This window comes from Columba livia, chromosome Z (genome assembly GCF_036013475.1).
Source record: "Columba livia isolate bColLiv1 breed racing homer chromosome Z, bColLiv1.pat.W.v2, whole genome shotgun sequence".
NCBI classification, from domain to species: Eukaryota; Metazoa; Chordata; class Aves; order Columbiformes; family Columbidae; genus Columba; species Columba livia.
This window is the reverse complement of record NC_088642.1, coordinates 80,597,306-80,885,663: the sequence shown is the minus strand read 5'-3', so window position 1 is coordinate 80,885,663 and position 288,358 is coordinate 80,597,306. Positions and strand designations below refer to the sequence as shown.

Sequence of the window (288,358 nt, the reverse complement as noted above, 5' to 3'; positions counted from 1 at the left end):
GAGCATATCCCAGAAACTGGTCTGGATTCAGCTGCCACCTCTCTGTGCTGCTGCTTCTCCGCTGGCCTTGGGAAGGGGAAAGAAGGGAAACACCCACAGGTATGTTCCTTACAGTGAGAAACTGGAAGAGGGAGAAAGAGAAGTGTCACGTTCATCATCAGCATATGCATGTACACTATAACATAAGCTTTGGCGGCATCCTAAGACTATATTTTTCTATCAAACAGGCTCTGTGTTTGGTGTGCATGAAACAGAATTAATGTTGCAGGGAGTCCCGTCGAAGTGGTGCTGTTGAGTGTCCACAGATCTGGAAAGACTTCTCACTGTCCTTCTGCAAAGGGCTCGGAAGTCCTTAACGGCCAATTGGTTGACCGTCAGAGCCACGCAGGAGATACCTTTGTTCAACATCTTAGCCAATGCACAGCTCCTCTAACAGCACAGCTCTCCTAGTATTACACTGCAATATTAGCATTGGATCTGAGCCCAAATCCTGATGTGGGATTTAACTCACTATTCTGGCCCACAGGCAAACAAGTAATCCTGGCAATACATTGTAAATGGGCTAAACAGACATAAATGCTGGAATTATTAACATGTGTGGTATCCAAAACTGTCCTAAAAATACAAAGCTTATACCCCTCTCATATTAGCACTAGAAAATATTAATGAAAGAGGCAGCCAGCCTATGAAAGCTGATATTTTATCCATATATATAATCTGAGTTTTTATGCTTCTGCTGTTCAGTTTTGTAAACAGCTGGTAACCAACTGTAATTCAGATTGAACCTGATAACTTTACCACTCTTGCTCATTAGATAAAAATAGCAAAATTGTTGGGTTGTATTTTCTTAAATAAAAGAAAATATTGAAATTCACATATTTCTCCTCTTAACATAACCCTCTGGAAATGCCTTACATAACCATGTAATGAAGATTACAACTGCATTGTCAAAAGGAGCCCAGTGCTAAAATTTGTTACAGAGACATTAGGGTAAGTGTTCCCAATTGTGAGCAGGTGGTACAAACACGAACCCTACTGAGATATAATGAGATGTGTATACATGGGAAGTTTAGGAACCTCCTGTGCATCTTTTTGAAAATGACATAAAACAACTTGCAATTAAACTCTATTTGATGCCAGATGAGAAACAAATGTTTGGGGGAAAGTAGTTTTTAATACAATAATAACTCACTTTACATGTGCATGCCAGCAGCTTTGCATGCTACTTCCCCAACCAGCAAGAAGTCTTACAATCATCCAGCAGGGGATGAGATCTTCCATTTCCCATATCTTTACAGCGATATTTCCACTGAACTGTTGCATTGGCATGATGGCAACAAATCAGTGCACCAGGTCTGCTCTTATGCTTCTGTAAGACCCCAACCAGAGGAGCACTTCAGCAGACATCTAGCTTCAAAGACACTGGCATTGCTCCTTAAAGTACCAAAAGGAGCTCAGCTGAACCCAGAGATTCAATGTGCTTTTTTGGACTGGGGTTTGGAGGTGCAGGAGAAACCATTTCCATAATAGTTTTGTGAGTGAGATCCAATGGGAAAGGTCAGTAGTGTTTCCTATAAAACTGTTTTTCTTCTCTTTCAAAAGCGTTAAAACCCCACAACACATAGTTACAAGTGGCATCTTTGTTATGCACAGAAAAATCTCTACTTTTCAAAGTACAACATCTTTTTTTTCTCTTGCAAGTAAAATTCCCTGTTTTAGTGGAAGGCACAATTCCTCTGACCCAAGCTGAATATACCCAGTGGAGTACAGCATTCCTGCCCACTAGTTACACATCCCACAAATGCTGAGTAGGAGATCATGGAATCATAGAATCATATAATAGTTTAGGTTGGAAACAGACCTTTAAAGCTCATCTAGTCCAACCCCTTTGCAATAAGCAGGGACATCTTCAACCAGATCAGGTTGCCCATTCAGCCTGGCCTTGAATGTGATGATATTGTTCTCTTTATGTTCATAAAGAATATTTTAATCTAGCACAAATCTAAATAACACATTGAGCCTGCTTTTGCAAGTTTCTCTGAAAATGAAACAAGATAACTGACAAAAAATGTGTATGGGGCCAGTATCCTGCACTAAGGAATTGCTTGAGCACAGTCAACAGTACAGTTAATGGTACAGTACAGCAGCCACCACTGGTTTCTGCTAAAATTCTCAGGAATATTACTTTCTGTACCACAGTTCATAACTAATTGCAAAAAGTGAAACAAAAGACTAGGCAGTCTGGTAGGTATGTTGACAAAGGATTAAGGATTAATATGCTGCTGAAAAGCACACTTCAGTAAACCACATATTTCCCTTAATTCCCTGTAGATCTTCCTTATATTTTTCATGCTTATATACACTCCTAAGTATCTGTAACTTTTCTCAGCAGTGTGAAACACCGAAGGAAAAGAGATGAGAAGCTGGGAGAAGCTTCTGCAATGCATCATTTGACAGGAAGTCAAGTTATCAGAACGAAGCCATATAGGTATCAATCTTACACCCATATATGGTGTATGTCCTAGTTACCATAAAGATATGAAAGGGCCATTAGGGCCTCTTATCAGCTGTATATTGGTGTAATTAAAGGGTTTGATAGCATTAACCTGAACTGTGAAAGTCTCCAGACAATGTGTTCTATCAGTCATCTGACCCTTGAGTTTAAACAGCTACGAGAAGACTTTCTCCTCTGCCTTCCAAAGGACACACTGAGCTGCTGAGTTCAGTGGCCTTTTAGAGGAAAAACCTTGATTTTCTTTTTCCCTTAAAAGCAGACTGTTCTTTTTAATCTAGCCTTTTACTTCAATAAAAGCAGGAAAGAAAAAAACAAACAAACGAAGAAATAATACAGCATCTTCTCTTCCCCAATACATTGCTATATTTTGATTAACATTCAATGCAGGGTAATACATAATTTACCGTTTTATTTTCCCTTGGTGTGTTTTAGTAGCTGTACATTGTTTTTCATTTTAGCTTATGTTGTTTTGTGGTCAAATGACATGTGAGAATGTAGTAACAGTATATATTTCTAAGGTCGTTTCAGCTCTTTGCTTGTACACCCAAGAAAGACTAATTCTTTTTATCACGCACTAAGAAGTTCAGATTTGATCTAGTAGCCTAAGCAAACTCTGGAACCAGGGATTTAATTGCCTTTTTGTCCTGTTGTTTTGCAGGGGGTGCTAAAGAAAGCCTATTATTTACTATCCCAAAGGCTTGCTGAATTTACAGCACAGACGACAGGGGACGATAATGCCACTAATCATCAGGAAGATTTAATCAACATTTTACTTTGGGGAATTTGGATACACCTTTAGTTCTTAGCAAAGACTACTCCATGATCTTGTTTAAAAACAAAATTAAACCAAACCAAAAGAAAACCTGAAAATAAGGCTGCTAAAAATTGTTCCTAAAGGGATTTTTAATTTTCAGCTATGACTCATTTTGCATCAAAAATTTAAATCAGTTCCATGGAAAACAGCGCTTTATCAATATTTTGGTTTCAAACATTATATTTTTAAAGGACTGTCTGAACCTGAATAAATAATGCAAAATCAACTCCAGTTTAGTAACTAAGCAGCTGCCTTTGAATAATTTCCATTGCAGTCACCTCAGTCCTAGTTTATCATGGTTGAAAGTAACCTCAGCCTATCCCACTCCCAGTCGGCCACACCTCTGCAACAGCTTCTTATCAAAAACTCTGAACAGTTCATGAAACTCCTCAGGAATCTTCTGAGTCCTGCAAAATTCCTCTCTTTTTCCTTTTTGTTTTCCTTTTTTTCCTTTTCTGTCATCGTTCTCCAGCAGATTGATATTCCATTGGCTTTTGCCCTTTCTCCATCTCTTGCATTATACAGAAAGTCTTGTGTTTGTATTACATAAAAATATGCACACCACCGTCTCCTCAGAAATTCCTACCAAATACTGTAGTCCTTGATATATGGTGGAAATATTAATTTTAAATGGTCAGAAATCATCTTTTCCTCCAGAGAGCTAAAGCCCAAATACAATTGATCAAAATCCCTCTATCTACCCATCCTTCTGTGTATCTATACTTTTTTTTCATATTTATATTAGACACTGTACTGACAGGAAATGTAAAGAAAAAAAGAAAAACTGGCAGAAGTTGTTACAACCAGATGTAATGTATGCTTCTTCCATATATAGTAATGTAGTAAAAACATAATTTAACTTTACATTAAACTAAACAACATGTTTAAATTTTTCTCTAATAGAAACCTTACTCTGCATCAGTTACTATGGATCAAGTAGCATGAAACTTTAAAATAAGAATTTTAATTCAGCTGGAAAGCGATGAAGGAGGCTTTGGTAAGCATTATTGTTATCTGTTCAATAGACAACTTGAATGTTTATGAATTAATCGTGTATTAACTACACTAATAAAACAAACAGCTGTGCATAGTCTTACAAGACTGGAATGGGATCATCATGTAGTCCTCAGCTAAAATGTAATATCTGTCCTAAAGGGCAACTTTACCCTCATTCTCTAAACTGAGACTAAATAGGTTTGCCATTGGTGTGGTAAAAGTGATATTAAAAAATTCACCCGAATGAGTATGACTGTGTCTTGATCCTGCAGCTAGCATGGAGAAATGATAGTCTGAACAGTGAATCTGCAGTTAACTAGATGAATTCTAATGATTTTTGTGAACTCTGTCTAAGCCCGTCCACAAGCATGTTTTGCATAAGCACAAGTAAATGATAATGATGTCCTTTAAACATCAGGTTTTCATCCTTCGAATGCTTTAGATGCTAAATGAAAGTCAAACTTATTCCAGGGAAAGGTATTTAAGGTCATGTGAATGTGACAGTTGCATCTGAGTATCAAAGGTGTTTGCAAAAATATTTAATAGCAAATGCCTTTAGCCAGCAAGGGTCAGAAACCATGCCATGAGACTTATCTGCCAATTATAACAAACCAATATAATTCAAGGAGTATGGATAAACACTCCTTGTCCATTCATCTGTCACATTAAAGAGATAATTAGTGAAGGATAACACATGAAACCATTAGTAGAAGGTGACTTGGTGTTTGTGAAATATTTTGTCTATTGTGAATTCTTTAATAAACCACAAAGTTTATATACGAAGTTTTCGTGTCTGGTGGACACTGTGAGAACCATGTAGAAGTGGAGATTCTTGTGGAATTGTCACCATTTTTATTGATGAAAAATAGAAAATGCCACCACTATGCAGACAGCAAGAAGAAATTAAGCCCTTTAACTCAAACTGTTGCGAGTGTTAACCACTAAAGAGGGAAACAGGCCTTTTCAGTCTTGCCATCTGCTACTAAGATTTGCTGTTTATGCACTTGCACATGTGCTTGCTGGTTGGTTGGTTGGTTAGTTGACTGGTTGGTTGGTTTAGCAATTATGAAAACTTATCAGACTCCCTAGGTCAGGTCCTCGAAAGCACTGACTGAGGAGCTGAAGTATTTCTGTTGTCGAAAAAAATGCCTCTACACTCCAAGTAGCACCGAAATACATCTTCATCAACACAAATCTGCAGCAATGAGTTAGGTACCATTACTTACCACTGTAAAATAACACCCGTACCTCCTGGAAAAGGCAATGGGAAATCTGGGGTATACAAAATAATTCAATGAGAGCCCATAAGAACAAGATATTTGTCATTAAAAAAAATAATAAATAAATAACAAGAGTAACAGTCTTTTTATTGTGCAGGGGGGGGGGTTTGCTTTAAAACAATAAATGGCTTCACAGTACTACAGAGTTAGTATTATCTTTGCCAGCCTCAACAAAGAACTCAAGGAATAAATGCGGACAGAGTTTTTTTTTCTGTTTATACTTTTTCTAGAACAGGAGTAGGAGCAGAAGCCATAGAGTTTGTCTGACACCAGCTTAAGCCACTATATTTCTGTTGGTCTGAAGCTGACATCACTGTTCGGGGCAGTCATTTTTCTATTATTACCCATGTAGCCATGAGATACAAAACATTTAAAAGGTAGCTTTTTTTTTTTTTTTTTTTAATAAGAATACATGAAAATATCAACTGTAACTTTTAAGTAAAAAAAAAAATACAACCTCAATGCTGTAGTAAATACTCTCAATAATTTGGGTCTGGTCCAGAACCATTTTAAATCTGGAAATTAGTAGTCCCAGGGAAAAAAAAAAAAAAGAAGAATTAGGGAAAATAATCACATATAAGAGTATGATTATAGTATGATTAGAATCATTTAATATTCTAGTTACTAAAGAGTGCTTAATTTTTAAAATCTCCCTGCTGTTTATCACAGTTAATAGAGAGACATAAGAGAGCAAAATGAGAGTGTCAATCCATTATACCCATTTTGTTACCAAGAGTAATCACTGTGTGAAGTCCAGGACTGAAGAAATGATGCTAGTTTGAGGGCTGCAGGGATACCACAACACAGTCTGCACTCTCATTCCGGATGGGTTGGGACAGAAAGAAATTAATACCATACTTCAGCAGCTCAAGTTAAGGGGCCTGACCCAGACAACATCAGACAGAGCAGCCCTTGGATTGGTCCAAATTTGATTTTGTTTTGTATTGCTTTCATTTTTTTTTCCTAGAAATTTATTCTGAGATTTGTTCTAGGATTTCTATTCTTTCTTTTATTTGGCTGTCCCTTCTGTTTCTCCTCCTGATGCTCAAAATAACATTCCAACACATCTGGGAAGGCAATACATTGTTTGCTGCTTCAGTAAGAGAAGCCATCATTGGTTTTAAATTATATGTTCCTTGGCTCATTCTTTATATTTCAAGGTAATTACAGATAAAAGTATCATAAGAACCTTTACATAACTTCCCACTTCATGTCATGCTCACCTCTCCAGAAGTGGCTACAAGGTGAAATGAAATAATGAAAATACATTTAGCTTCATAATTTCACTAGTTCATTAGTAAATTGGAAACATCAGACATTTTAGTAAGCTTCGTGTCTTTTACGAATACATATAATTTTGCGTTCAGTCCTCTGTACACATAACATAATTCATACTATCTGATGTGCAGAAGACAATCAATGAAGTGGACTTTGAGGACTAAAATTTTTTGTTTAAAACCTGCCTGATTGGTTTCTGAGAATGATTTTAGAGTTTTCAATGCAAAACACAGTATATTGTACTACTATTAAAGCTGCTGCTACTGCTTGTAGTAATAGACTAGAAGAAAAAAAATAAATCCTAAGACAATTTCTGCATAAATCATTAAGCACTGAATCATATCTCATAATGCTTTCAGAGTATGCAGATATTTCTGATATTGAATTATTTGCTTCTGACTAGAGATGAGACCAAAGCTGCACACCAAATCCAAGCCCTTGAAATCCCTCTTTGCTGCTGACACCTCTTTATCAGTTACTCCATGCAGTTCTTTGTTGTGGTTTTTGTTGTTTGTTTTTTTTTTCAAGCATGGTATTTCACTTCAGGAGGTAATGCTTCTAACTTTTCAGGGTGGCATGAGACTGCCGGCAACCACAAGCAGCTTCATAAAAGATGACAGAGTGACGAAAACTGTAGCTTTGATTTCTCTGTTGGTTTACACAGGTAAGGAGTGGGGGATCAACTCAGTTAGAGGAGAAATATGTATCCTTTTTATAGTTTAATCAAAAACTTAAACATTGATAAGTGTCATACTTTCCATAAGTTCATTTTAGAGATTAAAAAAAAAAAAAGTCCACTTGTTTTTCACAGCCCCTAGAAACAATGCTCAGACCACTCTGTGTCTGAATGCAGAATTGTCTAAGAAATCAGGAAATTAATTCTGAGCTCATAACAAAGAAATCAGGCATTATGGATAACATAACTGTTAGACTGCAGATCTCTTAGACATAGTTCAGGAGCAGCCCATCATTTTCAGAACTGTGAAATCTAAAATATGTCCTCTGAACACTTCAAGGGCTTAGTAAAGCTGCTAAAACAGGAAAAAAAAAAAAAATCCCCAATCTTATTCTAACTGCATGTATTTTACAGGAAACGTGAAAACATCATTCACTTAGATGGTGATCCCCTTTCTTGACCTTGCATGCCTTGATACATTCTTCATCACTAGCTGCAGGAAGAGGAAGTCTGGATCTGGAGACCTATAACAATATGGCCTCAAGCTGGACAATAACAGACATGTACTTTGAATTTATACTTGTCTATCTGCCTGATACTACCCCATGGAAATCTTTGAGGTTTTTACCTTTAAAGCCAGGAAAGGTCTATTATGATTATCTTGTTTGACTGAACAGACATTAGAATACCTGATCCAGTAACTCCTGTGTAGATCCCAAGTAATTAATTGAAATCCCTATATGTTTCAGGCTTATTCATCAGGCATTTACAGTAAAGTGAACCTCTGGCACTAGGATTTTTATTTCCATGCAGCAGGATTTTCAGTGCCAAGAAATTTCTGTGCAAAAAAAGAAAATGAGTAATTTTTTTAACCATTAGAAAAGCCCTGAAACCAGAACATGGTCTGAAGCCCCAGGTGTGCCTGGGTTGGATGGCAGTGTGATTCAGAGAAATAAAATAGCAAGTCAGACGAGTTACAGCATGGTTTGAGATTATCATTGCCTAGGTGATGATCTAACACTCCGACCTTTCCAAACGGTGTCACTTCAAAAGGGGCTTCATTTCTCACACACATGAGATGGAGAGCAGCTGGCATAAGAAAGGAATGCCATTTGCTATCATAGTTTGAGGTCTTCATGATACAGAGATGTCTTCTTCCACACAGCAATAGTGCCTGGGAACTTCTTGCTTGAGTTGGAGTCGACAGTTTGCAGACCAGAGACCCAGGTTATGTTTTCAACACTTACAAAACTCTGCTGTCTTTGATGAGAAATATGAATCCCAGCATTTTCCAAATGTCAGATATAATTGTTTATAGGAAGAACATGGATAGTGGGCTATGGCAACGCTGTACTTTCAACTTGTCATTGGAATGATTTCTGTGGAATACTAAATGGATTCCAGATTTACAATTCTCACAAGATAAAACCAGCAACAAAATACACTTGTGTGCTTCACTCGGGAAAGGATCAAATTCTGCCTCCTCTGTTTCTATATTCTAAGAAGTGGAGAATCTTAACGTTGCACTTCCGACCACATCAATATGATGTGTGAATATGTCTAACTGCCTTCCAGATAGCTTCTCGGATTCTGACCACGGTGTACTGGGTGGCAACATGAAGCTCAGCTTCAAAGCTTGCCTGAGATTCTGGGTAAATCCTCAGATGGCAAGTTTAAGGAGAGATCCATGTTTCCATGGCTACACAAACTCAAGCAGACGAGCTTGGGGATGTCAGCATGAACTGCGGTGGTTTTCTTTCTTCTTGTGGATGTACCTTTGCATCCCTTTCAGTGCCAAAGGACACCAGAACATCTCTGGTCAGAAGATGACTCAGGCTAGAGCTGGGTAGGTGCAGGTGGAGAAGTGAATAGCAGAAGCCTACGCAGATACCCAAAGGCACACTAGTACCTGCATCCTTATGTTAACGCGGCAGTGATATAAATTATACTGGAGCCGGTCTGGACATTAGCTTTTGAAGGACTGAGCTATTCAGCTTTGATAAAAGCAGATTTTCATCCTATTTTTTTGAGAGTCAGCTCAGGTAAAAACTTCAGCTATGTGTATTCACACAAAGAAACAACATGTTTATTTCCTTGTATTCACCCCTTACAGCTTTCACTCTTTTTATTTTTCTAGAGTCAAAAATGCAGTTCTTACCTAGCACAGAGCAAACTGGGAGTCCAACTGCCTTTAAGACACGGGAAGAAAAATAGAATCATCTAAACTAGTAACAGTTACACTTATTAATTGCTTCTTGGATGCTCAGCACTCTCAGTATGTTTTTGTCAGATCAACAACTCAAAAGCCATTAATGGGGCTCTGAAAATGAGCGAGGGTTGTAACCAATACAAAAGTTAGAAGTATAACATAAAAGCCTATTATCTTGTTTCAAATGCTCAGGAACTTTGCCTGAACCACAGGGTAGTACAGGTATCAGCAAAGAAACCAGGAGAACGGGGAAGTTCAAGTTAGAGTCCAAATTTAAGTGGCAAGTCCACAAATATGAGCAAATGTTTATTTTGTATGGCATGAGAAAATAACCTGTTTAACACTGAACAGTCTTCTGAGGTTGCAGGACCATCAGTATTTTAGGCCACACTATTTTCAGGTAGATATGCTACAGAAGAGGTCATATAGCAGGCTGTGATGGGAAGACAGGTTTGGTTCACCCAGAATAAATGTGTATAGCCAGCAGGTGGGTTCCTGTTCAGTGCATGGAATTGGTGGCTCAAAAGATTTTGCTGTAAAACACAAGTCATAGAAGAATGTGGCAAAGGTTTGACATGACCATGGCCATTTAAAGGGAGTTGGTTGAAAGGCATTGTTTCTCCAAGCCCATTTTGCTACTCACGTCTGACACAGTGGTCTCAAATGGTCTCATAATGCACCTTTTCCTACCAAAGCAGAAGGTGAAGGTTAAGGGCTTGCTACTGTAAAGAGTGTCTTGATCTCACATGGATCTTACAATCTGTAATTTGGTTGCTTAGTTAGAACCTAGAAACCACAGCACAGTGCTAGGATCACACATTGGGTTTCCAGTTCAGCTTTTATGTCCTGTCAAGTGTCCCATTCAGTCTCCACAGAAGGTAATGAGAGTCTTTCTCTTCAGCTTCATTGACTTTTGGATCAGTCTGTAGTATATTCTACTTAAGAAGCCACAAACTTATATCATCTTCATAAGTGGTTAGGCACTGTTTAATGGATCAGTAATGGCCAAGGGCAGAATAATTAAAGCAGTATCTCAGTGGACTTAAGAAATTAGAAGAAAATGGAGATTTATGGAAAAAAACTCATTGCAAGAATGAAAACAATTTTCCTGCAGTTGATCTGATATGCAGATAAGTGCATTTTTACTCAAATTCATATCTCTCCTCTCTTACTTAACCAAGGGCTTGATCCCAGCCCCATTAATATACGAGAAAGACAAGTATAGGTATATCCATAATAATTCACAACCTTCTAATTCCATGGTCAGCTTTCCTCATTTTACTATCTTCAACAAACACTTCTTGTGGTGAATAACAGTAATGACCCAAAGTGTGCATCTTTGAAGTGCTGTTCAAATATCAGATATTCTCTTCCCATTTGTATTACAACACTGTGTTTCAGGAGCATGCTGTTTAACCTGAGACCGCACCAGCATTTAGGTCTTACAAACAAATGCAGAAACTGGAAAAAAAAAAAAAAAAAAAGTGAAAAAAACTGTGTGAATTTATAAGCATAGCATCCACACTCCGCACTGCTATGGCATTGTTATCCCTGATTACACAAGGCTCAAAGCCATGGCAACACAGCAAGCAGTGTTACAGAAGGTTTTGGAGATCTGCTGTACAGTAACCTAGAGTCTGAAAATTAATTAATTATGGAGGAAAGGCATACCTCAGAAATATTCACACATTCAGATCAAGTGATTAACCATGACATGAGTCATATGGTGTTTGCTCAGTAACCAGCAGCCAGGTGTACCAAAGCAAGATGAAAGCACACATGAAATGTGCACATGTGAAGTGTGCGTACATGAAATGTGCACACGTGAGATGTGCACACATACTCGCACGTGTCTGCGCTGCACACCCTGTTTTGGGTGGCTTTTGAATACAACTGATGTCCTAACCTCAAACTGTTGATGGGAACTGTAGAGGTTACTGACCAACGATAATAGAGGTTGTGATGTGGGTAGTTGCTGAATGACATATAATGGTACTGTGATTTTCAAGACTCATAAGATGGTGTGGTCTGCTGGAAACGTAAGTCAATATAGCTTTCAAATAAAAACAGAAAAATGCAACCAATCACCCACAAACATATGGTTTTCTTCCAGGGCTACGGTATTTCTGATTGCCAGATCAACCACCTAAACCAATGAGGACCAGTCTGGAGGTAGCATAATACATTGTTATACATTGCATCTGAACTAGGCTTTTGCACTCTTTAATCTGTTTGGCCTCTCTAATCTATTCCACTAAAGATAAGAGTTCCTGAAGAAAATAGTTTTCTTTTCAAAGGCTGGTATGAAGAACATACTTTACGCTGCCAGTCATGCCAGCCATTATTGATTGATTTGTGCAGTAAAGAAAGCTTAAAGTTGTTAATTGCTGTTTTCTGCTTGTGTGTATTTTTATGGTGTGAGCTAACGGCAGGAAGAGATGAGGATGGTTCTGCTGAAGGCCGAGAACAGTGCGGACTGCTAAGCAGAAGCATGTGTGAGCAGAAATGAATGACTGAGAAAAGAAGATCTAGCGAGATGTAATTAGCTTTGAACTACAGCTTCCTCTTCATTTTCAGTCAAATGTGTTCAGAGGAGTATGTGTCTTTTGTTGGGAAAATGCCAAGTAAAGACGGGTGGTAGCATTTGCACGGCAGTGGAGAATGAAGCTGAGCAACATTTCTAGGTTTCATTCCAAGATATTTGGACAAACACGAGAAACAGTTTGAAAGTACTTATGGGCAGAGATTTTTTTTTTTCCCATGTTAAAGTTTTGCTCATTCTTAGGAAATTTTTATTCTGTTCTAAAAGACAGGACACCTCTTTCCTTCTGAAAAAAAAAAAAAAAAAAAACTGGAAAACTCTAAAAGAACCATTTTTCTGCTTCATTTTTTAACATTCTGGTGTCTTTAAATTAATGTCAACAGGGAAATAGGACAATGGTCATTCTCATTGTTTTCTCAAACAGTCCAGAAGACAGAATATTTGGTGTCTATTTGGGACACCAGCATTTCCTTCCTTGACTTCTGCATATCCGAATCACCTCCACACTGTTTCTATTGTACTTAATATCTCCCATTGTTCCTCCTTATTAGGGAGTTTTATTTCCACTCATTGAGTAAAATGACCTAATAAAAGGAAATTTTTAATAATATAATATTTTTTTCCATAGGAAATTATTTTCCATCTCCTGGGCCTAGGTGACTCATTTTATTTTGTTCAATTAATCAGAACATCCTGTTCAATCACTGGTAATGATGAAATCTTAAGCAGAATTCAGCTGATACCATAACATTTTTCCAGCTGTTCTCACTCCTTGTCCTCACCAGGATACTTTGTTTTTCTCAGGTGCCAGTGAATTTCCTTTTAGAGTGAGGCTTTCAGGAACAGAAAGCTGTTGACTTCTAAATCAATCCAGCCCTGACCTGTTCAGCTGGGGAAAAGAGAAGACAAAGACCTCTTCCCAGCCTTTTAGAATCTCCTAGTTAGCAAGTCGTCTCAAATATAAGAGAAGCATATATTGATGCTATGGGTTGAAATAAATGTTCCAGAATCTCTCCATCCATGAAGATTTACAAATCTGGTTAAGCCAGTTGCATGAGTCATTACGCTCTTAAGAGCAAGTGGTGGCAAAGAAAAACTTCTATTCAATTCCCTTTTGACAGTAAATCCATTGCTGTGATGCACCACAATGTTCACACAGCCTCTGTTGAGTGGTTTTACAATTCCAAACTCTTTAAAACACTCACATTCATAAAATATTAAATAACTTTGCTTTCTCCTGCAGGAAAGTAGAGGGAACTTTCCTAATTCATTTACAAAGGTCTGACTCAACTGCCACATTCATGGCATTACTTAATCAATTCCCATATATACAAAAACTTATTTCCTGCCAAATGTGTCCAAATTAATTGTACAATTTGGTGTAAAGTGCGTAAAATCTATTGCATCTAAAAAGACACAAGGCATGTGTATTCTGACACTAAATGTATTTTCGAAGTATTTTGAATTGTTTCCAAGAAATTATATTTGGATTTAGAACTTCTTTAAAGAAGCCAAGCCCTTTAACCAAGAACCTCATATAATCTTGTTAAATAAAGTTTTAAAAAATTATACCATCTAACTACAAGCACAGTTTGCATCTTAGGGTAAACTCAACATATCATATGCTGGCAGTAAGTGAGCTTTCTTATTGCATGAGTTAACTGTGTGTAACTTACCACAGCACATGACATTATGAGTCAGCTCTACAAATCTGATGTAGTTAGGAAATTGTCCATAAAAACTGAAGTGGAAAAGCATATTCCCTGTCCACATCCAGGAATTCATAGACCTAATTCAGATTTCTCTTCTATTTTATATGTTTATATAGTTGGCTCCCAGTCCATTTTCTGTGAAGACTCACTGGCATCTGGATGTATTATTCCAAAAGGCAACAGAACTGGATTCTTATTGCCATTGACTTCTGCAAGCTGGCCAAAATCAGAGGTGGTCTGAGCTTCAGACTGGAAGGCTCTCCAAGCAGTCATCAGATTCTGTCCATCTTCTTCGGCCTGCAGTGGTGTGATGGGTTATGGAGGATCTGAGCACATTTTCTCAATGAAAATGTTGTACCTGGAATTTATTGTTACCCATTCATTAACCATGTATGGTTATTTCAGCTTTACATTTCCATTTACTGTACTGTGAAAGTGAGGCTCATTTCTGCTGCCTCAGTTATAATTTCTTTGCCTGGTATGGGATATTCTCCCATTATACAATGGAAATAATCTTTCTTAGTATGATTGTTATTTTTGGAGTAATAAATCAGGCACTTTAATTCCATGTTGCTAGTAAATTTCAGGAAATAATCTCTTTTTTAAATCTTTCCTCCTTTTGGAATAAGAGGAAGATTAAGGTGTATCCCAAAGATTTTGACATTTGGCACATTGGATTATATAAAAGTCTCAGCATTCACACAAATTAAAACAAGAAAATAAGTCTCTAAAATGCACACCATTATTATATGTTCATAATTAGAAATAAGAGTTTAAAAATGACAGCTGCGTTAGTATATGCATGATAAAATTACACCTAAATTAACAATGTAGCAGGGAATGTGAGCAATCTGTGTATGTCTGCAAGACAGTAGATCCCAACAGCATCTTCAGAGGTATCCACAAGCTTCATGCCCTCTGCTCAATGCCCATTAGCAGTTACTTGTTTTTCTGCTCAAATACACCCTGACTGCTGGATTTGTACCATCCTTCTCTGTCCCTTTTTTCACACCAAGTCCATCCGCCCTGCAAGGAAAAGGGGTTCTGCTATTCCTGACGATGCTGAAAGACTATGCATTTGTAGTCCTTCTGTAGAAAATATTTCATTCATTTAAAATTCAGCCTAAATAACTGATAATATTGCAGCACATGACAAACATATGGCCTCTTTTTGCTGAAAAACTTCCATCAGGTCTGTAATGTTAGAAAAATTACTCTTGCAAGCTTATTCTCCTTTTATTGACTGTTCCTGAATGCCCAACACAGAAGCCCTGTGTGAGTTACTAGAACTCTACATGAAAGTAAGTATTCTTTTAAAAATAAATTCAAATTAAATGTAATCCTTTTAGCTTTGCCACTTTTCAAGAGCAAATGTGTAGCAACTCTACAATTAGCTGCCATTTCTTCTCTGTAATATTAAAGGAACTTACAGATCTTCAGTTGCCATTGAAATGTCTCTGTAAACTGTGCAACCTTTCACACAAAAGATAATTATGAAAGTGCTAACATTCATTTGACCACAACCAATAAATAATTTATGAACTGGGTGTTTGAAATTATGCAAATATTATAAATACTTTTTGTTGCCTGTACATCTGAGTAAGTATGATTCAGAAGAAAGTGTGCTATGGATTAATAGATTCAACATTTAGCAGATTTGCATTTTTACAGTGTTCTTTTCTTTGCTGGTTCCTACTATCTTTAGTATCATAACTCAGAAAACAACGCCTGACAATACAGTCTCTAAGTGTATTTCAATATCCTGGCATCCCTATTCATCAGTTTCTTTGATGCTTAAAATATTTTTGCCATCCTTACAGAGCTCTTTATCAAGGGAAAGAGAGGTCCTAGTATCAAACTCACCACAAGCCTTCTGGTCCCTCCACCTCCTGTATTTATTTATTATTATATGTATGTACTTGACTTCTGCATAGTTCTGGTGATGCTGTGAATGTAACGCTACCCTTCAGCAGCTTGACTATTGTTATCCTTATTGCCTAAGTACTGTAAGAACATTGATTAATGTATTTCAAAACCAAGACAGACCATTATGGTCAACTGGTCTGACCTTTGGCATGATGCAGGTTGTGGAGTTCTCCCAGTAATTCCTGCAACAAGCCCAGTCATATATGACTAATAAACTGTGGTTGTACTAATGACACTTGTTGGCCACCATCCTCTAACCCATGGTCATGTAGAACAAAAGCTCATGTGAATCACATCTGCACAGAAGAATATTAGAGTTGAGTGCTCAAGTAAGTTTAACAAATTCATCTGTGCAGCGTGGCCTATTTCAAAGGTCAGAGAGCAGTTTTTTATGCCTTTGTAGCATTATGGATAATTATTGTTTGATCTTCTGGCCTTCATTCTTGCTGCCACAATGAAGTTTTGCATTTTGGTTGTCAAACACAGGAAATATATATATATATATATATTTATATATATATATATATATTTATATATATATATTAAAAAAAAAAAGACCATTTACAGTGCAGTTTGCTAAGACATCTGACAGAGCTCACAAGTATTCTGACGTTTTTTCTTCTAAAGGATTTGTAATTTGCCTGAGAAAAATGACCTTCCATTTCCAAGCAAATGCTTAGAAATATATACAAAGGCTACATACATTCACTGTTCTGTGTAATGTATTTGCTGCCAAACGCCAAATCACAGGAAACATATGTAGTTTCATCTTCTGTTACAGCAACCAAGAGTGAAGCTGCAAGAACCGCTAAGGCTTTATAAACTATTCAAGAGAGCTTGTGTTCTGCTTCATGTGACCGCAGGTCTGCTGGTTGTCTTTTGACAAATCCGTAAGAAATTCACATCTCCATTTGGTTGGTTTTGGGTAACCAGCCCAGCTGGATCCAGGATTCAGTGTGGAAATCAATACAGATGCAAAATGGGCTGTTGTTGCGGAAATTGTTCACACACAACCCAGCACACTCCAGCTGGTGAGATCTGCCCAAGAAATTGGGTGGCAGGAATGTAGTATCTCTGTTTTACATAAACTTTCCTGTTATGCTCCTCATGCAGTGAAGGGAGAATGCAATAATATTTTATGGAAAAAATACTTCAACAAACAGAAAAGTTGATCCATGGAAATACAAAATCCTCCTGTAATAAGAGCTTCATTTTTTATTTTTTGTTTTTTTTTCAAAGCCTCTTGCTGACTTCTAGAGGAGTCACCACGCTCCCCATACACAGGAGGTTTGGTCTTTAACTTAGCAAAGGTCACCGTTCTGTATGGAGAAAAGCACTAAGGACAGAGGCGGTCCCAATGAGTATAAATAGTTTTCAGCACACATTGGGCAACTATTTGGAGAACAGAAATAGTCTGTGTGCGCTGCTGTGGGGGTGAGTGAGGGTAGCACAAGTGCCAATTCAAAGCCAGAGACCGGCTGACCTAGATGGGCTTTCTGACCTTTTTTCCATCCCAAAAAGCTTCCCCGTTCCTCTCTGGACTGGAAGTTGTCTGGCTGTAATTAGGGGTGGTTGCTGCTTTCTCTGGCTTCCTCCTCCTGCACGTTAGTTGTGTTTGGCGCAAGGCAGCAATGTTTGAGGAGCTCTTGTGCCCCTACTCCAGCACTTTGTTGAGTCAATCGGTGGAAAAAATGACAATACTGTCTGGCACGGAATACAGGTGTTAAAATACCTTTATTAAACTAGAGGAAGTAACACCTATTAGGAAGTGACCCTGAACTCACACATTTTATTATGGGTGGGAGAAGGCATTTTCCTTTCAGCATACTGTAAATGCTCTTGTTTCTTTCATGGTGTTTAACAGTAGAAATGGGTGCAATCTGTTTTTACTGCATGTTGTAGACTCGTGGAGCACTGAACAATGACTTAGCAGGTTTCTTGGGTTTTTTTCTCCTTTTTTTTTCCTTTTTTTTTTTTTTGTTCTGTTTTGTTTTGTTTTGTGGAAATTTAGCCAAATCATAAAAACAAACTTTAAACTCCACTGGCAACTCTCCAGTAGCAGCGTGTGAGGTTGTTCCTGTAGAGCTATAAAGAAGGAGAAGAAAAATCATCAGTCAGACAAACTTGAGCTCAATGACCTTCTTCATAGTTTCTTCTGAGAAATGACATTCTTCTCCATCAAGCAGAAATGAAGGTGCTGAGGAGGATGGAATGAAACCTCACTCATGCTCTTCTGAAACGTGTCCTTGCTGCTTACTGTGCTCACACCAACCTGCGGGTGCAATCATGCACGTCCAGCATCCACAACCATATAAAACCTCTTCAAAAGCGTAGTCAGTGCCCACTCCTCCATCTCCAAGTAAAAAGCACACTGGTTGATTCAAGATGTGTGTTTCTGCTCTTGGGGCTTGAACAAGAGAGCGTTATTTCAGAACGATCACAAAAATATGTTCCTAATATACAGAGATGAAAGAGTATTTCACATACAAGAGGAAACATTAAAATGTCCATCCATTTTACTTCACGTTGTTAAACACTCGGGTTCTGATTCAGGAAAGCGTTTCAGCACGTACCTAAGTGCTAATGCCTAAACTGAAAGAATTAGACCATCCAGGAAAAGCAGATACAACTTGCAAACACCAGTTAGTGCCTGTGTGTGTGTATGTGTGTGTGTATTATGCACCTAGAAAGTAAAACGTGGAAATCAGTGATACTTAAAAGACCAGGAGATAAAAAGAACACCAAATTAGGCGTCATTTTTTGTGATATAATTTAAATCAGAAAGGGAAGCTTAATTTTTGGCTGAATGTGAGATACTAAAGTAAAATAAAGTAATTTTGCTCTGCATTCAACACAGTAAGAAATCTCTGTGGAAAGAGAAACAGCATTCAGTGCTGCAAAACCCATCACTAGAAAATGTCACTGAATTCACTAATGTGGAATTGCTTGTGTCTTTGGGGGTAAATTTTTACTGAAAAGGGAGATTATGAAGAGCTTTGTGATTGACTGTAGTTCACATCAAGGCAGTGAGGTTTAGCACAACTCCCACCCTTTGAAAGGGTCAGTTGCAGCCCTGCACAGGTTCAGGACGCAGCATGAGGGACACAGACACCTATGAGGTGAGAAGAATAATTAGGTGATTAGTTGATGGAGACAGGGAGTAACTCACAGTCAACTTGAAAACCAAAAAATGTGAAAATATCTGGAGAGATCTGCTGCACAAGTTGGGAACACAGGAGGAAAAGCAATAGAAGGGGGTGATATGGGGTGAACAAGAAGGCAAGGGCTACCATGGGCTGCTGAGGTATACCTGAGATGTTTTTAGGTGAATAAACACAACTTAGGTCAGCTTGGCCTTAAGAATCAGTAAGACACAACGAGGGCTTGGGAAAACAGCTCCAACAAAAGGGCTCCGAGCTTTTCAGGATGGGCACATTAAAAAATTGATACTTGAGAGTACTTTCACCCTATTTTTTATGTAGATGTAAAACTTTATTCCCCCCCACACCCCATTATATTTTTGTTGCATTCCACACTGCTTTTGACACAAGCAGTTGCTCAGAGCATATTTTTTTTGTTTTCTATTTTGGTAGAAACCATTAATTCACTCTGAAGCATTGGAAAGGAGCTGGGAGCAATGGGAGACTGAGACTGTGACGGCAGCAACTGGATGTGTTAGTAAGTTTTGGTGTCTCTAACGTCTATGAGTCTGAGAGTTTGGTTTTGTGTGGGCTGGAGATGGATTTCTCTTGTGGGGCTGATGCTTAGAAATGCCCTTTCATCTACCAACTTCCGAACGACCTTTTTTTTTTCAAATCCCTGATACTCTGACACAATTGTTGTTATGCTTCATTTGACTTCTAGAGTTTATCTATGGAAACATACTAAAGAAAAGACATTCATGGTCAAAAATCAAATATCTAACAGTGCACCAATACTTGCAATTCAGAGTTGCTCAGTTTTCTTTCTTTAACTGATTCCTTTAAGCTGGCATCTCTCTGCTAATTACAATGAATTCACATTTTCAAAACGTAGTACAGGAGTAGAAGAGCTTTATGCTATGATTTACAGCCTTTCCACAGCTAACTTAGCTGCACGATGATAAAAATAAAATCTTCAGTATAAAATACTGCCACATGATCTCACTCCTTCATTTAGTCAAAAGAAACAAAAATTTATTTACGTGTTTTTAAACAGCAGAGACTGGTATTACACCCTTATTTCTTTAACAGAGACAACTCAAGAAGAAATCATACAGCATAAAATTTAAGGTAAAGTACAATGGATAGTCTGCAAATGAAAAAGTAGGTTTTGAGAAGATTAATTTCCCTAGGTTTCAGTCAGATAAAATAGTCTTCTGAGAAACTGACTACCATGTTTTGACTGTGACCACCAGACAAATACCACAAATAAAATATTTGCAAATCTTATAAAACACTCAAGTTGAGAATTAAAAGCATCTGTTTTCAAGAAATGTATTGTAATTAAAAGGACTTGAAGTGAATCAGAAGTTTGGACTGCCCAAACACTAAGTATGTCATAAACAAGCCAATTGATTGTTTCAATATACGGTGTAATGGATGGACTGCTACATTACAAGGCAATCATTCTCTCCTCAGGCTCTGTGCCTCACATAAACCACATCAGTAAAGCCAAAATGGTTCACTGTCTTAGCTTGCCCTCCAAGACTGCATTAAACTAGATTACTACTGCAGCATGATATGAAGGATTATTGTCTTTCTTCATGTGGATTTGTATGTGAGTGTATGTGGGTTCTGAAGCTTTATGTACATCAGTCCTGAAAAGAAGCTAACATAGGAGACAAAAATCTAGCCTATACAGCCATTATTTACCGTTGGCATGAGAGATAATCTGTTATATGGGACAGAAAAATAAATACATAGATAAATAAATAAATAAATAAAAAGATGGTAAGGATCATTACAATAATGTGAGGGAACTAGAGGGTTGTGCCCTGAACTTCTACTGTTCCGTGAAGAAGCTCCAAAAATCAGTGAAAACCATCCTTTGACATTTTTCTTGCATCTCTGAGACCATCAACATCTGAAGACTTCATTAGAAGCAAAACTGGCAAATGATAATGGCAATGCAAAGTGTTTGTCATTACAGCACCTACTATCTGCAGGTCTTCTCTGAATAACTAATGTCTAACATACACTTCTGTTGGGCACATTTTTTGGAAGGAAAATGGCAGCTTTTTTTCCTCACCCATGAAGAGTAACCACACTGATATTTAGAGCAGTGTTACTTCCATCTGGTCTGAAGAAGGAGTCACGTTCTTCTGGGTAGTCTCCTGCATTATGACGGAACATCAATTCTGGAAGCCGTTTGGGTTTCTGCAAGGAATTTCAAACACTCTTTTGAAACAACAAATCCTGAATATCTTGCACAAAACCAAACATAGATTCAAGCACGTGTAATGTTCTTGTGTGCAAATTCAGTGAGTAGATGTGCAGCATATGAGTCAACTGGACAATTCCAAGCCCACCTTCTTCCACTTTAAGCTTTGCTCCTCATTCTTTTTAAGATCTCTTTGTACAGGTACTTTCCAGGGAACTTGAAGGACACAAAGCAAAGTGATTGCACAAGAGAAACCTATATCCTACTTAGATTAATCGAAACATCAGCATCACCTGCATCCTGCGGACACTTCAATATGAGCAGAGACATTCACTTTCTAGTTTATAATCATACCATGGCTCCAACAGTCTCTTTTGCAAAACTATTGCAAAAGCCTCAATTCATTTCAAGGGGATCTGCCCTCAATTTGTTCATCACAGCACTCTGAGCATTCACACAGAGAGAACATGGCAATGCTGCTTGTATACAAACTGTGAAATGTAATGGGAAAAGGGTTATCTTTTGCAATTGCCATGTTGCTACATCTAGTCCTGGCAGCAGCCATTTTAGCAAAGCGCTGGAAAAGCAACCATTTTACAGAAAAGTCTTTTCTGTGGTAATGGAGATATAGAGGAAAATTTTATTCTTGCTTTGGAGTTAGAGCAACAAAAGGATATTAAAGGATTCAGGCAGCTGATAGAGCAAATATAGAGGCTTTTTGCTTTTCAGTAAATTTCCAAAAGAGTCGTCCTATGTTAGTGTGCAAAGAGATGAGCTAATTCTAAAATTTGTTTAAACTGTTAAACTTCTGTTAAACTTGAAGGGATTCTGATTCACACCGAAGTCATCCTGCCAGTATCACAGTTTTTATACTACAGTTCTAAATGGTTGTTACCAGCTGTGAGATTATAATGAGTCCACAGTGATTATAGAGCCTGATCCAACTTCTCATTGAACTTAGTGGCAATCTTCTTGTTGACTTCAAAGGCAGTTGGACCAAGCCCTAAGTTAGGACTTCAAAATGTCAAGTCCTGTGAAAATTCCATTGTACAAGCCAATGATAAATGCAAATGCAGATAATGCACCAAAGAAATATTAAAGTTGAAGACTTAAACCCCCCAAAAGCAGGAGAACTGTAAATTAATCCTATCATAGAAAATTATCCCAGCCCTCCTGGGTGGCACTTGTAGGCTATATTGCAGTCACTTGTATTTTCTTTATTGAAATTTTAATTGTATTTCTTTTTTTTTTTTTTTTCCTATTTTCCCTATATTAAACAATGTATTAATTGGATGTTGAGTAGAGCTTTTGATCTAGCTGACCTTTGGAGTGTACTGACATGTAATGATAGCAGACCTCCACAGCCCAAGCAAGATTTGCCTGAAATTCTAATGACAACTTTGAGCTCCCTCTCCCTGAGCTTCTTTGATGGCGTAAGCCTGACTGCCAAAGGGAACAAAGCTTTTTCATGACACACTATTCCCTGCAGGAGAAATGGAGAAAAAAAAAGAAAAAAAAGTCATTTGTGAAAATCATCTCTAATTTGATGAGCAAGTATTTACTCCAGAAATTACTTTGAGGAATAGATGACTACTGCAAATGTGCTGAGACGGTTAAAGGCTGGTTTAGAGTCAGTGGCTGTCCTGAAGCAAAACTGGGACTTTTTGTTAAATACAGGGGAATGCATTTTATGGAGAAAGGCTATGACAACACATGGCAAATAATTTGTCACCTGCCCTTCCAGGCGTACGGGCACATCCAACCATCTATGGCCACCTACACACCACCCACATAAACTTCCTGAACCTCAATTCTCCATCCATAAAATGTGAGAATAGCACAGCGCTGCTTCTCAGGAGGCTTGTAAGGCTGATGAACTTGAATCCTATAAGAACACTGATACTGCGTTTAATGGAGCTGTATTAGTAGCTAAGATAGATTGAGGCTTCTTCCTGGAGGTTCTGGAGAAGAGAGCTCAGCATCCAAATCTGCCTTAATGAGTTAAAAGAAGGGAAAGGGTCTTGTCCTAATGTTCGTTCTTAGTTAAAAATCTGTTCTTGTGGTATATAGCAGCACAGTATGTGCCATTGATAAATAATTTTTCTTGGCAGTGAACCAAAATGTTCAAACTTTTCAGGTCTCTCCATATGATATAAGTATTTCAACAGGCTAGAAAGGCATGCTGTTAGAAGGGCGTGCGTGACAGGACATATTAGCAATTCTTCTACAAATTATTTGATTTCATCTGAACCCTGTTCTGATTAACCAGGGAGAAAAGCATCGGATTAGATAGAACTTTGCTTGAGACTGAGCAAAGACGTTAGATAAAACCCTCTCATGCCTTTTCTTTTTGTTCCTTACTAGCTCTTTCTAAAGAATATTAGCAATGACAGTGGTATATTATGTTCTTCTGACTCTTTTTGTACTTAACAGTGTGCTAAACAGTGCTACGAATAAATCAAAAGCTAGCAGATTTCTACCTTTTAACAATAACAAGTCACATTTGTCTTCTCTTCTACTGCTTTCTGAAATCTAGATGAATTGACATCATCTTTTTGTAAGTATAAAAGGCATCCTGCCCTCCTTCTCTGCTTGATATCCTTAAGCTATTATTATTATTTGTTTGTATTACAGTAGCCGTCAAGCATCAGTCACAATCAAGACCCACCATGATATGCACTGAACCCAGCACAATATCAAACACTATTTTTCTGGAATTTTATGTTATAGCAACCAGCAGAAATGTTATAAAATAATCCCTATTTTAAAAGTCAGATAGTGAAGTGTAGGTCTTTAATGATATTTAGGTATTTAATTCTCTTTCCACAAGGAAGCCGTATTTAATGCTGGGGTCCACAGGTTCTCATTTGTGTGCCCAGAGTTGTTGCTGGGAACCACTTGGAAGAATTTCAGAGACAATGGTTAATACGGATACTTCAGCTTGGTAATTTCTGATTTAATGAAATCCTTTGCCCTGTTTTGAACAATGACACACTCAGCGAAAGCTCTTTTCCTATTTTGTCTGAAAAGCAGCTGGATTTCAGTATTTTTGAATCCGTTTAAGAAGCTGGGCATGTGTTTCAACATTTCACAGAAAGTCTGCAGATAGACTGGACATGAACCTAGATCATCAGTCCTGGTGACAGGACTATCTTCTTAAATATTTCCCATGTAAACCTTCCCTATTTAAATGGCTAGTAGTAATTATTTATAGAAAATAAAATCCTATCTGTCATGGATGACTAAAAACTGTCACTCGAGCATTTAGAAACCTGCATGTCTCCTTCGTCTTGGTGGTGTGTTGCTTAATTACTGCCTTTGCTTAGGAATCTCAGTTGCTGCTGGGCATTTGTGCTGTTCAGCTGTTATGAAGTGAGGGTGGAGGATGAAGAAGCATGCAAGAGCCAAGGTCTAGGGGCACGGGGCACAAGGAGAAGGGTGTAAGGTTATGGAAGAACAATGTCAGCCATGTGGCAGCTATAAAGCACACAAAGTACCTTTCTGCTCAGTAGAGCCGCAGCGACATGGGAACAGATGTCGCTTACACGTATCAGGCTGAACAGGGTGGTCAACTGCTAAAGGGCAAGTGTTGGGTGAGGAGTCACTGGTTATACTCGTGAATCAGGATTTTTTATTTCCTATAGCACTGCCTTTAATTAATTGCTGTGCACTTTGCAGAACCTGAATGTGATTTGGATGGACAGAAACAAGTTTCTCAAATCTCAAGTATGAAGCTCACATGATAAATTTTCCTCCAGCTCTGTCTGACAGGAGCTTCAAATCTAATGAGACCTTTCTGAGATTTCATTGGCAGCTACTTAAACTCAGAAGTCAAGGGAAAAGAAGTGGTGAAAGCAGGCTAACATGGAAACTTGATAGAGACATTTCAGAACTGTAGTGACATATCACTCTCCAACCTTAACGTTTCCCACAGCGGAGATGAAAGAAGCTTGCGCAAACGTCTGTCAGACAGGAAAAGATGATACGGTGTACATCATAACTCTGCCCTGCAAAGCACGGCCACACGGAAGGTACATGACCAAACAAATGTGAGTTTTTGAAGAGGAATGAACAGGCAGAAGTGAAATGTGTCCAAAGCCTGTTCCTTGCAGCTAGACCTTGGGAACGGGAGTTGGGAGACAAAATGTGTCTTTTCACTGACTCATTAACCTGTTGTATCACAGTGGAAGAGGAGCTGAAGAGCAATGTAGAGCATCTTGGACCACACAGCTCCGTCAGTCTCATCAAGAGGCCTAAAAACCTCTCAGGACGGGTGCTTGGGCACTCACACATACAGGCTCTGCTGGAAGCTACTGCAGGTTCAATCAGACTGTAAAGCAAACTATTGCCTCCTTTCTATCTTGTTTTGTGGTGGTTTTAAATTCTCTAACCAAACATACAACAAATTTTTAGCATATGCAGAGTATAAGCAGGCTGGTCCTTTACTGCGTAACCGCTCTAGAGCGTCGCTAGTGTGCTCAAAATGTTTGCCTTACTGTCAGAACAAACCTTTACCTGAACAACTTGGTTTATAGGAGAGAATAATGCAGGACAAAGAAATGGAGCAAACAGATACATCAAAACCTAACATTATTTACCAGAACCTTGTAGATTAAAAAACAGCCTATGGTTTTGGATGTTGGTCTTAATCTCCTACAAGCTTCTTGGCAACCTCAAGAAAGTCTCAATTTTTTATCTGCTTTCTCCCTTTTAGTGAAATGACAAAAACATCCTGCCTGTCTTTTGTCTTGGCTATTTCAACTGTGAACTCTTTGGACCCAATGCTGCTTATTTCATGCTAGTAGAGTAGGACTCCAATGTAAATTAGTGTTTCTTTGAACTTCTATAACTTTATAAATTTCTAGCTTTTACCATAGATCCTTATTCAACATGAACCATAGCTCATACATAAATGTCAATATTTCAGGGTTTCTTAAGTATATTGAACACCACCTTTAATATTTTTAAAGATTCTATGAATTTTTGTACCAGTATTCAATTTTCTGAAGGCCATAAAAGAATCAAATCTGGTCAAAAATATCAGCATAAATTGCCATGAATCTGTATGTTTTGGACAGAGTTAAATAAAGGTAGCTATTTAATGTTCAGGGTATTAGATTTTTCCTCACAGCTACTTTAGCTCATATCTGGGAAGGAAATAATATGTGATAGGCTACAGCAAGATAATTTGTGGAAACATCATGACAAAAAAAAACATGTTGACAATGAAAATCAAGTTGTAAAAAAAGACTGTTTCTCTTCCATAGAAATCATGTCTACTTGTGGATGCTTTCAGATATTTAAACTGTACTTTCTCCAGTCCTTGACCCACTTTCAAAGAGTTTTAAAAAAATTGTCAAAGGAAATAAATATGTGTTTTTTCGTGGAATTTGACATTGTAAGTCCAGTACATGGTAAAGGAAAAATGCCTGCTATCTACTTGAACCTTTTTCCTGCCGTGTCAGTCTGATGAGAAAAACTGTGTCTTGAAGACAAAAAGAATAGCAGGTTAAGAACAACATTAGAGATTGATTAACCCTGTATTGTTATCTAGCAAGTGTCAATAACAAAATGCTACTAGGCTCCTGCATTATTTCCTTCTAAATTTCCAGTCTCACACCTGTCACATCTCAAGATAACTATCCATCAAGGAGTCAAAGTGGCAAACAACTGTGTGGTCCCTTGATAAGGAATAGTGACACAATTTGTCTCCTTCTCTTCCCACAGATTGCAACTAACGGGCTAACAGCAGGTTACAATAGCATAAGATGGATTTGAATGACTCTCAGTGCTAGAAAGCATGCACAGCTGCAGAATAGCCTAAAGAAACACTTCAGTTTAGACAAAAATCTAAAGCAACATACAAAACTGAAACCTAATCAATCCACTTTAAGGGGATTTAATGGTAGTCTTAAAAGTTAATTATTGCACATATTGGAGGGTTATTTATGGCATATACTGCTCTGTTAATGGCAAACTATTGTAGAAGCCAAGACACAGCTTCTGCACTGGAAATAATATTACAGCGGATGCAAGCACAATAATATAAAGAGTATTAAAAGACTAGAAAATGTCTGTCTGGGATCATATGGCATTTTCCAAATGGTTTCTATGGCATGACATTTAGAAATGTTGAGTTTGTAACAGGAAAATATGAAATCAAATGCACAAATAACAAAGTTGGGAATTTGGAACAAATTCAGATCTGATTGAACAAACTTTCATCACAGCTCATTTTATTTAAGTTTAGAACATACGTTTTCACAACAATAACTTATTGAAATTGTTCAAACCCTCCTCATTCCCACTCCCTCCTTGCTAAAAAAATATACATATTAATCCATATGCAATGAAGAGTAGTGTTTCAGCCAGATAGGCCCCAGAAACACCATTAAAGTGGATTGAGAGGTAAAGCACATGTCAGCTGTTATGATACTTATCCACATGCCACAAATTTCAGATACAGTAAATTCAGTCTTGTGGTTATTCTGAAAAGAAAGTTTAGTACTGGAAGATCTGATAAACACAGACCTAAGATAGTCAAATGACCTTAACTCCCTGACTTTGTAAGACCATGAGAAAAAACCCAAAACCTGGTCTACCTTCACTCATGACTTTTTTCTTTAAGCTTACTCCAGATCTAACACAGTCTTGAGAAGCAGCTGGAAAAGTCATCCTGCTTTTCAGGTCCTGGGCAGCTGAAACAAGTCGCCTCAACTCCATCAACACCACCATATCCATGACTTTGCTCAAGCGAGGACGTGTCCCTCTGCACCTCTGTAAGGGAGGTGGGAAGGGGTTAATGTTGAGGAAGAAACCATGGCCCCTGTTAACATGGGAATTTGGTGCTGCTGCTGGATCTGCCTCTGATTCTCCTGGTTTCAGTTGCCAGAGTCCTGTTCACCTCTCTTTCCACCTGACTTCAATTTAACATGTTCCATTTCAGATGAGAGCTGTGTTGAACAGAAGCCAACAACATCTGGATTGCATGATACTGGCATCCATGTAGGAAGGTAGTAGGCTTTAAAAAAAATTCCTAGGATGGCTTCACACCTGAAAACGATTGTCCTCCATTTACTAGTCACTCTCTTGCTCTGATGCCTTTTGTTCTCAAACTACTAAAAGCTGCAAATGAAAAGGATTTCCTTGGGGAAAACAATGTAGTACAGTTCCCAGAAGTATTCTGCTCATGGAGCATGGACTGAGGCAGAATATTACCAGGCTGCAGAGAGCTATAAGGTAAGCAGATGATTTGGGCAGGAGGCCCAGCTTGTAACCTGTTGTGAGAAAAATAATAATACATTTTTAAACATAAAGTAAATAAATTAATAAAAAACAAAACACCACCACAGCCTTGCCCATTTTAACAGTAAGTAGTGCAATCAGCCAGCTCTTTTGCAATGCACCGTTGCAGAGAAAGGGCTGGATGACCTTGAAGAGTGAAGACAGAGAAATGTGGTGAAATTTAATAGTACAAAGTGCAACAGCAGGAACTTGGAGGCTAATAGCAGGAATTCCTGCTATCAGACGGAGTTCATCAGTTGGAGGTAATACAGCAGGACAAAGACTTTGTTATACTTATTTACACACTGTATGATTGTGAGTTAGTAGTACTGTAGCCACAAAAAAATGCAGAGATTATGTATTCCCATTGAAATGCAGAAGCATTCAGTCTGTTGTGCCAAGCATTGGTGAAATTACATTTGGACTATTGTGCACAGCTACAACCAGGCAGAAAAGAGATTCGCCAGGACTGGCACAGGAATATGGACATCCTGCTGAGACAGACAGGGAAACCAGGAGCCTTTCTCATGATCAGGAATTAAAAGGGTCTGGCTTCTTTTAATTTGCAAAACCAGGGCTGAGGAGGGATGTGACTGCAGTCTATAAATACATTAGTAGTAAAGAACAACTGCTGGTGAAGGACAGTGTTGGCATGAGAACAAATGTGTATAGACTGCAATGAGTAAGTCTATGCTTGCAATCATTGAGGACTGTTCCCAGGCATTAGAGGATTCTGCAACCCTTTCAGTAGCAGCAGAGAATTCTGCAAACTGAACTGCTCTCCAGACAGACGTTTTTACATATTTCCTGAAGTGCCTGCATGACCTAAACATATAAATAGGTCTGGGACAGGAGGTTCTAGACACGAAGATCCAGAAAGTACTTTTCCAGGGATAAATACAGTAAACCAGTGAACAGGGGACTGAACCCTCACCCTTCCTGCAGTCACAAACCTGAGATTCACACCTTTGCCAAGTCACATGCTGGGAGCATATAGATATAAATAAAGATACACCCAGCTACATTTGACAGGACAGCCAAGGCTGAAACTGCCCTTCAGGAATCCTACAAGTTGAGCTTGTATGGGAAGTAAAGGCAACATACTGGTTTCCTTTCTCCAGAAAATCTTTTCCCATTTTTCAACCATATTCCCCATGTTCTAAGTGTACTGAACTTCTTGATAGCTTGGAATTTCTGCTAAGGTCTTAGTTCAATTCAACTTTAACATAGTCAAAAAATCTTCCAGGGAGATAATAATTTTTTTTTTTTTTTTTTTTTTCCCCTGAGCCCCTTTTACTATATTACTGCTTCAATTCACTTAGGGGTGCTTTACTTATTTCCCTGGTGTTTGTATTCAAAAGTGACAGCAAGATTCAAGTCTTTACCTTCTTTTCTACACCTACTCAAGACAGGACAAAAATGTGACCCTGGCAAAATAAGGGAGGGGAAAGTGTCTTATTGAATTAATTTAATAAAAATCTACAGCACTGAAATAAGATCAACACCATGCAGAATAAAATTCTACCTTGTCTGGATAATGTGGTAATATAGCAGATTGTGTAAAAGCAACCAACCCTTGCTGAAAACTAAGTAAAAAGTGGCTATGCTCTTACTCTCAAAATCAATATTAATGTTTATGCAAGCCGTGGCAACACCTGTCTGATATATGGCAGAACCATGTGAGTTTTAAAAAATGCATTACATATTTTTAGGGCTTACCACACCAATAGCGCAAAGCATTTGACACTGTCCCACATGCCATCCTTGTCTCCAGATTACAAAGACATGGATTTGATGGATGGACCACTCAGTGGGTAAGGAACTGGGTGGATGGTCACACTCAAAGAGTTGTGGTCAATGCTTAATGTCCAAATGGAGACAACTGATGGGTGATCCTCCTCACGGGTTGGTATTGGGACCAGCACTGTTTAACATATTTGTCACTAATGCGGACAGCAGGACTGAGTGCACCCCCAACGCGTTCGCTGATGACATCCAGCTGTGTGGTGTGGCCAACATGCTGGAGGGCAGGGATGCCATCCAAAAGGACCTTGACAGGCTGGAGAGGTGGGCCCATGTGAACCTCATGAAGTTCAGAAAGGCCAAGTGCCAGGTCCAGCACATGGGTCAGGGCAATCCCAAGCATAAATACAGGGTAGGCAGAGAATGGATTGACAGCAGCCTGAGTAGAAGGACTTGGGGGTGTTGGTTGATGAGAAGCTCAACATGACCCTGCCATGTGAGCTTGAAGCTAGTAAAGCCAACAGTAACCTGGGCTGCATCAAAAGGACCTCATCTAAGTGTTCCTGCTCCAGCAGATGAATTGGACTAGATGATCTTTCGAGGTCCCTTCCAATCCCTAACATTCTGTGATTCTGTGATTCTGTGATTCTGTGATTCTGTGATTCTGTGATTCTGTGATTCTGTGATTGTGACCTGCAGGTCAGGGAAATGATTGTGGCCCTCTGCTACACTCTGGTGAGACCCCTCAACAGTGCTGTGTTCAGCTCTGGGGTCCTCAGCACGGGACAGACTTAGACATGTTGGAGAGGGGCCAGAGGAGGCCACAGAGATGATCAGGGCTTGAGCATCTGCCCTATGGGGACAGGCTGAGAGAGTTGGGCTGTTGCGCATGGAGAAGAGAAGGCTCCAGGAAGACCTTACAGCAGCCTTCCAGCATCTAAAGGGTACCAACAAGAAAGCTGGAGAGAGATTTTTTTACAATGGCACGTAGTAATAGAACAAGGCATGGTGGCTTTAAACCAAAAGAGGGTAGTTTTAGAGTAGATGTAAGGAAGAAATTCTTCTCTATTAGGGTGGTGAGACCCTGGAAGAGGCTGCCCAGAGAGGCTGTGGGTGGCTCATCCCAGGAGAGACCCCAGGCCAGGCTGGACGCGGCTTTGAACAACCTGGTTCAGTGTAAGATAACCCTACTCGTGTCAGGGGATTGGAACTAGGTGACCATTAGTGTTTGTTCCAACCCAAACCATTTTATGACTCTATGATTCAAATTGACCTCCTAGCTTTGTTAGAATTATTTCTACCATTCCTGACCACAAAGCAACTTCAGACAAATAGAATTTTTGACTATATGTAGAAGTCATAAACAGCTTTTTCTTACTTTCAAATGTCCATTTTTCTTCTTCAAAGCTGGCAATAATTATTACCTTGTACTAAAAACCTATGTGTTTTAAAATCTTCTTTGTCTCAACTTTGCATAGTTGAAAAGAGGTATTTTACATCAGTTGGGAAGAGAAATGTGGTGTCCTCATACTAATCAGACCCAGGCACAAGACCTTAAACCTGTATTTTCTGTTTTATTTGAGCCATTTTGTTAGAGTTTCTTAGGTCAGCGAAGACATCAGGGTGCTGTTTTGGAGAAGAGCAAAGAGGAGCATTCCTGTTTTCTTAAGTGTTCCTGGCTCTCAGCTGAGACAGGAGGAAGGGCATAAAACATATGAGACCTGAGTAGAACGCAGAGTATGAATGTGTAAAGATGACATGCATAAGTCAATTATATCTTTGCTACGTGTGACTAATGTGGCTATTTATCATACTTTCTTTCTGAAAAACCTTCATGTTGTACCCCTTGTCATTTTCTTCCCTTTCCTTTCAAATATTTATGCCTGTAGAGACAGCCCGGCGAACAGCACAGTATAACAATTACAGATACACCAGTTATGTTTGGCACTTCATCTGATCAACTACCTGTTTTATAGACAGGATTAGAAAATTTATATTACCATCTCAGGATCCCATTTTATGTCCCACTCACTTTTCTGGACAGATGTTGAATAACCATAAAAAAGGGGATTTTTTTAAGTGTTATTACAAGTAAGCTATTGCAGTGCTAACATCATCTGTCTTGTAGCAATGGGAACCCCAGGAAAGCATCTCCTCTTTCTGTCTCTTTCTCCCTTTAAATTTTATTTACAGCCTTGCAAGATACTTGCATCCACAGAACCTATCCTTGCAGACTTGACAGAAGATTAATGATATTGTGGTGTTCCTGAGAACAGAAATGTGTCTACCACCTCGGTGAATAATCTCTCTTTTCTCACATCAAAAGTGAGACAGGACCCATGCTGGAGGGAAAGGACACCAAGAAAAATCTGAGAGAGGGTCTCAGTGTGATTTTTTTTCTTGGGGGGGTCACGTTGTCTCATCCTTTCATCCAACTTCCCTGCCTTCCCTGTAGCCTTTGCAATAGCGTGGTTGCGGGGGACTGGTGGGGGGTAGCTTTTGTTCATCTGGGCATGGAAGGACAACATTCCTGTCCACTTTCTGCATTCTTGTCCCTTTTCCTTGCTAACAGTCCCTGCTTTTTTCTTGTGGATGGTTTCATTTAAAAAAAAAAAAAAAAAAAGCCTTTTTCCTGTCCTCTTCTTTGTTGTGAACCTGTTTCCAGTTTCTGCCTATCTCTCCCTCGCTTCCTTTGACCTTTTCCTCTCTCTCTTTTTTGTCCACGTTGGCAATCGTCTTTAGCTCATGCTCTTTTATGAACCTTCTGCTTCTTCTCATTTCAGCTCTCTGGACCTGATTTGCAGCTGCTGCGTTCTTCCTACAGCCGTTTACACATGTGCGACACAGGTGTAAAATACTACCATTTTCATTTATGCTGCTTGTAAATGTCAGCAGAAGAGAAAGGAGAACCTGCCCTTCCCAGAGTGAATCAGCAGAGTTTCAGGAGTGTCAGATACATGTGAGCAAAACCTGTGTGAATCACCGATCATTCCTAATCTACGCCTGATCTCTCACAAACCGTCTCATGCTATTGCTTAACCCTCCAGCTCTCCATTGTTCCCAAGGGTTCCTTCAGTCCAAACTTTCCTTTAAATAAGAGGATGTTTCACTTTGATTTGGGGGAATTATTTTTTCTTTTCTTTTTTTTTTTTATAACAGCTTCCAGACACCAGGAGAACTGAGCTAAAAATACACACATGGAGTCAGGTATCTCAGGTATCCACGTGTCATGTTTACCCCCTCTCACATTTGCGAGTGTGAATGGAGATGGAAAGAGAAACGTTACATTTATATTTCTGTTTAATGAAAAAAGCTACGCTGCATCTGACTACTTTCAGGTCAGATGTACTCTGAGAAGTCTACCTCCTTTATTTTAAGCTTAGTTCGGAAATCACTTTAAAAAAAATATATACAAATAAATGCAGGATGCAGGAGGTGACCTGTTAAGTGATGGAAATCCCACTATCGTAACTGTCTCGAGTGCTGGCACCATCCCCCTTTTGCATTTCCCACTCCTGCTCATGATGTGACACAGCCACAGTGGGAAGGAGAGATACTTGTGGGGTTCCAGTACACGGCACCCTGCCCTTTGCTCCAGGTTTGGTGACAAAAAGAGCGGCGCAGAGCTCAGTGAATGAACCCAACAGCCTGCAGGAGAAGGTCACCTACCATACAAACCCTCATTGTTAGCTCTTTCTTTGCCACCAATTCATTGTCAAGCTGCAGCACCCCTTCAGATATTCAGCTGTTGCACGTTTTACCACAGGCGACTTTGCAAAGCTGCTTATTCATATGTGTGCCCCTGTGATAAATTTTATCAGTGCTCAAGCTGGATGGTTTCACACGAGGCAGCTGCACAGTGGCTTTTTATCTGCTGTGGCACCCCACAGCCAAAACGCAACTTTTTCTTCTTTTTTTTTTTTTAATTTAATTTATGTTGTGGCATTTCTTGTCTGTAGATGTGAAGTCAGCAGTTTGTGCTCCCAGGGGAAGCTTACGTGGAAACAGGGAGCCTAGCCACAAAGTGAAATATGGTTGGGATAAAAGCAACAACAAATCATAATTAAAGAGTATTAACGGCTGTCTGCTTCTGAGCAGCCGAGAAGATTTGGTATCTGCTTTCTCACTTCTCTCACTAGTTGCACTCGTGGTATATACAGCTGTCTTAAGTGGCAACTGGATCATTTTCTCTGCATTTTAATGCATTCATTTTAAGCAAAACCTTCTTTCAGTAACAACTTCATTTAAGAGGGCTGCTGACCGGAGAGAGAGTGTGGAAACTCAAAATGTAAAGGCATTTTGCCTCTGACCAGTGATGGCTTAATATCTGTCTTCCTGTTCTATATTTACCTTTTTTTTACATCTTTATATGAATGTGTTTTTTATAGCTCTTCTAGAAGCTTTCTTATCAACAGCAATTGTCAGAACACTTATTTAGTGTTTATTCCTTTAATAATTCTGTTTTACAGTTCATACAACAAAACATCTTCCTGCAAAGTTCCCTGACTTTTGTCTGCCAGCATAAGTATTTTACACTGGATGAATAATATCATATAGTAAGTTTCCAGTGTCCCTAATAGAGATTTTTAAAGATCGTCTGCAGGAGTAATTCGACTTTTTTAAGCTATGTCAGTTTTCTTCTAGATGGAAAAGTTTCACTTACAAGTGCCTTTTTTTCAAGTTTCCTTTCTTAAGCTTTATCGTCCAAGAAAGTATATGGCAAGTAAAATTTTGCCTGCCATTCATCTGTCCTCTGAATTTTAAGGCAATGTGTATATAATACTCTCATTACAAAGGAAACAGCTATATTAATTAGACCAATTTATTTCTATAGACATAATCCAAATGAACAGCAGTCTCTAATGTTGTTTTGAGATTCTATCAAATTTATGAGGTCTTATATCACTGAACTGAGAAAAGAATACCATCCATGTACTGAAACTCTGTAATTTTATAGAGTTTTTTTATTATTTGCTCAACACTGATTTTTTAATTGGATTCCTCCAGCTGCCAAATCTGTACACGTAAGAGTAGTTATGGCTCTGAGGTAGTATACCAAAATATATATTCTTCAGGTACCAATATATATGTGTGTGTATACATAAATATATTTAACTCAATAAATATTCCTTTAAAATACCTCAATATTTAGCCTATCCTAGATGTGTATTTAGCCAGCCTACCTCCCATGTTTACCTAAGTGATTAGAAAAGTCTCTCGAGCAAACAGTGTAGGTTTTATAACCTTCCATGGAAGTTTCTGTAAATTTACTTTTTAGAGAAAAAGCTCACTTTGGCTCCTCACTTTGTTAATTTCCTTTTTTTCAACCACCCCCCCCCCCCTTTCATATATATAATTTTCCTCCTTGTCCTTCAAGAGGAACTGGATAAATAAATGAAAAGGTATTCCCAGTGTCCAGATGGTTTTGGATCAGGATTCATCAAGGGATTTAAACTTTAAAAAACTGGCCCCACTGACTGCACGAGGAATTACCATGTGCTCAGAGGAAGCCTTGTACTTAAGCTCCTTGCTGAAGCAGGAGCTGCAGGGATCTCTTTTGCTAGTAGACAACAAATAACTTGAGCCTTATATTACTAACAATGGAAGAAAATTAAAAATTAGGGATGTGTGAAAGGGTGTGCCGAATGGATGTCTAGGAATGTGAAGAAATGTGCCTTTATTTAAGATTTGGGTCCCCTTGTGCTTTGGACACAGAGCCTCAACTGATTTTATTGATTTTTGATGCATGGCATCCTGGAGCCATCCTTACTTTCCTATCTAGTGAAAGTAAGGCTGTACCCCGTGGGGAAGAGCAAAACCTAAGCAAAACAAAATGCCTCTAAACTAGCACCAGATTGAGCAAATAAAACATGAGGACTTGCTGTTCAAAATATGTTTAAGTGGGAATTGTGGGGAAATATGAACATATATAGTAATGAACTCACAGTACAAAAGCCGGGCTTACCGCAATTCAACCTCCAAACAATAGCTTTTTTTTTTTTTGCGGGCTTGATCCTCAGAACCGCTGGGCACTTTAAACAGTTTCCATTGACTTCTAGGGGAAAAGAAAACAGTCAGAACTTCACAGGACCGAGCCACATGTTCACAGCGAGCACGCGAGAGCCAGCCAGGAGCTCCAGCCAGAAACGCTGGCTGCATCTTGTTATCCACAGCGAGAGCCTGGATGTTAGACCTTGAGTTCCGAGATTGTTGTGAGCGTGGAGAAGTTACCGTATTTATGGAAATCAGCCTGGAAACCTTCTCTGAGTTCACCTTCAAGCCCTACCAACTCAGATTATGCAAGTCCATTAAGACACTTTGAATAATTATGGACAATTAAGGGATATGAGCCAAATCTGAAGCCTTTGCTTATTCCTTTCATCAATAAAATGTTCTACATGGCTCAGATGGAAAACAACAGGGGGGAATCTGCATCTTACAACAGCCTTATTTGTTAGTAGCCCTTGTCAATGGATTTTTTTAATAAGCTTGAGCCTATCAGCCTTTGCAAGTTGTAGCAGAAAAGGATTAAATGTCCCTAAAAACTGACCTTAGGGGAAAAAACAAGATTTTGAAAGACATTATTTGTAGAGGCCTTGAAGCAAGCAGTAAAAAATGAGCTTGTATTTTTTTTTTTGTCCTCAGCATCTACAAAGTGTAGTATCTGTGAGTAGTAAAGAGAAGCTTATGAATTCAGGAACCTATGGCTAAATTTGTCTTTCAGTTATGCTCTTTTCTAGAATTCAAAATGAACTCTGCAGATCCTGAAATCAGAGCATATCCCTTATGAAGAATTATTATTATTATTATTATAATTTTTGTGAAGCTAATCCCTAATCTTGCTGTTGTTGAGGAAAGTCAGCAAGATGTTTTTACTGTTATCAATGAGATATGTGAAGTATGAAAAACATAAAGTTCCAAGGAGAACCTACTACAAGACACCAGAAATGTACACTAGGAACCCTGTTAAAATGGTCATATTTAATTCAGAAAATGTTACCATGATGTGAATGGTAAGAAAGTTATGAAATGTAGAAATAAACATAAACATGTAGGAATCCTCTTTTCAGAAATGTTTTTAGACTTAGCCCACTGATATTTGCGGAGCATTTGTGTGATACTTGAGTACCGGAGATGAAGAAATGCAAAATATTGCAGTTAAATGTCAAACACGGCTGAAATGCAGAACAAACAAGATACAGAAGATTTGCCCTATACTTGCCCCTCAATAAGCAGTCATCTATTTGTGGAATATTTATATTATTCTTATTAATATACATGTGGAAGCTTTCTTTGAGAGTGGTTATTTGCAAACCATCTACAGCCTATGATTTCTAATGCTTAGAAAAGCATCGGAGAGTAAAATTGCAATACATTGAATTCATGGCTTTTGATAAAATTTTTCTAGCTATGCAGCACAAGGTCTTCAAGCACATACAGTATCTCAGATGCATCCTCTTAAAAAATAGCAGTATATTATAAACAAATGCAGCTGTGTTTGGAGCCCCTTCTGAGCTGCATATGAAGTCTATAAAGCAAGCATCTTTCACTTCTTGAAAATTACAATGCTAATTAAAAACTGCCTGGTTGATTCCTGGTTGTATTAGTAAATGAGGAAGACTTTATTCCACTGAAATGGTTTTTTGAGAGATGGCATATATGTTCTTTCACAACAGGATCCAGATAGAAGACTCTGAAGTTATTGTCTGTCTTTCCAATACTTCTTTGTTGTTACTTCCAAGATTTTCTTTCTAGTTCAGGACCTTGCAACTTCTAAAACTTTTCAGCAGCGTTTTAAAGATAAACAGATTGATTCCAGATTGTCTGCCAGTCATGCTATATCCTGTGTTAAAACTGATGATATACGGATGAGAAGAGATTCAGGTAGGACCCAAAGCACATATGGTCAACATATCTTGTACTCAAAGGAAATAAGAATTCAAAATTCAGTAAAACACCTTTGCCTTTCGAATCTTCTGGTTTAAACTGCACACTCTCCCTTCTTGAAGAATATAATGTAATTATTTTTACCTGTAGCTTTCTGTCTGTGAAAACACCAAAGAATAAAAATCATTTTCAGAAATGACGGAATATGAGAACCTCTGCTTGGTGGTAATATTGTTGCAAGTATTTGTTAGGCACCTCATTCCTCGGTCCTATTCCAGACAGATTCAGTCCTCAGAAAAATATCTGTACTCATCAGCACTGCGTATTAGAGATGAGATGTTACACTTCTGCCAAAGCATCCCATCTTGTGATCTCATCACTAGGAACAGCCACCATGTGTCTCCTCCATTAGCTCTTACTGCTGTCCATTCAGAGTTTGCAGCATGCCCAGCTCCGTCATATAAACCTTATAATTGCTTTCTATAAACTAGTGTATGTTTTTGTATGATGGCTGGTATACTAGTTATAAGGTACTTCTTTTTTAAGTAGTATTTAATTAAAAGCAGCAGTATTTGAAAGAAATAGTTCTGAATAACTCTTATTTTGAGCTCTCTGACAAACATACAAAGGAGCACTGATAAAATGTTTACCATTTTTTCACTGATACACAGGAATAAGGCATTATGTAAACAAGCAAATCTAACTTCTCCACAAAAACAAAACAAAACAAAACAAAATAATACAAAAAAACAACTCCAGAGTGCTATTTTCCCCTATTCAAGCACCAAGATACCTTCTGCCTTACAATTGGGGCCACAGTTACACACTGTGAAGTAAAAATCTTTCGCTGTGACCATCTGAGCTCATTTTTGAGAGTCTAAACCATGACCACACATATGTAAACCACCATCAGGCCAATGGTGAAGGTAACAAATATTATGACTATGATGTCTGCAATAATTAATATTTAGGGGGGATAAAGAACAACTGTGTTTCTAAGCAAGAGTTCACAAAGTTCACTCCAGAAAACATGTATAACACTAAACTGCTTCATCACGTGGAAAAGGTTCACCCACATTTTGCACATATGTTTGCACGTTTGTTATGTTAAAACAGATGATGATATCATTCACCTATAGCAAGATGGAGCTCTGCTGTATGACAAACAGCTGCTTTTGTGTTAAATCATCCCTGGCCTCTCTGAATTTATTCCTGTTGTTTCAAGGCTGTTCTCGCTTCAGATCTGTAACTGCCTCATTTCATTCATTAATTTAACCTCTCCAATGCAGTGGAGACCCTAAATTTCATTCTCCTCACCTTAACTTCCACAAAAGTTTGTGGCATTTCAAAGATGTACACTTCTACATGTACAACACTTGGTGAGAAGATGGGGTAGTATCTGCAGTCAGACCTCAGGAGGACTTTCCAGGCACTGCACATCACATCTCAGCCCAGGAAAATCTAAACAATCCCCAAGCAAAAAGCTTCATCACCACCATACGCAGCTAGATGTGTACCTCCAAACACACAGAGCATATGAGGAGAGACGGAACTTCAGTTACCAGAAACCAAGTTGGCTTCTCCAATGTGAGGGAGGAGCAGATATTTTCACTTAGAGTGACATATAGGTGACAGACAGCTAATAGGTGATAACAGAAACATTGCAACAATAATAGTTTTCCCGCAATCCTATTGAGCACACTAAGAATTTTGGTGATAATTTCCCCCCCTCAGTTTTAGAAGAGAGCTAATGCAGCTCTCTGTACAGAAATCCTGGGCTTCAAGGATTTTGTCAGCAAACGTTTTGAGTGCCACAGTTCAAAATGTGAAATTTCCCTCATCCCTAGGCACATCCCAGGCCAGGCTGGACGGTGTTGAAGATGTCCCTGCTCATGGCAGGGGTCGGACAAGGTGAGCTTTGAATACCCCTGCCAACCCAAATCATTCTACATTTGTAAAATAACCAGTGTCTCTCTAAGAAGGTTGGAGGTAAGCAGCAAAAACACATGGACAATATTTTAGGAGCCAACTCTTGCTTTGTCATTAAACTCATATCTGTCTATAGTACAGGTAGACACACAGACAATGAATTCCTAGTGATCTTTTGTTCATAGGGTCATTCAGAATTTTTTTTATTATTTTTTTCTCCTTGCTTTTCAAATGGAAAGATTACATGGTCACTTTTGTTTAACTGCTTCTGTTTGCCAAGAGAAGCTGTCTCAGTCCAGCATATACCCAGTACTTTCATACCAGAACTTGAGACTACCTCACTGAAACTGAGAGAATAACATTAAAAAATTGGATATCACTGCAAAAACACATACTTTGCTAGCCATGATTTTATAGGTCTTACAATAACTACATATTTTTATGAATATGTTTGAATAACAATAAAACAGCTATTCAAGAATTCTGGTATTTGGACGATCAGAAGCTTCCCATAGAATTAATAAAAGCAGACCAACATTTAGGCCTTTGCACTACTGAGTAGCATTTCCAGGATTCCCACTACTACTGTGCATTAACTGTTTATCATTGAAATGTTCTTTTTCATTTTCCAAGGCTGAAAATTGAACACAGAGTTCCCAAAAGCCAACTTTTTGAACTCTGAACTGAATGACCCAAGTAAAAGATCTGAAATACAGAACGAGGACATTTTTTTTCCTTCTCTCCTAACTGTCAATCATTCTGCTCACCAGAAATTTCCAAATATAGAATTATTTTGTCTAGCACCCGCCACCTTTTGGCCAGAAGGACAAATTCCTCGCCCTGTAGCAACATTAATATGGAATGTAATCTTGGCATGTGATGTCAAGTCGCTACCTCATTCTTTTTCTCTTTCAAGTTACCTTCCGTACACACTGTAGTATTCAATGAAGTCACCGATAGAGCAATTAAAACCCTCTCAAAGGGGCTGACAAGCATCCCATATGGGTCAGCGTCTGAAAACATGTGCTCTTTGGTGCAGCACCTCTGCCTGATGTTTGCTTTCTGCAAGCATATGTATGTATCAGAGCCAAATTTTTCTACACTTACCAATCACCTCAAGGGCTCCAGTTTTCATATGCCCAACTTGAGGCAACTGAAGATGAGAAGTTACTTGACTAAGTAAGCAAGTATCTTGAGCACAGCTCTCAAAAAAATGAGACCTCTAATGTCATTTTTGTTCCTTGAATTACTGAGTCCTTGATGGTACCTGGCGTGGAGTCTGTGGGACTCTTCTACAGAGAGTCAAAGTGGCGAAGTTGGAAATAACATCTCTCTCTGTTTAAGAAACAAAAGTTGGAACGTGGATCCATTCCCTTTGATGTCATTACTCACACTCCTTGTTTCTCTAATGCTGAGGAAGTGCTTCCACAAGCTGCGTGTCCCCCATCTATCATGGGAAGCCAAGAGAGCTTTTGTTTCCAGTCAGCCTATGAAAAAAGGTGAGGTTCTTCAACAGCATCTTTAACAGAGCTCTTCTATGTCTACATCACCCCATTACCCTCTGCTGAGGTTTGGAGTGTCTTCCACTCCCCACAAACTTACACAGAAGAACCACAGAAGAAAGGCTATACAGGGAATATTTAGTTTTTATTGTAGGCATCCAAATAAAAACATTATTTTGGCAATCAGACATGTATTTAAAACCAAAAGAAAATGTAACATTGGGGCTCATCCATTCCAGTTTGTTATTTAACAAACTTTGTAGCTGTCCATTAACAATGACAACCATAGTACAATGGAGACAGAAGAACAACACATGTTTTGTGAAGGTACAGAAGTATCAGAGAAAACAAATACTTTCTTAAGCCAAATACTGACTTCAAAAAGCTACAAAAATGGTGTAACAGTTGGCAAAAACAAACAAACAAACAAACAAACAAAAAATAAACATATAATAGGCCTTTTTTCCACAACACGATTCCTTTTGTCAGCAAGTCTAGTCTCAGAGACTGGGTATTTGCTCCATCCCCTTCTCCTGTCAGGGTTACCCTTTAGTAAAATATTATTCTAGTGTAATTCAGTAGAGAAGATTCAGTTATTGGTCTTGCCATGCTCTAAGAGGTTCTCTAAATGTTATTTTTTAAATCAGATCATTGCACAGACCTGGTTTGAAGCACAGGCATTGAAAGAGCCAATACAGCACAACCTCATCTAGGAGGGGTGGGTAGAGAGCTGTTATGGGGAGTGGTGAGTTCATCAGGTAAAATGGGCATCCAGCTAAGTGAATTCTTTGCTGATAGGAGTTTCACTGCCTGTTATTTCTGTATTTTTTTGCTGGAGTCCTCACCCTCCAGCACATGTTCACCTCAGCGTCAACTCATGATCCAAGTTGCTGTTTCTGTGCTCTAAGGTCAGGAGGGATTTTTAACTCTGAGGTTTGTAACAACACTTTATTTTTAATAAAGTAGCCCATAAAATGACATGGTAGAGAGGAAGAAAATTACGGAGGAGAAAGGGACCAGTGCATCCCAGGTGTGCCAGGCTGCTACTGATCACAAGTATTTCAGACCAGAAAGTTCAGGTCTCAGGTCATTTGCAGTCTCCACTACAATGGCTTATGTGTTATTCCTGAAATTACAAGCTGTTTAACAAACAAAAGACCCAATGTTCTTTGAAAGTTAAATGTTGCTGGTTATTCTTTGTCACTGGAAATAATCCTGGCTGGTAGATGGCTCGACAATTTTTGGCTGCTGCTGCTACAGGCTACTGCTAATGGATCGTACTGGTGGGAAGATCACTTTTCATAAACGTCAGATTTCTTGACTGTGATGCTTTCAGCTAGAAAAATCTCTTCCCTGCCCAGGAGTTTAAATACTGTTGGAAAATAAAGTCCAGAGAAGCCCATTGGAGGAACTTTGCTTTGTTAACTGCGATGAAAGTTGTCACGTACTATAGATTCTAGTACAAAAGAGCATAAGAAAGGTTTAAATATGTTCTTTAAAAATAACAAACAAAATCTTAAGTGTGAAAATGACAAATACGTATCTTGAAAGCTATCTACTGAGTTCAGTACTTTTTTCTAGAAATGTGGTTACTGGACTTTGATGCTCAAAAGAAGTCCCAAAGGGTCTTTCTATAAATAAGTTACTTTTCCTTTCACAATTTAGTAAGTCAAGACCTTTCGATCACAAACAAGTGTCTATTTGCTGTACCTGTTGGAATCCAAGAGAATAATGTAGCTGATGCCTTTGAAACTGAAATGTGCTTATTAACACTGTCTCACAAAGCCAGTGAGTGTTGTTAGTAAGAAATGACAGTGTATGGCTCAACTGCACATACTCCACTGCTGTCAAATTACTCAGTATAAATATATCAGGTAAAATGGGCATCCAGCTAAGTGAATTCTTTGCTGATAGGAGTTTCACTGCCTGTTATTTCTGTATTTTTTTGCAACATGATCCAAAGCTCATTAAAATCAGCAGAAATGCACCCCTAGATTTCCATCTGACCTCAAGAGCCAATAAAAATGGAAGGCAATAAGTACAAATACAGGATCAGCTCCCGGCAGCAGTAAAGCAAATTATACTAATTAATCTTTTCAATCACCTGCCTAATATGGCAAGAGGCAGGTGATTGATTACTATTTGCTTTTAAGATAAATCTCCAGTGCAAATGGTCAGCATCTTTTTGATTAATCCTTTATCTGAATAAAAAAGAAAAAAAAGAAAAAATTACAGCTATACCTTTTCACAACTGCAATTAGTCAAATACACGGTGACTTGCAGATTGTTTCAGCTTGGAGAAGAATAACTGTGCTTCATTACAAACAATGCACATGCTGTGTTCCTCCTAGATTAAAGGAAGAGAAAAAACAGACAAGGACTTCGGTCAAAAGCATGAACTCCATCTTAAGGCAGGAGGTAGCACAAATCTTCCTTTGCACCTGGAATGTACAATACTACTATAATCAGGACACAGAACGTCTTTTTGGTGGGTTTTATTGTTTCAGTAGTCTCTATGCTGATGACCAACCAGTGCAAACCATTTGCCACACCAGGGTTAGAGAATTAAATCATTACACCACAAATCTGTCAGTTTTGAAACTCAAAAAACTATATTGACTCTGGCCAAAAAGTGTCCTTACAGAGGTTTCTTGAGTCTATTGTGCCATTCTTGAGATGTGAAGTGTCAATCATTCTCCTTCTCTTTCATTGAAACAATTTCTTTTGTTTTCATTAAATAAAAATAATAATAATAAAATAATAATAATTTAAAAACATAAACGACACCTGGAAACCTTTACATTTTTTGCACAATATAATTCTTGTTTTCTATGAAGACCCTTTCTCCATATTGCCATTAACTGAAGGAAACTGGAACGAGGTCTTTTACAACTACTACTAAATAATATTCAAGCCTTAAAGAACTTTTCATAAGACTGTATTGGCTACCACCTTGTTGAAGAACAGAGCAGGAAAAAAGCTTAAAAGAACAATAAAAGAACAATTTGTAAGTGTTGTTTTGAAACATGTAAATAGTGCTGTCAGTTCATAAGGATTTTTCTTTTTTCATTTTATACATTTACATTTTCCAACTGCAGTTTTAGAACATTTCACTGCATGCTACTATCAATCATCCTTAGCCTGGAAATGTACTGTACATTAGTAACGCTTAATTGGCATATTTAAAGTAAATAGCTACTTAGTTTTGCTGTAAAATCTTTGGGAACAATTTTATGATACCACACGGCATTGTTTGTTCCAAGAGCAAATATTAAAGTCTTGAATGTTAACTCTGATAAGAGACAATTAGAAGTATTAAAAGTATTGAAACACTTGACTTGTCAGGCTACTGTGCATCTAAATATAGGTCATTGGGATATTCCCTGCCAATGAAATAAATGTGTCTCCTACTCTATGCCTGAAAATTATTTGGGAAGAGAGGAGGAATGGTTAGGTGCAGAAGAAAAGTAATGTTGGATTGGTCTTTGACATGACCACTGAAAAATAAAAAAAATAAACACTTATAAAAATCAGGGGAAAAAGAACCCTACTAAATTAGAGGCAGAAATATATTAAAACTGTATTAAAAATATTTTAAAATATATTAAAAGAGAGGCATAGCAGGAGAGCAGGAGCAGACCAATGGCATGGGGCCAGATCCCACTCTTGGTTACACCCTGGCAGCATCTCAGGCTGAAGCAGCATCAGTACAGCTGAGGGCAAAACATGCTCCCTGGTCTGCTGCTTGTTTGCACCAACTCCTAAGGATCTATTTTCACATCAGGTATAAACATCATTCCCTCTACATGCAATTTCGTCATTTCTGCGCTTTTCTTTTGATTAGCCATAGAGGAGGGAGCTTGCTATAAACAAGCAATGTGGAATGAATTTTTAGTTTCAGTCCACCATCTTTCACTAGACAGATCTTGGCCTGATTCTCCTGTAAGATGTCTTGTAACGGTGCCACGGACTTTCTCTCTCCAGAACAGATTTCCCCGCCGCTCTCATACGTGCTCTCGGATGAAGGAGGAGACGCGCGGCACATGTCGCGATGTGCACGACTGGCAAAAACGCGGATGGCACTCTCCGTACTAAGTGGTACATGATGTTTCATTTACATTTGCCAGCTGGCTAATAGTAGCCAAATGTTTGTTGCAAAGAGCGAGTGAGAGAGAAAAATAGCCATATCCTTTGGCACACAGAATAATAATAATCCTCCTCCAGAACAGGCTGGCAGTGCTCGAGCCAGAGCCATCTTTCCGACTCTGAGACACTATTAGATTCTCCACCCTTCTCTTCTAAATTCTGCAGCAGATTGTTTGGGCTGGAGAGAGATGGAGACAAGAGGTCCCATCTGGTAGCAGTTCCTTACTTCTTTGTAGCTCTACAGTAGCTCCAGGTCTTTTCATAGTTCATTCAGGAGAGGAGGGGAAGAATTGGGTGAGGGGAGGCAGTGGCCCCAGGTACTCTGCAGGCCAACCATAATTTTATTTTTCCTTTGTATTTCCTTTCTTCTCTTTCCCTCCAGATTGACAGGAGCTAACAGGCAGCTGCTCCCCAGCATTCACAGCTCTGTGGTCCAGACCCATCAATAGTTTCCACACTTGTTGATACTATTTTATGGGTAAGACATTATACAGGACTAGACAGAACTAGTGTGAAAAATAACTTTTACATGCTTTTTTTTTCCACACACACACCCCCTCCACCATGACTGCATGCCTTATTTCTTCAGAAGACCTAAACCAAAACTTTTTATAATTTTAGGCCTGTCTCTTCCAACAACTTGCCTCCACAGAGGAGTAACTGAATGTTTCCAACACCTTCATTTTAGACCCAGGTTCTGCCAAATGACAGTTTCTCCTGCTTTGTTGCATGAGAATGGTTTTTGTTCAGTAGACCTCTGTTTTAATATTAAGTACTACCCTGCAGGCAGAGATGGTGGAGTAGACTTGCAAGGTGTCCATGTAAATACTCAGCAGCTTTTTCATCTCTCTCTCTTCCAGCACTGATATTCATCAATCCTGGGTGAATCTGGAGCTTCAGTAACACTGAATCCTGTCACTGCAATCAGACAAGAAATGTCAGGGAGGGAAAAACCCCTTTGAATGCAGTGGTTAAGACAGTGAGACATGGGCTTCCAGGCTCTGCTGCAAAGCCAAGAGCCAAGCACCACCCGCATCCTGCACAGGGCAGACACAGAGCGGAGGATATCTTGGATATTTGTCTCCACTTTCGCAGACCAACCCACAGACCCTGTTAGATGAAGATTAGTTTCTGGGCTCAAAACTCTTTTTTTTCTTATTTCCCCCATTTCCACATGCTAAGACAGCTTTGCTGTTCAGAAGAAGAGGTTAAGTAGAGATAGGGAATCGGCAAAATTGAGAGGCAGATGACTCGTTGGGCTAGACATGTTGTCATCCTGCATGGGGTCCCCTCTCCAGACCAGAGAGCAGAAAGAGAGAAAGGCTGGGCTGTCCCTCAGCCTCCTTGATTTTTGTTTCTATTTAAAATAACTTTTTGTAGTGGGGAAAAAACAAACACTAAAAACAATAGTCAGAACTTGTTTAATGTAGTAATATTTAATTACAGCAAGGAGTACCTTCAGTATGATTTCTTTGTCAGTTAATATTGTTCACTAATTGTTCATACAAGACCTGAGACATCACTTGCATACATTTAAATTGAAAGATGAAACGCTGAGAACACATGGATAGGAAATCTAAAACTTTAGCCATCTCTCATTATTTTATCCTTGAAAAGTAGAGGTTAAATTATTTATAAGCTCTAGTATAAATATTTTGGAGGAGCAAACCATTGCTGCAGCAAGAAAGGAAACATAAGGAAAATAAACACAATTATGTTAAAATTCAGGGAAATAATCTGGAAGATGCTGAGTACATTCTGAGTAAAACTGAATGTCCTAAGGATTTATTGGATTTAACAGAACTTTAAGTTGTCCACCACACTGAAAGATCAGACTCCAAATATATAGCAAACCTTTTTTTTTTTTTTAACCTAAGTTTGCAAATGTTTAGATTGAACCTACAATGGTTTATCTTTAATCAATCTTTATTTTTATCTTTGGTTTATCTTTAATCAGCCTCATGTACAACTGCCCAAAATGGGAAGTTAGAAGATGACTCAAAATTCTGATTTTAAGACCATGCTTTATTGTGTTCTTGACTATTAAAGATGTATAGAAAAATAGGCCCTTATCATGGTCTTAATTTGCTACATGCAAGTGGTGACGCCTTGTCGAAACCTTAGACAGAGGTGAGAGAAACAATAAATCTATTCATTAGATTTAGGAAAAATGTATTCCTTCTGATTCTCAGTTAGTTTTGCCCCATTTAGTGGCTGACATTGATCTGTATGTGGTCGAAGTGCTGATATTTAATTCTGAACTTAAATGTCAATTAAACAATCACTGACAATCTACTAGTGATATTTTTATTATTAAAGTGAAGTACGTTGTGAATAGTAAGGAACTTGAGACATAAATATACAAATTAGGTAAGAGAAAGGAATTAATCTACCTTTGTCCTCCAAGCCAGTTGCTTTCTGATTTGTAGGCACTTTTCCAATATGCCTAATAATCCATAAAACATATCCAATGTAACATAGCTGAGGATATTTTTGAAGTGAGAAGGCTAGCTATTGATTATTAAGTCTGCTGTAATGCTGTAACCCACAGAGACAAAACATTGCTGGGAAACAATAAGAGCTGGAGGGCACCTGGCTTGTGCAGGGAGAGGAGGAGAAGCACGCCTTCTGCTGCTATCTGATTTAAATTGACCACTTAAAAGCAATGTTTTGGATGTGTTTTTTGTGAAAGAGCTCTAGGGAAAGTAGGGAAGGTGGAGAGCAAAAATAAATATTTCTAATGCTCAAAGAGAATGAACGTGCTGTAACTGGTAGAGTAAACATAAATAATTAGAAAGAATTTCATTATATCTGAAGAATGAGCTCCTATAAATATCTACTGGAACAGATAAAAGTACACTAAAATACCACACTCCAAATAAAACTTAATGATAAGAAGCTTATTGTACAGAACCTTTCATGTTTTGATCAACCCAAATTCACATATCCCTCTTTATGCCCTCTAAAACTGAGAAAGAGAAGGAATTTTTTTTTTATGTGGAACATATTTTGTCCTGGAAATATGCATGTTTGCATGAACTGACATAAAATTCTGATACCAAAACAAATAGTTAAAATTGAGTCTTTTTATGTAGCTTTTAGAAATTTTCAAAACCTATTCATATCAAAATAAGCATCTGTTCTGCCCCAGAAGTTTGTTACCATGGAGCTGATGTTTTTAATAATATTTAAAATCTACAATCATTATTTTTTTTTTCCTTTCCAGTGCTCACTCTGGACTGTGTGTGTTCAATGCCCTGAAATTCCCGCTGATGTGAAGTATGCCAGAGTAGGCTAAATTGCAGAAAAGGACACTCACAGGAGAGGCATGGCACAGGAGTACAATTGTCTAAACTGCTCCTAATTGCTCAGCAGACAGAGCTGAGCCTTTTTTTCAGTGCACACAAACACATTTTAGCTGCAGCCCATCTGATCTCTTCTTGCCTCCAGCCTCTGTCAGAGAGATTTGCTAACTATATCCCATGGGAAAAGTCACATGAGTTTGACTCAACTCCAGCTCTGACAACTGGGATTCCCGGCAGCCGCAATTGCTGTCACTCAAGTCCAGCGCTCAGTCTGCCCTGAAGAAAAGATCTTGCAGGAGAAGTATGAAAATTGCTGACTGATTAAGTCCAAACCCTTAAATGGTATCCAGAGAGCCAGTTAGCAATGCAAAGTGAGTGATAATGCATATATCAAATACACGTGCATCTCCCCTATTATTTCAGATGGACAACTAAAGGTAGAATGGAAACACAGCATTCCAACAGTGGAAACACAGCTCCTCAAAAATCTTAATTACCTTTCCCAGACAGCATTTTATTTAGGTCCTTGTTTAGAATCACTAATAATAAACTTGTGAGGTTGAAACACCATGAAGATCTGTTGGATTAAGCTGAGTCTAAAGGTTGTCACTCATGTAGTGATGCAATGACAAATACAAGTTAGCAATGAAAAGTATAAAAAAAGGTAGTGTTGTACTTTGGGTGAAACCTATTTCAGCCCTAGGAATGGTCCATGAAGTAGGTTTCAGAAAGGTAATCTCTGCTTTTCTACAAATTTCTCTATATTTCTCTGAAGTACTCCATATTTTTTTTTCCAATGTAGTAGTCAACCAGAGCTCCCTAATCATCAGTTCATAAGCTTAATATTTTCCTTACTTTTTTTTTTTTTTTTTTGTACAGCATGTCTTTTAATTCTTTTCAAGTAACCAGGTAACCATATGCACCTTTTCTAGAACCAACCAGCTTATGTTGTGTTGCTGGGTTTTTTTTTTTTAACTGAGTAATAGGAATGTGCTCAGAATTTTGCTGCAGCTGTAACCAGGTACCTCTATTGACTATGTGTTCCAAACGCTGATTTGTATAATGCATAGGTTTTCAGATCTTTCCATATTTCAGTTGTGTAACATCAGTCCTTAAGTGACTCTACAGTAGTGTCTGGTGCAGCTGTTAGGATCATTGGGATTTCAAATATCTTTCCACATTAAAGTAAGGAAAAGATTTAAAGGAAAAGAAAAAAAAAAAAAAAGGCCTTGGCCTAATTAAGAAGAGTGAACTAGATTTAACGATGAACAATTTATTGGCAGTTAATAGAGCTCATACATGGTAGCCAGGAGCTAGACAATTTATCATTAAAAAGAATCTCCATTACACGTAAAATCCCTTTTCTCTTGATACAGTTAGCAACTGCACTTCACAATTACCATTTTTATAAGCCTGATTCACTGGCAAATGAAGCTGTATTTCACAGAGCAGAAGCAAAACTTGTAGGTGCTGTGAATATTTAAATATTCAGGATTCAAGTTCTTTGCCGAGCAGTTTATGTGCTCCTTTTCAGTCAATGCTTCTGTGCAATCATGACCTTGATTGTCAAGGCTTCATGGTTCAGCCTCCAGTAACTTCTTTACCGACCTGGAAAGCTCCTTAAAGTGCTTCTAGTTGATCCAGTCAATAAAGTACATGGTCAGAAAGCACTCTGTGAACAGCCAAGTATGCCCCAGATGTTTCAGCATCCTGCTCTTGCACAAGAGGCAAACTGCTGCTCCTGTGATGAAAGTGGCAACCCCTAGCAAGCAAAAGTGAACTGTGCTTGAGTGATTCAGGGTGACCTATGAGTGGGATAAATTTGGCTTCTTGTTTTGGCTTTCTGAGTCAGAAGCAGAGAAACTTGTGCTCTACACCTTGGTTGTCAAGATGAACAAATGTAAAGGTGTCGATGTCACCTAATCCGAACCTGTGAGGCCACCTGCTTTCAACTGTGCAGACCCAGAACCTGAGCCACCCTTTTTGGCAAGCAGGAGCTGAGAACATGATTTCCAACCATGACAGAGGACAGAATCGCAAAGACTTTTCTGGTGATTCATCAGATGGCACTTTTCCCAGTGATTTGTACTCAGCTAATGACCCACCACGGTGTTTTGACTTGAATTCCAGTTTGAACAATTGCATTCATGCATGCATTGCATGCATCCACAGCCTAGATTTTCCTGTGCTTTTCTTCCATCCCCAGATGTGGCTGTATCTCAGTGGACAAAAGCTTTGGATGAGCTTTCACAACACATCTTTGGATCTTTGAGTAGAAAAGCAATTATGTACACAAGGGCACGGGGGACATGAAATATCTGCTCCTGCAAAACTGACACCCTCCTGACATCCAAAGGCACAGGACTGGATCTGCTGGCTGTGGCTTGTGGATTTATTTTCATCAGGTGAAGACTGTTGAAACTGGAAAACCAAAGCATTACCTCACTAAACCACTTACTGTCCTCATGCATGGAAAATGAAAACATAAACAGGGTGGTTTCTCTGGGAAAATAAAAGATGAAGAATCATTCTCTTTGCCCTTCCTCAGATGAGCAGGAGAAAACTGAAGCAATTCCTAATTTTCCTAGCTGGGGAACAGACAAAACTTCGGAGATTTGTTGAGTCAAAGATGTACCTCTTTATGGAAACTTGGAGGTCCAGCATGGTTTCTCTAGGCGCTGTCCCACTCTATTTGAGAAAGAATACCATTTCACGCTGCAACAAGGTAACCTCTGTAAACCAATGCAGAAAGCAAAAGCTTTGTCTTATTTGAACTTTGGAAGACAATCCAGAGGACAGCAGCATAACCCCTGAACTTCATGAGTAGAAGCTGCCTCTTCTGCTCTCAGAGAATGAGACAAGATGGGCTACCTCAGAGAAAATTGCATCTACAGATAAACACACATTACCTCCTCTTGGACATTGCTCCATCATTTCTTGAAGGAGATTTGAGAGACTTTGGAGGTCACTCAGCTGGAGGGCCTTGGCGGTCAAGATATGTGAGACCTGTTCTCTGGCTGTTTCTCTGCTAACGAGGAGGGTGTTGGTCTCGTCTCCCAAGTAACAAACGATAAGGCAAGAGGAAATGACCTCAAGTTGCACCAGGGGAGGCTTAGATTGGATATTACAAAAAATTCCTTCCCCAAAAGGTCTGTCAGGCATTGGGATGGGCTGCCCAGGGCAGTGGTGGAGTCACCGTCTCTGGAGGGTCTTAAAAGATGGAGACATGAGGTTCTTAGGGACATGGTTTACTGGTGGACTTGGCAGTGATAAGTTAATGGTTGGTCTTTTCCAACCAAAACAATTATATGACTCTATGATTCTCTTTCTATGATTCTCCTGTTTCCTTTGAAGCAGATCTTCGAGTTTCATGAGTGTGAATGCGCAATGCTACTGTTTAGCATTAGTACCCAGCAGCAGAAATCATATAAAACTTAGGATCAGCCCAAAACAGTGAATGACCCAAGCTATTTTTAAGAGGAGAGGTCCAAAACCAAAAAAAAAGTTCATAACTTCATTTAAAACCTCTCCTGCTGCTAGTGGTTTTCTTGCTTGCCTAGAGAAGATCACGATCCAGCAAGTTTAGCAAACGTAACCTGGTGCCATTGTAGGACAATGGGAACCTTTGCAGAAGTACATGGAGCAAGCTGACACAAGGTGAGTAGAAAGTCCCACACAGAGAGAAACAGTCATCTACAGAGAGCAACAGTCACCTACAGAGAGCTTTTTAAGCCCATCTGATGGGAAGAGTGAAACACACCTGCCCTGTGCTGGGTTTTTGTCCCCAACATGAACGAAGAGGCATGAATGCAATGAGGTCCTTTCTGTAGATCTTCAGGTTCAGGCCACCTGCGCTGTCACCCTTTTTATTCAGAGTACAAGATTAGGACAAGAAGAGCAGAAGCTCCTTGGGCCATTTGAGTGCACAGGGCACCTGACCAAGTGCCAGATTCTTCATAATCTGTACAAAGTCAGGTTAGCATCTCCATAAAGAAACTGTTCAACTGTCAAAGATCGGGGTGGTACAGCCTCTCTGATGGGACATATCTTTGACCTGCAGTCCGGTGGGGACTCTCTGAGTATGGTAAGAGATGTGAACCACTGCTGTTACTTTTACAAACCCCCCTTTTAGACACAATAGATTAACTCGATTTACTGTTTGCTAGCTAATGTGGTAGAGCATGGTTGACCTGAGCCTAACGTACAGTACAAAATGTGGTCCTTCAGGCTGCCTTTGTGGTCCAGCTCCAGAGATTTTCTGGCTCAGAACCCCCTGTCTCAGCTGCAGTACAAAAACTAGACTTCTGGGAGGAGAGCTTAGGTGTTCAGACTCCTAAGCATCCAAAATGTTATCTTTCTATCAGCTGTTTGGCATTTATAAGGAGTTTTTCAAGATTAAATTATATTTTAAATATATTTTTCATCACAATATTTGAGAGAAAAAAAAATTGTTCTTCAGATTAAAGAATACCATCTTTCTTCATTTAAGTCTTATCTTTAAAAAATCAGTATCTGTCAACAGGCTGCAAGGTTGTTTTCAAAGGATAAAAATTCTAACTTCCTCTTTTACACAATACAGGCAGAATACGTATTTTAGATGTCTAACATACTCAGAGATAATTAATCTCATCAAGGTAATAATGAGACAAACAGATGCATCAATCTACGCAGAGATGACTGATGCAACAAATGAGGTGAACACGGGTCAGACGTAAAAACAGGCACTGGCAGCAGTGACCTGTGAAAATTCAGATGTTGAAAGACTATGTGAATCTAAATTCCCAAACTGACTGCATTTTCCCCTTTTTTTCTGCTTTTAAAAATCTCACTCTTTTAATATATAATTTTACAATAATTTATGAAAATGGAAAGTGATGTAGAATGCAATCAATCATTCATACTTCTGAATGAAAACCCAGAAATAGCAATGCTGTTCTGCAACTCTGTCAAGAACTGCTGCTGACATCATGTTCGTCCTGCCATCCTGATGAACTTTTTGCCTCATCAGCAACTAAAATTAACTTTTACTTCACAAAAGCTTTACATTTAATTGTGGGTTTCAGCCATTTATAGGAAGGGAGGGAGGAAATATGATTTGTAAACACATCACAAGCCTGTGTTAATGCTTTCCTTTGGTCCAGTTTAACATTGCTTCCCACAGCAACAGGATGAGGAAAAAAATCATAATATTAACAATCGTAATTGACAATTTTTAAGTGCCCCAAAATTCAGGATTCCCTGTCAAAAATGAGAGGTCAGAGTTTCAAAAATGTCTTTTCAGCATTTTCCCAATCTAGAGTTATTGCTTTGGAAAAGTCCAGCATGTTTTGTTCTGACATTTTCAACTTGGAATATGCTTAACTGTGAACTCAAAAAAGGTTAAGAAGAATTACTGCACATTAAACTACTTAATGTTAGAACAGGAAAGTCCTTAGATTAACCTATAACTAAAAATTTCAATTTTTTTTCAAAATTTTCACTGGGAAAAAAAAAAAAATAGCACAAAGAAATCCCTGACTTTTTTTTCTCATTCAGTTCTCGAGTTTTTCCCTTGTTCTGTTACCAGCCAGAAAATAATTATTTGCCCAGTTCAATAGTTAATGGAGCAGCAGAGTTGCTTTGATAATACTAAGTTCCACAGCACTGAAACCCAGTGTGAGTGAAACCCACATGAAGCGTAGGGCAAGGTACGGCCACACCAAGCATGGTACAGACACCTCACCTGGCCAGTAGATATGACATCCCAGGGCGTTTCCTGATCTGTCATGCCAAGGAGAAGAATAATTTGCCCACAGCCTAAATTTGAATTGCTTTAAAGTGTTTTTAAGGAGATTTTAGTTAAGCATGAGATACCCTCTATCCAGTGCAAATGCATGGACCAAATCTCAAAATAAAAGAAATTTTTTAAACAGTAGTGATCTCTCTCCTAGCATATCCTGTGGGTCTGAAGCTAAAAGGTTTTCCACTGGCAGGGAGGTGTTTTGAATCAGTCTCTACATGTGAGAGAGAAAATCAGAGCCTGAGCTGTTCAGAAAAAAGCAGTCTGCCTGAAAAGTAGTGCACTTATATACTGAGAAACGCTTTAATCCTTTCACAGTTTGCTTGGAGTCATGCCATTTCATCTCACTTAAGAAAATCTACCTTTAGATAGATGGTGCTCATATAAGCAAAAGTTTTTTTGCTTTGTTTTCCTGCATATTACTATTGATCCTTTTCATTCACGATTTTCAAATCCTTTTAGTTGAGTAAATTGCTTTCAACAGTCTAAATTTTCCTGATATTTCTTCTGCTCTACAGAGATTTGGCAGATCAATTCTTCATAAGATCAGTGTCTTTCACTAACTGATTTCCAACTTTATATATTGGGTTAGTGAATACCAAAAAAAAGAAACATTCACAAAACTGCTTTGCTGATACTTTTGGTTCAGGAGGTTGATAGAATGAAGATGTGATACAAAATTCCAGTCTTACTCTATCAAAGTGAGAAAATTTATCTGCTTTTGATGAACAGTTTGATGACGTAATTTCAGAATGTCATTATTTTCAGATAATTCTTGCAGAAATGAAGCCCTGCCTTCTTGGTAAAGGAGAAAATAATGGCATTCTTGTCTAGAAAAGCAGTAACTATTAGCTAACTGTAATTTTAAATACCAAATCTAGGAGTGTAAATAGAGTTAACAGATAAATTTCCATTAAATATGTCAACTTCCTTCTAAAGCTGTTCAGATTTCAAAGCCTTGGTCAAAAATTCTTAGGTCATCTAAACATATGTGAAGTCAAGGAGAGATTGAAGAAGTCAGTGATTGTATTTATAGTAGAATTACTAGTAAGTTATAGAAAGAAACAGAAGATACATTTTGCCAGATTTTGTTGGAAAATTTTTCATCTTTTCCTGCTTTCCAAAGGAAAAAAAATAACCCTCTGACCAATTCCAACTGCTGTAATATCTCCATGGTGAGGACTCTTCATGAGATAGGGAAGAAGTGTAATCATTTGGAAGCAAGAGAGTGCATTCAGTCTATTAAAAATAAATAAATAAATAAATAAAAGCTGTAATAGAAAAATGTTCTTTGCCACAGAGTAGAGTAACCTAAAGCTGGGTTCTAGGCACTATTAATTGCTAGTCACATATTCTTCTCTAGTATTATCATTAGATGTGTGACACACATGTGACATGCTGCCCTGGAGAAAATATATTTTGCAGCACTCCATGATGGCAGAGAAAATCATACAGCACAATGGGAAAAGCTATGAAGCGCATAGCTGCACAAGGAGTTTCAATATTCACCCCTAGAAGAGAGATATATTGGAAACAGGGAGATACTGAACCCGTCATAGCCAAACGAGCATCTGGTCCACTTCCTCCATCCCCTTTGTAAGAATCTGGAAATCAAACATGCTGAGACAATAAAACCCCTCATTCTATCAGCTTCTGTATAGGAAAGCTGAAACTTTTCAGCATGAAGGAGAATAATGAGCAGATCAAAGGGTGACCTGTTATGAACAGGATGGAAATACAAGACACGTATCACACAGATGAAGTCTCGTTATGTAAACTTTCACTATACTTTGCTGTCATGAACTGGCCTGCTGCATAGCACGGGTTCCAGGGAAAGCTTTTGATGTGAATCATTTCTCTGAGTCTTGTACACAGTGGCCATCTGCTGAAAAAAAAAAAAAATAAAAAGTAATTATATTCCATTATACACGTGCATCGAGGATCTGCAAAGCTCATGCTTGGCAAGAACCTACTGCTGAATTCACCCAGACTTTGGTGAGTAGATCTGCAGGGAGTTGTGTAATCCCTGTTAACTGTGAATTAATGTTTTTAGCTAATGCCTTTTGGACAGTGTATTGCACAATAAATAGCCAGGGATGAAACAGCTATCTGTGCCTGTGTGGCATAACAAAGGGAAAACTGAGCAACTGTGGTTATCGCACAGTAATCAGGGCATTTACCAAGGATGCTTCCTTGTGCCACTCAGTTTTCTTCTCAGAATTTTCAGGAGCAACTCATGGTCAGTGACATGAAAGACTGAGTGTAAAAGAATCATCAAGTCTTACTCTGCAGTCAAAAAAGAGATGATAAGTCAGCAGAACAATCCCAGTCCCACGCTCCAGCCTGTGAAGAAAATGAATGTGAATATTGCAAACAACATCTGTGAAAACTTCTTCAGTCTTCTTCTCAAACAACAGCTCAAAATAGGTGGCACATGGAAGGTTCAAGAAATCATTTCTTTTGCAGGCCACTAGTAATCACTTTTCTTTATGCTATTTTGATGTCCAAATCAGGCACTAGAAGTCTCTGCTAGTAATGATGCCAGCGTTTTTGCTGTGGATGGAACCAGGATACTGTGGTTCCTGACTCCACCATCTCCCAGAGGGTCCATAGGAAACACTGGCTAGAGCTCCTGTTGAGAAACCTGTACTCGTCACCAGCAGAAATGTCTCAGCTACCATGAAGGTGCAGGTCTAAACTGTCATTCTCCATCTCAAAAACTTAAGGAAAACAGTGTATTTAATTATATTAGCTTTGCTTATTGCCTGATCATCTATCTGCTGCTCCAGATGGAGGAAACTGATGCATAAGGAACCTCCTTTCATAAGGTGCAACTAGCTGTTAGGTTTTGTGTGTGCCTTCTTGGGAGCACCAATGATCTGCATTTCATCTTCATCCGGGTCTCCACCAGAGTCAACTGCAATGGCTACAAAAACTATGCTGTTGTGCTTTCTAGATGCTGATCTTGGATTATTGACACTGTTGAAAACTTTCACTAGTTTTCTGTTGATCTTGAGGTTTTTTTCACCTCATATTTGTTCAAATTATAGATAATGAAGATACGATGTCTTGCTTTGAGGACCTGCAGATGCTCAAGATGTTCAAGTTGTGACTGGATGAGATTTTATAGCTTTTTCAGTACGACTCAGTAACCCATCCAGCAGAGACCAGACATACCACATAGCTATGACTCTCCAGTGCAGCCCAAGAGCCCTGCAGCTGCATTCTGCTTCTCAGTGTCAATACACAATGTGCACCAGAAAAATGAAAAAAAAAATGCACCTAATTCCCAAACTAGCCCATCTCTTGATTTGCTGTTTGGGCCTCTAATACCTGGCTCTTTGACCCGTTCTGAAGTTGTCTATACAAACACGCAAAGTAATCTTAACTCTGACAGTACCATCCACATCTTCTTCAACTAGAATGAAAACCTCTCTAGGAATCAACGAGGTACACACAGAAAGTCTAATTAAATCCCTATGCCATTTCCTTTGAAACTGTCAGACTGCAGTTCTCATCTTGTATTTGTCCAACCCTAGTGGTGGTGCAGTAGTTTTAGCAGGGGAGTACTTAAGCAATAAGACAGGGCAGCATGCCAGCCGTGCTGAGATTACACCGTATATTGAATTGTTAGATCGAAAACTGAAGACCAGGGAGGGACACCAGACAGTCAAGAAGCTTCTGTCCATGTTTGAGAAATAGTGAAGTGCGAAGACTATAAATTAGTGCTGTTTGTCGGTGCTCCTGGAAGAAGCTGAAATCGTAATGAAGAGTGAAGTCAAATAACATAGGGTTAATATATTTCATTATATAGACATAAGAACTTCAAACTACATGAGTGTCCACCCTGCCTCCATGTTACCTTCCCTTTACCTGCTCTGCACTTGTGATGGGAAGTTGGTGTTTGCAGACGTTATAGAGATGAGCTTCAAGGCTTCCCCAAGTACTCTTCCTACTTCCAACTGCTGGTGGTGGTTCAGACACCCAGTTCAGAAATAAAATACTTGTACTTAGTAGCGCTGATCCTAAAACTTCTTACAATGCATGGATGTAATAGAAATACTCTTAAACAATTGTTTGAGACTAAAAAATCACCATCTTCTTTAAATAGTTCGGGTTTAATTTTACTATTTATTTAGAAAAGGTGCATGAAACCAGATGTTCATTTCTTCATCTGAGCTTTTGAGGAAAACGGCTGTGCTGACTGTACTCCATGAGTTTACCACTAATGTATACTCACATCACTGTTATCACACTGCTTTTTTAAAGAACTTAATGTTACAGAGCCAGAACTATTCACTTCATTCTTTTTTCTTCCTTTTCAGGACGATTGTTTATCATTTTCCCATGCAATATAAACACTCAAAATGTCTTTTACTGTCTTCTGCAGGTAAGCAGATGTGGACATGGCCAATTTTTGTAACATCAGAAGCACATCTGTGCCCATTCTTTTATCTGTTTCTCATGAATCCACATGCCTCTTGAGGACAATCTGCTTCTGTTCATTGCCTTGTTTTGGATTACTTGTTTTACAGCTTTTATCAGGAACTTTTGCAGGGATCTGTATATAACTGTGAACTGATTTCTTATAACATAAAGAGAGCATGAATAGAAATGCATTAAATACTATTCATAAGCTTCTGTCACCTGTTTTGAGTGTTCTTAGGGCACCATATAAAATAACCAGTGAATTACCTAACCATGTGCATAACCTGTAAAGCAAATACCGCATACAAAGGACTCAAAAATTTATTTCTTCTTATTTTACTGTGACAGCCACAAACTAGGAAAACAGTTTTAGAGACACAAAGTACACTATAAAATTCTTAGGACTAGCAAGCATGAAACATTCAATTTTGCAATGTTCATTTAAGTGACTTCATAATTTATGCCTCAGTTTCCTGCTGTGTAAAATGAAGTTCTTACTTTTTACTAAACTTGCAAGAATGTGGATTCTTTATTGTATGTATGATACTTTGGAAGCCTAATTTAAGACTATTTAGGTATTTTACAGATATAGCTAAATCAATTTTCTTCAGAAAACTTTAGTAGACATTGCTGGGAATTCTGACAGAATAAAGAAAAAGAGGAAAAAATTCCCTGCTGCTTCAGCTGAGAAAAATATTTTCTGTACATACACAGGATCTTTCTAGAAGCACTAGACCACAAGTGTTTAAAGTTTTGAGTCTCACTCTCCTTCCTGTAAAGCTGATGACTGATTCGATTGCGAACGTATTGCTGAGGATTTTTGAGTATTCAGCTTCGAAAAATAGAAACTAATTGAAATCCTTATAAGGGGAAAATAATAACTGTGCAATTGTGCAGCCATGTCACATAAGGATCAGTTATTACAGTTTGCAGTATTTTGTGGAATCCCACAGCAAGAAGAGATTTGCCAACATACTATACTGCACATTGACCATATTCAAGGTATTTTACATCCATATTTATGGGTAACTATGAAGTCCAGCTCACTGCTGCTACAACCTGACTGCACCAGGCTGAATTGGGCAAACAGAGTATCTGTAATGTCTTAAAAACAAATAAACCTACTATGATGTAAGCTGGTTAATGATTAAAAATAATTGGCTATGCAATTAGTCTCTGTTTGCATGAAATGTATGCAAAATATATGCAGATCTCAAGATAACACCTGAATTACCTAGAGAGATAAAATAATGCAAACCTTGTTAAGAGCTCTATTCTTTTAATAAGAATGCTGTTGAGTACTGAAATATTCTTGGTGTGTTATTCTACTTCTGGCAGAAAAACACAGTTTCTTGGCTGAATTCCCAAATATTAAGTTAGAAAACACTTGACATTGTGTGTGACTGGACTCAATTTCAGCACAATATAAAAGTATTCAACTACTTATTTTTAGGTTTGCCATATTAACATAAGCAACAGCATTTTTCTTCATGGATAACAAATGCTTGTGTCATCTAGAAAGACTTCTGTATCACTATTTAGACCACATAAGGAAGGTACAGTCTGAAAAAATGACAGTTTCAATAAATAAATTGAGTAATTATTAATTAATCTATTTGACACTATTTCAAAAGGCCAAATACTGACTGAGCTATGAGCTTCCAAGAGCAGAGTTTAATCTTCAGAATAATTATAATGATTCCCAATATCCATTCCATTAAAAATAAATTAAAGAAATATTCTACAAAAAGACAATAAGAGCTCCCAACAATTACTGTAATAATTTTGTTCTGGTTGATATATCATCCTTTAAGAAGTCACCCACTACTCTTAGACACTCAGTAATTTTATAAAGCAGGGACAAACAGTCAGCTATTTCAGAGGTACTGCAAGTTGTAAGACAAAGGGGATGGAACATTGGGTCAGTTAAAAACTCAAAGTTTAATTCCAAGTGCTGGAGAAGTTTATTTTCCTTCTTTACACCCTTGTTCTAGTGTCATAAGGGACTGGAATGGTGTGGCAGCATCTGCTCAAGACCTGGAAGTTAGAAAGTGATTCATGACATTCAACAACAACCTCCTGGGACAACTGAACAGAATTGCATTCTGTTTCCTCCTTCTGGGGACCTGTGGTGCATGTGCAAGACCACCAGGAAAGCAGGGTTAAACTAAGGAAAGGATGGGAAATTTTCCTGTCTCTCTAGGGCTCAATATCAATGAGCCACAAGGCACACTCAGTTCCTAGACATGTTGCTAGAAGCCAAAAGTGCTCAGCATCTCCCAGAAAGCTTCACACCACAAATTCCATCTTTTCAACTCCCTTGTATGTTGTTTCACAGTGCATTGATTCAAAGTACAAATATCTATGATCTCTCCAAATCATATAAATGAATCAATGTCCTGTGGAATGCAGGCTTCCTTCTTTCCACTTATGTTATATTTTACCCTTGTACATCTATTATCTGACTTTAAATGTATATGATGATAATGGGGGCAAGGTATGAAGTATTGAGCCATGGCCATTCAAACAAAAGGTGCATCTTCTCTCCCAGGGTAAGAAATATTTACGTCAGCTATCTCACAACACACCTCTCTGCTTTATCCAATCACTTCAAAATAATTCCTTTCAAACAAAATCAATTTCTAATCTCTGCAGCTGCCTGCTAGCTGGCTCCACGTCTAAGAGGTTTTGGGATACTGACATGCTACAGACACTTCTCTTTTGACACTTCTCTGTTTTCACTTCAGATAGTAACAGCTCTCTAAAAGTACTGCGTAAAGTTATGTATGTGGCCCTGATGGGTAGAGCAATTATTTTACTTGTCTCTATAGCTACACAGAATTCCTCTAATGACAATTTAATTATTAAAAAAAAAAAAAAAGACAAACAAACAAACAAAACACTAAACACAACACATTAATATTTCTTCCAGTGGGAAAAATATGTGGTTTTATCCGTTTACAAGCAATACCTGCAAAGTGAGGACCCTGACGAATCTACCCATGTCATGTACCATCCAGACATCAAGCCTGACTCCTACAGCTTCACATGGATCCTTTACGAGGATTTATGGACACGTCCTATTGTTTCCTCTGTTTCAGAAACATGCTGGAAGAACAATGATGCTGGTTCTCAGATGTTTGGAGGAAACCGTGCACGCATGGCATCTGAATCCCCTGGTGATCTGGTGCACATTTGTTTTAGAGCTGCTGGCATGTTCCCCATTATTTTAGACACTCCACACTGAAAGGAAAAACTTTGTCCACATATTTCAGGGAACACATAAATCTTGTGTATCCGCAGAACATCATCAGTTGAGAAGATTAACTTGAAGGGAGGAGGAAACAGCAGAAGGATTAGTATGGGGGAGAAGAAAACTTACTGTGATGGAGACAGACTCCAGCAGGCATGTTTCAACTTGTGAAGCTCCTGGGAGACACATACACACAGTCTACACCTCTGCAAAGGCAGAAGGGAAAGGCATCACTGAATCACAGAATCATTTGGGTTGGAAGGGACCTTCCAAGCTCACCCAGTGCCACCCCTGCCATGAACAGAGGCATCTTCACCCAGACCAGGCTGCTCAGAGACCCATCCAGTCTGGCCTGGGATGTCTCCAGGGATGGTACATCCACCACCTCTCTGGCCAACCTGGGCCAAGTTCTCACCACCCTCACCATCACCCTCACTCCTCATTTATAGCATACATCCTCCCTTTTTCCTCCTCTAGCAATATTCTAACTTCAGTTCTGCAATATTTTAAGTTACTTATCCACTGGTAAGGGAAGGGTATGTAAAAATAATACAAAAAAATGAAAGTCGGCACAGTTTCCGGCTTGCTGTCGGCCATCCTTGGCTGGAGCTTCACCGTGAGCCGGCGTGTGATGCACAGAGCACGGCAGCCGCCGCTGCGTACAGCAGCAGCTGGGCTGCAACATCCGCCTCTCATTGTAGTAACACTTCATTAAAAAACATGAAAAATGCTCAAAATATTTCCATGCCTCGCAGTCTGTATCTGGTAAACTGATTAGAAAATTAAATGATTTGTTTTCTTCAGGTTTGGGTTGTTTGTTTTTTGTTTTTTTTATTAAATATCCATTATAAAGTGTGCAAGAACCACTTGAGTGACATTCAGATCCCAAATTCAGCACATGAAGTGTAATTAATTGGGATAGTTATGAGCAGTGATAGCACTGCATGTTACAGCCTGCATTTGAACAGATAGGAAATAAAAAGAAAAATGTGGCTCTTGTCTTCATTTTTAAAGATATGTACAACATGAGATTACAGACCAGGCAGCAACAGGAACCATGGAAGGGCACAAAACCCTGATTGCTGCTTCAGTTCACAGGATAAATGTTGCTACTTCTAATGAGCTGCTACTTAACTCATCAACAGCTGAGGATACAGGGTTAAATATCGATATACTGGTATTTCATCCTGATTCAAATCCTAATCTGGAGTTGATGGCAGAGTCCTCACTGGCATTCATGGAGTTTGCTGTGGACAAGAGGCCTCCTGCCCAGTTTGTCCCAAAACAGCTGTTTCTTAGAGCTGTTTATATTATCTTTCATTGTAGCAGGTTGGTCTGCTTAAATGAACTCCTTCAATTCCTATTCTCCAACAACTTGAAAAATAGTTTAGAAGAACTTTTGGAAGTATTTTTATTTGATGTTTTAGCTAAATAAGATATAAAAACGAAGTGCATCTTCAGCTTACTATGAAGGGCTGAAGAAAACAGCTATGACAGGGATAGATCTCTTTAAAACAACTAAATCAAAACTGACTTCAATACACAGTTCAGCTTGCCAAACAGAGTGCAGCTGATCTTTCAAATTTAAATCAGAAACTACTTTCTTGGTTATTGCTGAGATATGCACATAAAAATTGTGCCGTTTTCTGAGAGAATGGAGGTGCACATACATAAAGGTTGAAATAACGGCAGAGTTGAAAATTAAAGTCTCCTGTTTCTACTGGCAGAGACTTACGGCATTAGTTTGTGATGTCCCTGTTACTCAGTCATTGTCAGTCTTTGGGGTTAACAGTGATGCAATGCCTGTGCAAACTCAGCCTGGTGGCTTGCATCAAATGGGGTGAGATAGCTTACCGCTGAGTGCAGAGTCCTCTCGCTCACAAATCAGATATGGAAAATCACTGCAATTTCTGTATCTCCAAAGAGAGCTGTTTAATTGTGCACACTTTGGCCAGTGATACAAAGTTGACTTAATATTACAGTAGTTGTGTGACCAGGAGTTACACAGATGAAAACAGAATGTCCAAGATTTTTTTATTTTTTTTTCCCTCCCTAAATGTGATACAAAATTTGAGGACGAAATCAGCCATCAAGTGATTTTGCAGGAGATTATCTGACCCCCATTTTGGCCTGGCCATGGAGCTCATCTACCATCTACTCTCAAGTACACCAGAGGTAGCAGAATCTGATCCTCCCCCAACAGACACCCCAGAAGGATAGAGTGTCACAGGATAGATGAAGATGAAGGGAAATGGGTGTCTTTCAGGGAAAGAGACACATTCTCACCATGGAGACATATCTGCCCACGGACATCCTGCTGCCCCTGAGAATCGGAAGCTGATTATTCTGCGGAGCATGTCTGACATTTTCTGTTCAAGGGGTTTCACATACAGGACATTAATTTCTGTCTCATTAATTTTAAAATACCTTGGAAAGAATGAGCAATTTTTTTTTATATTGATATTTTTGAGCCTCAGAAATCTATATAGCTAGAACCCATAAAGTACACTTTACAATAACAGCTCCTTCCACAGCACCAACGGTGTCTTATATTTAAGTACCATAAAGAGACTATGACCAGGACATACTGGGAGTGATTCCAGTCTCCCTCAAAAAAGTCATATGCTATCGAGGTTTTGCAGGGTTAAATGAGCAGAGGATGGATCCCGTACCCTACATTCTATTTATGATATATCTGCGTTGCATACAAATTGGCACAAGTATGAGGAAATATGAATATCTCAGCATCCTTCAGTGCCAAATACAGACATGATGCAACATAGTCATTTTCTCAATTCAACGTAACATACAATATGCCACTCTCCATTATGCTACAGCAACTGAAATGTGCTGCAGGCCAATGGAAAATATCCCTAAAAATAGCTATGCTGTTTCTGGGCAAAAGGAGAAGTATTCGACATTTCCTTGAAAATGTTCCCACCTGGATTTGCTAGAACAGCAACATGATCGTTCAGTGACAGGAAGCTCACTGGTAAGGAGCTTTCTCCTCGATATTACCCTGCTTTCCTGAAAGCACTGCAAACTGGGCTTGTAGCAGTTCTTTAAAATACTGTACATGAAAGCTGCACTAAACTGTTTAAGTGCTCCATTGTGAAGCACTGTATTAGGGGCTTTCTGCTGCTCAAGCAACTTTAGATTGTAATGTATTATAATAGCATGGTATTCTCATAGAGATCATTTTACAAATACAACATAAAAGATTGTCACATGAGAATCTTCTAAATCATATCAAGCAAAATAAACACCCACTGTGGAGGGACTTGCTTATTTTGCTAAGATATTTTACAGCGTATTAGCATAAAAATACTACTTCTGCCTTTCAGGTTCACCCACAGCACTGCTTTAGAGAGTTAGATGTGTTACAAATACAAATTATTTTGGCAGCATGATAATTTGTTAATGCATATTTGCAAACTTTATATGCTCCTGTTCAGCCCTGACATACAACCTGTGTAAATTACAGAATGTTGCAGAATTAAAAGAGAAGGGGTGTGGAAAAAGGTCCCATTGGTTCTTGCACTTCACCTACATGACACTGGCACCCAGGCTCCAGTCACTAATAGCGAAGCGTATCCTGCCAGGTCTTGGCTCCTCTGAAGCTGCTGGAGGTCCTGAAGAGACTCAACCAGGAGATGCTTGTTTTTTCTGCTGGATCTGAACAGGACTGGAGGGGTGCCCATATCTACCCTCCCTGGGAACCCTGTTATCTTGCATGGGATACATTTATCCCACAACTCCTTCCTTCCTTTTTTTGTAAATATTCTTGCTGTCCTTCTCTTTGAGGTTGTTCTCCCCACTACGTGGTCAGCCACCTGTGACACAGAATAAGAGATATCTCCAGAGCTTCACCAGAAACCAGCAGGAGGAGAGGAACTGCAACCCATATTGACCAAATTTTAAACCGTCGTCTTTATCTATTGAACCATTCCTGCCCTCATCCTCCTTGGTGCCACTAACCCTCCATCCTTTCCTTTGATACAGAACCATCCTGTCATGAAAGCTTCTGCAGGCTTTCAGATAGGTCCTCAGATGGAGCAAGATCTCCTCACAAAGACTCTTTTCATGAATGAGATCCGTGGGTATAGTCTGGATGGATGAGAGGAGCTTCAAATAACTGCAAAGATCCTTGATTTTCAGTGAGAGTCTCTTTCAGGTTCAGATAGCTCCACTGCGGAATGCAAAAGCCTTACATGAGATTAACGCTAAAAATTTCCATGTTTATGGTATTTTTAGATTATATTTCATTTTCCAGGCTACAGTTGGCTTGAACCAGAGCCACAATGCTTGTGACGCTCCAAACACAAAAAGGAATTACAAAATGTGACAATTCTTAAAATGTGCTTCTTGTTGTGTAACAAATTCCCAGTGTTGTAGATTAAACTAGAGAGAACAAGAGCCATAACATGGGGATTATATAGAATTTCACTTTGTTCTGTGGCAAAAAGTTAATGCCTGCCTTGTTCTACTTCGTAAGTAGCAAAGATTCTTTACAATGGCATAACACACAGCTTAGCTGATTGGAAACTGCAGGCATATGTAAACCAAGGATTTTCCTGAACAGTTTAGTAAAAGCTAATTACAGAAAAGTGGAGTACTCCTGCCCCATCTGCCCCACAGAATTTAGGGCAGAATTACCAACACAATTCCTTGTAATTTTGCCAACTTCTTTCAACTCACTGTCCCTTCAGATAGCTCATCCAAGGAAACCTATGTGCACACCTCAAAAACACACAATTTAATATCTTGGTTATTAGCACACTTTCTGTTCTGGTTCCTCAAAACCACACCTTGTCCGAGTTCCTACATGTGTCTTATACTCTAAACTCTGTTAACAAGAAATTGGATCAAGAGCTGGAAATCACACTTTTTCTTATTACAAAAACAGTCAGTTCTCTTTAGCAGACAGAAGCACAAGTAGGTATGAAAGCTGAAATTGAAGGGAAAGAGACTGGGTGCATTAAGCTGGACTTTGGGATCTTTTTACTGGAATTCACTTTAAAACATGGACTGAAGTTGGACAATAGCCAAAAAGCTCAAGCAGGTGTTGAACCCAAATGCTCCATGCGTGACTACACATGGATGGATTTGTCTGCCCACTGAGACCCACCAGCTTTGGTTACTTTTTAACACAGTCTTCAGAGTCTAAATTGATCAAATCAAACAATTGATGCTACAGCTTGTAGTAAGTGAACATGGGTTCATTTGTCTCTAGTCTCAGACTGTAGGACCTTTGGGGCTGGGGCTGTTCTTTTTCTGTTTAACGGTCATTTTGGTTCAGATGAGCCTTTAGCTTATGAATATTTGCATTAATAACAAACATAATAGATCTCAGCACCTGCCAAAAGTACCTGGATCCTCCATATAGAGATTATACAGAATTTCACTTTGTTCTGTGGTATGACATGAAGAACAAGTAGTTGTGCAATTGAAGCAATCAAGTCTCAAAAAACAATGTTTTGGATACTTATGCTGGCAACTGAATCCACAGGGACTGAGTTAGCAGAACCCCACCTGAACTTATTTATATAAGAAAACAAACTGTTAAGAACATTTTTTTGCCTCGTCAAGTCTAGCAATTTTCAGGCTGACACGAAACTAGGTGAAATCCCAGTTCCTGTATCCCCACGATCATACAATCAACAGTGGAAGTGTGATTTGCCCTTTTTTTTTATTTTTTCAGTCTTTCATTAGGTGGCATATGTGTGCATTTTCTCTAGGAGACTGACTTCTCCCTCTCTCTTTAAAGGCAATCCCTGTGGAGGAAATTCCTTGGGCAGAAATATCTGGCCTCTTGGTGAATGCCAGAGGACAGCATGAGCAACATTGCAGTTGGTCTGACCTGTGGTTAGGCTGTTGATGGACTGTCTGGGATAAAGCTGGCCACCCATCTAGTTTTGGATCCGAGTGCTGGTTTTGTGGGTGCCTTCCTGCCCTTGTGTTTTTGAAGGTTTGTTTGATTTCCACTGCCCTCCCATCGTGCTGATCTCTGAAGTTAAAAGGCAGCTCCGCCTCGCATGTGCAGCGTGCGGCGATAGAAAAGCAAATCAAGTAGTGGGAGGGAAAGGGAAGGGGTTTAGTCTTTGAGGTGTCAGCATGAACTGGCCTACCAGGAAAAAAAAAAAAAAAAAAAAAAAAGATAAAAATAAAAAAAAAAATAAAAAAAGGAATTACACAGAGAAACCTCACTAGGACAGAGAAAACACAAAACCTCTAAGGTAGGCAGTCACATTCAGCAATACTTGGCCTTCTAAGAAGGTGTATTTAAGTGTTTGTTTTTGGAAAACTTGCTCAAGTATTTCTTCCACAAAGACAGGTCTGACGTGTTTTCCTGTACAGACCCTCCACAGAATGAAGAGGCTTTAGTTGCTTTATTCTGTGGGATCATCTCAAAGCTTCATTTTTTGAGTCAGTCACTTATTTGCTATATAACTTTAATAATAATAAAGACTATGATGTCATTGCTTACGTCTCTGTCATATTGATAGAGGGTAAGTAGCAGTTTTTGTTTGATGGAAATTTATAGGTACGTATTTATGGGCTTGTTATTAATCCTCTTGCAAGGCCATCTTCTGTCTTGTTTTCTAGCTATACTGAAAAAGCCAAAAGACCAAATCTGAAGGTTGTATTTTTGAAAGCAGTTAAGGAATTTAACTCTAGCTGTTAGAAGTTACTGACTTACCTCAGGCGTGTCTCAGCACATTTAAAAGGTGGACATGAAGGTTTGATGCCTGCCAACAGAAGTAAGAGTCAGTCTATGGTTGCTGTATTACACCATCCAAGTTTCCTTGCCTCTAATTTCATTCACTATCCCAAAGGCTGAGAAATATGTATATTTTTCAAGAGTTTCTAGATGCTGATATTTCTGGATGTCTGGCAGCCTGGCTGGAGCAGACCTACAGCAATAGCTCCAGCAGGACTACTGGACGTGGACAGGCTGAAATTGCAAGCAAATGGCCAAAGTGCAGTGGTTCATAAATTATGCTGTTCCTATGAGCAAACACAACCCTTCTGGGAGTGGATTTACTACACCTGCACAGACATATGATATAATTAAATTGGTGCTACACAGTTGACAGATAATGCTATTCCTACAGGCTTATACCAGTACCTCGTTTTAGGAGTGACCTTTAGGAGCTGCATAAGAAAGTTTCCAAAATGTTCTTCCAAAATAGGTGCAACAATGTACAAAATTTTGAACAGAAATTGTTATGCCCGTATGCCTGTTACATCCTGGTCAAAATATAGGTTACTTTGTATATTGCATAAAGACAGGATATTTCTTCAAGAGGTCAAGTTCTTGTTGCATATTAGCAGGTTTTCCATTGCAGAATAGTCAGACAGCTCCTACATCTGAACAGTTTCCTGCATATTGTAAGATATCAATACTCACTGTGCATATATTCGACAACAGAATATGTTACTTTGTGTAAGTAAAGCATTACCCTAGAACTTGCTAACACCATCTTGTTATTTATGTAACAACCACAGCCTTTAGCTGATTTAAAAGTTTAATCAAGAGCAACAAAAAATTAGCCTTGCTCAGACAACCAATGTACTACACAAATTGACCAATGAGGCTGGCAAAGTTGTATAAACAACTTGGTTATGGGAGTTGAGCTTACCAAAGCAAAACAAGTGAGAACATAACAAAAATGGAGTTTAATACTGTTCCTTGTGTCTTGCCCTGGAGGCCTTCAAACATGAGCATTGATGAGCTCCAATGCTTTGCACTCCTTATGGCTGAATGTTGCAAGAGAAGTCTGACGTACAGAACACTCCTGTCAATTGTCCTTAACAAGTCAATAACTTGTCAAAGGAGGCTTTACAGCAGGTCTGAAGATTAGCTTCTAAAATCCAAAATCTCTCTAGTAGGACATTTGCTAAAGGAGTTTGGAGAACTCTTTTAAGAAATATGATGCCATTAATTAGTTATTATTTCTCAGAGGAAACTGCTGAAAAAGATAAAATTCAGTCCCTTCACTTTTAAACAGATATGTTAAGCTATGATCAAGGTCTTATTGAAAATGACAGACTTCAAGAGCTGCAAAAGTTGAGTCCTCGAGTTAGGTAGCAAATCTCAGTGGATAACACGTCTCCAGTATAGAATGGCTTCACATCTTATATGTATCACTATGTTTTCCATGAGATCTCCAGCCTGCCAGTCTCTTTTGGGTCCTAGAGTCTGCTTTTGTTCTTCAAAACAAATTATATGGTGTGCTGACTCACAGAACTAGTATCGATGGTGACTGCTTGTCCAAATATTTGTGGTACCTGTCCTGTTTATCATCTTTATCAGTGTCCTAAAGGAGTTGGTAGAGTATTCTCTCACTAACATTGCAGATGACACCAAATACAGGTCACCACTGAGCCCCTGGGCCCTTCAAGGAGTTGGAGACAGGTTCTTCACAACAGTACATGGTGGGAGGACAAGAGACAGGAGAGGTTTGAGCTGAATACAGATTTGTTCCCCATAATGACATGAGGCAGTGGAGTAGGTATCCAGCTTCAAAGGGTTTCAACATGGGGCTGTAAAAAGCCCTAAACATCCCCCTCTGCTCCCTGAGCTGGCTCTCCTTTGAGGGGGAGGAGGGACAAGGGACCCACTGATGTCCCTTCCAGCATGTATTACACTGTGGCTGTATGCTCAATATTTTAGAACTCGCAGAAAATTCTGACAAATCTTGTCCTGGTAATTTATTTTGATGTTGCATTTCATACGGCTTTATGAGATATAATATAGTTTTATTCTACTGCGAATGAGACTAAGAGCTTTGGGATGTGGAAAATAACTGGGCTGACTGATCTTGGCAGCTGTTGAGCCTGTCGTTACCCTGAGTCCTGGTTATGTGCTTGGTACCTCTGATGTACAGACAGCACAATGCTAGATCCTGAATGACTCCTGCTCTTCACTGACAAAACCTGTTCTCAACTGTTTTTCAGTTTTTGGTCACAGAATCACGGAATCACAGAATCGACTGGGTTAGAAAAGACCTCAGAGATCATCGAGTCCAACCCTTGTTCCAACTCTAGTCCGTTTACTAGATCATGGCACTAAGTGCCATGTCCAATCTCAGTTTAAAAACCTCCAGGGACAGCAAGTCCACCACCTCCCTGGGCAGCCATTCCAATGCCTGATCACTCTCTCTGTAAAGAATTTCTTTCTAATATCCAGCCTAAATTTCCCCTGGTAGAGTTTAAGCCCATGTCCCTTTGTCCTATTGCTAACTGCCTGGGAGAAGAGACCAATCCCCACCTGGCTAGAACTGCCCTTCAGGTAGTTATAGAGAGTGATGAGGTCACCTCTAAGCCTCCTCTTCTCCAGACTAAACAACCCCAGCTCCCTCAGCCTCTCCCCATAGGTCTTATGTTCAAGTCCCTTCACCAGTTGTGTTGCTCTTCTCTGGACCCGCTCCAGCACTTCAATCTCTTTCCTGAACTGAGGGGCCCAGAACTGAACACAATACTCCAGGTGTGGCCTCCGCAATGCAGAGCACAGGGGAAGGATCACTTCCCTTGTCCTGCTGACCATGCTATTTTTGATACAGGACAGGATACCGTTGGCCTTCTTGGCCACCTGGGCATACTGATGGCTCATGTTGAGCTTCCTGTCAATTAGTCCCCCAGGTCCCTTTCTGTCTGACTGCTCTCCAGCCACTCTGCGCCCAGCCTGTAGCGATGCAGGGGGTTGTTGTGGCCAAACTGCAGCACCCAGCACTTGGCCTTATTGAACTTCATCCCATTGGAATCAGCCCATTTTTCCAGTCTATCCAGATCCTTCTGCAGAGCCCTCCTGCCTTCCAGCAGGTCGACACTCCCTCCCAACTTGGTGTTATCAGCAAATTTGCTGATGATGGTCTTAATGGTGGTTGAACACAAAAATATTAGTATTCCCAGTGGCACAGACTGATGCTAAAATATCACAAAAACTGAGTTCGTGCTACACAGGGACCCCACCATTGGAGACAGTCTCTTCTTTTCTACATTCAAAATATCCTGAAACACCCTGTTGAGAAAATGAGACTCTTTAGAGTTGTGAGCTGCCTTATGAAAATGTTAGCACACACGTACTTTTTGGAAAACCCTTGCTCCTCACACATTTATTTCTCACCATCCATCCCTGGGACCCAGCGGCTGTGCTGGGAAGACAATGACTTCTGTGTGGTCCCATCCCACCTCTCCTGCGGTATCTGGATGTTGCTCAGAGAGGCAGCTGTCCGTGATTACAGATCTCCCTCATGTCATGGGTCACATCACCAGGAAAGTGGGAAGGTTCAAGATGACAAACTGAAAGTAATCTGTCACTGTCAACTCCACAGCATCAAAGGAAAAACAAACCGTATCTGTTCTGGCAAATGGTGAAGGGAAGAAGAAAAGCACAGGCTGTTAGGTTAACGTAGACAGACAGGACTGACCTCTGCTATCTAGATTCGTTTATTTTGCTGCAGTATTTTGCATACTGAAATCACTTTTGCCAGAGAACCTCCAAGTACTTTGCAGAAGATATAATTAAGATCTGTGGCACCTCTGTGAGATTTGACTGCAGGCGTCCTGCGATTGGTTGACCCTCAGAGAGCTGCTGAGTCACTCAGGTGAATACCTGAGAAGCAACCGAGATGTTCTGATTTGAGTAACCACCAGATGTAAAGGTGACAATGGCATAGACAGCGGAGGGGCATGGTGATAGCACTGCTGATGGAAAAGGTCTGAGAGATCTCTGAGCCACAAGTGCACAACTCAGAGCTGAGAAAAAGAAAGCTCAATGTTGGTGAAGGAGTCTGAAGGACCATGACCTCTGTCCAAGGGTAGAAAGGAGCTTTCAGTTATGGTGAAGAACTCCTGGCATCAGTTTTCAAGCAAATGACAGACCTTTTAAATGGTGTTTGTGGTGCTCTTAAAACATTTAATTGAAAACGGGAAAAAATATTTTCTTTTTGTCTCTTCTGCATGAGTAATACACCAGCTAGATTTGCTTCGGCAATCTTAAGCATGTGATCACCATTGCCCAGTATTAATCAAGAGCAGTGAATTCAGCTTCCACAATACAATCAGTTCTTGTTCTCAGCTTTTGAGAGTTCATAATTCAGTCTTACTGTCATTTCTTTCCTCTTCCATGTTCTTTCATGAAACGTAAACCTGCACAGAAAGAAACCAGAGTCATTAACTGCTGGAAACTTTAATGTGCTACAAAACCAGAATTAGAAGTGATAATGAAATTTCCACTGCTGAAAGCAGTCTTTGCTAACTGATGTATGTAGTGAGAAAGGTGGCCACATAACCAATAAAAATAAGAACGGTGTTCGTTTTTAATATGCCTCATTCATGTTTGCTTGAATTGGCAAGACACCAAATGAGACTTTAAGTTAAGATGTTCCTTTTAATTTTCAGTAATTAAAATAAATATATGTTTAACTGTTTCCATTAGACTCTATTAAATCCAGTGTATTTGACAAAATATCTTTTAGAACAATATCTACAAAACTAAATAACATTTGTCATGTGCTTTGGAGCAAATAAAATTAATTAGTCACCAAAACCCAGATTTGATTCTGCAAAAGCAGCTCGCCACTCAATTAATTGTATATCCATGGAGAGACGCTGTTTTTACTACATGAGATTTACCTTTTTCCCCTAGGAGCTAACTAACAATGAGCAGGAACAACCTGAATTGTGAGAGCAGATAAGATTAGCCTCCCTGACTGTCTGTCTGATCCCTGCTCCATGATCAGCTGGGCTGGGAATCCAGTAGCTCCAAACTTCACAAAGCAGCCTCAAATCACAAGCCAACAGCACAGGTTCTTGCAGGTGTGAACTCTTGCAGTCTATAAAGGGCTTATAAGTCCAGGTATTGAAAACTGTTTTCCAGGTCCTGTGCCATGGACCCAACACTCTCTCATTCAATCAACGAGACGTCAATAGCTGAATTCAGAGGAAACAGTCATGAGCCCACTAGGAGTATTTCCACAGATGTCCTCAACATAACACTAAGAAGTTGTGTCATAACTGCTGCCAAAATAGCAAGTTCTCTGTCTTGGTCTTAAATTCTTTTTTTAGTGACAAAAACCTTTTACTGAAAATACAGGTTTCATTTTGCTGAAGAAAATAAGCTGAGAGATATTGTTGCCGTTTACAGTTTCATTAAAAATTCAGGAGGTGTCCTCCAAACCAGGAGCAAGATGAGAAGTCAGTTCTGATTTCAGCAGGGATTCCAAAACACCTAGTGACGTCAAATGTTGGAATTTGTTACAGAACACGCAAAAAAGTAAATAGCAATAGTTGTACCAAGAAGAGTATTGTTAATAACAGCAAAAGGTTGAAAACAGACAAACAAAAAGTACAAACAAACAAAAAAAAACAAAACAAAAAACACAGGAGAAAAGAAATAATAAAATCAAAACGTGTAAGAGCTTCACTTGGTGGAGGACAGCTTCCCAAAAGGTGGAGTTAGAAGCAGTGAGTGACAGAGTTACAGGAAAAAGAAATTAGGAAAGAGACAGAAAAGAGGGACAAAGCAGCCAAGGTGCTTTGTACAGAGCCTTGTCCTGAGGAATGAACACTGAGGAAACCAGGTAGCCAGACTGTACAGAAAAGGGGGCAGTTAATAGTAAAATAGAGGAAGTATCTTGAAAGGGAAAAGGAACTGGCAACTGAGACAAAAGCTAGCAGATAAACATAAATAGTGCTATGAAATCAAAGAAAATGAGGCATACACACACAATACTAAGAGAAGAGGGAAAGCCAAACCACAGAGCTCTGCCAAGGGATCAAACCCTGGAAGATTCATCTAGCCAAGAATTGTGAGGGCTTGTTTTATTTTTGATTTCTTATTCCTGCCAGAACATATAAACTATATCTATTTACTTAGGGGAAAAAAAAAAAAAAAATGTATTGCAATACAGCCAATTTCTCTTGGGGAAAAAAGGATGCTGTAACAAAAATGCCTGAACAGTTTTTCACAGTATATGCAGGGATGCTGGAAGTGTTTGGTAAAGCTAGAAGTGTACCAGGTCTCTCCACAAGGCTGATCTGCAGAGGTCACACCATGGGCCAGATTCAGATGTGCTTGTGGAGGCTGATTAGCCTGTGTCAGGCTCAGTCCCATTGAAATCAATGAAACCATTTTCAATAATCAATCTGAACCAGAAAATCAGGGTGTGGTCCCAAAAGGGGCTGTGAGATTGATAATATAGCTCCTGCTTTTTTAATAACAGTCTTAAACTAACTTTGCAAATGTAGGCTTTTTACAGACCACCACAAAAAAGGAAAAGCAAGGAAAATGGATATCCCATTTTGAGGAAAGAAAATATTTGGTTACTGGTTGCTTGTCAGGATCTAAGTGAGCATCTGTTTGCAGATCTGCCAGCTTTGACAAAATACTGGAGAAATTAATTTACCTCTATAATTAAAAAAAAAAAAAAAAAGAAAAAAGAAAAAAGAAAATAAAAACCCACACCCATGATTTGCACACGGCTCCTGTACAAACACTGGCTATAGATGATCTGAGCTTTGAGCACACACAGAGGTTGGCAAGTTCAGCTGATGGCTGTGCAGAATTTAGGCCAAGCGACACACAGAGTACAGATCCCCTCTCAGCTTCAACCCTTCTGTGAGATTTTATCTGACAATGTTTTCCCTTACGCACACCTTCCTTCACGTCCTCAAAGAGCAAGGGGAAGCAGGAGGCACTGCACCAAATAGTTCTCCTACAGCCTGAGCAAAACTTTGGCAGGGTACTGGGGCTGCTTGTCAGGGCTTGGAGCTCTGCTGAAGTTTTCAAAGTGATTTATTTTTCTTCCCTTTCTGCCCTCTTTTGCTTTTTCAGCATCAACTGATATTTGACTGGCCACAAGACCTTTGAAACTGGCACAATGTTTTTGCTTACACCTTTGTTTTGACTACCCAAATTTGTGAACCCACTTAATCTACATTTATCAGAAACTAACTTCATTGGCATAACTAAACCCTTCATTTGAGGCAGCTGTAAATTTTCCAAGAGCAAGTGATACTGGCTTTTTCCCTTATTCTAGCCCTCTCTTTTCCTATGACTATGCAACACGGATGTGAATTTTAGCTTTGCATCATTGCCACAGTGCAGAACTGTACTCTAATCCAGCTATCCTTTTCCAGCTACCTATTAAACTATATCATTACACTGCTACTCACTGAGCGTGAATAAAGTGATGCCAAAGTATTTGGAAATACACTTAAGGGATGCACCACCTTCAGGCAGTCTCCAGAAGAAGTAAAAGCAAATCCAACTATTCTGAAAGTGCTTTTGTGAGTAAATTGCCTCAAAGAAATTGCTGCATTTTAATGAAATACTTCCCTAATATACTTTAAAGAGATGGAAGGCCAAAGGAGATTGACTATGACAGAACACGGACAGCTGAGAGGAGAAGGGCATTCCTGAATAAAAGCTGGCACTTAACCTTTGCATACTTTTCCTTGTATAGTGGAAGAGCTAGTCTTGGGTAAGGACAGGATCAGCTGGAAGTGAAGTCTTACCAGGAGCAGTAAAAGGTACCCTATCTCACACTGTGCATAGAGTTATTGTACATAAGCACAGCCTGTTGCTTCGTGTAATTGTATGTAGAGAGCAACAGTATTTTATAGACCTGTAAATGCAAAAGCCAAACCTGCTGCTGGATTTCCTGAAGTCTCGGAGACAAATACCCACCTTAAAACCTCTCCTACTTTCAGTTTTTTGTCATTCCCACTCCAAAACTGAAAGGCAGACGTGAAACTGTGATTGTACAGGCATTTGTACAAAGGGCAGCTCTGAGATTTGGCTGCATCTCGTGGCTACAGATACGATGTGTATGTCAGAGCTAATGTGCAGGATACAGGAGGGGTATATACTGCACACTCAATTGTAGAGGAGGGAAGTAGAGAATAGCCTGTTACTCTCCCAGACCAGTGAAACCTGCTCCCAAGAGAAATTTAGATCTGTGCAGAGTGAAGCTCTGCCAGCACATGTTGGCAAATGAGGGATCAAGGGCTGGGAACTGCCTGCACGGACGCGGCTTTGGGGCAGAGGGGAAGGGAAGGAGGCTCGGAAGGTATGCAGTTGTTGTGTGCACAGGGACAGATATCTGAGAGCCGTGAGCTCAGTCTTTTTCCATGACCTAAGCAATGGTTAAAGGTTTCCATTCCTGCTGGATTCAAGTCTTGCCCTAAGGCTAGCCTTTCTTGTCTCAGTGGCTTCGGATACACCCCAGTACTCTTGAAATCCCTGTAATTTTAAAGGAGAGGTGTATGAGATTTCTGTGCAAGGTGAGAATGGATGAGTGCATTCATTTGCCAGAGGACTGATTTTCACTGGCATAATACATCTCCCCTTTTAACCCAGTTAATAAATTAAATGTATTAACTAATAACTAATAAATTAAGTAGTAATAAGCTACGTAAGAGCAACTAGTTTATTCCTCACAACAGCCAAGTATAGACTCAGAAAGGGAACAGTACAGTATCACATTACACAGCTCGTGTTTCTCTGGAATTCTTATGGGAAAACAGAGTCAGATGACCTGCGGGGAGGTCTGTTGGGGGCCAGCAGATATGTGCAGCACCCAAATCACTCTAACTGTATTAGCTAAGGACTATGAGAATTTTTATTAATGCATGTTTACAGCCCATGCAACACTGAACATTTTTCCGATAAAAAACAATGGTAATCCATGAAGAGGTACACGGTGATGTGTACTGCTCTGTCAGAGTAGACTTACTGCACGAACTTACAAAATTCAAAGGGTTTGAAGTATACTGAAGGGTTGCAGTAACTTAATTTAATGTTCTCATCAGCAAGTGAATGCCTCACACACCAAAGGCAGTTTTGGGAGCTTACATACCGGGGAGGACAGGGTTACTAGGAGAAAAAGACTGTCAGTTTTGGCACATAGAATCGTGGAATCATTTTGGTTGGAAGAGACCTTCAAGATCATCAAGTCCAACTGTTAACCCAACACTGACACTAAGCCATGTCCCTAAGAATCTCATCTATATGTCTTTTAAACCCCTCCAGGAACAGTGATTCCACCACTTCCCTGGGCAGCCTGTTCCAATGCCCGACAGCCCTTTAGGGAAGAAATTGTTCCCCAGATCCAACCTCAACCTCCCCTGGCACAACTTGAGGTCGTTTCCTCTGGTCCTGGCGCTTGTTCCTGGGGAACAGAGCCCGACCCCCCCTGGCTCCAAGCTCCTTTCAGGCAGTTCAGAGATCAGAAGGTCTCCCCTCAGCTCCTGTTCTCCAGCTGAAGCCCCCAGGTCCCTCAGCCGCTCCCATTACACTTGTGCTCCAGCCCCTTACCAGCTCTGTTCCCTTCTCTCTACTCGCTCCAGCACCTCAAGTGTTTTCTTGGCATTAGGGGCCCAAAGCTGAACAGAGTTTCAGCCTGTGACTGAAAGCTGTGAAGGCTGAACAGGTCTAACTGTGAAAGAAAATGAATATTCTCACTGTTGGCCTGTCCAGTTAGCAGGGAACAAGCCAGGCTCTGGCTCTCAACCTCTGAGGAAAAGAGCAAATCTGCCAGAGCACTGCCACAGCTGTATGCAGCAACCAAAAATGTGCTGGGAAGTAAGGCACTTTCAGGAATGATAAACAAAGCCCTTACTCTTCCAGCCCTGCTGCAGGCAAACCTAAATTGCTTCAGGGATCCTATTGTGACAGCACAGCTTTTCTGAACCGTATGACCTATGGTAGTTTAGCCTGGTTGTATAGGTATGGCCTGAGATGAAAGCTTTAGTGTTCAGGCATGCTTGAGCTGCATCTGCCCGGAAAGGAGAGGGATTAATGAACGAGGAGCTTCCCTGAGAGATGGGCAGAGACTAGGAGATGTCCTGAAAAGAGAACAGAACACTCCAGAAGCACATTGGATTGTTTAAAAAATGCAAGCTGATCCTTTTATTTTTTTCTCTAAATTAAGCTAGATAAAAAACTGAGTTTAAGATGCTTGCTTTACAGAGACCTGCTGTCATGTAATAGTACCAGTCACTCTTTCTCAAAGGTCTAAAGGCACAAGGGCAGTTCATGGACCACAGAAGAAACGCTTAACCAAGACAGAGTATTACATCCCAAGCCTGATCACAATGTGTGAGATTTGTAAAATTCTTCCCCATTACATGTCATGCCACATATTCGAGGCCAATGGTGCTGAGTTATTTTATTTTTAAACCATAAGAAGGTCTGCAGGTTGTGTTTGTCTTTTTAAGTTTATGGTATCTGCTAGTGACTGTTATCTTCAGTATTCTTCTCTGGAGTTCACCGTAATGAACAATGTAAAAGGAGTGTGAGAGATAAACCTGGACCCTTCTCTTTTGAAATGTGTAAAAAGGAAAATCTTAAGAGGGTTTTTCTTCCCTAAATTAACTGACTGCTTTTGTGCACCCATTAATAGCCTCTGCTCAGGCTCATGTACCCCTGCCAGTGCCAGAGTCACAAAGCAAGCCCTAACAAACAAAAACACAGCATACTTCTTCACACTTGCCCCAAGACTCCCTCAAAACTGGGTTGGCACTGCTTGAAAGAGGAATCCCATCGTGGCTCATGACTAAACAATGAGGAAGCATACCTATCCTCTTCACAGCCATCCTCAGAAATGCCCAAAGACTCATTTCTCCCAGCATGATGAAATGTAGATGAAACTGCAGTGAAAATGAACTGTGCATCAGTGCTAAAGTATTCACACCTCCTTGGAGAGCTAAATGGGGACAGTAAGCTAATCGTTGTGACACTGTATAACTCAGTTCATGGGGAACCCAACAACAACAACAACAACAAAAATAGAAATACAGCATCTGAATCTTCTCTTGCAGCCCATGGCAGGCTTATTCTTTGTCTTCTGGACATACATGTTTAGAAAGATTTCTTTTACAAGGTGGTGTTTAGTATTGCTACAGCTCAACACCTTTATTTAGAAAGGATTTGGTAGATTTTATCCTCTAGCTATTTATACCAGCCTTGTTCTGCGAGGAGACGTGTGTTGCTCAGTCATACTGGTTTGCCACATATCACTGTCTCCTGCTTCTTCCAACAAGACACAACTGACCTTACACAACCATGTGTTGGTGTATTCTTCTACGTGACTAGCAGTTTGTCTTCTGCCAAGCCTACAACGATCACCAAGAAGCAGCAAATGACACGTTTTCCACTAGTCAGGGAGGTGAGATCCAGCTCACAACTGGCTTCAGAGTAGGCATCTCACCCAAAAACCTGCCTGAAGATGAGAACATAATCAATCCACAGGGGTCCAAAGAGCCCCAAAGCCATTTCATAGTTTCGAGCCGCTCTGGCCAACAGTGTCCAGCTTCAGAAGAATTCTTCTGAACGTAGATAACAAAAGGCAGCACCTAGTTAGAGGTGCCTCAGCCCCAGGTGAAACATGCCGCCCTCACTCAATCTGGTCCTGCTTGTACTGTTGCACAGGGTGGCTGGCTCCAAAAGCTTTTTGTGATGGGCCATAACCCACTATTGCCTCATTTTAACATGACAGAGCCAAGCTCGGTTTTCTATTCTCTAGGCTTGGAGCACAAAGATAGCCAATACTGGGTTTTCTTTTCAAGACTTCTAAAAGTGTGGGATGAGTTGTCAAAGTGGCAAATTTTGCTTTTCTTTGGCACTAATGTTGTTCATGTTTCTAACCAAGAAAATGGCTGGAAATTTTCCTTTTTTTCCATCTAGTAAGGCTGCCACTCCCTCAGAGTCAAATGACTCAAACGTTTTCTCTGTCGGCTGAACAACGATGATTTTGTGGTGAAAGTGCTGACATTGTCCTGCCCCTGGTAGGTTTTGCTGCCCAGAAATTACTAATTCCCTGTGTATGATTCTGGAAAATTGCAGAGAGTACTTAGCTGTATGTACTGAAGATGTATCTCAAAATAACATTAACTAATCATCTCTCTAAGCTCACATAAAGTATTACAACACCTTTAATTGTGTCAAGAATTAAAAATGGAATTAAGACAAAAGAACCGTGACTCTTCTTCCTATTATTTCTTTTTCCTCATTTCCATATATTTGTTTCACAGCATATACCACACTTCATCATGGTAAAGTACTGAATCCTCATTCATTTCTGATTAACACAAGTTAAGTATTTTGAGTTCTTCATCTGAGAGTGACTGAAAAATTATATCCAAAAAAGTAGTATTTAATAATTGGAAAGTATCACTGTTGTGTCATTCAGAAGCCATTCTGGTCTTGAACTACTGGTATAACTGTTGTTATGCATTGGAATATTTGCCTAATTATGGCAGTATCTCACCTGGATATAGCTTATATCTTCAAGTGCAGTATAAAAATGTTAAACAATGATAGTTCTTTCATTATGGGTGGTTATATGGAGGTTAAGTTACCACAAGGTTTGAAATTCAGATCTTACTCTTCACTGCTCCAACAACATAAATGTTAAAATAAAATTGTGTGTGGGATGCATAACTTCCTTTTAAGGTATTTTCTCAGATTCTAAACTTCATATACTCGTATTGAAACCTTTGCAGTCATTTTAAATGTTTTGTCACCTTTCAGAAGCTCTCTGCACCTCTTGAAGGGGACTGAGTAACCTGCCTTTTCTAAATCCTTCTAAAAAGTGAAGACTTTTTCTTATTTCTGGCATCCAAAACCACCTTTCTGCTGCTCCTTCCTGCCTTTTCGATCCTCCCTGGGCACACTCCCCACTCACCTTCACCTTTTCTCAAATCCCGCCATGAAAGCCAACATCCCCTGCAGTCCTTACAGGAATAATCAACTCAATGTTATACTTTAATTCATAAAAAAAAAAATTGGTATAATACACTTCAAGCTGATTTCATATTCCACTTCTTTGCTTCTCAGTCTTTCACTTGGCCACAGGCCCAGTAGAGCAAGGACTGTTGACTTTGCAGGGGGTTGAGCATCCTCCCAACACAGCACCCTCCAGTTTAGGCACCACGCTGCTAAAACCAGATAATTTATCTGCAACAGATAACCCATATATATATATATATATATATATATATATAATATATACATATATTATGTGTTCATCTGCAACAGATAACCCAAACCACTCTCAGTCTGTAGCTACCACACAGGGCTTCTCCATAACACTGGGTACCAGATTGTCTTTGGCGTCGTTACTTCACTTGCACAAATATCTATATCACAGAGCTTATGTGAGTTAGTGGAGTATTTCGTACGAGAAGGTATGTCAGAAGGCATAGTTAGGCACAGTGCCATTTTCTCTAGCAATAAAACCAGCCTCAGAAACTCGTGTCCCAAACCCCAATAACCCATGCTTCACCTCCCTGGGGTTGTGTTTTTAAGCCACATGATACACTGGAAATCTTATTTCTTTTTGCCAAATTTAAGTAAGCTTCAGGAAAGATAATATCTGCTTTGGCAGAAAAGTAGAGTGCTTTGGCAGGAGGTACGTGGGCTTGCAAAATTAACCTGTAAACAATTTTAGGACAAAAGTGAGCGGGTTTGTGGTCTGTGATGCCTCAGAGCCAGGCTTTACAGGTCCCCAGCTGTCCTACCAAACCACAGTCCGTGGACAGAGTGGGTACGTGGATTTTACATGCAGGGATACAAAGGACTCAGTTGTTCTTCCTCTGAAGCTAATGTACTCCAGAAAAAATTGCACCGGGGTTTCAGCAAGCTCTTATTAAAAAGGACACCATATCTTGCTCTGCCTTCAGCCAATTCAGTGTTAAAAATCAAAGCAAAGAAAAATTTAGAGAAAGTGAGATAACTGACAACCAATCTTTTCACTGCTTCTGCAAACATGCCATCAGAAGTGCTGGCACCACCACTGATGTGTCCTGGACACAGGATGTGCACAGGGGCTGAGACTTGTCACTGAGCATCCCCTGGACAACTTCAAGGCTGGCAGGTCTTTGCTGGCCAGTATTCTGGACTAAGTGTACACAATGGAAGTTCACATCTTCATGCTACAAAAGGTGGCAAGACAAAGTTCTATTTTCGTAACTTTTTTTATTTTTTTCCCCAGCATGACTACACTCAGGTGTAGCGGAGCCCAGTACCAGAAATACTATTCAGTGTGAGCTGTTTCCTAAAGGAAAAACGTGTGAGAATTCAGATTACTTTGTCTAGCACAGCTGCTGCTTGCACTGCAAAAGGAGAGCTGCAGCTGATGACAAGGTAGTATGGAGTATGACACCTCAGCTGGGCCCCCTCCAGGAGCACCAAGCCAGCCTGTTGCATGATATGTATTTCTTAGTTGTCGATAGTGTATATTTACAACAACCTAAGCCTCATTTATGAATTCAATAAGTTAAACTGAAATGCTGGGGTAGACTTTGCTGGTTTTGGAGCAGAAGGCTGCAGAGTTGAGGACCACAAGGCTGGAGTGGAGGCTGGACTTCTGCTTAGGGTGCTGCCTTCATCATCACATGGCTTTTTGGAGAGCAGGTAAATGGCATTCTGACTCAACACAGATTTAAGTCTAAAAGGGAAATAAATGTACATCAGATGGTCATGTTCAAACCATAAGGGATTGGCAAAGATGTCAACAGTATCTTCTTTACTTTGACCTTCTCACAGTCTATTTTGTAAATACTAGTAGTTCAGTAATTTAAATACTTGTGTACCTTAAACACTTGCATAATTCAGAGTGAATTATTTCAGCCTGAGTTTTACAAAACCTTTTGAAGGAATGAAAATATGTTAACATTTCCAACCTGAAAGTATTTGTTTACAGCACAACAAAGAAGAAAAGAGGTGAAAAAGATTACATGAGGAATAAAGATCTCCCTATTTATTCATCACACACTTTCTAGGGCTTTTTGCTCTTTAAATTTGTTCTAATATTATCAGAATTGATTTTTAGTCTCTCTGATCCCAGAGGAAATGTCTTCAGTGAAGCTCTCGGTGGATGACTGTAATGAAGAATCAGCTTGCAGAGCTGTTACTATGGTGCTTTTAAGTGTGGAGCTTCTAAAAAATTAACTGATAAGAAAATTCCAATGCACTATATTTAGAAGTATTTCATTTTCTAGCTTTTGACATAAAATAATTTAAAAATTGAAAGTCTACATAGAAATTGTTTGGTTTTTACTGCAGCATGATATTTTTTAAAACATGTTTTTGTTGACTTTTAAATAAACCCTGAATTTAGTAAAAAAAAAAAAAAACCAAAAAAAACCTTGCTTACAAAATGCTCCAAAAATAAAACTGGAAGCAAGTATTTTACTGTTCATTTCTCTGGGTTTCGTTTTGTTTTGGTTTTGATTATTTTTTTTGTCATTCTGAGAACCAAATCTCTTAGACTCTACTAGAAAATATTTATGTACAAAGAGCTCTACTTGAATGTTTACCTTTACTTTATACTCTAGGAAGGCATTTTAACAGGGGTACTACTTTCTGACTCTCTTGGAAAAAGCCCAGGTCTATTTTTAGATGCCAGCGTCCTAAATTGTGTACTATATCACACAGGGCAATGCAAGCAAAAATGGCAAATTCAGCTTCCTATTATTTTTGAGCACGAGCCAACACTGGCACATTTCTGTAGGACAGCCCAGCTTACAGCCCTCTGTAGTCACCACTGAAATCATTATGAGGAATATGGGATTATTACAGGCACAATTGTATTTCACATATGCAGTTTATACAACCTGAATAAGACTGAGTGCAAAATAATTCAAAATAACACCAAAGCGCACATACATATTTGCAGAAATCTCAGTACTGTTTTTACCAATCAGTTTATACTAACACTTTCATTTGAATCGTTCCTATCTGAAGAAGAAAAAAAAAAGGAAAAAACACTCCTCTCCACACTATTTATAATTAATTGCCTGCCAGCGCACAATTAATTTCCTGCAAACTTGCTTGGCGGTGCCCTCCCTGTCACAGCCCGGCTCCTGCCCCCAGCCCCCTTTGTGGCCTTAATGGCTTTCCTGCACCACTTATAAATGAGGTAAAATGCTTGACAATGACACTTTTTCAGTGTTGACCACCTGCACTTGTCTGCAACCACTTGAAACTCCACTCACAGGTCTGGCAATCGGATTCCACTCCACTGCTGTTTCATAAATGGCTCACACAGCACCACAGGCACGGCCTCTAAGCAGCACGAGGAAAAAAGTAGGAATTGAGCTACTTTTGATAATTAGACAGACAAAGGTAATCTGATAAAAAATAAATACTGACATCTAAATTACACTCGTTTCACTTTTGCATCACCTTCATGTCATCTTTCCATTTTTGCGTCATCTCTGCATCTTTGCATTCTCCTTTGCAATATGTCTGGCAATAATTTTGCCGCCGGTAATTTCACAGAAAGAAGAGGGGTTATTGTAAATGATGATGAAATAATAACAATTAGGTTTTGCAGTTCTCCAAAGGCTTTGTGTGCCAAAAGTCCCACAGAAAAAAAAGAAATTACCTATGTGACTCTGGAGCATCCAATTGAGGTAAGCACTGAGACAGGAACGTCCTGTGAATAACTCCTGAAAGGCACCTGATTATGTGGTTGTATAATATTACTTGAGCCCTCTGCAGAGTCCTAGAAATCAAGCAATGAAAGATGTGTATAGATCAATTACCGGTTGATTATATTACCACCGTTGGTATTGTAATCTTGTTATGAATTATGAATCATTTTATGGTCAAAGAATCAAAGAATCATAAAATAATGATGTTGTCCCTTCACTAACTTTTCAATAACAGCACTGTATGGCCTCTTGCAATGATGTAATTCTGTTTTGCTTGAGTAAATTTCACCTACTGTCTCAACTGCCTACTGAGAAAGAGAGATGGAGTTGTGTGGATGGGCAGTGGGTCACGACTGCATCCGAACACGTGCACATCACTTGTCTCAGAGCCGAGCAAACTGCTGGGGCCTTGCTCCAGCCCTCTGCATGCTCTCAGTGTGGGTAACAGAATTATTGTGCTACAGGGCATTTTGTACCACTCAGAAACTCTGATACTGTCTGTGCAGCCACCCTACTCTGTAGCCCCTGCTACAAAGATCATACTACATTTTCCTAGCTCACAACCCTTTTCTACTAAAATAGAAAATTTTATATATTTAAATATAAATATAAATAAAAATTTTATATATTTAAATACTCTTTGAAAGGGCAGCTTTTACTTCTTATATTTTATGTTCCTAGTTTGTATTTCTTTGCATAAAGAGAATTCATCAAGGATAGTTACTTGAATATGGTAAATGTAGTTGGTCAACCTGATCTGGTTGAAGAAGTACCTTCTCATTGCATTAGTTGATCTTTAAAGGTCCCTTCCAACCCAAACTATTCTGTAATTCTATGGTTATTGTGAAGCTTCAAGTCTAACACTTTTATATATTTAAATCTACAGGCATATACACTTATATCCACATGTGATGGCAGGTACATATTTATTTTCTATCACTTTTTATTATTTTATTTAAATATTTATTTGCATTTAGTACCAGAGAACAGAGAGATGAGGTTGACATGGATCCTTCCAATTTTTGCTCAAGCTTTTAACTGTTCTCGCACTACAAATAATCCAACTTGTGCAGAACTGCTTGTAGTAAATATAATTCTTTAAAACTAGACCCCTAGAAGTTACAGCACAGGATGGAGAGTAAAGAGTGCTGAAATCTACTGTTGATTTCCTTATTGAATTTCTGTGCAAAGAGTGGTTAAGTCATTTCACCTGTTTCCTTGCTATTTCACAGGGATATTGTAAAAATTGAAGTTTTAATTTTGGAACCTCAGGACAAAAGGAGTGGTATGAGTCTGCCAAGTGATTTCGTGGTTGTTATTGTAACTTGCAAGAAGCCTGAAAAATCAAATCCTTAACATGGATTTTTCCTTCATTATTTTTTAACATTGTGTAATTATTGCAGGGAGTGCTGAGATGGATACTTCAGTGGCTTTCTAAATTAAACATCTGAGATAGTGTTTTTGCAGGGGGCAAGACAAGAGAAATTACACAGGTTTACAAAACAGGTGGACCAAGCCTTTTAGGCCAAGTTTTGCCTTCATTAAATGTAACTTTTGTTTCTGTAGTCATAAAGTATTCTGTGTGCCCCATACACATTGCCATTCATTCTTCTGCTAGCCATGGAGAACTGGGGCACCAAGAGCAAACGTTCAGTTAATAATACACATTTTTATGAACATTTTTTATTTATTGACCAAATAATGTTTTCCCCTGCCCTACAAGAAGCCTTAAAGCTCTTAATATAATGTAGAAGGCGTTTTTCCCCTGCAGGTTTTCAATAATTCTTTTTCTTTTTCTTTTATTTTTTTTGTCTTTTTTTTTTTTTATTAATCCTGTTTTCAGTAAATGAGCAAGAATGATTTTCTCTCTTTTTTTTTATGAAACTCATTTTCTTCACTTGATTTCCTTCTGGGGTCAACGCCAGATCTGAGGCTACCCATGGGCATCAGAATATCCCACCAGACTCACCTTGGCCAAGGGACCACAGTGATCTGATGTTCAGAATCTACTTTCCCGCTGCAGCCTGTTGGTTTTATATTAAGTCTGAAGACTGCACGTGACCTCAACGGTTTTTTGATCAAGCCCAATTGTATAAACACAGATGTAAACACTCTGCTTCAAGGGGCCGACTCCTTCATCAGCAACGTGCACAACTCCCATCACATCCAGAGAGAGAATAAACTCCCGAGTGTGTAAGTTCATTGTCTGCTTCCTCCTCTTTGAAATATTACATTTTTAGAACCTCAGTTTTAAACACACACTATAAATCTGACAGCGAGTGTTACTGAAGTCCCAACTCTAAATAAATAGTTTAAAATAAAAGATGTATAAATACCCATCTGTCCCAACAGTACAGTTTGCAAGGGAGCGCTGTAAACACAAAGTAAATTAAATGGGATCCACTTTTGAGGGGTGGATGGCTACTTAAAACCGTTATTATAGAGAAGATTTTGTTGTGTGGCGCGACAGCACGTACCCATGTGGCTAACCCAGAGCTGGTTGAAGAAACAAACCCCACCCATACCTAGGAGCAGTGCCATGACCAGACCACAATTCCTGCGAGGCATAAATTTAATTTGCTGAAAATGAAGCACAGACACTGTCGCAGCTCATTAGCCAGCAACAGATATATTGCAGTAGAAGAAAGTGGAATTTGGTGGATGGTCCAACTTCTACATGTGCTGTGAATAAAACAGACTATTGTTTTTTGATAAAGGAGTATTGTTTTGAATGTGCCGGGTAGCTAAGTAAAGCCAGCAGAATTTTTTGGCCAAATATAGTCTCTTGCTCACTGCTAAAAATCCTAGCTTTTAAATTAGGAACTGAAGTCATTGAAAAAAAAGTTTACATTCCTTCAGCCGGCTGCAGCAAAGCCAAACAAATGTTCAGCTTAATATTCATCTCTTTCATGAACCTTTCTTAAATGTCCAAGTCAGAAAACACCGTTGCTATTATTTAGTAATGTGATGCTTAAAGCATTGGTTTTCTTTCCTTCTATCCCTCTCGCCACCCCCCACTTTTATTTTATAACTTGTCCAGAAAAGACCCAGTAGGGTCACTGCTGTGGTATTAGGCTATGAGAAGCATTTTGTAACTTAAAGAAATCATGGTTTCAGATTCTGGCATCAGCTCCAGTTGTAGGTCACAGTTACTAGCAATATGTTTTTGTTGGGCTTTTGGGTTTTTTTGTCATATCCAAAACCACTGGAAAAGAGGAAAAGAAGGTGTTGTTTTTCACAGTAGCTAGCTGGAGTTGTGATATGGGTCTAGAAATCTAGCAGAGCTTGGGAGACCTGACTGTAAAAAAAATGTGATAACTGCTACATTTCTTTAAGGCAAAGCTGTGCAAACTACATGCAGTAAAATTATTGAGATGAGTAAAGTAACCATCGGAAGCCTAAATTGTCTTCTACATCCTTTGATGTATTTGCTGCTCACCGCTTTTAGTTACTCTGGCAGGACAACAAGGCTTTTTGGTTCCAGGGTCTGGGTCTGAACCAGCCAGCCCCATTCCTGCCCCAGCAGAGGTGCCAGGACTGAGATGGAGGGATGCAGACCATGTCTCACACCTCCAGGAGATATCAGGAGTGTTTGGCCCCAGGAGATGTTTGGCCCTTGTTTCAGATGTGCCACAGCTGCTGTCCCTTGCTTCTCCCCTCTTCCTACCCAAGAGTTGAGGGTGTAATCCATGAAAGCGATTTAGCAAACAAGCTCACTTCAGGGTACATTTCTATTCAAGCAAACAAAAATCAATTTATTTATTCACTATTTCATCTGCTTTCCCAATTTGCAATTTCACATCTCTGTCTTGTTAACAGCTACTTCTTCTCCCAGTGTTTCTTCCAGAAACAAGCTGTGCTGGGAGGTTCAGGTTCAACTCAACGAGAGTCAACAATGTACACACAAAGGCAAAACCAAGACTATGCTGGGATCCGTCTGCAGGAGTGGTGAGCACAGCTGCTGTGAACTGCCAGAAGAATGACTGGAGGAAGAAATTATCTAGAATTAACTAATTTTTCATTTTTTCGCACTTCTTGGAAGCTGTATTAAGACAATATTCAGACCAACATGTTGGCCCTCCCTAACATAATGGGGTATGGAGTCTGTATTCGAACGGTACCTGTGGTTTGCCTCATTCTCAACCACACTAGGAAGGTTTGGTTTTCAGGTAATGGGTACCTCTGAGCATGGAGTGATAAAGCGGAAAGGGAAGAGAGAAGGAGGGTGTACATAACCTGGCCCCCTGTTACTGTCCAGTTCATTGGGACACAGAGGGATGGCCCCAGAGTACTAACTGAGTCATAGTAGCAGGGTGACTTGCTTTCTAATAATTAACACGCAGGTGACATCCGAACAGGATTGTCTTTTTCTAGCTTTTTCTGGCTTTTTCTGCACAGTGATGTGGCCACAAACACACCATAAGTCAAAAGGGTGGACTATGAGCAGAGCTCCCCACATCCCATTTCACGTTCCCTTGCTACTGTGAGAGGGGATAACTCGTCATCTCATGTTTACCAATTAATTTGTCTATATTACTGATTAAGATGCACAACTACCATGAAGTCTTACGGTGTTCATTATCATGTTACTAACAGGAGGAGTTCTTTCAGTTTTTATTTTTCCCACATGTTTGCTAGGAGGTGCCTTAGCTAGGTGTGCATTCTAAGCAGGGAAACCTATTTCAACAGGGAAACCTACTGCCTGAAGAGTGTGAAGCTGAGATATAATTTTATTTATATTAATATTAATTTCCAAAAAGTGTATACTTGACTTACTTTTGTTTCCTTTCCTCCTAGCTTACTTCCCTTTTCAAGATGTAAGAAGTACAAAAATATATGTCTGAAGATATAGTTTTAAAATCCCACATCATAAGCTTATGTATTCTAAAGTACTTTTTACCCCAGACTTGCAAGTTGTGAAGCCTCCCTTGCCTCACGTCCTTGATGGCCAGCTTTGAGGTCTTGAACCCCTCAGGTTTTGGAGATGTCCCTCAACATATTAAAGTTTGTGTCATTTTAATTGACTTAGCCTAAAACAAAAAGACAAGTATCTGCATAAACCATTTCAAAACTACAATTTTTAATAGAAACCACATAGGAGTTACCACACACATTGAGTAGCTTAATTTTATTCTGCTGTAGGTAGTACAGGACTTTTTTTCTTCTTCTTCTATCACAGTATCACAGTATGTTTGGGATTGGAAGGGACCTCAAAAGATCATCTAGTCCAATCCCCCTGCTGGAGCAGAAACACCTAGGTGAGGTTGCACAGGAACATGTCCAGGCGGGTTGGAATGTCTGCAGAGAAGGAGACTCCACAACCTCCCTGGGCAGCCTGGGCCAGTGCTCTGTTACCCTCACTGAGAAGAAGTTTTTTCTCAAATTTAAGTGGAACCTCTTGGGTTCCAGCTTAATCCCATTACCCCTTGTCCTATCATTGTTTGCCACCGAGAGGAGCCTGGCTCCATCCTCATGGCACTCACCCTTTATATATTTATAAACATTAATAAGGTCCCCCCTTAGTTTCCTCTTGTCCAAACTAAAGAGACCCAGCTCCCTCAGCCTTTCTTCATAAGGGAGGCGCTCCACTCCCTTAATCATTAATCTGCCTGTTTCGTTTCATCTGTAGAAGGTAGGATACATTTTAACATTCAATATTCCCCTTTTTACAATGCTTCAATGATAAAAAAGTTGCTAATCACAACTTTGGCTGGGATCCACGTTGAGGATTAAAAAAATTTCCTTCCAATCATATACGACACTAATCAAAGAAAACAAAAAATTTATTGTACTCTTTTAAGTGAGTTAGTATAATAATAAGTCCATCTTAATCAGTACTGCCAGCACTTGCAATTTTTATCACCAGTCACAGAATAGTTGGTGGTTTACATAAAATCTTCACTCTTTTTCTCAGGCAATTAGATCCAGTATTTTTAAGTCTCGGTCCCTTATACCTACTGAAAAACAAAACAAAAAACAAACAAACAAACAAACAAACAAAAACATGAGCCCTAACTGAAAAAACAGAAGACAAATGAAAAAAAATATTGAATGAGTGGAATGGAACACTGACATTTCTGGATCTTACTCACATGTGGTAGGGTTTCTCTCTTTTTTGTTTGGTGGTGGTTGTTTTTCATTTTGTTCTTGTTTTTGTTATTTTATTCTGAAGACAACCTCACTTTTGAGGATCTGGTTCACGATTTCTGAAAAATTAAGCATTGCAGTGCTGCCAATTTAGTAACATTTCATTTAGTTCTAAGCTCCTTTTCTTCTTCTTTTATTTTCTCCTTTTTTCCTCCTCTCCCCCACCACCCACCCCATTTCCAGGACCAGCACTGGAGCTTCCCCGCTATTCCTGGAATGTCTGACCAAAGCCCCAGTGAAAGGCATCAACGTCTTAAAAGCTCAAGTCTTCTCGGATTACAAGGAACACCAGGGTAACACCAAATGCTGCCTGTGCCACCCACGGCCACTGTCATCCATGTCAAACTTTCACTGACAACAGCTGATCTCCGACAGGCAATGGAAAATTTGGGCAATTTAAGGGAAAGAAAAGAAGAAAAAAAAAAAAAAAAAAACAACCACCAAACCTTCCCACTGTTAAAAAGAGCAAACAAATTGATAGTGACATGGATCACTCATGTTGACTTAATAGATTGCCCTAGTTCTTCAGCATGGATGACTTTACAGCCGCTGCTACCCCAGCACAACCATTGCTGATCATGCTGCTGTGCACTTTAAGAAAAAGTAGGGCTACAGAAGGAAGTGTGGTGGAAATTTCCAAAATATAGATGGCCTGTTTGGATAAAGACAGGCTTTTTATACTTAATTGCTAGGCCTGTGAAGCTTGGTCAGATCACTGGCTCTGTCTGGGTACACTCGGATGGATTCACGCTGGTGGGATCCCCCATGAATAAGGGTGTTCCCTTCCCCCAGCATCACTTCTTTCTTCTTGCTGTACGAGGCAGACTATTGAAAAATATTTCCATCAGCTTCGTTGCTAACACTTCTGGTTTTCCTAGTTCTGGGCAACAAATGATTTTGCTGACTTTTCAGGCAGCTGGGACAAAAGAGAATCAGCAATATCAACACATTTCCTGTTGGTTAAAAAATGAGCTATATAAAATATTTAGGTACTCTTCAAGTGTTGCCTGAAAAAAAAATAATCTCCGTGGCATAAACAGGGCTTGTCTTAAAAGTTCTTCAGAGAAAAAGGACCTTCATCCATCAGCAATTAGATACGGTAGTAGACAGACTCCTGAAGGCTGTGTCATATTTGCATATAAGGAAGGTTTCCAAACTGTATTAAAATTAATCGTGTTATTTTCAAACATGCTTGAGCTTTTTCATTGAGACACCAGGGTAGGTAACACAGTGGCAAGGTTTCAAGATATAACAGCTCTGGGTTATCTAAAAATAGACTGCCAGATTCTATTTTTAGCACTGGTGATATAAAACTGAGGAAACCTCACTAACTTCAGAGTAGATGCCTTATATTTAGTTGTGAATTAAAGGTGTCGAATCAGTCCCTATTTTATTGCTGCACACAAGTAAATGCAAATCTCTAATTCTGCAAACAGAACTGTGTGAACGTGTTTAGCTGGAAATGTCCGCATTAATTCTGTGTAACAGCCGCCGAGTGGGAGTTAATATTCTCAGGTAGAAAAAGGCTGTGAGTGTTTTTCACTAGCAGCCTGTTTTAATACCAGCTTGTGGATTGGGACAGCTGAAACAGCAATCGCTCAGAATGTTTTTAAGACGTGATTTTTTGGTTACCTCACTTATCACCATGTCAGAATATTTTCTTCAGTAAATTAGAAACTAACTTTTTCCTTATGTACTTTTCAAGTATTCCAAAGATTCATTCACAATGCCAAGCTGCAGTAAAATCCAGTGTAATGTAAATCATTCTCTGATACTGCTTTTCCTTTCTCTTTCTGGATAGAGTTGTAAATACAATGAAAAATAAATTATTTTGAACAGCATCAGTGGAGAAATTGGTGTCACAATGGTGTTTAAAAGTCAGATCATCTTGCAAATAGCTAAGTAACATGTTTCCTAAGTTGTATTTTGGCTACACAAGTTTGAATGTTTGAACATTTTTTATTTTAATAAGGAGAGCGTTTTAAAGTGCTGAAACCTGGGATAAGGTAACATTATCCTCTTGGCACATTTAATAATGTGTACTAATGCAGCCCCAATTTCCAACCCCTCTTCCCTGCCTAGCACTAATGCTGCAAATTGATATATTTTTTTCTGAACAGCAAACCCAAGCAGTAATGTGGTCATGGGAAACTGGAACAAATGACCACTTGCTCTGGAAAGCAGCAGGCTGTGAGTTTGAAGTCCTTCATATTTACATAGTGGCTTGGTTCTCAGCAACAGGTCATAGCCACAGAAACAAGAGCTGCCTGAAATACCATGTAGGGCCCTGCAAACACAGGAATGTGTCGTGTGCTGCCAGCAGTGCCCTATAGAATCTCAACAGCCTGCCTTCCCCAGCCCTGGGAGGACTGCAGACGTTTCTGACCAGACCTGTTGGCCTAAGGTGACGTTAACAGAAGTCAGCTCATTGAACTCCAGTGAAGCTTGTATTCAGGTCTTTTAACTGTTAAATGTTGCAGTAACTCCAACAAGGAGATGTTGCTCACAAGAGAAAGCACCACTAACAGTGTTTCCAATGTTAAAAATTGATGCATTTTTGTTTTGATGTCATTTTTGGAAAGCAAAAGAACCCCCAAAACTCAACTAAACTGATCCTTAAATAATGCAAGATACAAGTCTGTGCCTCCTCTCTGAATGGAAAGACAAATATCAACCAAGACATACGCAGGGACAGGCATTGGACTCAATGGTCCTTCTGGGTCCATTTTAACTGAGGATATTCTATGATTCTATGATTTTATGATTAAATGAGTTATAGTATGCATAACTGATTCAAAGCTAGTAGTCTTTTCATGGAATCATAGAACAGTTTGGATTGGATGGGACCTTAAAGCTCATCTAGTTCCAAACCCCTGCCATGAGCAGGATCACCACTAGACCACGTTGCTCAGAGCCCTGTCCAGCTTTGCCTTGAACACCTCCAGGGATGGGGCACCCACCACCTTACTGGGCAGCCTGTGCCAGGATCTCACCACACTCATGGGAAACAATCTTTGCCTACTATGAAATCTAAATATCTTCTCTTTCAGTTTAAAGCCACCACGCCTTATTCTATCACTACATGCCCTTGTAAAAAATCCCTCTCCAGATTTCTTGTAGGTTCCCTTCAGGTATTGGAAGGCCACCATAAGGTCTCTCCACAGCCTTCTCTTCTCCAGCTGAACACCCCAACTCCCAGCAGAGCTGTTCCAGCCTCGGATCATTCCTGTAGCTCCTCTGGCTCCTCTCCAGCAGGTCCATGTGTGTCCTGTGCTGAGGACCCAGATCTGGATCAGCACTGCCAGGGGGTCTCACCAGATCAGAGCAGAAGGGCAGGATCCCCCCAAAACTGCTGCCCACGGGGCTGGGGATGCAACCCAGGGCACAGTTGGCTCCTGGGCTGCAAGCGCACATGACCAGGTCATGTTGAGCTTCTCATCAACCAACACCCCCAAGTCCTTCTACTCAGGCTGATTTCAATACTTTCTCTCCCCACCCTGTATTTGTGTCTGGAATTGCCCTGACCCAGGTGCAGGACCTTCCACTTGGCCTTGCTGAACTTCATGAGATTTGCTTGGGTCCACCTGTCCAGCCTGTCAAGGTCCCACTGGATGGCATCCCTTCCCTCCAGCATGTCGACTGTTGTTTTCTCAGTAGCTTATGCCATGGTAAAGAGCATATTGAGGGGGGTGTTATATGGAGTCTTTGAATTAAAATTCCCCCTTTGCTATACTTCCCATGTGCCTTTCTTTCCAGTTTGTAAAGCTAAAAATTGACAGGCAGATCAACACCGTCTTGGAGAGTGATGCCTTATGAATGGACTCCTAATCACTGCATCACTGCAGGGCTGGTTGATTTAGCCAACTGGCTCATGCAACCCTACCACTGCTCCCCAAAAGCCCAACCAGAAACCTTGTCAATGGCCTCAAATCCAAGTCTTGGCTGGTTTGCAAAGCAGCCTTTCTAGTTTCATGGTTCCTCCCTAGGCATTTCAGCAGATCCATTTTACTTTAGATAGATGTTTCTACCTTCTCAACTCACACATAACTCTGACTTGTTATGGTTAGCTATCAATTGGCATTTCCAAAAGCACCCATCTCCACCCACCCACCAAGTAGTCCAGGATAGCAGGGTACCTATTACACAAGCCAAACCAGTCAATCTGTTCAAGGGTGTGAAATTCTGAGCTGGCACTGACTCGTAGCAAAGAATTATTCAGAAGCACCACAGTGTACACATTTTAAAATACATTTAACTTCTCAGTTCTTAGACTGCCTGTAAACTTTTTGAGTTGCAGAGGCTACACTGGGATGTAATTAAATAACAAGGCTGCTGTCTATAATTATAATGACTCTTTTAAAGGTTTCCATTTAAATGCGTAAATGGGGTAGCCTTAAAACAACCTTCAATAGTGTGCATGGCTTGATTTCAAATTTCTATACTTACATGAGCAGAGATCAGGAGAAACAAGGAATCTTGCCACTCTTTTTGTGCCAGATGAAGACTGTCCAATCTCATTTCCATAATTAAATCAAAAAAGCACATTAAATTGTTTTTTATACTGGGGATTGCAAGAACTAAATGCCGAGGTCAGTCCTGAACATGCTTATTTTCTTCAGTAAAGTAACTGAAGGAAGCAGTGCTCCTAGTCCACTGGAACTACTCTTGCTGACACATGTGTTTGAAGAACTAGGCCATTAGGTTTTAGTTCTTGACTTCGCAAACTGTGTCTGACCCTTTCAGAAAAAAAAAATAACATAAATATATATATATATATATATATATATAGTACTTTCAAATGGTTGATGCCACCCCAGTTTTCTACCAAACAGCTGATTATCTTAAATGAAAATAAATATTATTGCCATGCAAAAAAATCAGATTTTGCTGTTGCTACTGAATCCTTTTTTCCCTGTTATGTGCTACTTACCACAGCTCAAGATATACTTTTTTAATTTAACAACCAGGCTAAATTTCATACTCATTAAAAACTGCATTGGGCTACAGACTAATAAAATCACCTTACTTTTGGTCAGAAAAACATCCATTAAAACTAAAGGATATTTGTGTTGCAAAACCATAGAATATGCTCTTGCACAGGATTCTTTCAAACCACACTCTAGTGAAATGTATGGATATACTTACATTTGCTTTAGTCAGGTTTACATCAGGCACTAAGACAGCGTGTGCATTATGTCTTCTTCATGGAGATCCACATGGAAGGAAAAAACAGGTCTATTATAAATTGAAAGGTTCTGAAAGGATTTTTACCTATGCTAAAAAATCAGTGAGTGGAAAGTAGTTTCAGCATGACACATAATTCTTTATCTTACCCAAATCAGCAGTGTTAAGTCTGATTCTCGATAGTTTTTTTTGAAGTCTCCTGAAGATCTGAAATCTTAAGTGAGGGCACAAGGTCTTGAATTAACAACAAACACAAATCTGTAGCATGTCATTATTAAGAAAGAAAAAAATCATTATCAAACCTTTCAGACAATTTAAATAATAATAATTTTAAAAAATCCATTTCAGTTAGTATTTTCCTTCTTTGTAAAGCAAGTCTTTGAATGCAATACTGCTAAGTTTCCCTACCAACACTGGATGCACTGGGACTCACCACTCCATGTCAAGCTCTGCATAGGGGTAACAATGGTGGAACTTCGTAACAGCAGCATTCAGGACAAAGCACATCATCAGTGCACAGTCTGATCCCCAGAATGAACATAAAACTAATATAACAGTGTAAAATGAACAAAATTAAAATTAAGACAACAAGATGAATACAACAGTGTAAAAAGGTAGATAGGGCTTGAAGCCTCAGAAAGTGTCTGTTCCAACTTGCCACACTTGGGGAAAATAAGGGAGTTAAAAATATATATATAATACCCCTTTCTGAGGTCATAACCGATGACTGAAGTTTAGTCTTCCACGATCATCTTTATGGTACTTATTACCCACTCATCTATTAACTCATAAAAACACTCTGTGTTGTTGCTGTTACTTCAGACATCTGTAGGGCACTTGCTACTAAAGAACAATTTACATAGATCAGGAAAGTACTAAAGAATTTCAGACAAAAAGCAAAACACGTGCTCTGTGATATTGACCCACTCCAGCCCTATTGCCCAGAGAGGGGGCCAGTGTCAGATGTAGCAATGAGTCAAGAGATTCAGCAAAGGTCAAGAAACTCAGTACTGTATTTTCCTTAATCTTCCATCAGCTGGAAGTCAGCTAAATGGCTGGTCTCTAGTCCTAAAATGGTCTGAATTCTGGCTTGCATATATTTCCCTGAAACCATGAACTGGAGCCAAGACGGTGTCATTGAAATTATCCTTTACACCACCATTATTAGTACCATTCCTGGGGCTGAAGCATTTTTTCCTAACAAAGCTGATACAGCAGGGCATATGTGAATAGATTGTCTGAAAAACAGCTCGAGGTGATGGGGTGGTGTCTGGGTCTTTGAGGCACACAGCAGCTTTTTTAGTCCTGTCAGCCCCTAGTCAGAAGGGAGTCACAGCATCCATGTCATCAGTGGTAAAAAAGAGGGATGGTTGGGCACGAGGAAAGCAGATACTTCTCCTCCTTTACAATACCCAGCAAAACTGGGGTACATGCACACTTTTTCACAAAAAGTCATATGCCGCACATCCTGCTCCCAGCCGTTAAGCAGATGGACTCGGATGTCCTGGTACGGAGCTGGGAGTTTCCACGGCTCTGGTGAACACCAGCATCATGGGGCATAGAATCATAGAATGGTTGGAAGGGACCTTCAAAGCTCACCCAGTGCCACCCTTGCCATGAGCAAGAACATCTTCATCAGCTCAGGTTGCTCAGAGCCTCATCCAGCCTGGCCTGGGATGTCTCCAAGGATGGTTCATCCACCACCTCTCTGGCCAACCTGGGACAGGCTCCCACCACCCTCAGTATAAAAAAAAGGTCTTAGTTATATCTAGTCTGAACTTACTTTTGGTTTAAAACCATCACCCCTTGTCCTATCACAACAGACCCTGCTAAAAGGTCTGTCCCCATCTTTCTTACAGGACCATTTTAAGTACTAAAAGGCTGCAATAACGTCTCCCCGGAGGTTCTCTTCTCCAGCCTGAACACCGCAACTCTCTCAGCCTGTCCTCCTAACAGAGCTGTTCCAGCCCTCTGAGCATTCTCACGACACTTCTCTGCACCCACTCCAACATGTCTGTGTCTGTCCTGTACTGAGAGCTATTTGCATATATTTCATTTAATCATTCTTGGTGACCTAATTTGATTAAGGGATGCCATGTAGACTCCACTCCTTCGTCTAGACAAACTTAATAGGTATGTTCTACAACAAGCTCACCAAATTACACAAAAATGAAAACTATTAAAACCAGCCAGAATGATTCCCCTCTCTGATAAAATTCTGCAGAACACCCTGTGGTCCACAGGTCTGCCTCCAAAAACCCTTCTCTGAACATCCCTGCAGGGCCAGAAGCACCCCATGCCCCACAAACATGGACCTTCCTTCACAGCCCAAAGCACTGATGTGTTTTCAGCACCTCCCTGGAGATGCGTCGTAGATTAAAGCACAGCCAGCTTCATCTCTGATCGCAGCCAAGGGCTATCATCTTTTTTTCTGACTATTGTCAAGATATTTAGAGGACCTGGCACCAGCAAAGCCTACTCGCTGTATGAGGCTTTGTAATAGGTCTGAAATCACTTTATAAATCTGGAGAGCAGCACGTGAAAATGAGGATACTCGAAGAAGAAAGCTTCCAAAACGTTCTCCTGAATAAGCTCCTATTTCATGTACAATTAGGCTGCTGAGGCACCAGAGAGCAAATTAATTACACAACTCTATAAATACAGATAAAAAAATACACCAAACATACACACACACATACACAGTACTCATGTTTTCTCTTTTTTAATATTTGGTTTCTAAGGTATACATTTTTGATTGATCACAACCACCGATCTTCAGGTGGAAGGCAAGTATAGACTTCAAGGACTGAGACACTGCTTTCTGTAGTAAATAATTTTCAGATTTGAATCATAGCCGTGTTATTTCAAGATTTAAATGAATCAAGCATGAGAATGAAAATCTTGAAAATTTGCCTAAACCTTGATACTTGCAATCTTCTAAAGAATTTGAGAAAACAAGCCTCACATCCAGCTTCCTCTTTAAAATATAAAGAATTTTTTTAGCAATTACCTTGTTATTTTCACTACCAGCGCACAAACAGAAAATCATGCTACTGTTCCACAAAGACCATTTTCTTACACCCTACCAAGTAATCTGATCCCTCATCCTGCAAGACTACTGCATTTTCCCTGGTCACTTTGGGAAACATAAGCAGTCTAGGCCTCTCAAAATCCATACAGTAGTAAATCGATATATGACATGTCCGCAAGACATTGATTTAGTGGTCACATAATTCATTGATTTTTGACACTTAGCCTGAATCTAGTTTATCAGTGTTTTAAATATTCCTCGAATGTCTGCAAAGCTTTTCTTCAGTGTGCAAATAAACATCCTCAGATCCTCCTTTTTTTCCACATTGGACAGTTAACAGCTTCTAAGTCTGAAAAGTTCCACTTTTCCCAATCATTTTTTAAATAATCATTATTAAGTCTTTATTATCCAAATATATATGTATAGGGGGCTCTAGTCCACAGGAAGTGCCTATTCTGGCCTCATTTTTCTTGGGTTGATATCACTAAGTGGAACCAATATTTTCTGGAAATAGATTAATGCACAATGTCTTGATTAATTCTTGTTGAATACCTGATGGGCAGTCCATATTGGATAAAAGATCAGAGGTTGGTTGTCCTGTACATTTGTAGTTGGTAAGACAGTCATGCTGTAGAAATTGAGATTGTTCTTAACTCTGCATTAGTTGTGTTCCTGTGTGCATTTGTTTGCATGAAGGGTAGGAAGAAGGGGCACACAATTAGTTGACTAATTTCATTTTTTACTGTGAGTGCATTAGTACAGTCTGTGTGAAGAAAATCCTAAAATGTAGTTCAAAATATGTCATGCGTTTTCTATAATTATGATTAAGCCTTTAAGTAAAAGCAGCACCAATGGAAAAGTGTACTGGCTGTAGCAATGCACAATAGGCTTATTTACAAGTCCTAATGAATGCTGGCATAGGAAAGGGGGTCACAGGGAGCATCTACATGACATGCTCAGGTAGACGCACTCAGCAGGGGCACCTTAATCCTAAATTTCAGGAGTTATTGCTCCTCAGCTCCTGAAGGCCAAGGAGGGAGAACAGCCTGAGGCTGCTCACGATGCCCCATCCCTGGAAGTGTTCAGGATCAAGCTGGACGGAGCTCTGAGCAACCTGGTCTAATGAAAGTTCTCCCTGCCCATGGCAGAGGGGTTGGACTAGATTATTTTCAGAGGTGGCTTCCAACCCAGAACCATTCTATGATTCCATGAATTGACAGCAGGAAGAAATAATCCTGGCTGGTGCTTGGATCCTTCTCGTCTGGTTCGTTGCCTGGTAGTATGTTGCAGGCTTCAAGACATGAAGCAAGCTACCTAGGCTTGTCCCACGTCATGGGACTGGTGGGCACCTGCAGGGTTCATTGGTTCTAAACAGGAATTGTGACGAGACGTTTGTCTCTTGCCACCATAAAAAGAACTTAAATGACAAGCTTATACTCACAACTTTATCTGATGAGCAGAGTTGCACTCCAAATGCCAACAGTGGCCTGGCTCCTTTTCCACTGTCCCTGTGGAAATTAACCGTAACACCTAAGAAAGCCTTGTGCAGACATCTCTAGGAACTTCTTTCCTTTGCTCTGTATTGCAGGGTATGGGTTTATCCAAAATATGTTAGATTTGTAATATGTTAGATTTGTCCCAAAGCTTGGGAAACATAGTTTTTGCAGGCACAGGAATCACAAAATCAAAGGGAAGTTTCGCTCTTTCACTTATCAGTTCTGGACAGAAATTCCTGACTGTTTTGTCTTTCACCGTTTTCAGGTATGGCCAGAAAATAAAGTACTATCAATGTTATGTCTGCTACCGGGTTGGCCTTGAATATTGAGAAAGTTAAAGCCCATGATAATACTGAAATTGAAAGGAAAAAAATGTAGGTTGACTGTGACAGAGCTGAGATCTGGAGGGGAACTGTGTCTGGACAAGGCTGCTTACAGAATCAGGGCCTTATTTATTGTAACATACATTTGTATCTACAGTTGCTGTGTGTCAATCTTCAGTCCTCATCTTCCCGATGGGATCTCAGCACAATATTTTGAGTGAGAACAAAATGAGGTTATGAGCCAAAGCTCATTCATGTTGCTGGAAAGGGGACAGTGACCTGGGTGGTCTTCATGTCATGTTACTTGAAGGTATTTTTTTCCTTTCATCTTTTTGAGAGAAGTGGAAAAAAGAAAGCCAGGTCATGTTCTTTAAAATGTTTAATTGACAAATGAAGGGAAACAATGCATTTAAAGGTTATTGTAATTACATCTACTTATATTTTTGTTCCTTAAACATTTTGTTAACTTTCCAAATTATGCAGTGTTGCTTTGACCTATTTTTTCAGATGCCTGGAAGGATAATAAAGGATCTGAAAGGCAGTAATTTTGGACTTAAAGTCTGAACCTTGAATGCAATTATTTTTAACGCATAATGTAAAGGATGCTTAAAGAAGGGAGGAAAGTAAACCTAGGTCACGAATAAAAAAGTGTTGTTTTGGGAAAGGCAACAAGCACTTTTGTTTTAGTTTATTGCTCATCTTTTTTTTTTTTCAAGCTGCATTATTGCTTTTTCAAATTAATCACATGCAATATCATTCACAGTCTGACCAACAAAAGCTGTTATTAGTGCTAGAATTAGTATGATTTCATAGCCACTTCATATCTCGCAAATGCTCTAACAATAAAAGTACACACGCATTAAAGACACCAAGTTAACATACAACAAAATAATTACTTAACAATTCATTTTCAGAGCCATCTGGCTTTATTCTCAAAGCTTGTATCACCAGGCTGGAGATTATCTGGATATTCTTTTGCTAGCCACTCGAGAAATATTTGGGATTCAGGAGACGACTCAGGAGACAGAAGACATGCTGAAGTTCTTGGAAACTATGTGTCAGCCTCCGTGGCTCCAAACGGAAAAAAAAAATAATAAAAAGGGCTGCAGAGAAATCTGACCAACACCAGGAAGCAACTGTTCTGAAGAATGTGGCTTAAGGTTTTCAAAGTGGAGTCAGGCTGCTAATGCACGCAGCTGTAGAGGAGGGACACACAAAAGGAGAGAGCAGATGGGTATGGGGAGACACGCTCCCATTTCATCAATTCTATGTTAAACATTTACCTTCCTGGTACATCCAGATTGAAATGTTCTTCACTCTAATTGACCTTAAAGAATAACAACCGAGAGATTTACCAGCTGATAGTTACAGGCCCTAATTTATGAGATATAGGTTTTCAACCAGAACAAAACACTTTTTATCCAAAATCAGGAAAACTATACTTGAGATGACTCAGATAGTGAGTATCAAGATAAAAAACCTAGATATAAAAATGCAGAGCAATATGAAAAGGAATATCTCAAGAAAATTACCATCAATTTAGACACTAGAACTGCTTCTGTAGTTCTGCTGAGACAGGACGGTTTCTTGAGAAATTAAAAACATTTTTCTAGTGTACCTTAACCATTCAGGATGCTTCCAAAACAAAACATGATTAGATAAAGAATACAGATATATGTGTTCAGAGTGCTTGGAGCTACAGCTATTGTGACACCTGCCAGCACCAAAGAGTTTGGATAAACCAAAATAAAGATTAATACCCTTTTTCTCATTAATTTCTTATTTAATATTGTCAAATTTTACAAGCACAAAGGATAGCATTTAAAGAGAAAAATCAATCATCACCTTATATTTAAGAAAGAAAATAAAAAAGGGACTTTGAGAGAACAAAATATGAGTCAAGCCACTACTCTCCAAGTCCAGAGTATCAGGACACAAATCTTCATCTGAGACTGCAGGAGGGAAGAAATGTATTGTCACCTTGAATTTCACAAGGTGACATGAAAATGAACACGTCTTCCTGCAAGGTAGCTTTTATTACAGCACCTAATTATACCCTAATGACGCAAAATGCAAAACTAATATTGGTTTCTGTTAAGAGCAAAGCCTTACACTTGCTATAACTTTTATTTTAAACCTGGTAATAATAGGAGGCACAGGTGGTGCTGCCCATGGCTAAGGCTGCCCATGATTTCCCATAATAAGCTTATTTTTTATAAAGATGTCTACATCACAACATCAGTCTTAAAATACATGAAATACCAGAATTAGTGTCAGAAGTACATCTTTAAATCATCTCTTTCCTCTCTTGGTTGCATTTACTATGTTATGTTCTTTGAATACCTTATCATAAACCGTTTTTTTTTCCTCTGACACCTGCCTCATTCAACGCAGACAGTGGATTATTTTCTGGGATTGAATTTGGCTTGTTTGGTGAAAAAGACTTTTGTCTGAGACATTTGTTTCAGAATTTTGTTGGAGAATGGGCAACATGTCACTGGGTTGGAAGAAGAGAAAGGATGGTTTCATAATTAGAGACTGTAGAATGTTGCCCTTTAGTATCACACTCTGTCACAGTACAAGCCTGTCAAAAAAGCCATTAATAAATAGCTTAAATTCACAAATTTTTCAATATCATCTCATAGAGGCATAGACCCATCTACAATATTCCAAGATGTGCAAAACATCACACTGAATGTTTGGGGAAATACGCAGCTGGTCACCCTGAGCCAGCCCGAAATCTGCACCCTCCTCCCATTGTCAGAAACTCAGGCTTTTCAAAAGAGTTTTTAGTAGATACAAAGTGGAAATCTGAGTATGTTTAGACTAACAAAGTCTACACTAATTTATATGAGAAAATCCCTCTGGGTTTTTTATAAGATTATGTTGTTGAAATTGGCTTCTTCCCACTATTTCCACACCCAGACATGACAACAAATCTTCCAAGTCCATGGCTTTGACATCTTACATAAAGAATTCAGGGTCAATAGGATGGAAGATATGACTGTGTTAACTCAGGCTTTTTTCCCTTGACAAAGTTTTGGCGAATGAACTGAGTTTTCCACTCCTTTCATCTACTTGATAGTGAGAGAAAAAAAAAATGGAAAAGATGACTGATGTCCTAGGTAGGGCAAGCGGCTTAATTTTCATATATAAATATGAAATATTCTTAGAACAAAAGACAATATAGATTATTTGTCCAAATTAAATTCAACACAAGGTGGACGTAAATTGCAGTGGTAAGTGGCACTAGAGGAATGGTGATAATTCACTACTGCACCACTTTACAAAAGTGTATCATGCTTCAGACTGCCGTCTAGACAAATCTCTTCTTACAAAGATACTTCAGTAATCTCCTGGAAGCACATCATCTAAATGAAGTAATTTCAATTTGAGTTACAAATAAGAGCTGTTCTTATCTAGAACTTGAGGTCAGTAGTAGATGTTACAAATTCCTACAGACGCATGCCCAAAGAGAAGGATTTTTTTTTTTTTTTAATGGCAGAAATCTGCTAGCTATTCTTGCCTTATCTGCAACAGCTGAGCAATCTTTCAGTGCCATGAGGAGATTGAAAACTTGGCTCATATCTAGCATGGACAAGCTTGCCTTAATCACATTGCTCTTTTACATGTGCACAAGGACATCAACATTGACAGTGCTGCAGTAAAGCAGCCATTTGCTGAAAACAACTGTCATCATTGTCAAGTTTTTTGGAACCTTTTATAATGTGATTTGTGTGACAAAGCTTGTATAATTCTGTTTATCAGCTGCAGGAACAAAATTCCATAAGGAGGTTATATGGAGAAACACACTGGACATATCTGACACTCTAAAGCAAAAGGATTAGAGAACATTACAATACAAATCAACTGCAATAGCCAGAGATTCCAGTTCCCATTTAAATGAATTTTGAGTGTTTTCACAAAAGGTTGCAAAAGTTGAAGTAAAAAAATGTTGTCTTTAATTTAAAAGTCAGTCTTTTTTCTAAATTCTTCATGCATTTGTTCATCCTGGAGAAGAGAAGGCTCTGAGGAGACCTTCTTGCAGTCTTTCAGTACCTAAAAGGGACCTACAAGAAAGATGGTGAGAGACTTTTTGAAAGGGCATGTAGTGATAGGACAACGAGTGCTGGCTTTAAACTGAAAGAGAGGAGATAAAGATTAGATATAAAGAAATTCTTCCGCATGAGGGTGGTGAGGCCCTGGCACAGGCTACCCAGAGAAGTTGTGGATGCCCCATCCCTGGAGACATCTCAGGCCTGGCTAGACGGGGCTCTGAGCAACCTGGTCTAGTGGAAGGTGTCCCTGCTTATGGCAGAGGGTTGGAACTAGGTGATCTTTAAGGTCCTGTCAAACCCAAACCATTCTATGATTCTATGATCTTTCTTTCTATACTAATTTGCCACTGAACCTGTAAAGATATGCTTGAAAAAGGAATCATAACTAATATATGTGTGGTGCCAACTGCTACTTGGGATTTTTTAAGCCAACATGAAAGGCTCAGAATAGGTATAAACGAGTTAAAAACTCTGAAGTATGTGGTAAAATGCTGCAGAGGGTGGGACAGAAACCCTATTTAGGATTAGATTTATTTAGACAGGGTACTGGCACCTAACCTGTGCCTATGCCAGCTATTGTCAGGGCTCAGATCTTCCAGCACATCTCAAGACCAGTCTCTTTGCATCTGTCAGTCTTCAAGTTACTGGACCACTAACACAAATCTGTAAATGCCTCTTGGCAACCTTGGCACCATGATACTTTCAGCTTTCATCCTTTCCTAGGTATAAGAATTTTTAAAAGTCATAAAATCTAACAGTATTAAGCAGTCAGCATTTCATTAATAACAATCTGAAAGCATACAAGGTTTTCTGCAACCAAATTTCAGGCTTAGTGCTGTTTCTGATCACCTGAAGTCCTAATGCCTCTAGTTTGCCTTACAGAAGTGTTTTATTTCACCCTTTCAATCAACCATTCTTCTTATTGAACCATAAAATAGCTTGTAAAGAAGAACCAAGCATGTTTACCCAGACAGATCCTGTCTCACATCTCAGGTACGTTATTGAGGACAGCTTTGAATTTATTCCTGTGGTTCTCTCCAGACTGTGCATTAATGCTGCAAGATCTACCAGCCCCTGAACTCCTGCACTGTCCCCATGGAATGCTAACGAGAGACCAGTGGTCTAAACCATGCCATTAACAACTAACTTTGTATCACCCTAATCACAATTTCTAAAGATGAATTTTATATATGTATTCAGCCATAGACCTGTTGATTCTCTGAGCTGTTCCAGTCGATTTTTCCAACACACACTTGCGATGCCTGGGAGATATCTTGCAACAGGCTCTACAATTACTGGTATTTATCTTGAATTAAAGAGGAGGTGGGGGGAGAGCAAAGGAGGGAGAGGAGGGATTGTGGGCGCAGTACAAATTAGGCCCAGAGAGTTTCATAACTCCCAAGAGCATCTAGTGCACACTGTCAAAGTGAATGGTGTCTCAGAGTTAATTTGGTTGGTGGCCAGGGGCTACAAATAATTCTCTTGCCTGCAGCCAAGGTTACTCAGCTGTGTAATATGGATGAAAGCCCTGGCTTCTGCAAAGACTCAGTGTCATGGACATGGTTTTGCCATGCAGGGGAAGTTTTGAGCTATATAGCATTGTATAGGTGTTGCTCTGAGCTTACAATGTAATGCATTTCTAATTGTTCCTGAAGTTTAGGAAGACTAAAACGCTTAATCTTCCTGATGACAAAAGGAAGTAGGAAAATAAAGTGACACACTTGAATGAACTGTGAGGAAATAAAGTGCACAACATGTGATAATGCCATGACTCTGTGTTACTGCGCATTTCTGGGCTGAAAAGATACGGCTTGATGGGTAATTTGTCATGCTGTGCAATAGAGAACAACAGTAAAGAGACTTCAGACAGAAGAAAATTACACAAATAGTAGGGTGGAAAGGTATAATTGAAGATGGCAAAAGACTGAAAGAAAGACATTTAAAATTACTGTACTGACCTACTAAATGCACTTGGGCGTGGAATCCTGGCCCCACAAGAAGAGGCATTAAATGACTGCAGGCTGTGACACTACTACAGGATAATGCCAGTCTTATGGAGCTCTTAGAGGATAAAAAAAAATCCAGTGTTAGCTGAAAAAAAGAAAAAAAAATCAGACCCTTGTTTTTTACATGCATGCACAGCCTGAATGAATAGTGAATTTACAGCAAGGGAAAATTTACCTGTGGCTAAAACTCACACATAATATCTGGGCCCATGGAACCAAGACCTCATCTTTTTCTTGTGAACTGCACGACAACTCACTCTCTGTCAGTGGGACATGTGGTGCACTGTGTCTGTAGACAGCCCTACTGATCTGAGCGAGTATTTGCTGCTACTTCAGCTGATTTGTCCTCTTGACACTGAAGAGAGAAATTATACCGAGAGATACCAAAAGACCTGTGCTCCCTTCAGAGAAGCTGGCAGAGGCAAGGGCAACCACAAATGTGTTCAGCATGTCTACTGTTTCTCAAACTCTTGTCTCCTTAGCAAAAGTTCTCAGAAGGAGTTTGAGTCTCTCCCCTAGGACACAGAATTTTGCACTATAGAAAGAAGATTAAATGCCTTCTAATATGGTATGTGCAAATAACCTCCTGTTCATCCTCCTGCCTGTTCTTCTTCCCATAAACTCCTAGCACGTCAGGCAAAGGTGCACTAAAAGAAAGAGAGGGAGACCTTATTTTTTCCCTTTGATTTATTACGTTTTGGGCTCCTCATGACAAGAAAGACCTTGAGGTGTTGGTGCACATTCAGAAAAGGACAAGGAACCTGGTGAGGGGCTGGAGCACAAGAGTGATGGGGAGTGGCTGAGGGACCTGGGGGTTCAGCTGGAGAACAGGAGCTGAGGGGAGATCTGATCTCTGAACTGCCTGAAAGGAGCTTGGAATCAGGCAGGGTCAGGCTTCCAAGAAACAAGCACCAGGATGAGAAGAAATGGCCTCAAGTTGCACTGGTGGAGGTTCACATTGGATATTAGAAAACATTTATTCACAGAAAGGGTTGTCAGGCATTAGAACAGGCTGCCCATTGCAGTGGTGGAGTTACCATCCCTGGAGGGGTTTAAAAGACACGTAGATGAGGTTCTCAGTGACATGGTTTAGTGACAGGGCTGGGTTAATGGTGATCTTGAAGGTCTTTTCCAACCAAAATGATCCTATGATTATATGATTCTGTACTTACTCGTCTCGGAAAGATGTTGTGCATTCACATGAAAAAATATCTGAGGCCTTCATAACCCTTAAGGTGAAGACAGCTACCAAAGATTGAGATAAAGTCTCATAGTTTCACGTCTCCATGAATGTGAAATGCTCATATTACCAGCTAACTTCTTACATTCACTGATGCACTTCTGTGTAACACAAAGAAGAATACCACCAGCACATTAATAGCTTTGTATTTGTTGTTTCAGGAGGCTTTTGAATTCAACCTTCATATCTGCATGCTCTTTTATTCAAGATAAATCAGAGCGTACATCTCTTTCTGTCCTTGGGGCTATGTGAAACACCAAAAAAATCATACCAAAATGAGTTTGCCAGGGTTTCCTTATTGCTGATACAGTATGCTGGCACAACAGGAAAAGCATTGCTGATTCGACAGTTCACCAGGTTCCTGAATCATTGTACTCTACAAGAAAGCCAGAGCAGCTGCAGAATGTGGTTCTACCCCATTGAAGAGATTTGCTAAAACTTTTTGCTACTGTACAAACATTTTGACCATAAAAATAAATGATCTAAATGGAGAATCTGTAGCTAGCTTGCTGTCAAGTTAAATAAACAATGAAGCAATACAGGAACTCCAATAGCAATTGTTGCTCCATGACCTACACTTTTCAAAAGGCCACTTCTAGTGCATTTTGATACTAAATGAAGAGAACAATTTAGTAAAATAAGTATCTGTGTTTATTTATCACACACCATTTGGTAATAGTCAGGGCCTTGTGTGATTCTGTGGCAACTAAATTTGCCAGAGAATCCACCCACTGCTGCAGATGCACACTGTAGGATGCAGACTGTCATTTTTAAAACTAAAATAGGGAGTTTTTTGCCTTTAGTAGTGAAGAAAATCTTCCAGATGTTAACTGAAAATAGAGTTATGCAGAGATACGTGCCTAAGTTTGCGGACGGCCTAACACAATGGCTCTAATAGGCATGAACTCCCCCTTGATTTTAATTGTTAATTAAACCAGAAATCTTGATAGCCATTATTTAAACGGTCAGTGATGCTAAGTATTTCTCAGCTGCTTGTTATCCTAATCTCTGCTTCCCAGACCATCTTTATATTCTTGCCAAATTTGATAAATTTCAGCTCCCCCATATCTACTCCCCAAACTTTCTGTTTATTGTGCTGACAACTCTTGGTACTAATATTGCAGTCTGCAGTTCACTTAAAAATGAAAAATTAAGTCTGGCATAAGATCAATAGGATGCAATATAAGATTACATACCATACAATGCTGTATGATACACCATCGTGTAATTTTGGTAAAGACTTCAGTGTTTTTTTTATTATTTACTTGCAGCATTGCCTGAAATCTAAATCTTTTGCTACAGAAAACTGCAGCTGCAGTGAGATGCAGTGAGCTGCAGCATAAGATAGGGTCATAAAGAAAGCATATCATAGAATGCCATTCATAAGTGAGTCATAAGTCCTCACGTAAAATAGTTCTGTTACGCTCATGTATCTTACCCATTTCAAAACTTGCGTGCTTTATTGACATTTCCCAGACTATAGTGTATGAATATAAAAGTAACAAAAGATCCAGCACCTCAGCTGGTGTAAATTAGTGTCTGTTCAGTGGGAGTGATGCCATTTGTGTTGGCTGAGGACTGGTGCATGGAAAATGACTGGGAAAGTATAGCTGGGATTCTGCATAATGTTTCCTATTAGTAATCGTATATTCAAGTGTTCCCAAAGAGATGAGAGGCTGTCTCCTTGTCCTCACAAAAACAAAAAATTATGAGAAAAAAGAAAAGCCATTTTCCCTTGAGGTCTACTTCTCAGTCAGCTATAAAAATTACAGCTGATCAACCAGTCGCCCCATTTTTTGCTCCTAGGACACAAATTATGACTCCTTGACCTTGAGGGAGAAGTTAGGAATGAGAGAGGGAGTAGATTCCTGCCAGGGTGCAATCCTTCCCTTGGCAAGGTGCAGTTCCTGCACCGTTCCCCTGGCACAGCTGTGTAAACAGGTATGCTGCTGGCCTGATTTATGGAGCCGTAGCTTGAGGAAGAAGTCAGGGAATGAAACCTTGGACAACTCTCAAAAGGAAAACTTCAGCTTAAAAAAATTGTTCTTAGTGTTTAAGACTGAATACTTTATTCACTGTGAAGTAGTCCTTCATGCTGGCTTTAATACCCGAAAATAAATCCATGTAATTGACAAAAAGTGGCAAGAACACATCAGCGTTCACAGAACCATTCTGCTTCCTTATGGAAACTTTGGCTTTTCTGTTATCTGGGGCAGGGCGGGTGGGATCATAAACAAAATAACTTTTACCTGAATAAATCCGTCATGTTACTTAAAAAAAAAAAAAAAAAAGGTTGAAAATATTAACTGTTTTTATATACAGTTAGTTAAAACTCATTTGAGGCCATTTATAGAAAGCACAGGAATTGGGCTCATTTCACACTATTTTGACTATATTTATGGGCTAAATAGTGGTATTTTTCCCTTTCCAGAATGGTGGAATTTTCAAGACTATTAGTTTTCATTCAAAAATGGACAAGAGCTATCCCTACCTAGAGGGTCATAAATTGATTTCATGGACCTACAGTATAAGTAAGCTGTCTTACATTGGCAGAAACAGCCAACAAAATAATTGATTAACCTGCAAATTCTTCCTCAGTAAAACAGTGTTTACAAAGCATATTCTCTAGCCTGAGGTTTCAGACTCATTTTTATTTTATTTTTTATATTCTGACTACCTTTCTTAAGCAGCTTTTGCCCAGAAGGTTTAGAGGAGGAAGCTAAGCTGAAGTTGTTTATTTCCTGAAAAGGATGTCCTATTGTTTTTCATAACCTGAGATTTAAGGGTTAGAGAATGGTGCCCTGAAGATCTCATAACTATGCTTACATGACTTTGGAAGCTCTAGGTTTGCATGTGCTGGACCAAGTGGGTCAAATCCGTCACTCTATCCTCCCTAATTCATTTCTGCCAGAAGGGACTATGTCCAAGCCATACTTCAGCAGATTGAATTTGTACTTGATATTTTTCCTCTCACACCACTGCCCATCATTTCCCTATTCAAGGAGTTGTGTCAAGTGATTGGCCTGGCCGAGATACAGAAATTGTCACTGTTGTGTCTCCTAGGATGCTGAGGGGTAAGATGACCAGGAACAGAAGGTCCACGTCAGGCATAGCTATCTACTGTCGTCACTGAAGTCTAGAAACCTGTCAGACAAGCGGCAGATTACACCTTTTATCCAGGTCATTAAATACCTGGATTTCTGTGACGACAGAGTTACACTGCTCTCCACACACAGGATGAACAGCTGCAGCTACAGAAGCTTCCCATGTGAAGAGTCACTTTTTGATGTTCTGTCCTGCGAGGTGACACCCTCTTTCCACCACTGCTAAAGTTAGAAACACACATACCCACCATTTTTCTTCTTTTTTTTTTTTTTTTTTTCCTCATGCAACTGTTGTTTGATCTATGCTATGATCAAAACATTAACCCTTTCACCCAAACTCATGTGCTGGGAGATGACTGGTGCTGGCTGTCCTCCATGGTTCCCTGCTTTTCTATTCTGTCAACACCTTCATTTTGTTGAAAAAATACCCTCCCTCTGGCTCAATGCAGCACTGCAGCCACATCATCAACACACAACTTATTTTCTCCTATCTTGTTGATGAGGGTTGCAGCCATGTTTGAAACAGGATGAACTGCAGATTTCTTATCAAATCTGTGTCTTTCCTCCACCCCCAAAAACCAAAGCCAGGGCATTTTTCCCTAGAGTCTGCATGTGTAGTGTGTACTGCATTTCTACAAACACACCTGCAAAATGAGAACGTTTTCCACTTCCGTTTGTAATCTCAACCTGAGTCCATCCAAAACCCACTGTTCCTTAGGACCATCATGAGGCAAGGTGACCTAGGTAGGTGAACCTATGACTGCAAGCATTGATAAGGGAAAGAGAAAGGAAGAAGCTGCCAAGGCTCTGATTGCCCTAACAGACTGTGATGGCCCTGATAAGCCTCCACCTGGGCATCCCCCACACCCAAGCCTCCACCTCCATTTAAGCTCAGCCTAGGGCCTTAACTAGCTGAAGCTATGTTTGAAGAGTAGTAGTCTCTGGATGGACACCAGACTTTCACTGTGGGTAGCTGTCTCCTGGCTGTGTCCCTCCTTGGTCATCAGTCTCATCTTTGCCCTGTCCCCTGGATGGAATAAGCAGCCATGCTGCAGCCTCATCTCTGCCTCCTGCTGCTCCTGACTGTGCTCTTCAGGTGGCCCTTGGACCTGACTGATCACTTCACCCTGTGCAGACTCTGTGGACTAATTACAGTCTTCATCCTGGACCACATGACACCCTCTTAAAGTTTAATTAGAGCGGCTGAGTGTATATTTGCCTTATCAGAAAGGTGGAAGCATTAATGACCAAGAAATATTTGCCAGAACTCAAGTCCTTAAATCAGTAAGTGAGATGATCATAGTAAGCACCCTAAGTTTCCATTTTTCACATCTTATCTGATGTATTTCAACTGTTGTAAATACTATTATAATCACTCCAGCTTCATGGCAGCTGATGTGCTATACATGTTTGAGAGCGTGGTATCAATTAACTACGTTATCTATAATGCCATGCCTGCAATTACTACTACTTCACAACTTATCATTAATGCCTTTGACGGGGTTTTTCCAAAGTAACATTTATTTAGAGGTTAATCAAAATTCCTAAGACTGCTATTTATTATAATCTGATTTTGGATAATTGTCCAAATCAGTGGCTCTTAGAGGCAGCAGTTTTGTTTCAGTCTCAATGAATATGGTACATTAATGCCAAAAAAGAACAGAGGATTAGAATCACATTTTTGTACATGCAAGTGGCTACTGCAAAACTCAATTCTCCAGAATGTATGAATTCTACCGGAAGTTTTTCTGTCTGCTAGTTGGAAGGCTAGGTGATGCTTGCTTCCATGCTAGGAGCTGGTAGAGTGGGACAAAGAGAGGACGTCAAGGTGAGGTTTTTTCCCTGTATCATTCCAAGGAGCAGGAAAATGGAGTGAAGAGAGAAAGAACAACCTAGATATTCATCCTTTTGCACTAGAAATCGAGACTGAGCAGGTAAGGAGTTGACACATCTGTCCCAATATGAGGCAAACCATGCATAATTTAGTGTGCACCTCAGCGAGCCCTCAGATTCTGAGATAGTATAATGTCCAGTGCTTAAAATACCACATATGCCAGAATTAGTTGGCTCTATGTATACAGGCATGACAATATCTTTTAATCTCTTCTCTCTCTTTGGTGCCAGATTCCGAATTGAAGCTTCAGACAAGTACTCACGACCTGGTATTTGCCTGGTGAACTTCCCTTTGGCAGATAGGCCATCTGGTCAGGCACCAGGTATATTCCTAAGACTGTCCGTGAACCTCTTCTATTATTCCAAAATCCATAGGTGTTAGAGATTCCCACTGAAACAACTTTCCACATTTGATTCTTGTTTAGTTTTTCTAACATATGTAATCTAGAATACCACTCTTTCTGTTCATTTCAAGTAACTGCTGAATCACTCTAGAAAATCCAGGAAAAAAGCACTTACTCAGAAGGATAACTTTAAAGCTTAATGGTTGAAATCTGGCAACTCACAAACAATGACAAATCTCAACGAGAAACACTAGGCAACCTTGTGTGTGGTTGTGGTACCAGATCCACCCAAAATAATAAGTTCAAAATCAACTATTCACATAGTAAAAAGGCTTTAAAAAAAGAGGCCCATTTACGTGTTTGTTAGTAAGCATATTTTGTAGACACCAGGGCAAATGCAAAATAAATCTCTTATCTATTGAACTTATTCATGAAACTGGAGCTTGCAGGAGTTTGGGAGACAATAGCAAAATATGAAAAAAGCTTTGCAAGAGCAGTTGAATCATTTTTACATAAAACTGGGAACATTTAGTGAAACCCTTTATTCCACTGATCCTTTCCAATGTTTATTATAAATACTCCTTTTCAAATAATTAATTTGACAATACACCATATTGCTGATTTGCACTAAAATGTTTTGGTTCTAAAAGCTTGTAACATTTTGAGGTTTTCGGTTTTGCTTTCAGATACTGTCTATGAATCACTCCCCTTCATATTTATATTTCAATTCCTGGGCAACTATACTGGCAATTAGTATGTAAAACAGTTATACAAAAAAGCAGATCAGTCTGCAATAAATCATACTTTGGCAGAGAAGGTCACTATTAATTTATTACTTTAAAGTAACTTATAATCAGTGTAACTGTTCTGCAGTAAACATTCCTGGGGAAGTTCTCCTCTCTCAGAATCCTGGAGCACATTTAAATTAACAGAATACACGTACCTGAGTTCCCACAGACTGCAGCTGCTCACACTATAGATCTATACACTCATGCTATAGATCTATTCACCAGTAACTCACTGCAAGGTCAGTTTCTTCTTTCTCATTCACCTCTCTTCCCTTCCTCTTCACTGGTTTTAATTTTTCTTTTTGAAAAGTTGCTTTTATTTTAGGATATATAAAATGGAAAAGTAGAGAAGCACATTCCAAAGTTTTCTCTTTCCCCCATTCTGAAAAGACACGCTTTTGCCAAGGAAGGTTGGTCCAGATGAACCTTGATGTCCATTCCAACCTGCTATTCTATTATTTTCCCTGCCTTCAACTACATTTATGAAAATTTGACTATTTCTGCAACACAACTTGCATCTCCCTCTGGTTACAAGCAGCCAGTGCCACAAACAGAATTATTCCCACTGAAACACCATCTCTTCCTTCTGTCTCCTTCTCTACCTCCTGCCTTGCTCTGGATTTACTCAATTCTCTTTCATAACTTATGGACCTACAGATTTCTGAACTTTCATAATACAATTTGTTTCCTAAATAAAGTTCTTCTACTTCAAAATGAGGCTTCTCACCACTGCTAACTGCCATTTAAATGGACAGACACCTTACCTTTTCTGTTATACCTCAACTCTACACCCTTTCCTCAAAACTGTTTAGAATTGTGGGGCTAAATTCACCTTTTTCCTACTGCAGTTCTACTGTCTATATGACTCACCATTTACTTTCTCTTCAGAAACAAAATCCCAGCTCCTCTCCTGTATTAGGAAAGCCTACATAATATTTCCCCCCATCCCATCTCTTGCCAAGCGTATGTTTACATTCTTTCTGTGTTCGGACTCTGCACAACAATATAGGGAAGGCCACGTGCAATCTCACGTACATATGTTTAGTGCTGTATACATGTATTTATGTACATTACAAACCAGAGGTTTCACTCTCTATCACATTGCTATTGTGTACTTCCCTCCTGGCAACTGTCTGCTTCTACCAGTGGAAGCAGATTCTGTATTTTCAGCTTTCCCACCCCTTCCCAACCCCAAGTTTGGGCCATCTTTGCTGTGTACAGCAGCTGTTTTTTAGTCAGTCAGGTTTCATCTTCAGTCCTTTTCAGCTGCCTATGTTTCCAGCATGAAAGGGTCAGAATTTAGGGCCTGTTTTTGCCCTGATGGCTCCAATATAACAGGAGTTGCTCCTTGGAGAATTCCTTGTCTACATTTTACTCTGCTGATGATCTTTAAAAGCCTTCAGAGAACTCAGCTCACTTTTCTTTTTGCAGCAATACTCCCTACACTTTTGCTGTATTCTCAAACGTTTTCCCATTTTTTTCTTCACTTATTTGTATCGATCTATGAATTCAAAAAGCATGCAGAGAGCCTTTGTGTTTGTGAAGTACATGTAAGATGATGGTGCTATAAAAGTGGTCTGTGGAAAACTAAAATAGTAATAATAAGTTGGGCATATGATGATCTAGAGTTGTATAATATGCCCATTATCATACGATCTGTGCAGTTTTGTCATAGCTTTTTAGCACCTGAAAAACTGAATATAGGCCAACTGTTGTATCTCTATTTTACGTGATAGAGAAGGGAGACAGATTTTATCTGCAATATGCTCAGGCTGACTTTCTAGCATTTTGGAAGTGATTCTTTAACAAATGCTAGGAAGGAAAAAAAAAAAAGACATCTTGGATAAAAAAGCTAAAAACCATAAAGCTGAGAACATATTACTTAGATGAAGATTTATGTGCCCAAGTGATACCACTACCAATTTTCCTCATCCCTTTCTTTCCCTGAGATCTGTGGCTAGGGAGAATCAGATTTTTGCCTGTTATGTAGTGGCAACAGGGCAAATCTCATTTCCTCGGTTTCAAGCCAAACAGTCCTGCCACTCAAGTACATAACTGAAATTTTATTTGCTCTGGATGGTGAAAAAGGTCAGAGCTTCCTTGTGCAGGTCAGGCTGAACACACAGAGGGCTGAGCGCCGGTCTCTTTTTCTACTTCCCCACTTAGTATCCAACAACCTTAACCTTGTAGTAAGGACAGGCATGTGATGGAAGGGAAATGCACAAAACTGTCACGTGTGCTGCATCCTTGCCCGGAGGCTTGCAAGTTTCACCTCTCTGATATGTTTAGTTGGCTCGAAGTTGAAGTTCTTGGGAGCAATCATGATCCGAGGTCTCACGTGGCAATGGGCAGGAGGAATGGGCCAGCCCACAGGAAGATCACCCACCAAAACTTTCACAGCAAGCCAGAGAACTGTCGAATCATAGAATCAAATTAGACAATAATAGAATTGTAGAATAGCATAGGTTGGAAAGGACCTTCAAAGGTCTAGTCCAACCTCGTGCCATGAGAAGGCAGGTTCAGCTGGCCCACACCACCATCAAATTTCTGAAATAAAATCTTTACACATTTTTAAATGCATATGCACAAACAAAAGTATAAGCTTGATGAGGAGAATCTAACATGCAAAAAGGTGATGACTTTCATTAGATGGAAAAAGTGTTACGGAGTTTCTACAAAGGCTGTTCCAGGTTGATCAGTAGAGAGATCATTTGTGCCATCTGCACTCAGCAGGGACTGGGCTGTTGAGACAAGGTTGGAAATAAAAAACAGAAACAGCAGTAAATGAAAATAATATGTAGAGATACAAACTTAGCAAATCAAGACTCTAAACCAGTTGGATTTCAGTGAGAACTACCAGGTCTTTCTAGACAGAAATGTGTTTTGCTGATAGCAGCTGTAATTATCGAGGCATTTTAGTGTTACAACCTGGCCCAGGTGGAGAAAATGTTTTCTATCAACAAAATTAAGACAGGATTAAAAAAAAAAAAAAAAAAAAAAAAACAGAATGTTAACAAATTGATACAAATTGCTCATTTTCGTACTTTGCAAATCAAACTGCATTAAAAGTGTGTATCAGTTGTACCAGTCAATAGGTGGAATTCCAAAAGGGTTATAAACTTGAGCCAAGGCAACTTTGAAATAAGTACATTTGATCTGCAAAGGATCTTCTTCAGAATGATGGTTTTGAAAATAAATGCAGTTCATGCCCATGCTTCTTTCTCTGCATGGAAACATGAATGCAGAAAATCCCTTATTTCTGTTTGTTCTTTGCTTTGATATTTTAACTAAGCAGTGGGACAGATGCATCATCATAAGAAAATTGTTATTTTGCATTTCACTTAGTTCTTTGCTAAAGCAGTTCCTTTATTTTCAGTCTTCTGCTTCAGTTTCAAGACAACTGTTAAGTTCTTCACTTCTGTGACCTGCTACACAGTGACATAGGTATGTATGGCTGTTTCCAAAATAACCTGACTTCTTTGTATTTTTTTTCCTATTTCTTTTCAGAGAAATGGAAAAACAGACTACTTTAATGTAATTAGAGCAGTGCCTAAGTCTGATGATTACATGAAATAGGATAATTGTTTTTCAGACAGTAATGGATCACCAAAAATTTCAGAATTTTAATTCATTAGGACTTTTTGAATGTTGTTTTTAATCTAAGAGTGTGAGCAGATAGGAGGCTTGAAATACAACACATTGTTTTATCAAATATGTGGAAAACATAAGGTCTCTATTATGACAGATACAAACCCCCAAGAACCAACCTTCCGCAAAGTACCTCCTGTATAATTATTAAATAAAAACACTTACTTATTTGGTACTCAGCTTTTAAACCCTGAATAAGAGAAGTACATATTGAGAGAGAGGTACTTAAAATGTTTCCATGGATACAGGATGATGCCAATCAGGTCCATGTTTTTATCTGAAAGGGTGCCCCTGCAGAGACATACAGCTTGGTGAGTGGTTGTTTATACAAGTAAGTAAATAGGAACCTTGTTTATTTTACAAAGAGCTCCTGACCCACACTTCTTCTCATCGCTTTTCTAGAGGGAACATTTTGCTCCTATTAACAGCAGACTGTAGTAAAATACACACTTTTGAATTTTTTCCTTAAAGTTGTTTGAGTTTATAACATAGTTTTCTAGTAGAAAATTGAGTATCTAGGTATGCCGCTATCAATCCTGTTGGTGACTTCCTTTAAACTCTGCAAGAAGACATACTGATGCAAATTACCTCTTTCTGTTTAAATCACCAGAAGCCACTTCCAGGAAGGAAAAAACAAAAAGGAAGGGGCAGATATAAATGATAAATACCCTTACCTTAATCCAGTAAGGACAAGAAGACCAAGTTTTGATTGCTTCTCTCAGAGGAGTCTCCATTTACTTTAGCTCCCATTTTAAAAGTGGTTGGTTCCTAGATTCCCACCGCATAAGTGCTACGAACATGTAATTTTGACATCCAGTCTCTCAACACTGCATGCTTTCTAATTTTGGGAATGAGATTAATACCTCCTATTTGAGAGGTTTTAGTCTTCTAATATTTCTTTGGATAAAAAAGCACAATGAGTTAGTGAAAAGAAAGGCAATCAACTTTAATACTTAACACAGTTTAATAACCTGAATTGAAATATGTGTGTGCTGTATTTCCATTAAAAAAAAAAAAAAAAAAAAAAGTTTCCTTCCAGCCACAATTAACAGAACAAAACCCCGTCTTGTTCAGAGATTATTCTTGGAACACTGTAATTTTAACATCTATGTAAAGGAGGAAAGTTTTTTGCCACGTGCAAGCAATTTCACCTTCCCTCTCCTCGAAGAAGCGATTCCTGGATAAGACGACCAATTTGATATTTTCCATTTGAACTCGCAGCATTCTTGGAAAAGGGGGGACGGCAGCACTGTGTTCGCTTGCCAGCGCTGACAAAGGTCTGCTTGTCAGTGATACCTTTTACAGCTAAATTTACTCGGGAGTGACAGAAGCAGGTGTACCTTGGCCTGCCAGACACTTGTGCCCCCGCATCACGCAGCCCCACAGGTCAGCAACCAAAGGAGAAAAAGCCCCGGGCTGCAGAGCAGAGGGTGAGTGAGGCAAAGACAACCCAAACTGGGGGGTTTCTCTTCAAAGCCAGCTGGTCTGGCTTTATTCTACAGGATTTTTTTTTTTTTTTATTTTTTTTTTTACCTGCCGGTTTGATCAACGCAGCCCTCAGCAGGTGCTGACGGGTACGACTTCCTGGAGAAGCAGAAGAAGGGCACTGGTGAGTTTTAATTGAGGAAAAAATATACATATTAAAATACAATTCTTAAGTCTCTGGAGTTGTTCTGCACACTGCGGTGCTGGGTGATTCGGCTCCGGGCTGGTGGCTGAGGTTGCAATGCTTTCTTCAAGAGAAAGCAGATAAGCTTTGCAGCGTGCTTCGCGTTTTACTTGATACAGTGCTTGATTTTTTAACTCCTGCTGCCAAGAAAAGTTTCTTGAAAGTGGCTGGGTATTTATAGTCCGTTTCTTTCAAACTGTTTCTATGAATCTGAAGGGAAAGAACATTGGGGGTTATGCGCAGCGACACCAGAAGCCAGGCAGCACTCCTTTAAAATAAATGAGTTGTTCTGGTAATTTCCAAATAAATAGAAAGGGACCTGTTGTCTGTAGACTCTTCGTGGCATTTGGAGCTTCAGTGGATATTCCGGAGCCTTAGAAACTCCTTCTGAACATCAACTTAAAATTACTTTGTAATAAATAGGGGAATGAAATTTACAACATTTTATAAAACTCAGAAATTAGGGGATTACCACACAAACCGTTGCCTTGCACTGCAGTGAAAAGGTAAATTAGAAAACAGAGACCACATGAGAGCACTGCCTGGCATGAAACTTTTTAAAGATATCACAGATTTACATGATTTTCCTGTTTTCAAAACTACAAATTATGACCGTGGCTGTAGTCTTTAATTTGCGTAAAAGCTGGGAAACTAGACAAAGGGAAAAAAATATTTATTTTTCTACAACAATGAGATTTCAATTAATGTGAAAACGTAGGAAAATGTGACCACATGTTAAAATAAATATTTTGGAGGGAAGAAAAGCATTTTTATTATGATTTCTATTTCAAGAAGTCATTCTTTTAACTTCGTTTCACAGTATTCATTACAAATTGTTGTGTTAAATTGAAAACATTTATTTAAACAAGTAAACAGACAGAAATCTTGACCATATGAATCTTTTGAGTAAACAGATTCCGTGTTCACAATTCACATGCACTCCATGGAACACACTAATGGGAGAAAGCAATCATATATCAATATACAGACTACTTCTGTAGTGGATATTCCCTGCATGTCAAAATAATTGATTTATCAGCAAAGGACAGTCTAAGATTAGGCTGAATAATAATACCTCAGGCCCTTTTAAACATCCCTGACCTGTGATTTTTTCCAGCCAGGCTGCTCGGTGTGGGACCAGTACAGTAGACAGGGAACTCCGACCTCAACAGAGGCGGGTCAGGCCTTAATCCTTGTCCTTTTTCTTCATTTTATGAGACAAGAAAAGCACAGTAGAGATTATTTTTGTTCCTGGAATGTGCTATATGGAAATAATTACAATTTTGTTTGCTGCAAGAATATCCTTATATATATGAGAATAAAACACCAGTAGAAGAAAACATTACTGGTCAAAGTATAAAGTAAACCTCTAAAGATACTTTCTTGGATGAAGTATGAAACATAAAACTAAACAAAAGAACCCCAAACTAGAGCTACGTTTAAACTGCACAATGCCTGTAAAACGTCGCTGTTTCAGGCGTAACATTTGCAATGTATGGAAACCAAATCCCCTAAACAGTCGTTAAAACCAAGCACTGTTAAATCCAAAGACAGTAAATAGTAACGGCAGTTCCTAGAGTTAACTAGACATTGTACGTGCTACAGTAACCAAGAAAAACATATAGCCTTTGGTTTAGAGGCTTTAATTCTGTGTACTGCAAGTTAATCAACATTTTAATGTATTGATTTTAAAGGCTCAGAAACAGTAATTAATTTGACAAACTCCTGAATAATTTCATGGAATTCCTATTAGGTCAGTCTACCTTTCACTGCATTTGGGGAAAAGAGTGTTTTGTAAAATAAACTTCAGTACAGAATGGTTTAGTTTTCTAGAAAAATATTTTTTTAATGTTGCAAAAGGTGCAGATTGCATGCTAGGTAATTTATACCATTAAGCTTAAATGAGCGCCCTTTATTGGTCTTTCTGTTTCTTATTTTTCTTATTGTTGGACTTAAGCATATTAAGTGAAATACTAAAGTATTTCTATTATTAATGAAATATTGAGAGATTGAGAAATAGAAAAATCTTATTTAATTCACTGAAATTTTACTACTGTTTCAGTTAGAAACAGAATCAGCCCTAAAATGCCTGGTACACTAATTTACTTCTGCACCAACTGTTCCCCACTGACTAGAGCTCTGTTGTCTGTTTTGTAAACTGGGGCAGCTTATTCTACAACTATCTTTTTATCTATTTTATTTTTAAAAGCTACAGTCTAGCTCAGCTTTCAACCACATGTTTGTCTTTTCCAATAAATCCAAGCTTTAGTGTCAGGAAGACATCTATATTAGTTATTCCATAGTGCGTGTAAATATAAAATGGGATTTAACCACAAAGCTTTGGCAAAAATTGCAACTTAGTGACTTGATGTTGTGTTCTTCAAAAGTTAATTCAAGGCTTTTCCTACAGTGTTACATGGTATTTTCAAAGCATGTTGTGCCGACTCCTTCTTTCACTTACACTGGTGAAAACTGGATACTTTCCACTGGAGGCAATGAAGTTGCCTTAAGAAGTTAGATAAGAAGATGAATGGCATGACAAAAATCAGAGGGGAAAAGCAGTGTGAATTGCCTTAATTACAACTTCATATATGAGCATTTAAATTGTGCAAATTTTCCATTTTATATTTCTATTAGAAATTTAAAGTGTGTGCATATGTATGTATACACCTGAGTATATAAAGTGTGTATGTACATATATATAAGTATGTGTATATAGGCTTTAAATTTATAATGATTCTTCCCTTGGTGCAGTAAGCAAAATCAAAATCTTATTCTACAGCATACATATAACTTCTTTCATGAAGTTATATTAGTTCATTCTTTTGTTTGAAATTTCATCGGTTGTCACATAGTCACATTGGTCTTTGCTCCTTTGGAAGCAACTATCGTTATGAGGCAAGATCTGAAAGCAACACTTAAAAAGTTTTCAATAAAGATAAAGGCAACACTGCATTCTAGGCATAACTCTAAAGTCATTGGATTCTAAATCAAGTTCAATAAAAACAACTTACAAAGTACAATTATCTAGATTTAAGCTAAGGTATACTAGTTTGGTGGAAACGTATAAAATAACTGCACAGAATGAACAAAACAGCAATTACTGCTTAGTTCACAAATATATTTATAGCCATGCTAGCTCTACATATATACTTTAAAGTAGTGCTCACAGCATGTAGTTCATAGTTCAATCAGATGTTAATATAGCCCTGAAACATGACAGCATCTGTCAGAGCAAAAAAAATAAAATCTGAATAGTACAATACCAAACTGATAAAGATTAATTCAGCAAATCAAACCTTTCTGTAACTGGCTTGTGTGGTTTTTGGGTTTTGGCTGGTTAAGAAAAAAAAAAAGAAAACAAAAAAAAAACTCTTCCCCAATAATTTACATGTCTTTCTATTTTATTTTATTACTATACCAATAATGATACAGAAGTATACAAAATTGGTGGTTCCTACAGATTTCACTATAGATATCTGCAGCATTGATTGTTTTTTCTTTGCTTTCTTATGTGGTGGCAGGATCCTCTCTACCCAATACAACTACACGCAAATAGCCCTTTCACCAGTATCAGTTCATCTCCTGAGTTTGAAATTATCATAGAAGAATGCTTGGTAATAACAAATTAATATCACGTGCAATAATTAGAAAAATTAATGAAGACTCTACTAATATTGAGAAAAATAGAAGACACTGTGAAATAATCTACTTATGTATCAGGACATAGCTTCTACCCTTGGAAAAGATATGGCTGTCCATTTAATTATGTGTCTTTGCACTAATCGAATTCATTAAGGAGTCAGTTCTCGACCACTATGCTTTTGGTAGCACTTCAGGTTCTAGACACATACAGCCTCACTGAAATGAGATTTTGGGTTGTATCCTTCCTCAGAAATATGAGTGAACTTGCTTGCACATCAGGCAAAGAAGTACTGGTTCCTTTGTTCCTGGGAGAAACTATTCTTCAAATAGTTTCGAAACTCCTGAATTTAATCTGCAAAAAGGATGCAGAAACCTCTCACTGAATCTCACTTTAATCCAGAGATTCTTAACATGTCTATCCCTATTAGCACAAGAGGGTTAGAGACACATTTTAGTTAGCAGTCAGTTCAAGAAGTTTCAATACATATTTGATTGGAGATTAATTGGTTAATAAAAAAAAAATAATTGAAGTTGTCTCTGCCTCTGTCCTTACTTGTATAACAAAAATAACAACCTCAATTTCAGAAACTCCTTCCATTTAGTAACCAGGTTTCTTCTCCTTTAACCGTGTGTCACTGTCTGTAAAGTCATCGCCGAAATCGGATCTCACTGGTCTGATTGGTGCAGGCTTCTAGAACGTAACAGACCAGAAATGGAAACTCAAATCTGCCCATATCGCACAGGAGCAGTGCAAAGATGCTCAGACTAGATCATACAACAGTAACATCAGATAAAATACATCTAAACCAAAGTACATATCCAAACATGACCTCTGAGGCTTAGTTTCCTTTTAACCTCGGTAATATCAACTTTTTAAAGTGCTTCCATGGGAAGACTTACAACCAATGACATCACAGCTGGAGGCTCATGGAAGTTTTAATATAGATGAACATAAGTGGCATAAGCACATTTAAAAGCTGACCTGGCTATTGTGCAATTACATTTTATGGCCACAGAGGTTACAAGTTCTTCTTCACTTATGAACAAGAGCTGTCAACCTTCAAGAGGCCCCTCTAAAACATCTAATAAAAGTTTGATGTTATTTATTGTTTTGAAAACAGAAATATTAGTATTTCAGCATCACACAGAACATTTAAGGAGCAACGCTTGTGTTTGGAGCTGCTCAAATGCAAAACAAAAAACATTAATTTAGTAGTGAAGAGTTTACAAACACTTAAAAACAGTGCATTTTCTCTAAACGTCCAGAGAATAACCTATTACTTCATGAAATCTGCATGCAAGCATATCCGTATAAAACAGTTTGCCAAAAATACCTTTATCCCCTCATTCCATGTACTAATCTATTGTTATTGTATTCTATACACAATTTATGCTGCAAATATCAGACAACATACTCTGTTACAACAGGCAGAACCACTGACCTTTAAAATTTATGTATCATTTAGTACAACTTTAGTTTCAGAAAGTGGTATACAATTTGAAATAGATGCAAATTGTCAGAGCAATAGCCAAAAAGCTGGGTGCTTATCTAAAATGTGTCTCAAAGTCACGTGGTACATTGGAATCTGTATCAGCAACAGGAGACGAAGGTGACCAATGTTTCTTTTACCCTTAGAGCAGGTTTGATCTGAATTTTGTTTGAATTGTGGCTATGGGTCTATCCAAAACAAATCTCGACTTTGCTTGGCCCTCAAAATTACCACGAGTTTCATTGTCTACACAGATGCAGATGCTGATCTAATTTGTAGCAGCTGCAGAATACTTAATTAAGCCTTTTCTGGCCATCTATGGCTGTCTGCTTCTGTATCGCATCATCATGCAGTGCAAGATAGACAAATGCTTGAGTGCCACACAATTAACAAGGGGGTGCAATCATATTTTTTTGTTTTACTTTGTGTGCTTTTTGGCAAAGTATCTGAAAATATCACAATACCTTAGTCAGGCAATTTGATTTCAGGAAACTAGAAAAAATGCACAGCCTAAAAAAAAATCCTTCCAGCCACCACCCGAACTTTTGAAAAAATGAAAGGAGAGTACAGGGAGATTCTCTTTAATTAACTGGGAGCTATCACATGGACAAATAAATGTGGTGGCAGGAAGGAGAAAGGTGGTCCTTACTCAAAATGCTAGTTCTGAAACTTAATTTCTAGAAGCCTTTCTTCTTGGAGGGAATTGAGGGGAACTGTCCGAGCAGAAACTTTCTTTGAAATGACCAGCTAACAGTGAGGAGGTTTAAACCTTCTAAAGCTGCATAAATTAACAATGGAATACAAAGTTCTCCTCCTCTGCGTCAACTGTAGAGGTTGTGAGAGATACTGGAAGACAGAGAATTATTTTAAAGACAGGGACTCCCAGTGCTGTACTTTGCAGTTGGCAGGAACCTACCTGATCCCTTCTGTAAATTCCAGTGCCCCACAGCTGCTCTGATTTAGTCTCTGCTTGAACATGGGCCCTTCAGAACAAAGAGTCACCAAAGCTCAGCACGTCTCCCTCCAGCGTGATTTTCTGTATTAGCACCCGAGCTGAGTAGTACAGATATTGTATTTCTTGGTTGACGGCTGTTTAATAATCTAGGTAGACTTTAAACACAGTTGTATTAAACCACAAGATGAATTACCCTTCCACCAAATGCTTTGCTTTAAAACAAAAAAAAAAAAAAGAAACAAAGAAACAAAAAACTTTATGTTCCTGAGGTATGTGAAGGTGCTGAATAATCAGACTGATGAACAGCAGTTCAAGAAATTACATTTTCTTCAGATACGTTCCTGCATTTAAAACCTATTAAGATGATGAACTGATTCCAAATTTCCACTCTAAGCTCATATTTGATCTATTTTTATGTTTTTGCATAGGAAAAAAAGCCCATTTCACTTTAAATTTCACCTAATTAACCTCATGTCAGAAGAGAAGGGGGGGCAGAATTGAAACTAGTTACTGAGCTTTTGGGTTTGTCTGAGGCTAAAGTTTCGCTTGCTGATTTCTGATCGGCACTGAAGAACTTCAAAACCCTCAACACATTTCTTCCACACAAGTCTAGACTCACATTTTTGGAGTCCCTAAATCCCAACAGGAGTAAGGTTAGTAGGTTAAATTCTTCCTTTAGTTACACGTCAGTAAGATCGTTGACTACAAGTGTTGTCCTCCTAAAATATATATGTGTATATATAAACTATATACATTGGGTGGAATGTTGTCATAGGACCATGAGGATATTTGAATATCTCACAGAGAGACAGTGGCTGGTACAGGAACTGGAGTTACGACATATTCAAAGATGAATTTTGAGGCAGGAATAGGGTCTGGGTGGCCCCTGATGTAGGGCCAAGCTTCCATTTTAGGGTCTCATCTGAAACGTGTCAGAGCACATTGGATTTCAGCAGAATTCAGGGGACTTTGGATGTAGCACATGAGCTCCACAGCATCCCTGTTCCACGCCAAGCATGTGATTCAACATTTCTATGGCTGTTAACTCCTTCAGATGCAAATTCAGACTCATTTTCAAACAAATGACAGACCTTTAGTATTAGCCCATTTCTAAAAAGCACGTGTGGCAAACAAAAGGAGTGGTTATCACTTGGTCCAGATCTGATTCTAATATTATTCCATAGTGTCATTCACAAAGTAATAAATACTATTTTTACATTTTTAGAACAATTTTAGTAATATATTATCTTTGAAAGAAAACATATTGTTGTTACCCCCTATGTCTAGTTTTAAAACTGTGTTAAAAAAAAAAAAGAAACAAAACAAACATTACAGTAAAGAAAATTCTTAGATAAAAATAACCTTTGGACAACTGTTTATGAGATATTTAAAGGACAATATCAACTTGCAAACTACAGTTTCAGAAACTGCCTTTTGCAACAGTGAAACACTTTAGATTACTAGAACTGGATCAATTTAGCAAAACAAACAAACCCCCTTTTCGTTGTTGACTTAGTGCATTTGGCAGCCTTTTTCCCCTCTACAATCAGCCTCTTCCCTGCAAAGGCCCTTGAAAATATCATCAAGGGAGCATGAAAAAAATCTCCATTTTTTTTAAAAAAGAGGGCACTGAAAAAACAACTTTCTAAAAGCCTGGAAAGTAACAGATAATGCCCCAGATTAGCCTCCGTCCAAGCTCTCCACTGAAACCAAACAGAGTTTATGCTATCTTCCCAGATACCACTACACCCCCTCTCGCCAAGGCCACCGGGACACTCCACGTGGCCAGCGAGACAACGAATGTCCTGCCACCACCCCCATCCCAGCATCAGCCAACCGATGGTTTTACCTCCACCAGCCTTGTCCCTGCCCAGTGCCACATGTCCCCACAGTGCAGCCCTCCCCGCACACCTCTGCACCCCCATCACTCACCCCTGCTGTGCCGGGACCCAGCCTGGTCCTGGACAAGGCTCTGGGGAGACCTTATTGTGGCCTTTCCGTACTTAAAAAGTGGCTGATAAAAAAAAACATCAGGACAGATTTTTCAGCAGGGCCTGTTGCGATAGGACAAGAGGTGATGGTTTTAAACTAAAGGAGGGAGATTCAGGCTGGACATGGGGAGAAATTTTTTTGTACTGAGGGTGGTGAGAGCTTGTCCCAGGTTGGCCAGAGAAGTGGTGGATGAACCATCCCTGGAGACATCCCAGGCCAGGCTGGACGGGGCTCTGAGCAACCTGAGCTGGTGAAGATGTCCCTGCTCATGGCAGGGGTGACACTGGGGGATATGGGAAGGTCCCTTCCAACCCAAACTATTCTGTGACTCTATGACCCACAACCCAAGGCCTTCACAGACTGTTCTTCAGCCTCCCAAGCCACTAACACTCATTCAGCAGGAAGATGTGCGAGGGGAGGGTCAGTTGGACATTCGGAAAAGGTTCTTCACCCAGAGGGTGCCAGACACTGGCACAGGCTCCCCAGGGAGGTGTCACGGCCCCAACCTGACAGTGTTCAAGAAGAGACTGGACAACATCCTCAGACACATGGTGTGAACTGTGGGGTTGTCCTGTGCAGGGACAGGAGTCGGACTCGATGATCCTTGTGGGTCCCTTCCAACTCAGGACATTCTATGAGTCTATCATTCTAACGCAAAGGCTGTGGAAGGTTTCAGAGGGTTCAGCACCGCGGTGAAATGCAGGGCTGGGCCACCTGGGACTCATTCATTCTTTGCCTGGTTCTCCCCACACCACTGCAATTCCCATCTCGTTCAAATGGGGGGATTTCGCTGCTCCTCTCCAACCACAGAGGGACTGCTATTGCTGACCCCTGCACACAGAGGGACACTCAGCCCCTAGACATAAATAAGTGAATAAATGAATAAAAGTCCAAGGTAACATGTGTCCGGAGTGCAGAGAGTGAGACGGTCACCCCTCCAGAACCAGGGTCACCCCCTTGTCACAGGTGTGCAGAAAAACAGGACTTTGGGTTAAAAAAAGGGTCTCCTGGAATTATTTTGTGTTGCACAAGGAGATGTTTCCCTGGGTGGTGGCACAGGATACAGCTGTCCTTAAAAGAAGAATTCATGTCAAGCTTCAACATTTTACCATTTTGCTTTTAAATTGTTGTTTGTTAAACAATGAGATGGCTGCATTTTTCAAAAGCCACACAAATAATTTTCTAAGCACCAGTTGGAGGATGAATACAGTCCAAGATCAATAGTTTTGTAATTTTATTGGTGGTGTGGCATCCCTAAGGTAGGATTCAGATGGAATTTATTACAGCTTCTGAAAACGTCAAGTTATTTACAAATGATATTCGTTTTAGGCCTAGGTGCACATCAGTAAAGACTCGTATTCTTTTTATAGAAATAATTTTGTAAATCTCTTTAAATATATTTAAGTATTCTGGGTTTGCATTTTAATAATACACTACTTTTGTGCTTTTAAACATCTAAGGTGCCGAACAAGAATTGTAAACTGTGAAGTAACTACTATGGGAAAGATTAAGTAAAGCATTGGAGGCGGATGATTTTGACAATAAAGAGGGTGTATGTGGTGAGTGTTTAATATTTATTGCATTTAATATTACAAAGTACTATTTATTGTTTTCAGATTTAATGTTAAAAGCAAGGCCTGGAGAGCAAGCTCTGCTGTATTGTGTGCTTACAGGTACACGTTTGACAAAGGCTTTCTGTAATCATTGCTTGATGTGTATAACACCATTTTAGTAATGGCATGCCATTTTATTTGAAGTTCATGTGTCAGCTGTGACTACCTTGCAAATATTTTTTTTGCAATTAAATGATTTTGCAAAGAATCATGTACATTTAAGCTCTTTGCAGTGGTATACAAAGCATTTAAATTGTGCTCCCGGAATATATATCCCATTATCTTTGAAATTATCTGAGTTTACATCTTTTGTTCATTATAAAAGCATATGGATTGAGGGAATATTCTGAATGAATGAAGAACAAAATGCAGTACTGTTGAATAATCTTGTGGGGTAGATTAATCTATAGCCTCGATTTCTCTCAGGGTGGGTTGCTGTGGCAACCGCCCCAGCTCACTTTAAAATAATTTTGTAAAGCTCACTTCAAGCGCTGTACCCAGCGTGGGCCAAGTTTAAAAGCAGCCAGACATGGGAAGAAGTGTTATACTGTATTGCTCTTACAAGATAGGGAGGTGGTGGAAGAGAGTGAGGCATGGAGTGGAGTGGGGTTGAGCAGAACTTTAAACAGAAAATAGAAACAAAGACATCCCAGGGTTAAGATGCAAAGGAGGTGGATCATTTCATAGTAACCTCACTGCTTTTCAGTTTAAACACCAGTAAAAGAGGTAAGCTGGCAATCTCGTTTCTCCTAAGGGAAAGATATGTTCTGCATCCACAAAAGAACAAAAACGGACTTTGATAATCATCTTCAAAGGAACGTTACCTTGAGATAATCACACTTGCAAGAGAGAGAGATACTTGGGTACACACTTCACTCTTTGATAAAACTTTGTAGATCTGATTTTATAATTTATTACACTTTGAGTGGTGTTTGATTGTTTAAAACGTTGCCGGCCCCAGGTGGTGGATTAAGAAAAAAACAGACCTACACATGATCTGTGACCAGCAAAAAAGAGCCCATTTGAGTCTCATGCCAGAAATTTGAAAAGGATGCATTTGTGGAGCATCAGTACAAGCACAGACAACAGAACAAAGGTTTTTCCCTGTTTGAAATTATTCCAGATTTTAAAATTAAATGCAGCAAAAGAGAGGGAAAGAAAAATCCTAAACGCTTCAAAAGATACTGCAGAAATTCATGCCTTATCTAACCCTGAGATGAGTGGGAAAGCCTGATCCCTCCCCTTATATCTGTTTGTCCATCTAGCATCTGAACTGTTTTAAAAATCAAGGTGTCCTTTACACAGATTTGATGAATTGTATTCATGACAAAAACTTGGCATGGTTTTAAGGTACTCCAGTATGTGAAGGTCACAACTATTTAAAGATTAGGCCACAAGTGCCCACACGGAGGTGTAGTAGATGTGCTAAGCTGCTGTATACTTCTATTTTCTGAAATACTTGCCTACTCTAATAATTGCTTTCAAGATACGACGGTGCTCGTGTTTTGTCTCGCCAGTTGAAGGGCTGTGTTGCCAGCTAGCCAAAACCCGAAAACTTACATATCCTGCACAAAATAAAGCAGACGACAGTCATTTTCAATTAGAGCACAAGAGTGTGAAGTCTTAACACAGTTTTCTATTTTTGCCACTAAGAAATGTTACTAGATAGTTGGGGTGCCGTGCTACGAGACTGAAATTGTCTGCAGAAGAGGCATAGGAAGGGTACAACCCATGTCACTGTTTCATATTCTTTCCTGTTGCACTTCATGCCAGACTTGAGGCTGAGTTTTTCTTCCCCGATGTTATTCGGGCTCCTCTGCAGAGCATTATGTGCCTCTCACCACCGTGTACAGTGTGCTTGGCTCATGTCTGGCTGCCTGGTGGCTTTAGGTGCATCATTATCACTACTGTTGTTGTTGCGGGTGCATTTATAGCACGTAACTGTCTGTCCATTGGGAGTTGTCCACTCTGCATCTAAATCTCACCCAGACAGAGCAGGGAGCGACGAGAGCCGAAGTCACAAGGGGTGTTGTCTAGGGATCTGCATTGAGAGCAATTGCAGGGTGCTTGTTAGAGCTGCTTGAGCTTCATTTTGCTCCGACTGTGCTTTGAGCATCCATGTTTTAAGAAGTACAGTTGAAGTGAAAAGGCATTTATTCACTGTCAAATACAGAACTTCAGAAGTAGGTCAGTGGCCCAATGAGATGCTTATAGGGGAAAAGACTGCAAGACCAAGGACTTGCATTAAAATAAACCAAATATGTATTTATCACTGTTGTTTGAATTCAGTCGCTTGGTTTTATCATGCGTGCTGCTCCTATTTCCACTACCTTAATCTATCATAAAAATAATGGTCTGTGCCTGTATAAACTCCCCTGCTGCTCTCGAAGGATGGTAAAAGTTGGCTATCTACATAGAAATTAAGTATCTGCAAAGTCGCAGTTCTACTCACAAATTATTGCATGTGGATTCAAATTCCCATACAGTAAAGTCCTTTCAGTCCAGTTCTAAAAGCAAATGAACCTATTTAAAATAAATAAATAAATAAATAAATAAATAAAAATCCTGTCCTTTTTAGACAGTCTGCTGGTAACGCTGCGTTTCTGTGGGTAAGTCTGACAAGACACCGTCTCCAGCAGCCGGTCTGACCGGGACCCATGCGAGGGGGCTAGCGCGGTTGATCTACCCAGCGTTCCCCTTTGGGGAAAGGTGGGTTTTTTTTGCCCCAAACTTCGCCGCCGGGATGGCTCCCGCCGGGCCAGCCGCGGCGGGGTACGAACCCTGATGGAGTTTGGGAAGTTGGGCAGCTTGGCAGACGGGAGGACTCGGGAGAAGGAGCTCGGCAGAGGTGCGGGGGGAGTCCCCCGAGGGGGTGGGAATGCCGAGGGGCCCCGGTCAGCAGCGACAGCGACGATGGCCGCTGGTCCGCTGTCCCCAATCCCGCCCTCCCCTCCCGCGGTGCTGGCCCGAAGCTGCCCCGGGAGGTGCGGGCTAGCGGAGCGGTGTCTGCCCCAAGGGTGGGCGCGGGTGTGGCGGGGATGCGACACTTTGGGGTCGTTTCCCCAGCCCCTCAGTTTCCCGCACGCCGGCTCCGTCCCTCCGTTACCGGGGGGAGCGGGCGGCCGTGCCCAGGCTGAGCGGCCGCAGGGACAGCGAGAAGCCGCGGGGCCGGGGCTGCGCGTTCCTGAAAGCCACCTCGCAGCGATCCTGATCCTCCTCGGGCTGCTGAACCTCGCCGGGAACTAGGGGGGAAAATAAAAATAAATTAAAAAAAAATAATAAAAAAATAACACGCACCGGCTCGCCGTGTTGTCTTCGCTCGGGGATAATAAAGGATTGTCATTAGGTTCGCGTGTGGCAGATGCCATTACCCCCACCGCAAAACTAAAATTAGCAAAATGTCAGGAATGGAAAGATTGATTCGCCCAAGATGCAATTATCATTTAAAAAGTGCTTGATTGAGGTGCTGATGTTCAGTGATTTATTCTGCATACCATATACATAATTAAAGTAGTGTAGTGGAGTAATTTATCAATCTAGTTTAGACTAGAGGGGCAAGGAAGGGAGCTGCTGCCGCTGCTGCTGCTCTATGTTTGTTTTATTAAAACGCTTTCGGGATCTGATCCCGCCCCCTTTTTGCAAGAGTGAAACTGATTATTTCTCCAGCTCGGGAGGAGAGAGTCATTCGTTTGGGATTGTGGGAGAGAGAGAGAGAGAGAGAGAGAGAGAAATAGAGACACGGAGAAGGAGAAGAAGAGGGAGGAAGAGGGGAGCGAAGCAGAGAAGGACACCTCATCACGCGTGTAGTCCGAACCCCTTCCTCGCCTCCCCCTTCCCCTCCGCGATGTTACAAAGCCTGTGAGCTGCTCGCCTTTTTCCCATTCGCCTGCTGTCACTTCCTTCCTGGACGCTTTCAGGACGAGTCCGGTTACTTTTAATCCGACCAGCAGCTCAGCCACTTTCTCCTCCTCCTCCTGCCTGCACACACACACACACACACACACCCCAGACATCTTCTGGCTGCTTATTGGATTGACTTTGAAGGTTGTGTGTGTGATTCAAGGAGGCTGCATGTTGAACCAGGTGGTGAATATTTAAGGCTGGAAGAAGTAAAGGGATTTTTGCTTTTTCCTATGAAAGGAAAATATCTCAAGGACTAGTCTGATCATCCAAACAGCTAAATGTTTATAATGTAAGTACATGCGAAATTCAGCATCGGAGTAAATTAGAGCGGGCATGGTATAAAAGCCCTATGTGCATTTGCTGTTGCATTTGGAGAATGTATCAGTCATTGTCTGTGGAGTGGGATTGAGATTGCTTGCAGACTTTTTAAGTGTATGATTGCACTATAAATTGCTTAAAAGTAACTTTTTAGACAAGTGACAGAGTTAAACCACTGTCTAGTAAATTACTGCTGACTTGTCTCCGTCAGTGTCATAAGTGTTTAAACTTTGATGAAGTTAGTTTACATCATTTGTGTGCATGATCTTGTGAAGTGTTCGAAGCTCATTTGATTTGAATAGTTCACCTAATGCTATGACCTTGTAGTGCTTGCACCCTGATTTATCAGACTAAGGAAACAATCAATTTTGAGTGAAATGCTCTTAAACTACACTGTATCATAGGCTTTTCAGTTCTGGAGTTTAGGTAATGCATGCTCCCAAGTGTTTTAACTTTGCGCATCTTTCATTTGAATACTTGTATTTGAGATGGAAAGACCCCTGGCATTGATGTGGGAATTTAAGTCATAGGCTGCAAACCTCTTTTGGAATACCATGCTTTGGTCTTTACATAGGACTTTGAGTAGTCTTTATGTTTTTTAACACAAGAGAGGAGAGCTAATCAGCCCTACAAAACTGTCTGGTTTAGTTGCAGTACAGTTACTTACAGGCTAAGACAAAGTTTAATGTAAGTGAGAGACTTATAAGACTATTTGTGCATTATGTAACTGTGATACTTAGAGTTTCCCATAAAACTTAGTGTGACCTTCTGTCAGCCTGAAAAAAAAAGCAAGTACAAAGACAAACTAATAATTCCTTTCCTCAAAGAAACAAACAAAAAAGCAGCACAATGCAAAACAAAACTTAATGAATCACTGTGGGAACCTAAGCATTGTCTTTCATAGAAGAACTCTATTTTCTTTATCGTATATAATAATTATTATTAGGAAATACCTGTATTCTGAAATTAAATACTGTAATATACAACTTAAGACTAAAGATTTAAGAGAATTAAGCAGAGAAAGGCACTTTGCCAGTATTTCACTGGCGATAAGAAAAGAATTGTCTTCACACAAAATGCATTTTCCTAGGACATATCTGATGATCAGCTTAATGGCAAATGTCCTAGTTTCATATCTTTACTTTAAAAGAACTACAAGATGGACGATAAACCAATTATATTAGATACAAATGTGACTAGATTTCATTTATTGGCACTATCCTGGGTATTGTGGTTGAGGAGTAGAGATGTTTATATGGAGTATAATAACTCTAATCCCTAAAGGCTTGGCAGGGCATGGAAATAAAACCACCTGTGAACCAGTCCTAACCTCTGTGTTACATACATACTGATTTCCAGTTCAAACACTTAGGCAAATGGCCACTTTGGGGATTTATTATTTTGTAAACTGTTTTTGTTACATGATTTTAGGCACCTAAGGTCAAGTCAGAAAACCTGCAAGACTTTCTTTATGAGTTTTGAAATACCTATTATATTATTCTTTCCCTATTAATGAATACGTAATTCATATTGAGTCTAATTCTGAAGTCTCTGCTCACACTTAAGTCTCTTTGGAAGTAGTGGAAAAAATATTTAAAGAAGAACTTAAGGGAATGGCCCTTTATCCAGAGTGTCTGTGTTCTTTGTAATACACATCCATTTATTTAAAAAATTTGCTGTTTATATGTATTTTTGCTAATATGCCCAATATAGTTAGTGTGAGAAAATAGTTCTGGGACCTGAACATGAGCAAACTGGTCCCACGGAGAATGCTGAGAGTGCTTATATGAAAACGCACAAGTCACAGGAATAACGATTCACAGGATCAGGCCCCGAGGAGACCTGAACCTCCTGCCTGTCCCACAGCTCTCTTAAGACAGACACATAACTAATGACACTTTAAATGTCCTATAAGTGAATCCAGGAATCAGATATGTCTGTATCCTCTTACGATTACTTGACCAAGAAAAAAGGAAATTTAGGCTTACGAGCCTTATAGAAATTGGTACTAAATTATGAATATTGTCTGAGATTAAGTCTTTTAGATCTATGTTTCTGATCTGATAGTTTTGAAGTGTCATTAAGAAAAGTCATACAAATACTTTCTTACTGTGAATTGTCTTTCAATACAGGATAAGAAAATTTTTCTCGTGTTTTTTTCTATAAACACTCTTAATTTGTATACCTACAGCACATACATTCAAAACCAGTGAGACGCCTCTGTGAAATAGTTCTGTTTTTTAAAACATCTGAAATATTATAAAGAGAAATGAAGCGTTCTGAAGTTTTCTCCAAAAGTTTACTCCTGAAATATTCTGATAGCTCGCTATGTGGTACCTAAATATAGCTACATAGAAACTTAAAAACTGAGCAGGAATTGTTAATAGAACACTTTATGTGAACTTCGTTTCTTTTCGTTTTACTTTTCTCTGTAACAGGTTAATTTATTGTTCACCTGAATAGTTCATTTCTTCAGAGAGCTAAGAATGTTTCTACAACTCATTGAGCAATAAGTCATAAACTGTTATTAGGTGCTTGAAAGAATAAGCATTTGGTTTTTGATATGTACCCTCCATTTTTACCTGTTGGACAACATTATTCTAAATTAGATGATAATTTATCCAAAAATCAAGTAAGGTGTAGTGGAATTCTTTTGAAAACACTGATTATGAAGATGAACATAATTAAGGTGCTATATAATTTCAAGGAGTTTCCAGTCTCTGCTTCAGCATTTTGAAGTATAACCAAAGCAGTTATATTTGTGATGTATTTTTAAATTTTTGCTCCATACTATCAGCAGAGAGATTTTGCGATGTCCTCATGTGGGCTTTATAGCGACTTAGGTATAAAATACAAAAAAAAAAAAAAAAAAAAAAAAAAAAAAAAAAAAAAACCCACATGTAATTCTGAACAGCTAGAAAACTTCAGGCTTAAGAGTAGGGTTAGTATTCTGGTATTTGAAAAGGATGAAAATAGAGTTTTGGATCTTATTTCAGAAACAAAATGGGCTTAGAAGGACTCTGGTTAGCAAACACACCTGAGGGTGCAAGTGAAAAAATTGAAAAATTTACTTTTATTTTAATTTTCTGTTTTTAAAAGGAATTATTTGAGTCCTCTGACCAGCTCTAAGGTAATTTTCTCAGAACTGATGATCAACGCTGCGTGTGGACAGGTGATTAAAAGCTGGTGTCTTCAGCCCCCCGCTTTAATCTCACTGTCTCATTGACTGCAGTGCAGTAGAGCTTGTCTATTCACTCGGATCTGTCATCTTTAGGAAATCAGACCAGCTTATAGAGGCGATTCACAAAACCAACAGTGACAACAAAGTCTTATGTGCCTTACAAAAGAAGGATTAGGCAGTTCACATGTCATTTTGATTGGGCAGAGATAAAAGCTGATTGCTGCAGCACGGCAAGGCACACTTCAATTTCCATTGATTATTTTATAGGACAACTATAACTATGTTGCTTAGTCATCGTTAAACACAATTTAAAGGAAGGAAAACTCGATTTTGACATTACTGGTTTCATATGGCTTTATAGGAGAAGGTAGAGCCACTTGTAGCATGGTTATACACATTTAAAAAGCACTGTTTAATTCACCACTTTTGAGACATTTATTTAAAATGTAGTAGATGATTCTCCTGGGATTTTTTATAACACGTTTTTGCATAGGTGGTATCCTGTGATAGCAATTAAAAGTTCTTAAAAGTGCCTAGGACTATACGAAATTCACTGCAATTACCCTATTAAGAACTTATGTGCAGAGGAGAGCACATAAAGCATGTCAGGGATTTGCAGATTTATCAAAAAGGACAATATTGATTAACAAGTCACTCAGTTTATTCTATTATTTTAAAAAATGTAATGTGATGTAAAACTATATGTTGCATATGTGAACAAAGTGGTCTAGTTTGAAAATAGTTAGGAAATAAAATATTATCCCTATATTATTAAATATGTCATTTATCAATGAGAATAGAAACTTTCAGCTATTTGCATAATTTAGTTATAATGTACAGCCTTTAACATTTGGAAGTATAAAACTTCCAAGCTGATAACTCCTATGTTAATTTCTTACCGTTTTTCAAAAGAACTCTTTTTTTTACCCAACTGATGCCTCCTAGTGTTTCACATAATAAAACACTAATGAGTCAACGATAAATGTAAACATTGTTTTTTTCATTGTCCTCATCTTACATGATGCGTAAAATTAATATTTATGTCTTTAATTTTGTGTGTGTTATTATAATCAGACAGGAAGCTCCTGTAAACTCAAATGTTTCACCTTAATGGACACTAAAAGCACATTTTGATTTTCCTTCATTTTGGCTTTGCCTAGTTATATTTTGAAAAGTTTAATTTATATGCAAAATACATTATGCTTTTTCTCCTCTTGTTTCCTATGTGTATTACACTAACTTCTCAACAATGTCTTATGAGGCTCTAATGGGAATTTTAAAAAAATTTGGTAGGATAACATTTTGAAAAGTAAGCCCTTGGAAACAGGCAATAAATGCAGTTATAGAAAGGCTGGAAATATACTGAAGTACCTCATGCCCAAGTAAGATGAAAAAGACCAGTCTGAGACAAGCTCACTCATTACAGACGGTCCTTAAAGAATAGTTATCACATTTTGTAGTTGTTCCTGGTTATTCTACTGCTGAATAAGCAAGAAAACTGTATTAGAGCAATCTTCAAATGTTCAAAATGCGCATCTTACCCTTTTGATTGTAGATGTGGACAATCAATACTTTTGAAAAGGAATTTGTGTATGCAAAATATTGAAACAAGGCTTGGAGTGGTAAAGACTGAAATATAGTGTCCTTTTCTTACAGGATCAGTCTGGCCATGTAACCCTTGAATACCTGAAAAAATATTCATTTATATTAGAATTATATCATACAGGAGATTTTGTTTGTTTGTTTGTTTATTTGTTTGTTTTGATGAGGAGTTGTAATTTTCAAAAAGTTACCAGCGTGAGTGTGACAAAATACAACTTATGGGCCCCAGCTGTATATTTGAACTGTCAGGAACAGTCTTCTAATGATAAAGAAGCAGCCAAGACTGAGTGCACTTTTGAACATTTTAATGTCACAGAGTTTTATGTAAAGTATGAGATCAATTTAATGATGACATTGGAAATATAACCTGTTATTCTAAGACTTTCAAGAAAAGCAATGGAATTCCTAAGTACTTGTTCTAATAAGGGAGTTTTAAAGAGACATAAAAGGATTTTGCAATTAAAAATCGTAAGTTTACCAGTTAATATGGGTGATAAAAATTTGTGTCTTCTTCTCAATGCATATATGGTAAATTTAGGTGTCTGCTTACCATTAAAATGTTTGTTTTCCACTGAATACAGAGAGTTAAATCTCAGTCATGGAATGTAACATTTGGTTTTAGCATGTATAAAAAATGCAGGTTTTAGAATTGTGTTCTACCATCAGCTCTGTTAGTATTACATTTTTCTCCAGTGAGTTTTAAACTGCAAAGAGACCTTTCTGAGATCTGCTATTTATTTCAACCACTGAACATCAGATAGTATCCTAGCCTTTAAACTTCCTTGCATCGTGAAAGTGTTTCAAAGTACATAAATGGCACCTGTTATTCAGCCAGGAAAGCTAATGTACAAAAGTGATAGAATTTTCTCATAGACTTATATGGCTTCTTCCTTTGCAAAGAGAAAGTAAATTCAAAAGAGAAAAGAATTTTTAAGGCGGTTCAAGTGTGAGACTATTATTTTGAAATACAGCTAAACAGAACTGCACTAAGCATCTTTTTTCTCTTTTTTTTTTTTTTTTTTAAACATATAAATAGATTACAGAAATAGCAAATCCTAGAAGGACATTATTTGACTTATTTGACCTTTTTAGGTCTGGATAAAGTATTTGGGAATCATTTATTTTAACATTGTATGGAATGAACCCTCGTTCAAGATGGATTCAGTAGTCACACCAGTGAAGTCTGTGGCCTCGGCCCCTTTTGTCGTCCTCTGAGCAGGTGACTTTACAGTCACCTGCTTCAGCAGATCTGATGTCCTTATCTCCACCTGGTGCCACCTTGCCCAACATTGGAGCACTCCAAGAGCTCAAGCAAAGAGCAGTCTAGAGATCTTGGCCAATAGAGCCCGTCCTGGGAAGCCAATATCTGCTGCCTTCATTTGAGTTGGCCATAAGGCAGCCCACAGATTAGGGACAGGATGGAACAGATGGCATAAAGCTCCTCTGCCTTCCTTTTCCCAGGTTATAAACCACTGCTGATATGAAACTTAAAATCCAGCCTAACTGGTCTTCTCCAACTCTTATTTCTCCAGCTGTTTAATTGATTAAGTGAAGTTCATCACAAAAAAATTATTATTAGCAAAATGCCAGTGCAAGAATTCACCTCAAACATTACTGTCTTTTATCTCTCATCCCGCAAACACAAGATGTACAGTTAGGAAAACTGAATTAGAAATAACATTATTTATGTTTGCATTTATAGGTACTTGATACATGCCATTTGTGGAGCCCATGTTCAGTTGAATTTCACTATTTACTTTCAAGCAGTCAATCAATAGCCGTTAGCAAAGTATGTACAAAGGACAAGGAGGGAGGATTGTGAAATTGTTTATAAAACATATCTGCAAAAGTAAATATAATGCAGAACATTTTCCACGTGAAACACTACTTCTAGTAATATAAATAAAAGGTAGCATAGTAGCATGTGCTATTTATTTGATTTCTAACAAATTTGTCCCGTTACTGACAAATATATTGTGATATTATATTCCACATAATGGTGCATTGTTTTAATTCAAATAATTTCATTATTGTCAGATCATTACAGAAATTAAAATGTTCCAGAACGTATCCACCAGTGTAAGAAGCCAGACCACGTCGCTTTTCACTTATAAATTCCATAACGGACTTCTCAGTGCAGATTGTTTTAAATCATTTCATTGAGGTTGGGTGGGAAAACTGTCCCTAAAACGGGGAGGTGTCGTAGAGAAATGACAGGACACTGAGGTTCTGTCACTATCCCATCCCCTTCAGATGCATTTTGGCTTTGGACACGTGCTGCCCAGAGCTGCCCGTGTGGTTGCTGTAACTCTCAGGAATGCATGGACAGTTCGTAAAGGAAATTAATACAGTTTGCGGATACTCCATTAAACCAGCAGGAGACAGTATGTTCTCTATGCTTATCCTCAGGCCTGCTTTATCTCTGTCCATCTGTGTCCTCAGTGTTGCTAGTTGAACTCAAAACCTTAATCTTGCAGTTTTTTTCAAAGAAAATTCCTGTTGAAGTGTTTAGAAATCAACTTGCTGTGAATGATCCCTAATTGTCTCAGATGCAGGGCAGTGGTCTTAACAAATTAATAACAATGATTCTTTAAATGTGTTAGATACCCACAAGGAACTGATATTTTAAGCAGTATTTGATGAGAACCTATTATGCACACAGAATCCTGGAGAAGTGGTCAGTTTTTCCCTTATCTTGCTTAAATATGTAAAATACAGACGAAGAACTGATATAGCCGCCGAATGTGAAAAAATCCAGCTTATTACCCCACTGCAATATATGAAATAAGTGTGAAACTGCACACTTACCAAACTTCGACGTGACACATTTTTTATGTCAGAATACTGAGCCAGGGAATGGATCCTTGCAATGGCATACAAAATGTACAGCTTCATCCAAAACACACACACATAAAATTTAGAGATCAGAAATACGACCGTAAATGTTCAAAAAAGCCTATGGATTCACACGGTCATTTAAAACCAAATAGGATGAAGAAAATTTCTTTAATGTTCTTGGGAGCACACATTTAAAAAACAATATAACCCAAGTTTATTGGATTACTATTGATCTTAGGTATGTGACCTGTTCTTAGCAGTTGGGAATAATTTAAAGTTACATTTAAAAATAAGTATTAACTGAAAAATAATATTCCATCTTTTTCTTGAAAGGAAACACGATGGAATGATTGACAAGCTACCTAATTAAACCAGAACTGCCCATAATTTCATGTACAGAAATGGAGAATGCCTACCTATATCCTTGGTAGGTAGAAATCTGCATATCTTAACTGCGATAACAATGGGATCTGGTGCTTCAGTTTTGTTGTTGATGTTGCATTAAAACTATTCTGCTTAGCACAGAAACAGAAGATTATTCTTCTACATTTCCTATAATATTCTTGGCATACAAGTTGAAAACTGGACTAATATTTTTGTGTTTTTTTCCAAAACTTGATGTTGACAAAGCAAAGTGAGAATCTGTCTTTGGTACAAGTTCCAGTACTTAAATCGCCTTCCAGAATGTTCCATTTAGTTCAGTTATGGTTCCAGCAGATATTGTCACAAGCTCAGTATTACATTCTGTGGTGATCAGCAGAACAGTCATCTTGAAGGCATCCTTAGTGAGTGCTGTCTTTTTTGGAATTTCATCTTTTTAAAAAACGTATCAGAGATAAGATACGGCAGTAAGAGGCACAATGCAAATCCTTATAACAAATGCAAAGAAAGCAATAGAGCAAGTGGTATTTTTATGTGGTGTTTTAATGTTATTAGGATTTTTTTTCCCCTGCTTCTGTAGAAAATCCTTATTTGGGAGCACAAGGATTTCTTAATGGAGGCAGAGTGTGTTCTATATTGAACTTTTTTTTTTTTTTTCTTTTTTGTCCCTTAATAACAATATGAAGCAATATCTGATGCAGCAAAGAGGCATGACACAAAAGAAAGATATTCTGGTCTGTTTTGAAGAGCAGTACTTGTCATGTATCTGGACAAGTGGTGATTTTCTGGTGCTGCCTTCTGTTACAAGTTGCTAAATTTCATTTGTAAAGCAGTAGCACTGTGTTCTGCTACAGTTTTCTGTATAAGATTAAAGGCAAACCTGTTGTGAGACCATCGCTACTTTGACTGTCCCAAACAGGATGTGGAATTGCACTTCTACAGATTTCTGATGAAAAGTAATTTTGAGGATGGTCAGAAAGAAAGTACTTGTTCTTTCACTTTCCTATTTTCCTGATGGGATCGAAAAGAGAAAGCTGTTCCACTAATGGATCAGAAGATTGTTCTGTGAATTAAACATCATCCTAAAAATACAGCTTCCATGTTTGATAGATACAAGTTCAAAATACGATGTAGATAAAGCAAAAAGGCTTCTTTAAAATCACAACAAATCTATAGACGTACAGTACTGTGAGATTCTCCTGCTGATACTTGCAAAAAGAAAGAATAATCAGCATTCTTTTTCTCAAACGTTCGTCTAAATGTTAATCTTAAATGCAGAACAGTTAAATAAATGCCCACCGTTGTGTCTGTCCACAGAGCACGTTTTGAATGTATCTCAATCTAAACTAGATACATAAGATTAAAATACAGGTTTTCTATTGAAAAGGTGAACCTACAGAACAATCAGTTCCAAAGTATGCTTCAAATTTTAAACAAGTTTCTTGAACATTATTATCTCCAGCACCACATGCAACCCATTGGTGACCATTTCCAAGAAAGCCAGCGAGCAGGATCCTTCAATATGAACTCTGAAACATTAAAGAGAGAATTTCAAAAATATTTGTACATCTTTAACATACGATTCACTAATCATCACTCCTAAAAAGATACCTTAAGTTTACTTGAGGCAGAAGATGCAAGGTAAAAAAGTCTGCAAATGAAGCACAGTGTCTCAGTTCTCCAAGGGCAAAATCTGAATGAAAACTGCCAACTTTACTGAGGTGCTGTAACAGCTAAAATCTATTCAGCATGCCAGGATGTATCGAGGTAATTAGAAAGGACTTAGGGCCATATAAAAAGGGGGAATTTAGGTTTTACTTTGCTGTATCCTGTTGTCTGCTGTAATCCATGTCCCCAGACATGCATTTCTTGTAAGCACTGGTTTGACTTTTACAGCAGAAATTCAGGGTCTGAGAAACCCAATTTGAAATACTTCCTACCCTTAATTCAGATCAGTCCATAGAAAAGGCAATAATCTCTTTCTGGAAAGGTCATTGATCAATTGGCTCTGGAATATTCTGGGAGAAAGCTACTCTCAGTTTCCAAATGTGAGGCCATCCCATTTTTGTATAGATAATTAATATTCATCAAACGAAGGACTGTAATTGAGTCATATTTCACTGGAATACCACAGTTCCTTAGCTATTGAGTTGGTCTCTTCTACTATTTTGTCTCTCTTACTCAAAAAATTAAAGCCTTTGTTTGTTTCTCATCTGTAGTATACCTTAAAACTAGTTTAAACAGACGGTTCCATGCCATCTTTCCCATTGCATTTTATGACAAGTTTAATTATGCTTTATAAAATACAATGTATAGGCAGAAAGAGCCTTTTGTTTTTTTCTTTAGGAGTGTATTCATCAGAATGTGTGGAACTAGATCTTTTGTAAATACCTCTGTGTCAGTCTTCCATAATTTTTAGTGGTCTCATTCTTTCAGGTGAGCTTGTTTCTTGAACTGAAAGTAACCATGCCTAGCAAAGCTCTGAAATCTAGGATAGGAGTCAGAAACATGAGGTGGTGTTTGAATACAAAGACAACAAGCATGCTGTAAGTGACTAATGGATTGATTATAGGTTGACTGAGTCAGGAAGTACAGCTTCAGGGTGCAACATATTGCCCAGGCTACCTAAGAGTGTTTAATAAACCTTTATGGAAACAAATAGTTCAAAAATAGCCATTATATGTGCATGTTCTCAGCCATCTTCAGCAGAGCTTGGGTGGTACTTTAGGAAAGACCTTGTGGCTTAGCAAGCATGCCTCTTCACCCAGTTTCTTGTAAGGTTAATGTGCCTGTTGAATATGTGGGTGTGAATCCAAACCTGACTTCCTGACCACATTATTATGCTTGAATTAATGAAGAAGAATAACAGTTCTGGTTAAAAAATTGTGCCGATATGCAATCTTGACTAGTATTTATCCAAGAGCTTGAAACAGCTTGTAAGTCATAAAAACGTGCTGCTTTTTTCTCTTCTTTCAACTATAATTGGGAAATTCCAATTTCACAAATACAAAGAGAGCTTACATCCACGGATATTAATATGTTTATTTAACAGTGTTTCAGATGTAACTGAATATACAAAACTGTGCCCTTTGCTCATGTATTCCAGCATAATTCCACTGACTTGATGACCTACTAAAAACTGCTTTATATACAGAATTATCCTTCATGCCATTAATTAATATCCACCTCTTTTTCTCAGTTCCACTCTGGCTCTTTTTACAGACTCATTAGAAACAAAGGTACTATTGGAATAGAGCATTTCAAAAGAAGATCTCCTTATCTTCTCTTTTGGACCACACTAGGAAGAATGTGTAGACATCTGCCACTTCTTTGGCCAAGAACATTACAAGCAGACTTAAGCAGTTTACAAAGTCCCACTTGGGCATTAAGGTCTGTATATGTGCAGCTGCCATTCGCACATCCTGAAATGAGGTGGAAAATGAAGATGCATTAAATTATGTTCTAGAGCTTTTCACAGACTAGGCGAGTATATATCAGCACTTGTCTGCTAATTGTGTTATGTAATGTATGTATTAGTTTTATAAATACCAAATTGTTCCATTTTATTGGTGTAATACTGAAGTACCATCAGAATATTAGATAATCACTGGGTATGGAATGCATAACAGGCTGAGACCACTGGCCTCATGAGGTTTCCAGATTCTCTCAATAGATGACTTGTGCTGCTCACACCACTAGGTGCTATACTAATCTTTACTCAGACGGCAGTCACATCTTATTCCTAACATATTAGGCAAAAGAGAGTGTAAAATATCAGTGCAAAATTCAGAAAAGTTTGTACATCCTTGTAATTTGAATACTGTTTTCTTAAAAAAAAATAAATCAATTAAATAAATGTGCTCCCATGTCTATTTGGTCTATCTTCAAGTGATTAGCTGAAAGAGTAACAATGTAAATTACATCTGAAATAAAAGATTTATTTTAGAGACTCAGCAGAATTTCTGAACTCATTCCTGAGCACAAGTATGCAGTTCTGCTGCCATGATGAGTCAATAGCTGGGAGTGCATTTTAACTATTAGTGAAGATCAGGTTCTCCTTTTAAATTAGAATACATACCTTCCACTATTTGTGGTAGCAGTTCTACACTGAAGACTGTAAGTCACTGGTCCTTTTTAGAGACATCTTGGGCTCTCAGTCCACATATTCAGCAGCAAAACTGGAGCAGATACAAGCAGACATAGCAAATAATGTAATAATGTACTAGCAGATTATTTGTTTAATGTCAGTTTTAGGTACAACAGTGTTTTTGTTTGAAAGCAGAGGAAGGATACTCTACCTTCTAGGATGGCAGCCTGGATTTGGACGATGTGTATTTAACTCTTTCTTCCAGAACCTATTTTAGACGACTGTGAAAATTTTGCTTTTTTTGATGCATCAGTTCACGGTCTGTAGAATAAGGATGGTATTTCCCTGAGACAAATTCTGTGGGACCCAGACACTGTGGGAATGGTGGCCATATGAGTATCACAGGGAGTAAACAAGACAACGTAGAATATAAATATGTAGTTGCTTTTGGAAAGTTACAGTCTAAAGCAAAGTGTACAGCCTGCAACAGACTCTTAGATAACTTCACTTTTGTTAGAGAGCCATTTTAATTAAAGTTTAGAACTTTCTGCTTCTTTCTGTCCATTTTTCTTCTACTTCTTTAGTTGTTGTGCCAAGGTATCCATGTGTGTTTCTTCCACTGTCATCTGGCTCATTCCCAGCAGATGCACACAATCTGTTTTGCTGTCACTGACAGGGCTCAGTTTATGGAAAGAATGTGACAGAACATGCTGCTGTAGTCACTTATACAGGATTCGCTTTTCCAGAAAGTAACAGATTTTTATTTTTTTTAATATATATAATTCAGTCATAGGGTTTTATCTGGGCTACTCTACATCAGGTCAAACAGGCTGTTTGTTTAATGTCTTAGCTTTCTAATTCCTAGTTTGTAAAATATAGATTTGCCAGTAATGTATATAGGAAACCATAACAACATATTGACAGACCTCAGTTTCAAGCAGTGTCCATTATCCTGGCCATTCTGGAATAAATGTAATATTTGCAACTCTTGTTTAGAAAACATTATGGTATTTCTTTTAAATTTTCTATTCCAATTTATAAATATTGCTGATCATCCAAAAATGTGGAGTCTTGAGCATCCTGCATGCGTATGAAGCATACCAACGGATATTGTATAAAGGATTGTGTGTTCCTTCTAGTGCAAAGTGCTCGTCCAGCAAGAGGCTGCATAGATACAAATAGCAAAGGGAAAATTGACTATTTGGGGCTTTGTTGCCAAGGGAAAAAAGGCTTTAAACACGATAAATGTTACCATTTATTGTTGTGTTGTGGTAACACCTACGGGTCCTGACATAGAATAGGGCCTATAGTGCATGATGCTGTGCAAATATATATTAATGTACAGCCTCTACCTCAGGCATTAGCAGTTTGAACAAATGGGATAAACAAAGAAGGCATAAGGAAAAGAAATTCAGATAGTTTTACTATTAAGAAAGTCCTGCAGTTTTTCTGCATTCAGTCGGAAGAGCTGGTAATTAAACTTTATGGAAAGTGTCTAACCAGCATAATGCTGTTTATGAGGTAGTGGGGTGTTCTTGTAATGTCTTTGCCAGAGGAAAATTAATCAACAGCTCAAATTTGGTAAATACTCTGAGTTACTACTTTGTTGCCATCCACCTCTATCCCGATGAGGGCAAGGATGACAATAGTAAATTCCACACCGGGCTGCTAATGTTACAGCCTAAGCTGTTAAAAAACTGTTAACATTAAATATGTATGGGCACACTAGATGTTTATTAAGGAATAGAATTTGTTTTACAAGCTGATGTTGCCGGTAATCCTATTATTTTCTTTCTTAATGGTCTAACATCTGTCTTTGAGTTGTACTTTGTTCGGATGGGTTGATGTCTCTGCATTCTCTTTTATCTATAGCTCAAAAAAAATATTCAGCAGTGGAAATCTCCATTAAATACTAAAATCAAAATCTAATTTAATGAGCTTAGGTACTCGGCTGTATCTGAAATAGCTGCATATATACATTAACATAATTTAAATATATTTCAAGAAATTTAATATGAATTTCTAGACATATTTTAAAACACTTTTTCATTTTTGAGACTGCCTTTATATACTTAAAACTCTGAATTCTTTACATAAGTTCAGATTTTATGGTTTTGGCAGGGTATATAGAAATTGGTAGGTTATCTAGAAATATGCTACAGTAGTAGACTGCCATGTTAACTACGCTTGTGGTTTTTCTGTAAAATCTCTTCCTATGATCGTGTACATATATTTATACATATGTACACATATACATATATCTGTGTGCTTTATATACAAATATATATGGTTTTCAAACTGTGCTTGCATACCTCTGGGTATGCCTTACACTGTAAATAAAACTGTCAAATGTCTCTTCACAGTTAGACCTCATAAAAATAATCAGTCCATAAACACGTGGTGCTCTTTTTTCACATATATACAGTTACTACATAAAATGAAAGTCTCTCTGCTGCTGTTCTAGACTTACAGACCTCCTATATTATGGGTTAGAACTACAGTATTTTTTAGTGGTTTTTTTGTGTGTACTTTTATATTTGTTTTTGTATGCGGGTACAGGAATGATATATATAAGCATCCCAAACATAACATTTTTTTGTTTTTATCGACAGGTTGGATTAGAAGATGACTGTAACCATTTATAGTTTCTATTACTATATCTTTAGTATTATTTTTTGTTACAAGCTAGATCTTTATAGGATTTCTGCAAATAATACTGACTTTTTCAATTAGTCCTAAAATTAATTTTGGATGGGAAACATTAATATGTGTATCTCTAAAAGACAAATATTTTCAGTATGTCAGTTATGACACATAATGTAAACAGGAAAGCTAGGAGGAATTCGGATCCTCAAATTATTTCTTATGCTACCTCCCTGCCTTGATTGCTAGGCTCGGTCCAACTCCAGAAAGAGTGTTGCCACTTCACTATTACACTTTTAAGAACAAGATTACAAAAAGACCAGCATATTTATTAGTAAATCAGACAGACAGAAGTGGATGGGGTCCTTTAATACATTTCTAAATGAGTAGATTGTATAACCCAATATGTATTAGAAGAGTTGATACTTCTACAAAGTGTCAAGAAAGAGGCCAAAGACCAAAGGACTATGAAATATATCACCTTCTCGTTGTGTCAATATGTAATTATCTAGATTTTTTAAAAATTTATTTCTTTTAAACTTAAGCATATTAATTATACTTTCTTAAAAAACAAACAAACAAACAAACAAACAAACAAACAAAACCCCTATAAACTGAACTGCAGTTCAGCATAGCAATATATTCCTTTTAGATTCAAATCCTAAGCACAAAAATCTCAAATCTGTTAGCCTGGTACTTCATGGTCCTACTTGGAACCTGATATGGTAAAAAAGATGAAATTTATACACATCCAGATTTGCAAAATCAGGTTACATATTCCAAAACTGAATAATTATAATATAGAACTCTATTTTGTAGGTTTGCCAGTTTCAGAGTCTATTTCAGATATCAGTGCTGATCTTGGCTGTAGATATATCACAAGTGAGAAGAGGTAAAGTCAAGATTGTTTGGATTTTTTTTTCCTCATTTTATACATAGCTGATAATTTCCATCTAAAAAATAAAATCCGTATGGAAAGCTGAGCAAGTGATTAGCAGAAAAACGATAGTCTGAGAGCTGCTTTTCCATAGTTTTAGTTTGCATAGGTCCGACACTTAGCTTTTTGTTCCCCTTACTTTCATCTCTGTGGAACTGGGACTAGTATTTTCAGTCTTCCAGTAGTATTTCAGGAGTAAATATTGACATTTACTTATGTGATAGGATGAAGATGCCTTTATATCTTCAGATAAAAGAAAATATATAGAATCGATCAGTAAGTCATGTATCAATGTACATTTTATGCTATGTAAAGAACTGGAAAATGTCATTAAATGGATTAGTTGGATATATGATTATACATTGGAAAATTAACGTAAGATCAATACTAAAAAATTACATTTTCTTTCTGTTCACAATGTGGAACAGTACGGACTTTTTGGCTTGAAAATACTTTCCAGTGTCTTGCCGGTCGCCTGCTTTCGATGGGGGAACCACCCTCCATCGGGGTATGAAGCAGAATTTTTCACTCTGTCAGCATAGATGTGGACCTTTCATGAGCAGAGACAACCTGATTTTGTGATGTTAGCTGCCCCAAAAAATGTATTATTCATGGAGCCAGGCTCTTCACCAGTAATGGTAATCTGGATGTCCTGGGCTAGTACTGCCCCTAGTGAAAGCACTGTTTGTTTGGGCATTTTTTTTATTTTTAAAAATACACTTATCCTTTTTTTATCTGTCTGCCCCAGCATGTGGAATTAACAGATTTCTCAAGAAGAAATTATACTTATCCATAATCTAAGAGAGAAGGGGACTGTCTGGTTGGAGTCAGGGTTGACCACTGCCTCTTAAATGACACACAGGTTTGGCTGTGACATGCAGTCACACTCCACCTGCATAAATCTCATAAATAGAAGTTGTAGAAGTTATAAATATATAATTACACACAGGCAGGAGATACCTCACAAATGATTCATTTTGAATCACTACATTCCACAAACAAAAATGTCAGTGATCAATTCCCCTGTTGATTATATTACGGCTTTCCATTGCAGTTGTATTTTGTCCTTGGCAAAACTACTGACGTTTTTTTAATTACAAATTTATTATTTTGAGGAAAAATATATTATTTTGGGGTGTACTTTTCATAGCACCCAGAAAAATTACCCATGTTAACTGTGTTAAGATGGCTAAGAATGAAGCAGCTCTTTTGTAGTAGCCTTTCTAAGTTATTTTGAAGACAGCTCAACTGACAAAGATATCTAATATCATGTTAACATTTTTTTAAAAAATTGGCAGTTATTAAGCTTTCAAATACACCATCTCAGTAACTGTTCCAATTTTTAATTTCTGTTAGCTAAAAAATGTGAAAATAAGGACAGATAGCTTTGTTGTTTCCAAAGTCTCATAGTTCTGTTTTAGGTTGTTTGAAAACTTAACTGCTAAAATATGAAATGTAAGCAGCTGAAAATATAATATGCCTTATAGCTCCCTGGTTGTGCAGATTACTACTGTATAGAAAAATTCCATTTGATGGGATAAAATGAGACCTCTCTCTTCATTATTTGGATTATAATTGGCAATACAATTGCAACCCGTAACATAAATCTGCTTTCTTTATGTCTATATGACAAAGTGTTGGTATGAGATAGGCTCCAATTCTGAAAAACGAAAAACAAATGTGCAAGAAAGCTCTAACTCAAATGGTGAGTTAAATAATTTGCATCCCAATTAAAGTCATGCCTAGACCAGATCCACTGGGCAACTCAAGCATTGAAGGATCTGCCGTTACAGTCACCAAGAAGAGCCAGGGCATTTCTGAAGCTGAGAAGAGAAACAGTTCATTATGAGAAGGTAAACCAGATATTTAAGAAACCTTTAGCTTGTCTCTTGACAACAAGATCATCTGCAAATCTTCAATATTTTCTTAATTTTTATGGTGTATATCCATACAGGGCATGCAAGGCAAAGAGTTTTTCTTCTCCTGTGCACAGTGCACACTTCCTATAAACAGAAGTTGGCTCATGGACAAAAGGATTGTATATTTATGCTAAAAAGAAAAATGCAAAGGAGCAAGCTGATCTTTCTGTCTGTGTCATCAAAAAGATATTGTCCGCTACTTCTTTCAGTCAGAAGTTCTGCACACAGTAGCTGCTCAGTAAATCAGGAAACAGCTACGTGTGTAGCTATTTCAGCATTACATTAAGCTAGTGTTTTCCTTCCCTAAATACCCGCTGTTACATAATGCCACTGAAAAAATCTTTTCACAGAACTGAAAAATACTCAAATTATTTAAACAAACCTATCTGAGAGGTCCCTTCCTTTAAACAGTAAGGCCTAGTGGCAGTGGAAAGTCTTTTTTTTCTCAGTGATTGGTTTGTCTAGTTTTGTTTCTTTGCCTACCTTGTTTAATAAATAAATAGATAAGGAGGTCTGTGCATTTTCTATTCTGAATTTTTGGACTGTGAGAAGACCTTTTGTGAAAGCCGTTTCTCCTCCTCAACTGGACTGGTGGTACAGGGAGTTGCGTTGTCATCAGCAAAACTTGTGTAACCATCTCCATAAAGTTCTCTGCCCTTTTACTGAAGTCTTGTTAGCTCCAGAGCAACTCCACTCCACATGAGAACACTCACCAAACATGTTCAGTCAATTTCCTCACATCCTGAAGTGCCAAATTTTCAGTATGAAGTAGAGAACATTAGAGGAAAATGTTTGATATGAAAACCTCAGACCGGAAAGCTTCTTCCTGTTTCCATGAAACTGAGATAAAGATCCATGTTATAAAAATGTAACTTTTTAGCTTTCGTGTGCAAAACTGCTCTGAACGGGGTTTTGGGGACACAGTAATCTGGATGAATTGTGCGGATGTGTTAAGGTAAAGGAACAAGTCTTTACTAGAGGACTTGAATTATTTTCCCAACTTCTTCTGTAGACCTGCCATATAATTCCAAAAAAGTCCACTTGAGAATTCCTCCTTTTGCTGTAAAACTTTACTAGTTACTGTAAGCCAGAAGTTAAAAGTGAGGAGGGAAAACTTTGTTTTATCGTATACGTTACCAGTAAACTATTTTCAGAAGCTTCTGAAAAAATAACACTTGTCATTTGAGTGCTGCAGCTGTTAGTCTGTTGAGACATAGAGGGGAATGGGGCATATATTGAATTATTCATGAAGGCTACTGCTATAGTTGACAGAAGTTCATCAGCTAATTCCCCCAACTCCATTCTGATCTTTCTTTTAAACTCAGTCAGGCTGTAGGGGTACAAGCTGTTACTTTTAATAATCATGCCACTACAAGTTTCCTATACTGTGTACATCATATAAGCTTTTCTCTTTTATGAAAATTATCTATTCTTCATTGGGGAATGAAAAGTGTTTAATTTTGAATACTTTAATTCACAGACAATGTGAATAATTTGATATGCTTTCAAGATGTGACTATTATATAAGTGTATTATCAAACGTATGCAATGATGTTCTATTACCATAATTCAATGTGATGAATCAAAAATCCCTGACATTTTAATTGTATACATATTTAAAATTTTCATTATTTAAGAACACAAGGAGGTTTTCTGTGCTATTACTTACAACATATTTTTCAGTTTATAAGCCAATTCAACGTGCACAAATGCAAGGAAATCTCAGTTTGCACAGGTGTGGGGAAATCAAGTACTTTATATTCCAAATCTAAGCCTCATGCCCACATTAGCCAACTATTTTGTTCTGCAAAATACCAGATTAACAATGAAAATATTTTGTGTCTCTTCAAAGCAGTGTTGAAGTTCAAGGTTAGTTTGGCAGACACCAGAACTGTGTTATGAAGTGCATGCTTGTGGTGTATATTGTAGGAATGCTAAATATCAAAGACTTTGTCCCAGTTAGGGTGATAAGGAGCTGTGTGTCTCTCCTTCTGGGAATTCCACAAGTGTAGCTCTGTTTTCACATGGGCAGGATTGCTTCTGCAAAAGTATGCTTTTTACGGGCTGTGTTATTTGTTATCTTTCAGGAGACCACACTACCTTTTTACAAGTCGCTACAGACTGATTTGGGGGATTTGAGTGCTGCAGGAAAATGTAGCGAAAATTCCGGTGTCCAGTTTATTCCTTTCTCTGCTGTGGAGATTTCTGCAGTGGATAAGATTGAAAAAAGTGTCTTTTTAGTGGTGTGCTTGATGCAGACAGTGCCCTTATTTATCCTGTGATGACCTCATAGCAGCAGCACATGCCCTCTTGATGGAGAGGATTATTGTAATTCCCTCCTAGAAAGGCTTCCAGCAGCTCAGCTCTGTCACTTGCAGCCTGTTCAGAATGCAGTGACACACTCCCGTCCCATCTTGAGCAAATACGATCATCCCTCTTGTACCTCAACTCATTTACTTTGTCTGCTATGAAGTAGCTGTTTGATTTTTAAAGTTTGCTCTCTCAGTTTTGAAATCCTTAATGGTTTAGATCCTGGCTATTCTCAAGAACTCCTCCACAAATATCATCTTGACAGATATCACCACCCCCATAGCACATTTTAGGAATCTCAGCATCACATCTCAGGTTGGCAACTTATGTCCTTGCTGTGATAGGTCTTCAGTTAAGGAACTCCCCCAGGAAATCTGTCTTGAACCATATATCCTTGTCAGAAAACATTAAAATTAAATTTAAATTTTTTGTTACTTATTTTTTCTCCACTGTTATTTTCCAGCATAATTCCTATTAAGACCATATTTATTATGGTTGCTCTCAACAATTCTTGTTGGAACTGTTATTTCAAATTTTCCTATTTATTCATTTGTACGGTAACCTCAGCATGCTAGTGGTGTAGTTATCGATAGTGACTTCTTAATGGTGAGTTTCAAGTTCCATGATAAGGTTGCAGGCTTTTCCACATCAGCTTACACAGCATGTCAATATAGTTGCTTAAAAAAGTTTGAATCTTATTTCCTCTTCCTTACAAGGAATTATTTCTTTCTTTTTCCCATTTGCAATCACTAGCTGAAATCACTGGGCTTCAGCTATGCAAAACTTCAGATAGAAAGAAATCCTTTTTGTTTGCTTGTCTTACTGTCTGTCTTGCTTGTTCTATTATAGTCCCTGTAATTATGGTGAGATGTCCGCAGCTGTGTTTAGATGGTGCCTAATTTTCTCCATCGATGATAAAGTAAGCCTATGTCTGAAGAAGGTTAGATTAGATGCCAAATGTTGGTGGCTACAATAAGGTTGGGTGGACCCTACACTCAGGCGCATTCAGAAGTGCTTTGTGCAGTACATAAGGCTTATTTCTTCAGTGCCATGTCTGCATTTTCAGTCTAAAAACTAATTCCATTTTTAACACCTGAATTCCATTGTGGAATCAGGTGTGACACTTTTTACCAAATTGCTAAAAATAGTGTTCCATGCACTGGTAGTACTACCTTTCACCTGAATGCCATACCCGTGTTTAGATGCAACTTGTATCCACTAAAGGCTGTGAACAGCACCAGGAATTAACTTCTGCATCTCCCATGTATTCGTCGGTTTCAGGTTCTCTTTGGCTCACCCCTCTCCTTGGGATGCAGTAACAGCCTCTGTGATTTCATTCATATTAACCGTTACATGTGTACTTAATTTTAGGTACCTGAACAGCTCTGCACCCTTCACTGAACTATTCAAGTGTTTTAAATTAGGCATATACATTCATGCTTGCGGGTTTGGGGCCACAAGACGCAGTACTGCAAAGACTTACACATTTGTTCAAGTTTACTATTTTTGGATGTTGTACCGATGTCGCAATTATTTTCGTCAAGTAAAATGTCCCCCCACCTTGAAGCCTTCATTTGACTGGTTGGTGTGGTGATGTGCTTATAAATTATTTTACTTCCTTTGAATTTTGAAGTATTCCATGGATGCAAGTTACTTCAATACTCTGATTTAAATTATTATAATACGGGACATTTTCTAGACTGCATGTATTACTACAAAGCGAAAGCTAGTCATCGGGAAAAAAAAAAAAAAAGGCCTGTTGGTGTTTGTTTGTTTGTTTTTCCTTAAACCAAATGTTACAAATTAGTTATTTCTGGGGGGGAAAAAAAAAAAAAAAAAAAAAAAGAGGAAATGGTGGAAGTTGACATGCATACCTGAATCTAACTTAATTATATTTAGATCTTTGTAAATTTAGCTTCAGTGCAAACTCCTTGTTCTGCTGGGTCAGCTAAATAGATTATTTTTTTAAACTTTTCGTTTTGTTTTGTTATTTTTTGTAGTCTTCTGATAGATTACAGTCGATGAAAATACCAAGGAACTTTTAAGGCCAAATAATTCTTGGAAAAATCCAAAAGTATTTCATATTATTAAGATGGGAATTTACAAATCCTCATTACTGGATGGTCTTCAGGGTAGCTTACTCTTAATCATTAGGCCTTGAACCGCAATCCCAGCAGAATGTGTTGTTTTTAATAGCACCGTCTCCTATGAGCAAATTTTATTGTGGCATCGTGGAATACCATGCATTCTTTTGCTTTATGATTTATTCTCCCTAGATGAAAAACTGTAAAAGAGATGTGTTAATCTATTTTTATTCAAAGTATAGAAATAGCTCTGTTACAGTTAAGGGATCGAATAATCAATGTGAACATAGTACTCATTCTTAGTCATGCTATACCTGGTTCTCAGAGTAAGAATACTGATCAATTGCAGGTACAGATATGCAGCACATTTTACAGATCATTGCTAAGTAATACAACCTTCTGTTTCAGAATGTTTTTCCAAAACGCAGTTGTAAACTGAAAGCATAAAATTGCTACATTAAATCATAGATAATGTACTTCAATACTGGTTGCGAATATGTACTAGAAGAACACTCACAGTGAGCTGACTCAAAATTATCCTTAAAGAATGACAATATTTTATATGAGTTTTCCCTCTTGATTGGATACTTAGGGCACTGTTCTTCAGAGATTTATGTACTACCTATGTCTGAATTTATACAACTAAAAGAGAAGTACTTCAGAATGCAACGTTTATCTCTAAATTGAGATAAACTGTTATCCACTTACCTGTTTTTCGGCAGGCAATTATCAAGTGGCTGTTGTGCAACATAGAAAGGAGAATCAAGGCAGATTAGCCTGGTTGTCTGGCACTTACCAGTCCGCGGCTGATAACCCAGGCTGGCCCTGACCTTGGCAGTGTTGTCAAAGCAATCTTTGCATAAGTATGAACTGTTCTTGAACAATTTCTCTAATATATTAAACACACACACAAAAAAAGGCTTTCCCTTTAACAAAGGAATGCATATTTTCTCCTTTTTTCTTTCTTATCTTGAGCAAATGGATTTAAAGAAGCTGCTGCCCAGGACCTTCAGTTCTCTGGTTTTTGTTTGATCTCAGTTCTTTTCGTACTACCCCAGGACTTGAGGGAGTGCATAAATGAAGGTTACTTCTGGAGTCTTTTTCTATCATTAATTTTGAAAAGTTCAGATGGTGTTGTTTAGTAACCTACAGCTGAAATATAACATTCATTCACACTGCAGTTTTCCTTAAAAATACATCCAAAAGTTGGAACATTATTACACATTGTCAAAGTATTTTCCTTATCTGTTCCACTTTACATAACTAATGCATTTATCTTTTCTGGACGGAAAAAGGGAAATAAGATACATATGTGCAGATGCAAAAAGTCAGAAGAGAGACTGCAGGCTATAATACAATCGAGGGAACCTGCTTCATAATCTCAGATCGAATTATTGATAAGCAGCAAGAGATTAAAAATGAACTGAAGTTGTAGAATGCATTTTCTGCAGGGCTCTGCTATAGCAAATCTTTAAAAATCATTTTAGATTTACTGATGACAGCAAGGACAAAATGTTATCCTACAGCATCACCAGACTTTCAGTTTTAGGGAACACACAGTCATTCTTGAAATGCAAACTAAATATTTTTTCATTACTATCTGCCTGGCAAAAGAGAAGAGGAATGTAGGACTAAATTACTTATCATTACTGATCGTTATTCTGTGAACAGGGAAGAATTAAGAGGAGTCACAGCACACTGCAACAGGTGCACAGCATTGCTGAGATGAGCCACAATTTCTATGCAACGCACATATTTACCATTCACACTTGCTGGTTTCATAACGCACATGACGTGTAATCCTACTACGCAGATACAAACCCCACAGCCACGACAGTGAGCCCATTTTTGCAGTAAAAAGTAAAAAATCATGCAGTTGGTAAAAACCAGTATGACAGTTTGTGTTCATACCCATTCTGTATTTTAAAGTGTTCCAGTGTATAAAAATCAGTCTCAGAATAGATATTGATTAAAATATATATGATTACTTGCTAGTGATCATAATGTACTGAGTATTTTGTATCATGCTTTTCACAAGGTTCTTTTCTTTCAGTGCGACTAGGCCCAGATTATACCCTGTTTACACCTAATTTTAGGTCTTACTATATTCCACAATGATTTTTGCCCAGTCGAGTGGAAAGCTATGCATATCAGTTGAAATATGGCCAAAATTTTTGAGAAAAAAAAAAAATATTAAATTATAAGTAAATGTTACACTATATTATTCCAAGCAGATTTAGTAGCAAACTAGATCTAAAATGTCCTTCCTAAATTTAATGATAAATTATTTTATTTGAGTGAATCTTTCAGTCTGTGAAAATGTGAGATTAATCTGTTTAATTATAGGCTATGATTTCAGGTTTAGGCAGTATCTTATTGCTGGTAGCAAACATTAAACAATCTATTCCAGGACGGTGCTGGTTTTTCATTAAATTGGACTGAGGCTCAGCCTCGGAAAGATTTGCCCTTGGAACTGTTGTAAACAGAATTCTAAGAAACTGAAGCTTGTGCTGCAGCACCACCTTTATCTTGGTTTAGCTACCTTTTTTTTAAAATGCATTTGAAAGAGAGTTGAATTTGACCAGCCAGAGTAATGCACTAAAATACAGTCTGCTTTAAAATGTGAAGGGTTTTATTTTTTGTTTTTTTCTTTTTCTAACATAGTTCAGTAAAAAACTAAATTGATGCATATGCTATAGTTTTTCCTCAGTTTAGTCTCAACTAATCTCAATGTCTTCACCCATTGAAAGCTGCTATTTCTGACTGATGTGTCTGTCTCAGAACTGGCAATTTACAATTCTAACCCATGGCATTTTTGAGGTCCTTCAACCCTTTTAGTCCCATTCCAGGAAGAATTTGACCACATCCAAAACTGGTGGTGGTGTCTGTTTTTGTAGCAGACATCTAAACACAAAGTAAGTGCCTGGCATCTTGTCAGATTCACTCAGAGTTGTTTGATTCTGCCTACTAAAGCCTGACTTTCGGCTGAAGAATTGCCTATCCAAAATTTAAGGAAGTGTTCAGACTTGCCGATGGCTCTGATTCTCCCTTATCTAAATTTAGTTTCTGATGTTTTCTGTCCATTCTTGTGTCAATGTGTTCCCTCGTGTAGGTTTCCTTAATTTGTCATGTAATAAGAAGGAAAAAATAATTACTTTTTGTTTGGTTTTTGTTTTGTTTTTGTTTTGTTTTTCTTTTTATGTTAGTATTCAAATCAACAAGGCTAAAAGCAATTATTCCATGCATTATTCCAGGAGAGCGGGCAAACAATTTTAATACCTATATAAGTTTGCCTAAATTCAGCAAGGAGCTGTGCATGTATAGAAGAAAATTCATTCTACCATTTTCAAATGGTAAAATTTGTAGACAATTAAGTTTTCAGAAACAGGAATTTCTCAACTTACTTCATAAAATGGACAATACCTAAATCACTGCATCCCCCAGCAGCGGCAAAAGAATAAAATCTCTACACAAAGAATAGCTATTCTGTAAGTGACAGAATAGTGTTAGGAAACACAATCTATTAGTATCAAAAATAAAAGTGCCACCAACACTATCATATTATAGCACATTATAGATTATCTACCTCCTGGCAGTTAGCAACATTTTTGTGGATCACTGATTTCTTATTTATCACAATGTGAATACTTCTGTTCTAAGAAGTTCTTGTAGGAAGAATTGATAATTGAGATAGTTTCTTACTCAGCAGACATTTTCGATCTCACCATCTCAAGAGAGTAGAAAGAATTTGGATTTCGCCTATAAAACTTAATAACTGGGTAGTATAAAAAGAGTTATGTATGACACATAAAACTCTCTTTGACTGGTCTAAACTGTAAACATGTTTGAGGAGAAAGGGTCTTGTTCCTCTCTTCCTAGTATCTTTTGTGTGGAGAACTTTCTGTTCTGTCTTTTGCAAGGTGCCAAGTCAGCAGTGTCAAGTGGACTTTCACGTTCTCTGTGTGTGCTTCTTGTTAGTGCAGTCGTATATTACTAAGTATCTGTTTCCATGGAGGCTGTCGCTCCCTGTTTCTGAGCAGTAGATCTGGCCTTCTGGTCAAAAATTGTGTTTCTTGGAAAATTTCAGCGATCCAATTTACTAGTCACACAATCTAGGCCCACACTTACTGCCACTGGAAGTTGGCCATTCTAACCATTTTCTACCAAATATTGAGATTTTGAACTCTTCAGGCTAATATGAAACTTGGGTGTCGATTTTTAAGAAATATGCAGTATGTTTGTCATGACAAGTAATCACTGCCATAGCCCTACTAAAAAATAGATAAAAAACAGGCTACTACACAAAAGATCTCTCAGACTTCCCACAGATATATTTGAGAATACCACCACTAATATAGTTATTCTTAATGTACTTGTTTTCCATGAAAAATTTAAAGCAGTTAGAAATGGGTTATTGAAAACAGTGAGTACTAAAACCAGTTCCCAAAAAGGAAAAGTTGACCTCATATAAAATACTATAATAATATTTTTGAAAATATGTGAAGAAGGATCTCTGCACCCCAAGGACTATGTCATGATTTACCCTTTGGCCTGTTTAAGACTGAATTATGTCCACCAGTTTGATCTGTACCACACCATATGCAAATAATGCAGGGAAAAGTATAGGTTATTTACATGAATTTATATTTCTGCTGTTGTGATGGGAGGCACTGCCCTGAGAGGTATAACACTGTTCTTCCTCTGATCTCTTAGTTGTGTTCACATAAACTGTATGAGTGTTAAGAAAAGATTATCAGTTAGGTTTATTCAGACAATGCTCAATAATTAAGTATTATCACGTCTTTAGGATTAGTCCATTGTTTTCTTTCATGGCATTTTTATAGTCATCCATAAGATGGTATTTCAAAAAACTCCATGTGGCAGTCAATTATATCTGAGAAGAAGAAGTGTAGATATTAATTGCTTTGAGCGATTTTTTGGATGCAAAATGTTCACACCTTCATTAATCTTCATTAGTTTGAAAGGAGATTCCTATTAGTATTTTTCTTCTTTCTGTGTTACTTTTCTGGAAAAGCTGGTAAGAGAATCAGACTTTACTCTCTTCAGGCATGATGAAATTCCTGTTAGTAAAAATGTTTTCTAATTGCATAATCTGAAATAGGCCTCTATACAACTCAATGAACACAAAACATAACGAAGGAACATGATTGGTTCACCTGACTCTGAAAGCAGTGCCATGGTGAAATGTTCACACTTCTAACAAGACAAAACATCACCAAATCTGTCGTCTAAACCAAAAGACAAAGAATGCATTCTTCAACAGCACTAGGACTTATATGGGCAGTATAATGATCCAAGGTGGAATTTGGCCAAGACATTAGGCATAATTCATCCTGTAAAGATAGTCATGAAATCTTTAATGCTCTCAGTGACCAGGTTCTTGGTTTTGCAATTCATTTGTAACACACTCTTTTCTGTTAGCACAGTGCCTTGAAAACACCATTGGTTGATATGTGTCTAGCTTCATATATTACCTGCACATGTTTGGAGGTCTTTTGTTAACTGCAGTGAAATATGTATAAGAGTTGAGTACTATACTGATGTTCCAGGATGAGGACTGAAGGCCCATTATTTTAGGTGCTATTTTTCATACCGTAGAAGCTTATAAGAAGAGACTGTCCCTGTCCTAAAGAATTTGCAGCATGCTAATCTGACCCAGCTTGACCCTGATTAGCTTGTGAGAATCAACAGGATCACAGCACGTGCTGGTTTGACTGCAATGACTCGGAGAAGTGTCTCTTCCATTAACCAGGGTGACCATATGCTGTACAGGTTAAGAGTAGTTGACACCTCTTTAATTGAGGGTGACAAGTCTTTAAAAGATGAACATCTAATCTCACCCTCTTATATGACAGAAGAACATGGCACTAACTTATGGGTTGAGGAAACAGGGGCAAATATTACTGCTCTCCTGCATGCATGTCTATCTCGATATGGAATACGCTTTGTCCGTAGCAGCTGCAAAGCCTGCTTAATTTTGAAGGAACCCTTAGAGTCTACTCCGGGTAGTGTCAGAGTCTCTACTCTTGCTTTTCTTAGACAGACAATTTTTTATATGTGTCTTGTCAGCTGTTTCCACACAACCATGCAGCAGTGAGATTTCCAGAAAAAAAAAAAGAAAGCCCATGTAGATTTGCTATGGGCTCTGTTTTTCCCTGCAAGAGGTTTCAGCAGGAGCTGCAGACTTGCTAATGCATGGCCCTCATCTGAAGAAACTGCTCTGGGAACTGGAACAAATTATCTGGGAATCTAACTTCAAAGGATCAACAGACAACAAAATAAATATAAAAATAAAGATTTTGGCCTAAAATACAGCCCCAAAACCACACTAAACTTAAAACCCAGCAAGAGAGTTGCTTCCATCTACTGAAGCCAAGAAAAAAAAAATGACAACTGAACAGCAAGCTCCTCTAACATGGGCTGTAAATCAGTCCTTCGTGTCTCAGGCTGCTAGTGTTGAAAAGCAAATCCATGAGTTGGTATGGGAAAATGCTGGATGATTAAAACAACTTGAAAGTATCCCTTTAATTTTTCAGTTACTTAGAAATTTTAACAGCAAAAGCTGTAGTTGTAGTTAAAGTTCTTAATTTATACTTGAATATACACAATGTCTTCTACAGTTGCTTCGTGCAAAATTGCAAAGAGGAGCCTTTGATTCCTCAGTGCTCATCTCTAGGTATCATACAGGACTAACACCTCTGTATTAACATGGCCGATACAGACTCATTATTATTGCTACTACTACTATTTTTATTATCTACTTTGAAAGCTTTGTGCTTCATCTTTATGATGCTTTGTTACCTTATAGCATTGCTGTATCCCCCGAGGATTTCCAGCCTTCCACATCATGGTAACTCACTCTCTAGAACTACCCAGTGGATTCATCAGAGAGACTGAGAAGCATCAGCATATTTTTCTTTATTTAAACAGGGTAACCCTATAGAGATGTGTGGGTAAGACCATATAGAGTCTGCAGCCTTGATAAGAGAACAATGTTGGATGTTTAATGCCGTACCTTCAATTTTTTTTTTACTAAGTCTCAATGCTACTGTTGTTAAAATAAATGTAAAAATTGCCACTAAGTTCCATATGTACACAAGCAATTAGAAAGTGGAACGCTGTTTTCAGGAAATCTGTTTCCAAGCCCTACAATCAGATTTTTAAAATAATTCTAAAAAACCCTGTAACATCTCGTATTAGGTTATGGCATGTTGTCCACATTTCCATTTAGTAGAAACCACTACTGACCCAGATGATTTTCACTTCTGCAGCACAACATGGATAGATAGGAGGATTAATATTTTCAGTGTATTTCATCATGCATAATTTGTTAAATTGGAAGTAAGAAAAAAAAATGCTGGACATTTTTCACCTAGAGGTATTGAGATAAGTAAAGAACAGATCAGTTTGGTAATTATGTTTGGAAAATATCTTGCTTAATAGCGGTGGACAGATATTTACTTGTCATTTATACATGACCTAATTGTAAAATTATCTGATTTTACCTATGAAGAAGGGAAATTTTGGTTTACAGAATAGGAAATCACTCTGACACGATGTGATGTCATATGATTAAGAACTTGCTTTTATTTATTCTGCTGTTACTGTCAGCAGCATTTTCTTTAATCAGATTTATAGCAGGAATAAATACTAAATTTGACACTGGCTTATCCAGAACATGTAGTTTTATTCTAAAAAGGAAGTACGAGAACAAAAATATAGTTCCTATCTGACTCTTGTTTATTGTATCATTTGTTAAGTACTGTTTGTTTTGCACCTTGAATTTTATTGTTCCCATCTCAAACTGTCTCTAGTGCCAAAACTGTGTTTTCTGTAATAGACACAACAATATAGTTGATATGGAATGGATTTTGTTCAGTCTTTTTGCCTATTCATTGCAAAATGGAAATTAATCTCTCTAGCTTGAGGCTGCATAGTTTACTGTCATTAGTTGGGGACAGTCAAAGACACGTGAAGTTTCAATAGTAGAGAAGCCTTGGGATTTTCAGCTGTTTCTGAGATCTTAATCAAAAATATTACTGATTGCTTGGGAATCAATGAACACACTCCTGAGGAAAAAAAAAAGGAGAAAAAAAGCAGCATAACCTTAACATTATTCACAGTGTTTTGTTAACAGGGACAGTGATATGTAATGATTATTTTTTTATCTTAATATAATGTAGTGAAGAATATTAAAGAACACTAGAAATTTTTGCTCCATGTAAATGGTTCAGTAATGTTCAGTGCTTTTGATCTTTTTTGAAGCAGTTTTACACGCATGAGTAGCTTTAAACACTTAAGAGTTTTCCTTTTGACCTCTCAGCGTATTAAGCTTTAGCATATTCAAAAGCCTGTGCCTACTCAGGGCTCTTGAAACTATAGCTTTAAAGTCAACAAATACTTCAGTACTAATATAATAAGTGCTTTTCTAAGAGAATTAGCTTTATGTTGATGACACAAACTACATGTTGTAGCATTAATGGAGACAGCATTTCTGAATCATTGAAGGACTTTAAAAAGGGGAAAAGACCCTTAAAAATCATTGCATTTGAGACAATACTATCTCCATTATATTATTCTCTGTTCACACTGGTTAAAATTTGTCCCTGCTTTTATCCATTGATATAAAATTATATTTGACTGAATAGGAGTTAAAGCAGTTTTTAAAATACATCGACCAATGACTCGTCAGACTACTGAGTTTCAAAACTTTGTTTTTCTTGGGTCTTTTTCAAACAAAAAAGAGGAAGCACTTCCTTTTACAACACGATGTCAAGACAAGGACACACACACTCACATATGCGCACACATACAAACAAGGTACTATTCAAATTGCCATGGATATTACTGACAGACACACAGGGTCATAAACAATAGCAGGAAAAAAATGTATAATGCTTGTAAAAAATAGCAGCTTGATTGTGCAGCATTTCAGTAATTAAAATACATTCAGTAAAGGAATAAAGATTATTGTTCAGAATAGGCATCGCATGGTTCTGTGCTAATAAAGCAACAAGCTTCATTTTACTTCCGCGTATGTGTGAAAAGTATTTTTAATCAATGTATTTATTTAAAGGATGGTTGCAGGCTACGTTCAGATCTGATTTTCACCCATGTAAATGTGAAATAATGGGACTGGCTGCAGCACATTTGAATGGCTGGGATCACACTGCTGGCCCTGGGGCTACAGCACGCAGTTTTACAGCGCTGTATTTTTTTTTCGTAGCAATAAGGGCATGCTGTGTTTTCAGAGGAATGTCTTGACAACAAAGTGCATCAATGAAGGCCACCTCGCTCACAATGAAGGTCTGTCTTTTAAAATAGCACTAAAACAAAATAACTGTTGTGTTTTGGCAAGGGTCTCAACTATTTACAGCACAACAGTCAGAACAGTAAATAGTGCTTTAGTACCCGGATCTCCATAAGTTGTAACTCCAAACCTGGAGGAAATACTATAAATAGGGTGTTTTTTTCTGTTTTTGTCTTTGTTTTTGTTTTTTTTAAAATATAGTATCCATCATCAATGTACACATTCAGAAACACAGACTGATATTTCTTTTTAAAATGCAGAATTTTGCTTTGTGACATCTGCATTGGATCTTGAATCATATATTATCTTTATGGGAGCCTTTTTCTAACATATGTTAATTGGCTGTTTTCTGTGACAAATTATGAGCTCTTACTTTGATGAGGTTCAATTGCAATCATGTCGGAGTTGAGTATGTAGAGTTTCCAGCCCCCGCTGGCTCCTTAAACCACTACAAACATCTGCACGTCACTGCAGTGCTGAGTAATGGCAGGATTTGGGCTGATCTGATTTCTGTACAGATTTTTTTCCACAGGATATTTTCAGCTCTTTGCACTAAATCTGTTACAGTGTTTGCTGTTTTTAGGAAAGGGATGATCTAAAATTAACATCCTGTATGGGACTATTAGAATACAATGAGAAATAATTTGCAGAACAGTATACTGAAATCTTTTTTAATCTTCAGAAATTTCAGTGTGCTATTAGAAATTCTCTATCAACTGTTATTGCACCTTACAGTTTAAATTTACTGGAGTCATATAGCATTTCTGGGAGGAAAAACTGCCTTTTGAAGTAAACATTTTTTACATTCCTAATTGTAACATTTGCAAGGTCTTTAAAGATAAATTCATTTTCCTTTTTGAGAAGAGGTTGGCATCACTTTAATTTTTTTTAATTTTTACAAAGAAAAGTATGTTTCCCATCTGTAGAGGAAATGTGTGTAATTATGTTTTACATAAACTTGCACATCTTCCTGTTAGTAAAGAAGATGTTGCACTGAAATTTAGTGTCATTCTATCTTTTTTATGTTTAAGAAATATCCTGTTTACATTGGTTTAGTATGTAAATTAAATATAGAAAACATTCACCACAATGAAAGTAATATAGCTTTGAGGTTTTTTTACTTGTTACTTACTCTCCTGATGATAATTATGCACATAATCTTTTCATTGGAAATATTGAGATAGAAAATACGTGGTGTATTTCAATATATTATTACTCAAAGCTGTACTTAAGGTGAAAGTGCAGAAATACGAAATCTTACATGTTTTAATACAGAGAGAGCAGTCTGGTCATAAAATGGATGGAGCATCATCTTTTCAAAAACTGTGTCAAACAATATCAATTACATTGCAATTAATTTAGCAGAACACCATACAGCTCAGCTTTGACCTAAACCAAATGGCAGCAGATAAATCTGTCCCATTTGTTCTTCAGAGAAAAGACAGGGGTTAAATTTCCAGGCAGGTGTTAGAGTTTAGAATAAGAAGAGCCAGATGTGTATGGAAGCTACTTCGGTCTCATGAGGCTGGTTTTAATTCAGCGATTTCCCTGGAGTACCACACAATCAATGAGCTCCAAATCCTGGGGCTACCTGCCTTTACGTGAAATCATGGGAACGTTTCTTCACAGCGTACTACTGAACATGTGTGGAAAAATTAGAGCAGAAATTAAAGGTAAAAAAAAGGTCAACCTGAGGAGCTACACGAGCGACGTGTTTCTTTGAATTTACAAAATGAAGAGATGATAGCTAAGTGTAAATGCTTAAAGAAGAGATGTATTACTATCAGGAGAAAGGCAAGCTGTGCAAAACTCGCACATAGATTTTTACTATTTTTTCTCTCTTTGTAGGCTGTGTTTTAAAAGTCAGCATATGTAGGTCATGTGCAACACAGCGAAAGGCATTAGAGCTAGGTGAGTCAAATCAGGGAGGGGTCTCCAAAGGATGATTTTTGAGCCTGTTGCCCCTACTGAAGTATGTCTGTAGAAGTAAATTGATGCATTGTATCTTGAATTAGCCTACACAATGGCATTCAGTTTCACTTGATGAGACGAGCTTAATTGGCTTTAGGAAAATAAAGCAAGGTAAAGGAAGATGTACAAGTGAAAGAGAGGGCTTGGCACTTTATTGGATTTTGAGGCCTGTGAGCCATGTGTCTTAATTGGGGCCAGTTGGGATCATTTAATAATTGCTGTCAGAAGATCAAATTTAATTCTCTTTATAAAAAGACCACAGTGGGATAGAGTTAAACAAATTGTCATCTGAGGTTTCAAATGAACGAAGCTTTAATTAGGTTGATTAGGATGCTGTAAGACAGAGAGGGTAAGAAACAGGAAATTGATGAATCTGCTGTGTACCATGTTGGACCTTATATGACAGTACTGTCAAATATCTTTATTTCAAGAAGATATACATTAGCATAAAGGGCTATAGTGCAAGAACAACACATGTATATAAGTGCTTTACATATAGAAGATAATTATAACTTTCTGAAATCTGTGATTGTAAGCAGATATAATATTTTTATTATCATAATCTTGCCTTTAACATTACTTTCATACATTTTTAAATCTGCTAAATTATCTTCTCTACTTGTTTACATACTCGCTGACTATGCCAGATGAGAATTATAATATATTTACTGAAAGCACTCAGAATTTCTCTATCGTGTAATAAATATTCACTGTACTTACTCCTTGGAACGTTTGCATGAAAAATCCCCAGGTTTTGATCCCCAGGATTCCAGCAGAGAAACTGAGTAAAAAATGAAGGTGGCAGGAAATATTTTTCAGCAGAAAAAGGAGCAGATCTCAGCCATGTTCACACCCCAACTTTAAATTCAATTCTTTACATTATGCTGCCTGTTACTTTTGTTGCAGCTATTTCTAATTTTTTTTTTTTGTCAGAAATCACCTTGCATATCAATAGAACTCAAAAACTATCATTTCTGAGAAAACATAATGTACATTCAAGCCCACAAAAAGATTTAGCTAATGTATCTTTGTATTGATTATGTTTTGTTTTTTCAGCATGTTTCTAGGACAATAATAAAATGAGCGATGCTGGCAATGATCTGTTTAGGGAAAAAAAATGCTCATTCAAGATAAAACGGAGACTATCAAGCAAATTGCACTGTATTTCCCTCTGCAAATTAAGCACATTTTATATGTCTGTTTTCTTCTGATATTTGTCAAGGATGTTGACTTTTTGCATTGGCTGCTGCCAAATGCAATGTATTTTGTATGTGTAAGAAATAAAATAAATAAATGCAGCTGCATGTGCTAATGGAGTGGTTGCAGCTGAGGTTCAGCAGGCAGGGTGTGATGCTCGCTTGTGGCTTTTGTAGTCGTAGACAGTGGTAGGTGTATCTCTGTGGTAAACACCTTCCATTCCAGTAGAAAATTTCCTCTTACAGGTCTTGAGGTGAGAGCTGTTAGACCCTGGTTCTGTGAAAAAAAAAAAAAATCAGAAGAACAAATTCTCACGTGGAAAGTATGAATTAGTTACCTAACACAATTGTCAGAAACTGAATGTGAACTATGATGTGGTTGAACAGCATGCTAAATTAGATGGGGTATTTATGTCTTTGTAACTGACTCGAGATGGATCTTTAGTATCAAAAGTGCAGCTCTTTTAGCTCTTTATCATATCAAGACATAATTCCTTGGTGTGCTGTGTATCTTACTGCATTCTGTCTCTCTCTTTTCATGTTAGTGCTGTTAACACAAATATATCTATTGCTCACCTCTTTCTCCACCACAAAGGACAAAAAAAAAGAAAGAAAATATGCTGTAGAATATCCCACTAAGCCAAAACAACAGAAAATTCCTTCCTCAACAGACCACCTCAGTCAGTAGTTTCAGGCACCTTGCCCATTTCTTCTCCCACAAGGCATCTTTTTCTGTTTTCTCCCTCAGAGCAAATTCCATGTTATCTTTCCTTTCTCATAGCCATGTCTGTTTATGCATTTTTTCCTAATCCCAAACCAGTGGGAAACCAGTTTGTATCTTCCAACATAGGGAGATGCCTCTTGTCAAGATACAGCCAAGAGGTAGAAAACAAGTAACTTCAGCAAACAAATGACTGTGTGCTAGAACTAGCAGCTATGACCATGTACTTTGTTTCTTGATAGTCAGAACCTTTCATTTTCCTAACAGATGCCTCGTTCTCAACATGCGTAATTCTAGACATGGGTCACCAGACAATATACATGCAAGGTCTATTTCCTATCATGTGGCTTATAAAAGGTATCAGATCTTTGTAATAACAATATAAGTGCTGCTTTGCTATACTGCAACTGTACTTTTCTTTTTTTTCTATTTTTAGAACAGATATATTCTGAGTTCATGTGTTTCTACTTAAATGGTGTGCATTTTGTATATGTAAAAGCAGCAACTTGTTCTAATTTATGAGATTTGCCATTAGAAAAATACACATATTTTACAGATAGAGGCAGTTCCTCACCCCTATTCAGTGAAACACAGGTGTTTTCATTTTTTTTATTAGCCTTATAGGTACCAGACATATATTTTATATCCTTTTTTCCCTGGGAAAAAGATTGTCTGAATGGGATTGGAAACATTAATGTAGACTTTTCAGCTGTCATGGTCATTGTGAAGACTGATATATTTCCTTTGCCTTTTTTTTAAAAAAAAAATCTTTTCTTCTTCCTCCTCACTTCAAACCTGCAGCTGCCTCTGGGAAAGCAGTCGAGTTTAGGGAGTGTCATGGTTTTTATATTCATATTTATTACATATTAACATTTACACATAATGAATGAACAGTTAGCAGCTGAGGAGCTCTCCACCACCTCATGAAGTCTACTTTTAATTTCAAGAGAACTATATTTAATTCTTGACATTTCTGGGAAGGTCAGGAATTAAAGGTAAAAGGGTGTGTTTCTAGAACTGGGCATACAAACAAGAGCAGAGCATCTCGGTATCCTCTCTAAGAAATTAATTGCCAGATGAAGGGTGTACTGATCTGAAGTTGCTTGAGGAATCTAATAAAGGTACTTAAATATGAAAGTTATGTCTTTAGGTCTATGTTGTAGAAAAAAACAACTTTCTGTTTATCTGGTAGCATAGCTGTAGCTGGGATGGTCTAATGCCACAAATGAGAGTTGGTTTCTATGCAGGGGTAATTTCATTAGACCAACTTCTGTAGCTGGAAAAAGAGAACAAATTTTGGGTACATTGAGAATCCAAAGAAGAGCTTGTAGACCACAAAGGCAATTTATTTTTTCCAACTCTGCTTCTCAGTATCAGTGATGGATCTGTTCTCATGTTTGCATTAGTGTAAAGGAGGAACTGCATAGAAATCAGTGGTATTCTCTGCATTTGAAGTTACATCTGCCTGAGACTCCATCCATCTTTGACAAGTCAGTGATTGCTTTAGGTGAGTGGTTGCATCATGCAAGACATCTTGGAGATAAATAAATAAATACATACACACATGGCTAAGGCATTAGTCAGCCCATACAGAATCAAAGTCTTCAAGCCTGGATAGGATAACAGCAAATTACTAGCTATTTTGCTTGAAAGACTGGCACATACTGTTTCCATAGATCTCCCCAGATTTGGTCAGATTTTGAGGAATTTCTGTGGCTCAGGGTGACCTGTCTGAAGACTTTCACATTTGATTGCTTCAGTTCTCTGGTAGGAAGCTGAACTGTGTTAGAGAATATGCTTAAGAGACATTGCCCCTTTTTGGCTTGAGTAGCTAGCCAAATTCAGGGTATTACGGGTCCTTTCTGTTAGTGCAGAGGAACTGACAAATTACTCAAATATTTCCTTGATAGTTTATGAAGATTTCTTGTATCTCTAAATGTGGCAGGACTCAAGAATTTATGTCCTTTATCAAGTCTTAATGTTTGAGTTCCCTTTCCCATTGGTGGTAGCTCCAAAGTCATTTCTCTGTGTCAGTTTTACTTCAGGTCTTCACTCCCTGTATTTTCTAAAACTGAGGTCTCTCCCAATGTATCTCAATGTTCAGCTTCTCTTCATGGTCACAAATCACAAACTTCCATAAAATAATACCTAACAAAGCTCCTTGCTGTTTTTTATTCAAGTATCCAGCTCTGTAAGGTCACAGAAGATACACTTACCAGCAGTAATCCTATTCCTTCTACCTTCTTTCATCTTCCAGATGCTACTTGAGTCACTCTTAAAATGGCAACATCACAAGGAACACTCCCCAGCCAGAAAAAATGTTATACTGCCTTAGCACATTTATACAGTTTTCCTGTCAAGATATTTCCCATCACTAACCCAAAACAGTTTTATTTTCATTCAAGCTTTATTTTCATTCAAGCTTTATTTTCACAATTTTTGTCACTCTCTTTGGTCATGTTGGAAAGGATTCCTTTTATGAAACTCTTAACAATATTTCTATAGTATCTGTTGTCTGGCAGAAGCACACATTTTAATGAGGAACTTATTCACGTCTTAGTTTTTCTGCTCTTGTTTTCCACATTTATGTTCCCAGTTTTAAGGTACTTTAATCCTCAGTTTTGTCCCTATTCTATGTTCTTAAATGTTCTGTCTTAATTTTCAGCTTAGTCTTCCAACCAAATACAGTGCTCACTCATTTATTTGCTCAGTGCTTTAAAGAGATTTGGAGTTCTTATTATGTTTTGTCCTGTTTATTAGTGCCACAAAATCCCTGTTTCTAAGAGCTTCCTCTTTTCTCTAAAAACTTCCTAAAAAGTTTCATTTGCAAATGTAGAAGATATCCCTTTTCAAAATGTGATTATTAGTTTTCTCCAAGTCTTTGTTCCTCCAAATCTTTGTTCCTCCTCACAGAGATGAAGTGGTGGTGGAGCAGCACAAACCTCGAATAGCAGAACTCAGTCTGTGTTGTTAAACATAAATAGGCGTCGTTACAGTGCCCCTTTGAGCAAGAAAAAGGAGGATCCTGGGTCAGAATGTATAAAATTCCTCTGGAGCTTGTTGGGTGGAGATGAAGGAGATCAGGCCTGTGGAGATCTGAGCGAGTTCACCCATTTTACACAAAATTTAATTCTTTTCTCTATCTGCTCTGTCTATTGCTGCAATACTGATCATTGACCATAGTTCAGGCACTGCTGTCTTAGGTCTCGTCAATGTGCATGTACCAAGCTTTCTCACACTGCTGCATTTCAGCAAATTATAAGCATGAAGTAATACAAGAATCTTTTTCTGGTAACAAAGAATTATTTTGAGAATCAATCCTTACTTTCTTCAATAGAGGACAATCTAAAATTGTCTGCCACTGGTATTAGCATTACCAAGCACTTGTGTCCACGTTCAGACTGTGATTTGATATTGCAGTATACAGCTTTTTCCAATAATACCTGGAATTTTCCCCTGATTCTTAAAAGCCGTTGTGGGGATTTATGCTCCTCACCACAGACTTCCTCACATACAAGCACTAGTAACAAATCTGTAAATCTAGACCTAACCACAGCCAGAGACTGCTTTCAAGTGATGCAATGACTTAACTCTAGAGATCTTAGACTTTTCCTATAATAAGCCAACACTCTCCAAAGTCCTTTGCGTAAAACTACTCCTGAACTGTAAACACTAGTATCTTACCCAGTATGAAAAATATCTTTAAGTATAGGTATTTCAAGATCAGAGTAGTTCCAAGATACCTTTTCAACACGTAAGGTTGAAATCATACTCTACTGACCACTGAAATACTTCCTCTTCTCCTCCAGCTCATTAAGCAATAGAATGAATTTGTAAAACACCTTTCTTGATATTTATTGCACATCTATTAACTGTAATGCAACAAATTTTTAGTTCAAGACTCCTAACTGAAATTGCAGCGGCCCAATTTCCCCACTCAATTTTCAGACAGTTTCCCATTCCTAGTCACTGTCTCCATTTCAGACCAATTAGGTGATTCAGTTTTCAGTCCTTTATTTCTTCCATAGTATTATTAGCTTGTCTGATTCAATAAACTGTTATGCTTGAGCCTGTCTCATAAGCACTTCAAGGATCCTATTGCACATTTATTGGTCAGACTCCCCTTATGTCTGTCTAGCTGCCAAATGTACATCATGAGCCTGATCATAAACCTGTAAACTTTTTCTTCAAACTATTTAAACAATTTACTTTCCCTCTTTTATTATTTCTTTTTAATTGGGTAGACAACTATCACCTGCTAGTCATTGTAGGTTTAAAATCAGCTTTTCAGTGTACTAGCATTTCACTGAATTTCTTTCCTTAAAATATGCATTTGTTTCTGCATTCTTTGCTTTACAAATCAAATTTTCTTCAAAAATATTGTAAATTAGCCAAGTCTTCCTTTCTTCACCAAGCGTAGCAGGCACATATCTCTTCTTACTGGGCTGCAGGCAACCAGTTTTCATCTAGATTGCTGGTGGGTGCTTCCTCTTCTGGTGCACTGCTGCAAGGAATGACTCACCATCTGTGGCCAATTCCACCATCACTTGGAAGGCCTTTGGCCTCCTATCATGGATCTTTTTCAACACATCCAGGTTGGGTGTAACGTGTACGTACTGTTCAGAAAACCCTCCTTCACTGTGCCTGATGGACCAGGCTCAGCAAGTCCTCTGGAAGGTAAGACAAAGTTACTCCTTTCCTTCTCATGTAGGCATGGATCAGTTAAACTGAGAGGTGGCTACAGACAGGATGTTGAGCATGTGGATAATTCAGTCTTTTGAAAAGCAGGGTCTGTGGCAAAATAAAGTAGGGCTACTCTTGAGAAGTACCATGTTCTCCACTGTTTTGACCATGATGCTTAGTTTGCCCAAAACAAAGCTTTTCAGGGAAACTTTGCAGAACAATAGCAAAAAAACCTCTTCCACCCACTTTGCATTACTTCATGCTCTGGGAGATCATTTGTTGTACTGTATTTGAGCTGTAAGATACAGTGACTGCAGTTGTCTGATTCAAGGGAGATGAAGTATTCCTGCGTCTGGTTTTCAGAAACGTTTAACTCCAAATTCCAAAAAATACACAATGCTAGATATTCTCATGGCTCTTCCTCCTAGACATATGAATAATGGTATTGATTATAAGACAGTAACTGGACTGGAAGAGAAGGGTTTTCTGCAATTCATTGCTCCTTTGTCAGTGTAATAGGAATATGTTCAAATATAAATGTGAAAAACAAATAAGGTTTATCTTTCAAAGCTCAGACCTTAAAATAAACAGATTCTGCTATCATTTAAAAATAGATAGGCAGAGAGATAAAAGGATGGAGTATTAGTCGGAATAGACAGTCTTGCAATTCAGCAAATGTGTTGGAAATCAGTAGAAAAATGAGTAAAATATGAATTCAGATCAAATTATTCTTTTTTTTTTTTTCTTTCAATTAGCAATTTAAATATAGGGAAAGATTTTGCAGTTTGCAAATTTATTAACATTATACTCCTGCCTTGATGCAAAGCTTCACTGTCCTTGAATAGTTCTCCTTTATAAATTAAACTTGTTCCATAAATCAGGAATCTGGTTAGATAAATAAAAAGATGAATAAGCTTTGGTAGAGAAAGATTACAAATATTTTATTTATGTACAGACTGTTTCAGTTTGACATTCTCTCTCTCTAGTAGTCCGTAGTATTTCATCTGTTACATGATATTCATTTGTTTTGGATGTTTGTTTTGTACTTCCTGCAGCAAAATGTATGATCTCTTGAGAGTTAAATTTAGCAAATTGAAATGAACTCCCTTCCAATCTTTTCATGTGGCAGCCTGGCCATAAGATCAAAACACATAAACGTAGGTTTTGCTTAATTTCTAAATCGGGGCATTGTGGACAGATGTTCGAAACCTTAAGATGACTCAAATCCATTCGTGGTATGGAAAACCATGCTGGAGGTAGTGCCAGTGGAGTTTCTGCTTTACTGATGTATTGCCCTGGTGATGACACATATAATGTTATCATAACCTTTCTGCTAGTGGCCCAAACTGTGTCTTCTGTAAGGACCATGCAACCAAACCAAAATGAACGTGGACAAGCACTTCTATCTTCAATATCAGCTGCTCTCAGTCAGATAACTTGAAAGACTATCACCACCTTCACCCTTTTCTGTATTTCTTTCAACATTATTCAGCTCAAAGTGACAGACCCAAAATTGGTGTTGTTATTGGGCACAGTGTGTCCAGCTGTTTCTTCACTGTGTAGTTTGTCTGTATGCGGAACATAGTTGGCCAGGATGAACGAAATGAATGAAATGAAATGAAAACATTTCAGTGACCATTTTATTTGAATATGCATTCCCCACTGCGGGAATTTTCATGGTTATGTTGCAGTTTTTGCAGCTGATTTTTCAGCAGAAAGGTAGCTGGTGTATTCTCAGTACTTTTAGATTTTATTTTAGAATCTGATGCAAAACTCTTTTGAGTAAACAGAAATACTTGCACAAAAAGATTTCATTAATCTTTGAAGTTACTTTTATGTATTTGGATAAGAATGGTAAGAGAATGGGGACAGCATTTTTTTCTTTGCTTTCTTATACAAGGATAATAATTAAAAAAAAAGTCGGTTTGGTTCTTTACTTTTAACCTAATTAATCCACTCAGAAGGCAAGCTGCTTAATGGAACAGGGACATCTTTATGGCAAGTTTGTTTCTTTTGTAAAGCAACCATGAAAATGCTCAACCCTAGCACATTTTAACTCAGCTTTTCTCTGGCTGCCTTCTTGTTTATAAATTAAATATTTTGACTCTCCTGTTTTGATACTCCTTATTGCCCCTGGTGTGACTGTTCAAAGAACTCTCTGTCTGGGGTGTTGCAGCAGAGCAGATTCAGACAGTTCTGCTCGGAGAAGGAAGTGGAGAGTTTTGGTTCCCATTTTGCACTTCTGGAACAGTTTAGGGAAGGAAGCACCTTTACACCTTTTATTGTTCGTGGTTGCTGACATCATATCCTTCCCTGACCGCTCTGTGCGTGTTTCCTGCCATTCTATCAAGATCCTTGTGTGTTGCAGAGGAGGGATAGTGGGTGTGCATGTGTGTGCGTGTGCGTGTGCACACATGTGTCTGTGTAAGAGAGGCAGGAGCGGTCAAGTCATCTGCTGTGTTTGTCCACTAGCCCTTTTCCCTTCTCGAGGCTCAGATTTATCTTCTGTCAGCTACCACTGCCTCTGCCAAATCATATAGTGAACAGAAGCCCACCAAAAATGAAGTTCCTCTTTTTGTAAGCAGTCTGATTTTTGTTTTTTGGGTTTTTTTGTGTTTGGGTTTGCAAAAAAAAAAAATAAAAAACTGCTGAAGGGTGTACACCATAGCATGTAACTATGTGTTTCTTTGAGCACAATTTGTTTGTATGTAACCATGTCATTAAGTTAGAAGGTTTCTTTCATGTGGAGAGTTACTTCAACAAAGCTTCTGGAATTATTTTAAGTTCCTTTTTAGATTTTCTTGCATAATGAAAGCCTGCATTTACAGACATTTACTGTATTTGAATTTCGTAGTACCTTCAACTTTTCTAGCTACTGTACTTTATTACTGTTAGGGAAATACAATTTATCTGTTAATACTTTATGCTGTAATCCTTAATCCTGCAAGAACTTTCAAAAGTGCTTGAGAACACTGTCGATGTTCTAAAGCAGCCACAGGGTTCTTGGTATCTAGAGTTCTTTATGTTCTGCTTGACTGGGAAGTCATCAGCTTTTGAAGGTTATAGCCCTTGAATCAAATGTCTTGATTTATTCCTCTGAGTCTAATTGATTTGGAATCAATCCAGCGATCTGCTTTGTATGTGTATATGTGCAAATATGTGTACTAATGAAATTAATAGAACTCTGGACAAACACATAGTAAGAACTGCACATGGAGAAGTATATGTTGATAATTAAAAAGGTGTAAAAGAGTAAGATGGTTATAGAAAACACCACAGCATTCCCAGTTTGTTTCTGGGAGCAGTAAAAACAGCAGAAGAAATTATGTTTTAAAAAGGAAATAAGCTTGTTGGAAAAACTGAAAAGCTTTTATTTGGAATTTGACAAATAAGCAAAATGCAAATGGGAGAGGGACGTTTTCATCAATGGAAAAAAACTTAACCCAGTGCCTATTGAAGCAAAACTGCTTTTCTTTGTGAAATTTATGTTGGGTACATGTGACCTAACTCATTCTGTCTTCTCCTTCAGGTTTTCTCAGATTCTATTATAATATTTAATGACCAAAACATCTTTGGTCCCTTTCAACTTTATTTTCGAGCACACCCATTTTTCCTCTTAAAATAAAGCTAGTGTACTTAGTGGATTGCTACAGACAATGAAGAATAAAATTCGGTTCATCAGGTGTTGCATGAATTACTTTAAGATGCTTTTGTGTGGATCACAGGAATTCTAAGAGTTCTGACTTTAAACTGCCAATAAAAACTTTTGCTGTTTGAAGACTGCTCTTAAATGTGGAACTGATAAGTGTGTGGGAGGGACACAACATATTGTTCCACCACCAAGATATTTGTCCTTCCTGGACGATTTTTCTCAGTATTCAGTGATTTTTTTTTTCTGAACTCACTCAGCATCATCTTGATGTGCAAAGCAGCTCTAACCCTCACTAACCTGTCACCACGGCTCTAATCTGTCCACCCCGACCTTCCACCTTGCAGAGAACAAGAGCTTAGGCGGGCATAGGGCTGTAAGCCGATAGTGCCCCTGGCTCCGGCTGAATGAAAGGGAAGGAAATTGTTCCATATGCATTTGCTGTGGATTAGCGTGTTGACTTTACTGCTAGAGAGAAAGCCTGTTAGAATCCTTTGGGTCCTGCATGTGCATGGGAAACACCGTTTCTCACTTGGTCTTTGTGTCGGAGGTAAGGCTATAGGAAAAAAACAGGAAAGAAACCCAGTCCGAGGAAATTTAAAACTGTTTCTAAAAATAGGCTGGGTTTGTTTGTCAACACTGAATATCAGATAAGACTATCTCCTAGCTTTGTTTGGAAAAAATAAAAGTTTTATAACTATATTTAAACAATTTATTTGAAAGTTTTGGACTTTTTTTTTCTGTAAATATGATCAAGTGTCTTTGTGTCTTTTTAAGCAGTGAGAAGTTAAACTGTTTTCAAACAAGTAAAAAGCAGCAAAAACATTTTACAGCCTTTACAGTTTAGTATATTGGTGATATGAATTGTTCCATGTTCTGAATTATGGTAATGACTTAGGCACATATAAATATATAAATAAATAAATATAAATATGATAAATATCTAATATATAATACATAATATATAATGAATAGAAAATATAAATTTGCCTAACAAATAATATAAAAAGGCAATAATGTACAGAAAAGTAATAAGCATTATACTTGTAAATTTGTTTAACCCGGCAGATTCATTATATTGTAGTAACTAGTTAGAAAATTCAGAATGACTGCTTATTTGTTAACTTCTTTTTTTTCTTAGAGCAACAAAATACTTGAGCAGCTTAAAGTTTAATGTATGCAAAAGAAATCAAGAGAGAACTGAAGATCAGAATAAGTGAGGTTTAGCTTTTCTACCCCAGTAGCTTTGAATCAGAGCCAAATAATGGATTAAATGGCCAGGACATCGGCTTAGTGTTACGTAACGTATTGTGAGAATTGATCAAGTTGGCTGTGAGATGACTAGCTTAAAATAAATAAGGAAACACCAGCCTCTTGCTTTAAAATTGCTAATTTTTTATTTCTAAGGCAATATTTTTAATATACTATGGATCTAACAAAATTTTTTTAAATCATTTTAATTTTTTTTTTCAGTTTTTTTTCCTCTTCCGTATTTAAAAGACATCTGTGCTGTTCTGTTCAAAATATGTAAATATAAAAATGACGTAAATGAAATTTATAAAAGGAAAAAAATAGCATCTTTTACTTCAGTGCTAGACTGAACATCATTTCTGTATTTTCTTCTACATGTATCAAAAGTCTGTTATTGCCAAAAATACTTTGCATATGATATAAATTAATCTAGTGATTTATGACATTTTGTGAAATATGAAATGTGTGCTGTGATACATGTTTTTATATATTATATCTAACTGTCTTAAGTTATATGATAGTACTAGTATTGTAAAGTTCAGATCTAGCACCAGTGCATTACTAAAACTGTTAAAATATTTTTTAAAAATATTCTCAAATTATCATTTGCCCTTATTATTCTATGCTATATAGCTTGTCATTTGGTGCAAGAATTTTTACAAGGAAGGATATATATGTTTGTCAGAATATTTTAGAAACTACATTAAAATGAAATGAGGGAAAATGCACTACTGTTTTCTTCAAGTATCTTGAGTAATACTTGCACTAATCTATATTCTTAAAGACTAAGGTTAAAAATTTTGGATTTACAGTAGCTGACATGTCTCATATATCAAGTAACACTCTAATAAAGGTCCATCCTATTTGCATAATGAGGGACATTATCACCTCTGCTGTCAAAACACAAGATTGTTTTCCCTTCAGAAATGAATTAGCTGGCCTACTTAGCATACATAGGTACAGAAAGGTTCATTAACTCTCTGATTTAGGTAATTTTTCATATTAGATCAGTAAGTGATATTTAAAACTAGAGACACCTAATTCTGTTAAAGTTTTGGCAATGTGCATTTTATTCCTTTTCCTCATTTGCTGATAAACTGTCAGGTTTGTTCATAAAAATAAGCCTTTGAATTAAATGATTGTTTCTGTATATATTACTTATTTTATAGATGCAGTATGTTTTTATGATAATTTAGTTGTACACTAAATTATAATGAGGATGCTTGGTCAGCTCCATATAATAACTTTCATCTAGTTATCCATTTTGTAATAACTTTTGATTTCCTTTCTGTGTTTGGCAGGAACGGATGCAGGGGACTGTGAACTGAGTAGTGGAAGTGCTGAAGAAGGAGGTTTGTTTTGAGGAAACAGGAAAGAGGAAGAAAAGAGAAGGGAAACATACATAATTTTAAGGAAGAAGGAGAGAAAAAAAAACGGGGACTATGGGGAGAAAAAAGATTCAGATTACAAGGATTATGGATGAACGTAACAGACAGGTGAGTAGCAAAAATACTGTATTTGAACATCGTATTATATCTTTGAGGTGACTTATTCTCATAAGTGATCAAAAAGTTGCTATCTTTGTGTACATATACGTCTACCCACATATATGTGTACACATGCACAATGTATAGAAGACCATCAAAGAAAAAGTACTTTTGGAAACAACCAGAAACCCCACACACAGCTTTTTCAAGTTTAGTAACACGCATAATTTAGGAACTTATTGCTTGAGGGTTTGACTCTACAAAGATTGACGTGTATACTCTACTTTGGGCCCCCTCTGTACTCGTTTTTACTTCAGTGTGTAACGTATATGGTTGAGTGCATCTGCAAGTTGCTACCGGATACAGGTTTTTACTACTATATCTTGTGAACCATCATAATATGAGTTTATTTGCAGGAGGACATGCAAATTAAATTGAACTAAATATTAAATATTAAATTAATAGATACAAACTAGTTATGTTTCTACGTGTTTGTAGTGGTTGTATTTTTACCTCCTTCATATAAAAATGACACTACCATTAAAAAAAAAATCATCTTTTCATGTCTGAATTTTACAAATAATATGGGTAGCCTAAAACATTCTAAATCCCACATACAATAATATTGGCATGTTGTTGATACAAAACAAGATCTCTACTGCTGATGCTATGGCTAAATAGGTCCAGCAGGACTTGTTAATTTATTATTACCACTGCTTTAGATAAAATGGTTGAGAAGCTGTCACACATTATCAACGCTATTTCTGCTAGTTAAAATACGGTCATAACAGAATCTCCTTTCTCATTGAACAATCAGCATCTTAAAATAAAACCACTTAAAAGTTGCTGCTGTTTACATTTGATGTAAATGAATGAATGTTTTATCACAACTGGAGATTCACAAGCGTGAGAAACTCTCCATAATATTATTTAACATTATGATTAGTGTTGTTCATGCATGTAGCTGCAATTTAGGAGTGATCTTCAGTAGCTGTTATTTAAGAACTTGATATGGAGTTACTATTAATATATTGGTTCTATTCATTTGATCTATAAAATTCTTCATGTATTCAGGTTGTTTTTGAAGAAGTTATGTTGTTAGTCTTCAAAGATTTTTATAAGGCCATAAAAACTCAGCGTAGGCTTAATAACAAATTATATTATTTAAATATGTTTTCCAATATTTTTTAAATTTTGTAATTTTAGTAGTCACTTGTATCCTCCATGGCAGGAAGCCATGTATAAAAGCAAAATTATGTTTATTATGGATACATTTTGTGTTTTCCCTAAGGATTGCCTATTGTTGTGGACCAAGCCAAAAAGCAATAATTCTATCAATATAAAGACATCACTATATTTATTTTAATTGGTTTATAGCTCAGAAATTAAATTGAAGTTGAAATGTTGAACTGAATTTATCTCTGAACATTATGACATTAGTTCTTTGTAACTTTTCCATATTACTATTATTTCTTTTTAAATTGAACCTGAATTATTTTGTAAGTGATACTACAAAATCTTGCTATTAATAACATCAGTTCATACAACTGCTTCAGTGTCAACTTGTTTACTCAAATACAGGATTTATGGAGAACTTAATCCCCAGTTTTGTCAAAGAGATATCTTTCAAGAGGCTAAATTGACTTTAAAAAATGAACGCAGCTAGCCTTTCAAGTCAGTCACAGCAGAGTTTCAAGACTTCTACCACCAGCTTTCCGAACTAATAATTATGAATAAAACTATAACATCAGAATACTAACAACTGTAGTGTAAGTGCAGAAAGTGTTCATCATGCTAGCATTTGATAATAACCATGAAGTTGATTAGTCACTGTGAGGTCGAAGGTATAGATTGATGTTACTTTATCCTGCACATAGTATAATTGGCTTGATTCCACTTTTATATTTTACTAATACACTGAAACATAGTTTAGAAAGTGCTTCTACTGGTTTTGCCCACTTCACGTTTAGTGCCCTGATTTAAAACTCAGGAAAGCCAATTAAAAGATTTCCATTGATTCATCTGGAATGTGGGATCAGGCCTTTTACTTGTGGTGATATACATGTGATTAAATACAACTGGATCTTCATTAAGAGCTGATTGATCTTTTAAGTATTTATATGAGATGCTCTATTTCACAAGCCTTACCGTTTCTTAAAATATAATGTATTCCATGAGTTATTGTTGCTTCAACAAAGCTGTATCAGTTTGTTTCCTAACTTATTTCCAGTAATCTAAAATAGTAGCTGGTTTATATTCCTGTAATTTTTTATTTTTTTTTTTTTAATTTGACAACATAAAAAATTTGGATACACAAAAAAGATTAAAAGATTGTAGTGGGGGAAAAAAAAAAAGGAAAAAAAGTTTCATAGTTTTTGATTAATAAAATTAAGATATCAGCTGAAGTACTGTTCCACAAAGGTTATTTTTAGCTCCATTTACCATTATATGGATGGAGAGTGTTTTCTTTTCTTTCTTACTACCTCACTGAAAGATGTTTGCAGGACCAGCAGCAAATCTGTTGACTTCTTATATTGAAGCTCAGTATGGTTTCACAGGACAAGGCATGTTAGATGGGAATATGATATACATGGATCATGCATCTTCAGCTATTTTTGAGCATATAAATTCTCTGCAGGACAGCACATGCAGGGAAAAATAGGTGGAACACATGTTGAATGAGAGTAAATAGCAATAATATTTCGGCCCTCTCCCCGTGCAAGGGTGAATCTGTTTGGATAATAGAGTTTTTGCAAAATGGTTTAAGTTGCTACAAGGCCTGTGGAAGGTGATTTCTGCCCTTGTTTTTCTACTCATTTGCCCCGTGTTCTGGCTAGCTATTGACATTGACCACTGAATGGGGCACTTACTTTGTCAGTAGATCAGCTGTTTTCTTCCATACTACTGTCTGCCACGGTATGAGGCTCCTCGACTGTTCAAAAGTGCCCGTATGAGTGGGTTGGGAAGGACAAAAATTGTGCTGACCTCCCTTAAAGAGGATTTTTTCTGAGCAAGTCAAGTTGGTTGGGTTCATGTACTCTAGTGACTGCACTGGTAACAAATATAAGTTGAAACTGTCCAGAGTCAGATGTCGGGCTGCATATGTCACAGAAACGTGCAATATGGGGATGTTATCTGCACTTTTCCAAAAACCATTTGAAACTTTGTTATTTTGGAATAAGTTAAAGGAAAACTTCTGCAACCTAGACATTAGAGGCCCAGTCCTTTTACCCTGGACTGCATAAGAGCTCTGTCATTGATGTCAGCAAGTGCAGAATTCAGTTTTTTAACTAGAAGGAGCCATTAATTTAGTGTTGTTTCATGTGGGCTGCCAGTTGGCTATATTTTCCTGAGCCTTATAGTGGTCATGTAGTGACAGAAGTGGCAAGGATGTCTGAATCTACTGCAAGTGATCACAAATTCCCTTCGGTTGTGAAAGCTTCATGAAAACCCATCTCAAAAAATTCCCTTTCACTCTGCTTTTAGCCACAGGGAGAAGGAGCATGAACAACTGCCAGGGCTAGAGTAAATGTGTATTTATTTGTGTAGTTTAGTTACCATTATGATATTAAATGGAAACGAAAGCTCTTGAGACAATCCTGTTGTAAGCAGCCAATGTGAGCAGAGACTTTCTTTTTATTATTTTGACACTGGATAATATAGTCTTCATAAATGTGGAATGAGTCTCTGGTAGTGTTGCTAAGGCTCATGAGATCGTGGTTACCTTGTCAACAGCCCATTCGGATAGACAGTACACATGATATTAGTTGTGTTACCAATAGAACCGATAGCAAAGAACATTAGCACTGACATTTAAAGTTGGAAGATCCTGACTGCTGCAAGTTCTTTGTGCAGAAATTGCAATTAGGCACATCAGAGAAAGGTGCTGTGATGAATTCTAGTTATTAAAAAAAAAAAAAAAAAAAAGGAGGAACAACATTTGAAAAATGGATGAACTTAATCTTCCTTTTTTTTTTAAGTGAAAAAAATAATTCAACTAGCTATGTTATGGTAAACACAGGAAGTAAAAATCATACTCATCTGCGACAGAAAATTCCTTGTATTTTTCCTACATGTTTTTCATCGGTTTGAAAAGGGGTCTGCTGTAAACTGGGATCGTCTGAAACTCTTTTTGCAACAGTCCAGGCTGGGCTGCCCAGGCCTGAAATGAACAGGTGTAGTGATGTAAATGGTTTTGTATTGCTGTTATACAAGGTCACTTACAAAATATCTCATTAAATCCATGGTCTGTGAGCTAAATCCAGAGGAACATTGACCCAGGAAAGAGGACATATTGACCCAATAGCATTCTGGTATCGGGTCTGGAACACCTTTTTGCTTTTAATCCACTGATGTTTCCAGTTAGTATTAAGAAATATTAATATCAAGTCTTATATGGCAATCTACCATTTTTTATCCCTCTGATCATCTTGCTTATTACTTCTGCATTTTTTTTCCTGCTTGTGAAGCATGTTATTGTCAGATTCACAGTTAAAACTGAGCTCAGCATACTGTTTAAAACATCTCTCTCAATTTGTAATGAGCTGCTGGGAGCTTAAGTGTTATTAAATACCATATGAAGTGCACACTTCAATATTAAGGGGCTTAAATAGTATGATATCTTTTTAAAAGTGTCATGTTTGTGTAGTTCTACGGGCTGCAACAGCAACATATACTTGCTGTTTAACTTTTCCATGCACAGACTTTTTATCATTCTTTGATTCCCACAAATCTGGAAAGCTATAAACCAAGACTTACTGCACTTATCAGCTTAATAGAGAACAAATTAAAGCAGATAAGTAAAGTGAGGTTATGGGGCAGTGGAAGAATATCCCGGAGGGAAATGACCGTTTGCAGGAAGACCTAGATTTGTTCTACTGACTTCCATACCTAATGCTGCTAGTTTGAAAACTAATTTCAGCCTCGTGTATCTATTTTTATCTGTGTTTCAGCTCTGTTTGAAAGGAAACAGTAAGAGACTATCAGCTGAATCAGAAACTCCCCTGTAGAAAATGAAGAGCTTTGCATATTAGTGCTAATATGAGCACAAGATAGATGGAAAATTTATTTTTTCCACCATTTTCCTGATATTTTAAGTCTTCTTTGATGCGGTGTTTCATTTTATCCAAGATCTGAGATTTTGTGATTTTTTTTTTCCCCTCCAGGGAAATGTTTTCATATGAAAACATAACTGCTTAACTATGCAGCTAAGCATCATTCTGCTCAATGAACCGTTGTCTTAAACATCGCGTGCTTTTTATCTTTTACATATTTGCATTCCTTCTATTTCTTGCATTAAATTGCACACAGTAAGATGTATACTTGGAATATAGCATCACAGTTAGGTCCTGTTTTTTTTTTTTTTTTTCAGAGGTAAAATTTCTGTAAGCAAAGAATACACCCCAAGTTTACATGATTCCTAAATTGTAGTGAACTGTACGCTTTCTACATTATGCTGGACCACCTGAGAAGTAAAGTTTCAAGCAAGTTGCTGAACTGAACATTGAATTTCCAGAATGTATTGTATTTAAAGTTAAGTGTGCTGGTATGTTCCGAGCATAATTTAGAATGAATTAGCATAAGGGAAATATTTAGGTCAAATTACTTTTAATTTGAAGTGCAAGCAAGAAGCCTAAGAAAGTGCAGTAGTGAATGAGGCATCTGCCAAGACAACCAGTGCAGACACAGGCACAGCCTTGCTGTCTTGCAAGGAATGGTTCGGAAAGCCCTGGGGGAGAAAGATCTGGAGGTGGGAAGCAGAACTGAAGCCATTGTGGAGAGGAAGAAGTTACACTCTTCCTGTTATGACAGGAAATGCAGACAAATGTGCTTCCTGACCATTTGCTCAGCAGGGAGTGAAATATTCTTTGACCTTTACCTTGTGAACATTTTAGCAGCGCAGAACTAGTAAACATGTTTTCTTACCCTAAACATCTATTTGTACCTGCCAGAACTGGTGACAGCACACCAAAAAAAAAAAAAAAGTCGGCTTTCTTATATGTTATATTAGCTACTGTGTTTTTGATAGAGATTATATTTTTGCCTAAAATACATAAGTATCTGTACATCCATATATAATGGACTTAATCTGGTCTCTCTGATTAAACAAAAGTAAATGAACCATCAGAGATTAGCTATTATTATTATTATTCTTGCATCCCTATCAGTTTTTAGATTGTAATTTGTAAGTTAAAGTGGGAAGCATATTGATACTACCTAACCCACTAATTTCTAAGTTGCCATGTCATGCTGTTAATTAACACATCTTCAAATTATCCCTCCTTTCTTTACTCACAAAGAAAAAGTTCATAAGAGGTCCACCATGACGTGTTGGATTTGGGCAGATGGAATAATACCACTATTTTAAGTATTTGATCTGTTATTTATATACTAATGTACTGAAAATGGGGTGTAGCACAGAAGTACAAAACCTTGCTTTTTATACAGATTAATCATGAAAAATTTATTTGTTGTAGCTGTAATTTTAGGGCATCCTGCTTAGAACTCCTCTTTATCTGGGCTCTTTAGCAAGCAGTAGCTCAATACGCTTGAGGCTTTCGGGGACAATGGCTCTTTTACCAGCATCAATCCCTGCTGTCTCGTCCCTGTGAGTGATGCTGGAGGGTTACAAGAACATGGAAGCAGACTGCTGAAGGTCCTTCACTGCTCTTTAAAGAGTCTTTCATTTAATGCAGCATGCCCAGCTCTTGCATAAAGGACGGTTTGTCCAGCACAAATCCTGGGCTGGTGCTGCTTCCCCGTCCCACTGAGGGTGACTGTAAAGATTGTTGCAGCCAGGCCTCTTCGTATGACAGGCAGATCTAAACAAAAATCAAATAGGAGGAAGGGGAAGGCAGAATATCATAAGAGCTGTTGCCTCTCCAGTAGTTATTTGGGGTTTCAGCATACGATAGGATTAGGTGCCTGGCAGTGATGTTTTAGTTGAGAGCCCCTTGGTTTACACACGTTCAACTTTATTATGTTTGAAGTTAATTCAATTCTTCATGTAGTACCTCCTGTTTGTCACATACATCGTATCTACCATGCTTGCTCTGGTCTCCATGTCAGAAATTTAGAGGTTTCAGATTAAATGAGGGCGAACAGAACAGTATCTCTTCTTGACCAAGCAGAGTCGATATAAGATACTTCTGTGCATTAACGGTCCGTGATTTTCACTAGTCACTCATACATGCTCAATGGCAGGAAATGTATATGGGAAGGATTATGTGCAGATTCCCTGCTTCTCTGATTTTCCTATGTCAGCAGCTATATATCTTTATAATCAGGATGGGAAGAAGTGGGGGGAACACTGATATGTTGCCACTGGCTGGGCTGTATTGCTTGAAAGTTCACAGAACTGTTAGTTTCAAAATGCAAAATTTCAGCACGTATGCTGTGACTCTTAGTAACAACTACGGAGAGCTGTTGCGCTCTCAGAGAGTGCAATTCAGAAAAAGTACTAGAAGTACCTGAATTAAAAACAAAAATAAAATAATCCCAAATCAACTCCCACCAACATTGCAGAAAGAAACAATGACTACATTGTGACAAAGATAAATAATGTATCCAGAAGACTGTATTCATTAAACAGGAGTACTTACGGTTGCTTCCCTTCCTCCACCGATGTATTAAGAAGCACATAATTGCTGTTACAAACTTAACTAAACAAAAACTGTTACCAATGGCCAGTATTACCATTTACACACATATACTTAAATTTAAATTTCAACACATGGAATAATTTATACTTGCAAGCAAGTAACATTAATTTCTAATATATTTAGTATAAGTAAGTTTTACCTATTAACAATTAAACAAGAAACTCTGCTCTGGAACAAATCACCCTCTAAATGAAGAAAATCACAGTGTGTGATATGCACACTCGAATTCAGGCTGTCTACAGACCCACTTAAAGATGTTGCAATGACTAGTTCATAAACCATCTCTCAGAAGACTCTCTTAGCTTTAAGTACGAAGAGCTGATTGAGAGGTGTTTCCATGGCATTGAAGAAGAGCCAGAGTTGAAGTAGAAAATCATCCTTTTAACAATCCTCTTTTGTCAATGCCTTTCCTTTAGCACATACTGTGATTTTCAGCTTTACTCAGAATTTCATCCAAAATGCATAAAAAGCTTGCCTTGATTTGTATCAAGGAAGTTGGAAGCTGGCTACTTCACTGTTTGTTTGTTTGTTCGTTTTTCTTTTTGATTTTGTTTTTACTCATCCCAATACTTGAAAGCGGCATCTAATTTGCTCACAGCCCATAAAGTCATCAGCATTTATGCTTCTTCACATACAAAAATGCTGCAGGCTTTAGTAACCTGCATTCTCAGTACTGCCATTCCTATTATGAGGGCAGTTTGGCCCTTAAATTTTTTTTAAAAATAACATTTAAATAAGTAAAATAACCATAGTGCTAAGACAAATAATAATAGACTAGTGGGTTTTCAGTTAATATGAAGGGATAGAATTAGGTTATTTTTTGTATGTTTCGGGGGTTCCTTTCGCAACACATATAAAACTATCCATAAATGTGCCTCATACCAGTATTTAGAAACTGTGTCACTGTTTCAAACCTTGTGTTTTATGTACACATGCTTAAAAAGGATTTAAAGGCAGTTGAATGCTGGCCTCTTATCTGTCCCACTTCCTCTCTCCACTCCACTTTCATTCTCCTCAATCCTCACACTGTCATTATAAAATATTATATCCCCAAAAGGGAAAGACTGCCTACATTTCTTATCATTCTCCTAAAAAGGAGAAAAATTGTAAGCTGAAAAACATCTACAAATTAGCAATGGTTTAGACAGCAGAGATAATCATATCTTGAACAATGTCATCATGAAGTAAAATATAGTGATTTGATTCTTGATGCTGAAAAAATGTTAAATATTAAGGAGATATTGAAATGCATGCAGTATCTTGTATGTCGTTTTTTGAATATGTTGATGAATTGTCTCACTATGTGTGTGTTTTCTTTCAGTCTCGCTAGTGTTCTTTATGTCAAATGACAAAATGACATTGTCTGTTGTTACATTATACTATTGTGACTGAGAACTTTGAATGCAGTATGTGAAAATAAGACTATATGACAACTTGAATTTTTGGCTACTGTAGCTTTAGCTACTCAAAAGTTTATGTTCATGCAGATTGTAGCTCGTTCACTCTCAGCAGAGAGTCAGTTCAAGGACAGTTAGGTGTAGGTGGCTGCCTTCCACCTAGTCAAAAGAGACCAAATGTTTTAAATAATTTATCCTAGATTTTACCCCTCAGTGAAATTTCTGCAATACTAGAATACTGTCTGTTACCTTAGACAATGCTTATTAGATACTTTTAGTTTAGGTGAGTATGGTTAACATCATAAGAAATGGTTAACAAGTTGAGAGCCCAAAAAAGTTAAATAATAAAGATGCTATCTACTCACATGGCTCACAAAAATACTCCAGCATATAGAAGAGAAGTATATTCATCTTATTTATGTTGTCACATGGAAAAAAGCATGAAAAATCAATTTTTTAAAATGGTGTGAAGAGTGTTTTTAATCCTTCCCAAAGTTGCTGACCTTTCACTATACATTTGAAAATGCAAGTTCACCCCTACTATAAACGGTTGCAAAAGCATGACAAATTTACATATATATAATATATATATGTAAAGATAAGCCACAAATAATGTAATATTTAAGAATAAAAGTAATATTCTAGATCACCATAGAAACAGTAGTAGACAAATTTTTTAATGCAGTAACAGAGACCATAATCTGATAGATTTAGAAAATGTTAGAAAGATCAAGGAGTTACAAACAAGTTCAGAGCAATCAAGATTACATTTTAAAGAAGGAATTAAAAAAAAAAAAAGAAAAAAGAAAAAAAAATCTAGCTGATTTGTTCTTCTTTTTCACTTTCTATAGAAAGGAAATTTAACCAGTGTCATTCTAGTGATAAGTATTATGAAATAAGTATGTGCTATGCAGCACAACTGTGTGGTTATTATAAATGTTCAGGAGCACCTCACAGTAAATACAAACAGTGGCTTTAAAGGTATTTCTGTCCTGGAGTGTACTTTGATGGGAAGAAGCTGTAACATGCTAAATTCTGAGGTTTCTGTGCAACAGAAACCATACTGTACAGAGACACTCCACCTACAGCACTGTGGTCAAAAAGTTGATTGAAAGACATTTTAGATGCAGAAAAATATGTTGAGTTAGTACATGTTATTTTCTGTATGTTTAGCTTTTTCTGAAATATACTTTTTATATGTGTATATATATGTTTCAACAAAAGCATTGAAATTTTCTGTAATCAGAGAATCTCATTATTCAAAAATATCAAAAGCCATTGAGACAGACAAATTTGGAAAGGACTTACTGTCAGTTATGCATACGTGAGGCCAGTGCTATGGGAAGTGTGTGTTTAAAATTCCTGAATCTGTATTTGGTGGCAATCCACTTTTTCTTCACAGTATGTTGACAGAGGCTAAAGAGATTGAAATGACAATAAAAGGAGTAACATTCAGTATACATTTGGAGAATAAATGTTCATAGTGTTGGCTCAGAGTCTCATCGTTCTGACATGGACTGGCAAATAGGGATTAGTGATACTTAAAGGTCACGTTTTCCATGCCCTGACATGCTAGGATTTTAAGGTAGTCTGGGGTCACATTTAGCATTAACTTGTGTTAGGAGTGTGACAAGATAAAGCAGCAGCCAGATGAACCATGTACAGACAAAGCTTCTTGCCTCAGCGTTGAAGTGCAGAGGTGCTACTGCTTATGGGTATTAAGGGGTGGTCACAACAAGTGCAGGATTAGGCAGACCTATAAAGTTGGTTGTTTGCCCGTCCTTGACATATCAAATACCTCGACTACATGTTCAGTTTGACTAATGATAGGCTTAGCAAAACTGTATTGTTGTCGTAAAAATTATTCTCACTGAAAATTATTAGAGAAAAGATTAGATGCCAAAAAAAAAAAAAAAATCACTGTCGTTGTTTACACTTAATGGAAATTTCATATGTGAAGAAACAGAAGGAGAAAAATTCAACCATACAATTATCTTAAACAGTTCGTAGCAGTTTCTCATTTTGAGTCACATGTCTTTTTGGAACTTGTAAACTAGTGCAGAGAAGCGCAAAAACTGATGCACAGGTCTTTCATTGTCAAAACAGTCCCTGTGGAAAATTCTGTTTTTGTACAGGGTAATGATATTTTTCACACAGCCCAGGTTTTGCATGGTGCCAAGGCATTAGCTGGCCTACAGAGAACATATAAGCACATCTCTTTTTTTTCCTATGTAATTCGACACAAAGTCCTTTGTGGTGAAAAATGCCAGTTTGTATTTCTAAGTATCTGATTTGAAATGAAATAAAGTATGCTACATCTGTATTTAGAAAAGATCTTGTTTCAAGGGTGCTATTTGTTGCCGGTCAAATATTGCTTGTTCTTAATTTGTGCTTTGTATTTATCATTTCTCACGTGAGTATTTGAATTTTTAATGCTACATATTTCTTAAAAAATATTGTGTTTGTTTATTTGAACAATGTATCTGTTTCACACAACTTAATTCTGTATGAGATAAATTCTTACACTAAAAATCTAACAGGAGTTGGGGGGCATGGAATCAAAGTCAGTCACTATCAAAATAACAGTTGGTTCCACATGTTCAGACATGCAAAGCTGGGGTTCAGTTTTAAAATATTGATGGGAAAAATGTAGGCAGTGTAAAGAGTGTATGAATTAAAAAATTACAGAGAAATATGCAGTATCAACACTTCATAGTGCTACTTAATGAGAATGTCCCATTCTTTTCACTATCTCGAGTTTTTTGCAGCGAGAATAAGGTATATTTCCCTGTTCACACAACACACACATGCTTATATCATTTTTGAACTATATTTACATTTATGCATTTAACTGACCTTTTTTTTTCTTTTCTTTTTTTTTCTTTTTCTTTCCAGGTGACATTTACGAAGAGGAAATTTGGGTTAATGAAGAAGGCTTACGAGCTGAGTGTTCTGTGTGACTGCGAGATTGCTCTGATCATCTTCAACAGCACCAACAAACTGTTCCAGTATGCCAGCACTGACATGGACAAGGTGTTGCTGAAGTATACCGAGTACAACGAGCCGCACGAGAGTCGAACGAATTCGGATATTGTTGAGGTAAGATTCTGTGCTCTGTGAAGATTCCTTCTTTTTGCTTTGCTCTCAGACAGAGGTACTTGAAGTGAGTGGACCGATCATCTTTTTCAAGGGATGTAGAGCATACCCTGGAGCTGACATTAGTGGCAGGATAGCTGGTGACACATTCTCCAGAAAATACTGCATGCCTCGCTCCAAAAGTTATAATGTTCCCCATCCAGGGAGAACTGAAAAATACCTTGTAAAATACATGGAGGAAAACAATTTAAAATCACTTCTTTAAGGCATTCGACTGTCTTGTTGAGATTTTTGATTAATTACAGAGGAAGGAGGTTTATTAAGATGCAAGTAAAGTTCACTTATAAGCTGCACAATAATAAAAAGTTCAGCTACCTTACACAGAATGCTGTTACCATAATATAATAATAATAGTATCAAAGCAGCACTATCAGAATGTTAGAGAAACCATGTAACTATTTAAAAAATAATAGGGAAAATTGCATTTACAGTTACTGAAAATCATTAATTAATTATTAATTAAAATTCAAGATTTACAATTTTAAGCTTCTAATATTTGCAGAAGAGTCCGTTTACTTTGTAATCACATTAGGATTCAAGCCCTGTAAAATAAATGAAGGTCTCGATGATTTTGTCGTAATAGCAAAAGACTCATAGTGACACATAAATTATGTGAGTTATGCAACACCTGTTTTGAAAGCATATAAGTGATTAGGCATCTAAAGATATCACTTTTTTAAAGTATTGGAAGGATCAGTCTTAAAGATCAGTGAAAATTTATTCATAAATGCTACTGAATAACTTAGCCCATATACCTAGGTCACTTCAGATCTTTTTAAGGGTCCTAGTTTCAGACTTTTAAATAATCTGGTTTTTGTCTAAATTGAAACTTTGGTTCTTTTGGCATCTTCACCTGGGTTAGTCATGTATTTGAGACTAGCAGTGGAAGAAAGTAAATGTGTAAATTACATACAAAATGTTTTTGATGGAGGAAAAATACTGTATAAGAGACATCGTTACCCTTGTTACAAGATGCCACAGTCACACCACCACAGATTGACAAGACTGCAACCCTGAGATACATATCACCTTTCTGTCTATCCTTATGTCAATGTATAGGATGATACCGGTTTGTTTCCTTCATGATCTCCCAGCAGATTTTCTGCCTACTTAGGAAAGGATGAGCTTCTGACAGGAGAACAAAAATTTATGTGAGTTAAGACCAGGAGGAAAGTACATAATTTCTTCCTCCTCTCCATCATCTCTTTTCCTTTCTTACTTTGAATCTCCTTTATAGACACAAAGTCTTTCCTGTCACCTAGCTCTGGTAAGCCCATGTCCTGTCCAGCAGAATTCAAGTTCTGTCCCCAAAATAATGCCCTGTCCTCTTTCAGTGGCAAAAAGCCAGAATATTCTTAGCAGGAAAAGTTTCCTGTGATATCTTTGCTGCTTCCTGCAGGATTTCTTTTGGGAGTAGGTGCGTAAGCAAGTAATCAGGGGTTTATTACTTGCTACACAGTGAATGAATACTTTTGATCATGAGGACTACGGTCTTTCAAGAAACTAAAGTGAAAATGTAAAATTCAAAATAATGTCTGTTTTGTCGTAACTTTGAGATTTTCAGAAAGAGCATTCTTTGCACCAGCAAAGTCCCTTTCCTGCAAAAACGGTAGGTTAGTTTGGATAGGCTGATAGGCAATTTTGCATATAGACATGTAGTTTTCTCACTATACCCAAAATTTAGGGTATAATTTTTCTCATTATACCCCAAATTTTTAAGCCCTCTAAAAAAGGCCAAATAAAAAAAACGAGTAATTGAAATTAACATTATTTAAATCAAGTAATCTAACAATAGGCAGAAAAAGTCAAATGAAGTGCGAGTTTATGTTTTTTTCATGTGTTCTGTCGGCTCTGAATTCAGTCATTTGATCGTTACACTGTTATGTTTTTCGGTGTCCTGCCTGTAGTGCAAAATACTTGAGCCACACCAATGCCAGTACTGTTTCAGGATCAAAGGAGTACTTGTGTGGGGTGTAGGTTCTGAACAGGGTTTCATATTATCATGCCTTTACTAGATAATTAACATCACAGTACGAGTACAATAGAGGAATAGAGCCCATGAAAGTATGCAATCTGAGAAATTGCCCGACTCTTAGTGTAGTTTGGATCTATTTTTAGGTACAGGATATAAATCTGCCACACATTAAAATATTTAAATTGATCAGTTAAACTGACTACATTACACATATTTTCATTGTAAGGAGTCCATTTTTTTTCGCTTACAGACAGCTAGATTTCACACTTACAAGTTTTTAATCTTTTTCTTCCAGAGCAATCAACAGCAGCTGAGAATCAGACAGTGTTATTAAATCTGATAATTTTCAACTAAATGACTGCTCAATAACTATATTTCAGTAGAAGAAAAGAGCATAGCTGTGCTCAGAGAATTCTACACAGTATTAGAGAAAGAAAACTTTTTTAGGTAGACTTATGAAAATTTTAAATATAACTGTCAACTGTATAAAGGTCTTTAATTTAGAATCCAATTTCTGTTCACATTCAGCATAATATTAACTATTTAGTTACTTTTTGGTTGCAGTAGAACTGTGTTATCAGCCATTAGAGTGTGATATTACTTCTTTGAACAATCTGTATTCAAAGAAAATCGAGAGAGTAGCTCTTTAATATGTAGTTAATTTCTTTTAATTTAGACCACTGCTATTCAAATGGAAAAATTACATGAATTTTCATATAGGTCTGGCTGAAGCTGTTAATTTTATTAAGCAAATTACTTCAGTCTAATTACTGGGATTAATTATATTTAACATTTCTAAAGTAATGAGTCTTCAGGCCATAATTTGTTATTTGAAGGATCAGAGGACAGCAAGTGTCATACATCTAACAAACATTACACTGTTTTTTAAGGGAAAAATTATTTGGCATTCATTTTAATACTTGTGTTACTGCAAATCAAGCAGTTTGGTCCCACCTAAATTATAGGTATATGATCTGATTACATCTGTCATGATGTAAAATGTTGTGGCTAATACTAAAAGAATTGTAAAGTTCAGTTGCTGTTATTCCTTGAGCTCTTTTGGTTTAAAAATTTAGACAAATATACTTTCTTCACACATGTAGTAATTTTATTTGCATGTATAAAATATAACTGACATGGTCTTTTATGGTTGCATCATTCAAAATAGAGTTGGTTAACATGCAATTTGGTATATCTGAGCTCTTTAGATCACAAAAATTATCTACCAGCAGAATGTGTCTCAGTTATCACTCAGCAAATACACTTACAACATCCACAGTTAACTAAAAGTCAACGTGTACTTGTGAAGGAAAAAATATTTGCATCCAGCACTCAAGTTTATCTGTTTCAAGTAACAGTGACAATTATTGTGAGCCTGACCAAAATCTGTGTGGAAGTTTTACGATATGAATTAGTTCTGCAAAACAAATGTTCATTCTGAAACTTCTGTTTAGAGTTAACTGGATTCTTAAAACTGAAGCCTTTATGTCCTCGCCCGCTAAACCACTCACACCACAGTCGTTCATTCAATTTTGCTTCAGTTAAAAAGGGCATGTTGGTTGCTGGATATAGTAACGTATTTTAAGGAATAGCAGACCCTGTGCAGGATTCTTTCAGCGCTGAGGAAAAAAAATATTTTCACCATCTTTATACTAACTTCCAAATGCTGTGTGTAACTACCAACAACAATATATTCAGCAGCTGTCATTTAAAGTCCTGTGATATAATTACTAGAAGAGCTGTAATTCTTTACTTTAAAATGGGATTACGCTTTTTTCTCATTAGAAAATCCTGTGGCATTTGGTACACAGACTTTGGTACAGAAGTAGTGTTTTTACAACTAGAGTTCCAATCTGTCCATAGAAGTTTGTCAACACATCCAGTTCCTGTCTGCTCTATCGAAAAAAAAAAAACAAAAAAAAAAAAAACAAAAAAAAAAAAAACCACCAAAAAAACAACAACTTATGAGTTTGTTGTTTAATACTATCAGCACAGTTTTATAGGACTAGGCAATAATTTTCTTATGGCAATGAGGAAATGAGGAAGAGGAAATGTCAGAGTTTTACAACAGATACATGCACTATAATTCTGTTGCCTTTATTTAAAATGAGCCCAGATCCTCTCTTTGTTTCTACAAAACCAAAGTGGACATCACACAGCTTATTTCAGTGATATTTCACTGCCATGCTACTGGGAGTAATGAGAACCCAGCACCAAATCACTGTAAATCCACTGCTTAGGAGCTCAGAAATTACTTTAGATTGCAGAGAACGTATTTCAGAGTAGGAATACAGGGAGATGTTTTGCATCTTGGCTGCAAATGTAATTACAACCCTAACTGTATTACAGAAATCTGCTGCAGTTCTTCAGCCAACCCATCAAGCTTTTGCTGATTTAAAGTGAAACTTCTTGCCTGTTCTCTCTCTTGCTGTCCCTTCTTTCTCGTCACTTCTCTCACGTCAAAGCACCAGCTACTGCCTCAGCTTTAGCCGACCTCTAGTGAATTTTCACTAAGTCCTGGTTTTGACCCTGTTTCTTAGATACTGAGCCTAATACGCTGATCCTTGCTCTGTATGCACATAAATCATTCCTCCACAAATCACTAACCACTTCATCTTTCAGCTCCTCTTAAGCCTCCAATCCATCAATTTCTTTGACCCCGCTGCTCTTATTGTCCCTTGTTCTCCAACTGGCTTCTATTCCTCTGCTTATTCAGTGGTCACTGCCTTTAGAACTCAAGTTCTCCTACTATGTCAGCCCTTTCAAATTCATCCCAATAAACATACCTTCCATTTTCTGGCCAACATCCGTCCACCTCCTCAGTTCCTCTCTGCCATACCACTAATCACTGGTAGAGAAAAAAGGGGAACAACACAAACTTTCTTCAGTTTTCTGTTTGCTAACTGAGGTCCTGTGTTATCAGTGCTGATCACTCATCAAATCTTCTCTGATTTTTGTAAAGCTTTTTTCTTAAAACTGCTACTCTTCATGCATGTATACATGTTTTTCTGATCTTTGCAGCTGTCTTTGATTTTAATCTCACAAGAAACTCTTCCATGACCTCAGTATCTTTTCCTCACCTGAAATATCTCTCTTGCTATCTGCCTTTGGCTCTGTCTTTTACTGACACCTGGCATTCCTTTTTTTCTCCTTTTTCTTTTTCTTTTTTTACACTTAGAAGGACACTCAAGGGTCCTCAGGATAGACCTTTACATATAGGAAGATATCAGCTCCCACAATACACTGTCATATCCTTCTGCAAAATAAGGTGGTGATGATACAGTAACACAATTCCTCATGTAGGATACATCAGTCCTGTTTCCACCAAACAGCATTTATACCTCTCATGCCAAAGACCATCTTTTGACCATTTCTGAGGGTCTCCTTGTCTTCAACTGATCCTCAGTTTCATCCTTCTCAATCTCTCGCCAATTGCACTCCAGCACATACTTCTTTTTCTGTCCTCCTGTCCCTGAGAGTGTCACCAAGTTGTGTTCTCCTTTGCCTCTTGTCTCACCAGCTGCTCCTTCAATCTGCCTTTACATTACACCTGATGCCCCTACATCCTCTTTTCCCTCTCTTTTCTCACTGAAAATGAGTAATTTTGGAGAATCCCACACTGGCTGAATTATTTTTTTGTGATACTTGAGGACTTCATCAAGAATTAGCCTGAGCTACTCTCAGAGATTTTCATTATGCTATGGCAATTGTGATGGGGTTACTGGTTGGCCATGGGGAATAAAATTTAAAAAACAGCAGTTCTGATTTACAATAATATGTAACATTCTTAAATCATTTACAAGTTACAGATTCCTTTTCGTAGATAATTATCATCTGGCATTGTCTTTTACTGGTTTTGTGCAGGGTCATACATCATCATTGCTCTAGTAACTGCTAATGAATTGACCTTTTGCAGAGTATTTTCCTTTCCCTACTGGACTCTTACATTTGGTGAGGGAGAATGAACCAAACATACCAAGAGAGATTAATGCCATTTGCAGCGGCGTTTTCCTATAAGCGGAAGAAGTGAGCTTTTGGACATGTGAAATTTTAGCTGCAGACTGCACATCCTTTGTGTCTTAGAACACACAGACAACTTTACAGACCTTAATGTTAAGATGGTAGGGAAAAAAGTGATACTAAGCCTTATAGGGTGCTAGAGTTCAGAATTTTGTTTTTATGCGTGTTATTGTTTGCAAAAAAAAAAAACATTTTGCTCTAAATACTGTGCATAATGAAAACATGCTTATTTCAGCGATATTTCACTGCCATACTACTGGGAGTTACGAGAACCCAGCACCAAATCACAGTTAACCCCACTGTTTAGGAGTGCAGAAATCACTTTAGATTGCAGAGAACATATTTTGGAGTAGGAACACAGGGAGATGTTTTGCATCTTGGCTGCAAATGTAATTACAACCCTATTATACTGTGTGTAATGAGAACATGCAACATGCAATAGGTAACAGTGGATACTTCCACAGGTTTGTAGAAGAGCTAACTTGATCTGAAAATCCAGCTGCTTTTAGTATGACCAGCAGCAGAGTGTTAATAAGCATGAAATGCTACTAAATCCCCTACATGCTTGAGGGACTCGAAACTTAAAACTTCATACAGCTTTTGCACATCGGAAGGTTGGAGATGATGAGGATGGCACTCGGTCAGCAATAGGTGCGTGTGACTTGCTGCCTGTGCCTGAGACGAATGCCATGGTACTCTTCTGCTGGTGGACCTCCTGCACATTGTCCCATGGATTCTTACAGGTTTGCTCTGGGTCCTATAGCACATGTAGGATTAGTCACTTGGCGTAGAAGTTCTGAATGAGATGAAGAGGAAAAAATATTCCTTCTGTCAATTATTTCTAAAGGTCACAGAGCTAATGACTAGCTGGGAGGTTAATTAGATTCTGAAAGCCTCTTCATATCAATTAAGACTCTTATCTGTTTATTTGTAGTAAATAAGCCCATATAACTCTCTAAATGTGCTCTTTTTAGGAAAAGTGAGGCAACTGTTGTAGCTTGTTTAATATAATAAGTGTATTTTCTTCTCTTGTCATCATAACATAATACTTCATGTAAACAAGCTGTGAAATACACATCAAATCAGCTCTACAGCTGTTGAAATCAGGGGAATTTTTTCAGCTACCATGGGCTGAAGATCTGGGACAGTATAGAAAGTAAGCCTGTATGTAAGAAAGGTTATTCAGGGTGATCTAGAGACAGCACAGTCTATTGGATACTGCTCTGGACTAGGACTCATGAGACTTGGATTTTATTAATAGCTTTGCCAAATACTGTTGTGTGACCTTGGACAAGTCACATTTCCTCCTAATGCTTCAGTTTCCCTATCTGTAAAAAGGGGATAGCATTATTGATTTCCTTTGTAAATTGGTTGAAGACCAGCTTGTTTTAAAAAAAAAAACAGCCACCGTTACTTTTTTCCACAGGCCAGGAGATGATTGAACAGGGTCAACTGGCCAAAGAATTTCCTTTGGATGATGAATTAGGCTTTTTAAATGCTTACTTCTTGTTTCATTTTTAGTAAATATGAGCCAAACCATTATTGCTAACCTCATGTATGACAAAATCATGGGATTGGCTTCAATATCCTCAGCATTTTTGTAATATTCCTTTGGTCTTTCTTTGTTTGCCTTCTGAGTTTTGAGCCTTTGGAAAATGTGTTTGTAACGTAATATCCCCATGTGAGATTTCCTATGTTTTTCCTAACCATAATTAGTACAAAAAAGATCCTGGAGGGGATAATACGCCATTTTCAAAACTACTAAAAAAATCTCCACTTTATCAATTTTACTTTTTTTCAATAAATTAATCTAGAAACACATATATTTTAAAAAAAAAATATGGTCTCATTATTCCATCAGTTTGGGTTTTGTGTAAATATTAGCTATTGCAAGACCACAATAAAAACTTCAAAGCTGGAAAACTGTGGAAGGCAATTCTATGCTGCTCAAATTCATTCCTCTATGGGACTGCTATTCCAGTCAGTGGGACTGTACGAATTAGGTCCTCTACTACATCCATAAGGCAGCAATATATTCCCTTCCTCTCACTGATCCACATCAGATTTTTGCCTCTATTTTGCAGTGACAGGCTGTTGTTCAAGCTCTCCTTGACAGCTCTGCAGCATTCTGTTGCTGTGCATCTAATAAGTGATAGACTTCAGATGCTTTGCAGCCTTAAAGAAGAAAATCAAGTGTAGACACTAATACATTTCAGATTAATCCAGTATATGAAAAATGCAACTAAGGGAAAGTTGCGTAATAAGTTTTGGGTTGCTTTCTAATAAAAAAAAAAAAAAGTTTTCCACTATGATTTATTTTCAACAAGTATTTGGTTCACATGAAACATAGTTTGTAATCCTAATGTATCTCAAATGAAAGTGAAGTAGCTCATTTGATAGCTTGTTTTTCCGTACTTGGAAGAACAGGGACAGAGAAAGCTAAAATGGATGCAAAGTTAGTCACTCTGAAGCACATGGTAGAGCAAAAACTACTTTTGGGTACATTTTGAGGGAGCTCTGGACTTCCTGATTTTTACGTATTGAGGATCAGTTCTTACAATTGGTCACATCCCCACACTAATTTTCTTTTGTTCTTAGTAGTCATTTAAAAAAATGTTTTTATAACTTAGGAAATGTTTTGGATGTTTTAAAAGTGCTATGATAACAAAAGTGAAAAATGCGTGCAGAATATATGTGTGTTTCAAACTCTCTTCATAGTTCCTTTCTTTGTCAAACTGGGAACTTAAATGAGTATTTCTTCGAGCAAGGTCTATTTCACAGATCACTGTTTCTTTCTCCAAAACACGATATATCTGGCTGAGAAGCTGGAAAAATCTTACATGTCTGTGTAACTTTCTTATAACTTAATAGCTCCAAAGTTTTATCCCAATCTAGTCATTGGAGAATGTTCTTTGTTTTTGTAGTCACTGTTTCACATAGTAACAGCTTGTTGTATTTTGATCTGTTTGCCAGAGGGTAGGTTTATTTTTAAATCCCTGAACTCTGAATTTTCTTTATTTTTCCAAGATTGGAAGCAGCTGAAACGCCTGGAGTTACAGGTTGAAGGGCTCACTTCACAATATGAGTTGGGAAGCCTCATCCCCTCCCCCTTTTGTGTTTTTCTTTTTTTAAATTTTTCCTAACAAATGCCTCTTAACTGATATTTGTCTAAAAATAGAAGACGGCCTGACTAAAAATAGCTTGGCTCTCAGTCTTGCCAAGGAAAATGGAGAGGAATAGGCGTGGAATAGAAGGCTGAGTAATCCGGCTCTATTCATTCACAGATCCCTTTGAGAATGCAGGCGATGATAAAGTGCCCTCAAAAAACCACAGGCCTGACTTGCTCTCTTCAGACTCCTAGGTGCCAATAAACATTTTAGCCCAAGGATATTTTTTTTTTCTCTCATAGATCGTAAACACTTTCTGAAAGACAAGGCTTTGTTTCACAGAAGCTAACTTACTGTCAAAAATAGCTGACTTTCCTAAGGTCCTTTTTGTTTTAGTTTCCACATGTTTTTTAATTTATTTTCAGACTGCAATGTTCTGTCAAGAATTACCATGAAATGCCACATATCTAGTGTGAATGAATGAAAAAAATGGATGCTTTTCATTGATTTCATACTTAAAATGGTGCCCTCAAAACTTCACATATCAATAAGAAAGAAAAATTTATTACTCTGATTCTGAACAGTAAAAGTGGATGAGTAGGCAGCTGATTTATTTCACTGAGAAATCAAACTTCAGCTGCAGAGAACTTCTGCAAATTTATAAGTGACATTTTTTATTTGTAATTCTTCATTTATCTGAAACACAGATTTCACCAAGAGAGCAAAGGAGATGGAAATGAGAAGGGACAGGATCTAATTAACTTACAAATAAACCAGTTGAGAACCCTGCAAAGCAGGAACTTTTTATTTTGAAAAGATGTTGTATCAGAGAAAATCAGTCTTGTTTTATGCTACCGAGGTTTTCATATCACATCACCATTGTGATATTGCAGTGAGAGGCATCAGTGATATTAGACGTCAGAAAAGATACCAGGAAGGGTTGAGCATGTTATTTAAAACAGGAATGTTTGTTGTTGTTCTGTATGGAGTTTTTTGGCTTTTTCCTTTTTTTTTTTTTCTTTCTTTTTAAATCTGAGTAACCTGGTGAAACACAGCAACAGGGTGTGGAAATGTCAGCACAGTTCACAGGGTTATTTGAGCCTGAGTATTGTTTTGTTCAGTTCCTGTAATGCTGCTTGTGATAAGACTCTGGAGACAAAGGATGATAATTGATGGAAAGGGACTTAAATCACTCCAAAAAGAATCAAGGTCCTTGTATTTGGGTACATCGACTCTTCTGGTCTCCTTCCTCCTTGTAAAGCATTTTGTCTTCTTGCCTTTTGGCCCCCTACTGCTCTTTGTAATGGAGGCAGACCACAAGTGATTCCTTTATGCAGTACACAGGGTGTAATTGTGTCTGTGTGGTGTATTAGTAATTACCAAGGCTGAATTCTCGTATTGTATCTTCACTGCAAGCATGGAAAAATAGGACACACTACCCTGCATTACCATTTTAAACCTAGATAGTGAGCTACTTATAGCTATGTTCCAGACACAAAGGCTTTTGTGAGCAAACCCATTTTTCATTTTCACCATTGAGACATCCCTGCCTTGTAAGGTAAATACACAATGTGGTTATTTACCTGGATTCTCACACAGTAGAAATAATCACAAGTGTACAAATACCATATCTTCTTTTACCTCACAACCATCTTTAATGCAAACTACTGACCTTGTCCCCTTTTCCCCCAAGACTTTTTGTTTTGTTGGGCCCCCACAAGCCGTCAACTGTTCTTTGTCAAACCAGTGCTGAAGATTATGCAGCACTGGGTTTCTAGCAAAATCAGCAAGTGATGACACTGTTCTTCACATGCTTACACATGAGCAAAGGTTTTTTTAGCGTACAAGTGTTTCCAGATGTCGGCCCTTAGCCACTGCTCATGGTTGTATTAGGTAAAAAAAGCCCTATCAAAGGCTAAAAAACTCTGATATGTGAAGCCCACCATTCAGGTTTAATTAGACCCCTGATTCAAAGCCCAGAGTGATCAATGAGAGCCCTCTAACTAAATTCAGAAGTCTCTGGTTACGGTTCCTAGCACAGACACCAATTTCTATGGATTCTATAATTTTTTGCAGTAAGCAGCACTAGAATAGGTCTTATTTCTACAAAAATCCATGGAAGTCCTCTTTCAGTGAAAATATTCACAAGGATGAAGCTGAACATTCCTGCAAGTGCCTGCAGAATAGTGGCTTTCTTTCTGAAGCAGTTCCAGTGTCAGTAAGGGTGGCAGAATTGGGACGTAAGTAGTTCATACCATGAGTAGCATTTATGTATATATACTAAGAAGTAAAAACACGCTTTTCTTCCACACCACAGAGAGGTGGCAAGAAGTGAAAGCCCTTCCCTGAGTAACAAGGGCACTGTGCAGGAGGAGCTTCATCACCAGAGAGGATGGGGATACAAAAAGTTGGTCTAGTCCTGGCTTTCTGCCTTCTTTCCTCCACCTTCTGGGGAGCTGGAATTTCAAATACTCTGCTAAGGTTAAAGCACCTTACCCCTCTTTTCCATGAAGAAAATATCTCCGTGCCTCTCCTTCCCTGGACTGCACACAGATCACAGACACTTTATGTTCTTGAGATGCCTTTTCCACAGTTCTCACTGTTCTGGCAAAGGTTCTGTTAAACTTCAAAATATGCTGACTTTTCTTCCTTATTACAGTAAGAAGGTATAAATTAATTATTTATTTGTGTACTATAAAATTTGCATCCATCCTTTATGTATTATGTAGTTCATATTGATTAGACTCCATTTGCCCTGAATTCAGGGAGGCCTCTGTGTGTTTGTTTACATAAAAGATGGCTGAAATTAATGTAAGTCACCAAATTTGCAGGGCTATGAAACCTCAAACACATATGCTTTATTGTTTTACATTTTTAATAATCACAAGTCTAGCAGTCAGCTGTGAATTAATATCCATAGTCCAGAACTATTGAAGGTAATAAAATCTTAAATAGGCATTTTTCTTTGAATTAAAAAACAGCCTTTACCGCAGAGTTTCAATCAACATTTCCTTTATGTGGTAATTTATAAATCTACAACTTTAGGTTAATGTGTTTTCCTTACTTAATTTTACTATGAGTGTTTTTGTATATGGTTACAAGTTAATGGAGGAGTAAAAATTTCTATTAAAAGAAGTTGCATCATCTGTGCTCTAAACATTTCATTAATGCTTTTACATGATAGACAGTGGTGTTAGAGGCAAAAATTTGTAATATATTGGATAGATTTGCACTAAGAAAATCTCAAAACCATTTATTTATATCATCTTGTGTGATCTATAGACAACTATAATTACATTTTATAGTGCAGAGTTATAAAAATGTGCATGTACTTTACTTTGGGTTGTTAAAGTATACATTTATTTCTTTGATCAAATGTTACAGCACACAGGCTGTTCAAAGAAAGCAAATTATAGAAGAGTCAATAGAAGTGCTTTAAACAACACACAGCTGCTATAGATTGCTATAGATTGATGCAAAAAAGATCAAAATCTTGACAAAACAGCAGTTCCTAATGGAGTGTGCAATGTTTAAAGTATATTTAGCTTGCTACAATACAATCATGGCTATAATATGAAAAACATAAAAACACATAGCTTTTTCCTGTCATTTTTATAATCCAAGGCTTGATTATTACATGCTTCTAGTGTGTTCAAGCATATATGAGTAAAATGGAAGCTTTACCATTTGGTTTCCAGTAGTTAAGATCACAGAAACTCATAGAACAGTTTGAGTAGGAAGGGACCTTAAAGATCACCTATTTCCAGCCCTTCTGCCATGTGCAGGGACACCTTCCACTAGACCAAGTTACTCAAAGCTCCATCCAACCTGGCCTTGGACACTCCCAGGGATGGGGCATCCACAGCTTCTCTGGGCAGCCTGTGCCAAGGCCTCACCACCCTCATGGGGAAGAATTTCTTACTTATATCTAATCTAAATCTCCCCTCTTTCAGTTCAAGGCCACCACCCCCTGTCCTATCACTACACACACTTGTAAAAAGCCTCTCTCCAGATTTCTTGTAGGTCCCCTTTAGGTAGTGGAAGGCTGCTGTAAGGTCTTCCCAGAATCTTCTCTTCTCCAGCTGAACACCCCAACTTTCTCAGTCTGTCCTCCCAGCAGAGCTGTTTCCAGCCTCGGATCATTCCTGGGGCTCCTCTGGCCCCTCTCCAGCAGGTCCGTGTGTGTCCTGTGCTGAGGACCCAGAGCTGGACCAGCACTGCAGGGGGGTCTCACCAGAGTGGAGCAGAAGTGCAGGATCACCCCAGACCTGCTGCCCACAGGGCTGGTGATGCAGCCCAGGTTACTGTTGGCTTTCTGAGCTGCAAGTGCACCTGGTCAACTCATGTTGTGCTTCTCATCAGCCAACACCCCAAGTCCTTCTCCCCAGGCTGCTTTCAATCCCTTCTCTGCCCAGCTTGTATTTGTGCTGGGATTACCCTGACCCATGCACAGGACCTTGCACTTCGCCTTGCTGAACTTCATGAGGCTCGCACAGGTCCGGTTCTCAAGCATGTCATGATCCCTTTGGGTGGCATCCCTTCCCTCCAGCATGTTGACCCCACCACAGAGCTTGGTGTTACCAGAAAATGTGCTGAGGGTGCACTCATTCCCACTGTCCATGTCACCGACAAAGATGCTAAACAGAGCTGGTCCTAATATCAGCCCCTAAGAAACACCACTCACCAGTGGTCTCCACTTGGACATCAAGCCATTGACCACAGCTCTTTGAGCGTGACCATCCAGCAAATCCATTGAGTGGTCCATCCATGTCTCTCCAATTTAGAGACAAGGATCTTGTGTGGGACAGTGTCAAATGCTTTGCACAAGTCCAAGTAGATGACAACTTTTGCTCTTCCCTTACCCACTGATGCTGTAAGTCCCACCATAGATGGCCACCGTATTTGTCAGGCACAATTTGCCCTTAGTGAAGCCATGCTGGCTGTCACCAATCAGGTCATTATTTTCCATGTGCCATAGCATAGCTTCCAGAAGGATGTGCTCCATGATCTTGCTGGGCACAGAGGTGAGACTGACTGGCCTGTAGTTCACCGGGTTTTCCTTTTCTCTCTTTTTAAAAATGAGAGTTATGTTTCCCAGTTACCAGCACATGCCTTAGCATTTGATCTGTGTTTTTCTAACCAATGTGAAAAGAAGCTTGCCTTCTCAGATGTAAATTTTTGCACAACCCACATATATTGTTTAACTCATGAATAAAAATTCATAATTATACTCAGAACTTTCCATCCTATATCTGAAATTGTTTCACAGAAGTGACTAATCATAAACTTTAAAATACAGCAACTAAGGTCATTTATCCAAAAGCTTAATCTGGAGGCATGTGAACTTTGTGGGAGATCTTATTGTTTGATCTTGATCATTCCTAGGGGCCTGTACTGTAGTTACCAAGTATTATCCCAGTCTGGGACAAAATTGAGAAGAGTCTTTTCCCAGTTTGAGCCCCAAATCTAGGAACTCTCAGCCTTCCATGAACAAAATATCCCACGAAGCAATTCCTAATGCAAAGAGCAAGCATAGGATCAAGCTTTTCACAAAACAGAATCAGAAAATATTGTTGGTGTTTGTGTGCTATCGAGTGAATGGAGACTTCAGTTTAATTTCTTTCTTAAATTATAATTTTTGCCTTTTATTGGCAGTCTGTTCAATGTAAAATGCAAACACCAGCTCTGATGCAGAAATAGGATTTCAACAGAGCTTCCCTCAAACAAAAATGCTGTAACAAGCCACAGAGCTCTGTCCCCTATTGAGTTTTGTTTCTCTGACCCAACAAATGTCGCATTTTTTAATGCACAAAAGCAAAATATTACAGGGAAATGCAAGGCTTAAACAATCTGGAACTGCCTAGATCATGGGACTAGCGGTAAATCCCATCCTTTATAGCAATATGGGGAACAGTAGATTTGAACCCATTCAGATCAAAGAAGAAACAGAACCTGTGTTTCCAGCTTTATAGTAGGTTTCTAACCACTAGTTGTTATACAGAAAATCTGCAAAAGCAGCCTTTTCTTAAAAGGGAAGAGTCTTTCCCAGGTCTTTGAAAGATGAGCTGTAGGAGGGGACAGTACACCCAAGTCAAAGCCTGAATGCCCAGCAGCACTTTGTGGATGGAGGTGTCACTGCGGCCATGGGTAAGCAGCGTAACTTCTGATGAGGGGTAGGGTTTCCAAGACCCTGTTTGCTTGGTCTGGGTCACTCACAACTTCAGCACATGCTGACAGGTTTGGATCCTGTTATATAGCACCAAACTATTCCGGTGCCCCATATATGAAGCCTTAGATCCTAACACAGTGTGAATTCCACTCTGGAGGTCAGGTGCTAAATATTAATAGTAAGCATTGCTGAATCAAGTTTTCTGCATCCCTAAATCCTTTATTGTACCTATTCCATAGCCTTTTTCTTCCTTACGGCAAGGGTGTGGACTTCTCTTTGTGTTTTCAGTGTAAGCTAAAAGTAATGTGCCTAAAAGAGAACAATCATCGTTGATCATTTTCCTACCCTGACATTTTAAAACATGCTTCTATTCCAAAGGACGCTTAGAAAGCTGTGCTCTCATTCCTCTGTCCTGAGATGTCTTCATTCATAGTTTTCAAACCATGGCAGGTATAGCAAGTTCATTAGCAGAACCCTCGAACTGTTAGGACCCCCATAGATGACCATATTTGACAATTCCAGCTTGACTTGCATCAATAGTAAAGAGTTTGTTCAGTGGGGCTAAACTCACCTGATGGTAATGCCCATGAGGGATTCACAACTAAGGCCACAGAGACTTTTTATGCTGTAACCTGAACAGAAGAAAGATGCTTCTGGGCCAGGACTTGAGGTGAAGCACTGAATCCCCAAGGGTTATAGAAACCTCTCGTCTCTCCCACAGACTAAGTTTTTCATTCCCTTCCCATTAAGGAGTCTGAGGAAACCTCCTACTCCTTCTGTAAAGTCTTTTTCATGGGAGAAGTGTTCTTAATTCCACCTCCTCCTTCATGGAGACTGACAGAGCAAAAGAGCTGACTAAACTTTCTGCAGTTGAGTCTGCTTCCTACTGATCTCCACGACGAATTCAGTGGCAGGAATAAAACAACTCCTCATCCATTCCTGCTGCTGCTATTTTATCCTGGGGTCTTGTGATCCAGTGTACCCCAGGCAGAAACAGGAATCCTGCCAAACTTTGGAATCAATGTAAGTAAGCTTTGCTGCAATTTATTTGAAAGTTTCATGTTGTTGAGAAACTCCAAACAAACCTTAGGATTGTGAATCTCTGCAGATAGTAGGAGCAAAATTGTGCACTTCTGAACTGCAGAAGTTGTTATTTGCCCATTGCTTACGTTCCTATTGGCCTCTTATGGAAAAGAACTCGTAGCATTACTGCTTTTCACTGAAATTTTGGTTATTTAGGTTATTGCTGAGCCCTTTTGCTACTCTAAGTGCTGTGTGAAATCTTGGACCCACTGAAATCAGTTAGGATCTCTTTGCCAGAACTTCAATTTTAGTATGTCTATAGTAAGAGGCAAAGCCATATGTATTTTGAGGTAATCTCATCTTCATTATCACAGTCTCTGATTTCTTTGCCACAGTCAGCTTCTGATAGATTTTAAAAATGAATTTTCATATTCAAACATAAAAATGAATGTTAGAGAACCTGAAGTATTCCTTTATCATTTCATGTAATACACTTCACTTTTCCTCTAGATTGTCTTATTGCATTATAAATTCTGTTCTGCTCTTGTTACTGTGGCAGCAAGCTGATGGCTGCAAACAACTTAGAAGGTGGCCAAGATAATGGAATAAGTAAGTGAGCTCGGTTTTCTTGCCACAATATGTTGATAGGAAACACTATTTTTCCATCTCTCAGCATAACAGTTTCAGGTCCAAGCCTCCAACACAGCTGGATATTGGGACTGAGAGTAGCGCTTGTGCACCTTTGAATTTCAGCTCGTCATTAGGGAGGGATACAACAATGTTCTTCCTTGTACCCAAGCTGAGCATGTTAGAAAAAGAGTCAGAATGTTACTGACTTCTGAACATTTTTCCAGAAGATTTACCTTCTTCTCAGGAACATAATCCCAAAACACTACCTGTGTCCATGTTGCAAACCCTGTGAAGTGACAAATCACAAAGGAGGTCAGTTCTGGGCTTGGGATTTTTCCCAGTTAGAAAAGTCCCCTTTCTTACACGTAACATGGCTCTGTGAAACAGAGCTGCCTGATGAAACAGCTGTGATAGCTGGAGATGTGTGAACGCCCAAGCTATTTGTTGCCTTTCCTCCATTAAAGGTCACGACCTTCACAGCCGATTCAGGAGAAGGGAATGCACGTCCACTCCTTGACTGTTCCACCTCCGCAGCTCTGTATGGGGTGAATAATATCAGATGGCAGAGCTGGCAGCCCTGCACGGGGGTTTATTCTGCTGTGGTGAAAGCCACCAAACTGGTCAGAGCCCACAACCACGTCTTCACCAAGAGAGACAGTACCAGTCACACACATGTTCTCAGTGTCCTTCATTCTCACCTCTACGAAGTCTCAAAAAAAATGAAATAGGCTGAAATCTTGCCCCATATGTCCAGCACTCCTGCAGAATTAGGGGATCGAAGCAGAAACAACTTTTGCAGCCCACAGAATTCTCTGTGTGGGAATGCCGTGTGATTAAAGGTTTGAAGATTTCAGACAAGGAGGGCTTTGGCAGGCAAATGTACCAATTCTTCTCTACAAAACTATAATTTTGTCCAAAAAAAGAAATATAGTTTTACAATGAAAAACACTAACATTTAAAATATGCTTTAGCTGCTTTTGGACAAGGCAAAATTTTCACAAAAAAAGAACAATAGCTTCTGAATGAATGTCTTCTCCTCCTCCTCTCTTCTCTTCTCTTTTCTCTTCTCTTCTCCTCTCTCCTCTCTCCTCTCTTCTCTCTTCTCTCTTCTCTCTTCTCTCCTCTTCTCTCCTCTTCTCTCCTCTCTCTTCTCTCCTCTCTCTTCTCTCTTCTCTCTTCTCTCTTCTCTCTTCTCTCTTCTCTCTTCTCTCTTCTCTCTTCTCTCTTCTCTCTTCTCTCTTCTCTCTTCTCTCTTCTCTCTTCTCTCTTCTCTCTTCTCTTCTCTCTTCTCTCTTCTCTCTTCTCTCTTCTCTCTTCTCTCTTCTCTCTTCTCTCTTCTCTCTTCTCTCTTCTCTTCTCTTCTCTTCTCTTCTCTTCTCTTCTCTTCTCTTCTCTTCTCTTCTCTTCTCTTCTCTTCTCTTCTCTTCTCCTCTCCTCTCCTCTCCTCTCCTCTCCTCTCCTCTCCTCTCCTTTTCCATTTTCTTCTCCCTTTCCCTTCCCATTTCTTTTTTTCTTTTCCTATTTCAACCATGAATTTTCTACAGTCTCTGTACACTCTGTCCTCAGTTCTGATCAAACTTTTCTGATCAGACCTAGAGTATGCCACTTCTACTTTCTCAAGTAGTGATAAGAACTAGAAGCTGCCTTGTTTCTCAAGTTTTCTTCCTTCCCAAATAGAGCACTGAAACTGATCATTATTGTTAATTTACCTTAAATACAGACAGCAGTATGTAATCCATTTTTTTGCAGGTGCATGTGAGGGTCTGTCTGTCTATATTAGACTCCTTACTGAGTACATTACAGGTTGCTTGGGTGTTTCCTTCTTATGGCACCTCAATTCCACTGGTAATTTATATAATTCAACTTTTTAAAGAGGCAGAACTATAGAAATGTGCATTAACAAGGCCCATGCAGGAAGTTAGTAACAGAAGTGGGAGCTAAACTGAAGGTTTTGGAGGTATATCTTAGAAGCTTAACCCCTGGATAACCTAATCTTTTGCCTCCATGATGGCAAAATTTGCAGTAATGAATACTTAGAATTCCCTTGCCTGGGAACCTTCCAAAATTCTCCAAAATCTTTTCAAAATCTGACCACTTTTTGCTAATTCTTCCATGTGTGATTCTTTCCTTTCCTCTCAAGGGAGGAGCAGAGTGGCAGGAGCAGAGTGGTAAGAGCAGCATGACTTTTGAAGAAGTTAAGCTCCAGGGAAACAGAGTTTCTTGAAGAACCAGCTTTCTAGGGTAATGATGCAGTTCTGGAATTTCATCCAGCTCCTCCATACAGCTCCTGACTGTACTCTCTCACTCCTTTTTTTGGCTAGTGCTTAGTTGAGTTATCTGCAAGTTTCAACATGCAAAGCTTCTGGCTGAATCTTGCCACTGCTGGAGGATTTTCCATGGGAAAACAAAACCCAGCTCTTTGTTTCTAGCAGATGACACTTTGGTAAGCAGACAAATGCATATCATAGTCTAGAGATTTTAGCAGCTGTTTAAAGATAGATACAATTTGCACAAATGTTTCTGGTAAATAACAGAACTTATATAAATTGTTGATCTAACAGGAAAAAACAAAGCCATCTTAAATCAAGTGTGAAAGTCTGCATCATCTGAGTCATCTGTTTTCATAGTTAAAATCATGGGCCAATTTCTTTTCTCAGATAGTGCTCACTCTAAACTGTGGAGACACTTCCTTTTCTTTCTTCTTGGTGAAAACTTGACTCTATCAGCAGAACATCAAGTTGATGGTTATTGCTTTGTTGCTATTTAAGGCCTCTGTCCTGCAAAGAAACAGGAGGCTAGAGTTTCAGACATCTAACCTCTATTATAATTCACTGGTTTTTTTAAAAAAAATATCGATTTAGGCATTTTTACCAATGGACAAAACAATTATGGTGCCATAAAAATGAAAGAGAATGTTCTTTTTCCTTTGAAAGGAACTACTGTTCAGCAACATTTGCTTATTGTCATATTGGTACTGTTTTTTGTAATACCCTGCAATTTGATCCTCCATAAAATAAATGTTCAAATTCTGAAAAGAAAAAAAAAATATTGTTCAGAACACGGATACATTCAAGATTTTTATGGGAGACCTCCAAAGAAAACCATGGTGCTGGAGGAAGTGGTGTTCTCATCTCAGTGGGTGGCATTTCCACTGCTGAGTCAGTGCTGCACCAGTTCAACGGTGCTGGAGGTGCTCCGCTTCAGATGAAATGGAAAAGCAAAATGTTGCGGTCATCAAAGGTTCCCTAGGAAAAATTCCGTCCCAAGAAACTCATACTCTGTGTTACAATTTTATTTGTCTGAGGTACACATAATTTCTGCTGCTGAAGACTTTGCTGGCTGGTGTAGCTGCATAAGCTGACAATATACTCACCCCAGGGTGGCTGCATTTTATTGATTTGTGAAGTAGTCTTTAAACACGTAATTTCAAAATATATTTGGGATCTTTTAGAACATAGATAGTGCTTAAAATAAAAGCTAAATATAATTCTGATCAGCTGCCATTCTTTCTGTAACATGTTTTTGTAAAGATTCTGTAAAACGTATGTGTTACTCTGTATGTCACATTTCTCAGGTATTTTGAATATGGCACTTAGTATTAAAGATCCCCATTTATATAATGGAAAAACACCAGCTGCCTTTGAAATAGTTAATTGTTTCTGCATTCATTTATATTAAGCTCTGCATATTTCAAATACTGTATGTTTCAAGAGATAGTAACACTGATGTAACAGACTTGGTAACACCACTGTACATCTAGAATAACTCAACTGGTGTCTTTACAGCTGTTCCAAATCCAGCTACAGATTTACACTAGTGTAAATGAGATCTGACTTCAGCCTTGTATTTGTGTATGTGTCTGACTAAATTAGTCACAAATGAAAATGTTGAGGGCAGCGCTCCACTCCATCTGGAAGGGCTGGAGTCAGTGGTGAAGGATTATAGATAGACAAACATAAAAAGAAAGAGGGAAATAACAACCTGTTGATGATTACAGTGTTTATTTTTAACTGGCCTCATATTCCTTAAAGAAGCTGAGATGATTCTGTGGAGCTACTGTAAAGCTTATTTTTCCATTCATACATTTTCTGTGTCTGGCAGCAAAATCTAGTACAAATCAAACACACTACATCTCACCAATATCTTCCTCTATTTTAAATATGCTCAATAAAGCTTAGAGAAAACTTGGCCATTTAAACACTTCATACATGTCAACAGTTTTGAAAAATCAGTAAAGGATATAATGGACTGATAAAATGCTGTGGCCAAGGGACGAAAGACCAGTCAACTATCCTGACCAGAATATAGAGGTTTTGTCCTCGTGTGGTCATTCCGCAAACATTGAGCCTCAAGAAAGGGTTGAAGTCTATTTTCTGTAAATCCAGCTGCTAAGACAGAGGATGGAAAATGATATATTTGTCACCAGGTGCCAGGCTTTGTTCTACAGGAGGAAGCACAAATTTATGGGCAGGGCAGCAATGCATGAAGAGCAGTGGGAAGAACAGGAGGGCAAGGTGAAGTTTTCCACCTTTACCTACATCTTCTGTATTTCCATCACCCAAAAACAGTGCCTGTGACAGGCCTTTGAACACTCAGTAAGGGCTTATCATCATCGGGGTGCTCAAAGACCGGTGATAACATTTTCACCCCTACACCACAAATACCCTGAGAATGCATCTGGTCTAAATAAATAATCTGCTAATTTTGTGCATGAAGCACTGGCAGACAGTTTCTGGAAAGCTGTCAGGTTTTTTTAACACAGCAGAGCAGAATTGAACTGTCTTTTCAAAGTACAGGTTTAAAAAACAGCTGCACAGAAGTTTAATTTTAACACACTCCTTGGAAGTAAAGGGTGCATTTGACAGAGTAAATTTTGACTAACATTTAAAAGGACTTTTTTTTTTTTGTCCGAGACTGAGGGGTTTTTTTTCTTTTTAAATCTTACATATCTACAGAGGTGATTTATCAGAAGCTGTAATCACAACTAGGTCAGCATTATATTTATGTCACAGATCTTCTCATTTCCAATTAATCTCACACGTGAATTCATTACTTAGGAAATGCCAATCTTGTCTGGAAAAGCGCATTCCTCTTTTTATCTCCACTAATCTAGCACACCAGCAATATTAAGCTGGTATTATACCACATCATAGCAAACACAGGCTGGTCATGCCATAGCACTAAGACTTCTAAAAAATCCCTCTAGATTTGAACAAAAAAGGTGCTGAGAAGTGATCTAGTAGAGGGCGTGTATGCGTATGTATAAATATATGTAGATATATATATACACACGCATGCGTTTTGGTATATATATCTATAAAGTGCAAATGCTGCATTCCTGTAGGCTGTGACCACATGAGAGCCGAGAAGCATGACAGCAGCATGGATGAGGTGGGGAGCAGAGCATCCCCAATCAGCGCCACGGCTGCAGGGACAACCATCTATGGCCATGGGGCAGCAGGTGGCGGCTCTGACAGGTGCAGATGTGAGGGATGCGTGACATTGCTGCGCCGGGACGGGGACCCGCTCCTCGCCGGGATGCAGCAGCATCGCGCCGGCCAGGGTCACCAGTCATTTGATGCTCCCACTCCCCCCTTTTTGGATTCCCGGGCTGGGCGGGTGGTGCTGCCGCCTCGTCTCCTCTGTCAAGGCCGGGGAAACACGATCCCCTCTGTGGAAGGGTTGGCGTAAGGAATCCTACGTCAGCTGCCCCAGGGGGGGATTTGTGGGGTTTTCAGACCTTTTGCGCCGTGATGACGGATGGGAAAAGCCTGAAGGATGAGGAAATGTGCTTACTTAGAACATCGGGAATTATTTGGATCTAAATTCTTCTAAAAAAAAAATAGTTTACAAGTGTAGTGATAGGCAGAAGTCTCTTGCGTCTCACACAAAATAATAGTGAACACAGAAGTTAAGTTGTAGGCATTAACAGCTATTTTAATATAGATCTTTATTGCTGGAGTCTTCATGTGATTTGCTTTTGTTTTTTTCTGAGAAAATCCAGAAAAATACATGTTTTAAATTAGCTGCTATGAGATCTCTGAATCCAACACATCCTTTTTCCATTTATACTTACAAAGCCAAAGTTGCCCTGCATAATTTAAGTCAATACTAAGTAGAAAAGCACTGGAAAGTGGGTAAGATCGAACACTAAATAAGGAGACTGTGTTTAGTGTCTCTTAGTGAGCAAACCTCTGCCGTATCCCCATCTCCAGCCTCGCCAGTTCTCCAGAGGGTTGACCTGGGCACAACTAAATTACATAGTTTGGCTATGGGGAACAAAGAAAAAAAAAAAAAATGAAATAAAATAAGATAAAGTAAAATAAAATAAAATAAAATAAAATAAAATAAAATAAAATAAAATAAAAACTGTTCCAGTGCCCTTTAAATAAAAAAAAAGCTTAATTTTGTTTTATATAGATATATATAAATATGTGCATATATAGGAGTATAGATAGATATGGCTTGGCACAAGTCAAGAGCATGAGCAGAAAATAATAGGCAGAACTCTGTAAGCAGGTGGAAACCTCGTATCCCAATGAGCTTGCAGCACAGATATATAAACATTCTTACCACGCTGGTCGATCGTTCGTGAGCAAAGAGAAGCAGATGTTACTGGCAAAGGGTGTCAGAATTGTTTGGTTTCACAAGAGGTGTGATTAGAGAAGGTACTTGGAGGAGAGAATAATTACTTGGCATGCAAAAATGAGAGGCAAATCCAAGCGGAGGGTTTGGTGTATTGTTGTGAAAAACGCACTTGTGTGTAATCATTTGAAGAAAACAGACGATGAGACAATGGAATTTTTTTTTCTTTGAAACTTCAGTGATGATAAAAAAGTAACAAAAAGGTTAACATGTGGTTATAGAAGTTCAGCTATTATATAAGCCCTGTAGCTTATTTCAAAAAGAGTACAAACCACAAAAGCATTTTGTGATTTATACAAAAGAGGTAAAAAATGTTCCGTTTTTCTGTGTTACTGGTATACATTTTTTTTTCGTCTGGAGCTTGTTAGATAACAGTAAGTATAATAATGTTTTATCTGATTCTCCTAAACATGCAATTAAAGTACATTAGTACCGGCATACTAGTTTATGTTCATTATTAAATGTAAAAAATCTAAGAACCCCACATTAATGGAATATAAAATTCGAGATTTTAGTTACACGGAAGTCAGGGAATTCAGATGGATGGTTCCCATAGCAACCTATCTCTTCCTCTTTGTGTTTTTCATTTCACTAGAACCTTTCATTACTTGATTGCACCATACATTGTATCGTGCAATTTCATCATAAAATTTCATCATTATATAACTGTGGAAGAGAAGAAAGTGAAGGTTGTCTTCACTCAACACTTCCTAAATTTAATATTTCTGTTACACAAAGAGAAAACTGATGCTTAAATGAATCAGGCCCATGATTTAAATGTTTTCTGCTTTTTTGGGGGACCTCCATAAATTTGTCAGGGTTCTTTGGAACAGCTACAAATAATGACGCAGTTGAACACAATTGCATATCGTTCCTTTGTAACTGGCTGTTGTCTCCTTGCCACGTAGATATGTGGCTCCAGTGAGCAACACAGAGACAAAACCATTTTTCATTTGTGGCTAAAAGATTTATCCCATCCAGATACAGGAAAGAAAGTGATAGTGGAAAATGGAGGGCACTTATGGTTTTTGTCTTCTGACAGTGGAATATAATGTACCAAGTTGCAACTCTGTGGATTGTCGTGGTCCCTGGTGGGATTAGCAGTTAGAGATCAGTGTGGTGTCTTCTAGACAACACAGCAGATAGAGGAGTTTGTAGAAGTAGACCTGTAATTCTGAATTTTTCCATACTGTAAATTTTGATTACAGATGAAGAGCCAGTGAGATTGCGCTTTTCATTACACAAATGAAGACAGTGATTAACTTTGCAGTAGTTAGGTCTTTGTTGCAGAGAAAATCAAAATGGAACAGGCAGAGTGGGCTGGGCTGGTCCTTTTGAGAATCTTATCAACCAACCTGTTTTATTTTAGTTTGGCAGCTATACTGTGAGTGTGTCCAAGCCCAAATATCTGTGACCTCTCAAGCCCTGGAGTGCTGTGGGGAGCATATGAACCTATTACAGAATAAGGAGATACCCCTCTACAAAGTTGAGGAAACTAAAGGATAGGATGAAAAAAAAATCATTTCTAACCTTCTCCACTCTTCTTGCTAAAAGAAGAGGATAACACTGCAGAAACAGAGACTGGATTAGGAAAATGAAAGGCTTTTTGTCCTCAAAAGCCTTCAAATTGTGACGATTTCCATTGCCTTGACAAAATCAGACCTGGCTGGTAGTGCCTTTTTTTTTTTTTTTTGTGCTTTTGTAGTGATGATAAATTTTGCATGAAATGGAAGTAAATAGTTGTTTATACTTCATTTTACAGCAGCCAGTATGTCACTAAGTCAGCACTTCTCCTCTGAGATTTATAGAGCAGAATTTAGTCTAAATTGCTGGTATATGAGATTTCAGCCAGAGGTTGTTTTCCTTTAACCATTTTGTTTTTCAAATGCCTTGCCTGATTTTAGGTTATTGGACTGCAATATAATTACTTGCTTAATTGCTTGGAAGAAGTAGAGCTTCCGTAGTTCAAAAATGGCTTGTTTTCTTTAAAAATAACCGAAATCTGGCTTGGGGTTCTCTGGAATGTGATGCGCTATACAATTGTGTAATTTTATCCTCTTAAAATTTTTCTGAATAGTCATTAAATCTTTGGAAACAAGCTAATCTCCAGGAGGATGCGATAGGTCTGGCTGTTTTCCAGGGTTTGTGAGAGGCTGTGAGAGCTTAACATGGTAAGAAAAATGATTTCCAAATCACTGCAAGACTGGGTCGAAGTTTCCAGCCTCCCAAAACCCAGTTGGTCTTCTTAATGACTCCAGTCTTCTGCAATGTCCAGAGTCGGCCTTTGTTTTTAAAGGTGACACGGGGCAAAGGAGAAAAGGAAAAACTGAATGGAGTCCAGAGAGCTTGTGAGTAAGGATGGATCAGTAGGATGTTGGTCAGTGCCACTTTTAGTTGTGCTGTCTCAACAGGTATCGGATGTGTTGAAGCACAACAGAAAAGGACCTTCATGAGGGGTACAATGTGTGGAGCAGAGTAAAATAACAAAATAAAGCAGTCGAAGAGGCAAAACTGTAGTCTGTGTGTTAAGAAGCCAGAGATAGTGCTAAGATGCTCATGATCATTATGTTTGTCCTGAAAGTGCAGAAGACAAGTGTGTTACTTTCAGCCTGCTTTCCTCTCCAGAGGATGACTGTGTGTTCATGTGTCTTGCATGCTATCCGTCTGTTCTTCTGTCTTTTCCCTTACAGCTTTCCCATTTTTTTATTCAGAGCCAAGCAAACGTGGTGCAAAGGGAGGGGGTCTCACAGAGAATTAAATTCCAACAAGTTTCATGAAAATTCTGTTTGATTGTGCCGAAAAAGAGAACCACAAATTGCTCACAGAAAGAGTCCCAGCTGAAGGCAGCCTGAGTCCTTATACACAGAAGCAACAAATGATCAGCAGAAGGATGGGGAGGGGACAAGAGAAGGCCCAAGAGGCCCAGCCACAGGAAAGCTTCTCTGGATATTGCATCTTACCCCAAAATGCATATTACAGGGAGCCAGGCACTAGTTCTAACACTCAGAAAGCTTAAGAGCAGTGCTTTGGACTGCAGCATGCTTTTGGAAATTTCTGTTGCCTAAGCTTACCCTAACTCATTGAAACATGTTCTTTATTTCTTTCTTTTTTGGGGGAGGGAATGGGGTGTAAGATTGAAGTGCACTGCAATAGTGAGCTTGACTAGCCATGTTGGCAAGGGCAGAAGCCAAACGCATTGGACTAACGGGTTCTGCAAGTAAAAGGTTTGCTTCTACTCTTTAGGGCTGAAGTTAATTCTAAATTGAGTCTTTGGCTTTCCTGGTGAAAATAGAGATTGCTGCTTCTCCACCTGGAGTGGCAGCAACCTGCTTTCTAAGGATATTAAAAAATAAATGTATTTCTGAAAATAAAAACATTATTATGTTGGGAGGGAATCTGGTGTCTTTTGGAAACTGCTGAAAGATATTCACTGGGTTACATTGCCTTTCCTCAACATCTGGAAGACGGCAGCGCCTTTCTGAACCTCTACAAACCACAGAAATTACTGTTTCACATGGGTGTTAAGTAGACAGTTGCAGAATTTAAGGGCATTGAGTGTGCTGAGGACAAGGTGCCTCTTCTTTCACCCAGATGGTCTCACAAATGCAGCAGACAAGGATTTGAGAATGATGGGAGAGAAAGAGATTTCAAAGAGGCTGCAAAGCAATCTCCCTCATGTGTTTTCATATTGCTTTTCTTCAGGAAGGTAATAATTGTGCAGCTCCATTCTTTCACGTGTGTCCATTCAGTTGCAGTTGTGTTGAACTCTGAGGAGAGCAAGGCCATTGACATTTGTTAATAGAGTAGCTGGAATTGCATCTCAAAGTTTGGACTTGAGGATGCCATACAATCTAGCTCACATCAGCGTCATTACCAGAAGACTCCATGCGAGTCAGCAATACTCAATCAGTGACTCAGATGAACTCAAGAAAAGGTCCCAAGAGTGCTTATGTGGATTTAATGTCTGGAGTGCTTGATCCAATGGATCTTGAAAACAGATTTTATGTATTCAACTGATTTGTACTTATAAGAAGAGAATAATGTTTGTTGAGCTTAGTTATTCAGATAAAAAAGAAAAATTTTCCTTTTAATACATCATATTATATCTATTAAATCTATCAAACAACAGCTGATTGCAAAAGCTCTCTTTGTAACTGGCTTGTTTCAAGCTAGTAGCAGTAGAAATACTACATGACTATGTCAGTTCTGATGTTTAACAGAGAGGTGACTAAAGGAAAGATAAAAGGGAGTGAAGAAGAAATGTAGATAATTATTTAGGTTCTTTTAGCTTCATAAGGTTTAATTCAAACAGATTTGTAAGTCTGTGTGTGTCAGTTGTAGCTTGTGGTATTAGACATGAAGTCTGTATAGATATGAAGTTTGAAAAGAGAAATCTGCATTGATTCAGACTTTCACAGTTGTCTATATCTGTTTCAAAGGTCCACGCATAAGTTTGGAAGGCTCAGATCTCTTAGGGTAGATCACCATCACTTTGCTGAGTTGCTGAAAATGTCTGCGCAAGGGGAACAACTTTATAGCCTTTGCAGGAATAAGAGGGCTCTGCTCTTAAGTCTTAGGCAAGATGCAGGAAATGAAGTCTAATTTTTAATAAATAAATACAATAGCACAGAAACAAGGCATGACATCATAATACTTGAGGGATTTTACAGTAGTAAACTGGGCATTGCCATATATAAATTAATTAGGAAATGTATTTTTCTAAATGAAGCAAAAAGCTCAAATGAGAGGCAGCCATTCTGAGAAGACAAAAAGAAACCAGTTAGAGCATCCCACACTGATACACAGCGCAAGCATAGCTACTTATTAACACAAGTGCTTTGTCGTCTACTTGTTGTAACTGAAATTGCTTTGCCAGGTTTCAACTCAGAATTGACTGCAAGCTGTCTAATAAAACAGTAATTGCCAACTGGAGTCTTTGAACAGATTTTTTACTGAGAAATTCCTAAAGCTAAATTTGAGAAATCTTAGAAATATTGACTTTGTGGGCTATTACTTGTAGTTGGGGGGTCCACAGAGACTTGCTTCTCATATTCTTTTACCTTAATGAAGACAATGACTGTTTTTTAGGGAATGCATTGAAACAGATCAGTTAAACCTATCTGAAGCCAGGCAGCCATTCTGAACTGTTAGCTAGTGATCTAATTCTGGTTTTAAGCTTTTTCATCTCTGTTATTTACCTTGGTGATGATGATCATGGTTGTGAGGGTTAATTTGAGCTGCTGAACACAAAATTCATCTGCTTTGACTTTGCACTAAGCATCTGTGTTAGCAGTGGTTTCTCCTGTACATTAAGCCTCAGCACTGTGCATTTGTAGCGTGTAACTGGAGTCAATAAAAAATAAACACCATGTCTAGAAGCTCTTAATCGGTATTTCACAGCCACATTAGCAACTCTGTCCTCCCCCTGTCCTATCAAAGGCGCATACTTAGGAACGGCAGGGCATTGCTAATGTCATCTCTTACATCCAATTCAAAGGAAAAATTCAATTTAGGTGCTTCTCCTTCTTCTTCTGTCAAGAACATGAATTCCTAAATTTGTTGTAGTTGTGTTTTATTTTTTCATTTCTTCCTCCTGTAGCCTTCTTTAGATAAAAGGAGAAAAACAGTGTATACAACTGTAAACAGTATGCATCCTTTGCTTTTAACACTCATTCATTTCGAATGGATAAATATGTTAAAATCAATTGCATTCTGGGTGGGCATCTTAATTCTCTGGGGTGGGTTGGTTGGGGTTCATATTAGCACAGACAGCGTGCCAGATTGCCAGCTTCACTCTATTGACTGATTCCAGTTTCAGAAGAAAGAGGTCTGTACGGTCCTCTCCTGCCACTCATAATTGGAGACCTGTAGAATCAGCGTGGTGGACCCATGGTCACTTTCTCTCCCTAAAGGTTAATGTAAAGCCTTCCACTGCTGGGCAGTTCGTGTTACTGTAACACTGCTGAGTCTTTCTTGCAGCCTGTGTCAAGGATTGAACTTTCCCAAATTATGTATTTCAGACGTTGAGAAAGAAAGGACTTAATGGCTGTGACAGTCCAGACCCCGATGCAGACGATTCAGTAGGTCACAGCCCTGAGTCTGAGGACAAGTACAGAAAAATTAATGAAGATATTGATCTAATGATCAGCAGGCAAAGATTATGTGTAAGTACTCTGATCTTCCTTTCATTTTTTTTACTCTTTGATATTTCTCTGAACCTGGCAGGCATTGAACAAGAAAGAAAACAAAGGTTGTGAAAGCCCCGATCCTGACTCCTCTTACGCTCTCACCCCACGCACTGAAGAAAAATACAAAAAAATTAATGAAGAGTTTGATAATATGATCAAGAGCCATAAAATACCTGTAAGTACCAAAGGTTAGATGGCTGTCTGCTGATAACTGCTGCAGTAACAAACCATAACCCTTTCAGTTCTGGCTTCTTAAGGAAAACATTTCAGCTGGAAACAGGCTTTTATAGCCCAAAATATAATTAAACACTGTGGTCAGAAAATTTCACACGACATATTTTTCTTCTGCGTCTCTACCTCTGACACGCAGACAAAGCCTACTATAGGGGAAACCTACAGAAGGAAGTGAAATAGACATATATACATTCTATTCACTTGATTTACAGAACTGTTTTACCACACCACTCGCCCAAATTATATCTAAAAAATAACAATGGAAATCTTTTCTTTGTGGACAGGCTAACAAACCCACAGAATACTTTCTGTGGTGATATAGAAAAAAAATATATAGAACTGAAATCCCTTTATATATAGTAATTAGTGTGTTCTGTGCGTGTCACTTCAGTTCTCAAGTGTCTCTGCTAAACTCAGTTGCAGCACTGAAGGGTTACAGCTACTTGCTCGCTGCAGAGAAACAGACTGCATGAGAGCCTAATGGCAGGATTCAGACATGTTTGTGTGTTGGGGTGATTTTACAGCTTTATCAAGAGAATTTGCTTTGACCTCATCAACATTTCTTTAATGCTTTAACATGAGCTAAATTTTGTTTTAACCAAGTCAAAATTTCTAACCATCAGTCCATATGCCTTGCCAGATATCTAAGAGAAATAACTCTGCATGTGCTATTTTGTTTGCACAAGATATGCAAGGGGAGGATACTTTGTCATTATATTTAATACTACATTTATAAAGCTGACAAAAATAATGTTGGGGTTTGAAGTTTACATTTAGCCCTTCTTCCAAATGTGCATGGAAGAGAAAATAGCAAACCAGAGATTTGCCCAGGTTTAAAGCACCTGAATTTGCACAGGTAATGGCTTGCATCTAGAAAACATCATTTGAACATCTTTGTTCCTCATTCCCACATGTAGGTTGTATAGTTAGCTGCCAAAAAGGATGTCTGTGCACCCAGAATGAGCAAAATCTTTTCTTTAGTGCTAATCAATCGTCCGTACAAAATCTGATGCCTAAGCTGAGGATACCTCTTGAGGTAGTGTAAGCATTCTTCCCATTGATTCTCAGCAGAAAGGTTTTCACTACAGTTAATTAAGTTTTAAGAAGTTCTCACATCATGGTGAAAATATTAAAATATATGTGTTTTGGTTTGGTTTGGTTTGTTTTTCCCAGAGGCCAGAATGGCACCAAATTCGATAAATTGCTATTTAGAAAGGCTGGTTAAGGATGTCCAACATGTATATAAAATATCAGGGAGGAACACATATATAATCCATCCTTTTTTAACTCCCTTTTATTTTGCTTCTTTTACAAAGCTGTCACCATTAATTGGGTTTCTCAGGATGGAACTCAGTTTGACAAACGATGACTGCAACATTTAGGGTGATTGTTATAAGCTGGAATGCTTAACCCTTTTTCATATCAAAATCTCACTAGCTGCCATTCCTTTCCTTTTTCAAGGATGACCTTTGGCTTGTCCAAATCAAAGGGATGGAATTTTCAATAAGATATATTTAACTAAGCTACTCTTCCACCTTAAAATTGTGTTTGGAATGATGGTCCTTCTGATCCTTTGTTTCTATCATGCTGCCTGTTTTTGTTCCAACAAAGCAGCACATGTTATAACCATTTGAAATCTTAAGACATGAAAAAAAACTTGGAGAAAAACTCATTCTTATGGTACAGAGTTCTGTCACTTTCTTTACCTCCGTAAGCATTTGGGGAAATCATATTTTATATAAAAATAGCAAAGTTCTAAGAAATCGAAAGAACACAGTTAATCTAAACAGGGTACATGACTTTTGTCCTCCCAAAAATTAATGGACTTTCCCCTTGGTTGCTTTCATTAAATTTAACATTCTAGTCCTACTTCAGCTATTAAACCAGTGATTAACTTGGTTTCCTTAGTTGTATTTTGGGTACAATGCAACTTCCTACCTTGCAGGGATGTTACAAGTTAAAATGTGTTATCTTTTTGTGAAATTACTTCAGAGATGCTTCAGGGATACAGAAACACAAAATGTTAGCATTTCTTTTCATGTAAGACAGGATATCCCTCCTTTGAATACCTCACACACAGAGCTCAAGGTCTGTGGTTCCATCAAGCCGCTGAGCACAAAAGGAAGAATCAGTAGGTGTTCTCCCCTAATGCCAAGGGAGATTCTTCTCTTGGAATAAGCCGGGATGTAATGGACGAGATGGAGCTCAAACCTAGTTAATGAAGTTATATTCTTTTACTTGTCATCATCAAAGATAGCCAAGAAAGTTGAGGGGAACAAAGTAAAATTGAACAAAAAGTCACCAAGTTACCTCATAAAGTCACTGCTTAAAAAAATATTTAAAACAATGCAATGCCTGTGCCTAGTTTTCTAACAGAATAAAGCTGCTGCCAAACAAAAACAAAATTGGCTTTTGCTCCTAACAGCTAAGGCCAATAATGTTTCCTCAGATAATTTTCTGGGGATAAGTATTTATATTGTTCTAAAACATCTGATAATAATTAGACATTTATTTGTAGTTTTCATAAGTGATGAAAGCAGAGGAGACAGAAATAGTCCGCTAGAAGGGAGCTATAAGTATCTCTGTCTCTCAATAAATGAAGGCCTGGTTGAACATGGGGAGGGTAGAAACAATATTTAACACAGAATGTTTGGTCCATTAGTTTCCACGGGTTTTGAGTCCCCAGACTTTGCTTTGCACAACATACCACAGCTTGCAGAGCACACGTCTAACACAGTGTGTGCTGGGCACTGGCATTTTCCATTCAGGTGAGCCATCTGCCCTCTTTGGCAATTGTGTCCGAAGGAGAAAAGACAGAGAAAAGAGGGGGAAATAATAAATAAAATAAAATAAAATAAAATAAAATAAAATAAAATAAAATAAAATAAAATAAAATAAAATAAAATAAAATAATAAAATAAAATAAAATAAAATAGAGAGAGAAGAAAAACAAAACAAACAAAAAAAGGCAAAATGTGGCAAGATGCATACACGTTAGAGTAAGGCTGTATCTATGTTAGCTAATCAGCAAATGGCAAAGAACACACCGAGGCAGCGGGAGGTCATTATCTCTGCCCTGGATCATTTGAACAGTCCCTGGTATGCTTTTGGCACCGGCCAAATAACACTCTCCCAGACCATTTCTTAGCTCTGTTTGGTAGTTAGCCCAGGCCAGAAACAATTCCCAAGTGTCAGTTTATATGTAGTCGTGATGTTTTTGAGGTTGAGAAAGCTTAACAGTATGGACATGGACTACTCTGTGGCCTCAGATGGCCTCAGTTCCTAGGCAAGTTTAATTTACTAATATAGATATTACACAAGCGCATCATGAGCTTTAACATCCATCAGGCCTAGCTGGAATAGATACGTCCCGTGACTTACCACCAAGAGCGACTAGGGAATCTTGGTGAAGGACACATAAGACTGTACAAAAAATTGGGCAATCAGAGGAAAAGTGTAGCTGGAGACTTACTGCTTAATACTGGTGCTTATCCACACAAACTTCTCTCTTTAACCTTTCCCTACTGAGGAGACGAAATAAAAATGACTATATTCCAGATCTAAGTGTGTACTGTGCTGTAAAGCAAAGAATAAACTGACTTTGCCCTGGTAAAATTGTCTATGAAGTACTCTGTAAATAGATGTAACTGTAGCCAGACGGTAGGTAAAATGGTGAAAATGAAACTGCTGCTACAGGAATTAAGAAAATAATTTCTTAACTAGTTTAAAAAAATATTTTTAAAATTACAAAAGAAAAGACAAGTATCTGTTTCAGCATTGTTCTTCTGTTTCAGTGAGGCTGGCAGCCACAAGAGCAACTAAGACTAGAGCTCCTTTGTGCTGTGCTAATGTAGAGAAATAAGATTTCAGCCCTTGAAGGGTTTGGTTTGTACATGGAAGGAGTACAGGGCATAATAATGAAAGCTGATGAGCCTGTTAGGGATTGGCAAAACCCTCAGATGTGCATTTGCACCCGCGTTTTAGTTTAGATAGCTCAACAGAGGTTGGGATTAGGAAAACAAATTTATAAAGTAGAGACAATATTGGTGTCTTCAGCTGTCTACCCAGGCTCAGAGGGCAGATTTCACAGATCTCCTGATGGAGTGGGAGAAGACACCATGCAAAGTGCTCCCCAGCGGGTGACACTCAGCCTGACATCGGGCTGGCACTGCAGCCGACAGGACCATGTGCTCAAAGCCACCAAGCAGACGGTTCTCCACCACAACCCTGAACACCACTATGAGACTCTCCATGTTGACTCATTTGTGTCTCAGCAGTGGAGCTAAGACGTCCATCCACACGTGAATTCACTGGCTAAAACCTTTGAAAAGGCAGAAACCAGCTGCAGCAGCTGGCTTCAAGCTCCAGGAGCAGCCATACATGGGATTTGGGAACCTCTCGGATCCTTCTTTGGCCAGTGAAGACAATGTCTTGCTTCAAAACATACCTTCAGGCTGATAAAATCTTTCAGGCTACACTATGTGAACTTATTTCCAAGGAGGCCCAGACCTCAGTCATGACATATGCTGGTACTCCTTGTGCTACGTACTTTGTAAATTTTCCCTTGAATGACAGGTCACATATGCAGATAGCAAGCTGGTCTTCAATTGTAAAAACATCTGCAGGAAAAAATAATGAACACTCTTCAGCAATTAAATTTTTCATCATGTAATCATTTATTCTCTTTTCTCTACTTGCGAGACACAAACACTACTGTGTTTCAGGGTCCCTCCACAAACCTGGCAGCATGTGTAATTTTGCTCACTGAAAATGTAGATTGCCCAGTTAACTCTCCTCCCCTCCCCACCTTTACTGAAACCCATCAAATCTGGGGAAAACACGGCCCTTGGGGTGCACTTCATCTCCTCGGAGAAGGGAAGCGGGTCCCAGCATGCGGCCCCGGCTGGGGAGCAATGCCAGCAGGTCCTTCTGCTCCGGTGCCCGGCTTGATCTCAAATGTTCTGCTATGGCCATCTCTCACAAACCCAGGCCACGGGCTATGTCATGGATTTCAAAGCTAAATCAACACCTTGAAATAAGTCCCCGAGGCATTTGTGTAATATATCCATCACATCATCCCCTAAATTAAAATCTTGCTGCTTTGTTTCAGTGGTTAGGCAAAAATGGCTCCTCTGTATTGAGGGCAAAATTCTGTCTGCCTCTAGAAAGGGAAAAAAAAATTAAGGGATAACTGTAACTTCATGGCTAACGCTGTAATACACAGGGCACAGCCAACATTTCTGGACAGCCAGAGAAGAGACACGTGGGTGGCACAAGGTCAGGGCACCTCTGTTGCCTGACACAGCAGATTATGTGTCTGGCGCTCAACATTCTCCCTCTAGGTCCTTGAAGACTTAGCAGCACTATCAGCTGCCAAGTACAAAATTAAAATCCACTATTTCCTCCCTCTGAAGATGTTACAAGGCTGGCTTAAGGAATTTTTGATGTGTTTGGACTCATGAAGCTCATGAGATTTTGAAATGGCAAATTAAGGGGTACTTTGCTTGCACTCAGGTATTTGAATATTCAAAATGCTGTCGGGCCATTCTGAAAAAGTTTTCTTTATATTCACAAAGATAAGAAATTAATTATTTTTAAACAGATAAATACCAAGTTCTAATGTGTTTGAATGCGACCAGAGTCATAAATTTTAGAGAAATTCAGGCAACCGGCACCCAAGAAAACCCCAGCCAATAACCCATCAACCAACAGAGAAATCTTGAGCTGGGCTTTCTAAGAGCTTAATGAGAATCAGGTGCTGCATGTCCTCACACCCTCTGTCAGCGTGGTCTGCAATTTGGTTCTGTTTTGAATGGGAATCTTGCAAAAAAGTGGCTCAGGAGAGGACCCTGCCTTAAAGTATGGAAACAGTATTTTGAAAAGGTGCCATCAACTAATATCACCCCACCAAAAACAGACAAAAAAAAGGCAAAAAACCCTCAAAGAACCCAAAGACTACTGTACATCTAAAGTTCTTGTATTTGCTACCTGGCCCTGTGTAGAACTTGATTTCTCTTAAGCTCCTCCAAGGTAAGATAGAAACTTTTTAAAAAGAAATTTACTGTGTTGGTGCCTTTAAGGTGATTTGGGATCATTTTGGTTGCTAAAGCAACACAAGCTGAAATTAAAGCTTTCCCTTTTGCATTCCACACCTTCTAATTTTTCTCCGTGCAATGAAGTCATCATAGTAATGTACCTTTGATCTTGCAGTCATCTGTGACACTAGATTGAGATATCACAAATGAACAATTACAACTATCAAATAAAAGAAAAATAAAATTAAGCCTCATGAAACAGGGTTTTATTTTAAACAAAAAAAAAACAAAACAAAACAAAACAAAACAAAAAACAAGTGAAACAGTCTTTCCAGATCTTACAAAGTAAAAGTGCAAGCTGCATTAAAGGAAGATGGAATCATGATTTGAAAAAACATATTTAAAATCCTTGGTAACACTTTTGAAAACTCTTCTCTTGACTCTTGGGGGAGGGGGTCGAGTATAAATGTTTTAACCACCAACTATAAAATATTTGAACTAAATATAGAGCAACTGTACTTGAAGGCTGTTGTGCTTCTGTACTATTCTCGTCTTTGTTTCCCTTTTTTGCTTGTACAGGCTGTTCCACCACCAAACTTCGAGATGCCAGTTTCTATCCCAGTGTCCAACCACAACAGTTTGGTGTACAGCAACCCAGTCAGCTCGCTGGGAAACCCCAACCTTTTGCCGCTGGCTCATCCTTCTTTGCAAAGAAATAGCATGTCTCCTGGCGTGACACATCGGCCTCCAAGTGCAGGTAACACAGGTAGGCTCTGTTCCATCCCCTCTCTTTAAACGCTCTTTTATCAGCTGCTTGCGCGCCTTAGGTCACTTTAAATTTTACTCTGAGAAACAAGAACTCTGTTTTTACCAGTCATAACAGTTTGTCCAAAATTGCTGTGTTGAAAAAAAAAAAAAATCCAAAGCAGAGTCAAAGGGGGTTCTATTCCCAATTTAGAAAATTAAAAAAAAAAAAAAAGTTCTAGAAAAAGCTGAATATTGACTAAGGAAATCAATCAAGGATAAAAGGGCAGACAATTTGCTGTTTCATAAAAAGGCAGCTTGTCTACTTAATTCATGCAAGAGCTCACTATACCATAAAGCTTATGGGGGCAGGGGAGAAGAAAACACAAACAAGTTGAAGCAATTAAAATAGGACACTCGTTACTGAAAGTCATCAGTCTAGATGCTAAATGCAGAATTTATTATTATTTGTGCATTCACAGGTTCCTTGATGGGCAAATGTTAGTTAAACTGTGCACTTGAGTGCCTTGTGTAGCAAGAGGCTGTGCTTTACTGGGTGATGATGGGGGCTCACCTCTCAATAGGATAAACGGGGATTAAGTTCATTCAATCTGTCTGGCTGAAGCAACATCAAGATCCTTAAGTGTCCTGGGTTCAAAGAAACATTTGAGGTTCCCGAGTGCAAAGAGAAGTTTTAAAAATCCTCAGAGGGGATGTCTATGAAAAGCTGAGGAAATTAAAATGAAGGGCTATGTAAATATATGTTACAGCTTCTGAGTTACACTCCAATGCAGGAACTTTCCATCTCTTCCTCCCAGTTCTATGTGAAAGCCTTTGTTTTCCTGACTAAAACTGGACTAAAGATAGTTTTCAAATGAAAGAGTACTACATAACTTTTAAATACAATATATTTTTCATGTGCTGTGAAGCATGGAAATAAAATAATGAAATGCTGCGTACTACCTATTTTGTTTGTCCTTGAAAGGCAAATATGTCATACAGGTAACATTAAACATTAGAATTTTATGGTTATGGGCCTGATCCGATGACTGTTGAAGTCAGAGGAAAAGAGGGGTGGGTACTGGAGCAGGCCATTTGAAGTCAGAGAAAAAAGTTTTGAATGTTTGCCTGTTATAATTTATTGTGTTCATTTTCAGTATTTCATTTAAACCCCCTAGGTGGCCTGATGGGTGGGGACCTCACAACCGGTGCAGGCACCAGTGCAGGTAAAGAGAAACGTATTTATATTTATTTTTGTAAGTGAACAAAGGATTTCCTTCAAAGGCTGAGTCCTAAAATAGCTCCATGCTGGAGGTGGGATATTAGAAAGTGATCGGCATCAGTTTATTTCCCCCAGCTGGGGGGTGGGGAGTTGATATTTGTGCTTTTATTGGTAGGAAGAGGTTTGCTTTCAGCAATGTAGAAAATCTTGCACCTCAACAAATTCCACAGATATAAATGTCTGTTTTCTTTCTCATTAGTGTTTCCATAAAAACCTTTTTGGTCCATTGCATAGCCCTGTTCATGCAAAACTGCTGCTGAGGTCAGTGTCAGAAACCGTCGTCCTTTTTAAGTCACATGGAGTTTTTCCATTGACTTTAGTGGAATTGAGGTTTCATTTACTGAATTCAAGTTTCACTAAAAATTTCGATATTGAGTCTTTCCTTAGACTTCAATCTACTGAGCATGAATTTGATTTCAAGCCTTTGCTTTAAGACCATCACCAGTCAGCAAAATCTGTTAGCATTTACTTAAATAATCAGTAATTAACTTAAGCTTGGTTTTATGTATTTACTTAAGTGCTTTGGTACACAACAGGGAAAGGATTTTCAAAATACCCATGCAGAGAAAAAGATTAGCCCCTTTAGACCTCCTCCCTCTGAACTGCTGAGGACCGTACTTGCTGAGGTCTGTGTTATCGAAGCGATGTTGTCAGAGTTGTCCCCTTTGCTCCGCGAACCCGGCGTTTTGTTAGCAATGTCAGCAGTGTTGCATTATTACAAACATGGATTACAAAAGACAATGGCAAGATTACTGTTTCAGTTTGAGAAACAAACACATATGTTCGAAGAAAATAAGCCGAGTGGTAAAACATGGAGCACGTCCAATTTCACTGGGTTAACTGCTCTCAGAACTGTATGGAAAAATAGCTGTAAGATCCATTCTGTGCGCTATAAACCAAAGCTGATATATTTGCCGATTCTGATGTTGTCTCATAAAATTGCTTATAAAGAAATTCTGGATATAGTGATATTTTCTTTCTTGGCTCTTCTCAGCCTGCGTTCGACCAACCCCCTTTTGTCTTCACACATAGATGGGTCACAGATGTTTGTGTGATGCATTTTCAGTAAAATTGGAACTGCACGGTTTTGTATCAGAAAGGCACTTTAAACACATGCTGAAGCTTTGAGGGGTCATTTTGTATTAGTTTAGCGGTAGAGAAAGCAGAACACGGAACTCAGCTATTAGTCTCCTTTGTTCTCAAAAAAAAAAAAAAAAGAAAGAAAAAAGGCAAGCATGATAGAAAATTACAGTTTCGTTAATTATCTTTTGTTAGCCTGCGAAACACAGCTAAAGAAAGATTAATTCTGGCAATATTCGCATTTTTTCTCACTTTAACCTCTTATGTAGTAGAAACTTCAGGAATGGTGGCAGAGGGACTCTGATAGGAAATTGATTGTCCTGTTAAGGGACTCCCTCTACTGGCTTATTAAGAAATGTCATTGCCTCCTTACTGGTTTTCCTGTTCCTTTAAAAAGGCACCGGAAAGCAATTAGCAAAGAAAGCAATGTTTTCTTTTAAAAGGCGCACATCCTAAAATAAAGGTTCCTCTAAACATGCACTGGGATAAATAATCCTTGTTCTTAATAAAACCTGTATATCAATATACGAGTTGAAGATTTATACTTTCTAAATACATTTTTTTTCTTGGAAATATATTAAAAGCATATATAAGCATAAGATGAGGAACAGCTTGATTATTTACTCACAAATTAAGAATTTGTATTTCCTGGGTGCAGTGTTATGCATTAAGCTCTCAAGCAGTACAACTTTGGAGTAGGCAATTGATTTGAGGGGCTTATATATTAGGGGCATTGCTAGGAATGCATCATAAATATTTAATCATACGAATAGTCTTTGTTCTTTATCTGGCAATAAGAGCTTTAAACACCATTAAAGAAGTGTTTCCTAAATCTCTTAAATGCAAAGCAGTAGGAAGAATTTGATACAGGGCTGGAGGAAGATGAAAAGGTCACTATAAGGTTGAATCTTCTGTCTTAGTTGCATCATTCCACAATGGCACTATTTTGAAGAGTCTTCTTTCTTTTGGGTGCAGAAGAATAAACTTCAAAAGTTCTCTTTGTCCATCATTCTTCACAAGAAACAGAGACCCCTGTGTTTTTTTTTTCTATTTGGCATCTTAGAAGCTGGTAGCATGATCATGTGGTTTAATCTGTTGGGATTCGTATTTCTGGCCAAATTAGAACATTATGAATTTGCATTTTTCTGCAGTGTCCAAAAATAGCATATATTCAAAATACCATAGTCCAAGAAGAGTTGTCTAAAGAGTTTCATTTCTGCCATTATAAAATGAAACTACTTTTGATTGCTAACACCAGGTCTCAGTTTCTACACTACTTTAACAAACTGTGTTATAACAAATTACATTATAACTGCAATATCAGAAATGGAAAAAGATTAGTTAAGCCTGTGTTTTGAGAAGTCTGTCGTTTTGTTGGTTTGGGTTATTTCAAGCAATAACCCTGAAATCATCCACAATTTACCTTGGGAGTCAACCCAAGATATAAATAGAACTTTAAAAAGCTGACTACTTGTTTATTATCCTGCACAATGAAATAACATTAGTGGTGGTTTTAAGTTAAACCACAATTATCTCAGGTTTGTTAGAATAAATTTGTTCTTAGCCAAACACTAATTGAAGAGTTTCTATTATGTGACAGTAACAACAGCAAACAAAATCGAAGTGAACTTCACTTTTAGTACATTTGCTAATTATAAATAGAGCCACGTCTTTTACACTATTCTCACAAATCAGAGGTTTTTGATTGAAGGACAGTACAAGAACTTTTTGGACCCAAATCACCCAAATGTCACTTAATCTGAATTAACCAGAGTAAGTGACATGTTACCTGTTTGCATAATAGACTACAAAAAGTTCTTTTAATTTTTAGGGACCATAGCCTATAACAAAACCACTTAACACTAAGTTGACCAGAAATATAAAAACGTCTACAAAGTTTTAGTACTGTAAGTTATCTGATCTCAAGCTTTATTCTGTGGCTCAATATTTAAGTTGCATACCCAATAAAAGATACCCTGTAAAAATACTTCAATAGTTTTAAAACCAAAATAAAACAGTATCAGGGAATGTCTTTCTTTGCATCTGATATTTAGAATTTTTGATTTTCAAACTGAGTTGCATTTTTAGATCGAGTTATACTTCTCATTTTTATATGGTATGGTATTTTGTGTTTTATAATGAAGTTTTCATTTGAATGGAATAAGCCAACCTCAATCAACATAATTTCTTTACACTTAAAACCATTATAAATAATAAAATTGAAAGAAAAATTCATTCTCAAGTTTTAAATCCAAGCTGGTTATAATAAAAAATATACTTACTTTAATTGTTTATTCACTTCCTGTAATTTATTTCACTGTTTGACTTTTGTACTGCCTCCATCTTGACATTAATATTAAACTAAAGGAGCAAGTTATTAAAAAGTACTTGGGAATCTAAAAATGCTGTCAGAGGAGCTAAGCACTTGTTGTCTTTAAATCAAACATCCTCAATCTACTTTTAAACCTGTTCTTTAAAATCATTAAAAGCCGAAAAGATCAGTAGTGTGTCTTGAAAAATTCATCTCATGTCTTTTTAACAACTGAATCCTGTATTTATCTATGAATCAGCAGCTAGTCATTTCCTTCTAGAAATTGACCACAAGCTAACAGTTGCCTTCTCATCTTCTGAGGGCTCAGGTCCTGGATCTGCTGGCCCATATCATAATTTGCCAGTGCTTTCCTGCTCCTTTTTCTTTTCATGGTTATGTACTGACTGTGGGTGAATGTATTATATATTCTACCAGTATGTCAAGCCACATAGGAATATATATAAAATAAGTTCTCTTTTTTTGTTTTAATTTATAAACCCTGAGGGTATAGGCAATCTGGATTGAATCTTCTCAAAAAAAGTGATTTACTACCAAAAAAAAAAAGGCAATCTGCCCAAATAAACCTACAAGCAGTACAAAAAATAAGCAAGCATTTCAAAGGTACCTGGTTATATTGTCTCTTGAAACTCTAAATATATAAGTAAGCAAACTAATGAAAAAAAAAATCATATGAATATTCTTCACTTTGCCCTGAAATGCTTGGCATAGTCAAAAGAAAATAGTTCTTAGGCTACAAGGATGGAATATGTTAAATAAACTAGTGAGCTTAGAACCATGACTCCCAAATTACAGTTTATGCGCAACCTGTTAGGACTGGGTTTGCCAGGGGGAGCAGGATAAGTCCGTGTCCTTCCCCTGTTACTCGATGAGTGCAATCACCCACAGACCTCTGATCCAAAGATTGGGCAAGACATGGTACAAAAGCAGAGTAAACAATAGTTCCTGTCCAAGGAAATTTACAGTCCAAAGGAAAAAAAGAAATTGCAGTCATTCATAACAGAGTTGGTGATGCAACGGTGCCAAATCCAAACAATAAGAAATCATAAATTGGCAGGTCGGCTTAAAACCATGGAGGGGGATAAGAAATGCAAAACGCAACAGGTCTCTTTTTCTCTTTTCCACTCCTGTTATGTTGTTAGTTTTTCTTTTTGTAAACTTTCCTCCATATAAGGAGGATATATACTTCTTTTTTCTTTTTTTGGTGTTTTAAGGAAAGTAGCTACAGTAAGAGATTTGTGATAAAGCAAGAACACTAGAACTTCTTTGACAACTCTAACACATAGCATGAAGGAAATACTCTATCGCGTAGGCCATCAACACAGGCCTTTCCAAAACTGACTCCAGTTTCTGCCCTAAGCAACAGATATGAGTCGACCTCAGTGAAAATCTGTGAAAATTTGGTCTTTATTAGGTTTCCATCGGTTGTGTTAAGTGTTGACTTAGTAATTTATTTAGTTATTCTCCCTCTCATCATTTCTCTAATCAACAGTGTCTCAATATTTGTATTTATAAGAAGACAGTTTGAAAGGATTGAAAGGGAGAAAGCCCTAAGTTCACATGTAATGAACAATTAAGTGACTCATACAAACTGTGGTTCTTTGTAAGTGGGATTTTAAAGACAGGCATGATTGACTTCTTTTCATTTATGACAAGCATTTTCAAATGTTTCTCAAGAATAACTTGGAGTCTTTAGATGAAATCCTTTTCCTGCTGAAGTCTGGGGGAATTTTATGCTTTGCCTCAGTGAGACAGGGATTTCAGTGTTTTTTTAGCCTGTGCATTCTTGCTCATTAAGACACCACACTGTCTTCTGTTGCACGCTGTAATCCATATCCCTGTTCAAATTCAGAAAATACAAAAAGGCATTGCAAATTATCAAACATCTGGATTTCATGCCTGTCCTGAGTACTGAAAGAAACAGTTGATGTCTCCTGGATCTGGAATGCAGCAATGACTTTGCTCTGAGAAAAAAAAAAGAAAAGAAAAATGCTTTTAACCTCTTGAGGCTGGGACTGCAGCCACACATGGAAGCTTCTGGCATATTAAGTTAATGTGACCCCTGCTCTTTAACTTTTAACGTGATTCCCAAATTAAGATATTCAATCCACAGAATCCACTTGTTTTCCAGATCTCTTGCAAGCTGATTTTTCCTTTGGTTAACAGTTGGAACCATCTCTCAGAAATAAAAGCAAGAGGAGACAGGGATGGATTAGTTACTGATCTTTTATTTGCATCTGCTTAAATTTCAAACAAATCTAAGTAGTATTACCTATGTGCAAAGCACTTTCCTTTTGTGTGTATATCTGTTCTGATAACATTGGTAAGTTAAAAATATAAGTATCATCTGTGTATATGTGGTCCTGAAATTTTCCTGACATTGAATTTTAAATTATGCATTCGTCATATTTTTAATAGTTGTGCATTTAACAAAAATCAATTCAATTTTAGCTACATGTTTATTAAAAAATAAAATATTAACAGTTTTTTTTTCTCAAATTTCTTTCTGAAGCAAGAAAGTACATTTTGAAAAAATATGTTCAGTTTATACCTGGAATTAGTTTGTCTTGAAATATTTTTCATTAACAAAGCATTTTCCCCCAAAGTGATAACTGTTATCAAAAACCCAAAAAAGGAAATGATTTCTCATCACCAAATAATTTGTTAAAAGTAGATGATTTGTTAAAGACTCTCACTGAGGCAGTCAGGAGGACATAAAAGTCCTCTGCTCTTCCCAGACTCATATCTTTCTCCTCTGTATCTTCAGAAAATATTATATTTTTCAGTAATGTAGTTTTCCCTCTCACCTAAGTGTTTGTTGTTTATTTTCTCCTTTCTTCTGACTCTAGAACAACTCATATTAAATAATAATAAAAATAATAATAATAAATACTGATCGCATAAACAGGACTAGAATGGAGAATCTTTTCAGCTAGCATTAAGGATGAAGGAAGATATATGTTACTAAAATGCATTAAATTACTTTACTATAATAAGAACTAACTTGTAATTGGAAGAGATCAGCCAAGTCCAGAAAATGTATTTTGGAGAGGGGTTGTCTCAGGTCAGTGAGATCCGGATATGATTTCTGTATTCTACACATGTTAAGAGACCAGGCCTGTGCCACTTAATATGAGATTTTTGGAAAAACAGTTGTGCAAGTTGAATTTCAGATGAACGCCATTGAAAACCACACTCGATTTTTGGTGTTGACCTCTTCTAACAGACAAAACCTGAGTTCCTAGTGCAGAGCGTAGACTGATCTTTGCAACCGTGAGCAGCGAGTGAGGAGGGAGCACTACTCATGGTAGGGCACATTGCGCTGTGCCTGCTCCTCATGGTAGCAGCTGCAGCAGCAGCTGTTTCTCCACAATGAGCCACTTCTAGGTGACTGACTGACCCCTGACATTTTGTTTGGACCTTAAAAACATAAAACACACAGGAATATATTTCTGGGGCTCATTGTGTGGTGCCAATGTGTTTGAACTATGCGCACGTTTTTTCTTCATAACTACAACTTAGTTATGCTGCTGATTAGGTGAAGCTTCAAGACAAGATAACTTGAAATACATGGGGTCTGAGATGAGCATGGCTGTTGATAAATAACCACATTAGAACAAAATAGTGTTGTGGAAGTGGAGATAAATTAATCGATACAATCAGAAGTAAGTATATAGGAAATATAGTGTTTCTGCATTAAAACTATATGCTCTGAGGTTCCTGAAATGAGGTGCCATTAAAGACTTATGAAAGCAAATAGTAAGATGCTATGACCAGACAATGCGAGAATAGAAGCATACTGACAATAGTAGCTGTACTGCAAAATTCAAAAAACACAAACAGGACCTGGACTTGTGTCATCTATTGCTTTGTTTCTCTGCCGTGCAAAAAAGGGAGGAATGAGGATAATCGTTCTTGGAGAAGGAGGAGTACTCTCTCTTGTCCCAGAATATAAAGAATTTGTGAAAGGCCATCACTGTTGATGTGATATGCCACTATTCCAAACATTGCAAGGAGGGAGTCCAGAGATGGGCTGCAATATCTGCCTACAGCTTGGGAAATAGCAAAATAAATGTTTTGAAGCATTGCTCACAGTTCCTTATGTGAGCAGCCACAGGCTAATTCTGCAGACAGTCAGGTGCCACCTTTACACTTATTAAGGTGTGAACTCCTAGACTAAAGTGGGATAATACTTAGTGCAAGAGCTACTTTAGAAACATTTAAATAGGAATCTTATTATAGCAACAAAACATAACCGCAGAGTCGGTGATCGGGTTAGTTTGCCATGTACTTAGTTATGCACTTGACTCAGCAGTAAAATATTTGCATGAAGTGTAATGGTCTGTGATACACAGGTCAGGTTTCTGTTCTCATGGTCTTTCATTCTACATCTAAATAAACTCATCTATCGCTCCGTTTGGCTGAAAAAGCATCTCAGATTTCTCGCATGTCCTTAGATTTCCAGAAATGTGGTTTGCAACGTGTTCCACATTGTCAAGTGGCTGGAGAGCCACTTCTTTACTTTCAGCTTCTGCCTGAGAAGCATCGTCTGTGTCCTGAAGGAAATCTGAGCTTAGTTGCTGCAGTGTGGGATACACATGCCCTTTTACAGCAATAGTTGTGTGCACCTTCAAATACCCCACACAGAGTGGGTTGTGTGGATGTTCCAAATGTTATGTGGCACTAGCCCAAGGGTTGGAAATAATTTTGAGTACTTAATCCATGTAAACAGTTCATTAAGTTAGCTGGCAGTACTCAACATGAAGATTTCAACAGGAAGAATTGGGAGGACTGTTAACGACACTAAACATGAGATTTAGCAATGAAACCCATGCTAAGTATGTAGGATCTGAGCTTAGGGATTTGAACCAGCCCAGAGACACAGCAAAACTGAAAAATACGAGTTACAGAATAAAGAAGTCATTTCCTTCATAGCATACTACAAATATGAGCAAATTGTAGGCATAGTTTTCCTTGGGAAATTTGATGATACCATTTACCTCTGCTGCAGTGGAACCAGGAGAGATTTACCTGGTTTCCACAATGAGATCTCACTAACACCCAGAATCATGAAAGGGAATGCAGAGTTTAACATTAACTTTGTGAGGTCCCAATGCAGGTGTCCCCGATGTACACCTGAACTGTCGACAGTATTAGGAGTATTTCAGTGATTCCAAAATACTGACTTTGTTTCACAGCACAGGACAGCTGTAGTGCCATTAGAGCCCTTTACATAGCTTTAGAATTAAAGAAGAATTTCTCATTAACAACCTGCATGGAAAGAATGAGTGAGTTAGAGAGAGACCTGGATATCAACTTTGGTTTATATTGTTGCAGGAATCTCTACCTTTTTATTTACATTCTTTCTAAATGGTTGATTTCTAAAACAGTAACAGAGTTGTTGAGATAGTTTTCTTCTCATTCTCTTCCCATTCTTCCAAATGTATGTGTGACCACAGCACTTTCATCCTATTTCAGTCCAAAACGTGGCTGATATTTCACAAGACACTTGAGAATTCTTTCACACAAAGTCAGTAGGATTTTTATACATCCATCTGAGTTGGCTCCCAGTAATTCAGTAAAGAAGGTCCATTAGTGTAATATTGCGGGAATAGGCAGCTACTTTAACATAAAGGTTTTCTTTTTTCTGGGTGAGCATATCTGCACATTGGTTTTCTTCTACTGCTTGCAGTTAGTAGAGGTCATGTACAGTGACTAGCATGCAACACGTAAGAACGTTCAATTATCTCTTTTAAAAATTACATTTAGGTGAACTCTAGTACAGCTTCCTGGCATTAGTGCTCTATTGTTGGCATCTATTTTGTTCGGGTGGTAAACCATAGCCTGTTGTAACAGTGTGCATGCATAAAAAAAAAAAAAAAAAAAACACATAAGATATAAGAGAGAAAAGGAACCCTTTCATTGCCTTTTAATTGCCTTTTAATCACTGTTAGGAACAAATACCATTCCTTCAGAAATTGTGAAAGTAAACTGAGCGAAGAGTGCAAAACTGAGTGAAAATTTAGCAAAATTTCTATTCCTGCATTAGTTCTTTTATATGTACATACATTTTGAAGTGGAAGTAAATTATAGCATAGTTGGCTGTCATATTTATATAGATTTATTCTAAATTCAACATTCTTTTTGATAGTCTTGGTGGTCAGTCATGGTGTCATATGTATGGGATGTGCATTTAACACAGCCCAGTAAGAAACAGGAATACTCCATGAAACGGAATGTCCATATTCTTCTGGAAAGAATTACGGTAATTTCCACAAGTAAGGGCATACACATGTTCAAAACTTGAAATAAACATTAATATCTATTGAAACTTCTTCAAAAATTTGAAAGCTCTTTTCTTATTAAAGTTAATGGGAAGTAGGCCTCCCAGGTTCCTAAAAATCTTGTAAATTCTCAGCCCATGTGGTCGGTGAAAAGCATTACAGTAAATGAAAGAGAGATTAAAGAAAGGACAAACAACTCTGCGTATTGGTCTTCATTCTTCTAGGACTACCACAGATGTTTTTTCATTCAGTGTGTTTGTGAAATCACACATTAAAAAAGAAACAATTAAGAATATGACTGGTTCAGAACTTCAAGAAATCAAAATACAAAAGTTATCCAATTTTTCAAGACTTAAAGACTTTGAATCATGACAATGCTGTTCAGAAATGTTGAGAAATATGGAAATAAGTTATTATTTCCTCATTTGTGCTACCTTACACATTGAAAGATTCCTGGCTTACATGCTCAGTATGGAATTGTTGCCCTTACTCTGAGAATACCAAGAATCCAAGCCACTTTACAACCACAGTAATACCAAAACTGCATGTGAGGTACTGGTGTTACAAACGAGAGATGAAATAAGAGAAGTAAACTTTGCTCTCTGTCCTGTCCTGAATAAACTTGTGCCCTACTTGGAATCTTAAATTCTTAAAACATGAAAGTGACCATTTAAGATAGTAGTACATTACTTTGTAATATAGTTCAAAACATACTTTTCCAAGTTGTTTTTTTTTTTTTTTTTTTCTTTTTGACTAGTTCTTCACTGACTGGTGCATGAAATAACTTTACTGGATGTTTTTAAAAAGTTATGTTGCAGGGATTACTCATGCAGTCTGTACTTGGACAGAATTCCTTCTAAAGTCAATGGCACTTGTGCCTAATTGCAGAATGTGGGAACATGCCCAAGAAGAGCATTCTATGATCAGAAAGCATTTGTCTTTATTTTCTGCCATTAGTCCAAATACAAAGTCTGGCACTGCGTTTCATGACACGTGCTGCTCCACTAGTTCTGTCTAGAAACAAGCTATTTTCCATGTAAAATATTTTTTCTCTTTCAAGTCAATATCACAAACAACACGAGGAAAAATTATTTTCTTTGAAAACTTGAAGTAAGAATGCTGTAAATTTGCAAATTCTGACATATGCCCTTTAAAACCTGTGCGTCTACTGTTTTTATTTTCATTATACATTACAAGCTATATCCACAATGTTTAAAAATGTTCTATTCCAGCAAAAATATGGCTTTTAACCAAATAAAAACGTAAAGCCAACTTGCTGTAAAATCCATCTGTTTTTCATTTTCTTATAATCTATAATCAGGAAATCCATTCATACATGACATATAATTTTTGCTCTTTCAAGTGGATAGTGGAATGTGACGTTCTGCATACAGTCACATCTAAATTGATAATTCTCCAGGCAAAGTGTAATTTTAAAGTATAGGATGGAGGAAGGTTTAATTTGTATATTAGAAGTCTTATACTTCTTTTTTTTTGCCTCTGAATGTAAATGAGGCCATTTTCTTTGGTGGATTTATCTGAAGGTGGGACAGCTGCCTCCGAGCAGGCCACAGCTTTCTGAGTAAAGAGGATACAGTTTAAAGAGCTGGTTTAAATGCAGACTCTTCTTAACTTCAAACCGCACACATGCATTCAGCATTGATTTTCAAATGATGGGTTTCTGTGTCATCGGTTTAAGGTCCACAGTCTTACATTCCTGAATCCACATTATACCAAGGAATAACAATTTGGTGGCTGGAAAGAGGAATGGTTATTATATGGCTCCAAAATGCTAGCTGGCATAATATGCCGTGAACAGCAGAAAACTACTGGTAAAGAGAAGATTGCAGCAGTTCTTAAAAATAATTTGATGTTCTAAAAATATAAATGTAAGTAGCCTTATCACTGTTCAAAATACTTTACATCAGTAAGGAAATAATATAAAGGTCACAAGAAAGTTTCTGAAGAGTGAAGTTTGGTATGAGTACATTATTCTCTTAATTTTTAATAGAAAATTATACTAAGTGAGTCTTCTGTAGAAAATGGGAGTTCTTTCTTTTAAGAATTCCTATTCCATGAAAATCACAACTACAGAAACAAACATAGAGATCTCAGTGCATGCTGTTTTGTTAAATATCTTAGGTCGTATATCACAGAACTAAATAAAAAATGCACCAATTCTTCAAATAGCTTCATGTTCACTCTCTGAACAAATCCGTGTCATACAGCAGATTTCACAAGGCGGTTTTACTTCCTGTTGGTAAAATAGCTCCTGTATGAGACCAGCCCCAGAGAAACTATACTTTTGCTTCAGTTTCTTCTGTCAATCATTTCTCCACATCACTAGTTTCTTAGTATTCAGTTTGTAAAAGATCAACTTTTTAAAGGAACTGTAGTTTCTGGAAGAAAACATTTTTGTATATTCAAAATGCCACTTCTAATTTCACCACCTCTAGAAACACACAGCATTAATTAGAGCATAATATGTAGCAAATGCATGTTAATTAAAAAAAAAAAAAAGCCTACTGACACAAAATGAAAAATTACTGACAGTGTTCTTCTATTTTAGCTTGCTAACGTTTTTTCCATTCACTCATTTTATCTCACTAATTGGAAGATATTATTAAGGAAACAAACAACAAGAGGAAGTATGAAATTATTTTAATACAAAATCTCTAAAGTGATCTGAGTGCTTCTAAGTTTTCACCTTAATTGCTTTTTTCGCAAAAGCTTGGGAGATCGTTATAAGAGAGAGCCTGAGAATAAACAAACCAGGTCAGGCCTGTAACTTAAGGCACCTCACAAATATGGAAGTCAAGCTCTTCGTGATACTTTTCCTGTGTCCTAAGCCTAGTGTTCACAGTTCAGGGTTTTCCAGAGCCTGAAACGGTGGGTTTATATTGCCTTTGACAGATTTTTTTTTCCATGCATTAGCTGATTTGATAAAAGCAATTTGCCGATGTGCTTTCAGATTAAAAACACGATTTAATGTTAGTCATGCTTGGACACACTTCATTATTCTAACTAGAAAACACATTCACTCTCATGTATTGTCATTTTTATGCCTGCTTCATAGACTTTATCAAATTTAGTTCCATAATCCATTTATGACCTTTAGGGCTGTAAACCCCACTTCACATGGGGGAGGAGACAGCGGGGGGAAGTGAGATACTGAGATTTTCACTCACTTTGGGACTACAAGGGAAATTTGAAGGTTCAGGGCATCTAGATCATGGGACTCTGCCACTATCGCTAGAGCATCTTCTCACAACCTTTCTAGGTTGTGTTTCACAGCTTGTGAGCAGTGAATAAAAGATAAGCACAGCATAGAAAGTCTCCCCCAGCATTTGTTTTCTTGGTATTTTTGCATGAAAAATTTCCCATTCTGTACTTTTCCCTCTGTATGACAGTTTCTGTATCTCTCTCAAGCCTGTGCAGACCAAACTTCAAAGCTACACTAAAAAGTCATCTCTTGGCCCAGATTTTGAGTGGACAAGAGGTCAAATTAGGTGGATGAGACAGGAAGGTCTCATTTTTGGCAGAATGGTAGGTCAGTAACCTTACCGATATACAGTTGTCCTTACTACATAGTGAGAGAAGGAAACTCTCTTCTGAAAAAGGCAAATGAAGAATCATTCCTGGGGCCTGCAAAAAGCAGCAGAGAGATGCAGATGAAAGATAATAGTGGTATTTTCCAAATAAGGTTATGCTCTTGCTCCCATTGACTTTAGTGTTGACAGAATCAGGTCCCAAAAGTGTGGCAAAAGAGAGCCAGAAGCATTTAAGAGTCTTCCTAGTCCTCCCCCTGCCTTTTCTGGAAATTATAGCCTTGCTATACTCATCCTTTGTTTAAAAACAAAACAAAATCATGACCTAGAAAAGGCTGAGTCATGCAAGGCAGAATCCTCTGTAGTTGTCAGGAAAACACAGCATAGCTTTTACATTTTTTTAAGCCATAAGACTGTCCAACTTTCCTGATTCTGTTATAAGGCAAACATCAGATCTATATATTGGCTGCTTCAAGTGCACAATATATTGTGCTATATACTGTAGTTCTGTAAACAGAGTCGTAATATCAAGTTAATTTCAGCACATGACTGAGATGTCAGCTGCACTGAGAGAAAACATTTTAAAACCAGTTGTTCCAAATATGGCATTTGTTTTATTTTCCTATAAAGACACATTACATAACACAGGTATTTACCTTGATCTGTTGGTATTTGACATTTTTAGCGTTCAATCTTAAAAAACACTTCAGGGTTTATAACTCTTCTCTTTTTTCTTTTTTTTTTTTCTCTTTTTCTTTCTTTTTTTATTTTACCTAAACAGGAAATGGATATGGCAACCCCCGCAACTCTCCAGGTCTGCTGGTCTCACCTGGCAACTTGAACAAGAATATGCAAGCAAAATCTCCGCCTCCAATGAATTTGGGAATGAACAACCGTAAACCAGATCTCCGTGTGCTTATTCCACCTGGCAGCAAGAATACGATGCCATCAGTGGTAATGCATTTTCAAAGCTTTTTTTTTAATCTCCTTCAGATAAGAGATATTTAGTAATTCCAGGGCCTGCTCAAGCGACTAAAATCAGCAGAATAACATTACACATTATTGGTTGTTTTGGTCTTTCTGTTTAACCTTAAGGCTTGACATTGAGCTGAGGATGTAGGCAGAGCCTGTTTGAGTGTTTTTATGAAGTCACATTTACTTCCTCCCTTTTTTCTGTTGAGTTGCAAAATAGGAACTGTGTCCTGCACAGTCTAAACTTCTGCAGTTTCTCTCCTAGTGGCTGGAAGAGCCTTTCCTGGATTTGTTATAGAGGCTGAAGTTTACCCCGAGTATTCCTAACCTACTGTGTTTTTCTTAAATATTTAGACACACAGTCTCTCAGCAGATGGCAGTTTAATTACAAATAAATTAATTTGAACTCTATTGCTCTCTAGCTCCAAAGGCCAAATTTTTTTTATGATAAGAGGTAGTAAGCAGAACAGGATAAAAAGGAGCATGAAACTCCTGTATTTCCTGCCAGAATCAACAAAATTTAGGCAAGCTGTTATGCTAGAAAGTTGAATCTTGAAGGTGTCACGCAAGTATCTTGTAGTTCCCTTCCAAAAGTTGGTCAGCGGCTGCAATTAAATCTTTCATGAGTGATTTAACCTTAAAAGTGAGCTTAATTTAAAAAGGATCTGGATTGTAAATTTAAGTGACACTATAAACACTTTTTTTTCCATTATGTAACAGACACTATTAAAACAAATTCCAAATTGGTTAGTTCAGCTTGACGCACAATAAATCAACTTTGAACATCAGACTAAAACCCCCCATAAATATGATGGTGCCTTCTAAGAGGATAAGTCACAAATAGTCTCCTACAGGGCAATGCTCAAAGTCAACCAAGGCAGTGACAAGCTGTCTGCATCAAATGATTAATACCAAGGTCCTTAAAACTGATACTTTCCAAGGGATTCAGTGAATGGTCAGGTCTCTTGAAACCAGGTATATAGCAACACAGCATGCAGCCACTGGGGCTGTGGAGGAAATAATGAATTATTAGAGAAAAGCCTTGTGCTGAAAACTGCATAGGTTGTCCTCGCAATTGAGACAAACATCCTGTTAGAAGGACAAAGAAGAGATCTATGAAGCATTGTTTTTTTCAGAACTAGGCTCAGAAAGGTTTTAATTTGTTCCCCCTATCAGATGAAGGTATTCCCTAGGCTAGAAATCTGCATCCTGGTAAATATTTATATTCACTAATTTTTAATGCTCCTTTCCTATGCACTCAGTCTGAGGATGTTGATCTGCTCCTGGTAAGTGGTAGTGATGTTCATCTTAATAATGAGAAAATAAAAAAGCAGTTCTTTTGAATGATTGATACATGTGTAGGTGAAGTGTTGATTGAAATAAAATGAAAAACTTTACCATAATTATTTTGTGAACAAAAATGTCATTATAATTTTTGAAAGACAGCAATATGGGAAGGCCAAGTTCAGTTTTGCACATATGTGAATTATGCATGATAGAATAAAGCTTTCTTGTTGCTGGTGCTTTGAGACCATGCAGACTTCTGATGTTGAATATGATGCACCCTTAAGACATTTTTTTGGTGGCTCTCAGGTCATTTTATCCTGCCACTCACAGGATTAGTGTTCTCAGGTGCAGTTTCTACAGCGCAACATCTAGTGCCCTGGAGTTAAATATAAACATGTAACCACTATGCTACCTAAGGTTCCTGGAGTTTGCTTTATTGCACAAAAATTAAGTAGTCAGAGCGCCATCTGCTGGTAGGAGTTCAGCCTTCAGCAATCTCGGGGTGCCCCTCACTTTCAAAGCGTAAAAAACAGTAGGACTGGGTTTGGGGGTTTTTCTTTCACTTTTTTTTTTTTTTCTGGTAGGTTTTTGTTTTTTTTTTTTTCAATTGAGTGAAAAGGAAAACAATGGAAATAGAGTTTACATGTTTCAGTAGTTTTTCACACGATCTGTTCTTCTACCCCAATAAAGGCAATCTCACTTGTTACTAGTTCAGTTACCTAGGAGATACTGATGTAATGGGTTACTATGGTGACAACTGGTCTCTTGAAGGCTTGTAAATGATAGGGTTGGCAGAGTTCATAAAAGCCACATGTTAAATGATTAATTTCTAGAAATTCATACCAGCCTGTATTTCTCATGCACAAAACACACCCAGAAAGCTAACACACTCAACTGACTTAAAACTAGTCAATAATATGTCTATTTTACTTACTTTAAAAGAATCAGAGGATAAATAACTCCCAGTCTGCTCAGTCATTGGCTACTCCAGTGGTTTCCGTAGCAACTCCTACTCTACCAGGGCAAGGGATGGGAGGATACCCATCAGCCATCTCAACAACATATGGTACTGGTAAGTATCGGTGCAAGATGTAAAAGATGGGGGAGGGAGCAAGACGCTGACAAATGTCTATCTCAGTACTAATGAACTAGCTAATGTTCATTGGGAGAAACTGAAAAATTCATAGCCGATATGCTTTTACACTTCATTTACTTATTCTACATCTGTCAGTAACTTGAGACATATCTATTTAAAAGTTAGCTATTTTGTTCAAACAGAAAACCACTATGATAGCTTCCTTTCATTAGCTTTAACTAAAAATGTAACTTAAAAGACATTTCTTAATCTTTCTAGCACTACAGGTAATTTCATGTGGTTGAGTGCACTTTCCTAACACCATAAGGGTGGTGGGAGCAAGCAGTTCCACTGGCTTCACAATGGTGCCCAATAACTTTGTGGGCTATCAGACTAGAAATGGAGCCTCAAGAGATCCCTTTCCAGTTCCCACTGTACATTTTTGCTGTATAGAATATGCAGACGTACAGATCCAACCCTCATAAGAGAAGGCGCGCATTGTTCAGACACAGGCTGCCTGCTAGGTTCTGAAAGGAAGACTGAAACTGAAATATTACGATGTTTTTTCAAGTTTTTGACTCTGTGAGGATGCATCTGAGGTTACAGCGGGTACAGAGGCTAAGAGTGCTTTGGATCTCAAAGATTCAGAGAAGCCCTGCTAAATAACAGCATAATTATTAGTGCATTATTTGCTCCGAAGCTAATGAGTTGAGGGAAGAGGAAGGCCTAGTTTTTTCTGCTGCAACTTAATGTGATTGGTATAATTAAAATTAAAAGGCTTATAAAGTGACATGCGAAAATTACGATGCTAGTTATTGTTTAATTGCTTCCTCTTTAATTCTCTTTTAATTATTGTCTTTTCTGTTTTCAAATCTAGAATATTCTCTGAGTAGTGCAGACATATCATCTCTCTCTGGGTTTAATACAGCCAGTGCTCTCCATCTTGGTTCTGTGACTGGCTGGCAACAGCAACACCTACATAACATGCCACCATCTGCCCTCAGTCAATTGGGGTAAGCTGTGTTTTCTTTATTTTATTGTTCCATAGTGACCTCAGCCTCCCCAATAATCCCAAATCTGAAATATATCAAGATAACATGTCAGCATATATTCACTGTGTGTAAGAGCTCCATTTCCCCGAACTCGAACTGCATATTTCATTAAAAGTTTGATACATAGCTAAAATGAAATATTCTGTGCCATGACATTTTCTCAGTAGTGTAGTAAAGACTGCTCATCATGTTTTACTCTTTATTTCTTTAAATAGCATTTTATTTCACTACTGAAGACCAAACTAAACACTTAAATTGTGCTGTTGCTCTATCTTGCCATTTATGCCTTCTGTTTCCAGTTACTATAGCACAAACTTTTACAGTTAACTAGAAAACTTTCTAAATATTTTAACCAAGTAAGAGTGACCTAGTGATTTGACCTGAGATTAAACCTTAGCCTTATATAATAATCAGATACTCCCTTCTGCTCAGCTCTGACATACAAGTTTCATTTGCTCAGAAATGTTTTATACAAGCAAATAATAAAATTAGGCCTAAGAACTATAAACCCACAGAAACTGTTGTGATTTGCCTGTGTTGAGGAGGACAGAGGTATTCGTGCCCTCTAGTGGCTAATTTCAAGACATTTGCTCAAAATTGGTGAAGCTCACTGGTAAATCATTTCAGGGTTTTTAAAAGTGTGAAAATTCACACAGAGAAGTCACCTAATGCATTCTTGAAAAAGCAACCTATTGGCTTGTTGACATGAAATTTAGGAGTACTATTTTCAAAAACTCCAATATCTGCGGTTTCTGTTGAGTAAGATTGTAGGCATTCACCAGCGCACCACACATAGCCTAAGGTATGGCTAGACATGTTTGAATTTTAAAAATTTTCACTATAAAAAATAGAAGCTGAAAACAACTGGAGTGTACTTATGAGGAGAAATTTAATTCACATGCATTTGAAAAGTAAACTTTTTTTTAGACAGAGGTTTTGCATATATGCACTATTTTTTTTTTTTTGCAAGATGATTGACATCATGTGAAAATATTCAATACTATAAATGTGGTTTAAATTTCAAAATTCTCCTTCTAATTTATTGGACCACATTTTGTAGCTTAATGTAATTTCTTTACCATGTGCAGAGGGTTTGGGTTTTTAAAAGACAGCTATACAAGTGTTTCAGAAGAAATATAATTATTTTGAACCTCACTTCAATATAAATAAGCATATGTAGACACTAACTGCATAAAAACATACAACTGAAATATTTTCTGGGCTAGAAAAAACAGTCTTAGTAGCTTTTTCTTATGCTGCTTCTATTTTCTTTTTGAGTTTGCACTGTTTTGAGGCAACATTCAGACTAACTGTACAACTAAAGACATAAAGTCTCAAATAAATTGAAAACTCACATGCTAGATATCAATATATAACCTTACAATAAGCTGATTGTTTTCAGTGGTGTACCAAGGAATGTAATAAGGCTATTCGGTTAACAAAAAAAAAAAAACAAACAAAAAAAAAAAAAAATTAAATCCTAAACTAACTACATGCCTTTTCAGATACGTCACACATTGTCATCTGTTTCTAATTCATGTCACAGAATGTCTAAGTGTAATGGCTTCGGCTGGTGGAATACATTCTGAGTTGCTACTTTTCTTGTTATTCTTTCAGTGATTTGTAAACGAATTCAGCTATAAAATCTGCTTTACTGATAGTTCTGGAGAAGTCTTCTATCTGTGCAGAAAATAATAAGCATTTCTTTATTTTATTTTATTTTAGTCAAAGAGTTCTATATGCAAAAGAACCTGTGTTGACATTTGGATTACTCTAGAAACTCAAAATTATACAGAACATATTCAGTCCATGTCAACCCAAGCTAGAATTTACATAAATATTAAAAACAATCACACAAATCTACAGTCATCCCCAGGCATTTGAGAAAACATATCTAGAAAGGGCTTGACAGTCCAAATCCCTGTACTGAGTGAGGTTGTAGACTGGAAAGATTTGGGAAGTGTGAGATAACATTGGACGGTAAAGACCTGTGAGAAAACAGAGTTACTAGAAGACATCCTAGTTCTCCTTGTTTTTCACTGGACCCCAAAGGTGAAAACCAGCCCTTCATCCTCAAAGCATAACAGAAGAATATGGTCAGTAATAGAATAGGATATGGTTAAATGCATAAGCTTGCTCCAGTGGAGTCCCCAACCGTTTCAGCACCACTGTCAGAACCGTTTTTAAGATAACTGGAAACATCTGCAACCTAATTCTAACTCTTTGTGTTGGTCCTGCAACTAGAATTCGTACTAATGCCCTTGGGTTTTAGGGCAAAAAGCTGAGGGCATGGGAGCAATTCGCTTTCCACATCTGAGCAGCTTTTCATGGAATCATAGAATCATTTTTATTAGAAGGCACCCTCAAGATCATCAAGTCCAGCCATTAACCCAGCACTGGCACTAACCCATGTCCCTAAGAACCTCATCTATGTGTCTTTTAAACACCTTCAGGGATGGTCATTCCACCCCCTTCCTGGGCAGCCTGTTCCAATGCCCAACAACCCCTTCTGGGAAGAATATTTTCCTAATGTCCAATCTAAACCTCCCCTGGCACAACTTGAATATTTTCCTAATGTCCAATCTAAACCTCCCCTGGCACAACTTGAGGCCATTTCCTCTCATCCTATCACTTGTTACCTGGGAAAAGAGACCAACACCCTCCACTCTTTTAACTAGGTCTACATCTGGAAGAAATACACACAAATTCTGTTGACAAGCAATCCCTCCTGAGGCTTAGGGATTTTTTCTGAATATTGCTGCAGTGTCTCTTACAGACCAGATTACTGCTTATTTAACATGAAACAAAGACTCCACTAAAAGTTAATTGCTGCTAACCAAAAGATAATTCCATTCCAAACTTTGAAATAAATGATCTCAACTTTTTTATGCACAAGTCCATTAAATGGAAAATGTTCTTTCATCCATATTTCCCGATCTAAGAGAGAATCTTTTCTTCCTCAGGTATCATCTGCAGGTTAAATTTTGTCTTTCCTAAATTAAAAGTGCAAACGTAGAAATGTAGCCATAGTATTTCATCTGAAGAATCTTCAGTATAGATAATGATTTATGCAAAAGAAGTTTCCCCAAACTTTTACAAACTGGAACAAAAAATTGCCCAAATCCATGTACACTGTTGACTTGTTCTGCAACTTTCACGTAGCAAGCTTATTATTTAGCAACAATTAATTTGGAATAGATAATAGCCATGGCTAGATGTGGGCAATTATTCTCAATTGAACCATTTTTACTGAAAAATTTAAATGCAGTGACACCACATTTATGACTTTGTATCAGTTCTGGCAAATTTCTTGTTTTGAATAAAAGACATATATATAGGATTAAGCCTTTTTTCTTGTGCCACCATTGTAAATAAGCAGGACATTCTATGATTCTATAAGACATTCTAGTTATTCAGTTTCATATTATTCTTTGTTTATTAATTTATTATTAAAGTGTAGACCTTAATGTGCGATAATGTGCTAATCAAAAGATTTTGGCACAGAGATTCTTATTCTGTTTTTACTTTTATCAAAAAATAGGAAAACACAACTTTGCTTTTACCTGAAAGAGAAGCTGAAGGGAGGGCGGAAGGCTGCATTGCTAGCAATTAAAAAATATCCTCTCTTCCCCTAGTTACAGGCTAGCACATAATAAAAGTTACATAACTAAATTTTGCTGTGTATTTCCAATGATTCCTTATATATATTTATTGGGGAAAATTATACAAATGAAGAAGTAAACTATTTTAGAGAGGCAACTGTGGGCATAAAAGAAAAGGTATGTGAGGCTCTTTCTTCCTTTAAGAAACCACTCTCTCCCTCTGAAAAAATCCCATTTATCTGGTGCATGTTCCTGTCCTCGCTCATCACCTACTCACACCTGCCCTTCTATCTGTGCATGCTGAACTTCCATCCCCAGGGGAGATTTGAATAGACAGAGACAAACAACAGCAACTGAACCCATTTGCCAGCTCGTTGCATCCTGACTTGCTTCCCACCCCTTGCACGGCAGAGGCGTTGAGCCCATATAGGAACCAGCATTTCTCCCATGTGGCTGTTGTGTTCTGCGTAAACGCCACGTTTTCACTATACTGGTCTCAATAGGAACTGCTGTGCAAAATTAAAACATTATTTTTCTTCATTTTCCACATAAAATTAAATGTTTTCATACAATATGTGGGAAAAAGGTGGTTATGTCAACATGAGTGGATTGCATGGCACTTATTGAGTGCTTATAATTATACACAATCCTTTCAAGCCTCTTGCTTTATTTTCTCTTTGGATTTTCCATATCCAAAACCTGTTTGTTTTTCAGGGAACTCAGTGTAGGTTTCAGATGATGAAAATACAGCATGTCTGGACCAAAATTACATAATTATATGAAGCAATAGTGTAAAACATAGCTTGATACATGTAGGTACATCTGTTTCTACACTCACACACGAGCATACATGAAAATAAATCGTTTAGTAGCATTTTATAATACAGCTTCTATTCTGAATAGAAGTCAATCCTCTGTTTAGATTACAGGTCTAAAGGCTGCACATACTTATGTACTGTTTCACCATTCAGATCTATATGTAACAGTAGTTTTCCCTTGTAGTTGACATGTAGCTTACATGAGATTCTCATAAAAATGTTTCAGAGAATTTTAATGAAATAGTGTAAATTATAGTCACAAAAAAACACCAAATGTTAAAATTCAAAAATAGCTTTACCAGAAGAATACTATATTAAAAAAAAAAAAGACACAAAATAATTGCTTCAATTTATTTGTATTGTTTTAAATGTCACAAATTTAGTCCTGACCTGCCAAAATGACTTCTTAACCATTTTTCAGTTTACAAAAAAGTATTCAAAATGGAGATCCACCTGCAGCATTTTTAAAATTGCCACAAATTTGTATGCCAGGTATTTACTTAACCCCCCACAGTGAGTCACAGGAAATCTAAAGAAAAGCCAATAGACATGCATTCTCACACTTACTTCTGAAACCACTTTTGAAAAGCTATATCTCAATGTAGTAAAACTAGCTCTATTTCATAGAAAATGCAGCTTACCCCTCTAGATTTGTTCTATCGTTCACAATAGAATGCAAGTATGTTCTGTGTAACAAATTTGATTGAATATGGTTGTTTTTAACTAACATGGGTTTCCAGCTGTCCCCAGCTTTGCAAAGTGACTTGTTGCCTGCTCATATCAAACACTTCTAAATCAAATCCCCAGGTTCCACCATCCTATACTACAGGACTTTCACATTTAGCTATAAGCTTGGCATCTAAAGTATATGTAATCTTAGCATACATGCTAAGCTGGCAGCCTGTTTTCCCAGGTGAAGCCTTAGCACCTCCTAAGCAACAGAAAAATGAAGTCGCTGAAAATGAAAAGCAGGAAAATAAATAAATAAATAAATACATACATACATACATACATACATACATACATACATACATACATACTATTATTATTATTATTGTATTCTTCCCAACAAGTTTTCAGGAAATGAGTGGAATATTTCACTAAACTGGAGTGATGAAGTCTGATATTTACAGTTTCTCATATCTGTTAATTTAATAGCTACAAAAGCAAACAAAATACCCTCTTTGCCAAAAAAATGCTTCTCTTTGCTACTTTGAGGTCTATTAGTCACTAACTCTGTGACTTACAAAATGGATCACTGCAAATATTGATACACTTGCCTGTACAGGAATGAAGGGTAGATAAAAGCAATTGGAGGTAGAACATCCTGTTTTTTTCTGTTTTCTAACAAGATACATCCATTATTAAAGACTGCAACAATTCCTGGTAAAAGCAGCTGATATCATTCCATATTGAAGCCATATAGTTCCATTTTAAATCTGTCAGCAGAAAAGAAAACAACATTTTACTTTTCTTCAAAGTTACAGTAAATGTTTCTTCAGTAAAGCTTAATTCCCAGTTAATAAGATATCAGGAAAAGCAGGATGTTTCAAGAAATTAAAAGACCACATCTAAACTTAAGTGTTTCTTCTACATATTTGAAAATAACTTCCAAATCCCGAAAATTCTTGTTTGTAGTAAAAATCCCTGCACATCCCTTTGGGTTTGAAATCTTCTGAGGCCAAGTGGCCTGTTGCCCCTACTGCCTCCAATTACATATAAATACTCACTACTAGAAACCTGGAAACACTGTGTCTGGGTTTAGACACTAACTTCAGCCTAGCAAATGTTCCCTGAAGTGGAACATAATATGATCTGCATGTTGAGAATTCTTGTTTTAATAATGAAGAGAAAAGCCAGGTTTTGCCAGGAGGTGGTGCTTTTGTACAAAACATCCTGCAAATGCAAGTGATCTCATTTTCTCCCATAAAGCACATTCTCAGTATTCACTCTCCTCCCTGCCTTTTTCAGCTTTGCTCTGCTACCTGCCCACAAAAGTGCACTTAGAACAGTTAAATAGCCCGCCTTTGAAAAAGTTTTAGTGTAGAGGTTTCTCTTGATGCTTGGAGCATCCTTTGAGCTGGGCTTTCCTACAGGCATACAGCACAATCCTCTGACATCTTCCACTACTCTTCAGCTTTTTTGGTGCTTTATTCAAAAGCATTCTGGACTCAGTTAGGAATTCATAGATTCAAACCATAAAATCGTATCTAAATTCTTGCCTGCCTGTGATGTTTTATTAGTGTCAGTCCTAGGAGCAGTAATTTCAACTCTATTCCGAAAGGTGTAAAATACACCTGGCCCAACCTTTTTGTTTCTGTTTTGCATCTGAAGTCATGGGTTGAAATGAACGGACAAAAAAAAATAGTTGGGTGCATTCAAACTAATTGGATTGATCCCAGCAGAAATTCCGTGCCTCCCCTGGCGCAGCCGATGCATACACACACACAAGCAGTAGTTATAAAGAAACCTGCAGGTGGTTCCAACAGTGCAAAGGCTCGCCTTCCAAAATTTGTTGTGACGCTTGAGTCAAAAAAAACGAAAAGGGAGAGACTGAAAGAGGGACCTCCTTTCAAACTGAGGGCATGTCCCGCTCAAGCCAGCCACGTTTGTGGTGCTTTAGTCTCTTCGGATTTGTGAATTCTGCCTAGAAAAGTGTCCTTCTGCCCTCCGCATGTCCCGGTCTTGGCACGAGCCTTTACACTGGTGTTTCGTGTGAGTGTTTGTGCATATCTGGGGGCTCCATGCCTCCTCCGTCTGTAACTGGGTTTCCTTTCCTCCTACAGAGCTTGCACTAGCACTCATTTATCTCAGAGTACAAATCTCTCCCTGCCTTCTACTCAAAGCCTCAACATCAAGTCAGAACCTGTTTCTCCTCCTAGAGACCGTACCACCACACCCTCGAGATACCCACAGCACACGCGCCATGAGGCGGGGAGATCTCCTGTCGACAGTTTGAGCAGCTGTAGCAGTTCCTACGATGGAAGTGACCGAGAAGATCACCGGAACGAATTCCACTCCCCCATTGGACTCACCAGACCTTCGCCGGACGAAAGGGAAAGCCCCTCTGTCAAGCGCATGCGGCTCTCTGAAGGATGGGCGACATGATAACATTATTACCTATTAGGTTTTTTTCTGTTGTTTCTTTATTTTTTTTTCCTTGCAGTGTGTGTGTGCTATACCTTAATGGGGGAGGGGGGGGGGGGTCGATATGCATTATATGTGCCGTGTGTGGAAAAAAAAACAAAAAAAAAACAAAAAAACAAACAAAAAAAGTCAGGTACTCTGTTTTGTAAAAGTACTTTTAAATTGCCTCAGTGATACAGTATAAGGATAAACAGAAATGCTGAGATAAGCTTAGCACTTGAGTTGTACAACAGAACACTTGTACAAAATAGATTTTAAGGCTAACTTCTTTTCACTGTTGTGCTCCCTTGCAAAATGTATGTTACAATAGATAGTGTCATGTTGCAGGTTCAACGTTATTTACATGTAAATAGACAAAAAGGAAAAAAACATTTGCCAGAAATGGCAGATCTTTACTGAGAGAGAAAGCAGCTGTTATGCAACATATAGAAAATGTACAGATGTTTTGACAGACCCAGTGGTTGGGTGGCCATTAATTGATGCTGGAAAGATACTGGGTCACCTAACATACCGAAAATGCTCACAAACATGCAGGCATATCATCAGAGTATGGCACTCACTTAAGAAGGATCAAAACATTTAAAGAGGACCATACTTGTAAAAGTGTTGAGTTCGAGGGCTAACATATTTAATTTTAAACATTCTGGGTCTGCATCACTTATTAAATAAAAAAAAATATAAAAATATGTACATTACATTTTGCTTATTTTCATATTAAAAAGTAAGACAGAGTTTGCAAAGCATTTGTGGCTTTTGTAGTTTCCTTAAGCCAAAATGTGTTCTTTTTTTCCTTGATAGCTTCGCTAATCTTTTAAACAGTCCTGACGAAACAAACAATAAGGACTTTTTGTATAGAAAGCACTACCCTAAGCCATGAAGAACTCCATGCTTTGCTAACCAAGATAACTGTTTTCTCTTTGCAGAAGTTTTGTTTTTGAAATGTGTATTTCTAATTATATAAAATATTAAGAATCTTTTAAAAAAATCTGTGAAATTAACATGCTTGTGTATAGCTTTCTAATATATATAATAATTATGGTAATAGCAAAAGTTTTTGTTATCTTAATAGTGGGGAATTATATTTGTGCAGTTGCACATTTAACTATTTTGTTTTGGTTTTCTTTTACTGGGTATACATTTTACAGATCGAAATCAGCTGTTGAAAGACTGATCTGTAAAAAGTTCGAATTTACCCACGGTGTAACAACTTAAATCATTTTAATACAGCATTTTACAATCAGTTGGGTGAACTGCGATCCATTGTATATACTGATTAGTTCTTTCATGCTGTTTTGTGCATTGTAACAAGTTAAGGGCCCTTCTATTACTTAATGTCCTGCGTATCTTGTAGTTTTCTATAGGTTGAATGACAAAGCGGCATAACTTGGCCCTTTCTCATTAATGAAGCTGGTATTCTGCCTGTCAGAATTGGATGTACAGCTCTAACGGCTGTCAGTTACGTGAGTGCAGGTGAATATTTGCAGAGGCAGTAGGGAGAGTTAAAGGGAGGGATCAGAACAAACATGCCCATTATGAAGATTAACCCCACTCTCTCACAGATTTTAAACTCTTAGAGATAGCGTCAGTTAAAGGACCATTCGAAAGTCGGTTGATTGCACTCAGCCAATGTTGGCCATCGGGTCCCTGGTCCTCTTCGACCTCCACGGTCACGTCATCTCGCGGAGGGCACATTGTTGAACAACGTCCCCCCCGTGTGTTTGCACCCCAGCATCAGTATATGGCATCCACATTTTCTCCTGCCTCGTGTTGTTCCTTTGACCTAAAATAGCTTGACCAGAGGGAATGTTTCATTTCTTCAAGTCCCACTTTGTCCCTCTTGTTTTTCAGAAGAAAATGGTATATTCAAGTGTTTCAGTTTGACCTTTCTGTTGAAGGGAAAACGTGTTTAAGCAAAATGTTAGTGCCATAGTAAAACTGTAATATTTCTCCAAGAGTCCTTCCAACTCTCACCTACATACATTGACACTATGATGAAGCATATAGCTGCGACAGCTAAGTCAATACAGAATATTTTGGTAAGGGAAATCCACGCTCTGTTTCCCACCCTTACAAGCAGTTGCTGTGCACTGCTTATTAATAGGGTATTCCTCTCTGTAGTAAAGAATGGTGAACAGGCTATAGTGTGCATTAAGATATACGCTTTTCACTCGTCGTGACTTTATAGAAGCCTGCCTTACAGGCACTCTCAGCCGTGCAGGGGCTAGTGCATAATCTGGAAACAATTTAAGGAGAATACTGTGCTACTAATGCATCCATCTTATCTCATGCAGCAATCTGCAGGGTAACGAAAAAGATACGCATGTTAAAAAAAAAAAAAAAAAATCACAAAAAAAAGAACAAAACAACAAAAAAAAAGGCAAAACGGGGCCCATAATTAATTTTAAAACACAAAAAAACCTGTTTTTGAAACCACTTTCTTCACCTTCAGATGAACCTATACTCATATTCTCTTCTGAGAATTTTAAACTTTGGTGTGTCAAAAATATGCAAATATATCACAAATGTACCTTGTCATTTCAAGAAAAAATACAACTTTATCAGTATTGTAGTAGAAACTTGTCAGTGGGGAAGGGGATTTGGTCTATTGATATATGAAGAATAGCCATATTAATAGTTTACCTTGCGATTTGCCTCAGCAACGCATGAAAAAAGAAAGATATCGTATTTAACGAAGATGCAGTGTAATATATTACTGCAAGTAACTAAGCAGAAAGTAGCGTGAAAAGTATTGCCTGGGCAATTTATATTAACTCTGACAGTGATTTTTATATAAAAACAAGTAGAACAGAATCACGTGAAAATAAATGCCAGTCGTCCCTCTTGTTCCTGCTGCAGAGGGCAGCTAACTTTTACTGGCAAAATTGTGGGGGATAATGCATATTTGCAAACTGATCTAATGATAAGAAGCACAACTTTGATTGTGAAGTCACTTTCTGTAAACTATAGCTGTCTACCTTTCTTGTTCCTTTATCTGTACCTTACCATTTATTGTATTTGCAAAGCTAATTTGGGTTTATTGTGTGATTCCTTTGTATTTAAGGAGTTTGGGGCAGAGCCCTGAAAGAGTATTAACATTTACTTTACCTTAACCCATGCTATATAATGTTTTAGGCAACATTCTTAATTGTAAGTTCAAACACCTGAAGTGGCATTCTAGACATCTGCAAGTATTGTTATAGCTAAGCTAACCTCTATTAAAAGGTGTTGTCAGTTAGTGTTTAATTGCTGGTGACAATTATATGATATACCCTATCTGCACAACCTGTATATTGTACGCATTGAGCCATTCGCAGTAAAGCTTTTGTCATTTCAGTGTTTTTCAAAAGTTGTGTTTTATAACAAAATGGCTTATATTTTTCCCAGAAGAGGAATTGAGCAGTTTTTAATGAATAATATAAAAATATCTGTTGTCCTCAGATCTTTTTCAGGTAAAGCTAGCGTAAGAATTAAAAAACTCATAGACTGTTTTCAAGGATGTCAACCCTTTTGTATTGTATGTGTTATCCTATATACCCTCTTTTATCTATAGTCCTAACAGAGCTGTTTTGTTTTCCTTCTTCCTTCGCCTTGAAGATAAATGCTTTGTAATTTTTTAAAAGCCACTTGAAACCTCAATAAAGGCTGTTGCCTAAACATGGCATACTTCATCTGTTCCTGTTTGTGCCATCTGCTGTGATGTCGTCAGTTATATGGCATTAATTTCCTGCCACTACAGGTCTCTTGAAGGACTGATGGAACATTGGTGTCTGTTAGAATGCTTCAGACTGTAGATGTAATAAAAGGCTTTTGTTAATATATTTTAACCAAAGATGTGGAGCAATCCAAGCTTTGAGCCACAGACCTTCTGCATCAAAAGTATCTGTTTGATTATTTTCACAATCAGGTGTTGCATTTCTACCTTCCCTGCTCATACCTCAGACTGATCCATACCTCAGTTTGATTCAAAAAAAAGGTCAGTTAAGTAACTCATTTAAAAAAAAAAAAAAAAAAAGAAAAAAAGAAAAAAAAATGCAGTACCAGAGTCTTTTGTGGAGTAACAAATATCAGACCTGGGTTACCACAGGCATTACACTTGGATTGCTTCAGATGGTTTGTTGTATCCTTTTATTTTTCTTTTTTTTTCTTCTCTTTCATGGGGATTTGCTTCCATAAAACAATGGTGATAACAAAATAGCTTGTAAATGGGAGCATACAAGCATTTGCAACAAATATTAAAGTAGAGGCTCACAGCGGCATAAGCTGGACTTTGTCGCCACTAGATGACAAGATGTTATAACTAAGTTAAACCACATCTGTGTATCTCAAGGGACTTAATTCAGCTGTCTGTAGTGAACAAAAATGGGAAAATTTCAAAAGATTCTCCTGCTGGAAATAAGGTATAATTTGTATTTTGCAGACAAATCAGTAAAGTTACTGGCTTTCTTAGTGATACGGTGTCTATGGTGCCTTTTTTTTTATTAATTCCGTCTCCACTGTCTTGCACTGTAACACATGAAAGAATCAGCACTTGAGCCACCAGCAGTCACCTTGAGGTCCCTCTGCCTGACACCTGTGCTTGCTTAGAAAGTTAAAACACCGTTTTACGGCACCGTGAGTGCATCGGTGCTTCAGAAAATGTGGATGCCACACCACACATCATCCCAACAAGTCAGAGAAGTTCCATTATTGCTCTGGAAATTAGTGTTGTTTCTATTGAGGCCATCCGTGAGAGCAGAGGAGCTACGTAAGATAACCCTTGGCTTTTAGGTACTTAGTCCCTGACAGAGAATTCAGATTCCTGTATTTACATGTCCTGCAGTTTCTCCCTCTGCAGAAAACCATGCAAAAGCCATACAAAAAAACCCGTGTTCTGTGTCAAAATCCTATACTGTTGGGTCTATGTTTTATATATATAATCTTTAACACAATAACTTCATAGAGACTGTGTCAGAATTAATCTGTTCCCTTTTGTGTATTTTTGTTGTTGTTTACTCTTTTTTTCCTGCTAACATTCATAGTTCTGGAGTCTAAGAATACAAGGATCATTTTAATTCAACAAGATGTTTTTTCATACCAGAGGCAGACAAGCTATTAATAGCTTAAGGTGCTTGATGCATGCGGCAATGTAAAAAATAACATTACAAGGCCTAGTTTCTAAATGTGTTTATGAAAGAAAACATCTGCACTGTTATTTACTTGTTGCTTTTAGTGACATTTTTTTAAGAGAATCATTTCTAATATTGCGGTGTTGGACACAGCATAATAACTAGGTGCTAAAACTGAGATTAAATGTAATTGGTTTTATTTCATAATATATTTTTCCCAGGTAAATCACTGCTTGTCATTGTTGTCAAGGATAAATATTTCTGGAAATGCAGTCAAAGTGTAATAGTCTCTGAAATTTTAGAGAATTCATGCTTGGGAGTACTTGTTCCTGCAATTAGTAATTTGTGTGATTAATATTGATAATGCTAGACCTGCACTGGAAAAAGAATTGCTTAGCAAATAGAGTCTGTTTAAACAGGGTGTTTCAAAGAGATGGACCAAATTTGAAATCACTGTATCTCTGCAACCACAAACAGCCCATGAGTGAAACACATATGGTCCATACAGCAGGTGGAGGGAACATAGAGCATTTATGAAAAGCTTGCTAAAACCTCATAACTCATTAAACTATTTGTAAATCTTTGTGTAATTGTAATATGTTAGGTTCATCTTTTTGAAACACCCTGTACTCTGTTTTCTTATTTACTACTCCAGAAAAGTAACGATACACATACTGATTACTTTGCATTATGTTCTATGAACTATACTTTTAAACAAATTTTTTTTTAATTGTGTGTTGCAATAGAAGTCAAAATGTCATCAGTTCTTTAAATAAGCTTTCTAACTTCAGGCTCACATACATCATTCTAAAGAGCAGCTGTAAATCTGTGATCTGAGATAACTAAGCTACATACCTTCTCCATCCAAAGTGTTTGCTTTCCCTCCAAAGTTTTTCCTTTTTTTTTTTTCTTCAGGAAAAATCAAAAGTAGCATCTTTTTAGAACTGGAAAACTGTGCTGAGGAAGTTGTTGTGTATGTATCACAAAGGAGAGCTCAGACTGTTGGTTCTGTTTACACCTTTGCTTACTGTCAGCATGACCCACTCATACCGAACCCTTCCTCAAATGTAATGCTCACATTTTCACAGGTAAAATATTGGGAGGAGTGAGAGCATCCAGCAAAGAGGAATGATTTTAAAACAATCAGACCATTTAGTCTGTAAGCAGTAGAAGGACATTGCTCATACCCCTGGTTAAAAACATATCCTAATCCTCCTTAATTCACTGGAAATTTGCCAACGCAGCATTACCTTCTCCATGATTGTTCCCACCTACATATAAATGTAACTCCAGTTTTCTGGATATTGGGAAGCTGGGGCTGCTTAGCTGTAGCAAACAGGCTACTTTTATTTTGTATTCATATACACTTTACATTGAGTATTCAGAGCACCTGCACCAGGTGAATCTACGCTGCATTCTCTGCAGTTCATGTAAAGACACCCAAGATAACTGTAACTGTTATTAGCAGGCTTTATGGCCATCAGTGCCATTTCTACTGCTTAAGGTACTTCTTCCTCCTTTTCCAGCAGATTTCAGATAATGCTTTTGTTCCCTTCAGCATCACCTTAATGGCTAGAGATGGCTCAAACCTAAGACGAGGGTGCTTGTGCAAATAATGAGTTTGAAATGGTACACTGCTCTGAAAGCTGCAAAGTGTGCTGTTCTAATTGTCCTTTCTACCCTGCTCCGTCTTTGTTCTTCTGTTTGTGATTCATTTGTAGCCTGCCCAGAGTTTTCAGTTTCGAGTGCCTGTTTGTACTTGCCTGGACAAGTACTAACAAGTTGTTCTAGGCTAGAAAACATGTTGCCACGCTCTGGGTCACACTGGTTGATGATCACCATTAGCTGTGAAGGTTTCACTTCCTTGTCTGAAGACAACAAGTGGTGTAACAGAACACTTCGCTGTGAGGAAAAAGCTTAAAGGTAGTGTATTTGCATGATAAACATAATTGGTGTAAACTACAGTTTTGTTATGACAGTCCATTACAGAGCTAATTATTTTCTGTATTTAGGAGAGTTGCTCAGGATAGGTCGTGCAGTCTCGCAGTGAAAACACAGCATCCTGTGACAAGTTCATACAAAAGTCTGTTGTGTCACCAAAACTCAAAAGGAGGAAACAAGGAAGGAAAGAGCATCTGGAACCTGACTACAGACTTGACAAGACAAGGTACAGCATGCAGACCAGCAAAACAGCCGGTAGAAATGCAGTCGGTTGCATTTACCAGGTCGAACTACTGAGAAAATCACCACAAAGGAAGGAAATTCCTATTTAAATAAATAAATAAAAACACATTTCTGCCTTTCTGTGCCTACATATCTGAGTATACCTCGAACGGTGCTTGAAATGCAACCCTTTTGTTTCCCTCTGACACTTATCAGGAAAAGCACCACTTTGCCTAATTATAAATTATTGTATTACGTGTTACTTACCTTGGAAAACCTGAAAAAAGGTTCCAGACCTACGTGTTCTTAGTTCACAGTCAGCAGCCGAGGAAAAGTAGCCTGGTTTACATCAGTACTCTTAGACTATGGATACTGAACTTTCACACTGCAGAGTTTAAGACATAAACTTGGAGGAGATTACGCTGTGGTTGTCACCTCACAGCAACATTCTAACACGTCAAAGACAAGCTTGTGAAAATAAAATACGTGTGGCACTTAGTCATCTGAAGTAAATTTATCCCTTCTTGGCAGTGGCCCAAGTCACTTTTTTACAACTTTTTATATCATGTTAGGTTTTCTTTTTTTGAAAGGAACTGAGAGCTAGACTAGAAAATATTGTTCTGACATCCTTTGCAGATGTGTTCTTGCTTTGCAAAACCGGGGTCTAATACACATAGCTCCACCTCAAAAAGAATATGGAATAACTTGAGCTGGCGACAAATCTGCTTGAAAAGAAAAGTTATATAGAATATGAGTCTTCAGTCTGGAAAATAAATGAATGAAAAAGTATCTGCAGATCTGAAGGAAACAACTACGTGCTGTCTCTCAAAAATATCAGAAGAGAGGGATGTCCAAATAAACCATCAGACAGCAGATCCATAAGGACGTATGGTGACCACATTACACATAATTAAGTTGTGGGATTTACAGACATAAAATATTGTGGAAGCCAAAAACCTATGCAAGTTCATAAGGGTTTAGATAAATTAGTAGGACGTAGCTACATTTGTCCGATTAAGCATGATGATACACTTACAATTCCCAGCTGAAGGAGTAAAGGAATATTTTCCACAACTTATTTCTGGAAAAATGAGATGTATTCCAGGGGAAATTTCATATATGCCATTTTTTTAATGTTCTTCCTCCCAAAAATCCCCTATAGACCACTGTCAGGGAGAAGATAATAAGATAAGTGGAATTCTGATCTGATCCTATACAGCAGTTCTTGTGTCCAGATACCCATCCTTCATTTCCCAGCAAACCCTTTGCTTTCAGACTATGTGTATTGATTTTACAGTGTTAGAATTAACACAGTGCAAATGATGAAGTCAGCATGCATAATAAGCCAATTTCAGTTTTGTGAGGCACACCCAGTTGACTAAAGTGTAAACGTGCATCTGCTTATTTATTCCATGACAGCCAGGAAAAGTGAATAACTTACAGACACACGAGTACAGTTAAGGGTGTGTGATGGATAGAATCAATGTGCATGTGCAGAAATGAGACAATACCAATGGGTGAGTGTAAGGGTGGAGAATGAAAACAGAAAAGTGACACAAATACAAACATGGGCCTGTAATTTCACATACATATTGTTCAACCAAACACCAGAACTTTGCTCAGATGGATTTGTAGTTGTCTGCAAAGTGCCATCTAAGGCAGTGGGACCACAAAGAAAATGTTTCCCATATGTAAATATGGTAATATTAGGCATCAAACTTTAATTATTGAAACACGTAAATGTAGAGGATAAATAATGAAATCTTTGTTCACTGTTGGAGTACCCAACTACACAGGGAATTCCACGGAACAGCATTATTGGGAAATGTATTCTATGTGCTCAGGGGCTGAAGATTGCTTTTTCTGCAGCCCATTGGACAAGTTTATAAATGGATATGCTGGATTAGACATCCCTGGCAGACTTTGTTTTCTGTATCTAGACAACTAACTCACAAAACGGTATGCTGTAGTTAAATCAAAATTACGGGGCTAAGTGCAGAAACTCCTGAGCAAAATTCCACCAACGTGTTACACAGATCAAACTCAGGGGCTGATGGTTTCTACCACCTCTAATATGTTTGAGTGTAGACCAAGGTATTTTAGGAGTTTCCAAAAATGTCTTTGTATCCACAAGACTATGAAATAGTCAAGTTTATTAATAGTCTAACCATGAAAACATTTAGTGAGAGTAATTTAGCAGCTCATGAGAAATGCTGATGACAGATGCAGCACAAATATAAAAATCATTTTTAAAAATCTATCTTGTACTACCTTAGCATGTGGAGGCAGAGGCAGAGCCCTTGTCTAACACAGCCTCCTTCAATGAATTCTCTATTTATAGCCTTTGAGTAGCAGCTGAACAATTCAACATACCAAGTCATTTGGGTCTTGCAGAAAAACAGACTTTGTTCCAAGATAAAAGATACGTTGAAGAAGACAGCTGGACAAATGGAAAAACATACAAGAAGATTAAAGAGACTGCAAACATCACTTCAGTACCATATTTTTGGAATCTGTTTGAAATCTCAGCTGTTCTCATTTTGAATAGTAAAAACCAAAAACAAACAAACAAACAAACAAAAACAAAACAAAACAAAAAAAAACACAACCCAGAGTAAGTTACATTTAAATAGTTGTAAAGCTAATCCTGATCCAGCTTTTCACATGGCTGTGTCAGTGTCACTCACAAGTGTAAATAGCAATTTTTTGGGAGTTTGCAGTGCTAGAACCAACCTGAAGATCAATCAGTGGAATTTGCCAGTGCAATGATTTCTGGTCCCCTTTTAAAAGTAAAAGACCTTGAAAACAGCAAGAACAGCATGGCTCTAGTCCAGATTTTCAGAACAAATGTGGCTGATCAGCACACACCGGAGTGCGACATAGGAAAGAATTTTTGAAGCATTAGGCTACCATTTTCTTAACTTTTGAATTTAGTAGAAGAGGTGCACACTCTGTCTCCTAAAAACATAAAGAGACATTTTTCCAACACAGTGTTTCATGTCTGATTCTCTCTCTTTCTGCAGGATGAAATGTGGATATGCAGGAGGCATAGCATGGTTTGGTACAATCTGAGAGTCTTATTTTCTTCCAATATGCAACAGATTCCTGTCAATCACCTACTGAGGTTTTCATGGAAATTTTTTTCACTGCTGGCTCTTCTGAGCCTCTTCACCTGTTAAACACTAGCTACATATTGCAATTAAATTCCTGAGTCAATGCATTATATATCTAGCATTTCCTCTTTTTAGTTCTTATTATTCTAAAATGCTTTCAGGATACTGTGAGGACACACACAGAACCCCATCATTGCATTGACATGGTTCAGAGAAAGCAAAATTCTTTCTACTTCAGAAAAATGTCCAATGAACAGCAGCTTTGAAACACAGCACCAACAGAACTATTGTTTTAGGGAAAGGTTGTCACAAGAAAGCCACAGAAGAACAGGTGTTCCAACAACTTGTGTAGTCAGTGAAGGCAATGCCATAACAAATATTCAGCTGTTCCTCTCTCCTTTTGCTGGGGGATAACAGGAAAAGAAGAAAAATCTCTCTTCTTCCCTCAGCTCCCTTCTGCTGTGCTGCCTTAGATATGCTCTGGCTGGAAGGAAGACTCTGAAGCACATTTTTTTTATGCTGGACCTCAGGGGTTGCTTATCTCATTTTGACACATTTTAAGAGGGGGAACAGAAAAGAGAGACGATTTAATGTAATAGCATATCTGTATGGATTTATTTTTTGGAAGATTTCCTAATGCAAAGTGATATCCCAAATTTCTCCTGACTTCTCATGATTCCTTCTTTTTTTTTTTTTTTTTTTTTAATATGCCATGTATACAAAGTGCTGATCTGTTCCTTGTTAGGTTTTCTTCTGACATTTTTATAGAACTTAGCAGAATTTGGGGCAGAACGCTACCAAATCAGAGAGAATTAGTTGTATGTTTCCAGTGAGATAAATCATTTCAATCAGAAAGTTTAAGCTGGGAATTAATGGTTAATCTACAGAGTGCTGTTTAAATGTGTGTCTACACTTGCAAGGAGACTTCACCATGAAGAAATATTTTTTTAAAACTTGCACTAGTTTGAGGGCATCTTTGTGTAAGCGAGAGTTTTGTTGCTCCTCTGTGTAGCTGCTCAGCAGCACTTGGATCGCACTTTGAGTTCAGGACTTCTGGCATGTCTGTTCCTGACAGATTAATAATAATTAGAATCACTAACCCCTCTGTCCCTCTCCCATGCACTAGTTCGTGGTGGTGAGTATTAATCAGTCCAGCATAATCTTCATTCCTCGGATCAGACCAAGTCTCCAGCTACAAGACAGAATAACAAGGGAGACGTTCATCTCCTCAGGGTTAATGATTTATCTGATTTTACTTACACTCTGTGTAACAACTGAAAATCACAGGCTCAGTAACAGCTGAAACAGGGTCTTGAAGGAAGAGACGTGGAAACTATAATCATAGAATCAGAATCATTTGGGTTGGAAAAGACCTTTAAGATCATCTAGTCCAACCATTAACCCAACACTAACAGTAACCCATGTCCCTGAAAACCTCATCTCCATCTGTTCAGTCCTTCCAGGGATGGTGACTCCAGCACTGCCCTGGGCAGCCTGTTCCAATGCCCCACAGCCCTTTGGGGAAGAAATTGTTCCCCAGACCCAACCTCAACCTCCCCTGGTGCAACTTGAGGCCGTTTCCTCTGCTCCTGGCGCTTGTTCCTGGGGAGCAGAGCCCGACCCCCCCTGGCTCCAAGCTCCTTTCAGGCAGTTCAGAGATCAGAAGGTCTCCCCTCAGCTCCCGTTCTCCAGCTGAACCCCCCAGGTCCCTCAGCCGCTCCATCACACTTGTGCTCCAGCCCCTCACCAGCTCTGTTCCCTTCTCTCGATTCGCTCCAGCACCTCAAGACCTTTCTTGGCGTGAGGGGCCCAAAACTGAGCAATGCCTATGATCCTGAGACTTTGCAGGTTTTCTGCATAATGAGCTAATTTTCTTCAATAAGATCATTTCTTTGACTGGGCTCTCTCTTCTGCTGCTGCATTGTATATTCTACAGGTGATACACCTTGTAAAGGGGGTGTTTTATCAGTTCACAGTTTACAGTGTGCATGCAGTGTGTTTTGTTCGAAAGGCTGGGTCTTGAAAGCCAGTCAGTTGGCTTTACCATGGCTCTTGCTATTCAAGACATATAAAACCTTCTGAAAAATCAGGGAGGTGGAGCCTTCCCTGGAAGAAACTGAGCAAGGGGTTTCTGGAATTACATGTAACCACAGTAGGAGTGGGGTCCTGATTGTCTGCAGACTGTACAGTACAAGAAGCCATCAAATGCTGTCAGAGTGGAGTGCAACACCAGTAATGAAGACTACAAGGGACAGGGAGAGAAGAGAGTTAAATTCCCTATTCTCATTTCATATTTCCTCCTGCAGGCCTGATATTCCACTATTTAAAGTTTTCTTGAGCTCAGCAATTACCATTTTAAGACAGCCTTGCTTGAGATATAACACTAGTGAGGATGCCTACAGTAAGAAAAAGTCAGACAGTGTCACCTCAAGGCTTAGCTCAGCCAAGACTATCATCACACACTTATTTGAGGGTACCAGGACTAAGCTTCTAGACCACTGTGGCTGTGTAAACAAGCATCAAGTAGGATATATCAAAAGCTTTGTTCAGTATTGAGTTGCAAAATCCCCCTCTGTTTCCTCACTAACTGAAAAATTACTTTTCCCTAATCAGAAGCTGGAAGGAACAACACTATAACATATTTTTATCCTACGGAGAACCAGTTTGCCTCTTAATTATTTGGCCTGTTTCCCAAGCACGGAAAGTTAAGGCTGTATAAAAGACAGTAAAACTTCCTTAAACTAGGGCTAATTTTTCAGTAGACAGTATACCCCTCTCGATCTTTTTTATCCAAAAGAGCCTCTTATCATAAAAGTATTTTATAACTGTGAGAGTGTGAGCTGCCCACTCACACTGATTTCCTCTGACAAAGCTAAACAGACCAACTGCTGTTTCTGAGTAACTTCTGTAGTTATGCTGCCAGCTGGGGTCAGGCCATCTAGCTGAGCTTGGATAGTTTTTCTGCTAATGCTAACATCAGTTTCCTTCAGTCTCCGAATAGCTGCTAAAGAGAGAGCGTTAGCCAGACCTTTGCTCTTCCCATCTCCTGAATGCCAGCAGATTTCTCCCGCCTACCAGATTATAAGGAAGCTAATTTTGTGAGTAGGGATAAGTAACAGTCTCTCCTATATAGGTTTTCTGCCCTATTTTTTTGGAGACACAGAGTATTAGACTTAGAGAGGCTTCAGGGGCACCTTTGCTTTCCACCTCACAGAGTCACACAGTATCACAGAATGTTAGGAATTGGAAGGGACCTCGAAAGATCATCTGGTCCAATCCCCCTGCCTGAGCGGGAACACTTAGATGAGGCTACACAAGAAGGTGTCCAGGCGGGTTTGAATGTCTCCAGAGTAGGAGACTCCCCAACACCCCTGGGCAGCCTGTTCCAGTGTTCTGTTACCCTTTCTGAGAAAAAGTTTCTTCTCAAATTTAAGTGGAACCTCTTGTGTTTCAGTTTGAACCCATTACCCCTTGTCCTACCACTGGATGTCACCGAGAAGAGCCTGGCTCCATCCTCCTGACACTCACCCTTTATATATTTGTAAACATTAATAAGGTCACCCCTCAGTCTCCTCTTGTCCAGCTCCAGAGCCCCAGCTCCCTCAGCCTTTCCTCATAAGGGAGATGCTCCACTCCCTTCAGCATCTTTATTGCCCTGCGCTGGACTCTCTCCAGCAGTTCCCTGTCCTTCTGAAACTGAGAGCCCAGAACTGGACACAATATTCCAGGTGTGGACTCAACAAGGCAGAGTAGAGGGGCAGAAGAACCTCTCTGGACCTACTAAACACCCCCCTTCTAATACAGCCCAGGATGCCATTGGCCCTCCTGGCCACAAGGGCCCCAGTGTTTGGTGATTTCCTCTGATCTCTTTGACAGCCAGCGACCCCAGGCAGTTACCCCTGTTCCTTACCAAAAATAAATAAATAAATAGATAGATAGATAGATAGATAGATAGATAAATAAATAATCCAGTTCTGATCATTGGACTAGATCTAGTTACTTTAAAGGAACCTCACACTTCACCACTGCCTCCCTGAATTCCTTCTGATTTTTGGAAAACTGGTGCAACCATGCTGTCCATCAGCAGGTGATCCCATTCCCATGGTTTATTCACCAAGTTCAGCAATTCTTTATCTGGTAGATGCAAATAGTCAGAGAGGGATACAAAGGCCACAGCAGCACCTTGTCTCAGCCTCGCTCCTGGAAGACTTTATATCCCTGAGGCTAATGCCTTGTTATGCCAGAGTACACACTAACTAGGACTGGACTTAATCCACAGTGTAAAACTCTTCTCTGAGGCTACAATATGCAGAAAAAATCTCAGCCTGTCCTTACCTTGCACAAAGCAGAAAAAAGCAACCTGCCTTTCTCTGTCAGGTGCTCTGGTGATGGAGGCACACATAGTATTTACCACACAGCATTCCTGCAGAGCAGTTTGTATATAAAGTGGTGATGGTATTAAACTCACGGCTCATCTTTGTATATGAAGAAATTTTTTACAAGGGTGGTGAGAGCCTGTCCCAGGTTGGCCAGAGAGGTGATGAACCATCCCTGGAGACATCCCAGGCCAAGCTGGACGGGGCTCTGAGCAACCTGAGCTTGTGAAGATGTCCCTGCTCAGGGCAGGGGTGGCACTAGATGAGCTTTGAAGGTCCCTTCCAACGCAAACTATTCTACGAGTCTGTGATTCTATACAGGAATATGAGCTGTGCACTGATACAGAGGGTCAGGCAGCCAATAATGGGATAACCATCCACAGACACCTCTGCTAAACCAGAGGTTTTAAAAGACTGAGAATGGGTCAAGCAGAGATTTTTCAGTTATCCAGATCCCATGTAGATCCCCTGTGTAAGGGCTGTGATACTTAGATTTTACATGGAGACTTACTGTCCAGGTCTCCCTACTGTGCCAGACCAGCCTGTCAGTAGATGTGTCATCTTCAAAGTTGTAGTGTCCAAACAACAGTTAACAAAGTGCTTCAGATCTCAGTTTTCCAACATCTACCTGCCTGTGTGGTACACAAGGAAAAAAACAATGTCTACCAAACTCAAGTTTAGGCTCAAAAGATCTTTACATGTTTTTAAATAAATAAATTAATTTTTTTGCCGCTCGTTTAGGATACCTTCTCTCCCTTTAATTCAGAGTGGTTCTTTATGATTTATAATTTTTATAATTTTTTTTTATTTTATTTTAATAACAGAGTTAGTGAATAGACAGACAGCAAGACAGAAGTACTTTTAAAAGTCTCTGTTAGAAGACTGAGAGTTTGCCAAGTTATGTCAAGCCAGGGCATGCGGGTGTTATGTTCAAGTTAAGGTTGCATAGAAAATCTTAACATCCCTTCTGTTCAGTAACGTGCATGATTTAGGGCTGTTGCTCCTCTGGGCACACTGCAAATGTCATCTGTTCAGTAAGGTTTCTGAAGAGGAATAGGACAGGCTGAAGGACTGGGCAGAGAAGAACTCGATGAAGTTCAACAAGGGCAAGTGTAGGGCCCTGCACCTGGAGAGGAACAACCCCAGGCACCAGTACAGCTTGGGGACAGACCTATCAGAAAGCAGCACTGCAGAGAATGACTTAGGAGTTCTGGTGGACAACAGGTTGGCCATGAGTCAACAGTGTGCCCTGTGGCCAAGAAGAACAATGGTATCATCCTGGGGTGCGTTAGTAAAAGTGTGACCAGCAGGTCGAGGGAGGTTTGACCACCCCTCTATTCTGCCCTGGTGAGGCCACATCTGGAGGGTCCAGTTCTGGGCTCCCCAGTTTAAGACGGACAAGGAATTACTGGAGTGAGCCCAGAGGTGGGCTCTGAAGATGATGAGGGGCCTGAAGCACCTTTCTGATAAGGAGAGACGAAGAAAGCTGGGTCTGCTCAGCCTGGAGAAGAGAGACTGAGGGGATTTCATAAATGTTTAAAAATATCTCAAGGGTGGGTGTCAAGAAGATGGACCAGACTCCTTTCAGTGGTGCCCAGCAGTAGGATGCAGGGCAATGGGCACAGACTGAAGCACAGGAGAAACTTCTTTTCCTTTGAGGTGCCAGAGCCCTGGAACAGGCTGCCCAGAGAGGTTGTGGAGTCTCCTTCTCTGGAGACATTCAAACCCACCTGGACATGATCCTGTGTGATCTGCTCTGGTGAACCTGCTTTAGCAGGTGGGTTGGACTGGATGATCTCCAGAGGTCCCTTCCAACCCCAACCAGCCTGTGATTCTGTGATTCTTCCTGGAGTGATGTAGGACTGCAACAAGGCTTTTGTAACTGGCTGGCTAAGTTATTGTTTCTAACAATTATTTTTGTTGCTAGGATTTTATATTATTATTAACTATGTGTTAGATGCCCAGCAACTTGTCTAGGCAACATTTTCACCTGAATTACCATTTAAATTTAAATGAATAAGTATTCCACAATTCCTCTCAGACAAGCCATTCTATCTGTGTCTCAGTTTTCTCCCGTGTCAAAAAGACTCCTGATCCTTTCAGGATCTTTTCAACTGGAAATCCTCAAGTAAGCAAAAGATAAAAGTAAATACACAGGCTGTATTCTTGGCAAGAGAGGATGTCAGACTCACTTTGGCTTGCACACTGAGGTGGAGAAACCTCTCTGATGGTGGAGTTCATTTCTTTCATCTCCATAAAGGGGCAGAGAGACTTGGTGGCTTGGCACAACTTATGTGGCTATTAGTTCAGCTTCATAGACAAGGAAATACAAAATAAAAGTCTGATCAAAGTGTTTTGTCAAGACACCCCTGCACAACTATATAACCAGTTTGCTTGAACTGGCTGGACAAGTCCACAGTGCACACTTCAAGATGAAGCTCACAGATGGCATTGGGAGGGCTCCAGTTGCCTTCAACAGGCTTTGGAGCATAGAATCATAGAATCAGAATCATTTTGGTTGGAAGAGACCCCCAAGATCATTGAGTCCATCCATTAATCCGACACTGGCACTAACCCACGTCCCCAAGCACCACATTTACACGTCTTGTAAACTCCTCCAGGGATGGTGACTCCACCCCTTCCCTGGGCAGCCTGTTCCAGTGCCCAACAACTCTTTCCGGAAAGAAATTGTTACAAGCATCCAAGCTAAACCTCCCCCAGCACAACTTGAGGACATTTCCTCTCATCCCATCATTTGCTACTTGGGAGAAGAGACCAACCCCCTCCATGCTCCAAGCTCCTTACAGGCAGTTCAGAGATCAGAAGATCTCCCCTCAGCTTCCGTTCTCCAGGCTGAACCCCCCAGATCCCTCAACCGCTCCCATCATGGTTGTTCTCTAGAACAGCAGGAACCATATGTTCACAGTCACTTCCCTGACACTCAGCAGGAGCCTCAGGAGTTGCCAAACCAGGGCAACAGACAGATAAAGCGCTCTACAGACCAGCATCCAGGCATCCCCCTTGGGCATCTGCAGGTTTTGCTGTGCAGACCCCGTCAATCTAAGCTGCACCGTAAAAGCAGGTTCTGCCCCTTCATCTGCTAATCCCCGCTCTTGACATCGGAGTTTCACAAAGGAAAAAATGGCAAAGCAGTTTAAGAGTGATTTTCAAGCTTCTTGCCCCTGGTGGGATCTTAACTCTGCATCAGTCCTTAGCACTCCCATTCCCAATGCCTGGGCGAGCAGCAGGATCTCCTTTTCTTCTTCAGGAGCAATTACCTGTCAAAGTGGAGATGAAGATAGGTGTTGTGACACTACCCCACTGTTTTTGTCATCTGCAGTCCCTAAGTTTAGCGATGCTGGAAGCAGTCATGCACTCATCTCTCTGTGTGTGGCTGTGTTAATAACTCTGTGTTTTGATAGATCCACGAGTAAAAACTCAGTTGTTAATAGTCTCTGTGGGCCCAGCTCTGCCCTCAGACACATGATGGAAGCTCCCATCAGGCAGAGCAGCTGCAGAAGCTGGTAGTGCCACTGCTTTGCTGCTCTCAGCTGGCAAGCTTTAGGTAAAAATATCGCTCACATTATCTTCCTGCACAATTTTCCGCAGCTAGGAAATAGAGACATCTGACTATGTGATATAAATGGTCCTTTCCAACCCTAAATGCCTGAATGCAGAGATGGAAACACTACTTTTTTTAATGAGTTGACATTATCTTCTCTTTTCACAGAAGCCCGTAGTGCATATGAAAAGACTTTGAAGATCGTAATCATGTCTGGATTTCCAATTAAGCAACATATGGCAAATATTTTGCATAACTTACAAAGCCTGAGTAAGACAAATTAGATAGATAGTTGTACTTCACTATATAGTTAAGTTATAGTTAAATTTATCAGTAATTATACACAATAATGGAACTTAAATATGAATGTTTAGAAGACTTTATGAGCTTAATACAAAAACATTAACTTTATGTAAAATCAGTGGCAGGTAAGAGTTGATTATCAGTGTTTCTTCTTTTCCCATTAGAGTGTTAGTGAACGCATGGTTTTAAGGCAACATACTAGACAACCCCTGGCAAAAAAACCTGACCACAGGGAAATCTGTGACGCTGTTCATTTGCTTGTGTTATTTTATGAAGTAAAACAATCAACTAACAATCTGAATTACCATCTCCATCTCTGTAAGCAAAACGTGAGAGCATACAGCTGTGTGTATTTCCTCAGGGTGAAGCTAAGTCACAGCACAGAACTAGTATGAATTACAGGCACTGCAATGACATTTTTCTGCTGTGCTCTGATGTTGGAGGAAGAGGTGAAGATATTTGACAAGTTCCTGTACAAGGAGAAAAGAGGACAGAGGCAACAGTAAAAAAAAAAAAAAAAAAAAAAAAAAAATAAGATGGGAAAACTGAGTTACCTGGAAGGTGTCAATAAAGATGAAGAAAAGAGAGTGAAGAAGGTCTAAAAGAATATGATAAGACTTCCCTCTCCAAATACGTATGACATACTGAAGAGAGATCTTGAGGAACATGGTCTAGTGGAAATCCTCTGGGGTAATTTCATTCCACTGGCACCTTCATTTAGCATTTTCATGGACCACTGTCAAACCTGGACCTGAGCTGTGGGTCTCAGGATGGGAGCTGCTGTTACTGGGTCACTTATTTACTGCACAGCTGACCAGCTCTGGTGTGGTCATGGACATACCTCCACTGAGTCATGCCATTGGCACTGCAGTGGTCATCAGGCTGCCCAAGGCACTGTGCCAGCTCAGTTGCAAACTGTGCACCACAGTTTGGACACCATGTTTTGAATGTGAAGGATTCAGCAAAGAGGAAGGGGGATCCTCTTGGACATGAGCAATGTGCACTCGCAGCCCACGAGACCAATCATACCTTGGGCTGCATCACAAGGAGCGTGGGCAGCAGGTGGAGGGAGGGCATTCTTCCCCTCTGCCGCACTCTGGTGAGACCCCCCTGCAGTGCTGGTCCAGCTCTGGGATCCTCAGCACAGAACACATGTGAACCTGCTGGAGAACGGCCAGAGGAGCCACAGGAATGATCCGAGGCTAGAACAGCTCTGCTGGGAGAACAGGCTGAGAGAGATGGGTTGTTCAGCTGGAGAAGAGAAGCTCCAGGGACATCTTAGTGCACCTTTCTGTACTTGAAAGTGTCCAATAAGAAAGACAGAGACATACTTTTTAGTAGAGCCTGTTACAATAGGACAAGGGATGAACTGAAAGAGATTCAAGCTACACACGAGGAAGATATTTTTCACAGTGATGGTGGCAAGACCCTGTCCCACGCTGCCCAGAGAGGTGATGGATGCCCCATCCCTGGAGACATCCCAGGCCAGGCTGGACGAGTCTCTGAACAACCTGATCTGGGTGAAGATGTCCCTGCTCAGGGAGGGGGGTTGGGCTAGATGAGCTTTGAAGCCCCCTTCTAACCCAAACTATTCTGTGATTCTATGATCTTTATTTTGTAGTGTATTGGTTCAACTGAAAACAATTTAATTTTCTTCATGCAGTTAGAAAATTTTCTTTTCATAGCTAGCACTTTTGTTGTTTGGATTTAGTTTGAGAACAAGAAGATAACACCCCAGACAGATGTAATGTTTTTCTCCAAGTAATTTTCCAGTGTCTTTGAGTTGCAATAAAAAGAATGTAAGAGCTTGTTGTTAGCTTAGTTGTTGTCTGGGTGCCACGGTCTTTGTGAGCTATCTGCCTCCAGTTGCAAGGGAAGGGGTCTGTCCTGTATCAAAAACAGCGTGGTCAGCAGGACAAGGGAAGTGATCCTTCCCCTGTACTCTGCATTGGTGAGGCCACACCTGGAGTATTGTGTTCAGTTCTGGGCCCCTCAGTTCAGGAAAGACATTGAAGTGCTGGAGCGGGTCCAGAGAAGAGCAACACGACTGGTGAAGGGACTTGAACATAAGACCTATGAGGAGAGGCTGAGGGAGCTGGGGTTGTTTAGTCTGGAGAAGAGGAGGCTTAGAGGTGACCTCATCACACTCTATAACTACCTGAAGGGAAGTTATAGCCAGGTGGGGATTGGTCTCTTCTCCCAGGCAGTTAGCAATAGGACAAGGGGGCATGGGCTTAAACTCTACCAGGGGAAATTTAGGCTGGATATTAGAAAGAAATTCTTTACAGAGAGAGTGATCAGGCATTGGAATGGCCTGCCCAGGGAGGTAGTGGACTCGCCGTCCCTGGAGGTTTTTAAACTGAGATTGGACATGGCACTTAGTGCCATGATCTAGTAAACGGACTAGAGTTGGACCAAGGGTTGGACTCGATGATCTCTGAGGTCTCTTCCAACCGAGTCGATTCTGTGATTCTGTGATTCTGTGGATGGGACAGATTGATCAGTTAGAATATTCCATAACTTTAGCATCATGCTTCATATTTAACGAGAGTTGGGTTTTCTGGCTGTGGAGACCGAGACCTGTTCCAGTTCTTCTCTGTTTCAGCTGAATTCTGTTCTGGCATTTTGCAGTTGGCCTCTAGGCCTTTTCTGCCTTTCTGCCTTTTTCTCTCTGTGTCTCTCCCCAGGATCAGCTGTTCAGGACAAAGGTGCTCTCTTCCTGGGGCCTGCCGCTCAGTGCGGATGGAGTTCATGAGAAACTGGTCATATGCACACACACACACACCCGAAAACAGTAGAAACTTCCAGGCTGACGGACCACTATGGCCATGGACACACCTCTTGGTCAATACCTCTTGGCCTTTGACCAGTTAGATGCCTCAACTGAGAGAAGTTTCTAGACCACTACCATAAATGACAACTACCATAAAAGTAGCCCACTGGAGACCCCCATTGAGTTGGTCTTCACTGGAGCAGTGGGTCTACAGTTGAAGACACTCCTCCTAGACATCATCTAATGAACATTCCTAGAGGATTGAGATACCTTGCTTTATCATTAAGTGATTATAGCTTCTGGGTACCCTTGAAAGTCCTCACTTTTCATGAGTGGGAAGATGCGCATTTTGAACCACCACTCCAGAGTTTTGAGATCCCTTGAGTCTGAATCAGCTGTGCAGAAACTGAACTCCTAACCAGTATCTGAATCTGTGCTTCGTAATGTCGTCAGAGTGCTGAATAATTTTGGATAAACCCCTTTTCTAGCTAGTTCTCCACTAAACAGTTCTGTTTAGAATAAAGACTGTTCAGAGCTTATCACCTGGCTGAATTTATTTTTGGGGTCCCTCTAGGACATATATGTATGTTTTTATTTTCATTGCTGTATAGAGGAGTATGTGACTTGGCAGCCAGAATTCTTGCTTTTACAGGAACATAGTTTTATGTCTTGGTTTTGCAGCAGGAGAAGCTGGATTCTTGCTGTCCTGCCAGCTTTTGTCCCCAGCTTTGGCTCCCATTGCCTGCAGCAGATGCCACCTCTCCCTCCCAAACAAAAGAGAAAGATGAAACGGAGCCCCACAGGATGGCTGTCTAACACTCGTGTCCCAGAAATTTGTGCTGTGGAGCTGATATCCAAACAACGAGGCACTCCATTCACATTGACATCTGCTGCTGTTCCAGAGCAGAGTTTACTTCTTCAATTACGTTGCCTTCATTCGCTTCTGTGTAGACACCACACCTGAAATATCACCTGCTCTTGGACCACCCTTCTGTTGGAGATCACTCTGCTTCCTGGGACACTTGGGATGACACTTTTGGGGTGTTCTGTTCCTCTCCTTACCTGGATATGTACTGCTTCCAGATGTCTCCAGCTGCTGAGGAGCACAAGACAGAGGAACAGAGCACACACTTCAGCACCACCCCACCCTTGCCTTGCCACCAGCATCAGGAAATTGTTCTCTTTCTGGACACCCCATATAGCTGTAAAAATTAAAAAATAAAATAAAAAGTTTCTCCTGAAAACAGTCTCTAAGTGCTCTCACAGAGGACTCTGTCTCCCTCCAGTGACTATTGAGTACCTACAAGGAATAAATTGTTTAAAATTAGGTCACCTAAGCGTTCCCTCAGGTCAGAAAACCAGATCGAATCTGAAGTCGTCTCAGCTGACTTCTTGTGTCTTGCGGGCTGTAGATTTTCACATGCCACCCTCCACTGAGCTTACAAATGTGCTAAAATACACCTTTTGAAGCAGGACAGAAAGGCTTAGAAAACTCCTCTCTTCTCTTGTACAGCTTATGTACTCCACTAAAGATACATGCCTACTCTTGACAAATACAGCTTTTCATCTGCATTGTTCTTCCCTCCTGCAAGGAAGACTTCTTCAGTAACTTTCTCCCTAAAAAGCTACTTATGTAAAGTAATTAAAGTAATTAACTCTTTTTTTTTTTTTCTTTTTGATAGGCAAATATACATTTATGTGCCAGAGTTTTGTTTTTACCAACATGCTCTCCAATTTTTAGCCATGCTCTCCAGTTTCTCAGCTTCCAGTCTGAAAAGTAGACTTGAAATCATGTGAACACAAGAGAGCATCCAGGTTATGACTTGCCTTTTCTGAGTCGTACAGAAAGGTTAACTGATCCTTCTGTACACATTAATTCCTTATCACCGTTTGAAAACAGATTAGTCTTTTTTCAGCAGTCTCAATATGAGAATTACTGTTGAGTCACCTGTAGATTGTGAACCCCTACATGGTTATTGCTTTTCAAAATAACCACAGCTCTGCAGGTGTTTGCAATTGTTGCCCGTGATGCAAGACTTTGCATTTGACTTGCCTGTACTATAAAACGCTTGGACTACCCAAATTAGCTACAAACCTGGAATATGCTCTATGACTCCCCCATAACTAATGTTATTTCTCTCTTGTCCAAAGCCTATATCATCTGTAAATATTTCCAGCTGTGATGTTTCACTTAGTTTCGGGTAGTTAATAAAATATTAGAAAGAACAGAATCATCAATTGATCCATGGGGATCATGTCAGGAAGACATTTATTTGACAGTTTTTCCACTGACACCAATTTTTTGAGGTCTACTTGTTGACCAGTTCTTAATTCATAATAACGTGTGATTCATTGGTAGTCTCCACTCAGACTGTCGTGCATTGCTAAATCAAACACCGTGCAGAACTATGCAGCTATTCTTATCAGTCAAACCAGTTGTCTCACAATAACAGAAGTCACCTTTTTTTTTTTTTTTAATTAAAACCATTTTCCATGTAACTGTGAATGTGTACTAGTTACATTGCCATCCTTTAGTTTCTTGTTGATTAATCACACATCAGTTTCTGTATTCTGCCCTCTGAGACTGATGTTAAATTCATTATTTAATTTGTCCTGAGTAACATGACATTCTAAAAAATATTAAGACTCTACAGAAAGATAGAAACTTTATCATGAGTAACTCAAGATTTTTCTTGGTACTTTTCTTAGTATAACAAGAGTTGTTACTATCAGTAATGTACACATTTTGAGAAATGAAAACTAATTGTCATTCACAAGATCTTGATGCAAAATGGTCATGAATATCTTCACTCACACATCTGATACACTCCAAAACAAAAATTATTGCAGAAAGAGGACTGAGTTTTCCAACAGCCACTCCTCTACTATTTGCAGTCAGTGTCATCCCTGAACACCTGTGTATAAAATCAGATAGGTTTTGCCGCAAAACATCCATTTTTGATCACAGAGAGCATGGTGTTGTCCTAGAAAATTACTCATTTCAGAATGTATCATGAGCAAGATTTTTTTGTTTTTCTTTGTTGACACAATAGACAATAAATATGGTCCCAGAAGTAAAACTATTCACAAGTGCCTGGATATGCTTTGTTCAATAAATAACTAATGAAATGTTGTCAACAGTTCAGATTTTGTGCAAGGCTGGAGAACAAAAAAACATATACAGTGGAAAAGAAGGAACAAATTACTTTTTTTCCCCTTAAGAGCACTTGCACAGTACTACTACCATCAAAAAAGATTGTCTTCAGTCTAGAGAAATCAGTGATAAAACAAAGGTAGATAATGGATGATGTATTCGTCAAAGTATAAATCTCCAGAACTGATTTTGTCAGTCACAGAAGTCTGAATTTTGAAGAAATGATCGTGAAGAGTGAAAGCTTTTCTAATGAGAGCTTTAGATATGGCATCCACTTACTTTAACTGCATTTGAACTCCCTCCTGCAAATTACGGTCTGGATTTGTTGTTTAGCAAACAAACCAAGAGACTTTGTATCTGCGACTACTGCAATTCCTAAGTGGTGAAACTGCAATGTTAATCAATAAATCACTGAAAAAAATGAAGAATTGGAACACCATATTAAGATGGCTTGTGGTGACAGGACAAGCAGACAGCTCTTTGCACTGCCTGATGCTTGAAAGGAGTTAATCATGGTGCTGCCTCTGTCTTCCATCAGCTCAAAGATGCATTAGCAAAGCCAAGCATTTTCCCCTCATGTTGAAAAGTGCGGAGTACATCATCTTAGCTTACCTTCTGCAAGTACACTTTCCTTGAGAAACTATGGTGTTGGTGGACTTCAAGGCACAACTGTTAGTTTTTAGTGACCATCAGCCATATTAAATTTGACACATTCTTCAAAAACACAAATTACTACAGAGAGCCTTCAGTGACCTTACTGGATAGTGGCAATGCTAACACTTAGCACATATAGTTCTTCTTTTTTACAAAGAAGCACTGTTACACAGAGTGAGATCCTATGAAGTGGGTTTTATTTTCTCTTTCCATCTTTAATCTTATGAGCAAAATACAATGTCTTGTTGCTCATCTTCATTTCATACAGTGAATTAAACTTACTACCTAAATATAAAAGACAGCAAGAAAACAAAACCTGACTCAGTGCTGTTTCTATTACTCTGATCCATACAACTTCATGTATTTTATCATGTTGCTGACATATCACTGAAGAAATTTTCCATTTTTATTGTATGAGCAACCGAGAGTGAGCAGGGATTTTTTCCTAGTGAATTTGCTGGGTAAAAATAAGTTTACTGGCAGTGTGAGTTAAGGATATCATACGCTTTATACTGCTAAAGATTCTTTTAACGCCTTAGCGCTAAGAGCTCATCCGGTTGGGTGTCGCTGGAAATAAATGTTAAATAAAAACCCTCTGAGCAGAAGAACTGTAGTGACCTGAGAGATGGGATTTAGAAAGAAGGCAGAATGTAGTATTAGGCAGAGACAGATCAGGGATGTATAATGGAGGTCACAGGCTTTATTTAGGAGAAACCTGTCAGGGACTGAAGGTAGATTCACTAGAGTTGACAAGAGGAATGTAGACTTAAGTAGTCGGGAGGGGTGAAGTTGAGAAGGGAAGCTGAAGAAACGCTATACTTCACATAAGAGGGCAGAAGGGTGATTAAAGGACAGATAGTTGTGATTTATTTGGCACACAAAGTCTCCATCACCTTCCAGACAAGCTGTGAGCAACAGGAAAGAAATCCCATGCTGAACACCAGACTAACTTGTTATAGCAATCCAGCAGTAGCAACTGTGGGAATCAATGTTTGGACAATTCAGAAGAGGAGGTTGTGGTTGAATGGCTACAATACAGTGGGAAGTCATGAAAAACTGCCTTTGTCACAAGAGCAGTATGCTGAGAGAAGGAAGGTTTTACAGGGAAATGTCAATAGTTCATCTTAATCTGAAAACCCAACCACTAGCACCATCTGAGAAGAATGGAGAACATAAAAGGATGTTGGGAGGAAACAAAGGTTGACACCCACCACGTCCTTCTTCCGGCAGAATGGTGGAGAGGATTTGCAAATAAACCAACATCTCACATGGCAAGTGATTGCTTGCCACAAACCGATCAGTAATTGTTAGGTATTAGGGGGAAGTGTTTGATACGTGCTCACAGTATCCATTTTCATTGATGAACAAAATAAATGTTCACAGCTCACTCAGTCTGCTCCTTCACGAGACCTCCTCATAGCTGCCATCACTGCTGGAAGCCCCTCCAGATGCCAAGGACAAACAGAGTCCAGTGATCAGATTCTCCTACTCAGCCCCTCTAAATCACATATAGTTGTGTCAAGTAACAATACTGAATTCCATTAGTAAAGGAAGACTGCTGCCCCACCACCAAGAATAAAACCATTCAATGCAGAAATTAAGGATTTTCCAGGGATGCTTGAAGAGCTCTGTTCTTCATGTTAGACTCATTTCAAAGTATTGAGGTCAATCTGTAAGGACAATGTGTGTAGCAGGAGATGTCTATGATTTTGGGAAAAAAAACAAACAAACAAACAAAAAAGACTGTCTGTAAATATGGTCTTTTTTTCTTTTACTATATAAATGACAAAATAACCTGTCTACCTCAGCACTGCCTTCCAGTGTTGCCATAGTACATTAATTTCTTCCTAGGAAACAATTCCTAATAATAACATAATTCCTATTTGACTATCTGGCTCCTTCCCATTTGTGAACAGAAAATACAAGTATCACATTTTAGTTGCTGTTGTTTACTTCATTGCATTGTTTTCCTCCAGTTTTAAAGTCTGAGTTGTTTGGGGGGCACTGAGGGAGGCAAGTGGTCACTTTTAGGAAATTGAAAGAGTTGTCACTTTTTTGTTAAAAATGCTTCTAAAATATGTAAGGTTGCGAGGGCAATAATTCATGGATTCCACACAATTCAATATGAATTCAAGCAAAGCCATTTATTACAGAAACAAGCCTCCTTATATATGCAGTTATTTCCTGATCACGCGTCCATGCTCCAAGCATGCATTAGCTGATTGGATATTGTTCATGTTCACGAACTGTCCACACGCCCGAGTCTCACTGCTAATAGGTCTGTTGATTTACGTCTTGTTGAGGCCCTGTTATTGTAGAACTGCCTCACTCCCACAGCAGGTCCTGTTTTCAGCTTTCAAGCTGGCCTTGAAATTCCTTTTGAGCCTGGCTAGTTCAGAAATAAATCTCCATCTAATAGAAACCCATCCACACAACAACCTCAAGAAAATCCCTCGAATCTCCCACATAAGGTATGTCTTCTGAGGGCAGGTGCTTGTTTCAGTTAATCTATTCTGGAAATTTGACAGATATTATTTTACCTGGGGCAGCCATAAAAGTAATATTTACAGAAATACTCAGTTCATACTCCAGAGAGTTACTAACTGCTAGCTTCTGGCCTATAAAATATTTGTAACTGTGAACTCTATTGAGTATCAAGGAGTAGAAAAGATAATGTGATTGTAATTTTATTCAAAATACCTCCCTTTTCCACTGAAGCTAATTCCATCAACTAAGTATTCACCTCTTCACATCTGAAATAAGGTGTTATGAGTCAGTCTTAGAGAGACTCTCAGTTTCCCATTAAGCTTCAGAGATAAACTGCTGCTTTGTAAAATCACAAAATACATGACCTGAATTTTTAAATGTATGCTTAATAAATGTTTAAATCTTGTAACTGTTTGCAAAGTGCGTGTATTAACTTTGAAGTCACTACGGTCTGGTCTGTACTTCTCATATCTAGAGAGTGCCGTAGGTTGTACTTCAAGAACTGAAGGTTCTCTCTTGCTTCTTGATGGAAGTCTTGTAAATGTTATGCCCCAAGTCAAGAGGCATTATTGCCTCTCGAAGATCTCGGGATGCCAATATGCCATAAAATAGAGTCATACCATTATATCTGGATAGGGCAGCAAAGCTGAATACATTTTGGCTCTACCTTTTAATCCTAAAATATAAAATACATAAACTCAGTACTGCTCTACATTTCTAAAAGGCAAATAGTCTAAATTATAAAAGTCGGTGAAATTAATGGGAAAAAAAAAATAGAATTATAAATTTAGCTTGGGTATTTCATCTTTCTACCACTGCAACATATTCATTTATTTTATTAGTAATTTAATACACAACAAAAACAACAGTAGAAGTGTTGTTATGTTTTGCAGTGACTCAGGCTGAGAAAGCCAATGTCTATATTGCAGCCTAACAGTTTGTTTTATAAGGAAATTGCAGATATGTGGAAAGCCTGGGGATCCTCAAAACTAGATATAAGAATGGAGGAGAGGAACAGTAGCTCCAGGCCTTGGTGCAGCTTTATGGTATTCAGCATCCCACAATTACCTCTATTACTACTCTGGACACAGCAGGGAAGAAAGTACTGCAAGTTACTTCCACACATTTTGATCTTACTCTTTCAAAAGAGTGTAGAAGATAAAGGACTTTGAATTCTGTTATATTAATTGTCTGTTTTCCATTTGACAAATATATACGAAGGGCACTTTGATACAGTTCAGGTGAAGCGGCTGAACATCTAAACATTGTGTTTAACAACTGTTAAACATGAAGTCACAGAGGAAGACTATTGCACCTGTAGCTGTGGAGGAAGAAAAGTTTAGCCCAGAAAATAATCTTGATTACAACAATCCTTAAGCAAATGAAAGATTATTTGATTTTCAAGTATTTTAAGCTTTATTTTCATTGGACTTGACTTTTGAATGTCAGTTGCTGAACACCATATAAAATATTTTCCATGCAATTTCAGACAAACAAAAACAAACAAACAAACAAAACTTGTATTTTAGGAAGAAAAACTATTTTTTTTCCCATCTTTTGGGATGAGTAATCAGAAGTAAAGGAGAAAGGCTGTGTGGGAAGCAGCAGCCTCATTACACTCACAATGAACACAGTTCTGAAAGAGTAAGCCAGCATCTGAAATAGCTGTTTTCTGCTAACGTCCCAAATTCGACGTCTCAATTTCAGTGGCAGCAAAACTCTGGCCCAGTACACCTGGTACAGCTAATTTCCACTAAAAAACGCAGATTTCCCCTCAATGATTAGTTTTCCTCATGCTTTCTGATGCGAGCAGGAGTGGTTGACCAGTGGCAAAAGGGACAGTTGAGGGAATTCACTTCCCAAAGGGCGATGGGCACATATTACACCAAGACCTGAATCTACAAAGTCTCGCATCTTTCTGCGGGCAGGATTTGGCCGGGGGCAGAGGGTGGGCCGAGTAGCTATTTTTCGTCATGAACCACCCTGATACTGTTTTCCAAAATCTTGTTCTGCCCTGCCTGTAATGGAAGAAGAATTCAGGGAGTGGCAGCTTATAAATCATGGTTGCAGTAAAGTCTGGAATAAATTGCCAATCTCGGGTTTTATTAATTATCTTTTCAGAGCTGTCTGGTTCGGGGAGCCAGTTTTAAATGGTGCCACACACTGTTGAGAGATCCACTCGATTCCTCAAAACCACTTTTTTGTTGTTTTTTAATCGCTAAAAAGCTTTCAACAAAACGCGCGCTGCCACCGCAGCCCGGCGGAGAGCCGCGGAACTCCCGCGGGAGGGGCCGCAAGCCCCACCGGCACAGCCGCATTTCCCGAGGATTTTCCGAAGGATCGGGCAACTCTTAAAAAGTATTAAATTTCCTTTAATTTTATGGTTATTCTGATTTTTTTTTTTACTATTTTTTGCCACTTTTGTTCTTCTGCCGCTTCACCTGCGTCGCTTCCGCGTGTCTCTTTTGTTACTTTTTTTCTTTTCCCCTGCCTTTTCTGCTGTTTTTCCTTTGTTTCTCCCTTCCCACCAACAGGGGTGACGGGCGGTGGGCGGAAGCATTAAATTTTAATTATTTAATGTAATTATAAAATTAACAAAAAATAGTAAATATAAATAATATTAAAATATTTTAATATATAAAATAATATAAATAATAAAAAAATAAAATTCAGTTATTAAATTGAATAATGACAAGTCTTAACCCCGCCGCTGGCTCCGGCTCCCCGTAAGCTCCCCGGGTGCGGAGCGGGGCGGCTCCACGTGCTGCCGCCAGGGGGCAGCAGTTCCCCGCGAGTCGCTGCATCCCGTCCCCCCTTTCTCCCCCCCCAACTCTCTTCTTCGTTCACCCCCCATCCCGCCGCCCCTTCGAAGTTGTCGCCCGCCCTGGTTGTGCCGGGTGTCACCCCACGTACCCACAGGTGGATCCCGCCGAGCGCATCGGGGCCGCACCAGGGGATCCCAGTCCCCTCGACCCTTCCCTCCCGTCTGTCCGTCCTTCCGTCCGTACCGTGGACAGGGTTCCGCTCGGTAGGTTGGTTCCTTTATTCTTTATTTTAATAACAATGCTAATGGTTGTGAGTATTAACAATAATATTGATAATAGTAATAATTATTATTATGTAATACACTATTATTGTTGTTACTATTGGTATTATGCATTTATTATAGTATCTCGGGCCGGGCCTGACTCACTCAGGGCAGAAAAACTATTAATGTCGGGATGAAAAACCGGTATTAACGCGACCTGTGCGGGAAAGGTTGCTTTTTTTGTTGTTGTTTTTCCTGAAGGCTGGCGGGTTTGTTCCGTTAAAGTTCGGTGGAGGCGGCGGGGCGGGCAGGGGAGTTTGGGGTGTCCCGAGGGTGTGTGTGTGTGGGGGGTGTCTTCATCCTCCTGCACAGGTGTCTGCTCTGGATGGCGCCGCCTCCCGCCAAACCAACCCAAAACACAGCAAAGCAAAGAGTATTTTGCCCCCTGCTCTGGAAGGAATCCTGCGTTCCTTGCCATCCCAGTTTTGGGGAACCCAAGTAGGAGAAAATGGGATTTTTTCTTACTTTTTCTTTTTTTGGAGAGTGGGAGCAGGAGGGAGGAAGCAACGTGCTCCTGGTGCCTGGAGGGAATCTGTCCGTGCAGGACTGGGGGGAATTTCCTCACCTGGTTGGAATTTCAGCACCCGCAGTCCTTCCTCGGCGCATCTTTGCGTTTCGTCACCCAGGCGCTCGGTTCTTATTAGTATCTACGCTAAAAAATACGCAGGCGCGGAGCTGTGCTGTGTCGAACATTTATAGGGTGTCTGTAGGGACACGGAAATCCCTGCGGTGAGATGTAACACTTGAGTGGGGGCTACGGTCTTCCACAGTGTCGATTCCCACCCGCCGGGTGGGTTTCCCGCCCCAGGTCCACGATCACTATACCTGAGGGGTTAACCACTCCTTAAGATAGATATATACAGACACATATATTCTTTTTAATTTTACCCCCCACCCCCCACCTCGTTTCGTTGTTCAGCAAGTCTAGTTGGTCATTTAAGGAACGTTAAAAAAATAAGATTTAAAAATAAAAAAGCAGGAAAATAGTG

The 288,358-nt window shown here is 38.4% G+C and overlaps 1 protein-coding gene and 2 long non-coding RNA genes across 31 annotated transcripts in view; 2 read left to right on the top strand and 1 right to left on the bottom strand.

The window, feature by feature from the left end:
• The window catches only part of LOC135577331 (uncharacterized), a 17,425-nt gene extending 1,279 nt beyond the window's left edge, over positions 1-16,146 (top strand). Inside the window, exons 1-6 of one of the 2 annotated variants that reach the window (XR_010469077.1) lie at positions 1-99; positions 2,390-2,488; positions 4,233-4,326; positions 7,454-7,547; positions 11,882-11,940; positions 14,139-16,146. The exon at positions 1-99 is cut by the window's left edge and continues 1,279 nt beyond it. This is a non-coding gene — a long non-coding RNA (uncharacterized LOC135577331). The remainder of the gene's footprint in view (positions 100-2,389; positions 2,489-4,232; positions 4,327-7,453; positions 7,548-11,881; positions 11,941-14,138) is intronic. The other variant, XR_010469078.1, reaches the window with a different exon arrangement.
• A 56,165-nt stretch (positions 16,147-72,311) lies between these two features.
• On the bottom strand, positions 72,312-120,516 carry LOC110360560 (uncharacterized). Of its 3 annotated transcripts, XR_010469076.1 has the most exons (9): positions 119,950-120,516; positions 119,441-119,566; positions 108,211-108,343; positions 97,494-97,602; positions 97,306-97,360; positions 96,607-96,896; positions 92,106-92,219; positions 85,965-86,084; positions 72,312-73,719 (listed from the first exon to the last, which is right to left on the bottom strand). It is a non-coding gene; the product is annotated as an uncharacterized LOC110360560 (long non-coding RNA). The 3 variants fall into 3 exon arrangements; XR_010469074.1 differs by lacking the exons at positions 72,312-73,719; positions 85,965-86,084 and adding an exon at positions 91,779-91,970; XR_010469075.1 differs by lacking the exons at positions 72,312-73,719; positions 85,965-86,084 and adding an exon at positions 91,779-91,970 and having other exon boundaries at positions 97,494-97,558.
• A 148-nt stretch (positions 120,517-120,664) lies between these two features.
• Positions 120,665-261,041, top strand: MEF2C (myocyte enhancer factor 2C). 26 transcript variants are annotated; one of them, XM_065046504.1, is made up of 13 exons: positions 120,726-120,884; positions 130,487-130,585; positions 171,468-171,568; positions 180,946-181,140; positions 193,085-193,288; positions 222,935-223,078; positions 229,951-230,137; positions 231,294-231,341; positions 245,420-245,592; positions 246,873-246,896; positions 247,840-247,969; positions 248,850-248,985; positions 256,231-261,041. In XM_065046504.1, the coding sequence occupies exons 4-13, from the start codon at positions 181,087-181,089 to the stop codon at positions 256,550-256,552; spliced, it is 1,422 nt and encodes a 473-aa protein (XP_064902576.1). In that variant the 5' UTR covers positions 120,726-120,884; positions 130,487-130,585; positions 171,468-171,568; positions 180,946-181,086; the 3' UTR covers positions 256,553-261,041. The 26 variants fall into 26 exon arrangements, with proteins under 26 accessions (XP_064902587.1, XP_064902585.1, XP_064902584.1 ...); XM_065046503.1 differs by lacking the exon at positions 171,468-171,568 and adding an exon at positions 142,815-142,908; XM_065046514.1 differs by lacking the exons at positions 171,468-171,568; positions 246,873-246,896 and adding exons at positions 142,815-142,908; positions 146,062-146,252 and having other exon boundaries at positions 120,727-120,884.
• The last annotated feature ends 27,317 nt before the right edge of the window (positions 261,042-288,358 follow it).

What these genes read in the sequence shown, in the direction of transcription:
- MEF2C (XM_065046524.1), top strand. Translation starts at nt 181,087, where the DNA reads ATGGGGAGAAAAAAGATTCAGATTACAAGGATTATGGATGAACGTAAC. An exon ending in TCCAAGTGCAGGTAACACAG is followed by an intron (nt 230,138 to 231,293) that starts GTAGGCTCTGTT and finishes TAAACCCCCTAG; the next exon opens with GTGGCCTGATGGGTGGGGAC. An exon ending in AGAATACGATGCCATCAGTG is followed by an intron (nt 245,593 to 246,872) that starts GTAATGCATTTT and finishes CTATGCACTCAG; the next exon opens with TCTGAGGATGTTGATCTGCT.